This window comes from Mauremys mutica, chromosome 9 (assembly GCF_020497125.1).
Source record: "Mauremys mutica isolate MM-2020 ecotype Southern chromosome 9, ASM2049712v1, whole genome shotgun sequence".
Lineage (NCBI taxonomy): Eukaryota > Metazoa > Chordata > Testudines > Geoemydidae > Mauremys > Mauremys mutica.
Genome location: NC_059080.1, coordinates 72,918,932 through 73,148,934, shown reverse-complemented (window position 1 = coordinate 73,148,934; position 230,003 = coordinate 72,918,932). Strand labels below are relative to the sequence as shown.

General features: G+C 44.2%; 1 protein-coding gene and 2 long non-coding RNA genes across 13 annotated transcripts; 1 reads left to right on the top strand and 2 right to left on the bottom strand.

The window, feature by feature from the left end:
• Positions 1 to 4,992: 4,992 nt before the first annotated feature.
• On the bottom strand, positions 4,993 to 15,634 carry LOC123377600. Its single transcript, XR_006582250.1, has 3 exons — positions 15,554 to 15,634; positions 6,193 to 6,279; positions 4,993 to 5,437 (listed from the first exon to the last, which is right to left on the bottom strand). It is a non-coding gene; the product is annotated as an uncharacterized LOC123377600 (long non-coding RNA).
• TFDP2 (transcription factor Dp-2) lies at positions 15,340 to 194,336 on the top strand. 11 transcript variants are annotated; one of them, XM_045030681.1, is made up of 14 exons: positions 15,851 to 15,868; positions 39,352 to 39,416; positions 51,212 to 51,295; positions 66,908 to 66,974; positions 116,488 to 116,591; positions 151,463 to 151,584; positions 161,871 to 161,918; positions 166,422 to 166,584; positions 168,018 to 168,164; positions 173,613 to 173,681; positions 175,459 to 175,610; positions 179,886 to 180,052; positions 189,558 to 189,663; positions 191,811 to 194,336. In XM_045030681.1, exons 3-14 carry the CDS (start codon positions 51,281 to 51,283, stop codon positions 191,989 to 191,991), a joined length of 1,341 nt encoding a protein of 446 aa, XP_044886616.1. In that variant the 5' UTR covers positions 15,851 to 15,868; positions 39,352 to 39,416; positions 51,212 to 51,280; the 3' UTR covers positions 191,992 to 194,336. The 11 variants fall into 11 exon arrangements, with proteins under 11 accessions (XP_044886617.1, XP_044886618.1, XP_044886615.1 ...); XM_045030682.1 differs by lacking the exons at positions 15,851 to 15,868; positions 39,352 to 39,416 and adding an exon at positions 15,340 to 15,383; XM_045030683.1 differs by lacking the exon at positions 39,352 to 39,416 and having other exon boundaries at positions 15,775 to 15,868; positions 168,021 to 168,164.
• LOC123377599 lies at positions 181,452 to 212,233 on the bottom strand. Its single transcript, XR_006582249.1, has 3 exons — positions 212,190 to 212,233; positions 199,961 to 200,005; positions 181,452 to 181,819 (listed from the first exon to the last, which is right to left on the bottom strand). It is a non-coding gene; the product is annotated as an uncharacterized LOC123377599 (long non-coding RNA).
• Between the last annotated feature and the right edge of the window lie 17,770 nt (positions 212,234 to 230,003).

Below are 230,003 nucleotides of genomic sequence, written 5' to 3'. Positions count from 1 at the left end.
TTTTACTAGCCCACATGATTCAGATGTGAGGATTGAAAACCCGGGTGACAATCTTTCTGCTATGATAATGGCCACCTAAGAGTCCTGACTTGACGAGAGCCATCAAGGGTGGAGAAGTGTTGAAAGAGACTGGGTTCAGGTACTTGCAGATATATAAAAAAATGACTGGTTCTTCTTCGAGTGATTACTCATGTCCATTCCATTGTAGGTGTGTGTGCTCACCACATGCACCAGTGCCGGAAGTTTTTCCCTCAATGGTATCCGTAGGGGACCAGCTCTGGCACCCTCTGGAGTGGCGTGTGTATACCGTGGTATAAGGAGCACTGCTAGATCCCCCCCACCCTCAGTTCCTTCTTACCGCCAGTGACGGTGCTGGAATGTTCTCTTGCCTCAGCAAGCTTCTCTCTCAATTGCTCATTGTGAAATTTTTTGCTGTATATAGTTGTTAAAAGTTGTTAGTTCCCTTATCGTAGTTAGTGTTAGTTCGAAGTCCTCGATGGGATTTAGCCTACGGATGAGGCATGCCCTGGTCCCTGGTCTTCAAACCCTGTGACTGCTGCCAAAAAACTATGCCTGTCAGTGACCCCCAAAGTAGCTGTCTTTGGTGCTTGGGGGAAACTCATCTGAGCGACAAGTGTTGCATTTGTAAGAGTTTTAAACCTTGGACCAAGAAAGAGAGGGACATTCGTCTCTGAGCGCTCCTTATGGAGTTGGTACTTGCACCGGCACCAAAGACATCCAGATTGGATTCCTCTCCTAGCACTATGGCCTCAGTGCAGAGCACGCTGCCAGCACCGTCCGCAGACTGTCGTCGATCCACCTCCCTGGTACCGGTTAGAAAGCAAAGAGAGGCTGAGAGGGAACCTTCTGCATCCCATAAAGGAAAGGAGAGTGCCGGAGGAGAGCAAAGACCCATAAGGGGTGGCTCTTTGCCTCTGGACGGAGGTCAGGCCCCAACTCCCACCAAGCAGGCTAGTCCACTCCAGGACATATCCACCACCCTGGAGAGCAGCACAAGCATTCAGCACCTGGCGGTGCTGTCTACACCAGAGGCCCTACAGGCCACTAAGTATATCCTGTCCCTACCAGTGCCATCCACGTCAGTACCCCATTCCAGGGGCAAACCTACCTTGGGACCCTTCTAACAGTCCCCATCAGTGTGGCACTGCTTCTCACCTCAAGGAGTGTCCCACCAGTGCTCACCTGTGCAGAGCCACCATGCCTCGGGCATGGGTCAGCCCGCCTATCAGAGTTCCCGGTGTCAGTCCCTGGACTCAAAGAGGCGATCGCACACACTGGCAGAGATGCGCCTGTCCCTGCAGCCCCAGTGCCATGAGCACCTCAGCTGCTCTCCCAGTGTGCAGCACCGCTCTGGCAATTCAAGCTGCAGATCTCGGGAGCCCCATTACTGGTCACCGGAGAGCTGGTATGGATCGCTAGAAGCGCGCCAACGTTCCCCAGCATGAAGACCTACTCAACGGACTGGCACCACTCGCTGAGTGTTAGGCGTAGATCGCTGGGTTCCCATTGCCAATCCGCTGAACAGTGCCACCGGTCTCCGGTGATATCGAAATTACCATATGAAGATGGAGTTCTCCCTTAAAGGAAAACTATAGATTTTTGTACCTAGGATAGATATATATAAATATATACTAGAACTCAAATTTTTAGCATTCAAAAATACCTATCACTGTTTTACTATCTCCTAACTCTGAATGGGGCAAGCATGCATCTCTTCAACTCCAAGAGCAGCCTATATTGATACCTTTGAAAGATGCAGTAAGTACTGTTTCCATTAAAACAGGATTAAGTTTATAAAATTAAGAAACTTTAGAAGCAATGGTAAATAGAAGTTTTAAAGTTGAAAGAAACTGGCCCTACAAGTGTAAACAGGAAGCAGGTTCCACAGGGATATAACAAAGCTATCAACAGTCCTTCCAGGTATATCAGCTTTTAACTTTACCCACCAAATAGCCTGCCAGTTCTGACACCTGAGGATTTTGTGGCATCTGTGGTATTAAAAGCCCCATTAGAGCCAAAAAAATGTAACCAATAACTGCCATGAAGTATGTATAACACTGTAAAATTACTATGAAATATGAGGTACAGACAGTGTAGGAATCTTACAACAGGATTGATGTATACAATCAGCTAACAAAAAAGGGGGCGGAGGGTGGTTGTTATACTTACACATACTGCATTCTCTACACAGAGCACCCAGAAACAAAGAAAAGTCAAATCTTGGCAGGGAGGGAGATTTCAACCTGGTGCTATTTTAGAGATGGTAGAAAGATGTTAATATAACACAAATATTTGAGTTCTCTTTCAAAGTGTGATGGAGTATACAAACTCCACATTAGGCAACAAGGGGTTAAAAAACTATTCTGGGCCCAGCCAGTTCTGCCCCACCACGCCTGTAGGAAATGCACCAACTGGAGGAGGAGTTAAAAGGCAGGGGAGCAGTTCATTTGGTGGCAGCCCAGGGAAGAACGCAGACCTGCAGCAGGCAGCTCCAGGGAAGAAGAGCTGAGGGAAGGCAGAATCTCTCCCTAAACAGCTGCCTAAAGATCCCTCCCTGATGGAAGGGAGGATCTGCTGTAGAGACAGCCTGAGAGGAAAGCATTCCTCTTTCTTTCTCATATGAACTTTCAACTTGGTTAATCCCCCTTTATTTTTGTTTGAACTACCCCAGCAGGGGAAAGCCCTTGGACTAAGCTGGCTCAAGAGGATGGGCCATACCACCAGAGGATGCAGTTTCTGCTTGAGAGAGAAAGGAGAGCAACCTTGCTACAACATATGCCAGAAGGGTCATTTTTGGTGAGCAGACATCCCTCGCACTGCCTAAACCCAGACAGTGACTTTGGGACAGTCACGAGGGGCAGAGGTGATAGGAAGTTGCTCAAGTTGGGCTTAAGCAGCCCTGGCTGTCAGAGCACTGATAGTGCTCAAAGGGCCCTGGGTCAGTGCCCAGTGGAGTGGGAGGGCGTGAGCTTCCCTATCAACAATCTGCCTGCACATCGTGACCCTAAACCCTGACTAGTAGGTGATACTCCCCTACCACCCTCATTAAGAGAGAACCATCACACATATCAATAATTCATTATTGAATAAAAGAGCACTTCCTTTTCTCCCCTAGAAGATCTGAAATTGGGCAGCAGGACACAGACGTGAGGCTAGGGAAAAACTAAGCAAAGGTTAAATGTAACTGGCCTCTGGCAACTTACAAAGCCAGTACTTGAAATTAGACAAAGGTTTCTAACCATTAGAGGAGTGAAGTTCTGGAACAGCCTTCCAAGGGGAGTAGTGGGGGCAAAAGACATATCTGGCTTCAAGATTAAGCTTGATAAATTTATGGAGAGGATGGTATGATGGGATAGCCCAATTTTGGCAATTAATTGATCTTTGATTATTAGCAGGTAAATAGGCCCAATGGTCTGTGATGGGATGTTAGATGGGTGTGGGATCTGAGTTACTACAGAGAATTCTTTCCTGGGTGCTGGCTGGTGAGTCTTGCCCACATGCTCAGGTTTTAACTGATCGCCATATTTGGGGTCAGGAAGGAATTTTCCTCTAGGGAAGATTGGCAGAGGCCCTGGAGGTTTTTCGCCTTCCTCTGCAGCATGGGGCACGGGTCACTTGTTGGAAGATTCTCTGCACCTTGAGGTCTTTAAACCACGATTTGAGGACTTCAGTAACTCAGACATAGGTTAGGGGTTTGTTACAGGAGTGGGTGGGTGAGATTCTGTGGCCTGCGTTGTGCAGGAGGTCAGACTAGATGACCATAATGGTCCCTTCTGACCTTAAGTCTACGAATCTATGAACTCACTGTCACCCTGCCGCTTGCCCACCGGGGTCAGCTAACATACCCAGGCCTTGACGGCCCCACCATGGTCGCCAGAAGTACAATGGTCAGGGTCAGACCAGCCCGTCGCCGAGGAGGGGCGACTCCCCACCAGTGCTGGAGACTGAGGAGGCACCGCCCATGGCACCGGTGCAGCAGGGACAGTGGCCCCCCAAATGGCTGTACTGGAACCTGTGGGGGATGCCGGTGCTTCACCATGCCGGTCATGCTGGTCCAATACTCCCAGCCCTCCCTGGCCTCATCGGACAAGCTGTCCGCGGCACCGCAGTCAGAATGTGGTACCAATGCGGAGGCCGGTGTGGTGCATTGCACCCCGGCACCGAGGAAACTCTCCCCACAAAGGAAGGGGACGACACCCTCCCACAGGAGGTACAGTCTTCGTCGTCATCCCAGACGAGGCAGTCGCAGGGCCATCCCACCCAAGCAGTCTCGCGGATGTCTTTAAGGAGCACCAGCCCCTCTGTGAACATTTACACCCCTGGTAGCAGGGCAGCGTGGCCTAACGGCCAGAGTCTGTAGAATCGCCCTGGTTGCAGGGCAGCGCGGCCTAATGGCCAGAGTCTGTAGAATCGCCCCGGTTGCAGGGCAGTACGGCCTAATAGCCAGAGTCTCTCCCACTCTGCCAGGCCCTGGCTCTAATGGCGACATAGGACCTTGCCACTGGCTCAGTGGGGGGAGGGAGGGGCTACCGAAACACGCTGAGACTTACTGAGGGCAAGATACCAGTCCGTCACCCACCCCCCCCGGGTCGCTTCCTACCGGCTTGAGAGTTGGGGGTTTCCCTAAACGGGTGGCGGAAAACCTTGGCCTGAAAATTGAGGTCGCTGAAGAGGCTGACAACCTCTTCAACGTCATCTCAGTGACCCCCCGAGCACGGGTCGTATTGCACGTCCACCCAGGGATCCTCAAGATTGCCACAATGATTTGGCTTTCTCCCTCCTCTATTCCACTGACTTCCAAGAAGATGGAAAATAAATATTATGTCCGTGCAAAGGGCTTTGAGTATTTGTCGGCATCACTGGTTGTGTCCACAGTTAACAAAAGGGACAAGTTAGCGGAACACCGAAGAATAAAGACGCTAAGAAATTGGACTTGTTTGGCCAAAAGGTTTATTCGATGGCCAGCTTGCAGTTCGGAGTGTCTAATTACCAGGCCCTGTTGGGACGTTATACCTTCAATCTGTGGGACTCCTTTAATCATTTCACGGGATCATGCCAAAGAGTTCACAGCGTTAGTGAGCGAAGGCACAGCAGTGGCCAGGGGAGTCCTCCAGATGGCCTGGGATGCTACGGACTTGACAGCCAGGTTGCGTCAGCAGTGGCCATGAGGTATAGCTCGTGGTTGCAGGCTTCTGGGCTGTCCCCTGAAATGCAGGCCACAATCCAGAACCTCCCCTTCGAGAGTACAGGGCTCTTTTTCAAGCTAACTGACTCAAGGCTCCATGGGCTTAAGGACTCCCAAGCCACCCTCCGCTCCTTGAGCCGGCATATCCCTCAGCAGTTTAGGAAGCCTTCTATCCTCCACTCTCGCCTCCTCTGCCACAGTCCAGGTCCTGGGGGCTTCCAGGTCAGACTCCTACAGGAGGAAAAACAAGGATAGGGTGCCTAAGAGACATTATTCATCATCTTCCCGCCCGGCAGTGCAGCCTGACCCTCCCAAAAATCAGGGAGGCCAAAAGCAGACATTTTGAGGGTGCGCCTGAGGACGACGGCTCCAGCCAGTGTACCAGATCTATCCTCCTCCTTTCTCAATCGCCTCCACCCTTTCCAGTCAATGTTGTCCCATATACCATCAGACCGCTGGGTGCTCGATAGTTTCTTCAGGTTACACCCTGCAATTTATAGTTGACCAGCCTTCCCATCCCCCTCCCTCTTCAGGGACACTTCTCACAAGCAATTCCTTGTTCAGGAGGTCGAAAACCTTCTGCGCCTTGGGGCAGTGGAAGAGGTTCCTCAGAACATGGAAGGCAGAGGATTCTACTCCCACCGCTTCCTAATTCTGAAGGCAAAAGGGTTCCTCAGACCTATCCTGAACCCGTGTCGCCTCAAAAAGGCTCTGAAAAAGTCAAAGTTTTGCATGGTCTCCCTGGCCTCTATCATTCCCTTCCTTGATCCGGGCGACTGGCATACCGTCCTCAATTTAAAGGATTCATACTTCCATATTTCCATTTTCCAAGGGCATTGGCACTTCCTCTGTTTCAGTTGGGCCAGCACCATTTCCAGTTCACGGCAATGCCCTTTGGCCTCTTGTCGGCCCCAAAAGTGTTCACAAAGTGCATAGCGCCAGTGGCCACTTCCCTGCGATGTCTAGGAGTCCAAATTTACTCATACCTCGACAACTGGTTGATAAGAAACCAGTCCCCAGATCTGGTGCGGAAGCATCTCAATCTGGTCTGTTCCACCTGCCGTGACCTAGGGCTGATAATAAATGAGAAGAAGTTAACCCTAACACCAGTGCAGTGCATAGATTTTACTGGGGCAGTTCTCGACTCTACTCAAGCCAGAGCCTTCCTCCCCAAGACTTGGTTCCAAGCTATGGGAGACCTCATCTCAGGCCTGCAAGCCCACCTGCTCACCACCATCCACATGTGCCTGTGATTGTTGGGTCACATGGCGGCATGCACTTATGTGGTCTGGCACACACGACTCTGCCCAAGACTCCTACAGATGTGGGTGGCATCAGTCTATGTCCCCATCCGACACCACATGGACCGGGTGGTTAGGATTCCGGACAGCATACCATCGTCTCTCAACTGGTGGCAGGATCCCACATTAGTGCTGGAAGAAGTTCCCTTCGTGGCCTCAGCCTTGTCAGTAACTTGGACCTGGAATGGGGAGCCCACCTGGGCAATCTCAGTACATGATAGTTCTCTGCATATCAATGTCCGGAAACTCAGGGCAGTCCGCCTAGCTTGTCAAGCCGTTTTACTTCATATACAGGGCATGGTGGTTCAGGTCCTGATGGAAACACAGCTACAGTCTTCTATATCAACAGGCAGGGCGGAGCCAGGTCGTCTGCCCTCTGCCAGGAAGCCCTCTGGCTCTGGAACTTCTGTCTGCAGCAAAATATCTACCTCGTAGCCACTCATCTTCCAGGGGCCAAGAACGCTTTGGCAGATCACCTCAGCAGGACATTCTCATCTCGCCATAAATGGTCCCTTCGCCCAGAAGTAGTCAGTTCTGTCTTCCAGAAGTGGGGAACTCCCTGGGTAAACCTGTTCACGTCCAGGCAAAACAGAAAATGTCATGTTTTCTGCTCAGTTCGGGGCATAGACAGAGGATCCTTGTCAGATGCCTTCCTGCTCCCATGGTCAGGGGCTCTGATGTACGCCTTCCCTCTGGTGCCTTACTGGCCAGGATCCCCATAAGCAGGACAGGGCGAAGGTCATCCTCATAGCGCCAGCTTGGCCATGCCAGTACTGGATCAGCACTTTACTGGACCTCTCGGTGGCGATCCAGTTCCAGCTGCTGCTAAGGTCGGACCTGTTGTTCCAAAACCACAGCAGTCTTCTGCACGCGAACCTGTCAGCGCTGCATCTGATGGCTTGGCTGCTGCATGGCTAAATGCATAGGAGCAGCAGTGTTCGGCCGAGGTTCAGAAAGTCCTGTTGGGAAGTAGAAAGCCCTCCACCAAAGCGACCTACCTGGCCAAGTGAAAGTGGTTCACCTGCTGGACTGTGAATTAAAGGTGTCTGTCCCAAGCAAGCTTCGTTGCAGCTCACTCTACCTCCTGCATCTCAAGCTCCAAGGCTTGTCCCTCTCATCAATCAAGGTCCATCTAGTGGCCATCTCAGCCTTCCACCCGCCGTTCGAGGGCAGGTTGGTTTTCGCTCAGGATATCACGGCCAGATTCCTTAAGAGTCTTGAGCACCTCTACCCTCACATTAGGGATCCCATCCCTCCATGGGACTTTAATCTGGTGCTATCGCAGCTCACGGGCTCCCTTTCGAGCCTTTGGATTCCTGCTCTCTCCTTCTTCGTTCCTGATAGCAGTGACATTGGCCTGCCGGGTATCCAAGGTTTGGTTGCTCACCTCAAAACCGCCTTACGTGGTCTTCTACAAGGACAAAGGCCAGCTGAGACTGCACCCGGCCTTCCTTTCCAAGGTAGTAGTCTGTTTCATTTGAGCCAAGACATTTACTTACCGGTCTTCTTTCTGAAGCTGCATAAGTTGGAGGAGGTGTGCAGGCTGCATGCCCTGGATGTCGGGAGGGCTTTGGCCTTGTACATCGACAGGACCAAGCCATTCCCTAAGTCAATGCAGTTATTTGTCTCTGTAGCTGACAAGATAAAAGGTTGCCCTGTATCCGCTCAAAGGACTTCCTCTTGGATCACTGCCTGCGTTCGTTTTTGCTATGATCAAACAAAGGTGCCACCCCTGGTGATCATCACCACCCACTCTACCAGGGTGCAGGCCTCTTCAGCAGTCTTTCTGGCCCAAGTGTTTATCCAGGACATCTGTAGGGCAGCCTCCTGGTCTGTCCATACCTTTACGTCCCACTATGCACTTACCCAGCGGGCCCGGGATGATGCTGGCTTTGGTAGGGCAGTCCTGCAAGCTGCTAAGCTGTGAACTCCGAGCCCAACTCTGGGGGTACTGCTTGTGAGTCACCTAGCATGGAATGGACATGAGGAAGCACCCAAAGAAGAAAAAACAGTTACTAGCCCAGGGGTAGGCAACCTATGGCACGGGTGTTGAAGGCGGCACGCGAGCTGATTTTCAGTGTCACTCACGCTGCCCGGGTCCTGGCCACCAGTCCGGGGGGCTCTTCATTTTAATTTAATTTTTTAAATGAAGCTTTTTAAACATTTTTAAAACCTTATTTACTTTACATACAACAATAGTTTAGTTATATATTATAGACTTATAGAAAGAGACCTTGTAAAAACATTAAAATGTATTACTGGCACGCAAAACCTTAAATTAGAATGAATAAATGAAGATTCGGCACACCACTTCTGAAAGGTTGCCGACCCCTGTACTAGCCTTTCGTAACTGTTGTTCTTTGAGATGTGTTGCTCATGTCCATTCCATTACCCGCCCTCCTACTCTCTGTCGGAGTTGCCAGCAAGAAGGAACTGAGAGGGTGTAGGGCCAGTGGCGCCTGATATACTGCTGCATGAGCGCACCAACTCCAGGGGATGCTGCAGCCAGCCCTATGGATACCACTAAGGGTATAGCTACACTTACGGTTTGCAGCGCTGGTAGTTTGCAGCGCTGGTCATCCAGCTGTGCAGGACCAGCGCTGGTGTGTGGCCACACTCACAGCTACCAGCGCCAGGGCTGCCCAGAGGGGGGGGCAAAGGGGGCAATTTGCCCCGGGCCCCGGGCTCCGCAGGGGCCCCCAAGAGAACAGCGGAGGCTCCTGCCTCTGCCCCGCTCCTGGAGCCTCAGCGCATCAAGCGCCGAGTCTCCACCGGGGCCCCTGAGCCCCGCCCCGCTCAGCCGCGTGGTCAGGGGGCGGGGCTGGGAGCTCCGGGCTGAGCTCAGCTCCCTCCGCTCGGCGTGGAGCTCCCAGCCCCGCCCCCTCACCACGCAGCTCTGAGCGGGGCGGGGCTCAGGCCCCGCCGGCCACATGCTGCGGCTGTTCCGGCGAGGCGCTGAGACTCTGGGTGAGGAGGGAGCAAGAGGCTGGGGCCGGGGCGGGGGGAAGCAGGATCCGCCGCCGAAGTGCAGCCCGGTCTTCGGTGGCGGGGGGCCCCTTCCGTTCTGGAACCCACCGCTGAAGTGCCTCGAAGACCCGCGGCGGCCCCCCCCCCCCCGCCGAATTACCGCCGAAGACCGGGCTGCATGTCGGTGGCGGGTCCCGCTTCGGCAGTAATTCGGCGGCGGGGGGCTCCCGCCACGGGTCTTCGGGGCACTTCGGCGGCAGGTCCCGGAACGGAAGGGCCCCCTGCCGCCGAAGACCCCGGGCCCCCGGAATCCTCTGGGTGGCCCTGACCAGTGCTGGTGTGTGGCCACATTTGCAGCATTAGCAGCGCTGTTGGGAGTGATGCATTATGGGCAGCTATCCCAGTGTTCAAGTGGCCGCAACATGCTTTTCAAAAGAGGGGGGTGGAGTGGGGTCTAGTGTGACAGGGAGCGGGGGGAAAGAGAGAGGGGATTTTTGGAGCCAACACTGTGTGTTTAGCTTCCTGCATTGAAAAATCAGAACATGTTTCCGACCCCTTAGTCTTAACTCTTAATTGCAAACAGCCTGCAGCCAACACGACTCCCCACTGTTTCACTCCCTCCCTGCCTGCCTCTCATTTGATTGTTTACAGCCAGGTACAGATGATCACAGCAAACAGGAGCTCTGTTTGTTTTTTAGATAAGCAACGGAGCTCCGATCGGAGCTCGTTCATAACAAAACAAAGAGAGGCTGCATAACAAAACAAAGAGTAATTTATAAAAGCATTCTGGGATACATCCTTATACCCTGGAGGCCAATAACAGCGCTGGTGTGTGGCCACACTTGATGACCAGCGCTGGAATCCTTATTCCCCATGCTGAGTGAGGTGTACGGCCAGCGCTGCAGCCAGGGAGTTGCAGCGCTGGAAGTGCCCTGCAGGTGTGGCCACTTACTAATTGCAGCGCTGGTGGAGGCTTTCCAGCGCTGCAACTCGCCAGTGTAGCCATACCCTAAGGCAGAAATCTCTGACAACTGTGCACGTGAACATACACACACCTAAAATAGAATGGATATAAGCAACACATCTCAAAGAACAACAGTTACGAAAAAGTAGGTAACCGTTTTTTTTTCTACCAGCTGAGCAAAAGAAGCCCAGTAGCTGTGTGTTAGGTCTCTGTACCAGTTAAAAAAAACAGTACAATACCCTCAGTGTGCATGCCGTTACACTGGAGGTATAGCTTAATCACATACAGGAAAGGGAATAACTTGTTGCTGCAAGTCACCTTTTATACTGTTCTAACTGCATTCACTCTAGGGGTATGGCTACACTTGCGAGTTGCAGCGCTGGTGGAGGCTTTCCAGCACTGCAATTAGTAAGTGGCCACACCTGCAGGGCACTTCCAGCACTGCAACTCCCTGGCTGCAGCGCTGGCCGTACACCTCACTCAGCATGGGGAATAAGGATTGCAGCGCTGGTGCTGCAGCGCTGGTCATCAAGTGTGGCCACACACCAGCGCTGTTATTGGCCTCCAGGGTATAAGGGTGTATCCCAGAATGCTTTTAACTAAATTACTCCCTTTGTTTTGTTATGCAGCCTCTCTTTGTTTTGTTGTGAACCTCCGGAGCTCCATTGCTACCAGAGCTGCTCTACCAGAGCTGCTTATCAGCTCCTGTTTGCTGTGATCAATCTGTGAACAATCAAATGAGATCCTCCTCCCTGCGTGATTCACAGGGGTTGAGTGTTTGCGTTTTGCTTGACCAGCAGCGAGAAAAGGAGTTATTCACAGGGGTTGAGTGTTTGCTTTGCTTGAGAGAAACGGGGGGGAGGGGGCAGAGGGGGGAAAGAGAGTATGTTGGATGCAGGCTGTTTGCAGTTAACAGTAAGGGGGTGGGAAAATTTTCTGATTTTGCACAGTGTCAGTTCCAAAAATCCACTCTCTCTTCCCTCCCCCCCCCGGTCCCTGTCACACTGCCCCACACCCCTCTCTTTTGAAAAGCACGTTGCTGCCACTTGAATGCTGGGATAGCTGCCCATAATTCATCACTCCCAACAGCGCTGCAAATGCTGCAAATGTGGCCACATTGCAGCGCTGGTAGCTGTGAGTGTGGCCACACACCAGTGCTGGCCCTGCACAGCTGGACGACCAGCGCTGCAACTACCAGCGCTGCAGATTTGTAAGTGTAGCCATACCCTAGCGGGTGTACTGATATAGCTACTTTGGAAAAAATAAACAAACCCACACACTCCCAACCAAAATAGTTATGCAGGTACTAGCAGTGGGTGTAGAGCAGCCCTTTGTGACAGGCTCTTATAGTTGCTAGGGGGCAGCCACCTCTGTTCCTGACTGAGATAGATACAACTTTAGATAATGCTTTCCTATTACAATCCCATGCAGTATCTTTGGAAGCCATTGTTTTAAATTTATGAATGGTTTATGTATGAATGTGTTCTACTCCATGGGAGAAGGTTACCACAGCTATTCCAGGAACTTTAAACAGTGGGGGTGGGGGTGATCACCCTGGAGGTTGTAAACAACTCCAGAAAACCACCACCCCCTCGGATATTTGCATATACTGATTTAAACTAGGTTTTCCAGAGACTCAAAGAAAGAAGGGGCTTTGGTATAAAAAGCTGAGTTTGAACTGACACAGAGCCTTTGTTTTGATTAAGCAAATGGACAGAGCCCTCTGTCCAAAGGAGCGGGAGGATGTCCAGCCCTTGTAGGAGGATTGGAAAGACTTTGGCTTACTTGGGCCCATAAGACTGATGGGTGATCTCTAGTAAGGTTTTAGCATACACAGGGGAACTTATGTTGTGGTTATTTTGTTGTTGCTGTTGTTGTTCTATGTTTTCTCAGTCTGCTTTTTTTTGTCCTTAAAATAAATGTACTCTGCTGAGATAGAACTGTAGGATCACTGGTAAAAACACTGTCAGTGTCCTCAGAGAGAAAGCACAGCCCAGCTGGTAGTCTTTAGGCAGACTGGCTTTCTGGGGCTATCACAGTATAAGGCAAGAGGCTGGATAGACTTAAAACTTCTGTTCAGAGGTGAATGGGAAAAAGGACCCTGCCCAGAAATAGCTAATGGCTGGAGAAAGGGCCATAACTAGGGCAGGGCAGCTATTCAGGGCACAGAGCCAGCAGGGGGTGCAAAAATGGGGTGGCATGCAGGACCTGGCCCAGCAGCATCAGCTCCCCTCCCCCACAGGATCAGGCCCAGCGGTGTTGGCCAGAGTTCAGGGTACAGGATCACAGGCCAGGCTGGAGCAGGCTCACCCTGGTGCTAGGACCATGGCAGGCAGGCAGGGCTCTGAGTGCGCTGCTTGGCTCATACTGAGCATGCTTAGTAACAGCTGCTGTAGCTGCTGCTTTCACTGGGGATTAAAATCTGTTCACAGAGGTTAAAGGAGTTTTGGGCAGATGGCAAATCTGTGCAGGGGGTGGAAACTGACTGCCAGTGGGGTCAAACAGCTGGAGGCAGGGGAAGCTGAGGGGCAAAATCAGGAAGAAACAGCAGGAGCCAGGGTTAAGTCCAAGGGTACAGGTGCTGGCAGAGAGCAAAACCCTGGCACAGGGAGGGGCAGAGGAGATAAAAGTGGGGTTAGTCACCTTCTGTCTTTGCAAAGATAGAGTGGGGGCAGAGGGACTTTTTATTTCCCCTCTCACAGGACAGTACATTTCAGCACACGCTTCCCGGGGCTGTGTCCTTAAAGGCACAAGATGTCCCAATGTCTTGACATGGCAGCTCTTCTCTGTCTGATATAACGTGCTGAGATGATAAAGGAGACTTGATTCAGTGAAATATTTTACATACACCCCCAAAAACTGTCACAAATTTTGTTTAAAAGAATCCCTTGTCAGTTAATTTGTCTGCATAAAGTCTTTCCTAGCAGTTTGCAAATTTGTCTTATCTGCAGCTGTGATTCACTGAATCACCTAATTGTTTACTTTTTAAAATGTTATTTTTATTACTCTTATTACTCTTAGCACTTCATCATTTACCTTTAACATTGTGCAGATGGATGTCATTGTGCTATTTAATTTATATTTTATAGCAAATAATCATTGAAAATATTTATAAGTAACTATTTGCTAGTAGTTTTACCAGACATCTGTATTTTTAGTATAGCACATCCTATGTTTTTACTGTGATTTTTAATATGGAAGTTTTAAGTCTAAATTCTAAATTTTCTTTCTTCCTTTTTATAGCACAAGTATATTCTGCTGGATCATGTGGCTTCCAGTCTGACTGATTTTCTGGCCTGGTATCAAAACGTCTTAATTTTCACTTGATCCTCCAATGGGGATTGCCTTTCTGAACTGTTATTTTGCCTTTCAATCCAGCCCTTAGTGCTTTTTCACATATCACTATTTGTGTGTAGAACTTGGTTCCCAAATATTCACTATGGGCAGTACGCTATCTCATATTAAATTCTTCTCAAAGGCAAAAATCTAGTGTAATTTTGACTAAACATAAGAACGGCCATATTGGGTCAGACCAAAGGTCCACCTAGCCCAGTAACCTGTCTTCCAACAGTGGGCAGTGCCAGGTGCTTCGTTCTGAGTGTGGTGCACCATCGTTATGTATCAGCCATCTGCCACAATTTGCTACCTCTCACCTTTGTCATCCACTGGTCTAGGGGTAGCAAATTGTGATGGATGGTTGATGCCCTGTGCTACCCATGTACCGGACGATGGGAAAGGTAGCAAATTGTGACAGATGTACCCATCCATCAAAATGTGTTATCCCGTGGCCAATGAGAATGGAAGTAGCAAATTGTGACAGTACAGAAACACATCCATAGGTGTCACTGGTAGAAAAATCTATCAGTAGTGTTTTTTAATATTATGCCCTGGCTCCTGGCAGGAGGCAATAATGTTCAAACTGTGGGAAGCATCCCCTTAGTGAGGCACCCCCTCCAGTTTGAAAACCTCTGTGCTAGGGGGAGGGATAGCTCAGTGGTTTGAGCATTAGCCTGGTAAACCCAGGCTTGTGAGTTCAATCCTTGAGGGGGCCATTGAGGGAGCTGGGGCAAAAATCTGGGGATTAGTCCTGCTTTACGCAGGGGGTTGGATTAGATGACCTTCTGAGGTCTCTTCCAGCCCACTTCATGCATCCGAGGAAGTGGGCTGTAGCCCACAGAAGCTTATGCTCAGATAAAGTTGTTAGTCTCTAAGGTGCCACAAGTACTCCTGTTCTTTCTAGTCAGAGACTTTCATAATAGAAAAGTTGCCTAGAAGAACAGTGTCCTTTAAGTCTCTCCAGCTCCATCCTCCGCTGCTGCAGTCTCAAGGGCAGCATCTCAGGGAGCTGCCAGAGTTACTTTAATACCAACTCCCAGTGATGCCAAAACCAGTCAGGAACACTATTAATTGCTGTCACGTGTTGTAGCCTTGCCAGGATAAAGCCCTGGTAATCAGTATGCTTACTATCTTGTATATGGCATGTGCACAGTATAATTAAGACAACACATATTCACCAAATATGCAAACTGGTAGTGCCATTTGTATAAAATATTTAGATTTCTGCACCTTCAGCCTTAGCACATGTATGTTAAAATATGTATGTAATACATGGCTGAGGGCTGAAAACATTATCTTAGTTTGTGTCTATGACCAATGTCACTATAAATTACTAGCCAACCTCTAAGCATGCCGCCCTGCAGGGTTTCAGGCAAAGGCTGTATTGGGTTAATGTGATAGTTGGACGTCTTCATATCAAAATACTTCAGCCAGTGTGATGGGGTGAGTCTGGGGGGACAAGGCCTCCTTCTCATCTGCCCGCCGCGGGGGCATGAAGGGTCCATCTCCTCCAACAGCTGGGGTCCTTCCGGCCACCCAGGCACTGGGCCTCATGGGAAATAATGTCTCCACTCCTCCCCCTTGGAGTGTGCGTGAGGGGGTAGAGACGGTTAGTTTGGTAACCCCCCCCCGCCGCCGCAGCGTGGGGGAGCAGCCAGTCCTGGCTGAGAGTCAGCCACCCCCCTGGGTGTGTATGTGCGGGGGGGGGGTGTCCTGGCTAAGAGGCAGCCCCGCCCCCGCGCCAGTCCGCCCCCGCGCCAGTCCGGCCCCGCAGCTCACCCCTCCCAACGGGACCAGGGTTGGCTCAGGGTTAACGCCACCGCGACGGGAAATCCCGGCTCACCGCCAGCACGACCCTCTAGAACCAGCTCGGTCTGTGCCCCGCCCCTTCCCCAGCTGTCTCTCGGATTGGTGGGCAGGCTGTGTACACACCGGGCTGCGCCAATGGGCGGGTGGCGGCGCCTAACCTCACGCGGAGGGGTGGCCAATGGGAGAATGCAGTTGTCAGACGCCGCCAAGCTTGTGCGGGGGAGAGGGACACCGACTCGGTGCGGCTGAGGAGCGAGCCGGAGAGTGGGCCGGGCTGCAGGCACGGTGAGCTGGGGCGCTTGGGACCCTGGGCGTCGAGAGTCATTGGGTCTCGGTGCAGCCTCTCGGGCGGCGCCGACCGCCAGGGGCAACGCAGAGCCGGCCAGGGGGCGCCTCTCTCCGTGGGGCCGGGCGGAGCAGCTGCCAGGTGGCCGGCTAACTGCTACAGCAGCTGGCGAGGGAGGAGCCGTCGCCGGCTCCTTGTCTCGGCTCTGGTGCTGGCCAGGCCCAGCCCGCTCCGCCCCCGGGGCCTGGGGAGGCACGGGGCGGAAGAGAGCGCTGAGCTGCTGCGTAGGGGGCAGCCCCGCTCAGTCCCCGGCTGTGGTGTCCCCCTCTGCGCGCCCTGGGGCTAACGGCCGTATCGCCCTTCTCCCTGGGGGCCTGCCCGGCGCCCTGACGTGGGGCCACTGTCACGGGGATTCATCTCCCCGCCGGGCGCCCTGGAGACAGAGGCTCTGGTGACTGACACCTGTGAGTCACGGTCCCCTTTCACCGCCGTAGCAGGGTGGCACGATGTGCTCGGCGTGCCTGGCACGCAGGCCTGTGTCTGGAGCTGGGTAGTGCCGTGTGACAGCCGCCCTGTCTGTCTCACTGGGGCTTCTCCGCCACTGCTTGAAACCCCGCTGGAGGTCATAGAAGTGGCCGCGTGTGTGTTGTAATTGGTGTCTCCCCCAGTTTCCACAGACCCCTCTCTTTCTAAGGGAGATGCAAGTTTCTGGGGGAGGTGAGAGGCGGCTCAGTACAGATTATGCAGTACTTGGTCCTTCTAGCAGTGTGGCAGTTCGGTGTTTAATTCACTTTATAGCAAGGCTGTGTTCTAGCTGGCAATTTCGTTCCTATCAGTTTCATTTTTGTTAAGGGGCTTTTTTTTTTAACAGTTAACTTGTGATGTGCAGCACAAAGTTAAGATGTTTTGCACTATACATTTATGCAACACTCTGAAAAACGTTCTGGGCCACTTGTGGTCCTGTGGCTGCTTTCTTATTCTTTTTTATTGTGGGGAGGGGTAGTTAAAAGGTGGGAAATGTACTGTTCTGATACATTTTCTCATTTGTATTTTAAATTCAAGATCTTTGTCTATATAAACACAGGTACTTGCAACTTCAGAAATACCTTGTTTAGAATATTCTATTTACAGTGAAATACAGGAGCAGTGGAAGCTCCCTAAAAGTGTGGCGGGTGGCAAGGCACAGCCTAAAGCATGGCTCTACCCCTTCATGCCACTCCTTGCCCCCAAGGCCCCACCTCCTCATTCTGTCTCTTTCCATCAAGACACTGCCCCCTCCTTGCTCCTCTCCACCCTGGTGCTCACCTTTACGGCCAGTGAAAAGTTGGGGAAGGGGGGAGCATGGTCCTACCTCCCTGTTTTGGTGCCCTTGATGCAATATCTTGAGGAAATTTTGATAGAGTTGAGAAAGGAAGAGATAAATTAGATGACAGGGAAGAAAAGATGACAGGAGAGGTAGCTGCAAGAAAAAGGTACTGAAATCTTTCCTACTCCAAAGACAGTTTCTCTTGTTAAACATGAAGCATGATCTCTAAAAGAGACCTAGGAATAATAGGTCAGGTGATTTAGGCCTATACTAAAGAAAGAGAGAAAACTGGCAAATAATTCTTAAAAGTGACTCCTATTTTGTTATTAGTGGGCACTGTCTTGTATTGACAAACTTCTGAGAGAAATCTTGTATTTTTCTGTAAAAAACCTTATGGTTCTCTTATAACCACTTCCTGTGTGTGCAAAAATCATTGTTGTACCATAAAGAATGAAAAGGAGCAGTTTGACTCAAGTTAACTTTCAGTGGACACAGTTAAATTACTTTATGTAGCTATATGAAGTTGTTAACGTTAATAGATGTACTACTTGTCTGAGCCTTCTGCTCAACTGTTATATCACTATTTGTTTGTTAAGGTGGACAGTAATTCTCACTACATTATCTGGCATATTGTACATATTGGATCCCTTTGGTGCAACTACTACCAGGAAAAACAGGACCAAATGATTTTTGAATTACGTATTTTTACATAAAGCTGTAAAATTATGATTGTTTTTGAGTGACATTCTTTAGATATTAAAGTGTAAATCTCTTCAATATGAGGAATAAAGTATCACATTGACTTACTGCATCAGTTTTTCACTTCTAGAAACTTTAGTTCAAATCTAGTTTAGTCTGCATGTGAAATTAGTTCTGTCATCTCATTGTAGTCTTCAGTGGACACTTTTTATGGCAGGTTTTCAAAGTGGAAATTTTTAATGATTTGGTGTAGTTGTTTGCTCAGCAAAAGCCCATTGCTGAAAGTAGTGCAAGTTCTGATCCAGGTGAGTTTAGTGTTGTATGAAGAAGCTCGTTTGAGTTCAGGCTATGAAGTGTTATCTACCTCTAAGAGGTTAGCCCAGACAATTCAGTTGGGAAAAAGTACATAATATAGTAAGACAAATGATGTTAATTTTCTAGAAGTACCTCATGTTTTTCCACTTTGTGTGTTGAAATAGGTGTATGTGAGAATCATGTCCAGAACAGCATTTTTGTCCAGGTGCACAGTTAAGAGCAGACACAGGGTGGAACTGATAACATCTTATTCAGTTTATTTCTGCTGCTTAGGCTATGAGAGCCTATTTACAGGAGCAGCAAAAGAACATGCATGACACCCTATGGTGGTGAGCTGCATAAGTGAACCTTACAATATAAAGCAAGTTTCTGGAGATATGCACCAAATTCAATAAGAGAAAATAGTGATGTGACCCAGCTGGGAAAAGGAAGCTGTTTATCCATGCTGCGTTTTGTTTATAAAATAATTGTGTGTCATCTTGAAGCAGAATGTGGCCCTTTAGCTGTAGCATGTGTAGTTCACTGGGCAGGAGTTAACCATAGTTGTCTTATTCATACAATACTGCCTTAAAACCGTGTTCTTTGCTTTGTCTTTAATACTCTGCAAGTCTATTAATTTGATTATTTGCTTTTTATATGTGCTTCTAGCTTTTTTTGTTGTACAATGTTTAGTTGAAAAATCTTTACTCTTATCCTACCAGCTAATAGTAAAGTCCTACAAATGTAGTCAATAGAGAATAAGTGAGCAGATTTGTAGGTGGGTTAACAATCTTACCGAGATTATCATTTCCTGGCACCAGACCAGAGGGAGCAAAGCTGATAATGAGTTCTTGGACTTAGGTCTCAGACAAGGCAGGTGCAAAGCCAACAAGCTACCTAAATCTATCTTGCTTTCAGATGCACCTATCCTAAAGTTTATGTAAGTAATTAAATGAAAAATAAACTAAAATACATTAGGGGTTACTGTAAGCAAATTAAATCCAAGTTGATGCTTAATTTAAGTTCTTAAGGGGGGGCGTGTCTCAAAAGTGAGCAATTTGTGTTCTGCAATCCCATGAAAAGGTGGTGTGTGTTATGGCATGGCAATTTTATAATGCTGAACTTCCTGTTTTGGTTCCATTTTATTTAGCCTTGGTAACTGTTATACATTTTTATAGTTGTATCCATTAGTAGGAGTGGAATAAGGACTGAACTTCATCTTTAAAAATGCATAGTACACCTGTGTTGTAAGAAGATAAAACAATGTAAGATCACTTAGCACGGCCTCATTCCATAATATTTGCTGAAATATCGCTTTTTGGCTCCTTGTAGTAGGTTGATAATCAGTAAAACCATTTTCAGCTACTTCAAGTTCAGGACTATATATCCCTTCCACTACTGCAGATACAAAACTTTTGCAAGAAGTACAATCTAAGAAAATGAAACTAAACTCTTATCTCAATTCATCTCACAAGATCAATACATAAATAACTAATGACCTTTGGTTTTGGGCCAGCTTCTACTGTGGTACAAAGCGTTCTAGTAGGGCATCTTTTAATTCTTGTGAGATAGATATGGCTATTCAATGAAAAAGGGATGGAACTAACTTTCACTTGGTCAAATAGAGAGTTAGCTATTGGTAATAAGAAGCTCTAACTTTAAGAACAGACTTCATAAAAGAAATGGACCAGTTCTGAGTTTTAGAGCTTGCTGAAATTAGTTCTGAAATCTTTCCTAATTAACTGCCATTTAATAAAGAAAATGAATTCAAAAGGTACTTTGTGCGCCTGTAATAAGAGTGACTGAAAGCAAGTATGCCAGCTGTCAAGGGCCACCTGTTAGTATAGTGACTGAACCATGCCCAATTTAAACATGTCATTATTATAGCCAGTGTGTTCTGCACAGAAACTTGCTAATTACTATAGACTGTCAGTTAACGACTGAAACTCACTTTTAAAGTAGATTTCTGCTTCTGCTAGTTGGTGACCTAGTTCTGTAGAACATCTTAGTGTTTGCTACCAAGCAAATGCTATAACAACCACCCAGCATTTGGTATTGAGCATCATAGTAGGGATTCAAACCAAGTAAGCAAAAGACCATTTTTAATCACTATACAGGATATATAAAATTTGATGGATTGTTCTTAAATACCAACAATTGGAATTATTTTTGTTGGAGAGTACACAGTACTCACTGAAATCACTTAGGACTTGCCCATAGAACCTCTTACACATTTGAGTAGTCTCACTAGCTCCAGTTCAATCATTTTTTTGTATATACATGTTTGTAGGCATGAGGCCTTAAATAAAAGCGTGTGTATCCTCCAGTAACTAAGATAACACATGGGAATTTACAGGTATTACTTTAGTCAGATTAATTCATAAACTAGTGAATGAAATTTCTATCATCATGCTTTAAAGCTCTGACCATATGAAATAATTTCTCTATAGCCTTATTTTTTCCATGTGGGCAATTGCTATAGGTACCAGGAGAATCCTAACTGAACACTCATAGGTGAAGTGGGGTCCTAATGATTGAGTGGGAGGGGAGTCTGGCCCATACTACACCTCTACGCCGATATAATGCTGTTCTCGGGAGCCAAAAAATCTTACTGCGTTGTAGGTGAAACTGCGTTATATCGAACTTGCCCCGCCCCCCCGGAGCACTGCTTTACCGCGTTATATCCAAATTCATGTTATATCGGAGTAGAGGTGTATGAGGAAAAAATGAACACTCTGCTAGTAATTGTGTTTTAGTATACTCCCTTCTGCTTGTGTGACAGTTTGCAAAAGGAACCTCACATGATCTCTCAAAGTTGTTTTAAGATCAGGTCATAGGAATTGATGGACTTGAATGTAAATTTTGTAGAACTACCTTTGCATATCACTTTTCTTTCAGTGTTATGTCTTATCTCAGGTTGCAGGTGGCTCCTTAACTTGAACAATAGGCTCCAACTTCAGGCACTGAATCTCTCCCTCTCAATACTGGATGTCCTATGCAATTCACAGAGAGAGATACAGTACATTTCTCATGGTACTGCTCGAGTTACTCCTTTTATTTTCTAGAAAAAAAAGATATATTTCTCCTTGAGTCTCCACAAATCTCGACTTTTGGGCTTCTTTAGTTTACCATGTGACTCAAGTAAACCAATCTGTTTCTAGGAATTTTGAGCATGCTCCCTTTTCCTGACCAGCACAGCTCTTTTAATTCATATTTTTATCTTTGCAGAATTCAGATTTTATCAAATCTTGTAGGTGGAAAATGCTGGCTGCACATCCTCCAAGGATGAAAAGGAGTTGTGTCTCACTCTCTCCACAGTTCAGTCTGCCCCTCTTTCATCTAGGGTTGTTACCTGGGACCTACTAGCTGCACACTTCCTAACAGGCACAGGGCAGATGCATCCACCTCCATGGAAAGTGGTGCTAGTTGCAGTGGAGGGGTGTGTGTATGTGCCTTCTTTCTCCAAGCTCTGTCCCGCAGGGCTGGCTTGAAGCTGATTTACCTGATTCCCCGGAATCGGGCCCCGCTCTGGGGGTCTTCAGCGGCATTTCGGCAGCGGGGGTCCTTCGGTGCCGTGGAAAACCTGGAGCGTCTGCTGTCTGGCCCTAGTTTGCACCTTTTACTCTGGGGCGTTTGAGCATGTTGCTTCAGGGGATGAATTATTTCTCTTACTCCCTCAGCATAGTCCCTTCTCTCTTACATGGCTCAGCAGTTCCAAACCATTAGTGCTCACATTTTCCTCCTCCTTGAAGTGTCTGGTTGAGCAGTTTTTCCTTCTGTTTTCCCAGAGGCTGTTCCAGCAGACCCCTCAATTTCTCCTCATCATTTTTGGTCAAAGCAGCTTTGGGGCGTGTGACGGGGTACTGATTAAGGAAATCTGAGCCAGGCCTGTCACGCCAGCTCCAGTCAAGAAAGGGGAATTGGAGCTGGCTAAGTAAGCCCAGGCCTGATTGGCAAACAGGGAACAGCTGCTGGCTTCATTAGTGAGGGGCTACATAAAGGCTGGCAGGAAAGAAAACAGAGAGGAGAAGGTAAGGGAGGAGCCAGAGAATTTGAGGGAGTAGGAGCTCTTCTCTGCTGACTGTGGGAGCTCACAGTCCCTGAGGCTGTGCTACTGAAGCTGTTTGTAGCTAGAAGGTGGTGGGGAAAATATACTGTAAATAAAGAGCAGAGATGATTGCACCAACACAGAGGTTTCTTGCTGGTTTGTGGGCATAGAAGAGGCAGCAGCGAGGAGGAAATGGCAGTGTCTTGCTACAGGGTGACTAGTTCACCTATAGTAAAGAATAAGGGATAGTAAGACTAGTTTTAAAAAAACAGGAACCTTATGTACCCCAATAAACGATTCCCTAAACTACATTAATAAATGCAGGGAAGAAGGAAAATGGCTTACTTGTAAATTAGCTTCTCTGAAAAGACCATTCCTACAGAATTCTCTCACCCACTCATTTCTCAGAATTCAGTGTTATTTTAGTGATCCTGTGCTTGTGTGTGTATGTGCAAGCATCCAAACAAAATTATTTTTGGTTTGAAAATCTTAAATTTTTGGTTTTATCCTTTTGAATGGGTTCATCTCCTGGAGTGCTTTGCCCCCCATTCAGTCAAAGGAACTGACTAGAATATTTGGAGGACATATGTATATCTGTCCTCTGCAGAGGGGTGAGGGGATGCTAGGCTTGTACTCTACCCTGCTTCCCTAGAGGTGCAGTTAAAAATATCTAAACTGGAAGTTCTGCTAGTCTCACCGTAGGAAGCCAAGATCCCAGAATGAGAATCATCTGATAGATTCAGAGAAGTGGAGGAAGAGTCCAGTGTGCTTAGTCTGACCCTATAGTTCTGCCCCCACTTAGTATACGAAGCACACTGTTTTATCCCTTGTTGACTAATTTCTCACATCCACACTCCATTGCTGATTCTAGCTTTCCAGAGGCTAAGCCTTTAAGACTGTTCCTGTATTTTTCTCTTTCTGGTGACCATGCTACTTGATGTATTCAGCAGCTCCTAGCACTGCTGCATTTTTATATACCTTGCCCTACCTGGACCTTCGAAGCATTTGATATAAAAGCATCTGCAGCAGCTGGCATTGCTACACAGCAGCAGTTCCTTGCCTTCGCAGCAGACAGTGCAGTAGGACTGCTAACCATCATTATCCACCGCTTCCACTTCAACTCTGCTCTCCTGCTCCCCAGCGATGAGCTCGGGGGATCCGTACTGATCCTCCTGGGTGCTGCTGGCAGCAGACAGTGCAGTAGGACTGGTAACCGTCCTCATTGGACATATAGCTTGGCCGGGGGTTCCGGGAATGTCTTCCCTGCCCGCCTCCTAGCAGCCTCCAGGGCATGGTATACTGCTCCATCACTTCCCCTGCAACTCTGCTCTCCTGCTCCCCACCGACAAGCTTGGGGGATCCGTTCATGAAGCATGGACAGTAGTAAGGAGCAGTTCAACTATAGGCTGAGCAGGTGCAGAATGGTGGTAGAATGTACCTTTGGACGTTTAAAAGCTCGCTGGTGCTGTTGGTCAGACCTCAGCGCAACCAACATTCCCATTGTTATTGCTGCTTGCTGTGTGCTCCATAATATCTGTGAGAGTAAGGGGGAGACATTTATGGCGGGGTGGGAGGTTGAGGCAAATCACCTGGCATCCGATTTTGAGTAGCCAAACACCAGGATGATTAGAAGAGCATAGCAAGGCGCTCTGCGCATCAGAGAGGCTTTGAAAACCAGTTTCTTGACTGGCCAGGCTTTGGTGTGACAGTTGTGTGTTTCTCCTTGATGCAAACTCGCCCCCTTTGTTGATTTTAATTCCCTGTAAGCCAACCACCCTCCCCCCTTCAAAATAAAGTAACTATTGTTTTGAAACCATGCTTTCTTTCTTTCTTTTTAAATGAGATAACAGACAGGGTAGCCAGGTGGGGTGGGGGAGCAGGGAAGGACAAGACCATATTGCTTATTGTAGCCACACTAAAAATCAAACTGTTTGAATGACAGGCTTCTGTTGCTTGGGCCAGCCTCTGGAGTGGAGTGGCTGGGTGCCCGGAGCCTCCCACTCTGCCGTTCTTGGGCGTCTGGGTGAGGAGGCTATGGAACATGGGGAGGAGGCTAGGTGGTTATACAGTGGATGCAGTGGGAGGTCTGGGCTCTTGTTGGCTTTCCTGCAGTTCCAACAGATGCTTCATCATGTCCATTTGCTCCCTCCACAGATGCTTCATCATGTTCGTTTGCTCCCCCATTAGCCTTAGCATCGCGTCTTGCCTCTGCTCTTCGCGCTCAATTCTTTCCTGGCCTTTGCCACTGAATGCCTCCATGCATTAAGCTGTGCCCTATCAGTGCAGGAGGACTGCATAAGCTCGGAAATCATGTAATCGCAAGTGTATTTTTTTCGCCTTCTAATCTGCGATAACCTCAGGGACGGAGATGATAGGGGGAGTAGAAACATTCTACATTCTTCTTCGAGTGCTTGCTCATATTGATTCCAATTAGGTGTGCGCGCGCCGCGTGCACATTCGTCGGAAGATTTTTACCCTAGTAACACTCGGTGGGTTGGCTGGGTCGCCCCCTGGAGTGGCGCCGCTAGAGCGCCGAATATATACCCCTGCCGACCCAACGGCCCTTCAGTTCCTTCTTACCTCCCGTGTCGGTCGTTGGAACAGTGGAGCGTGGCTTAGCTGACCTCCACTTCCCTAGCTACTCGTAGTTCTCTCGTTAATTCTTGTGTATATAATTGTAGTTAACTTTATTCGTTTATAGTATAGTTAGTGTATATAGTTAAGAGGGGTTCGGGGATTAGCCCCTTCCCCGCACCTGGTGCCAGGGCCCATGCCCGGTGAACCGGGTTTCAAACCGTGCTCGGCCTGCCACAAGCCGATGCCAACAGGAGATCCCCACGACTCCTGTCTTAAGTGCCTCAGGGAATCTCACCTAACAGATAAATGCCGCATTTGTAAGGCCTTTAAGCCGAGAACAAAAAAGGAGCGGGACTTTCATCTCAAGCAGCTCCTGATGGAGGCAGCTCTTACTCCTCCACTCTCGGCACCGAGCGCTGGACAGTCTTCAACTAGAAGCGCTCCCTTGGCACCAGATCGCACCGGTACCGCCAAGGCCTCTCGGCACCGATCCCTCTCCCCGAGGGCGAAGAGGCACAAGACTCCTGCTGCGTCCGCGCCGCCTGCTCCGCAGCCAGAGCGCTCGACTAAGTCGGACCACCCGGCACTGATACCTGCCGTGGCACCGACAACATCGGCACCATCGAATCCGGCCCTGCAAGAGCCGTTGAGTCCGGTGCCTGAAAGCTCCCCGGTGCAAGCCGTGGTTGAGCTCACTATTTCCTCCATGCCAGAGACATTTTCCACGGCGAGGGAGTTGAGTGCAATGACGGAGTCAGCGCTGCCTACAGTCGATCGGCAAGCCTGCCTTGATCAGACCACCCTCCGTCGGCACCGCAGAGCGGCACCGTTTATGATCGCGGTCCCGCAGACGTTCTCAGTCCCGTCGCCGATCCAGGTCCCGACGCCACTCGCAGTCCCGGCACCGTTCTCCATCTCGGTACCGGTCGCACTCCTGGCACCAGTCAGCATCCCATTCGCCGGCCCGGTACTCTAGGCACCGCTCCAGCTCCAGGCACCGTGACTCTCGTAGCCACTCCCGACGTCGAGTCTCGAGATCTCGGTCGACCTCCTGGCACCGCTCCGGTCGCAGGTCCCGATCTCGCTCCCGGTACCGGTATGCCTCCCGGTACCGATCCCCGGTGCCGCGTCGAGCGACGTCAGTTAGAGAGGGAGACTCTGCCCAGGGCTTTTCAGCTCCTCCATGGCCATCCAGACACACATCAGTGTCGTCCCACGCGGACAGTTCATACGCACAGGACCGTGATTCTGATGTGCCCACCAGAGTCTTCCAGGAGACCCAGGACCATGGCCCCCATCAGTGGTCATTCTGGACACCTTGGGCGTACCATCAGGCCCAAGGTGTACCTGTGATCCCATCTCGTTCTGTCCCGTCAGAGTACCGGGTGCCAGAGGCGACAATTAGCCGTCCCCCTCTGACCAGTACGGAGGAAGCCCCGGTTCAGCCACCGGACTCCCAGATCCCACTGGAACAGGAGGTCATCCAGGAACAAGAGCCCACGCAGGACCCGCTTGTCCCCGGCCTTTCTTCTTCCTCCTCCCCAGATGAGACAGTGGCAGGAACATCCTCCTCGGGCCCTCCTCCAATCGACTTGAGGGCCCATCAGGACCTCCTGAGATGGGTGGCACTCAATATGAACCTCCTAGTGGAGGAAGTCCCGGAGGTAGAGGATCCGGTCGTAGACATTCTGTCGGCTGATGCCCCCACTAGAGTGGCCCTACCGTTCATTCGGACGATCCAGGCCAATGCTGATACCATCTGGCAGTCTCCAGCCTCTATCCCGCCCGCGGCCAGGAGAGTCGAACGCAAGTACATGGTGCCCTCTAGGGGGTATGAGTACCTGTATGTACATCCTCCCCCTTGCTCCTTTGTCGTCCAGTCCGTCAATGAGAGGGAACGCCATGGCCAGCAGGCACCAGCTCCTAAATCGAAGGAGGCTAGGTGAATGGACTTACTGGGCCGTAAGGTGTACTCGGCAGGGGCCCTGCAACTCCGCGTAGCAAACCAACAAGCCCTGCTTAGCCGCTACAATTACAACACCTGGGCGGTGGTGGGCAAATTTACGGAGTTGGTCCCTCAGGACTCCCATCAAGAGTTTGCTGCCCTCCTGGAAGAAGGGGAGAAGGTGACGAGAACTTCCCTCCAGGCCTCGTTGGATGCAGCTGACTCCGCTGCCAGGACTCTGGCCTCGGGTGTTGCCATGAGGCGCATTTCATGGCTCCAGGTGTCGGGCCTTTCCCCGGAGCTGCAGCATACTATACAGGACTTGCCCTTCGATGGCAAAGGCCTGTTCTCTGAAAAACCTGACCCTAGGCTGCAAAGCCTAAAGGACAGCAGGGTCATTATGCGCGCTCTCGGCATGCATACGCCGGTGACTCAGCGCCGGCCTTTTGGTCCCTAGCCTCACCGCCCTTACGCTGCGCCTAGACAAAGACAGGACTTTGGCAGAAGGTGTGGCCGAGGCGGTCATAGGCGACAGTCAGGGCCCCAAGGGGGCCAAAATCAGGGTCCCTCTAAACCACCAGTGGGACCAAAGTCAAACTTTTGAAGGCACGCCCGAGGACGGCGTACTAGTTATTACCCAGGATCTGTTCCTTCCCTTTTACAACCGCCTCTCCTTTTTCCTCCCTGCATGGTCCCATCTAACCTCGGATCATTGGGTCCTACGCACGGTGGAACTTGGGTACCGCCTCCAGTTTATTTCGCCCCCCCCCTCCATCCTCGTCCTTCTTCAGGGACCCCTCTCACGAGCAATTCCTCTTGCAAGAGGTGCGGACGCTCCTCACCATCGGAGCTATAGAGGAGGTACCAAAGGACGAAAGGGGCAAGGGGTTCTACTCCCGCTATTTCCTAATCCCCCAAGGCGAAGTGAGGTCTCAGACCTATCCTAGACCTGTGGGAACTCAACAAGTTCATGATAAAGCTGAAGTTCCGCATGGTATCCCTGGGGACCATCATCCCATCCTTGGATCCCGGAGACTGGTATGCCGCCCTCGATATGAAGGACGCGTATTTTCACGTCGCTATTTATCTTCCCCACAGACGGTACCTCCGGTTTGTGGCCAACCGTCAGCATTGGCAGTTTACAGTCCTTCTGTTCGGCCTATCTGCACCCCAAGAGTATTTACAAAATGCATGGATGTAGTCGCCGCTTCCCTTCGCTGTCGTCGGGTACACGTTTTTCCGTATCTAGACGATTGGCTCATTCGGGGGACCTCCGAGACACAAGTCACCCGTCATGTGGGCATCGTGAAGGACCTATTCCTGCGCCTAGGCCTGATGATCAATATAGAGAAATCCACTCTGATTCCCACACAGAGAATAGAATTCATTGGGGCCATCCTGGACTCCAATCTTGCCAGAGCCTGCTTACCTCAGCCTCAGTTTCAGGCGATGGTAACAATTATACAAGGTTTATGGAACTTCCCGATAACTTCGGCTCGCACTTGTCTCGGTCTCCTGGGTCACATGGCTGCCTGCACGTTCGTGACCAAACATGCCAGGCTACGCCTCCATCCCATCCAATCGTGGCTCACCTCGGTGTACCACCCGGGCAGAGACAGCATAGACATGATCGTCTCGATCCCCCCCCAAGCATCCTAGGCTCACTCGACTTGTGGTCAACGCCCTCCCTGGTGTGTGCAGGGATGCTGTTCCATCCACCTCAGCCCTCGGTGTCCCTGACAACGGACGCGTCATCTCTCGGCTGGGGTGCTCACCTGGGTCAGCTTCGTACCCAAGGCCTTTGGTCAGCTCAAGAGCTGGCCTTGCACATCAATGTCCGAGAGCTGAGAGCAGTCCGCCTTGCGTGCCAGGCGTTTCAGCAGCACCTACAAGGCCGTTGTGTCTCAGTGTTCACAGACAACACAACGGCCATGTTTTACATAAACAAGCAGGGAGGAGCACGGTCCTCCCCTCTTTGTCAGGAAGCCATCCACCTCTGGGACTTCTGCATAGCCCAATCGATAGACCTGGTAGCGTCCTTTCTTCCAGGGGTTCGGAACACCCTGGTGGATCGCCTCAGCAGATCCTTCCTGTCTCACAAGTGGTCGATTCGTCCGGACGTTATCCATTCTGTTTTCCAGAGGCGGGGCTTTCCTCACATAGATCTCTTCGCTTCTCGCGAGAACAGGAAATGCCAGACGTTCTGCTCATTCCAAGGCCTCTCCCCGGGCTCGATCTCAGACGCATTTCTGATGCTGAGGACGAGCCAACTGCTGTACGCCTTTTCACCATTCCCACTGGTTCACAGGGTCCTGCTAAAACTCCGCAGGGACAGAGCGCACCTGATCATGATCGCTCCAGCGTGGCCCAGACAGCACTGGTGCACCGTGTTGCTCGACCTGTTGATAGCCAAACCGATTCCCCTGCCTCTTCACCCAGACCTTATAACGCAGGATCACGGCAGACTTCACCACCCAGACCTGCAATCCCTGCACCTCACAGCATGGCTGCTGCGTGGTTAAACTTATCCGAGTTACGTTGCTCTGCCTTGGTACAACAAGTACTCCTGGGTAGTAGGAAACCTTCCACTCGGTTAACATATCTGGCCAAGTGGAAGCGTTTCTCCTACTGGTGCAAAACGCACAATGTTACTTCCACCGAGGTCCTGATCTGTTCCATCTTGGACTACCTCTGGTCTCTCAAACAGCAGGGCCTGGCGGTATCTTCATTGAGGGTGCACTTGGCAGCCATCTCTACCTTCCACCCAGGGGAGAGTGGCCGCTCCGTATTCTCGCATCCTATGGTTTCTAAGTTCCTCAAGGGCTTGGAGCGCTTATGCCCCCAAGTTCGCCGCCCCGCCCCAACCTGGGACCTCAACCTGGTTCTAACCAGGCTTATGTCAGCCCCATTCAAGCCACTGGTAACCTGCTCACTGTTATACCTGTCCTGGAAGACAGCTTTCCTCATAGCCATTACATCGGCCAGACGAGTCTCCGAGCTTCGGGCTCTCACGGTGGACCCACCGTATACTGTGTTTCACAAGGACAAGGTGCAGTTGCGACCACATCCAGCCTTCCTCCCTAAGGTGGTATCGGCCTTTCATATCAACCAGGATATCTTCCTTCCAGTCTTCTTTCCGAAGCCACACTCTTTGGGACGGGAGCAACAATTGCACTCCCTAGACGTCCATAGGGCGCTCACATTTTATATTGAGCGGACAAAGCCCTTTCGTAAAACGCCCCAACTCTTCGTCGCAGTGGCAGACCGAATGAAGGGCCTACCTGTCTCCTCCCAGAGGATTTCATCTTGGGTGTCGTCGTGCAGCTGTACCTGCTATGACTTGGCCCATATTCCATCGAGCCACCTCACTGCACATTCCACCAGGGCTCAGGCTTCTGCTGCTGCCTTCCTGGCTCATGTACCCATCCAGGAGGTATGTCGCACAGCTACCTGGTCCTCGGTCCACACCTTTGCCTCACATTATGCAGTGGTCCAACAGTCCAGAGATGATGCAGCCTTTGGCTCAGCAGTTTTGCATTCTGCAGCATCTCACTCCGACCCCACTGCCTAGGTAAGGCTTGGGAATCACCTAATTGGAATCTATATGAGCAAGCACTCGAAGAAGAAAAGACGGTTACTCACCTTTGTAACTGTTGTTCTTCGAGATATGTTGCTCATATCCATTCCAAACCTGCCCTCCTTCCTCTCTGTCGGAGTAGCCGGAAAGAAGGAACTGAAGGGCCGTTGTGTCGGCAGGGGTATATATCCGGTGCCATTACGGCGCCACTCCAGGGGGCGACCCAGCCGACCCACCGAGTGTTGCTAGGGTAAAAATGTTCCGACGAACGTGCACGCGGTGCGCGCACACCTAATTGGAATGGATATGAGCAACACATCTCAAAGAACAACAGTTACAAAGGTGAGTAACCGTCTTTTCTATGATCCTGGGGGGACTGCATGGTCACCTGTGCTGCTGAGTTCGCCACGCATACCAAACAGGAAATGAAATTCAAAAGTTCCCAGGGCTTTTCCTGTGTAGCTGGCTAGTGCATTGGAGTTCAAAGTGCTGTCCAGAGTGGTCACAATGGAGCACTCTGGGATAGCTCCCGGAGGCCAATACCGTTGATTTGCATCCGCATTACCCCCAGATTCAACCCAGCAAAGTCTATTTTAGTGCAACTCCCCTCGCTGGGGAGGAGTACCGAAGTCGATTTTAAGAGCCCTTTAGGTCGATGGAACGGTGTTGGTTGTGTGGATGCATTCGTTTTTAAATTGACCTAATGCGGCTAAATTCGACTTAACCCCGTGGTGTATACCAGGCCTAAGATTGGCCTGGGACAAGGGATAGTGGAGTTATATTCATTAGTGGAATTACTGGGTGGGAAAAGGAGAGAAAGATCCTAGTACCTGCAGTCCCTCATATCCAGCCATCTGGTGAAATGATTTCACACTGAAGTTTAGTTTGAGTCATGTACACTCATTTGTTCCATTTTTATTTTAAAATAGATATTGGCCTCTGTGATAGTCAGAATATGAAACAAAACCAACATAGATGGCTATCTTATTTATTAAACACATTTTAAAACTTTTTATGATTTATTTAAGGAGCTTTATTAAAGAAAGGTAACAAGCTGGACATCATATAGAAATATCTTGTACATCTGGAACATTATATAAATAATAGAACAGAAACAAAGTAACATATATGTAAAATATGCACAAACAATACATTCAGAATCTGTCCAAATGATCTTTAATAGAACCTATTATCAAATACATGGGTAATAACTTAATTTGTTGTATCACATAAGAGGATCACAGAGTAATTAATAGAAATTCCGAAGTAAGAAGTTCCCACTTATATTTTTGTTTGCTAACAAATTTGAATTTGTTTCTGTAGTACCAAATCTTCATTTTTAAACTGTATAATTTGATTACTGATCAGTAATATTTTCAACAGAGGCTTTGTTTTTACAAAATCTGAGAATAACTTCTAATAGGAATTGGTTACTAAAATATATTTGTAAAATTTGTAGAAACAAGGTGGCAATACACTTATTCCTATGGAAGAAAAAATTCTGGCGAACACTTCAACATTAAGAAGAGTTTAGCAGCATATGTGCAACAGGTGGTCTAATCCATTTAGCACTATGCATAAATTAGTAGCTTTAAAACTGATCTTGTACTGATTAATCAAGGAACCTTTCTGTTACCCTGCAACCTTATGAAACCTAATCTTATTCTACACTGGGCTGAACCCTAACGTTAATTCTAGAGATAGGTGTACATAGAATAAGTTGTATCTTTCAAAATGAATACATGCACTGTATTGGTCAATTTTTCATATAACTAGGAGCAGCTCAACAATGTCTTCAGAAAGGAAGAGTGGCATATGGAGCGTAAAATTTTTACATTGCAGTAAACAAGATCTACTAACTGCAACACTTAAATAGATTCTTAGGAATGGATTTTTTTTCTGTGATTTAAAAAAAAAATAAATGTTTAGTGTACCCACATGATCATGTCCAAATATCATCTACTGAAATACTGTAAAAGTGATGGCTTAAATTCTAAAAAAGCAATCCAACAACGTAGAGGGCCCAGTTGCATTATTTTGTTGTCTTGTGTGATGATTAGTATAATACTGGCATAACAGCACTGACCGTTGGAAGACTTGCGGTATGTGGTACGTGATGGGTGGTATTTAGGAGCACAGGCGGATTCATCTGTTGGTGCTCATTCCTTTTGGAGGTAAGGTGTCTCGAAGTGCCAATCAAAAAAAAATTGGGAGAGAAAGAAGTTAAAACTCAAGTTTGCTTAAACATGGACATAGAAATGAAATAAATAGTCTGTTTTCCAGTGTAAGAGGCTCTCTTTAGTTTCTGGAGGTGTTTGTTTAATATACTTGTTTACCTGAAGCTTATTATGCTGTTGTCTAAAAATTAGTCTTTTTAGAACAATTAATTTTAAGGGCAAATCAATTTCTGGAGAACTAAATATTGTTCTGCAGAAAAACACATTCTGTAACTTGTGTTGTCTGTTTCCAATAAATGAATTGTATATCAAAGCTGTACTATAAATGAAATTTTAGAATAGATTAGACTTTTTAAACTGCAGAGAAAATTGGGTTAGGTTGTGGGTTTTTTTTTATTTATCTCACTGGATAAATCAGAATTGCACTTAGCTATCTTTTAACTAAATTAGTAATCAAGCTGGATTTTGAATGTGTTCAGCGTTTGTGATCATAACTGGACTTTGTTGTTGCTCTGGTATTCCTATTCCTATTGCTTAGTATTAGTATTGTTCAGCTGTCAACTTAATTTGCCACACTGCTCTCTTGTTAAAGCATGTGTAACCAAAAGGTGAACAAAAATTGTGGTGGTTGCTTTTTCGAAATAAAAGCTTTACATTCTGGAGAAAGGTCCTAAATCTGTGAGGCACATTTTCTGTGGCATAGAACTGGGCCCCTAAATCCATCTTTGTATAATTTCATCAGAAACTAGTGGGAGAACAAAGTCAAGTTTTACATTTTGCTATTTGTTTGATGCAAGCTGTCAAGTAGTAACTGGGAATAGGAAAGAATCTACATTTTGAGACCATCTGCATGGGTTCTTTTGTCTGAAACTGACAAGAGGTCATGGCAGATGGTGAGATCACAAAGTTTGGCTTCTTGAGCTTGACAGAATGTGTTCATAAAGCTGGAAGAAAACCAACTATTTTTATTTTCATAGAGGTTGGTGACAAGACTGTAGTAGAGTTTTTTGGATAAAATCTCCTGGATCACTAAACTTGACACAATTTAATCTTTGAAGAATTATCAGTAATTCATTTCACTAACAAAATTATCTCTAAGCCAGGGGTTCTCAAATGGGAGTCGTGACCCCTCAGGGAGTCGTGAGGTTATTACATGAAGGTCGCAAGCTGTCAGCCTCCACCCCAAACCCCGCTTTGCCCCCAAGATTTATAATAGTGTTAAATATATAAACAAGTGTTTTTAATTTTTAAGAGGAGTCACACTCAGAGGCTTGCTATGTGAAAGGGGTCACCAGTACAAAAGTTTGGGAACCACTCCTCTAAGCAGACTAAATATGCTTGGCAATTGCATCTCTTTCTAGTTATCTGTATATCAGATCAGAAAGACTTTCGAATTTCACAGAAATCAAGTTGCCCATCAATACAGAAGTATTTCACTTGAGGTGAAAGCACATCCATCCATCCCCCTTGCATAGGATCCAAGACTTCGTACTTGGAATAGCGGGAGTAAGACGTCAATGGTGGGGCTGAAGCAGGGGTTAGGAAGAGAATGGGCACCTCCATCCCAAATTTTAACACATGATGTAGGAATACAGTATAGTGTCTCCATTACTGTGGTTGTAGCCTCATGGCTACAGCCTCTCCATAGTTTATGCAGGAGTCATTTGGAATCATTGTACCTGCACAGTCACAGATCCAGTAGTTCTTCGAGTGATTGCTCATGTGTATTCCACAATAGGTATGTGTGTTCGCCACATGCACCGGTGCCGGAAGTTTTCCCCATAGCAGTACCTATAGGGGAGCACCCAGCACCCCCTGGAGTGGTGCCACCATGGCGCGGTATAAGGGGTGCTGCGCGCTCCCACCACCCTCAGTTCCTTCTTGTTGCCAGTGAAGGTGCTTCGTAACTGCTGTGCTCCAGCTCTCCACTGTATCTTTCCCTGTTTAGACTGGCATTTAGTTTGTAGGTAGATAGTACATGTAGTTTAATAAATAAATAAATAATTTTATTATATAGATAGAGTAGAAGAACTATGCCTGGGTCAGGGCATGTCCCGGGCTTTAAGTCTTGCAACACTTGTAAATGGCCTATGCCCATAAGTGACCTGCACACTAGCTGCTTACACTCTTGGGGATACCCACGTCAGCCACCGCTGCAAAATTTGCAGATCATGTAAGCCCCAGACTAAGAAGGAGTGGGATATACGGCTCCGAGCCATATTGATGGAGTCAGCCCTGACCCTGACACCGCTATGCCACTCCGGAGTCAGCACCGTAGCATCGGTGACCCAGCAGTGCCTTCCACCAGCTGGCACCGCTCCCCATCCATGGGACACTCTAAGAAGATGAAGCGATCTTCTCCATCAAGGCACCAGGGCAGGCTGGGGGCAAGACTAGACCCGCGTTGAGCAGCTCTCAATCCCCCTCTGCCTCGTGTCCTCCGACTCAAGTAGAGCGGAGTAGCCCAGCCCACTCCGAGCTGACCTCCCCGGATGCCAGTGGCCACATACGGGTGTCCTCCATGCCGGAGGCCCTGCAGGCGGCTCGAGACATAATGTCTTTCCCGGTACCGGCTACACCGACCCCAGCGGCTCCCCGGTCCAGAGGTGAGCTAGCGCTTGGACTGCCACAGTCGCCACCTGGGTGGTACCACTCGCGGTTGAGGGAAGGTTCCCAGCACCGCTCTCTGCAGAGTGACCACACAGCTCACACCAGTCTTTATCGACCCCCACCCGATTGTTTGGCTGGATGCCGAGCAGCAGGGAATCGAGGCACTGCTCCATATCAAGGGAGTGCAGGCCTCGAGGTCAGAGCATGCCCCGCCGGGACTGGTACCGACTGCACCAGAGGTCGCTGGCTTAGGAAAGCCACCCTAGCCCCTCGCAGTACTGACGTCAATGTTGCTCACGCTCTTCACACCGGTCGAGGTCCCCGGCACGGCACTGCTCCCACAGCCCCAGGCGTAGATCGCCGGCAACCAGCTGTCACAGATCCGCCCAACAGAGCCGTTCGTGGAGCAGCCGTTACAGATGGTACTCCTGCTCCTCTACACCAGACTCGAGGTCTCGATCCCAGCACTGCTCACGATAACACTACTCGTCCCCATCCCGGGATAGCGGTTGTTCATACACCAGCCCAACCTCTCCTCGGAGCTGGCAGTCAGCGGATCAGATGACTCCAGTGGGGCAGCCCGCCCTGATGGTGCCACAGAAAATGCAGTGGCACCAGGCTCTCTCGCCAGTGCCCTGGTACCAATGGGCCCTGATGCAGCCCCTGGTGGTGGCCCGCTGGGGCCTCGGACAGACTGCCAGCCTCCCTCTCTCAACCCCCCAGGGGGGGGTCAGCAGAGTGCTCTTCCCCAGCCCCGTGCTCAGAAAGGGACCAAGTGCTGTGAACTGCGGCGCTGGTGGGAACACAGAGCACCACACCTCCATCCTCATCCTCCCCTGATGAAGAGGAGGTGCCATGATGGCCTCCTTTTCCCCAGGAGGACACACAAGCCCACCAAGAGCTCCTGAAAAGGGTGGCCTCAAGCCTCAATTTACAGGCTGAAGAGGTGGAGGAGCTTTCGGACTCCTTCTTTGATGTCCTTTCAGCCACAGCACCAGCCAGAGTGGCCCTCCCTCTCCATGAAGGGGTGGCAAAAATCTCCACTGCCCTGTGGCAGATCCTGTCTTCCTTGCTCCCGTTTCTAAGAGGACAGAGCGGAAGTATTTTGTGCCCGCCAAGGGGCACAGATATCTCTATGCCCACCCTGCCCCCAACTCTCTGGTGGTCGAGGCGGTCAACCACAAGGAACGTCAAGGCCAGCCCGCTCCCACCCTTAAGAATAAGGACTCAAGGAGACTGGACTTGTTTGGGAGAAAGCTTTATTCTTTTTCCAGCTTCTAGCTGAGGGTGGCAAACCACCAAGCCCTGCTGGGCAGATATGATTTTAACTTGTGGGGCTCAATGCCAAAGTTTACGGGCTCCCTCCTGGAGCATGATAGGAAGGAGTATAAGGTCCTGGTAGAGAAGGGCACCGCTGCTGCCAGAGCAGTCCTTCAGGAAGCCTCGGACGCAGCGGACATGGAGCAAGATCTACGGCCTTTGTGGTGTCCATGCAGAGGGCATCGTGGCTCCTCTTGTCCAGGTTGTCCAGCGAGGCAGCTCCTTGCAGGACCTCCCCTTCAGTGGCAAGGCCCTGTTCGCGGAGCAAACAGATGTGAAATTTACACGGTCTCAAGAACTCTCACGTGACCTTAAAGACTCTTGGTCTCTATGTCCCAGCCCCGGCCAGGACCAAGTTCAAACCTCAGCAGGCCCTGGATTGAACAAAACCGTTCAGGAAGTCTTCACAGCTGTTCATTGCCATGGCTGAACGCATGAAGGGTCGGCTGATCTCCACTTAGCAGCTCTCCAGCTGGATCACTTCATGTATCCATACTTGTTATGTTGTTCCCCCGCCACCAGTTGTGAGAGCACACTCGACAAGGGCGCAAGCCTTGTTGGCCGCCTTTCTGGGTCACATCCCTATTCAGAACATTTGTAGGGTTGCTACTTGGTCCTAGGTCCACACGTTCACCTCGCACTATGTGATCGTCTCCCAGACCAGGGAGGACGCTGGGTTCAGCAGGGCAGTGCTTTGTCCCAAGTATCTGTGAACTCCTACCCACCTCCATCAGATATAGCTTAGGAATCACCTATTTTGGAATGCACATGAACAATCACTTGAAGAAAGGACAGTTACCTTTTCCGTAACTGCTGTTCTTTGAGATGTGTTGCTCATGTCCAGTCCACATCCCGCCCTACTTCCTCACTGTTGGAGCTTTCTCAAGAAGAACTGGGGCGGGGCGGGGGGAGGGGGGGAAGCATGCAGTGCCTCTTATACCATGCCATGGTGGTGCCACTTCAGGGGTCGCTAGGGGTGCTCCCCTACTTTTTCTGCTAGGGGAAAACATTCCAGCACCAGTGCATGTAGTGAGCATGCTACATCTATTGTAGAATGGACATGAGCAACACATCTCGAAGAACACCAGTTACGGAAAAGGTAACTGTCTCTTCCACCTTCACACGGTCACTAATGATCTTCTCTTTATTGTCCTATGAGGCCTTTGCAGAGCCCCTACTCTGCAGTGTGCTGAGTTTATAGAGGTGCTCTGACATGGTGGTTTTGTTTTTATGTATGCAGCCATCCCCTTCTCCCCCCAAAACAACAGCATATATCTAATACAAGTTCATGGTTCAGAGGACTTTGGATCAATCCTTTGCACTTGGGTTGAAATTTATCCCTGATGAAGAAATTATTGAATTTTAAATTTGAGTTTTGTACAGACTCCAGACATATAGGAATAAAATGTAGAAAGATGTCCGCATTAGTTCTTAGTTTAGTAGACCCACTTGTTTACCCATCATATTTAGTTATGAAGTGAACTTAGTAATGTTTTTGCCATGTTCGTTTCTAAATCTTCTCATAATTTGAGCTGTGATTTAAAATTTAATATGCCAGCGTTCTGAATTGTTAGGGACTATCACCGATCAACAAAAATTTGTGGTTTCAAAAATTTTGTGCTAAACTGATCATATTAAATGCTGTTTGTGTTCTGTTACATCACCGCAAAGGCTGTTTTCCTTTTATTTACAAAGTTAATTGTCTATTAGAGCACCAGTGGTTGTGGTGCTATTTTGGCAGGAAATCTAAGTTGGAGTCATTACTGATATTAAATGACTCCCAATATCAAATCAAGTCTGAGATTTCCCTTACTTTAAATTGAAGCACTTAAACAATAAATCTATGTATATACATATTCCTTTTCCTGAGTTACAACTGATACCTTATATTTTTAAGCCAGGTAACTTTTTTTTTTTAAAATCTAGGTTTATTTTTCATCATTTATACTGATTACTCATTGCTTTTCTCTCAACTTGAGCAGTAAAAATAAACTAGTTTATTTTTGTTGCTTTCAATTCCTGGATTTGGTGCACTAGCACATGGCTGAAGCATTTGTGTTGCAAATACTACAAGGGAATGTTTGTTAAACTGTTGGAATTAATGTGTTTTTTAAATGGCCAAAAAAACTCAATTAATACAGAGTTAAGGTTGCCTGGTGATAGCTTGTGCCCTTTAAGAATATTGAATTCAGCAAAATTCAAACGTCTAAAAACGAGGAAGTATAGAGTTAAGGTAAATGCCCATACAACCTTAACTGTGCCCCCCCCCTGGAGCTGGCAATAGCCTTTGGGAATTATGTGCATGCTCTCAGCTGCATTCACTGAGTTAGGTGTAGCTGTATTGAATGGTGGAGGAATAAACTGGGGCAGCTTGGGAGAGCTGTGATTGTGATAAGAGGTGATCTGGGATTTGCCTGAAGAATGTCCTAGAACTGTGGTGATTATGATATGAGGAAATCTGAGTCTGAGTGCGTCCCTGTCTCCCTTGATGTGTGTTATCAAAGCAAAGATGTGCACGTGTACCTTGAGGGTCCAGTCTGCATCATTTCAATACAGAATTGTGTAGATAGTGTTAGTACCAAGGCACTGGGATCTTCTTCCCATGAATATTGTCAGTAATGAGGTGGGATATGAGAGCAGTCTGTGGATTTAGTGATGGGTAGGGGAAAAGTATAGGTTCAGGTGATATCCTGTGTGGAGGTGTCATGGGGTTGTAAAACAGTATAAAGTAGTTAAATTGTATGAGTGTGGTATTCGGTTGGGGGTGTAGACTCAGTGTCTGAGCATAGAGCAAGTGCAAGTAATGCCTGGCCATTACAGTGAAAAGGCAGTGTGTGAAGTATGTGTGGTATAGATGTTCTGGGGAATTGCTCAAAGAGGTTAAGGTTGTATGGACATTTACCCTAAATCTGTATTTCCTGCTTTACAGAAGCCTGCGTTTTGCCAAACTGAACATTCTGGAAGAGTCTGAGATTTCACTTGGAAACCTTAACTGTATGTTAAGAAATATTTTTGCCATTTAATTTCCTAGTTTTTTAAAGAGAAATGTGTGTTGGTGGGAGTCAATGGTCATTGAGGCAGTTGTTGTTCTCACCTAGGTTTGCAGTTCATGTTACTGTGGGTAGGTAATAATTAAAAGACCTAGCTTTTATATAGTGCTTTTCATCAGTAAATCTCAAAGAAATGTACATTGTTATCTCCATTTTACAGAAGTGAAACTGAGGCAAAGAGAGGTGATGTGACTTGCCCAGCCAGTGGCAGAGCTAAGAATAGTCCCAGTCCAGGATTCATTCCACTAAGCCATACAGTTGCTATGCAGTTCCTAAATGCTCCTTTCCTCCCCCCTGTACATTTTGTGATAGCAGAATGGGGCTAACGATTGTTCTTTTGAAATGTTTGCAATGTGCAGTTGCTAACAAGGCCAGTGAGAGAAATCTCATCCATGGTCTGTGACCCAAAACTTGACAGTTTTTTAATACATGGTGGTTATAGTAATTTTAAGTGTGAGAGAGAAGACTGGTATATGTCTCCTTTTACCCCCGACACATGTACCCCCTCCCCACCAAAATTTCCAGCTCCCCCTCTCATCCTATTAAGCCGTTAGTTTGCTCTGTAGAAGCTATTGACATGGAAGAAGTTGTTCTTTGCTGTCTCCTGCCCTGTGCTGCTGCATACATATATCACAGGCAGCAGCTTACTGGAGGGCTGCATGCTATCTTGGTTATGTAGCCTGAGCTGGACCCAACATTCCCAGTACCCACCCCGAGCTTGGACTGCTGCCTCTGTTTCAGCCAGACTTCCCAAGCCATGCCCACAGTCCAGCCAGTCTGCTGCTCCTCCAAACCAAGCCTCTTCTCCACACACAGTGGCTAGCCCCCACACAACACACAAGGTTGGAGTGCATATTAGCTATCCATTTTCTGGATTACAGATGTTCGTTTTTTTTGTCATCATTAGGTCCCTTCTCCCCCCCCCCCCCTGCCCAAGATCCCAGCTCAAATGGAGGAGCAGGGAAAAGGTTTCACATTCCCCCAGGAGAGCAAGGTCTCCCAGATACCAAGAAACACAAGGCGCAGAGCTCAGAACCCTGTAGAGGGAGGGGTAGGTCTCCCCAGATCCCAGCACACAGAAGGGGATAATTCGGGGCTGACCTGCCCTCTGTAAACTCCTGACTTCATCTGCCTTAGAAAACACGCCTTATGATGAGACTCCAAGAATTCAGTCTGTTTGCCTTAACACAGAACGTTAAGTGGTGACTTGACTGCAGTCTATAAGTATCTACATGGGGAACAATTATTTAATAATGGGCTCTTCAAACTAGCAGAAAAAGATATAACATGATTCAGTGCTGGAATTTGAAGCAAGACAAATTTAGACTGGAAATAAGGTGTACATTTTGAACAATGAGAATAATTAATCATTGGAACAAGTTACCAAGGCTCCATCAATGACAATTTTAAAATCAAGAATGGAGCATTATGCCTACCTTTTTTATCTTCAGATTTCTGCCCTACATTGGTTTGAATTCGGAGTGCCTGGGGTGGTGTTTTGATCCATGTCTATAACATATCCTCAGTTAGCTTCTCTCTCTGCAATGATCAATGTAATTGATTAGGCATGTCTACAGTGCCACTTTACAGTGCTGCAACTTTCTCGCTCAGGGGTGTGAAAAACAGCCCCCTGAGTGCTGCAAGTTTCAGCACTGTAAAGTGGCAGTGTAGACAGTGCACCAGCACTGGGAGCCACACTCTTGCACTGGTAGCTACTCCCCTTGTGGGGGGTAGGTTTTTTACAGAGCTAGGAGATCTCTCTCCACTTGTATGGTTTCTTAAAATCATCCCAGCAATAAATTTAGATTGGATAGAATTATAGCCAATCTGAGGTTTGATCCACCTGTGACGGGTTGGATCACAGAACCCCCCCGGGAGCTGCCAACTGATGTGCCAGGACTACCTCTGCTCCTGTTTCCCCTGCCAGCTCAGGACTCCAGCACCCTGTCTTGCTGAGCCAGACACTCCCGTCTGCTCCAACAAAGACCCGGGTCTGACTTACTTGCCCCAAAACTGCAGGTTTACCTGAAAGCAGCTAACAGAAGTGTGCTTGTCTTTAGCACTCAGATGCCCAACTCCCACTGGGGTCTAAACCCAAATAAATCCGTTTTATCCTGTATAAAGCTTATGCAGGGTAAACTCATAAATTGTTCACCCTCTATAACACTGATAGAGAGAGATGCACAGTTGTTTGCTCCCCCAGGTATTAATACATACTCTGAGTTAATTAATAAGTAAAAAGTGATTTTATTAAATACAGAAAGTAGGATTTAAGTGGTTCCAAGTAGTAACAGACAGAACAAAGTAAGTCACCAAACAAAATAAAATAAAATGCGCAAATCTGTCTAATCAAACCAAGTACAGATAAGATCCTCACCAGTTCCAGAATGCTCCCTTTTACAGACTAATCTCCTTTTAGCCTGGGTCCAGCAATCACTCACACCCCTTTGTTCCAGTTTCTTCCAAGTATCCTGGGGGCATGGAGAAGCTCCCTCTTTAGCCAGCTGAAGACAAAATGGAGCGGTCTTCCAGGGGTTTAAATAGACTTTCTCTTGTGGGTGGAGACCCCCTTCTCACTCCTATGCAAAGTCCATCTCCAATCTGGAGTTCTGGAGTCACCTGCGCAAGTCACATGGCAATGAATGATTCAGTCTTTACAGGCAGAAGCCATTGTCCACATGGTATCTTGTATGTCTCCAGGAAGACTTTTTACGTGGATTGGAGCATTCCAAGATGCATTGTTCCCCAAGTGCTTCCTGATCGGGTACTTAATCTTGCAAATTCCTTCCCAAAGAAGCTGACCAAATGCCTCACAAAGCTTGCTTGATTTCTAAGTAAGTATCCAGCCAATATTCTTAACCTCAAGTACAAAATTATATGTGTACAAAAGGATGAATAGATATAGCAGACCATAACTTTTACAGAGAGATGTTACATGGCACAGGCAGCACAACACATATTCCAGTTATGCCATAGTCCCATAAAGCATTATGGGATACAGTGTGTCACCATCATATCTAGGGCTGCAGATTTGTCATGGCATTTTTTATCAAAAATTCCAGAACAGTCATGATAAATTTACTCAAAATTAATGGGTTTAGGGGAAATGATGTGTAAAGTCGCAGGTACGAAAATTCAAATATCTGTACTTCCTTAAATACAGTATACATAAATCCCTTCCATCTATAAACACAAAGGAATCTTTTTATTATTTATTATTTTTAATTTGGTCTTAACAATAATTATGTGAAATGAAGTGACACCCTTTTAAAAAAAATAGAACTAGACGAAATGACATGCATGTGGTGCATGGTACAGTTATATATTTAAGTTTATTCTGGCATAAGATGTTATAAATAGATATGTTTTATACCTTGGTGGAACACTGGTCATCCTGAAGTACATTTTTGTATGCAGAAAATGATCTTTCTGCATCAGCACTATTTACTGGCACAGTCAAGCACGAGACAGCAATCACAGCAAGCATTTGCAATCTTATTTCAGGTTTCTCCAAAACTGATAAAAGTTGTTGCTTTGCATTTCATAGACAGTTTTGATGTAAGCATGGTATTCATTCAGTGCTACGCTATTATCTTAAAGTGTATTAGCCTCAGATGCTTCTCTCTCAGGTATGATGAGATATTTTGTTTGATTTGGGTCACATACTAGACAAGCTTTGAAAAATGTTGCTGCAGGCTAAGTGAATGCGGCAGGAGAGTTGCACTGCATGTATGTTTCATTTTTTTCAGCACTATTAAGGAGTACTTCTTTGCCCACTACATGCTCATGTTCATTGGCACTGCTCTTCACTCACATGCATGTACTTGGTCACCATATGTGAACGTATCACAGGTTCTTCATATTTTGTCAAGGTATAAATGGTAGGCAGTTCATACCTCTGCGAGATACTCAGCTGTTTAAGGACTTCTAGTAACTGGCACAAATGGATGACATCTGCAATGCACAAACTGCTTCATTGATTGCTCCCTTCTTTGAAAAAGGAAATGTAGTCTTCTGTGAGCTAAGTGGAAACACAATGTTAAACCTGCTGTTCCAGTATGTTATAACTGGACTATTTCCTTCATCTTCCAAGTGCATACAAAAGCAAGCTTTACATGCAGGGCAGGCTATAAATGCTTGCTTCACAATAACAATCATGTCATTTCTTTTTTTCAAGGTTCTTATGTCACACGTCACCAACCAGGTTTAGGTGAGCAACATATGTCACATGCACTTTTATGCTCTGCTCTGCTCCCAGGCCTTTTTCATATATGTTGCATTGTCTGATACAACAGCAGTGTTCTGGTCAAAGCAAACTTTGTATTTATCCAGTGTTTCCCATGTTGCTTGGCTAATAGTCCTAAAGTTCAGAGTCCAATGCCCCACAATTCAACAGAAGTACACTTAATTTCAATTCATGTTTACATTGTGGTTTGCTGAAAAAAGCCAATATGTTGATTTTCTACATCTGTGGTCTCAAGTGACAATGCCAATTCTATCACAAATCTTTAGCTTTTCTTTATTTTCTCTTACGTAATTTTCAAATACTCTTGGAAAATAGAATTTCTGTAGATGGCACTAACTTGGTATGATTCCAACGTTTTTCAGGTTACACTGTAAATACTCCTTTAGGGTACATTGTTGGGGGCTTTTGGTGGCAGATTTGGTGACCAGAGCGTCAGTAAGCTTTAAAAAGTTCAGTCTGTCTATGAAGTTGCTCCTGTTTCCTCAAACACCTGACAAAGTTTCTTGCACTTGAAATCTGAAGAGAGCAGAGAACAAGATCTCTATTTTATGTTTGTGGGATGCTGTCTCCAAATGTCTATCTCAACTTGCTTGATTGTAAATTACTGGTACTCAGTATGTTGGGGAGGGGGGAATTCCACTTTTATTAAGCTATTTTTTGAGAGATCGTACCGATTGGTCCCTTGCACTTGTGTGATATTTTACCAGTTACCGACACCATAATTTCAGACCAAGTCCTTTGTTTGCAAAGTAGTATTGTGCTTGCAATATTGCTAAGGAAGGCAGCTGACTTGTCAACAATAAATTATGTAATACGTAATTTGCACAACTATCAAAAATCCAACATAAATTAACTGTTACATAATTTGTTCAGTTATGAAAAACACAATTTTTAGTAGTTAAGTTCAATGCACTTGATTAGTGTTCCCAGACTTTTCACTAAGGTGACCCACAACTACGTTGTCTTTTTGCAACCCACCTATGATCAAAATTAATGGATGGGGTGGGGTTATATATGGGTTATATAAAATAACGTGCCCTATTACCTTACTTAACTAACAAAATTCCCTCTTGTCTAATAAGGTACTTCTTACATGAAGTTCTTTTCAAAGAGGTTTTTCAACCAGCATGGCTGAGACCCTCCTTTCATAAGACCAAGCCCACTGGCAACTTGTCTCCCCAGTGAAGGATGCATGGGCATCTCTCTGCACCCCTAGCTATATTAGACCAGTTCTTTGTCCCCACCCCACCCCTTTGTTCATTGTTTCTTTTAATTTCTTGTCCTGAAGTCCCCGCCGTCTCTTTGTTAGCATTTGACTCAGAATGCAAATAAACTTCCCTCGTAAGACATGGAATACACTGTGGTCAGCCAGGGAGATAAGTGTGTCTCCCTTCTCCTGTCTGGTGGAACCTGTTTTAAGACACATTACTCTGGCCGACCTGCCTTTAACTACAAGGCTTTAAAAACATGATTTCCCAGGCATACATCTCATTATATATTATCCACACATACATTTTTGAAAGATTATGATAACCAGTGTGACACAGGCTTTCAGTAGAGACCTTACAAGACACTTTTTGGTGAACTAGTATGTAAATACTGGACTCAGGGGATCCCTGTAACCTTTATGCACACTTGTGCCCTCTGCCAGTTGGCATCAAGAGATCCTTGAGTCACAGCAAGCTCATACACATTTGGATAAACATTCTTCTCAACTAGCACTTGCACTGACTGCACAGTCAAGGTCTCAGAAGAAGTGAAGCAACAGAGGTTTCCTGTGGGTTTTGGACTGGATTCGCCACCCCAAGACACAGGCTGGGGTGACTGTAGAATGCTTTAAAGTATTGCTCTGTAACTGCCCCATGTAGACCCATGATTAGGTACCTTTTAGTTCATGCCAGCAGAGTCTACACAGGGCAGTTAAACCACAGTGCTTTAGGGTGCTGTACAACTTACCCTCCTAGTTACCAGCATAGACTCCAGAACCCAGGTAGATCCAGGAGTGTAATGAAGTTATGCCAGGGGGACCAGCCCACTCCTCTCTCTCCATCATGGAAGGAGAGAGGGTGAGGGGTGGAAATTTGCTGTTACCCTCCTGTCTCTCAGTCCCTCCCCCAGTAAGTGAGGGGAGCTACTGAGACTGGGCAGCTGGTACTCTGTACTGCCCTCCCACTCCTTGGTGGCTTTGTGTCAAGTTCTATTTGGATGGAAATTCAAATTCAGTTACATTCATAAAAACAGTATTTACGTTTTTTTATTAAATAAAATTACCTTAACACTACTAGATAATATGAAAATGTTTATCAAAACATGTTTTACATTTAAAACTGATTAAACAAAAGAAGTACATGTAGGTGACAAATTGAACTGATTGTCTCTGTGTTCTTCAAGTTAGAACTAGTAGATCTCACTGTCTCACATCTAGTTTGTATTCATAGACTGGAAGAAGAAAAGCTTTCCTGCTTTTTTTCAACTCCCAATCAGAGTCTCAACTTCGAACGAACTGTCATTGAACTGAATAAGCTGAAATGCAGAAAATATTCTCTCTGTACCTGCAGAAGAGGCTACTGCTGTCCAAAGCTGGTTTAGCATTTCAGCAACCTCTGGTTCCAGGTGCTTAGGCAGTGATTTTCACCAGTTCAGTGGTTTTGACTTTCTTTAAAACTTGGCAGCAAATACATACTGCTAAATATTTTTTGTATATAATTTAGATGATTTGAATAGATTATAGTAAAATTAGGCTTTAACATGTGTTTATCAATCAATTTGAAATTTAAGTTTAAAGAGGCTTATTTAAAAAAACAACAACCTGTATTTAAATAAATAACTAATTTAAATCTAATTTTGTAAATTTTTAAAATCAATTTTATATTTTTATTAACCTTGCTGTATGTCAGTAGTAATCTTTAATCTTTAACTGAAGTTTTTCTTTGTAGTGGCCTCTAATTTTAGAACTATTTCTTTATAAAACTGCTTGAAAATTTTCATAGGTGACTTGGAGTAGTAGTCGCCTGTATGTGAGAGCTCAGTATTTATTTCAGGTAATGTTCAGTATGGCATAGGTTATTCCATGAGAGGGAGAGTACATTTATATATAGCCTCTTCATGATCCTGCTTGTGCCACCAGTGCAATCTACATGATGGAAGCTTCTCCAAGCAATGCCTGGCAGAGGAGCACTTGCACGCCCTCTCCTATCCCTTAGCATTCAAATGTTCTGAGGGCAAGGAAACATGGTACCTGCAACACCAGATGGAAATTAAACTTGCTGGATCTGATGGAACCTGGAGCTTTTTTCTCTGGTGCTTTAAGTTTTTTATTTATATTTTTTTAGTATAGTTTTTCTTCTATTATAGTTTTACTGATAAGTGGTGCTGTTTAGAGTGAGGAGTTGTGGTTATTTTTAATATAGGGCAAGGCTTGATCCCTGCAGGATGACTGATCTAAAAAAAAGAGTGGATTTTAAGATATGCTTTCCTGTCTGGCAGTTTTCCAAATTTGGACAATGATGTGAAGTAACTAGCATGTCTTGGCAAAGGCTATCTGCTCTAGGTTTATATCTAGAGCATGCAAGGAGAGACAGAACAGACTTCAGACACTCTTATTTCAGGAAGCCCTATTAGATAAGCCTCTCAGATTTGAGAAGGTGGAGCATGAAGAAAAAGTACTTGTATCTGCTCCATTTTAAGCATCTGACCAGATTAAGGTGCCTCATACAACTAGAATTGGCACCAGAATTACCTCTGTGTGCTCTGGTGGTCAGAGCATTAAATCTGCTCGAGGCTCCCAAGGTATCAGTTGTGGTTCTGAGGATGAAGGCTGCTGCTAAGACAACCACTGTTAGGGCCAGATCTCATACAGGTGACTCATTGGATCGATGGGATTTGGATCAGTTCTCCTTCTCTGTTCCCCCTTCTCTGTTCCCAGACAAAAGTCAAGATTGGTTGCATAAGGCAAACCTTGCCTAACATCTGAAGTTGCAAATACTAGGATTTTCTTGGAGTCAAAGATGTCTAAAGGCATGAGACTGGCACAGACAGTAGTATTGGCTTTAGCACCAATATCAGAACTGAGAAAGACTTATTAATGTCCACCACAGGGAAAAGAGTCTTCTCATTTGGATCCAGAGGCTCTCTTATGGAGAGAGAGAGAGAGAGGTTCTGATAGTTATTTCTTGGGCCTCTGTTTCTGAGAAGAGGGGCAGGTCAGAGGACATTTTCTTTTTTTTTTTTTTCCTCCAGAGTTGTTGCCTCTTTCCAACATTCCAAAGGGATCACTGGGCAAATCTTTTTCTTCCTTAGGACCTACATGTTCTTGGATTCTAATGTTGTCTCAAAAAAAAAATCTGTTATGGATCTGAGATCGGATCTGCAATCAGAAAAGGATCAGAACAACCTAAGGAGCCACTTAAGTTTCAACCACTTAGGTCAGGATTTATTCCATCTCATGGACCTTTTGGACCTCCTCATCCTATGGGCATGTTTCCAGACTGGGGTACTGACAAGAATGGTATCATTTGGCTCCATAGCCATATTGGCCCCCATATAAGAAATTTATGGGATCTCCCCAGTATGGCTGATATAGAAATGTGCCTGCTTCCAAAGATCAGATCAAGACCTCTTGGATTCAGTAGCTGCAGATAAATCTGCTACTCCTACTGTAGTATCTGATACTTTGTCAAAGGAAGGTGAGGAAGTAGTTGAGCACATAGAACAGCAGCAGTCAGAGAATGAGATTCAGACAGATTCTTCCCAGAATGAAAATGTGGGCATAATTTCATTTTCAGAATATACTCTGCAGTTCCACAACCTTGATCGTATTCCTTTATTGTTAATTATCTTCGGTGACAGTGGAGGAAGCATCACATCCTGTTTCTGATATTTTGGGAGCTCCCTAAGAAAATAGAGTATTTTTGCCTAGTTGAATGGTCTTTTACAACCTAAAAAAAGCTATATGGGCCACTCCAGCTTCCTATCAACCTATATCTGAAAAAGCTGATGAACTGTACCAGTTACCACATAAGGGGTTATTTTCTTACTCATCCCAGTTCAGATTCTTTAGTGGTAACAGCTATGAGCAACAGGTATGGTGGAAGCCAAGCACATTTTACACCCTACAACAGGGAGGGAAAGAAATTGGGTACCCTAGGGAGGAAGATGTTTTGGCTGGTATTAGGATAGCTAATATCAGGCTGCTGTGTCCTATTACAAATTTCATTTATGGGATAAGAGGACCACTTATAGAATGCTCTTAGAGCTTCTTTTAATGCTTTGGATTCTGGTGCTAGAGCTTTATCATGTACTGCCACATTGAGAAGATATGCTTGTTAAAAGTTGAGGACCTTCTGCTTTGAGGGTGACTGACTTCTCAATAATAAAACTGATCTTTTGCAGACTAAAAAAAAAAAGAGGCAATTCTGTACTCCTCCATCGTCTCTGTATTTTATTTGTCACATAGGCATCAACAGCCTGCTTTCTCTCAGACCCAGCAGAAGAAAGTCATTTCAATCTCAAATAAAGTTAAAGTACTCTTTAGCTTCTATATCTTCGTTGAATTGGAGAGCTCAGATTTGACATGAGACTCAAGTGTGGCCAATCAGTGGGCATTAGTTTTTCCTACCCTTTTCTTTGAAGATAGTCTGACTCATTTTGCAAGCCATTGGAATCTGATAACATCCAACAAATTGGTATTCTCCAAATGATTCAATGAGTGGGAATATTCAGAGGCCACTCGAAGAAGAAGAAAAAAAAAGGTTGGTTACTTCTGAGAGTTCTTTAAGATTTTTTTTTTTAAATTCACACTCCCTGCCCTCCTTCCTTTCTTTCTGAGTCTTTACAGCTAGTTTATCTGAGATAACAGTGGAAGGAACGGAGGTGGTAGAGGGCACTGTGTGCCCCTTTTTATAGCCTCACTCTGAGGGCTTGGCTACACTTACAGTTTGCAGCGCTGGTAGTTTGCAGCGCTGGTCATCCAGCTGTGTAGGAGCAGCGCTGGTGTGTGGCCACACTCACAGCTACCAGCGCTGGTGTGTGGCCACACTTGCAGCATTTCCAGCGCTGTTGGGAGTGATGCATTATGGGCAGCTATCCCAGCATTCAAGTGGCCGCAACGTGCTTTTCAAAAGAGGGGGGTGGAGTGGGGTCTAGTGTGACAGGGAGCGGGGGGAGAGAGAGAGTGGATTTTTGGAGCCAACACTGTGTGTTAGCTTCCTGACTTGAAAAATCAGAACATTTTTCCGACCCCTTAGTCTTAACTCTTAATTGCAAACAGCATGCAGGCAACACGACTCCCCGCTGTTTCCCTGCCTGCCTCTCATTTGATTGTTTACAGCCAGGTACAGATGATCACAGCAAACAGGAGCTGTGTTTGTTTTTTAGATAGCAGCAGCAACGGAGGAGCTCCACAGAGCTCATTCACAACAGGGAGGAGGATCTCATTTGATTGTTCACAGATTGATCACAGCAAACAGGAGCTGATAAGCAGCTCCGGTAGAAACGGGGAGCTCCGGAGGTTCACAACAAAACAAAGAGAGGCTGCATAACAAAACAAAGGGAGTAATTTAGTTTAAAGCATTCTGGGATATCTCCTTATTCCCTGGAGGCCAATAAAAGCGCTGGTGTGTGTCCACACTTGATGAGCAGCGCTGGATCACCAGCGCTGCAATCGCTACACCCCAACCTGGCCAGGTGTACAGCCAGCGCTGCAGCCAGGGAGTTGCAGCGCTGGATGTGCCTTGCAGGTGTGGACAGTTACTAATTGCAGCGCTGGAAAGCCTCTACCAGCGCTGCAACTTGCAAGTGTAGCCAAGCCCTCAGAACGTTTGCAGATAGGGACAGGAGGAGTGGAAGGGGGCATGCGAGCACTTCAACAGGCAATGCTTGGAGAAGGTTCCACAGTCTAGACTGCATTGGCAGATATGTTCCCATGAGTGTGACTATTCCAGTTATAAGTAAGTATACTTCATTTCTTAAAGACCTGAAAGATATTAGAGAGAACTGGGTTTGTACTTTTTCTTGCTGGGACTTAAAGGACTGAAAAAAAAAATGCCACAAGCATGTTTCGCCTTTTAAAATGTGAAATCTGGAATCTCAAGTCCTTTTCTCTGCTGTTTTTGCTGGAAGTCCTTGGGTGGCCTACAGAACATTTATCAGTTATGGAGAGAATTCATTCAGTTCCAGTTTAGGGTTAGTGTGCACCGATTATAACCAATTCAGGAGTTTTGGTTTCAACACTTACTAATAGGATAGCCTGCTCCTTTAGCAGTTAGTGTAGTTAGGCCCTTATGATATACTTGGTACTTCTTTACCATTAATAACTATCCTAAACTGTGTTACATTCCCAGTGGCCTTGCAAAATGTGACACTTAGTCTGTCTCTGAAAATTATAACCACCCAAGACACTCATTTACAGTCTATGGGGTAATGCATTAAATTAGTGATGTACTTCAGGAATCCATTTTAATTATATATGGTGTTAAAATCTGTCTTTTTAACAGGATGTACATTTTGGAGATGGAAAAAGGATAACTTATGGTTTTACAGAATATAAAGAAATACTGTCTGACATGATGGCAAAAAATGTAAGTATTATAAGTCAAAAGGTCTACCAGTTACTCTGGCCTTTTGAATTTGGCCAGGGATTAATTGTGATATTAGTGTAAATTATAGTACATGGGTGTGGTGTGTATGAGAACCCCCTATTGGGACAGTATAAACACTTCCCCAGTATTTTAAAAATATTTATCGTCTTTCACAGCCCATAGGAGAATTAGCTTGATTAGTTAACAGAAATGTTGAGGAAAAACCTGTTAACGGGTAGCGCAAAAGCTATGTCTAAGAAATGAGTATTGCATTTATTTCTGAAAAATGATGAGCTTCATGGTCATTTTTTCAGGATTGAGTTATACAAGCTATGTCCAACTCCTATGAAAGTTCTGTCTTCTGTACACAAGTCCTGTCCAACTGATTGACAGTTTAAATGTTTTAGTTGAACATAACCCCAAACTCCCATGACAGTTATGGAGCTCAAATCTTGCTGTTTTTCTTCCTTCATCTAACCTTTCCTTTTAGTTCCTACAGCTGAAAAACTTCCTCCAGGCTTTGTGTCTCATCTTGATTACTGCAACCTCCTTCCTGTGATATTCCTAAGGCTAACACCCACATCTTCCTCTTTTGGTTCATACAAAATGCAGTTGCCAAGCTTCTTTGCCCAGAGCTTTCACCATGTCATTCTTGTTTTGCATATCCCCACCGGCACTTCAGTTTTCCATTGCATCAAATTCAAGTTTGTTGTCCTCACCTTTAAGGCCCTTCATATAACTAACCACCCCCCCATTTAATCTCATTTTGTGTTGGGCCTTCTGCCCATTTCTTCCCCTCTGTCAGTGATGCTAGCCTTGAACACCCTTGTCTGCTTCCTTATTCATGAAACACCCTTTCTGAACTGATTTGTAAGGCTACTACTCCCTCTTTCTTCAAATCCCTCTTGAGGTATGTGCCATACCACCTCCCCGTCCACAAGACAAAATCAGACAAATAACTGATTCCTGTTTAATTTTAAGGGCGGGAATATTTTCTAGTGAGTTAGAACCATTAAATTATTCCTATGTAAGTGAGTTTTGATTGCCAGTTAAGTCCAGCTACTTCATCATGGTTGCAATTGCTACTCTACACATTCCACAAACGTTAGCCTGTGGTAAACCTACCAGTGTTTGCACCCTGGAACAGATGTATGGAGTGCCTAGATACTAGCATTTATGATCCTGTTAGTCATCTCAAGTTAACTGGTAATCAGTGAACTCAGGCTCAAATAGAATCACAAACTTCAGTCTAGACACAGCCCAAGTTATAGTTACAGTCTTGTTTTAAGTTAGTTTGTAAGCTCTTTGGGAAAAAGACGATCTCTGTTTGTTTGATTGTGCAGCACAGTGGGAATTAATCCTGAATGGGGCATCTGGGCATTACCACAATATGAATAAGAAAGGTACAAATAATTTATTTTTAAGTCGCATCTAATTGGCAGATCCCTGACCATGTACTGTTGTATGAAATTGTTACAGTTACATAAAGAGACCATGTTGGAGGAGGAACAATCCCAGGAAACACTTTCTGGAATGTGCTAGTACCTAGTTAATTTTTTTTAATCCTGAGCATATAGCTCTTCTGAGACTTGAAGATGAACTTAGAAATAAGACTATTTTACACAAATGTGTATACTGCTGTCACTCAAATTAATTTTTTTGCCATTTGAAATGGAACAGATACTTCTGCCATAGACTTTGTACATCAGACTTCAGCTCACAGCAAATGATTGAGTGAGCTATAATGGTAATAGTGACTAAGGAATCCCAATCCTTTTCACAGTATTGTAGGAAACTACCTTTAGTAGCTGTTTTGTTAATTTTAATGCTTTGTACTAATACAAAATGAACATCAAAGTCATTGTGTTTATTTTAATGTATAATCTTTACCTGAGCCACTTCTTAAAACTTGTAACTTCTGGAATTACTCTAGAATCTTTGCCTCAACAAAGAGGTGCATAGTAGGCATTTCTACTCAAAGTGTACTTAAGTGAATAAATACTAAACAAATCTTTACATACAAGCCAAGCTCCGATCACTACAACTAAAAATAATTGTCATTATATAAATATCTGGTCTACTTTTTAAAAGTTTTGTCAGCATAACTATGTCGGATAGGAGTGTTTTCTTTTTTAAAAATAAATAAATAAATACTTTTTTTTTTTTTTTTAGATCACATCCCTAACAGGCACACTGTGCTGGCAAAAGCCCTAATGCAAGATGTAGTTATATTGCCCAAAAAGTGCTTTTGCATCATAGTTTATTTAGTTGGGGAAGCTGGTAGGAAGTTATACCAGTGAAAGAACTCTCTTACTGGTATAAACTGCATCTCCATTGGAGGGTTTGCTGGTGTAGCTATACCAAGATCAGTATACAAGCAAACCCTTTCTGTTGTAGTTGTACAAGGTCTAAGATACACTTTGAAGTGTATCATTAATTCTGGTAATAGAATCAGTTTCAAATTAGTCACTCTGGTAAAATTCCATTGTCAAGTACTGAGAAGGTGCAAGAAATTGCCTTTCAGACTACAGAAGTGTCAACCGAATACAGTTAATTCTTCATGATGTGTTGAACCCCCTGTCAGAAAGATATAAATTAACTGTCTACACAGCCGATGGCATTTCTTTAGTGCGTCAGGTGCATTCTAAACCTCTTTTTACTTGGAATTTGTAGAATTACTCAAACTAGTTAAATTTTAATTAAAAAAAAATACTGTAACCTAGAAAGGGGAAAATGAGGTGTTTTTGTTGCTTGATGATGTATAAAATGTATTTGCCCTTTAAACATTTCTAGTTCTTGTTCCCAATTGCTAGGTACAAAAATCATAGGTGACTATTCACTTTCACAATATGCATTGTTTCATTTTATTCATAAGGTGCAACATAAATGTTCAGCATTTATTGTGGAAATTATTAACAAGCAACTTATCATGTCACAGATTAAATTAATCCTATATCTTCACAAGTAGAAGAAATTGAGTGACTTAAAACGCTTCAGACCTGTAAATTCTTGCCAAAGGTGAACAGAATATTATTTTCAAAATGTTTTAAAATATTGGCTACGAAGGAAAAGTGTTTTCTCTCATTTTCAGTGTGAAAATTCCTTTTTGAAAGTAGGCTCAGCTTCAATTTATGTAGATTTTCTTGTCAGTCTTCTCTGTTTGTTGGAGTTACACATTCTTGTTCAATATAGTTTATTTCAGGGTTTCTCAAACAGGGGTCGCCACTTCTGTAGGGAAAGTCCATGGTGGGCCGGGCTGATGTGTTTACCTGCTCCGTCCGCAGGTCCGGCCGATCACAGCTCCTACTGGTCTGCTGACTGGGAGCTAGTTGAACTGACATCCATCAGATTACCCATCTGTGTCACCTGCCAGGTTATTTGGTATCTCTTGGTTGGGGACACTCCTTTTTCCTCTCTCCTGTTAATGTTCTCTTGTAATCTGCAGGAAGTGAAGATGATGCATATGGCTCCCCATTTTTCTTATACTGATATGTTACCCCTAAATTATCGAAATAGCTAATTCCAGGTTTTACCGTTTAAGGACATTGCAACTGGACTAAACTGCAAGATTTTGCCAGTACTTCACTTGGCTGCTCTCCCCAAACTCAAGAATTCTTAGAGCTAGGCCCAGGTTAAGCAAGTCTGAACTGATTTGATAGATGCAGAATGAGAGAACCTGGACCAGCTGAATATAATGTTCTAGTGGCCCAGGACCTTTCCACAAGTTCAAATAATCATCACCTGGTTAACATTCTTTCTGACTTTGTTCTTGACACACTGTCAGACATGGCAGGGAAGACAGTTACACCATGAAGCATGACCCTTGGGGACAGATATTTGATTTTCCATTCAGATGGTGGAGTTAACTGTTTCCCAGTGAAACCTCAGAGTGTTGATCTGGAACCTCAGTTGAGTGCCTTGTTACTGCTGTTCAGTTCCTCTCTCCTTCCATGCTCGGAAAATACTTGAGATAACATAGTTCTTGGATGATACTTTCTGGAAAAAGAGCACAAAGGTATTTTAATATAAACTTTTGTGTTATGTTTGAGTTAGTATGCACTCTGGACAATAGTTTTAAAATGGTTTGAAACTCACTTCTCAGTGGTCTAGACATGTGTCATTAGTCCCTGCCAAGGGCGCTGAGGTAGCTGTCCCTCTTATACATGGTTGGGTGCCAGATTCTTCCGGGGGATGAGGACCCTAGAAAAGTTAATGCTTTGCATAATACCAGTTTAAATTGATGGCTCAAAAGATTGCCATTGGCATGCACAAATAAAATCCCTCCAGTGGAGGTGTGGAATTGGAAGTAATCTTTTTGGTCTGTCTATGAGCCAGAGTCTGTGTTCAGACCCAATACTCCATCTTTTTAATTTGCTCTAAACAGGGCCATCCTTAGGGTACCAGGAATTGAGGCGACTGCCCTGGCCCTGTGCTTCGGGGGTCCCTGCAGGGGGAGGTGAGGAGGAGCACCCCTACCAGAACGCGCCCCCACCCCATGCCTGCTGCGTATCAGATCAGATTTGCAGCATCAAGAAGCGCTGGGCGGGAGGGGGGAAGGAGCGAGGGTGCATCATGCTCTGGGGAGGGGAAGCGGTGGGGGCAGACAGAAGCACGGCAGGGGTAGGATCTTGGGGGAAGGGGTGGAGTGGGGGCAGGGCCTGGGCGGAGCTGAGGGGAAGCACCCCCCACAGCAGATAGGTGCTGAGTTTCTAATGTCCCGTGCCCCGCACTCCCCTAGGTACGGCCCTGGCTCTAAAACCCTTGCAAGTGTCAATATATATGCAACTTCATAGCCTTTCCTAGAGCTAGGTGGGCAATGAAAACTATTCTTCTGTTGGTTTTCAGAAGTTTCACCTGTTCCAATCTTGATGCACTTGCCATGGTCCTGGTATCTTCATATTCCTCTCTTCATGAAACTTTGCAAATTTAGTGTATTTCAGTCTTCAGGCTCTTGTGCTTTTGAATTTAACCAAGGTATTATAATTGTAAGCTCTTTTGGGTTGGACCTTGTCCATTACATACTTATAAAGTGCTCTGTTCATGTTAGGAATATTTATTTATAGAATCCTTGATGGAATTTAGTTAAGCTCAAAGTTAACTAAATGTTAAGACATTCAAAAGTGTGTTTTGGTGGTGGTGGTGGTGGTTTTTTTTTTTTTTTTTTTAAAGTCTCTTCAAACCTGTCCTGTGTCTTTGTTCTCATGGTGCACCAAGTCCAAGACAAGTCTGAAATAGTGTCAGCAGGCAAAGTCCTGTCACTCTGAAATGGCTTCTGATTTATTTTATACTTTCCAAACAAATGCTTCTCCTGAAGTAAGTGGGAGAAATTGCCAAAAATATTTATTTTATTTTTTTTCTCTCAAGAAAGTTAGATGAGGTTCCAAAATAGAACTTAGACTGGAGATAGGTTTTTGTTTTTTCCTTTTTTCTCCCCCCAACCATAATTCCATTTACTGGATGAACATTTTAAGAAGCCCTAAATTACCTTTTTAAATGAACATCATTGTCAGGTTCAGCCCCTGCAAATGATCTACTTGAAGTGCAAGCAAATTTGAAGCCATTCAGATGGTGTTGATTCAGTGTAGGTCACCTTTTATTTCCCACCTGATCTGGTAGCTTCAGTGTTATAAGTATTAACTCTTCATAACAGAGCCACAGTTTAGTGAGGTACAGAAGTATAGTTTGTACTATCAACTAGATGAACCGTTTTGGCAATAAGGCTGTTCTGGTTTGGCTTGTATCAAATCCCAAACAGTGGTGGTGGAAGAATAATTTTAAAAATCTTATATGTTCTTAAAAACCTGTCACTTTTTTCTTTGTTTTTTGTGATTTTACTACTTTATAAGTGAGAACATATAATATTTCTGTGTAAGTGTAATTAATTCATTTGAGAAATAGGTGAGATATTTTTCTGTTAGGTTTTAAACCTACTTTCTCTCTCTCACACACACACTCACTCACTCACTCACTCTGGAGGAGGTATAGAGGAAGAAGCATGAACTCAATTACATCTTTTTATAACTTGTATTTTGAACATCCGTAACACCCTTTGTCCAAAACTTTCAAGCTCATGAATAAGCCTTACAACATCTCAGTGAAGTAATTCTTATCTTTTCTATATCATCATTGTTATGTTCTCATTACACCTCTGGGCGTTTAGGGCAGTGACAGAGCTCCTCCACTTCTGTCTTTTTCTGGCAAGTCTTTCAATGGTTCCACAGCTGTTCCCCAGTTCTTTGTCGTGTTGTTTTCGGGCGGCCTCATTTTCGCTTGCCTTCAGGTGTTCCTCTTATTGCTGCTTTGGTGATGGAATCAGTTTCCATCCGAAGCACATGGCCAATCCATCTGCAGTGCCTCCTGGCAATGATGGTGCTCATATCCTCTTGGCTGCACTGTGTCAGTAGATCTTGGTTTGAGATTGTTCTGGGCCAAAAGACAAGGAGGATTTTTCTGAGACAGGTTGTATGGAATTAAGACAGTTTTGACAAGTCATACTTTCTCATTCCCCAGCATTCTGCACTATAAAGTAATGTTGAAAGTACGCAGCTCTGATTAATCTTGAGTCTGGTTTTGGTGTTGTATTTTGATGCTTTCCAGACTGTATTTAAGCTCCTGATGGTGTTCCTGGCTTTACTGATTTTTGTTCCGGATGTCCTGGCTTGTTCCACCATCCTGGTTGATGGTGCTGCCCAAGTATGTGACTGTTGCTACAGTGGTGAGAACATAATCTTCTATCCATACTGGTGGTGGTGAGGCAATATTAAAGGTCAAGATATCTGTCTTATTGTGGTTGATTTTCAGTCCAGTTTGCTGGCTGACTGCATTGAGTCAAGTTGTTTTTTCTTGTATATGGATAGAAGAGTGAGATCATCAGCAAAGTCCAGGGCTTCAAGGGATGAGAAGGGTGTCCATTTAATGCAGGGGTCTCAAAGTCCCGACCTGCAGGCCATCTGCAGCCCGAAAACCTCCCCACTATGGCCCGCGGAGGAGAGACACATGCAGACATGTTGCCGGCAATGTCTGCTACATGTTGCCGCCCCCTGCAGCTCCCATTGGCTGGGGGAGAGGGACAGAGATACCATCACTAGCTGCTGGGCAGGGTCAGCCATGGAGTCAGCATCATTAGTTGCCGGGCAGGATCAGCCATGGAGGCAGTGTCACTTTTTTCCAAAATGAATATAAACAAGTCAAAATACTGAACACAACTATCTGATGCACACCTTGCTGCAATTCTGCAGGTTTCAACTGCTCAGTCACTGAGGCCAAACATCAACAAACTGACAACAGAAGCGTTTCCAGGTGTCTGGCAAACACTAAAACTCTCTCTGGCAGGCGAAGAATTGTATACAGTTGTATGACAGTTTTATTATTTCTAAGAAATTGGAAATAAAAAATACAATATAAATGTTTTATTTTCTGAACACCATCTTCAGTGACATTATTGGCCCGCTGGGAGGGTTTGAGGACCGGCACTGGCCCTAAGGTACATTGAGTTTGAGACCTCTGATTTAATGCCTCTTGGCGTGTCTTTTGTTGTATGCTGCATTATCCAGTCAATGGCTGTGTTGAAGAGGATTACAGACCTGAAACATCCCTGATGTACTCCTGTTTTGACTTCAGAACTGAGCTCACTGTGATCAACACTGCATGTAAAGTTGAAATAAAAGCTTTTGATGATTATATGGAGAGGGATTCCATATGCCTGCAGAATGCACCATAGGCTGGTCCTGTGAATGTTGTCAAAAGCCTTCTCAAAGTCTATGAAGTTTATATAGAGTTGCCATTGCCATTCTAAGCATTGTTCTGTTATCTTCTGTAGAGTGAAGATCTGGTCTGTGCATCCATGCTCTTTCCGAAAACCAGCTTGCTTTTTTTATGAGAACACTATGAACTGCCTCTGATATATGCTGGACTATGATCTTAGAATACTTTACTTGGCACAGATAAAAGTGGTATTACACACCAGTTATTGCAATCTCTGAGAGTTCCTTCCTTTGGTATCTTCACTATAACCCCGTTGGTCAACTCATCTGGCACTTTTTCCCTTTCCCACACTGATCTAAATAGAGAGGCCAGGATAGATGCTGTTATCTCAGGATTTACCTTGAACAATTCTGCATTCAAGTTATCCTTGCCAGGAGCTTTCCCATTTTTTAAAGGATTTGATGGCTTGAATGATCTCTTCCTTAGTTGAGGTGTCTGTGTTGATATCAAGATATTCTTCTGCCTCCTGGATGTTTGCATCCTCTGTAGTTGGCTCCCTGTTCAGCAATTCTTTGAAATGCTCTGTCCAGCGCATTTCTTGTTCTTTTTCTGTTAGTAGATGGCCTTGTTTGTCCCTGATGAGTGTTTGTTGGTGTCTGCTGTTTACCACTGATAAGCCGCGTCATTTTGTAGATGGTTCCTTGTTCACCACAAGCAGCTGCATCCTCTGCTTGTGTTGCCAGATTATCACTGTTTGTCCTCTCACAAGGCGTTTGACCTTCTGGTGTGCCTTGCTATGCTTCTCGCAGTATTTGTCCTTTAGCTTCTGGGATTTTGTGTCTAAAACTTTTTTCTTCAGGGCTCATCTGGTTTCTATGGCATTCCATGTGCTGGGTGTAATCTACTCCTTCCTCCTTTTCTGCCTGTAGCCTAGGCTTCACTGCTCTGTTTATAAATTGCTGTTACTTTTGTCCCACTTTTTGTTGATCTCCTCATCTGCATTCCCCTCCTCTTCATCCAGGTCTGCAAGTGCATGAAACCTGTTCTTTAACTGCAGAACAAAGGCTTTTTATGTTTCAGGGGCCTTTAGCTTGTCAGTGTCATAACATCTATGTCCCTTGTTTGGTGGACCCACACTTCTCAGTTTTAGCTTGATGGAGGCTGTCACAAGGTGGTGGTCGCTGCCAACATCTGCACCCCTTCTCACTTCACATCTGTCAGTGAGCGTCGCCATTTGCCGTTGATCATCATATGGTCAATCTGGTTCTTATCTCTGCCATTTGGAGAACACCATGTCAGCTTGTCACCAGGTCATTCATTTTACGGGAAATCAACAAGCCTCTCTCTGTTTTCATTCATGGTGCCACACCCATGTCTTCCCATTGCTCTGTCATTATTTGTGTTGTCCTTACCGATTTTGGCATTCACATTTCCCATGATGATAGATAGGTGGTGGTGTGGTACTCTCACTAACTCTACCTGTAATGCAAGGTTGAATTTGTCCTTCATTTCTTCATCACTGTCATTTGTCGGAGCACAGCACTGAATCAGGGTGATGATATTGTGTTTCCCTTTCAGTCTGGCTCTCATAAGTTTGCTGCTGATGGACTTCCATTCAAGCAGGGAATGCTCCACTTCCTTCTTTAAAAGGATGGCAACACCCTCATGGTGTTGTCTATCATCTCATCCAGAATACAGCAAAGTTTCTCCGAGGCTGCTGTTAATCTTCCTGATCCTGTCCATCTGCTTTCACTGACACCCAGGATGTGTAAGCTGTAGCATCTCATCTCTGCTGTGACCTGAGCTAGCTTCTCTGTTTTTCGTTTTCTGTATGTTCCAAAAACCAAGTTTGTTTTTGTCTTGGTGTTGAGCACTTCAGTCTTCATGCCAGTGGCTTCCTTTCGGCTTTCACTGCTGGCAGTCATACGGGCCATTGACTCCTGAAGGCCATCACACACAGTAATGAAAAATTTCTCCATTGCTGTTTCTGTAACATATATATATATTTTTTACGGGACAGGGTTGTTATCCCTGTGTCTGTTTTGTCTGGCCTCTCTCCCACAGACCAATCTGGCATGGTTGAACCTTCCAGCATCAAAAAGCTTCCACTGACATAGACTCTGGGGATTGTTAGGGCACGCAAGCTGTCCCACCACAACAAGACACAGACAGCAGAGGACAGGCTTTTCTATATAGGATCTTACAAATATCTGAGCGCCTTCCAGTAGTGCATTAAGTTATGAGACTAATATTTGTCATGTGGTTTGTTCTTGCATGTTTTTTCCAAGTTGGAAAAGTGAATGCAGTGGCTTGTTGTAGTAGGTTTTTTAAAATATATTGCTATGTATTAATTTTAGAGAAAGCAAAGTCAAAGAAATGTGCCTTGCACTTGGAGCAATCAGAAATATCCCAATTTGGCACAAGGCAAAATAATTTGGTGTGGTGGTGTCTTACCAAAGGTCACAAGTAATAAAGAAATACAGTCAGAAAACTCTAACAGGCAATCATATTTTCCTGTATACCAAAAGATTATATTGAAGTAAGTTTTTAATGCCTTTGTATGAAGTATCATGCAGTACTTGTAACCCACAACAAACTTGAATGAATCATTGGTCATATTGTCCCACTCTTTTTTGAAGCAGGATTCCTCATTGCTTTCTATGAGAAGTCTTCATTAAAAATGAATGGGATGATGCTGCCTTCTTATGTCACACTTCCATAGGTCTGTGCTGTCTAATTTCTCACACATTTAAGATTCTAATTTCAAAGTATTTCTGAATTATTTTTTTTAAATAGTCTAAAGTTTTATAACTGAAGTGGAAAATACAAAGTATAGAACTTTCAGGAATCTTTTAAATAGGCTAATACACTTTGTTTCCCTCTAGTTATATATCAAGTTCAAACTTAATACCAGTTAATCTTTTTGTGTGTAAAGAACAGAGAAAGGAAGAAGAAAGGAAAAGAAGTAGAATGCAGGGAGGGGAAAGATCATTATAAGAAAATTGAAAGTGACTTAGAGCATGGCGTATAAAGAACATTTAAAACATGTCTTTAAAGCAGATATTCTTTACCTCTTATCTGCGAAGTTAGGTCATCCTAAGAACTGTTATAGCATATAACTACTTTCCTTGGCAGCCAAAATAACAGAAAGGAAGCTGCTCATATCCTTGCATCAAATGCCTTGCAAAAGAGGCTGTTTGCATGCACTTGTTTTCTGCGGCAGTGTTTCTCAACATTTTTGATTCCAGGGCCCAGCTTACTGCCTTGCTAAACTGTCAGGGGGATCTCAGGGACTGGTGCCAGTCCATGGACCTGTCATTGAGAAACACTATTCAACAGAATACATCTGCTGTCTCAAGTAGGATATTATAAAAAGCAACAGAAGGGAAACAGCACTAGCAGATAAATACTAAAATTGTGCTTTAGGAATATTAAACGTGACCTCCACAGGAGGAAAAAGTTGGTCATGTGCCTTTTTTTCATTTTTGATGCTTTATAAAGTATAAAGACGACCAGATTTATTTATTTTTTTAAAGAGTACATTCAAAAAGTGGCTAATCTGAAAGACTGACTAGAGAGCTAGTGAAATGGAGACCTCACAAGAGCAAAGTTGAACTATTAACAGGAAAATAGAATGTCAGACCATGTAAAACTTTTTTTATTAATACATTTTTAGCTTCAATGACTATGCAACATTTTGAATTAAGGAAGCTTTTGTTAAAGATTCAGCAAACTCATCCCCTAAAAAAGAGGAAATCCCAATAAAAACAAAACAAAAACAACTTTGCAGGTTAAACTCTTTTGGTTATTGACATCCCCAAAGGGAAAGAATATTCCTTGCCAAGTTCTCATATAACTCTTCTGCCAAGTATCAATGGCATTAACTGAGGCTAGGTTTAATAATATGTCTAGGGGATTCTTTAAAAATAAACAAAAGGTATGGCTTGAATCCTTATCTTAACCATTATCCACTCCCAGGTTTTGGAAATTTAAAAGTCTCTAAATACGCTGGTTATTTTTTCCAGTTATTTCTTCCCCACTTGCAACCACATGGGAGTCATCTGTAGTATGGAAGAGATTAGCTTTTAATTGGGGAATATAATATCAAAATGATCATAACTATGAAGTAAGAGGAAGGCTTATCATGCCCCAGCAATTTGCTGTTTTCACCATTGCTGGGCTGCTTTGGTTTGTTCTGTCCACTCTTGTCACATGAAGTTTATGAAAGGCATAACTGTAAACTGATGGGGGCATCCCAGTGCTGAGTTTGACACAAGGAGAAACAGAAAATTCTTTCCCATGGTAGGGAGAGTGAAATAAAGGCATTCTCTCAGGAAGCACTTGCAGTAGGAAGAGAAGTGAGGAGCTCAGCTGCATAAGGCTTCACGCCTATCTTTGGAAAAATGGCACATGAGCAACATATGGGCGAGTCCATATGACTGCCCTTTCCTCTAGAAACAGCATTCAATTATGCCTACAGTGTCTTCCAGGAGAAGTGCATACACATACGAAATATAGTGCTAGTGGGTTTGGTACATGGCTGGCTTTTGTATTGCCTTGCTGGTTGCCAGTGAAAAGACTTAATATGCTATGGCTGTGGGTTTTTTTGTTTTTTGGGGGGTTTTTTTGCCCTCTCTCTACTCCCCACCCAGAGGGTGAGGGGGAGGAAATGTCCCTCTCCTTTTTAATAATCAGGCCTCACTCGGACCACTCAGTTGCCTTCTCTTCCTCCTTGGCATAAAGCAGGGTTGGCGGGACTGTTCAGTGGTTCTCATTTTTGTATTGCTGACCACTTTCACACAGCAAGCCTCTGAGTGCATCCCCCCTTATAAATTAAAAACACTTTTAAAATATATATTTAACACTATTATAAATGCTGGAGATGAAGCAGCGTTTGGGGATAACTTCCTGACCCCCTGAGGCAGGGGTCGGCAACCTTTCGGAAGTGGTGTGCTGAGTCTTCATTTATTCATTCTAATTTAAGGTTTCGCGTGCCAGTAATAAATTTTAACATTTTTAGAAGGTCTCTTTCTGTAAGTCTATAATATATAACTAAACTGTTGTTGTATGTAAATTAAATAAGGTTTTTAAAATGTTTAAGAAGCTTCATTTAAAATTACATTAAAATGCAGAGCCCCCTGGACTGATGGCCAGGACCCAGGCAGTGTGAGTGCTACTGAAAATCAACTTCAGAACTACTAACTATGCAGTGTAACTTATCATTTAAATCAGTTTCTGTACTGGAGGATAGAAAATGTGATACTTATTTTTAAAAAAGGATCCAGAAGCGATCCTGGCAATTACAAGCTGGTGAGTCTAACTTCAGTACCAGCCAAATTGGGTAAAACTATTGTAAAGAACAGAATTATCAAACACATTGATGAACACAGTTTTTTGAGGAAAAGTCAACACAGCTTTTGTAAAGCAATGATATGCCTCACCAGTCTATTAAAATTCTTTGAGGGGGATCAACAAACATGTTGACCAGGGTAATCCAGTGGATGTAGTGTACTTGGGCTTTCAGAAAGCCTTTGACAAGGCACCTCACCAAAGACTCTTAAGCAAAATAAGCAGTCGTGGGATAAAAGGGAAGATACTCTCATGGATCAGTAACTGGTTAAGACAGGAAATGAAGGGTAGGAATAAATGGTCATTTTTCAGAATGGAGAGACTTAAATAGCAGTGTCCCCCAGGGATCTATACTGGGACCAATGCTGTTCAACATATTCATAAATGATCTGAAATGAAAAAGAGGTAAACAGTGGGGTGGCAAAATTTGCAGACAATACAAAATTACTCAAGATAGCAGAGTGCGAAGAGTTACAAAGGGATCTCACAAAACTGGGTGACTGGGTAACAAAATGGCAGATGAAATTCAATGTTGATAAATGCAAAGTAATGCACATTGGAAAACAGAATCCCAACCACAGATACAAAATAATGGGATCTAAATTAGCGGTTACTGCGCAAGAAAGAGATTGTAGATAGTTCTCTGAAAACATCTGCTCAGTGTTCAGTGGCAGTCAAAACTAACAATGTTAGGAACCATTAAGAGAAGGATAGATAATATGGCAGAAAATACAACACCACTATATAAATCCATGGTATGCCCACATCTTGAATACTGCATGCTATTCTGGTCACCCTATCTCAAAAAAAGATAGATCTATTAGAATTGGACAAGTACAGAGAAGGGCAACAAAAATGCTTAGGCTTATGGAACAGCTTCCGTATGAAGAGAGATTAAAAAGTCTTTTCAGTTTGGAAAAGAGACAACTAAGGGGGATATGATAGAGGTCTGTAAAATCATGAATGGTGTGGAGAAAGTGAATAAGGAATCAGGGTCACCGAATGAAATTAATAGGCAGCAGGTTTAAAACAAACAAAAGGAAGTATTTCACGAAACCTGTGGAACTCATTGCCAGGGGATGTTGTAAAGGCCAAAACTATAATGGGCTTCAGAAAATAATTAGATACATTCATAGAGGATAGGTCCATCAATGACTATTAGCCAAGTTGGTCAGAGATGCAACCCCGTGCTCTGGGTGTCCCTAGACTGGTTGCCAGAAGTTTGGTGTGGATGACAGGAATGGATCACTCGATGATTGCCTATTCTGTTGTTCCCTCTGAAGCACCTGGCTTTGGCCACTGTCAGAAAACAAGATACTGGGAAAGAGAGACCATTGATCTGACCCAATATGGCCATTCTTACGTAATTTTATGATTACTTTTTAACATTGTGAATCTGAAGACTTCTTAAGTTTAGCAGGTGAATACAGTAACTCCTCACTTAAAATCACCCCGGTTAACGTTGTTTCGTTGTTACATTGCTGATCAATTAGGGAACATGCTCGTTTAAAGTTGTGCAATGGTCCCTTCTAACGTCCTTTGGCAGCCACCTGCTTTGTCCACTGCTTGCAGGAAGAGGAGCTCGTTGCAGCTGGCTGGTGGGGGCTTGTAACCAGGGTGGACCAACAGCCTCCCTGTCAGCTCCCCACTCCCCTAAGTTTCCTGTGCTGCGGCCGCCCAGCAGGCTATCAATTGCCAGGCAGTTCAGTTCCCCCCGCTACTGCCATGTGCTGCTCCTGCTCTCTGCCTTGGAGCTGCTCCCAGAGACTCCTGCTTGCTGTGCAGGGGGTAAAGGGGGGCGCTAATGTTGGGGTGTCCCCCTCCCCCCTGCTCCTGCACCCCGCTTACCCCTTCTCCATATAGAGCAGGGAGGTGACACGGACAGAGAGAGCTTGGGGAAGCAGCTGCTGTCTCAACTTCCTGATCCACTTAAAAGGACAATGCACTTAAGAGTGGGTCAGCAGTGTGCATCTCTGTGTGTGTGTGTCACACACACACACACACACGTCTGTCGCTGTCTGCTATGCTGTCTCCCCTCCCTCATGTTCGTGCTGCCTTGTGTGAGAGGCTACATTAACAACAATGTGTTAACCCTTGAGGACTCAGCTGAGTGCTAGTTCATCATTTAGCAGCAAGGCATTCCCTGGGAAATATCCCACCCTCTTCCACCCTCTGACTTCACCACCTCAACCAAGCTTCACAATCATCATAGCTGTGAACAGTATTAAATTGATTGTTTAAAACATATACTGTGTGTATATCTATATAATATATAGTTTTTTGTCTGGTGAAAAAAATTTCCCTGGAACCTAAACCCCCCTATTTACATTAATTCTTATGGGGAAATTGGATTCACTTAACATCGTTTCGCTTAAAGTCGCATTTTTCAGGAACATAACTACGTTAAGCGAGGAGTTACTGTAATATAAAGTGCTTATAAAAGTGATTCCTAAGCACTTGCGTCCACAAAATTTACCCTTTCAGGTTACTGTTGGTTGCATAGTAGAAAATCATTACAAAGCTGATCATATTTTAAGACTTATAAAATGTTTTGTTCAGATTGGTGTAACTTCCACATATGGAGACCTGAAAGGATTTATAGATCAGAACCGGAGTCCATCAAAAGGTAAGAGGAGTTGAATTTGTCTGTTCAAAAAAGAAACTCATTGTAAGGCTGCCTTCTCTCCAGACTTTAGCAATTTATAATCTTCCCCTAAATTGTTGGTACACCCACTATATGTGGTGGATTTAACTTTTTTGGACCCAACTTCAAATATTAAAGCTTAAAGTATTAGATACCTCTATATCTGTGAATGCTATATTGTAGATCCACAACAGTGACTGGTGTTAAGGCTTTAAGATGACAAGCCAAATCAGACTTATAATAAAAGTATCAGAATATTAAATTATTCACTTTTTATGGGGGCGTGGAATATATGAATACACCATCTTCTTACCTCAACCCTCAGTCTCCATGTTGCAGGGACTCTTCTGACTAAGGGAAAGATGGACTGAGCTTCTCCCAGGGTTAATCTATGCCACCGAGGGAGGATGAGTTTGTGGTAAAGTACTAGGCTGGGATTCAGAGGATCTGGATTCAGTTCCCAGGCTTTATTTAGGCTTCTAGGTGGCACTGTAATACAAATAGTAAATAGTAATTGTGATAAATGTAGAGCTGCTCTGTAATTCATAAATATTATAATGACATGGTTACTGTGTTTTACTGTATAAATGTATTGATTTAGTTCAATAGTGGGTTGTAAGCAAGAAGAAAAGAATAGCTTAAGATAAGACTCTCCTTGGCAAACATTTGAGTCTTGTTATGGGCCATTGGCTCTGAAGACTCTGGCTCGATCTCCTGCTATGCCCTACTGAACTGATTCTGACAAACAGGGCAAAAGTGTGAGGACTGACAAGAACCAAAGGAACTCTGGTTGGATTATAAGGGTTTTTATTTCAAGAGAGGAGGCAGTTGCTGGGTAGCTTTTTCAGAAAACCAAATTTAACCTCAGACCCCACTGCTGGGGTATCTGCAGAAGGTAGGCTTACCTAGCTTGTCGTGGGATGGTAAGCTTCAGTCAGTGATCCCCAAACTTTTTGGGTCCCCCCCCACACACACCCTGTTGAGGCCGGGTGGTGGGGCCACGCCAGGGACTGGAGCCATGGCCAGGCTGAGGACTGATGCACATATCATTGGCATTAATGTTGGTGGGGAGATTTGTGTTTGCTAAATGTTTTTGCATTGTCAGCTGTCAAAAACTTTCCTCTTTATTAGGATTCTCTTTGAGGCCTTGAGATTGATTTGGATTGTTGTTTTGGAGTTTCACTTTGTTTTAAAACTCGAAGGATATTTTGCTCAAAGGTTAACAAAGTGGGTTTTTAATCACAATCTTTTGTATTAATCAAAATTCAGGAAAACCTTTTTCTGACCATGGTTATTGGGGAAATAATAAGGAAGTGATGAAAGAAACCTATTTATATTGTTCCTTTCATCCCAAATGTTTCTCTCTCTCTCTCTCTCAATCTGCGTTCCACTTAAGCAGCTAGTACACACTCTCTCTTTGGAAGCTAGTGAAAATACAGAGGAAGAATGTCTGTCTGTCTGGATCCACATGGCAATGCCAAGAAGAATGAGTATATCATAGTAAAAATATTTTCTGGTCTTTTAGATTAGTAACTTTTCTCCTCTTTATTTCCCCCCATGTCTTTATTGTGTTTTTGAATATCTGTTTCACTAAAAGAACACCTAACACATTGAATTTTATAATGGTTTAGAAAAAAATTTAATCTAACAAGGTAGTTTTCTCTTGGTAGACTGATCTCAAAAACAGAACTCAGACATATTCCAGTACATTTACAAAACAAATTTATTGATTAGATATAGAAATGGGATATTTTTTTTGTAGGCCAAAAAGTTGATATTTTTAAGTGTAAGAACAAGAGGATAGCAGAGGGAGTTTGTAGGAGGATGAAAGGATAAAATCAGCATAGTTAGGAAAGGCCGCATCACTAGTGCCATCACTTGTAAGAACATAAGAACGGCCATACTGGGTCAGACCAAAGGTCCATCAAGCCCAGTATCCTGTCCTCTGACAGTGGCCAATGGCAGGTGCACCAAAGGGAATGAACAGACAGGTTATCATCAAGTGATCCATGCCCTGTCACCCAATCCCAGGTTCTGGCAAACAGAGGCTAGCGACACCATTCCTGCCCATCCTGGCTAATAGCCATTGGTGGACCTTCTTCCATGAATCTATCTAGCTCCCTTTTGAGCCCCATTATAGTACTGGCCTTCACAAAACCCTCTGGTAAGGAGTTCCAGAGGTTGACAGTGCATTGCGTGAAAAAATACTTTCTTGTGTGTGTGTTAAACCTGCTATCTATTAATTTCATTTGGTGGCCCCTTGTTCTTGTATTATGAGAAGGAGTAAATAACACTTCCTTATTTACTTTCTCTATACTACTCATGATTTTATAGACCTCTATCATATCCCCCCCGCCGCCCGTTAGTCGTCTCTTTTCCAAGCTGAAAAGTCCCAGTCTTATTAATCTCTCCTCATACGGAAGCCGTTCTATACACTTAATCATTTTTGTTGCCCTTTTCTGAACCTTTTCCAATCCCAATATATCTTTTTTGGGATGGGGCAACCACATCTGCATGCAGTATTCAAGGTGTGGGCGTACCATGGATTTATATAGAGGCAATATGATATTTTCTGTCTTATTATCTATCCCTTTCTTAATGATTCCCAAAATTCTGTTCACTTTTTTGACTGCCGCTGCACATTGAGTGGATGATTTCAGAGAACTATCCACAATGACTCCAAGATCTCCTTCTTGAGTGGTAACAGCTAATTTAGACCCCATCATTGTATATGTATAGTTAGGATTATGTTTTCCAATATGCATTATTTTGAATTTGTCAACATTAAATTTCATCTGCCAATTTGTTGCCCAGTCACCCAGTTTTTGTGAGATCCTTTTGTAGCTCTTCGCAGTCTGCCTGGGACTTAACTATCTTGAGTAGTTTTGTATCATCTGCAAATTTTGCCACTTCACTGTTTACCCCTTTTTCCAGATCGTTTATGAATATGTTAAATAGGACTGGGCCCAGTACGGATCCCTGGGGAACACCACTATTTACCTCTCTCCATTCTGAAAACTGGCTATTTATTCCTACCCTTTGGCCTTGTCTACACTACAAGACTATTTCGAATCAACTTAGTTCGAATTTGTGGATTCGACCTTATGAAGTCGAATTTGTGTATCCATACTAAATACGCTAATTCGAATTTCTGAGTCCACATTCACGGGGCCAGCGTCGACTTTGGAAGCGGTGCACTGTGGGAAGCTATCCCACAGTTCCCGCAGTCCCCGCTGCCCATTGGAATGCTGGGTAGAGCCCCCAATGCCTGCTGGGGGGAGAAATGTGTCGAGGGTGGTTTTGGGTAAGTGTCGTCATTGAACCGTCAATCACAACCTCCCTCCCTCCCTCCTTGAAAGTGCCTGCGGGCAATCTGTTCGTGCACTTTTCTGGTCAGTGACAGCGCGGACGCCACAGCACTGCAAGCATGGAGCCCGCTGCGATCATCGCTGTTTTCTCCTCCTCGCACTTTATCGTCCACCTCTTCCACAGTCAGCTGCTGAGAAATTGGGCTACTTTTCAATGGTGCTGCAAGCACTGGGGGACCATAGGGGACGTTTTACAAACATCAACGTCGGGTGGCCGGTCAAGGTTCATGATGCGTGTGTTTTCAGGAACTGTGGGCTGCTCAGACGCCTGCAGGAAGGTAGTTTCTTCCCGGACCACGAAATAACTGTTGTGGATGTGCAGATGCCTATAGTCATCCTCGGGGACCCAGCCTGCCCGCTAATGCACTTGCTCATGAAGCCCTATACAGGCGCCTGGGACAGCGACAAGGAACTCTTCAAATACCAGTGAGCAGCGTGACCTGTGACTGTTCAGTTTCTTTACAGAGAAGCTGAACCTGCCCCTGTTTCTTTACCCACTGACTGTTGACTCTCCTCTTCGGTTACATACCCCGTTCACCCCGTTACCCCCACTTCCAGCACACGTGTAAAAATAAAATACATGTCCCATTATTACTTAACAAAGGTTTCTTTATTCATGACTTTTCGTGAAAGGGTTGAAACTGGGACGCAGGCTGTGCTGGGTAGGGTGTGCGGTGATGTAAAGACCGCCTCTAAACTCAAGGAATGACAGGCTCCTGCTCCTAGAGCGGTCCGCAGTGCCGGAATGCTTCTTTCAACGGAGCCTGCCATCCCTCTTTATGGAATTCTGTGTGCGGGCGGATATGTGACCTTGTGGTGGAGGAGGACGGATACAGATTCCTCAGCTGCGTGACTCAGCGGTCCAGGACAAGGACCGCTGTATAAGATCTGTAACCGCCCTCCCCCGCTGCAAAGTCACATCTCCCCCGCCCACACAGATCCTGGAAACCACCTCCCATACCGACCAGGGTGCCTACTGACTGCACCGTGTGTGTGACCCGCTGCTGATCCTGCCCCCGTGTCTGTACCCTGGGAAAGGTGACTGTCCTATGCAATTAACCACCCCCTTCCCCACGCCCCCCATTCAAACACAGTCTTCTTTGAAAAAACATAACGGAAACAGTAATTAACAGCAAAGCATTTTTATTAATTAAGTAGACAGTTAGGGGATGGGACTGGGATTGGGACTACTGTGAGTCTGGAAGTGAAGGACTTCAGCAAATGTAGGGTATGAGAGCTTTTGGGTACTTGAGCACTGTGCTGTGGTGCAGTGACAGTATTCACGTCCCCAGCCGCCCCTCCTCCTGATTATTTTCGGTGAGGGGGGTATGGGACTTTGTGGCGGGGGAGTGCGGTTGCAGATACACTGCAGGGTGTCTCTGTCCTCCTGCGGTCCTGCAGAACATCCACAAGGCGCCTGAGCGTGTCCGTTTGCTCCCTCACTAGTCCAAGCAGCGTTTCAGTCGCCTGCTTGTCTTCCTCAGGCCACCTCTCCTCCCGTTCGCTGTGTGAGCGCTGGCACAGAGAGACGGTCTCCCTCCACTGGCTCTGCTGGTCCGCCTCTGCTAGGTAGCAGCCCATACGTTCCTCGAACATCTTGTCCCTTGTCTTTTTCTTTCGCCGCCTAATCTTTGCCAGCCTCTGCGAGGGGGATGCTGTGGCAGGTCTGGAGACAGTGGAAGCTGTGAGATGGGAAACAGGGAGTGAATTCCTTGCAAAGATACATTTTTGCGAACAATTAACTGAGTCTAGGCTGTCTGTGAATTCTGGGTTGAGACTCCTGTGCCTGCTGGGGCACACATCATTTTCGCGGTGGATTCTGGGTAAATGTCGCCAGTCATTCCTTCCTCCGGGAAAGCAACAGCAGACAATCATTTCAAGCCCGTTTTCCCAGAATTGCCCTGGCATACGCCATAGCGTGGCAACCGTGGACACTGTTTTGCCTTTTGTGTATGTCACCGTATGTGTACTAGATGCCGCTGACAGAGGCGGGCCAGCAGCGCTACACAGCAGCATGCTTTTGCTTTTGCATGACAGCAGAGATGGTTACCAGCCATATTGTACCATCTACCATACCATAAATTGGTAATAAGATGGGCATGGTTACCTGTCCTTTTGCACTGCACCATTTGGTGCTGTCATAAGTGCCCCTGGCCAAGCAGCCAGGAGCGCAAAAGCAAAAATTGGGAATGACTCCCTGAGTCAATCCCTCCTTTTTGGTATCTAAAAATAGAATCAGTCCTGCCTAGATTATGGGCAAGTGTACTAGAGAACCACTGTATCATAGAACCAGAGAGCACAGCTGCTCTGTGTCCGATCCTGCATAAATTTGGAGCTGTATGCTATTCACAGGGGGTGCTCCTCCAACAACACCACCTGTTCATTCTGGCCTTCCCACAGCCTTCCTGGGCTACCATACCATTGTCCCACCACTTGTGTGATGAAGTAATAAAGAATGCAGGAATAAGACACAGTGACTTGTTTGTGAGAAATGAGTGGAAGGAAGCCTCCAGCTGCAATGATAGTCCAGGCAGGACATTAATTACTGTGGATGAAGGAGCCCATCATCCCTCTGCTAGTCCAGGGGCAATTCAATCTTTTCTTTACACAGGAAGGGTGGGGGCTGATGGAGCTCAGCCCCCTGCTGCAATGATGAGGACGGTTACCAGCCATATTGCACCATCTACCATGAAAAATTAGGGCCAGGCGCCCTTGATCGACCTCACAGATGGTAGTACGCATGGTTACCAGTCCTTTTGCACTGCCCCATGTGCCAATAGGCTGATGATGAGGACGGATACCAGTCGTTTTGTACCATCAGCCATCCATAGCGTGGGGGGAGCAAGGATGTTGGTGTTGAGTGCTGCACCATCGCGTCTATCTGCAGCATTCAGTAAAGATAGGGTGACATGTAAAAGAGTCAACAGAGGATTGTTTTCACTTCTGGTGGTGGGTGGGGTGTGTGCGCAAATTGCCGAACTATGCCCTGACCCACCGCAGACACTGTGTTTGACCCTAGAAGCATTTGGAGCTCATCCAAGAATGCAAATACTTTTCGGAGACAGCAGGAACTGTGGGTTACCTTGCGTCCTCATTCCCCCCTCCCTCCATGAGCGTCCATTATATTCTTTGGCTTTCCGTTACGCTCGTCACGCAGCTGCGTGCTGAGTCTGTGCTATGCCGTCTGTCCGTAGATTTTTTAAAAATACTTTGGACCAGGCGTAAAATTACAGTAATTACCCTAATTAGATGCAAGAGTCTCCGAGCGAGATCACCCTGAGGACGGTCACTGAAGGAGATAGAGAGCGCATGCTGCGTGAAAGCTAGCACGAACCAGGGCCCGATGCAGCCGTGCTCCCTGAGTACCTCATGAAAGCCTTGCGCGGAAAAGTGTGCTACCACGGAGCACCCAATAAGGCAGCTCTCCCCAGGAACCTCCTGCTGATGCTTTTCGATTAACGCAAGGAGAGCTTCGTGGAGATCTCCAAGGATGATTTCTGTTCTGTCCCCATATATAGAGAGCCCTCCTTTTCACACACTTAAGATTCCTGTTATATTAAGAATAAAAGTTAACATGGTTAAAGCACTTACCGACTGCTCCTTCCCCTGATTCAGGATCTGGGTTCATGGCCGGGGAGGGTTGGTAGGGGATCTCCGTGACGGTGATGAATAGATCCTGGCTGTCGGGGAAACCAGCGTTGTAAGCGCTCTCGCCTGCCTCGTCCTCCACAAACTCTTCCTCATCTTCCCCGTCCGCGAACATCGCCGAGGAACTGTCCGTCGACACTGTCCCATCATCAGAGTCCATGCTCACTGGTGGGGCAGTGGTGGCAGGCTCCATAGCGTCCGTTGGCCGCTTTGATTTTTTGGTAGCCTTGTCTGGGGTCCTTTATTTTCACGCGGCACTGCGTTGCATCCCGGCTGTATCCTCTGTCTGTATCATGGCTTTGGAGACCTTCTCGTAGGTCTTTGCATTCCGTGTTTTGGAGCGCAGCTCCGAAAGCACAGACTCCTCGTCCCACACACCGATCAGATCGAAGAGTTCCCAGTCAGTCTATGCTGGGTCCCTCTTTCTATTCACAGATAACATGAACTCCTCTGCTGGAGAGCTCTGCATCGTTGCAGGTGCTGCGGAGCTCGCCCCGATGTCCAGCCAGGACGTCAGATTCAAAGTGCCCAGACAGGAAAAGGAATTCAAATTTTCCCGGGTCATTTCCTGTGTGGCTGGTCAGAGAATCCAAGCTCGGACTGCTGTCCAGAGCGTCAACAGAGTGGTGCACTGTGGGATAGCTTCCGGAGCTACTAAGTTCGATTTGCATCCACACCTAGCCTAATTCGAGCTAGCCATGTTGAATTTAGCGTTACTCCACCTGTCGGGGTGGAGTACCGAATTCGAACTAAAGAGCCCTCTAGTTCGAATTAAATGGCTTCCTGGTGTGGACGGTTGAGCGGTTAGTTCGAATTAACGCTGCTAAATTCGAATTAAAGTCCTAGTGTAGACCAGGCCTTTGTTTCCTATCTTTTAACCAGTTATCAGTCCATGAGAGAACCTTCCCTCTTATCCCATGACTGCTTATTTTGCTTAAGAGCCTTTGGTGAGGAACCTTGTCAAAGGCTTTCTGAAAATCTAAATACACTATATCCACTGGATCTCCTTTGTCCATATGCTTATTGACCCCCTCAAAGAAAGAGGCTTTTCTTCCTGCACTTGTGTCCAGAAAAAGAACTGACTGGATTCCTGTACTCAGGTCCTGGTGTGGATTTGCAGAGATTGTGGCCTGCATTTTCCAATCATAGAAGGCCAGGAGAGGCAGACCATCCTGTGTGAGAGGTGGAAGCAGTTGGGAGAGCTACAAGAGGAGCTGGCTAGGCTGAGGAGCATCCACATACACAAGGAACTCATTGAAAACATGCATAAAGAGACCTTCAAGGTAGAAGTAATTCAGCTGGCGAGGACTGCAGTAGCACCACCAGGGGAGGACGAAAACTACTCTTTCACAGGAAGGAAGCTAGCTTCTGGCAGCAGGCAGTGCTCCACCCTTGCTCCCTATGCACCATCCATAGAGATAAACTGGTATGCTGCCCTGGCAATGAGGGATGAGAAGTCTCCACTAAAGGTGAAGGAGGAGAAGTCATATACCCCCAAGGCTGGGAGGATTACAGCTACCACTCTCAAGAGGAAACAAAGGGTGGTGGTGGTCAGGGACCTCTTTATAAGGGGGACAGATGCATCAATCTGTTGGCCTGACCAGGCATCCTGGTATGTGTGCTGCCTGCCAGGGGCCCATATCCAAGATGTTATGGAAGGATTGCTGAAGATCATCAGGCCTTTTGACTATTTCCCCATGCTGCTTATCCATGTGGGCACTAATGATACTACAAGGTGCGACCCTGAGCAGATCAGAAGTGGGTACGGGGCTCTGGGAGTGAGGGTGAAAGAGTTGGGGGCGCAGAAGGTATTCTCATAGATCCTTCCAGTCAAAGATTGGGGCCCACACAGAGACACACACATCCTGAAGGTGAATGCATGACTGCGTGGATGATGTTGCCAGGAAGGTTTTGGCTTCCTTGACCAGGGGATGTTATTCTGAGAAGGACTGCTGAGCAGACATGGAGTCTGCCTATCAAGGAAGGGGAAGAGTATCTTCAGATACAGACTGGTTAACTTAGTGAGGCAGGCTTTAAACTGGAGAAAACCGGCTTTAAACAGGAGACAGCCTGCAGATAAATCCAAAACATGGAGACCTGGGTGAAGGGTTGGAATTTGGGGGGCGAGGGAACAGGAGCAATCACAGCAGGGACAAAAGAGAGACAAAGGGGAAATTTAATGAACATCTTAGATGTTTATATAGTAATGCAAGAAGTATGGGGAATAAACTGGAAGAACTAGAAATACTAGTGAATAATCACAGTTACAACAATTGGCTTCACAGAAACTTGGTGGAATAATTCACGTGACTAGAATGTTGGTATAGAAGGGTGTAGCTTTGTCAGGAAGGGACAGGCAGGGGAAAAAAGGGAGGAGGTGTTGCCTTGTATATCAAAGATGTATATGTTTGTACCAACGTTTAGATAGAACAGGAAGGCCTGAAAGTCTCTGGGTAAGAATAAAAGGGGTAAAAAATGGTAGGTGTCATGGTAAAGGTCTGCTATAGACCACCTAACCAGGATGAAGAGGTGGATGCAGCTTTTTTTTTTTCCTCTTTCAAAAAAACAACTAACAAACATCCAAAACACAGGACTTGATGGTGATAAGGGACTTCACTACCCAGACATCTGACTGGAGGTGGTGGGGAATAGTACAGCAGAACACCAATTTATCCAACAGTCTTGCAGGACTGAAATTTTAAACTTCTTAGCCCGGATACAATTTTTAATTGAAGCACTTGCAAAATGATGGTAAATCAGCATGTTGTTCTTCATAAAAATGCGAATGTCTCACCTCTCACCATCTGCAATGAGGGGTTTTGTGTTGAGCCAGTTACCCAAATTGCCACATTTTTATCTGCTCTGTCATAGCTTCGGTTTTTCAGTTGTTAAGTGTTAGGTCAGCTGTAATGCAAGTGATTTCTTGGGTCCTCAGGTGATTATTCAACTTGACTATCCAATCTCACTTTCTTGCTCCAACAGCAGGCCTGTAAGAAACTTGCTGCCTGATCCTGATTTATATTTCATCCCTCTTCTTTTCTTCCACCAGTTCTACCACTTTTTTTGATCTGAGTGGCTAGTCAAAAACTCAGGGTCTAGTATGTTGGTCCAGTTAAGAAGAGAAAATAGTGATAATGAGGGGTTTGTGATGCAGTTTTGGTTACTTAAAAACAAATTTTTGCCAAGTTCTTTTTCTCAGAACACAGAAGGAATCAAATAGCAGATAACAGCTTCTTTCGCTTGTGACACCAACAAGCGTCTTTTCAGCCTGCATCTTGACCCAAAAAATCTCTTCCCCAGAATACTTTCTGCTGCTGCTTCAGGCTGTCTGCCTCACTCTTTGGTTTTCTATGTTCTGCCTTCCTTCACACTTGGCCGCGCACACCCTTGCCCAAACAATACTAGGTAAAGCCCCTCCACCCACTCAGTTCAAAACTCCTGGGCAGATTCATACACCTCTTTTTTGTTTTATCCTCAGTTATGTGAATTGAAGGGTGTATTCACACCCATCGGTATCAGTGAATCTTGTGATCCATGCAATCACCAATACCTCTCAGCATGACAGTAATACTCTGCTCTCTGCTATAGGGAGGATAGTGAAATGTGACACATGAAGGAAATCTGCAAGGAGGAGAGTACTGGCTTTTAGGAAGTCATGCTTCCATTGGGCCTGGGGAACCAAGTGAGTTGTCCAAGGCTCCTCTACAGGATGTCCAAAGAGCTGTGGTTTTATGGAAAATAATCTGTCTATTCTGTGAAGAGCAAAGCCTGCCATTCCCAAGAGAATGATTTGGAGGAAACTGTCACTGGAAATTTGGGTAGTTTCATCGTTTCTCTGTGGTTTTTCCCACATAAGGATAGCATATGGCCCTATATCTTAAAGAAACCAAAAGCATATATTCACAGTAGCTTGGGAAATCCAAGCAGACTAAGATCCCATGGGGATGCTTTTGGCAATAACTGTAAAAGAGAAGACTCCAACTTTAAATGTTTTTATTACTAAATCTGACTAATATCTATAGTGTCAAGTATCAGAGGGGTAGCCATGTTAGTCTGGATCTGTAAAAAGCAACAGAGTCCTGTGGCACCTTTAAGACTAACATATGTATTGGAGCATAAGCTTTCGTGGGTGAATACCCACTTCATCATTGGAGCATAAGCTTTTGTGGGTGAATACTCACTTTGTCAGACGCATGCGTCTAATGAAGTGGGTATTCACCCACAAAAGCTTATGCTCCAATACATCTGTTAGTCTTAAAGGTGCCACAGGACTCTCTGTTGCTAATATCTGTAGTGTCTGCTACTATGGCAGCTTGGTGTTTTTAATTACAAAAAAAAATCACAAAATCAAATGTTAATCAGATGTTAAACAAAATAAATGCATCTTTCATCATGCCCTGAAGATTCACAGGTTTGGGCTCTGGCAGAGAGCCAAAGAGAACAGATCTTAAGGCCCTAAAAAATAATCATAGTCCTTGACCCAGCCTTAGAGAGTTCAAACTAATGTTCAAATCAGATAGTAAGCAATTTCCAGCTAGTCTTAACTGTTAGGACTGGTTATAGGATATTTCTGATAACTGTGTTCCAGAATTCAGGGCTACAAACATAATATAAGCTTAGTGGATTGCACTGGAAACCAGTGTTGGGTTCCAAATTACAAAACACAAGGCAACTACGTCTTATCCACATTAGGGATCAAAACCAATTTTGCTAATGCGGTTTTAGCCCCAGTGTATGCACAGCCTAAGGTGGTGTGTTTTATGCAGCCACACTTATTCTGTAATCCTTAGCTGTCTACACTACGAATGCTTGCTGGTATAGCTATACCAGAAGATTGCAGTAATGGAGACCCAGCATAAGCCAACAGGATTCCTTTTGTGGGCATTCCTAAGTCACTTCTTCCCATACTACATTAGCTATGCTGACAGATGCACTCTTCGTCAACATAGCTATGCCAGCAGTGTAGATGCAGCTATGTTAGCTAGGCAGTGTGACTTTTTTTTTTAACATGTTCCTAGCCAGCATAGTTATGCCAGCAAAACTTTGTAGTGTACACTGAGGGCCTGTAAGATTTCAAAAACTAATCTGGCTTAGGTCTGGTCAGCACTTTGATAAGTGACCTCTCAGGAAGTTATAAGTATTGTTTCAGTCAGGACACCAACATGATAAGTTTTAGAAATACTTCAGCCTAGACTACACTAGAAAAGGCTTGCTGGTATGGCTTTACTGACAAAAGCCCTCATGTAGACAGTTATACAGACAAAAACATACCTTTTCCAGTTTACTTATTTTGTTTGTGTAGTGTATTTAAAACTGCATTGGAATTGTAGACTGTCACTTTAATTTGTAAGGAATTTCCTGGTCCATCTTAAAGGCTGGGGGGCTCTGCAGGAAAGCATGTGATCAGAGTCTGTTCTGCAGCCAGTTAGCTTAGAGTAAGGGCATGGCTACACTTGCAGATGTAGAGCGCTTTGAGTTAAACCAGCCTTCGTAGAACACAGTAGGGAAAGCGCTGTAGTTTCTCCAAACTGACAGCTGACAGCGCACTTTGGTGTGGTCACATTAGCAGCTCTTACAACGCCACAGAGAGCAGTGCATCGTTGTGGCTATCCCAGCATGCAAATGGCTGCAACATGCTTTTCAAATGGGAGGGTGGGGTGGAGTGTGACAAGGAGTGTGTGTGTATGTGGAGAGGGAGAGAGTGGGTTTTTGGGGGGGCTGAGAGCATGTCAGCATGCTGTCTTGTAAGTTCAGACAGCAGCAGACCTCCCCCACCACACACACCTCTCTCTCTCGCTCTCACACACAGCATTCCACAGTAATGGTTGCTTTGTCTCAGAGCAGATAAGCATGCCCACGGTCAAATGGAGCTTTCAAAGGGCATATCCAAAACAATAAGAGTGGCCACTTGACTTAAGGGGATTATGGTATGTTTCTGAGGCTGATCAGAGTGCAGTAATGCAACATCTCATTCACACTGATGCTGGGGCGCTCCAGCGGGGGCCCATCAAACGTTATTCTACTCGCCGTGGTGAATTACCAGGAGCGCTCTAGCTGTGGAGTCAGAGCGCTTTACGTGCCTTGCCAGTGTGGACGGGTAGTGAGCTAGTGCGCCCGGGGCTCCTTTAATGCTCTGTAACTCGCAAGTGTAGCCAAGCCCTAAGGTGGGGTGCGTTTTAGGGAGCAGCCTGCTTTGTTTCTGTTTTGGGGATTCTTGTATTATCGTTCTGAATTCTAGAGATAATGTTTCTCTTGCTGGAAGGTTTCAATGCATTTGTTTATCTGACTTCTCTATATGTATGCTGTGAACATAACAGGTTGGGGACCCTGTATAAACTATACCAGCAAAAGCATTATTTTGCCAGTATGTCTATACTAGTGTTTTTGCCAGTATAGAAGTGTTATGTTTTAAAATAATAAAGTCTCACCCCTAATTGACATTACCGGCAAAAGTTTTAAGTATAGACCTGGCCTGAATTCAGTAATTGACACTCTTCCCTCTGATTACAGATGTGGCATTAAGGGGAACTGTGCTAATGAAGGTGCTTTCGTTCAGAGGAGACTCAAAACAAGTTCTGATGACTACCTGTGTTGATTAAATATCCCATGGCATTTTATTAAGTGTCCAATTCCTGTAATTCCATTACCTTATTTTCTCATGCATTTTCAGTTGGATACAGTATTCTTTACTTTTCACCCTAAACTGCTGTTGCTGTGTATTGTTTGGAACAGCTAGAATGTTCCACTCAAAAGGTGGCTGCAATACAATAGTTGAAGTGCTCTCTGAGTGGGGTTGGCTCAGTGATTTTGTAAAACACTTTGATCCTCATAAAAGGTGCTATTAAACTGCAGAGTATTAATATTAGTTGAATGAACAACATGAATGTACTAACTGGGGGGGGGAAGTGACTTTTGTGTCATCTTTATCTTGAGTCTGTGAGTTCAAGAGAATTGCCAAATTGTGACTGTGGTGAGGTACAAACTGTGCACTACATCACAGACAACTGCCCCATTCACGCTTACAGGGGTGGCATAAGGGGGATCCACCTAGGTATCCCAGAAGTATTAGAATTGCTTTTGAATATCAAGATTCAGTAATAATCTCAGCCTGTTGCTTTTCAAATGGCATACGAAAGAAGACATAAATTTAAGGATAAAACTAAACAGATACAGTGCCAACTGTTTCTTTTTATTTCTGTTTATATTTACTCTTGTAATGGATAGCTGAATAAAGGACAATGTTAAACCTTAGTAACAATAAGGGTATAAGTCATGTTAATCGTGAGTGTATTTTGCATTAGGATTCTGCTTCTAGAATGATGGAACTATCCCTTATACCCCTTCATTTTTTTCACTATATTATGCATTAATAAACAAGTGTAATTCACATAAGTATAATTACTCCTTTGTTTTACCTGTGGCATAATTAAAAATCACGGGTTTTTTCCCTCTTCTAATTAGGTATCACAGTTCACTCACAATGTCTAAATCCTTTTTCCACTTTTGGAATAGTCAGTAAATGTTTAGCCCACTTGAATATCCATATTGAAAGCATCTATTCTTTAAAATGAAATTGTTCTTTACCTTCTCCTTTCTTGTCGAAGCAGGAGTCTAATGACAAATTCTAGAGAATACAAAGATGCTCCAAACTGGCATTGAGAATTACTCTCTGAATGGGGTTTTGTCAGCTTTAGTACTACATATATTAAAAACTGCTCAACTGTTAAATAATAGAGAAGTTTTGACTTCCAAACTATTTCTTACTGCTTTCTCTCAATGGTTTGTATAACTTTATTTTTACCGTGTTAGACAAGTATGTCAGTTTAGCACTTGGATTCTACTTCCTGTTCATGAGTGTGTAAGTTTTGCCTTAGTCATATTCCTGGCATTGTACTGAAAACCTACACATGCTTTTCCTTCTCTCTTTAAAGGAACTGTATTTGATAAAATAGAAGTGTTGTGCTTTCAGAGAGAGAGGACTTGGGATGCTGGAAATAATCCTCTGCTGTGTCATGTATCAATAATGGTTGGAGAAAACTCACTTGCTTTCCTTTATATAAAAAAAAATTGTTGTCTACTTGTACAATATGTATATTACATACAAAAGAACATTTAATTTCAAAGTCAAGAACTCAAAGGTTAGGAAATGTCCAAATTAAGGTTGTCTGTTCAACCTTAATTTAGCCCAGTTTTATAATAGTCTTTAATTACATGAACAGATACTAATTTTTTTCTGCACTTCAGTGTTGTGTTTTCTCTTTGTTCAATGTTCGGCACTATGCCTTATTTACTAAACATGATTCAAAACTTGATCTGAATTTCCTCATAAGCTTTTTTTTTTATGGTTCTCATCATTACAGTACCTTGGGTGCTTAACAAATATTAATTATATCTTCACAAAACCCAGTGAGATGAGGGGGTGTTCATTCTTATTTTACAGATGTGGAGCTGAGGCAAAGAGAGATTAAGGTCAAATATATCCACTAATTTGGCCCTGTATACTCATCCTCAAGTGCCTGTTTTGGTTAATGGTCATCAAGCCCCTCCTTTTAGGGCTGCCTGTTTCCCCCTCTGTTATTTGCTATGGCAAGCGAGCCATTTACCATAAATGAGAAGTAGCCCTTGGTAAAGGGCATCAAAATAATTTCTGGATTAGAATAAAAAATAGCTTTGTATGCTGATGTTTTCTTGTTATATTTGCAGGATCCAGAAGCCTGGTTAAATATTATACAAAAATTGACGTAATTTGGGCAGGTGTCAAGCTTCAAAATAAACTATAATAAATCTTATATTTTAGGAGTTAATATTCCCAAAAGGTTCACAACAAACTGTTGTCAGCCACGTAACTTTAAATGGGTAAAGGAATCTTTAAAACATTTAGGAATAAATATTGTGGGAAAAATATAAAAATCTTTTAAAGGCAAATTACTCTCCAATGTGGAATAAAATAATAAGACTGAGTAATGGAACAACTATGAAATTTCTTGGCCAGGTAGGATAGTCTTGGTAAAGCATAATGTGCTCCCAAAGTTATATTTGTTTCAGTGTATCGCTGTTAGTGCTGACATGGCATTAAAAACATGGTAGGATGTGCTATTAAAATTCATATAGAAACATAAAAGACAAAGGGTGGTTCTAAAGTTCTGTATATATGTACAAAGTTAGGTGGATTAGCTTTCCTTAATTTAGCTGCTTATTATTATTATGCATCACAATTAAAAGATGTGATCAGCTGGATTTAGCAGTAAAACATCAAAACACTGGGTAAAACTCGAACAAGACTGGAGTTCAGATATAACTATTCATAGTAATTGTTAGGCTAAAAAGATGTTTAGATCACCAAAAATAATCACCTATTCATTCAGACCGCCTTAGTAGCCTTGGACAAGTTTTCTAAATTCCTGTCCCTTAGCTGCGTTTTTTAATAATCAGGAATTTATCTCTAGGAAATATCAGTGTGACTACTTGTGGGTAGTAGCTGAGATTACTCAATTTGGACAGCTGTTCCTAACTCCTGATCTGAAATCATACCAAGAGGTATGTAATAATGTAAATAATATAAAAATCCTATATTTTCAATATTAAGTCAAATTTTTATTTTGAAATCTGGTTATATGAGGGAGCTCTATTTAAATCTTTAGCCACATTTGAGGATTTGACCCCGGGCAAGCTGGAACCCCAGGTTTAATTTCTAAGGCATATACCATTTTGAGTGAAAAAGATGTTGCTAAGAAAACAAAAACCTAGCTGAAAAGACTTGAGCGGGATTTGAACAAATAAATTGATCTGAATGAATGGATCTTTATCTGGGGAAAGGAGATATGCATCATCAATTTGTGTGGCTGATAATGAAAATTTGTATAAATTACTGTATAGATGGCATTTGGCTCCAGTTAAGATCTGTCATATTTTTGCTACTAGGAAGGTATTGTTGAAGGGGTATAGGGAAAGGGGAACTCATTTGCAGATGCGGTCATTGTATCCAGAAATTAAATGGTTTTGGGATGAAATAATTAGAGATTAATCTTATGACAAAACGCCAGCTTCCTGGAGATCCCCTGACTTGCTTACTTAATACCAAGTAGCGGATTTACACTTTTTTTTATTGTTTAGCCGCTAGATTTGTATTGCACATTATTGGAAACGTGACCACCTCCTCCTATGAAATTGTAATATAGTAAAATATGGACTATCCTTGAAGTGGAGAAGCTTTCACACTGAGTATGTACATAAAATAGTCCCAGAGCTGCCAACTGGTGGAGTCAGGCAGCCTGAAGCATTCCTGGGTATGAAATCTGCAACCTTCCACCCCCACCATAAACTTGATCAGCAAAGCCACAGATCATTGCATGTTTATTTATAAATCCACAGTTTTGATGCCTGTTTCAAAAACAACTTTGCTGTGTGCCCAGAGGGTTAATAAGCCCTGGTTCTGGAAGACCAGGGAGATTGTGGGTGAAATGGAGAAACTCCAGCCCTCTTCCATTTAACTTGAGGTGCTTCAATTCAAGTGTCTGTGCAAATGGGTGGGGCAGTATTGCATGAGGAGAGAGGTAATAAGGACCCTGACCTATTTAGGACTTGCAAATTAAAACCCAATAACTTGCAACTTGGCAGTAGCCAGTGCCTCTGTATGCTCTTATATGCTTCCTGTGTCCTACAGTATTCACCAAGTAGGCAGCTCCATTTTATACTGGCTTCACTGTTTGTCTCTCCAACACGTAGCTTCCCACAGTAGTCCAGTCTTGACATGACAAAGGCATGGGTGGTGATACCAAGGTCTGATGGAGGCAGAGATGGGGATCAAACGACCTGATAAATACACTGTAACCTTTGTCTCTAGATCTCAATGGCCTCATACACATGGGACAGGAATGATGACAATTTCTGTAGTATCCCATGTGAGAACTCTTTGGCCTGAAGAACAATTGCTCATAACCACCCTTTGTGACTTCCCAGATAAAAATGAATGGAGCCGCTCAAGCCTCTTTATGCACCTCTGCTAGCAGGTAGTCAGCAGCGTCATAAGTCAGATCTAATAAATTGAGCAAATGGCTGGCACAGACATCTTGCTGGAAGAATATGAACACACAACCAATACTTTTGTCCTAAAGTCAAATTTTCTAGATTCTAATCAAGCAGGTTTTAAACCTGAAGGCTTAAACTGATAGTTTTGGCATGATGATCTTTCCCAGTATTGGAATGTTCAGGTTAAAGTAATTGTCAGGATTGACAGCATCATGATATGACTTGTCAAGCAGGGGCTATACAGTATTATTATCATTCCTCCATCAGGAATCTGGAATTTTAAGCTGAAATTAGTCAGATTTAATATGGCACTTTTGTGCCTGGTACCCCACTAGTCTCTTCTCTCACTTCATCTATCCCAGGTCACATGTAAACTATAGCAAATATGTTATACTATATTACCATATAATATAGCTAGTTTAAAAAAAAATTCCCCCTAGGAAGATTTTGAAATGAATTTGAGTTTTCATTTTGATTTTTGAAAGTAACAAATTTTGAAGGTTCATTTCCCACCCCCCGATGTCCCCCAGTAATTTAATGTTTGGGATTCTTTTTTTCTCTTCCACTATCTTTTCAGAACATCTCTGATTTTGGAAAAGTTACAGGGGCAGAGTTATAGGAAAACTGAAATACTATTATTAGTGCATGAACCCATCCTCTTTCTCTGTGTGTACCCTGATTTCCTACACACAAAAAAGGAACAACAGGAAGGGAGGGCTAGTGACTTGCCCTTTGTTTTAGGAGAATGTCCTCATCCTTTTTTGTTTTCCTTCTCTTGAGTTCAAAAGTCACTTGTATTTTATCTCAGATGTTTCTCACTCTCCGTTCCAACTGTGGTGGTTGCCACTGGTTCCGCCTCCATGTACCCCTCTACTGTACCGCTTCCACAAGTGTGTATGACTAGGGCCGGTGCAGTCAAATCTGCAACCTCCCAGGCAGACTATAAGGATTATCCATAAATTTCCATTTTGTTTAGGTCTATAGCTTGAGCCAATGCATAGCCCATGCTGTCAAGTGCTGGTCAGACATGCATTGCCACTTTTCCAAAGGGAAGTCTTCCTGTAAACTGCTGGTATTGGACTTTCAGAAAGCCCATACCAAAGGCTCTTAAGCAAACTAAGCAGTCCTGGGATAAGAGAGAAGGTCCTTTCATGGATCAGTAACTGGTTAAAAGGGTCTGAATAAATGATCATTTTCAGAATAGAAAGAGGTAAATAGCAGTGTCCCTGAAGACTCTGTACTGGGACCTGTGCTGTTCAACATATTCATAAATAATCTTTAATAAGAGATAAACTGTTAAGTGGCAAAGTTTGCAGACAGTACTAAATTACTCAAGATAGTTAAGTTCAAAGCTGACTCTGAAGAGTTACAAAGAGATTTCACAAAACTGAGTGACTGGGCAACAAAATGGCAGATGAAATTTGATAAATGCAAAGTAATGCACATTGGAAAAAAATAACCCCTACTATATACACAAAATGATGGGGTCTAAATTAGCTGTTACCACTTAAGAAAAAGATCTTGGAGTCGTAATCTAGAGTTCTCTGAAAACATCTGGAAACAGAAATAGCTAATAGAATGTTAGGAATCATTAGGATAGGGATAAATAAGACAAAATATCATAATGCTGTTATATAAATCCATGGTATGCCCACACCTTGAATACTGTGCACAGTGCCGGTCGCTCCATCTCAAGATACATTCGATTCTAGAATGAGTAAAGGTACAGAGAAGGGCAGCAAAAATGATTAGGGGTATGGAACAGCTTTCATATGAAGAGAGATTACAAAGACAGACTGTTTCGTTTAGAAAAGAAATGACTAAGAAATGATAGTCTGTAAAATCATGAATGGGATGAAGAAAGTGAATAGGGAAGTATTATTACTCCTTCACATAGCACAAAGCAGGGGTCACTCAATGTAGTTAGTAGGCAACAGGTTTAAAACAAACATAAGAAATTACGTCTTCATACAATGCACAGTCAACCTGTGGAACTGCTTACCAGGGGATGTTGTGAAGGCCAAAAGTATACCTGGATTCAAAAAAGAATTAGCTAAATGAATGGATTGGTGCATTGGTGGCTATTAGCTTTGGGTATCCCTAAACCTCTGACTGCCAAATGCTGGGACTGGATAACAAAGGATGGATCACTTAATAAATGCTTTGTTCTCTCTGAAGCATCTGACACTGGCCACTGCTGGAAGACAGGATACTGGGCTAGATGGACCATTGGTCTGACACAGTATGGCCATTCTTGTGTTGTTCTCCAAGATCCCCACACTGCTCTAAGACAGCACTTTTTATGGCCTTGTAGTCTGTGGCAGTGTCCTCACCCAGAATCTGGAAAGCAGATTCCTTCTTGCACTGAGTTGCAATAACAACCTGCTTGAGAATGGCTAAGTTTACCTTCGATTAGTTTCTATTCTTGCTTTTTTGCTAAAGGAGGATTGGTATTTATAAGCAGCCCAGTTAGCGAGTGGGTGAAATGGTTGCTTATGCCTGCTGGGCTGCAAACCTCAGTTTGCTGCTTCTTTATCTATTGCAACAAAGACTGTTATATTGCAGCCGCAACTTTTTGTTGGCCCACAGTCTGTGTTTGTTACAGTAAGGCTGTGGTCTGTGTTTGCTCTTGTTGCTGCAGTTGTTTTTCAGTTAGCCATTTCAGGACATTTTTCATTTTCACTCTGTGCAGAGCATGTCTGCAAAACCCATTTCTTGTACCAAATATATATATATATATATATATATATATATATAGGCTGAGATCCAAATCCTCAAAGGCATTTAGGCTTCTAGTTACCATTGAAATCACTGAAAGTTAGGAGCCTAAATACCTTTGAGGATCCAGGCCTCAGTGTCTCCCCATTCTCACCAGAGCACAGAGAACCTCATTTATTGTCCAAATTTACCCTCTTCCCTGGGCTTGGCTTTATTTATAAGTAAAACATAAACCTTATTCTAAGCTTTTTCCCTTTTTCAGGGGCATTTGTAGAAGTTATTCTCTCCCAAAGGTCACTGCCTATCAATCTTGTATTAAGGTTTGTGGCAGGTATGGCTCATTAACACAGAGTTTCTCTGCAGGGTTCAAACACTTGTTGTCATGGTGGAGCAGCAGATTTCTGCCACCCTGTTACAATGAGTTTTTTTATTAATAAAATACATGTTTATATTCTGAATTATTTATTTTTTTGGCTGGGGGAAGGTTGTGAGGTAAGGGGGTTGATGAAGGGGTGGGAAGAGGAAAGGAAAGGGGAGAAGAGAGAGAGGGTAGTTGGAGGAAAGGAAATATATCATTGTGAGAAGATGGAACAAAGGATATGAAAAGATGAGATGTATGGTGGGCATGCAATGCATGGGTCAAGGCAGGAAGTTAACCCAAGCACCGGTCAGTGAGGACAATTCAGTAAAAAAGAGTCAAGATGATGATACAAGCTGCTGGGTTTTCAGTTGACTAAAATGACAGGCAAGACTAGGAGATGGCAGGAGAACCTGGCCCTTTTCCCTATGCTTCTGGATTTTACAGGAATTGTTTGACACACTGTAGTACGCCTCTCCCCCGATATAACGCGACCCGATATAACATGAATTCGGATATAATGCGATAAAGCAGTGCTCTGAGCGGGCGGGGCTGCGCGCTCTGGCGGATCAAAGCAAGTTCGATATAACATGGTTTCACCTATAATGCATTAAGATTTTTTTGGCTCCCGAGGACAGCGTTATATCGGAGTAGAGGTGTATTCACATTGAAAAGGTTATCTTTGTGACCAGTAGGGTTGGAAACATAATCAGTGTTAAAATTCTGCAGAAACTGATGGACACTATAGAAAAGGCAGAATGGCATTCTTGCTTATTCTGAATCTAGAATTGGTTGTAAAATGTTAAAACGCCCTCCCTAGCTCTTAATATATTTTTCCCATATCTGTATGAGATAGAAATACAAGAAATGACTAGTTCCCAGAGACAATTAAACAATTATTAGTTTCAAAATTCAATGTAAATGTTCTTTTAAAAGTGTTAGTTTAATCATTCTCTTGTTATAAATGTTGCAATAACATTTTGTGGTGAATATCTTCATTAAATATTAGTTAAAATAGTTAAAAGAAGAGAAAAATTCAACCACAAGTTATTGAGTTTGATGTAGGAATCTCACTGGTGAAATCCATCATCTGTTGTTCAGGAGCTCAGATGAGATGACATAATAGTCTCTTTTGGTCGTAAAATCCATTAATCTATAAAATAGACTATAATACATTATAAAAAAAAGGCATCTTTAGAGATTTGTGGGCTCTTAAGGATAGGATATTTTTGTGTAAATATTTTTCTCTGCAATTGTTGGTATTTCCCATGACCCTTTTCTGTTTTTAATAAAAAACATTTCATTTCATCTTCTGTAGGTAACAGACTTGATTTTCAGAGCAAGTCTAGCTTCCATTGACTGCAAATGGAGTTGTGGGTCCTGAAGTTCAATCCCTACCTGTTTTTATATTTTTATCTAGCTTCTAATTACTTTCCACTCATCCCTGCATTTCAGCATGGTTATGGTATTCTGCCTTTCCACAATATGTGCCCCAGCTCACTCCTCGGACCCACCATCCCCTTCTGAATTATTCAGCAACTTTGATACCAAGGGTAGGATTCACAGATGTATTTAGGCACCTAACTCCCATTAAAATCATCTGGAAATCAATGGGTGTTAGGTGCCTAAATACCTTTGTGAATCCCACCCCAGGTTACCTAGAGGGGGGGCACCACAGAGGCACTTATATTTCTGGCAGCTTTTCTACAGTCTTACTATAATTCAGAGATAGTCATGTAATTGAAGTGTGGGGGAAGGTCAGGCTGAACAAAGTTGTGAACTTGACTATTCAACTGTTGAACTCTGAGGGTGGCTTCTTAAAATAATTTGTCCTATACAGTTGCTTTCCAGCTGGGAAAGAAGATGCTTCACTGAGAGAATAATTTTCATTCATTCAGTCCTATTTACTTTGTTTCTAGAAGTTGCTATGCTTCTGTCAGGCAACTAGTAAGGCCCATCAATTTTAATCATGCTAGTTGAAAGATGGTGAAGTTTTTCCATAATTTTCTCATCCTTGCACATAATGGACAGACATCTTCAAGATGTGTAGATATGTAAGGAACTGACCAGGCAGTCATCCAGGAGAGACATTTAAAGGAACAGCAGCTTTTAAACATTATTTTAAAGGAAATATATGTAGGACTTTAAGCTTAAAACAACCACAGGGTTCCTGCCTGTGGCAACATAAAGCATATATTCTAGAGCTGGAATTAATGGCCTGGAAGATAGAGTTGTAACAGCAAATGGAGAAATGAAGATAACTCAGCAAAATTGTGTCTTGAATATAATGGTAGTTAGAGGCATTGGGCCCTGATCCTACAATGAGATGCTTCTAGGTGGACCCCTGTGTATCATGGATTCCCATTGAAGTCAGTGAGACTCTGCATGGGTGCAGTGATCTGCCTGTGCACCTCTTATTGCAGGATTGAAACCATCAATTGTAAGGTCTTCAAGGCAAGAACCATAGTTGCCTCTATGTTTCCTTGCACCTACATAGAGCCCCATTCAGCTTCTGGGGTCAGCATACATGGTGTTCATTACAGGATTGGGACCTGTATTTGTACAGGGCTTTGTACAATATAGTTCTGATCCTCTCCGTGGTCAATGGGTCCTAACAAGTTGTAAATAAAAATAGTATTTCTAGGCTATTCTTCACTGACATTAGGAATGGACCTGCTGGTCAAAGCACCAAACAAGCTGCTAAGACCAGAGGATGATAGGCTCAGCTCTATAAATAAGAAAGCTGAGCATATAATTCAAAGTTGAGATTTTGCTCAGAGCTGAGCAATTAAGTCCAAATTTTGCAAACATGTACATACAAGTAATTTTGAGTATAAATTGATAGGACTATTTATGTGGGTAAAATTACTGACACATTGCAAGAGTCTGCAGAAGTTAGAGAGTAGGATGTGAACTCGGGCTAGTAGTCAGAAAGATTATGATGGTGGGGATGCTTCAGAAGACAAACACATGAGAGGATACCAAAGAAAATAATGTAAATACAACCAAAGTCAGTCTGACCCTGAGCTGACCACCAACTAGACCAGGGGTGGCCAGCCTGAGAAGGAGCCAGAATTTACCAGTGTATATTGCCAAAGAGCCACAGTAATATGTAATGATTGTGTGTGTGTGTGTATATATGCACACACACAATCATTATAAATGTTGATAATGTATATTTATTATACATATATAATGTATAGTTAACTATAATAACTTAATCTTTTATGTAGTGGGACTTAAGGCAATCTTTGCTTTCAACAATTCCCTTGAAGTTTGATTTGTGTTCAGTTGTGTTCACATGCAGCAGTTCTCTTAAGTGGCTGTCTGTCAAAATGGATTGGTGCTTGGATTTCACATGTTTGAGTGTTGAGAAAACACTCACAAAGATAGGTTGAGGCAAGCATCAAGATTAATTTTAGGGCTGCACTTCTGATGTGGGGTATTTATCCTTTGGTACAGATTTCCAGAAAGTAAGGGTCCCCTCTGTCTTCTGAACAGATTTCAATCTGTCATATTCCAAAAGTTCTGTTATTTCCATCTGGGATGTTGCTTTGTCAGTGACTAAAAGGGGCTTCAGACAATCGGCTTCAGCACTGAAAGGGTCAATCAGAAATCTGATTTGAGGCCTTTTCTGCTGCAAATCTTGGAATCTTTCCTCAAAACTTTCCTTAAGACCTTTAATCACACTCATATATCTAGTTGTCCATTTCAGGGGTTCTGCTGCATTCTCTTTTTATCTGGCTTGAAGTTGTCACATTGATGGAGAACTGACACACTTTCCCTCAAGCATTTGTCTGTGAAACAACTGAAGTTTGTTCATGAACGTAAATACGCCTTGCACTAGATCAGACAGCAACCGGAATTTTTCTTGTAAGTCCACATTTAGTTTATCCAAATGCATCAGCATGTCTGCAAGAAATGCCAAGTCTAGAACCCACCGAGGATCTGTATGCTGTATTCTGTGCTTCTCCACCATAAACAATTGTACTGGTTCCAGGAGCTCAAAAATATGGGAAATAACTTTACCTTTTGAAAGCCGTTGAACTGTGCAGTGAAATGGCAAATTGGCAGGGGAGTTGTCTTCATCCAGTTCTTCGATTAGATTTTGAAATTGTCTGTGATTTGAGTGCATTTGAGAGAATGAAATTCACAATGTGCAAGACAGGTTTCAGGACATTGATCAAATTTCAGATGTTTAGATACCAGTTGCTCCTGATAAATAATACAGTGAAGTGTCCAAGATTTGGAAAAGCTCTTGTCAGACTTACAAAGCCCTACTAATCCATTCGCAGATCCCCACAGGGACAGAGCCCCGTCCGTTGCAATGGCGGTGATTTTCTGTAAAGGCAAGTGGCTTTTCGCAACTACCAACATCAGCCACCTCCTTTAGATCTTGTCCACGAGTTCTGTCTTTTTAGTGACACGATATCGAGGAGTTCTTCCCTTCATCAGACGCAGTGCGGACAAGTACCAATAATTAAGGTTTATCCTGAGCATGGCACGACTCATCCAAAGTGATGCTCAAATACTCTCACTGCTGAAGTTGCAAGTGCAGTTGCGATTTGATGTCACTGTTCAGTTCGGAGATTCTGCGTTCTCTTGTGTGGTGTGAAAGCTGCAGGCCAGAAATTTTCGACTATAGAGTCTCGTTCTCTGGTGACAGGATTGAAATCACATCAGTGAGGCACATTTTTATAACCTTGCCTTCAGAGTAGGGCTTTTTTGCATGGGCTATGTGCCAGGCCACATAATAGGAGGCTAACATTATAGTCTGCGATTGGTTGACAAATCTGGTGAAGAACTGGGCTTCTACATCTGTTTTTTCAAAGTTTTCAGTTTTAAAGTGCGGAGTTGAGAACCTTGTGGGAATTCTTGATCCATATGTGCATGGCTCAAAATGAAATGATGCTGTACGTTGAAGATTTGAACTGAGAGATACATGTCTAGCAAAGAAGACACATGGCCTTACCATTATGTTCAATGAAAAAGTACTTATTCTCCTACTCCTGTTTAGAAGCATAGATTTTCATCTGTGTATTTTCTTTTCTGTTTGCACTTGCCTTCCATTGTTAGATGGTGTAAGAAAAATTTTGATTAAAAATTTCCACACCAGCTAGTCACTATGTGCTTTATTCAAGAAGAAACTGGTGCTGAACCTCTGGCTCTGTCCCAGGCCCTGCCCTCCACTCCACCCCTATTCCCAAGTCCTCACCTCTGCCCTGCCTCTTCCCTCCCCCGAGTGACCTGTGTCCTCGCTCCTCCCCCACCCCACGGAGCCTCTTGTGAGTTGCAAAACAGCTGATCACGTCGGGCAGGAGGCATAGGGAGGGAGGAGGCTGCATACCACATCATCTCTTTTTCCCCCCTTCCCCTCCAGAGCCTCCTCAATGCTGCAGAACAGCTGATCGTGGGAGGCATGGGGGGAGAGAAGAGGAGGTGCTGATTGGGGGGCCCTCTGGCGGGCAGGAGGTGCTGGGGGAGGGCTGATAGGGCTGCCGGTGGCTGCTGAGCACCCACCATTTTCCCCCAGAGTCATCTCCTAGCAAGAGCTACATATTACCTTCTGAAGAACCGCATGCGACTCCGGAGCCACAGGTTTCCCACCCCTGAACCAGACTGTGGGACTTCATATGCAGGGACACGACCAGGCTGGTTTTAATGAAGGAACAAGCCATGGACAAGAATGAATGGTGACACTGTACTGCTCCCTCTGTCTGAAAAGATGCTCTGGGATGAGAAAGAGGGGAAAAAAGAAACAAATGTTTGCAGAATCTGGCCCTTAAACAAAAAAATTTGATTTCTTTCAGTCTCTTGTGGTACTTTTGCTCTGCTTTCAAGAAATCTTAAGGCTTCCTGTTCTGAGGCTGTATCAAGTTTTTGATGCAGCCTGGAACAAAAAGAATATTCCAACTTTTATAATTTGCATATACAGGCTTCACTATTTAGATTATTATACTGTAGATTGTAATGCTGTGACTGTTTAAATTGAATCGAAATGAATGGTAAATTATAAAACACGTCGGCATGAGTAAAAACTATTTAAAAATCTTTAAAAGTAAGACGTGTGAGCTTTAAAAAGCTGGAGAGTATGATAGTGCTGCTCATTCTGCAGATTATGGTATGTCAGTTCTTTATAAAATGTTTTATTGCAGTTAAGTGTTTCTTCTTTATCAATTAGAGTTACTGTAGGACATCTATCTAGAGCATCTTTTTGGAATTCTAGCAAAGTATTTGAAGTGGGCTTGTTCTGAGTTTGATTATTCATGTCTGGCACAGTCTCAAGTTTCCTCTGAATGGTAACAAAGACTGTAGAGTGTTGTTGGTACTGCTGTGAGAGGCATGCTTCCTTAGTCCAGGTAAGAGAGTTTCTGTCTGCTGTATAAGTATTTTGCAGAAAGTATTTGGTATTTCGAAACAGCTGCTGTTTTAAATTAATAAAGAATCCCTAGCATATTAAATTTAAGACATTCCTGAAAGTTGCAAGCAGGAAAACTACAGTGTGTTGGGGGGAGGGGTAAAGAATTAGCCTAGTTTGTCATTTACATGTCTAAACAAATAGATTAAAATTTGGGAATTATTTTACCTCCTCTTTCCTTAACTCAGTTGTCGGAAGTGGTGCTGGCTAATTAAAGCATTGAGTGTGGGATATTGAATGTGGCCTCATGCCATTAAAACTATCTAAAATGGTTATACCTTTTTTAAATTGGTAAAATGAACTTTGCCCTTTATGATCTATACTTTGTCAGTTATTTCTTTCAAAAAATGTGCAAAAGGAGAAAATCTTGTTTTTTAGATCCGTAGAAATATATCTTAAAAGTAGGTTAAGATGTATGTATTTTATTACATGGTATTTCACTATAATAATTTTTAACTGGTACAATTCTCTTGAAGTATTTGTGCTTTGAAAATGTCAGCTGTATTCTAATGAAGCCAGGGTATTGTTTGCTCATAAAGGGGCCAGTGCATTCCACTGCTTTATGGTTTATTATGAGGCACAGTGTGAGAGTGTGGGTGGCACCATTTGGTGTCTGCTTGTTGGGGTAGTAACTGCCATTATGCTAGGGTGTGTTTTTTGGGGGGGAGGGGTATGGGGGGGGGGATCGGCAAGAAAATATAATAAATGAGATCTTGCCTAGATCTGAACAATGTAAGCAAAGACTTTACTATTGTATGTTCTCAAGAAATGGAGTGAGTACACTTGAGATACCCGGAATAAGTGTATATACTTAAGTAGCCTGAAGTATGAGCAGTAGTACTCTGTTTTTGTTTTTGTTTTTTTTTTTCAAAACATATGTTACCAAGACCAATACTACATAACTGTTTTAATTTAGAGGGGACTCTTTCTAATACTTTCGCTTTGTCAAATAAAGTTGTAATGTGATCAGAATTATGAAAAGAATAATAATTAAATCCGTGGAAGTAATCAACAAGATTTGATTTAAAAAAAATGCACAACAGACTTTGAGCTGGGAAACTCCTGATGAGGATTTGATTCAGAAAAAAAGAAACAGATGTCTCTCCTGTTACAATTGGGGTTGTTTCATTCAAAGTTCACAGTAGCTGATGAGGGTGAGGAGGTAATAAATCTGGCTTAACCAGCTCATGTCTAAAGAAAACTTGTGGGAATAAAATTATTTTATTTGATACTTTGCATTTTTAATTGCATTGTAATATTGTGGAAACTTTGATTTTCTTATTGGTGGCTTTTTTAAAATATCTGAGGTGTATATGATCTGGGAATGAGTTAATATCTGCAAAAGTGGGTTTTTACTTCAGTTAAATCAAGTATAGGAAACTGACTTGGTAGAAATATTTTTGATTCAAATTCATTTTGTGCCCCAAATGACTGAATACTTGAGAAACTATCTACATATGTTAAAGCCAGCTAAAAATATAGATGTTATCTGAAGTTCAGTAGAAAAGCTTAAAATGAAATTCACATGTAAAAGGTTGAGCTATTTTAGGGGTTAATTGTTCTGTTTGCTTCCTAAATAGAGTATAGTGATTGACCTAAGGGGCCTACATGTGAGTAAGATCTACAGCAATTAAAGTATTTTGTCTATGAAGAAGGAGTCAGTTAGTTGATAGCTATCAGTTAATAGGGTGGGTAAGAGAGAGAGTGGTGGTTTTTAACTGACTTATTTAAATATTTATGGAACTGCTGTGTTTGATACTTTTATTTTAAAATACATAATAGAGCATCAAAATTTGAAATAGTAGTTTGAATGGATCAAAGACTTGTTTGTGTCCTTGACAATTAATGCAGTTTTTTCTCTTGCTGTGTTATTTTTGTCCATTACCTTACATAATTTTAAGATTTATTGCTAGTCAGATAGAGAAAACTTAGACCCTGATCCTGCAACTGGTTTCATGTGGGAGGAGTACTGCATGCAGCTCCATTGAAATATTGGGCCTTTGCATCAGACACTTTATCTGTAATGCTTCACAGTATTTTCATAATAACCTTATGTTATTGAAATAATGCTTATCCTTATGTTGCACACTAAACTTGTTAGTGAGATCCAGTTGCAGGATCAGGACCATATGGGTGTAAGGGTCTGTTCCCAAAGATCCAGTTGGAGAATTGGCACCAAAGGCTTCAGTTCTTCAAGCTTTTCTACATGGGTAGGCTACTGCGTTGAGCCTGAAGTTATTGGGACTCTGTTCAGGCATAGGGATCTGTCCACGTAAATCAACTTGTGGGATTGGGGTTGTATCTGTAAGCTCTTCAGAGAAAGGGACTATGTATTCTTTTCATACATGACTGTACTACATCTAGCAATTTTTAGATGCTACTGTAATATAAGGGATGGCTGCATGAACTGATGATGATGATTGATCTTACAGGACAATGTTCCCTGGCTGGGACAGACAACCCCTCTTTTTAAAAGCAAAATATTTACCATTTTCTATTCCGTCCTCCAGCATATTGTCTAAACCTATGTATGTCAACGAAGTTAAAAGATTTTTCTGTTATGTTTTGTTTTTGTTTTTTCTTCTATGCATGTCTGTGTTTCTAACTTTCAAATACTGGAAGGTATGTTTTTGTTCCTTGAGGCTATAACTTTTTGTTTGTGTTTTATTTTTTTCTAATAATACAGGTACCAAATGAAGCAATACACATCTCATGATATCCAACTATGTAATACTTTGCAATGTTGTAGCATAATTTCTGTACCTCCTTTAAAATGTTTTAACTTCATAGAAACCAAAGCATGAAGAAACATCACATACCCTTATTGCAAAATATCTTACTAAACATCAAATATTTCACAACTTTTAGGCCAGTTTTAGCTCTGCCAATTAAAAGCTCTCTATAGGCTACAGTTTTTACTCTTTAAAATGATTTAATTATTAATTCAGCATAAAATGTGCTGGCCAGACATTTCCAAAGTTGACTATTCATTCCTAGGTTTTAAATGCTGTTAAATCTAAATCCAAGTTATCAGCATTTTTCTAATATGTTTCTTTCCTGTTAAATGCAAGGGCTTGCTTTCTTGTTGAAAAATATTCTCTGTTGTTACCCCAATTGGGTGATGGATGCTTCCTTTCAGACATGGTTTGCTTCAAGCAACGACAGATTCTATATATTCCCAAATTGATATTGTTTCTGACTGCTTTTCAACTAAGTTTCAGACCTGACAGAATTTAAACAGAAAAATAACTGAAAAATCTGTAGCTTTGTGTCTTTCTTTAATAAAAGACTGTAACAACATAGCAGTCAATGCTGTATGCTAGGATGCAATGTACAGACTAAGGGTAGGTCTATACTCACCGTCCGGGTTGACGCGGTGAGTTCGACTTCTCGGAGTTCGAACTATCGCGTCTAATCAAGACGTGATAGTTCGAACTCCCCGCGCGCTCCGGTTGACTCCGGAACTCCACCACCGCAAACGGCGGTGGCGGAGTCGACCTTGGAGCCGCGGAGTTCGACCCCGCCGCGTCTGGACAGGTAAGTCAGTCGAACTAGGGTACTTCGAGTTCAGCTACGCTATTCGCGTAGCTGAACTTGCGTACCCTAGTTCGACCCCCCCCCCGTAGTGTAGACCAGGCCTAAGTATCTAAAATAAGTGTTGTGGAATGATTGACTCATAAAAATTGGCTACATTTTTGTTCTATAACACAGCAACTTTATAATTATTCATGAAGTGATAGGAGTAAAACTTAAACCTAAATATCATGTGCATGAAATTTCTGGTAATATATGTAGATAAAAATAAGCACATCTTTTCCCTCCAATGTCATGTAAAGGCATAGGTCTCAATTCATTTAATACTGCTTGTATTTTTCTAAATAAGAAATTATAGCATTGGTGGTCCTCCATGATGCACAATAATAATGGTAACAGATATTGACTGAAAAAATAATTTGTCTACGATACCTCTCTGTCAGGAGAACAATAGCATTTTAATGCACTTATTCACAACAGCTCCTTATTTTGAAGTTGTGCCAGTGATTAACAGTACTTACCTTGTGCATTGTTTTTATATACAGTATGATTGTAGATGCAGGCTTGATTGCTGGAAAGTTTTGTTTTGTTTTTTTAATGGAAAATAGTGCCTGCAAATAAAATATTTGATAGTTTACTTTTTGAAACAATTAACAAATCCCTTGGATTATCTCTGAAGCTCTTGCCTTAAGTTCCTAAAGCAAGAATAACCTTTTAAAAAAATTACTTGGGTGCTGGTAGTGCATAGTGCTGTACACACAAAATGCAAACAATGGAAATATGCGATGTGGGTTAGGCATACAGGAGTAATCTTATTGCTTTATTATTTGTATTGCCATACTGCCTAGGGGCCCTTGTCATGGACCCAGACCCCAGTGTGCTAGGAGCTATACAAGCAAAAAAAAAAAAAAAAAAGTAGGGGTGTGGGTGTGTGTATATGCGCGCGCGCACACACACACACACACCTCCTGCCCCAAAGAGCTTACTAGCGAATTATAAGGGTACGTCCATACTACCCGCCCGGGTCGGCGGGTAGCAATCGACTTCTCGGAGTTCGATATATCGCGTCTCATCTAGATGCGATATATCGAACTCCAAACGCGCTCCCGTCGACTCCAGAACTCCACCACCGCAAACAGCGGTGGCGGAGTCGACGGGGGAGCCGCGGACTTCGATCCTGTGCCGTCAGGACGGGTAAGTAGTTCGAACTAAGGTAGTTTGAGTTCAGCTACGCTATTCGCGTAGCTGAACTTGCGTACCTTAGTTCGAACCCTCCCCCCCGTGTAGACCAGGCCTAAGACAAGACACAACATATGGTTACAGAAGAAAGGAGTACAAGGAAACAATGAGACAACAATGATCAGCATGATAGGCAGTGATATCTGCTCACCCAGCAGCCTAACCTTTGTCAAGTTTATTGATGTCATCATGGCAAAGAAGAGTTTTAAGAAGGGATTTGAAGAAGGTTAATGAGGTCGCTTTGAGATGTTTATGGAGCGCTCCATGCAAGTGTGCAGGGCAGCTTGGGAGAAAACACAAAGCCAAGCTGACTATTTTGTATTAGCACCTAGGTATTATTTATGATAAGTGCTTAGTAAAATAAACAAAGGAGATATTCTGTGGCCAAGGACTTTCCCACCTAGTGCAGGCAGACAAAATAGTTCAGATACCAGTGGTCATAATTTGCTAATGATGATTATTAATAATCATGTTTATTATGGCAATTTCTAGTGACCAACTGAAAGTAGGCCCCCATTGGTCCTGAGTGCTGTACAAACACAGAATACTAGATAGTCCCTGCCCTGAAGAATTTACGGTCAGTGATCCATGTGTGAAAAACAGTATGTGTTGTCTGCACAAAACTTGAAAGGAGGATGTGGTAGGTCTTCACTACAAAAAAAAGAGTGTTCTCAATTCAGGTTAGCTGACTTGAAGTAAAATCCGAGTGAAGACAAAGCTGTTTGTAGTTTTCACGCAAGTTAGCAAGTTTGACCTGTATAAGCAGTGTTGCCTAGTGGATAGAGCAGTGGACTGGGACTCAGAAAATCTGGGTTCTAGTCTCAGCTCTGCAACTGGTTTGGTGTGTGACAATGGGCAAGCCACTTCTCTGCTCTGTGTCTGTTTCCGCATCTGTATAATGAGGATAATGATATCAAACTCCTTTCTAAAGCTTTTTTAGAGCTACGGGTGAAAAGCACTATATAAGAACTAGTTATTATCCGAGTCTTTGTACTTAAGTCTGTCTATGCTGATCTGTTTCATCCATATGAAAGGATTACTATATGTAGGGGATAAAACTGCCACTTTGTGCTCAACAGTCTTTGCCTATGCCTGCATTATTGCTGGTACTTGTTCTGTGAAATGTTAATTTGCATAGTTTTGTTGTCATTTTCTATAGTCCTCAAACAAAGGACATTATTAATACTTAGCATCTATGTAGTGTGTTTTCGTGTTTAAAGGCTTTACACTCACTGTGTAAGCTGGTTTCAGAATTATGTTGAATACTCATTACTGAAGTCTGCTGTTTGTCTATTCAAAGGTTACCTGTAAAGAGAGACACGTCTGTGTCCTTTTTAGATTCGTATGTACAAATAAGTCCTGAAGGGATTTTAATCCTATCTCTTTTTTAAATGTTAGACATATCAAGTTTTGACATTCCTATTTTTGCTGGAATACTGGTAACCTCCGGGCTTGGTAATTGCAACTCATAACTAGGAATAAAGCCATGTCTATTGAGAAAATTTCAACTGGTATAAAATACCTCAGCCAGTCTTTTTCACAACCACAATCACTGTGAACCTATCACCCCAGTGCTCTGCTCTCCATGCTGCTCTCCAGTGAACAGGCTAGTTCAAGATCTATGTCCTGATTTTCAAAGCCCTCCATGAGATTGGTCCACATCTGATCAATTCCAAGTTTTCAGCAAATGTTCTAAGTAGCACTGGCCAGAAACCTATTGATTTATGGGGAGGAAATGGGGGACAGATGTAGCCTCTGCCATATGTTGGAGCACAACCACAGATTCCTGCACCTCTGCAATTTTCTATAGATCAAACAACTCTTTGATAGCACCTATTAACACATTTTAGCATAACAGTATCCCAACTCAGCTGTGCTCACAGTAGAGTCCAGTAGAGTTGAACATGTTGACACCCTGAATGACTTGTCTTCCAGACAGAATAATGGTGGAGGGGGGAAGTGGGAGTGCACACAGCTTCTGGCATGGGGGTGGCATAGTGACCCCAATGTTGTGGGAGGAGGAAATGGGACATACAGACTACCTGGCAGGGGACATTGGGAGACCCTGGTATTGCGGGAATGGGAATGCACATAGAGTCCCTCCCATGGGAGGAAGATTGAAGGGCCCTGTTATGGGGTTGGGAAACACAGAGGCCCTGGAATGGGGGAAGAATAGGAAACACTGGCACATGGCAGAGGGGAAAATGGGAGTGAGAAATGAATGGGGTACTTTCACAGATCCCATCAGGTTCCTCCTGCTAACCACTCACCTCTGGGTCCCCAGGTGTTTTAAGCTTCCCTGTGTCTCAGCATGCTGCAGCACTGTTTTCTCCTTTTGGCACATTTAATTGGGCATCAACCCTGATTATATGCCTTCACAGAAATGGAGTCCCTCAACCCACTTGTGTTAGGCTGCCAGGACCAGTGCTGATCCCCAAGATACTCCAGGAGCTTAAAAGTATGTTCTCCCAGGATTCCACCAAAGATGTGATCCTTCTGGGTTATGGTTTAACTCTCTCAGAAGACACGGGGCAAGTGTAGCATACAATACACACAGACACTTTTCCCAGAGTCTAGCACAGGGGTGGGCAAACTTTTTGGCCCAAGGGCCACACTGGGGCTGCAAAACTGTATGGAGGGCCAGGTACGGAACACTGTGCCTCCCCAAACAGCCTGGCTCCCGCCCCCTATCCACCCATTCCCACTTCCTGCCCCATGACTGCCTCCCTCAGAGCCCCCAACCCATCCAATCCCCCTGCTCCTTGTCCCCTGACCGCCCCCTCCTGGGACTGCCCCCCCAGACTGCTCCCCCAGGATCCTGCCGTCTATCCAACCCTCACCCCCTGCTCCCTGTCCCCCGTATACAGATAATGTCAGACAGTATTACCACGGTGGTCTATATAAACAATGGACTATAAGGTGGATAGAAAACTGGCTAGATCGTCAGGCTCAATGGGTAGTGATCAATGGCTCTATGTCTAGTTGGTAGCTGGTATCAAGCGGAGTGCCCTAAAGGGTCGGTCATGCGGCCGGTTTTGTTCAATATCTTCATTAATGATCTGGAGGATGGCGTGGACTGCACTCTCAGCAAGTTTGCAGATGACACTAAACTGGGAGGGGTGGTAGATACTCTGGAGGGTAGGGACAGGATACAGAGGGACCTATACAAATTAGAGGATTAGGCCAAAAGAAACCTGATGAGGTTCAACAAGGACAAGTGCAGAGTCCTGCACTTAGGACGGAAGAATCCCATGCACTGCTACAGACTAGGGACTGAATGGCTAGGCTGCAGGTCTGCAGAAAAGGACCTAGGGGTTACAGTGGACGAGAAGCTGGATATGAGTCGATAGTGTGCCCTTGTTGCCAAGAAGGCTAGCAGCATTTTGTCCAAATACTTGTTTTCTAAGTGATAGTTTCAATAATTGATTATGAGGCTGTAATTGGCTCATAAGGATCAGGTGCTGTCAGTTGAAGGCCAGCATATAAAACAATACTTTTGCAACAACTCTTAGATATTTTTCAGTGAAAACACCTATATAAAAATTATTCTTTAAAATATCAACTAACAAGATGACAATAGGTAAACAATACTTATGGATATGTGCAACTACTCAAAGAACAAAGCATGTGTATTCCACTCAGGTGTGTGTTCAAGAAAAGGACACATTTCCAGAGATCTGCACCTGAAGCAGCATGTCAGGGAGCAGGCACTGAGACTTGGCTCAGTCCCGGGTCTTTGACAGATCACCCAGCCTCTTGGGCTGCTAGGGAGGCTGCAATGGTCCCTGACAGATACATGGACTTAGATTCTTCTCCTCTGAAAAGGAGGACTTGGTCTTTGTCTTTATGGCTTCCCCAAAAGAAGGACCCATAAAACAGACCAAAGCCACTCCAGCATGAATAAGGACTCTTCCTCCTTGTCACGGTGTATGCACACCCCATCCCCCTTTGGGGCAGGGCAGGGTGGTGATATCACCATGGTTAGTCTCCCTGGTGGCCCTTAGGGTGGCCGCGGTACAGCCCAAAGGTGGAGGTTACAGCCTAATGGCCAGAGTCAATATGGTGGTCCTCAGACACAGGGCAGCACAGCCAAATCGCTAGAGTCAATATGGCGGGGGAAGGTGGGGGCCACCACCAGGGGGGTGACGGCCCAGGTAGGGGGCCCTGAGCCCACCCAACCTCACTCAGGTGAGAGATACCACTCGCTCACCCTCCTGGGTCTCTTCCTACTGTAGTTCCAGAAGCTGCTGTCCGTGGCGCATCAGGATCTCCGAGCTCTTCAGCATGGAGGTTTGTCCAGGGCTCCTTGAGTTCCAGGCCTCCAATCCGACTCACAGGGTCTCTGGCTCTTGCAGGCAAGGGCCGTGGTGGCTTTTCCCCTGGAGCTTCAGCCAAAGGGCCTTCCCCTCCGGCTGTCAGCCTGGAATGAGCTGGGCTGCTCCCTTTTATACTTTGGCAGCAGTTGGAGCATGCCCTGATGGGTGGGACTTCCACAGCCCTAGTGTGGGGTTAACCTCTCTTCGTGCACACCCCCTCACACTCCTCTTTTGAAGAAGGATATGGAATATCGCCAGAACTCCTCAGGTACTCAAGGGAGAGCTGGGCCATCAACCCTTCTCCTTGGTACCATGGAGGGAACATATCAGTACTATGCTGTTGACTCCTGTACTGTCTGTGGGATGGCTGTTGAGTCCACTGTTCCAGCACCAGCTTTATCAGTACCAACGATCCCACAAACTTATGAGGCAGCAAAGAATTTGCTTTGCTGCTTCATCCCAGATTCTCTTGTAGTCTAGGAGTCCTTTATGAGAGGAGGACTGATGTTCTCAGCACCTACAGCTTTCGTAACAGGCTAATCCTCAGACTGGGCACCAACTGCATCTTACTTTTTGGCACTGCTGATGTTGTCTTTCTCGGTACAGAGTCTCGACATGCTTCCCTCCATGCCTTGGGGCCCATTTGCAGTACCAAATACCATTCTGCCATCTGCACCAATACTGGCTCTTCTCAATGGACCACAGACAAATCAAGGCACATAGTGGCCCCTTCAGGATTGGCACCCCCATTGTGTACTGACTATTCAGATGGTTCCTTACGGCTGTGTTCGGAGTCCTGCACTTTGTCATCCCCTCCTAGGTGTTCATCTAACAAGCCTACACTACCTCCTAAAGGAGAGCATTGTATAGAGAACAGGACCATTCATATAGTCACGATAGATCATGCTGGCCTTGTTCCTTTTGGTTGCCTATGCCCCTCATGCTTCTGCAGTGGCCCTTTTGGAGCCCTTGGGATGTGTTTCAGGTCTCAATCACTGTCACACACAAGGAGATCACCAGACTGTTTTCTAGGTGCCCTCCAGAGCCATCTATGTTGTAGGCCCATGCAGATATTGGTTCCTTATAAGCAACCAACCCTGCAGAACAAACCATTGTCACAGAAGCCATTTCTACCACAAGAGGACCCACTGACCCCTGGTACATCCCCTACACCAGATGTTTCATTAGCCCCAGATTCCTCCCCCTCCAGTTCTTGAGGGTATTAAATCTTATCAAGACCTACCAGGAAGGGTTGCTGCAGCATTGGGCATTCAATCTAAGTTTGTGCAAGAGAACACTCACAAGCTTGTGGGCATTCTTGAGACATCAGCTCCTGGGAGCATTGCTCTCCCTTTTAATAAGGCTCGTTTGGAACTAGTGAAGGCCTTGTGGCCCATGTTAGCCTCCTTAGCTCCTACAGCCAAGTATGCAGACAAACAATAGCATATTCTGATGCAAGTCTTTGAGTGTTTTTATTTACACCCTGCCACAAGCTCCCTCATGGTCACTGCCACCAATGAGTGGTCATGACAAGGGACATTCAAATTGATTCCAAAAGGGAAAGAGTCCAAGAGATTTGACTTGTTGGTGAAAGAAATTTATTCCCACGTCCGCTCTCCAGATGTGTGTAGCTAATTGGGAGACACTTTGTTACCAAATATGATTTTGTAAACTGGGACAGTGTCCGAGTTTACAGATAAACTGCCTAAAGATGCAAGGGAGGAGTTCAGGGTTTTCCTGGCAGAAGGTCAGTTGGTGGCCAAGATGTCACTCCAGTCAGTGCTCAATGTGGCAGATACTTCTTCTAGGGTAATGGCCTCTGCAATTACATGGAGAATATCGTGGTTACAGACGTCTCTGACATCCAGCAAACCACAGAGAACCTCCCTTTTAATGATCAGTTTTTACTTTCTAACAAAACTGATCAGACTTCATACTCACTTAAAGACATCTGTTCTACACTCTGTCCATTGGGTGTCTGTACTCCAATCCTCAAGAAATATTGGCACAGGAGCCTGCAACAACAGCAGCATTTTCAGCAGTATTACAGGCAGCCTAGTTATCTCCTGAGGCAGCATAATTTTTTGAGGAGGAGGGCACAAGTCACAGAGAAGGAGGTCCTCCAGTTCCAACTCAAATCCACCAGTTCATCCTCCAGCATTAGGGCCCTACCAAATACCATACCATGCCACCCTTACTTCTGCATTGCTGCCTTCAGAGCTAGGTGGCCAGAGAGTGGCAGCTGCTGACTGAGGGCCCACCTCTGCAGGCAGCAGCCCAGAAGTAAGGGTGGCAATACCATACCATGCTAATGCTGCTGCTGGTGGTGGCTCTGCCTTCAGAGCTGGGCTCCCAGCCAGCAGCTGCCACTCTCCAGCTGCCAAGGTCTGAAGGCAGTATCACCACCACCAGCAGCGCAGAAGTAAGGGTAGCAGTACTGCAACCCCTACAATACAACCTCCCTACAATAACCTTGTGATCCCCCTCCCCCAAACTCCTTTTTGGCTCAGGGCCTCTACAATTACACCACCATGAAATTTCAGATTTTAATAACTGAAATCATGAAATTTACTACTTTTAAAATCCTATGACTGAAATTGACCAAAATGGACCGTAAATTTGGTAGGACCCTTTCTGGCATCTTTAGCGAAGCAGCACATTTGACTTCTCTCTTGAGGCCAGTAATACAGTCACCTGTTATCATCCTTGTTCCAAAATGGTTGGGAAATAGAAATTGTCCAACTTCCCCAATGGCTGGGAAGCCATAATAACAGACAAGTGGGTCCTAAGCACTGTCAGACTGGGGATACTTTATCCAGTTCCTCTCCATCTGCTTCTCCCACCCTTTAGGGTCCCAGTGCTTATGACCCAGTGCTCCTTCAGGCTCTGCTCTCAATAGGGGCAATATAAGAAGTTCCCTTTCAACATTGGGAATGAAATTTTATTAATCAGATTTTCTGATCCCCTAGTTTAAGGGGGTCCCGAGACTCATGCACAACTTTTGAAATCTCAACAAGTGCATCAAGAATATAAGATTTGCGTGGTTTTCTATAGCATCAGTCTTTCCCTCCCTAAATCACAACAACAGGTTTACTGCTCTTGATCTCCAGGACGCCTACTTCCATGTGACAGTATTGCTAAGTCACAGGAAGTTTCTGAGATTAGTAACAGTAGGTCAAGATTATCAATACTCTACTTCCCTTTGGATTGTCCTTGGCTCCACGCATATTTACTAAGTACAAGGCAGTGGTGACAGCCTTCTTGTGGAGGAAAGAAATTCACATCTTCCATTAGCTAGATGATTAACATGAGGCAGATCCAAACATGAAGTTCTTCACCATGTCCAGGGTTTAAATTCAGGTGGAGTCCAGTGGAGCAGTGCTCTGGTAAATATTTTCAAACCCATGGGAGCCCTCGCGGCTCCTGCAGGATTGGAGCCCCGTGGGTTCATCCCACCACCGGGTTAAAGCTCCAAGCTCCTGCAGCTGAAGCCCGGAGCCCCAAATGGGTGTGGGGCAGGCTCCAGGAAATAATCTCTCAGAATTTAAGTCCTGACTATGTCTCGATCATCTGTGACTCATGCAGAACAAAGGAAAGTCATAATTAGTTCCAAGACAGAAAAGCAAGTTCATTGAAAGCCTAATTGATTCTACTAAATTGATGGCTTTTCTCTCTCAAGACAGGTTTCAGGTGATTCTCCTAGAATCATAGAATCTCAGGGTTGGAAGGGACCTCAGGAGGTCATCTAGTCCAACCCCCTGCTCAAAGCAGGACCAAACCCAACTAAATCATCCCAGCCAGGGCTTTGTCAAGCCTGACCTTAAAAACCTCTAAGGAAGGAGATTCCACTACCTCCCTAGGTAACCCATTCCAGTGCTTCACCACCCTACTAGTGAAAAAGTTTTTCCTAATATCCAACCTAAACCTCCCCCTCTGCAACTTGAGACCATTACTCCTTGTTCTGTCATCTTCTACCACTGAGAACAGTCTAGATCCATCCTCTTTGGAACCCCCTTTCAGGTAGTTGAAAGCAGCTATCAAATCCCCCCTCATTCTTCTCTTCTGCAGACTAAACAATCCCAGTTCCCTCAGCCTCTCCTCATAAGTCATGTGCTCCAGCCCCCTAATCATTTTTGTTGCCCTCCGCTGGACTCTCTCCAATTTATCCACATCCTTCTTGTAGTGTGGGGCCCAAAACTGGACACAGTACTCCAAATGAGGCCTCACCAGTGCTGAGTAGAGGGGGATGATCACATCCCTTGATCTGCTGGAAATGCCCCTACTTATACAACCCAAAATGCCATTAGCCTTCTTGGCAACAAGGGCACCCTGTTGACTCATATTCAGCTTTTCGTCCACCGTAACCCCTAGGTCCTTTTCTGCAGAACTGCTACCCAGCCATTCGGTCCCTAGTCTGTAGCAGTGCATGGGATTCTTCCGTCCTAAGTGCAGGACTCTGCACTTGTCCTTGTTGAACCTCATCATATTTCTTTTGGCCCAATCCTCTAATTTGTCTAGGTCCCTCTGTATCCTATCCCTACCCTCCAGCGTATCAACCACTCCTCCCAGTTTAGTGTCATCTGCAAACTTGCTAAGGGTGCAGTCCACACCATCCTCCAGATCGTTAATGAAGATATTGAACAAAACCGGCCCCAGCACCGACCCTTGGGGCACTCCACTTGATACCGCTGCCATCTAGACATGGAACCATTGATCACTACCCGTTGAGCCCGACCATCTAGCCAGTTTTCTATCCACCTTACCGTCCATTCATCCAGCCCAGACTTCTTTAACTTGCTGGCAAGAATACTGTGGGAGACTGTATCAAAAGCTTTGCTAAAATCCAGAAATAGTACATCCACTGCTTTCCCCTTATCCACAGAGCCGGTTATCTCGTCATAGAAGGCAATTAGGTTAGTCAGGCATGACTTGCCCTTGGTGAATCCATGCTGACTGTTCCTGATCACTTTCCCCTCCTTTAAGTGGTTCAGGATTGATTCCTTGAGGACCTGTTCCATGATTTTTCCAGGGACTGAGGTGAGACTGACTGGCCTGTAGTTCCCTGGATCTTCCTTCTTCCCTTTTTTAAAGATGGGCACTACATTAGCTTTTTTCCAGTCATCCGGGACCTCCCCCGATCGCCATGATTTTTCAAAGATAATGGCCAATGGCTCTGCAATCTCATCGGCCAACTCCTTTAGCACCCTCGGATGCAGCGCATCCGGCCCCATGGACTTGTGCTCGTCCAGCTTTCCTAAATAGCCCCGAACTACTTCTTTCTCCACAGAGAGCTGGTCACCTCCTCCCCATACCGTGCTGCAGAGTGCAGCTGTCTGGGAGCTGACCTTGTCTGTGAAGACAGAGGCAAAAAAAGCATTGAGTACACTAGCTTTCTCCACATCCTCTGTCACTAGGTTCCCTCCCTCATTCAGCAAGGGGCCCACACTTTCCTTGACTTTCTTCCTGTTGCTAACATACCTAAAGAAACCCTTCTTGTTACTCCTAACATCTCCGGCTAGCTGCAACTCCAAGTGTGATTTGGCCTTCCTGATTTCACACCTGCATGTCTGAACAATACTTTTATACTCCTCCCTGGTTATTTGTCCAATCTTCCACTTCTTGTAAGCTGTTCTTTTGTGTTTAAGACGAGCAAGGATTTCACTGTTAAGCCAAGCTGGTCGCCTGCCATATTTACTTCTCTTCCTACACATCGGGATGGTTTGTTCCTGCAACCTCAATAAGGTTTCTTTGAAATACAGCCACCTGTTGTGCCCGTCTCTCAAGTCTCGCCCCTTCAGGGATGTTTAAGTCTACTAGGCCACATGACTTCATGTGCTTAAGTGACCTTGCTTGTCATGCTAAGCCTGCACATCATTCAGGGATGGCTGAGCGTAGTCTATCAACTAAAGAGACTGTCCTTGGACAAGTTGATTGAGGTTCCTTCTGTGGTCCCTAGAGTGGTGAATGGATCAGAATAGTGAATGTGGAGGCATACCATTTGCTTGCCCCCTTCCAGCCAAGAGGATGTTACTGACATCTTTCTGATAGGGTGGGGTGTGCATGTTATACCAATATAATAAAAACCAGCAGGATCTTATTAAGAGGGATAAGGCAAAGATGCCACATTTATTGTAAATACCATAACAAAACAAAAGACAATGTTTTCCTACTTGTTTCTATTACTACTTATTCCTTACACACACACACACACACACACACACACACACATTCATCCACACAATCATTCATTCAGGTTCTGTATAGATGTTATAGTTACCAGCCTAGATGTTGCTCATGCCAAGTTACTGGCCAGGTATCTTGGTCATGAGGATGGAGCCGAGTCTGTGTCAGATGCATCTGATGCTCCTGGAGGTTGGTATCAGAACCATAGACTCAAAGTCCTTATTCTTTAGAGTCCAGTTTTATAGGGATTTTTCCCTATGTCAGTTCATGAGAGTTGCTTCATTTTGCTGTTGCTAAATCAATCAGCAGGTGGCTGGCTCCATTCTGTCAGATGCTTGTTTTTCCTTCCTTTGAGATGGTGGGGGTCATCTGGTTGATCCCACTTGACACCTTCTTCAGCCAACACTGAATTCTTTAGACTGGTAACTCCCTAACCATTCATTCATTGTTTAAACTAGGCAAGCATTCACATACATTCTCTATCTTAATCACATCTATTTCACTGTCTTTTTACTTTTTGGGGTGTTACCAATTTATGTGAGACTCCCTGTCTTTTAACAATCAAAGATAAAGTGAGATGAAAACTTACAGAGGGTGGGGGTCTCTATCTATACACTATAACAGCTACTGTTTTGGCTTACTTAGAGTTAATTAAAATGTTTAACAAGTTTTATACAAAGTATTTCTTTGAGCAGGCTTCACACAGACACAGCTGGTGGCTTGCAGGTTAGAATCACAAATTTACTTTTAACATAAACCTTTAGTTATAAGGCATCAATTAACAATAAGTCATTTTTCATATAAACCATGTCTACAGCTGGTGGCTTGCAGGTTAGAATCACAAATTTACTTTTAACATAAACCTTCTTTAATATCCCTACATGCAGCCATGGGATTTGCAAATCCAAGCTTTGTGGATGGAGCAAGAAAGCAGCTCTTCATATCAGTGTTCTTGAGCTTTGAACAGTTTACAGAGTCTGCCATGCTTTTGATCTTCACATCAGTCGCCCAGATACTCCTTGACTATACATCTACAATGTATAGACAGAGGGAGCACAGTCCAATAAGCTCTATTGGAAAGTGATTAAACTCTGGGACTTTTGCATTAAGGAAGGCATTACTCCCATTACTGCTCCCTTACCTGGCTCCTGAATCAATTGGCCAAGCATCTCAGCAGGAGTTTCTCCTGGAATCATGAATGGTCCCTAAAGAACAGTATGTTGAGGACCGTATTCAAGGCCTAGGGTATTCCGTCAGTCAACACTTGTTTGCAACAAAAGACAACAAGAAATGTTGTCGTTTTTGTTCTCAAGTAGTTCACAGTTTAGGCTCAATGACTGATGCCTTTCTGCCGAGATGGGGAGCGGCACTCGTGTATTTCCCCCCGCATTCCACTCATCCCTCAGGTCAGGTCAGATAGAAACAAGATTGTGCCGAGATAATGCTCAGTGAACCAGCCTGTTCAAGATTGTGTTGCTTCTCAGATCTTCACAGACTCTTCAACCCCATGGCCTTTTCTTCTTCCAGACCTGCTGTCCCAGCAGCACAGACAGATGTGGCTCCAAGATCCGAGCAGCCTGCGCTTCATGGCATGGCTTTTGAGTGGGTAGATCAAGGGGAAAAAGACTGTTTTGTGGCAGTTCAGGAAATACTTTTTAATAGAAAGCAATCCACTAGGAAGTGCTTCTCGATTCTGGTTCATTAGTCTGAGAATTTAGCCAGCAGGTGCTATGATCCAGGACATTATAGAGTATCTGCTTCACCTTAAATCCTTGGGTCTTTTTCTGAGTTCGCTGAGAGTCCACTTAGCTCCATTCTCAGAAATCCTTCCCCCCATTCAAGGGAAGTCATTTTTTTCCAAACCCCATGGTGGTTAGATTTTTTTAAAAGGCATTTGTTTGCATTTTTCCTCCTGTAAAAGACACACTTTTGGACCTTTACATTGTACTATACGCCCTCATGGGTCCTTCCTTTGAGCGTTTGACAACTTGTTCTTTGCTTCATCTCTGTCAAAAGATATCCTTTTTCATTGCAATTATATCAGCCAAAAGAATAGGTGAGCTTCAAGCTGATGGCAGATCCTCCATATACCCAATTTTTCAAAGATAAAGTAGCCTTGAGGTCACAACATCAGTTTTTAATTAAGTAGTGTGGGCATTTAATTTGACCCAGATAATATGCCTGCCTGTTTTTTCCCCAAAGTTGTACTCAAATGAATATGAAGAGTGCCTTCATACTTTGGATGCAAGGCAAGCACTGGCCTTTTGTCTGGACAGCACTAAGCCTTTAGTTCATCTCCTTAGCTCTTTGTCTCTTTTGCGGTCAGAATTAAAGGTCAGATAACTTCAGCACAAACAGTTTCCAAATGGATTATTTCTTGCATCACCCATCCACTGCACAGACTGTTGGCCCATTCAACAAGGGCTCAAGCTACCTCGGTAGCATTTTTGTGGTATATTCCCATATTATTGGACATCTGTCGGACACTGGTTCCCTGTGCATCTCTCCACTCACCATTGCACCATCACAACGACTTCAAGATCTGATGCAAACTTTGGGAAAGCAATCCTACAGTCACTATTTAAGTAGATTCTGAGTTCCACCTCCTAATAGCACTGCTTGTGAGTCACCTGAGTGGAATACACGTGCAACCAGGGGTGAGCTGGAGCCGGTTCGCACGAACCCGTTGTTAAATTTAGAAGCGGTTTTAGAACCGCTTGTTAACTAGCTTCCCTGCGAGGGAAGCTTTGATGGGCTCTGCCTGGGAAGCCTGTAATTCCTCCTCCCGGCCGCCGGGGGGCGCTGCGCTGTGCTGCGAGAGCCATGTAAGCTGCCTCCTGGCGCTGTTGCTGCTCCTGCTCTTTGGACCTCTGGCCCTGGGGCTGCTGCCTGGTGAGTCCCCGGCTGCATCCTGCTGCTCCCAGCCCCCGCCCCGTGTGAGTATCTGCGCCCCTCCCCCGCCTTCCCTGCCCGCAGCCAGCCCCTGCCACAGCCCCTGCCCCCAGCCAGCCCCTGCCACAGCCCCTGCCCCCAGCCAGCCCCCAGCCACCCACTGCCCCCAGCCATCCCCTGCCCCGCCCCCAGCCATCCCCTGCCCCGCCCCCAGCCACCCCCAGCCAGCCCCTGCCCCACCCCCTGCCCCCAGCCAGCCCCAGCCACCCCCAGCCAGCCACCAGCCAGCCCCTGCCCCCAGCCACCCCCTGCCCGCAGCCAGCCCCAGCCACCAGCCACCCCCTGCCCCCAGCCAGCCCCAGCCAGCCCTTGCCCCCAGCCACCCCCTGCCCATAGCCGCCCCCTGCCCGCAGCCAGCCCCTGCCCACAGCCACCCGCAGCCAGCCCCTGCCCACAGCCGCCCTCTGCCCCACCCCCTGCCCACAGCCACCCGCAGCCAGCCCCTGCCCACAGCCGCCCTCTGCCCGCAGCCAGCCCTTGCCACAGCCACCCTCTGCCCGCAGCCAGCCTCTGCCTGCAGCCCCTGCCACAGCCACCCCCTGCCTGCAGCCAGCCTCTGCCCACAGCCGCCCGCAGCCACCCCCTGCCCACAGCCACCCGCAGCCCGCCCGTCTGCATCACCTGCCCACAGCCAGCCCGTGTCACTCCCTGCCTCCAGCTAGCCCTGCCCCACGCCCCTATGGGCAGCCAGCCCCACATCCACTGGTGCCCTGCAGTTCCCAGGGCAGTAACCCTGCACACCTGCTTTAATGAGGGGGGGGCAGGGAGCAGCTGGGACCCACACATGTGCACACCCTAGAGTGACCAGACAGCAAGTGTGAAAAATCGGGACGGGGGTGAGGGGTAATAGGAGCCTATATAAGAAAAAGACCCAAAAATTGAGACTGTCCCTGATCACCACCCACACATGTGAAACGGAGCTCATTTCTAGTTCAGCCCCATCTTTTTAAAAAAGAACTTTAGGTAGGGTTAAAATACATCTGTATTTTCCTGGACATGTCAGGCTTTTCGGTTCTTAATCACCTCCTGGGAAAATATGGACGTATGGTAACCCTATTGGTACAAAAAATACATGCTGTCGCACATCCCTTAAATCAGAACTTTTTATAGGGAACCCGTTGTTAAATCAGAACTTTTTATAGGGAACCCGTTGTTAAGATTTTGGCAGCTCATCACTGCGTGCAACCACTCAAAGAAGAAAAAATTATTACATCTTCAAGAGGTGGTTCACGTGTGTATTCCATGACCTGTCCCCTCTGCCTTGGTGTCTTGAGACATGTTTCATTTCAGAGGGACTGAATGGGGTCAGAGCAACACCACCCTTATATAGCCTTGGGAGGAGCCCCAGTGCGTGCACAGCCCCACTGGGTACTGCTGCCAGGAAGATCTTTTATTCCAGCGTGCTGGGTGTGCATACACCTGAGTGAAATACACATGTGAATCACATCTTGAAGAACAGTTACAGTGCAGGTAAGTAACCACAGTCCCCCCTCTCCCATTTGTGTATGTTCTGGTTAAACGTTGTTATTGAAAGTTTTCATGGAAGAAGTGTGGTTTAAATGAGGTACAGAAAGGGAGGAAGTTCTGAGCATCAGGGAGTCATGGAAGAATGAGCAAGGGCAAGTGAGTAAAGGAAATAAAACAACCATTTGGAAGGGAGATTTGGGAAATGCGTAGATAACAGGAATTGGGAGTAGTGGGAAATGAATATGGAGGTCTAGGCAGAGGAGTTTACAGCCTTGCAGTTGAAGATAGAATGTCTGAACATGATGTGGAAGGAGGCGGGGAAGCCAGTGAAGGAATATGAGGAAGAGTGAATTAGAGCAACATGCAAGCAGGATGGTTTTTACAAATAGCATTTTGTATAGCCTAGAAGAGGATGAAATGACATGGCAAGAGGCCGGAATTGAAGACATTGATCTTGACATGGGTAGGAATTTTAATTTGAAGATGAAGAGGGAAGGGAACTTTTAGTGAAGCCTTAAGGATGAAGGCTTTGGCATTAGCCTGGATATGTATTGGCAAAGGAGGAGACAAATCATATGACACTGAGATTGTGAGCCTGGTAAAAGGATGATGATGTCTATCAGCTTATGGAAAAACCCAGAGAGGGAAGATGAGATATTCAAAATTCTGGTTTTGTTATGGTTAGTTTGAGATGATGGCTATGTATCAAGGAGGTGATGTGAAGGAGCCATACCGAGATGCAAACAACAAACAAAAAGATTAGAGGTATCACGAGAAATTTGAGATTTGTCATCTTAAAGATTATAACTAAAACTGGAAATGGATGAAGTCACCTAATGCGAAAGTATAGAGGGAGAAAAAGATAGGGCGTATGGACGAAGATAGAACCCTGAAGGACTCTGATAGAACAGGAAAAGGTGGAAGCAAAATGTGTGATTCATGAGCTAGGAAGAGAACTAGGAGAGTGCAGAATTGTAAAAATGCAGAGAGGAGAGCAAGTGGAAGATGATGGGAGTAGTCAGCTGAGGTGAAAGTTGTTGATACCTTGAGGAGAACAAGTCTGGCGATGATGCCCTTAAGCTTGAGAAGCAGGAAGTTGTTAGTGACATGAGTTAGAGCAGTTTCATTGGCATGAAGAGGTGGAAGCTGGATACAGGGTATACAGAAGAGAGTTATAGCAGAGAAAGTCAAGACAACTGGTGGGCATCCTCAAGGACCTTAGAGTCAAAGGGAGATGGGCAGTAGAAAGATAAATGGGTCAAAGGGATTTTAGAATAAGGTATGTTACAGCATACTCAAAGGCTGAAGGAAAAGAATCAAGGTGGTGGAGAGAGAGGTTTAGGACTGGTTTCATTAGCCATGGGAAAAGTGGATATGTAAGATGAGTAGGTCACCTAGACCACTATATTCAGATGTTGTTTGGTGGGAACAGAGAGTTGCCCTCTGCATGCTCTTGGGGCGGGGGCAACGGGGAGAGGGAGAAACAGTTTTTCAAAATTCTGGTATATGCAATTTGCATGGACACCTGTGGACACATACAGGAACTTGCCCCAATCATCTACTAAAGTCTGTATCACCAATCAGCATTAATCCTTCCTGTCAGTATACTCATGGGCTTATTAAAACAGAGGAGTGGAGCAAATTGGGCACATTGGGTTTCACTTGTTTAAATGCTTCTGTGATCGAATAGCTTGTCCATAGAGTATGCATAGAGTATGCATTGACATGCAAATCTCCATGACAGGAGTACCAATTTTGGACTTTCCATCACCGCATTGGTGCCCAACAGATAACTATTTAGTGATGGTTTGCAATGGGAACTACCACTCTTGCATTGTGAGCAGAGCCCTCATCCTGGTAAAGTGACACTACAATGACAGCACTAGCCCACTGTAAGTGTACAAAAAAAATCATCCAGATGTGGGTCTATTTTTGTAGGCACACCCATGAGTTTAACTTTTTATATTAAAGTATGTGGCAGCCAGTGGGTTCCTCTTTTTTGTGGAGTCAAGAGGATATTATTTCAGGAAGTATATAAGTTAAAATGTAACTTTTAAGGTAGGTAAAAATCTGGGGCCTGGTGAGTTGACAGTGTCTCGTTAAAAGACCTTGACCTTTTGTGAGGGTATGTTTACAAAGTACAAGAAAGAGAAGAAACTCACGTATTTCAAAATTTGACATAAGAAAGAGTTCACTAAAGCATTACTCATAGCTTACTCTTTAAGGGAATAATTTAGAATTCTGTTTTTTTATCACTTTTCTTTAGGTAACATTTCAGTAATTGCATTACCAGTTTCCAGCACCAATTCCCCAGCTAAGATTTTGCCAAAAACCTTAGGACCAATAAACGTGAATGTTGGACCCCAAATGGTAAGTACTCTAACTCTGGGCAACATTACATTGTGTAACTATATGGATGACTTTCTGTTTACTTAACATAAAAAGGTTAAAAGTGAAAGTACAAACTACCACTGCAACTACTCCTCCAGCTATAAATGCCGTTGAAGAGACATAAGTGCTCCCCCTTGTATCCACAGGTAATGAAGTAGGAACAGTGTTCTTGGCACTCTACCATAACACCACTCCCAGGAGAGATTCTGTATGGGCATACATACCTACATGTTCTAGAGTGAGTGGAGGCTCCTTGTGCAAAAATATGCAGCTACACCTATTACGTGACATTTATCCTTTAATCAAAATTGAATTGAAAAAAACATTTTTCCCCTCCAGAATGTTGCCGCTGCTGTTGAATATTTTTATGTGCAACATTCCCTCCACACAAGAGGAGAGAGTGTGCCTGGTATTCTGTTATTTGCCTAGAGTTTCAACTTATTGTTATATCTGTGCTAAAATGGTATGTTATTGTCTATACTAGCTAAGCAGTGTACGGCACTGGTTCAGGAGGATCCATTTTGAGAACTATTTTCAGCAACAGATCAATTTCTTAATGGATAGGACAGTAGTAGTCTTGCATGCATAAGCTAGACGTAGTAGTAAGCTATTGCTTGGAATACATGATATACAACAGCCATCCAAGGCGTTTTACAAGAATTTGTTGTAATGGTTTCTAGTTTGCAAAACCCATAGTCTCCAGGGGTTTCTGTCCAAGTTGGACAGGAAACCACAAGCACTATAGCTAGTCCTGCGCCTTGCATTTGGTATTAGCTAAAAGCCTTGCTCCTAGAGTAGTACTGAGCATTTTGGAATTAGTGTTTCAGGAGTTCCTGAAATGAACTTTCTAAGACGTGCTATATTGATGCACTAGAATGTTTTTACCCAAAACAGTGTTACTATGTGGATGCCATAAGTGATTGCAAAGAAAAAGAGTGAGAGAGAACCACAAAGTTAATACAATCATTGCCCTGCAAACACACTCCCAGTGTGTGCATATGAATTTTGTTTTTGTTTTTGTTTTTTGCAAAAATGGAACCTGTAATTCACAACTCTTGGCCGTGATAGCAATAGTGAAAGCTGTAACATAGAAATAAATTGGGCATTTTTACCACCCTGTCACCTCACTCATTTAAGCGCACACGTTCTCTCCAGGGTTAGACAACACAGTGGTGAAAACTCCTGACCTGCCTGAGTCCTGTCGTGGTAGCAACAGAGAAAGCTTTAGCATAAGTGCTGAATTATGATTTCTGTTGTTGACCGTTCAGATACAGCCCCTTGCCATGGGTGGGTGACTTTTTAAGCCCCTTAAACGTGTGTGTGTGTGTGGGGGGGGGGGGAATATAAGGGGCTGGAAATTACATCAGCCTCTAAGTGTAAATTCTAATAAATATTTGGTGTGTGTTTTACTTATCAGGAGCAACCCATTTCTGCAGAATAACATAAACTGAACAATTGAGTACTCTTAAGGGATACTGTCAAGTTAAAAACCATACTTCTGTTTGAATTATTTTATCTACTATTAGAAGAAACACCTGAGATTACTATAGCTTGAAAGATATTGGACAGAAAATGACTGTTCATTACTTTGACAGTTTTAGACTTCACTGGGGCTATTCATATGAATAAAGTTAAACACACAAGGCCTGAGCCTGCAAACTTACCTACTTTATCAATATAAGAATTCTTTGTGTAGAGATAATTTAAATATAAATCTTTACTATAGGCAGCTCTTCTTTTTTGTTGTGAGGTTTTTCTCACAGTAACAGGATAGAGAACTTTAAAAAAAAAAAAGAAAGAAAAGAAAGATAGAAAAACATGATTGCATAATGACAACATTTGACAGGGGAATCCAGCGGCAGGTTTAGGAGTAATTTCAGACTCTAAACTCCTCTTAAAAAGGACCAGATTTAAGTTGAGCATAGGAGGGTTCCCTTGAAATACTCCCCATCTATTTTGACAGATGCAGACTGCCCAGTGATCCAGTTTTGGGTAACTAAGGTCTTCTATGAATCTAAATGTCCAGTTAACAGTCAAATGTAAGTCAACCTATGGACACACTCCCACTAAATTTTACATGACATTTTTCTTCACTGACTTCTTGTTTTAGAATAAAAGAGACTATTAGTTTAGCATCAATTACACTTGATCTATGGGGGGTTTAATTTGACTCTAGGTTGGATCTGTGTTTATCTCCTCCTCTTACTGCTTTTAGGAAGAAGAGCATGCACCCAATCATACAGAGCGCACATTCATGACATCAGCAGTAAATTTAGTGGGCCAGAGCCAGGACAAGCTGCTGGAGATAGAAAACTGGCTGCTGCAACTGCTTCCACCATAATCAGACTCAGTGCTTGTCTACATTTGAAACGCAAGAGGGTTTTCCCCCATAAGTCTCTTTTCTTTAAAGACCCACAAAGGAAATAGTGGGCATAACCTTACTATTTTTTCAACCGATTAGGCTTACTTTCTGCCACAGCAATTTTGATTCACTGGGTTCTGGTTCCACACTTTTCTTGTTTACCAAGCATGGTCCTTGAGTTATATCAGTAGGCCTTTTTGTTTGGACTAATTCAGTCTTTCTATTCCTCTTTCATACCTTTTTCCCATCAACATTTGTTATTTTAGATTATTGTGACATCTTATGAACCTTCATGTATTTTTTACAGTGAGCCTTATATTTAGAGTAAATTAATAGGCCCAGTTATCACAACACCCATGACTATGCTGTTTGAGTACATTCCAACACCTCAGCAACATGACTAACATCTTAACGTGTAATATGTAGTTCTTTTCTCTCTTCCTCTCCTCTGGGGAAAACCGCATGTAAATTTTTTGAAACTTACATTTAAAAAATGAATATGTGCTATGTATTTTTACTAGCAAAGGCCAGATTGAAGGAAATGCACCAGCTTTGAATGAAAGTTGGTGTTGTTTGTGGTGGTCCTTAGAAGCAGTGCCTCTTGAATAAATGAGCTTTACTTTTGCAGTGGACAGCTCTATAGTCCAAGAAGTGGAATTGTTGACTACAGTTCTTGTCCCAGAGTGTTAGGCAATCTCTGATGGTATCCAGGCCTCAGAACATTAAGCACCTTTAACATAAGGCCCAAGACCGTGAATTTGATGTAATATTCTGTGCAGAGCCAGCATAGTGAATGGAAGCTTGTAAAATGTGCTTGTGAAAGCCTATGTTACTGTGGAGACACACTACTGATATTGTATTAATTGCAGTTTCCTGAGGGTTGGTGGTTTCATGCCTCACTATATTGCATTGCTGTATCCAGATGGGACATGACAAAGATGTGTATTACTGAGGCCAGGTCATTGTCCGCCAGGATGGGATGCAGTGCCCTAGCCAGCCATATGTGGTAGAAAGGATTGCTTGCAGTTGCTGTTGTATGAGAGCTTAAGTGAGGAATCTAAGCATACTCTTAAACTGTTTCAGACTTAACCAGTTGTGGGCAGCTGTTCGATGATCCTCCATATGAGTTTCATTTTTATAACAGCATTTATAGAGTGACCAAAATTATGCATAATATTCAGAATGTAGCTTCTATAAAGGGAGAATTCTTCTTGCACAATCTCTCTCCATATGTATTGTTGTCCTAACCTGAGTGATCAGCAATTTCAGGGCTTTTCAGCAGGTAGTTACCATTGTTGGAGAGAAATTTGTGTCACAGAGTCAGGAATGGTGGCATTTATTTATTTACACTATTTATGTGTTCTTGTCTACACTGTGCATATGAATCTTGTTATTCTTAAAGTAAAATGCATCCAATCACTCACAGGTAACTCCATAAACCCCAACTCAATCACCATGAGCAGCCACCACCACCAAGTGTCTTCATTGCTGTTCTCCCAGGTCTTCATGTATCCTCTCAATTGCCATGAAACCTCCCCTCCTGGCTGCCCTGTCACTTTTCAATCAGTAGCCAGAAGAGCAGCATCTGAGAGTATGTCTACACTACGGGATTATTCCGATTTTACATAAACCGGTTTTGTAAAACAGATTGTATAAAGTCGAGTGCATGCTGCCACACTAAGCACATTAATTCTGCGGTGTGCGTCCATGTACCGAGGCTAGCGTAGATTTCCGGAACGTTGCACTGTGGGTAGCTATCCCGTAGCTATCCCATAGTTCCTGCAGTCTCCCCCGCCCATTGGAATTCTGGGTTGAGATCCCAATGCATGATGGGGCAAAAACAGTGTCGCGGGTGATTCTGGGTAAATGTCGTCACTCAATCCTTCCTCCGTGAAAGCAATGGCAGACAATCATTTCGCTCCCTTTTTCCCTGGATTGCCCTGGCAGATGCCATAACATGGCAACCATGGAGCCCGTTTTGCCTTTTGTCACTGTCACCGTATGTATACTGGATGCTGCTGACAGACGCAGTACTGCAGTGCTACACAGCAGCATTCATTTGCCTTTGCAAGGTAGCAGAGACGGTTACCATCCCTATTGCACCGTCTGCCATGCCATTGTAAATTGGCGATGAGATGACGGTTATCAGTCGTTCTGTACCATCTGCTGCTGTCATGGGTGCTCCTGGCTGGCCTCGCTGAGGTTGGCCGGGGGCGCATGGACAAAAATGGGAATGACTCCCCAGGTCATTCCCTTCTTTATGTTTTGTCTAAAAATAGTCAGTCCTGCCTAGAATATGGGGCAAGTGTACTAGAGAACCAGAGAGCACAGCCGCTCCATGTCAGAGCCCCAGAGATCCCGCAGAAATGATGAGCTGCATGCCATTCTAGGGGGTGCCCCTGCAACAACCCCACCCATTGCTTCCCTCCTCCCCCAACCCTCCTGGGCTACCGTGGCAGTGTCCCCCCATTTGTGTGATGAAGTAATAAAGAATGCAGGAATAAGAAACACTGAGTTTTTAGTGAGATAAAATTGAGGGGGAGGAAGCCTCCAGCTGCTATGATAGTCCAGGTACAACATTAAAGGGTAGGGGGGCCAGGAGCCCAGACTCCCGCTGCTATGATAGTCCAGGCAGTACAGAATCTTTTCTTTAGACATGAAAGGGGAGGGCTGATGGAGCTCAGCCTCCAGTTGCTATGATGAAGACGGTTACCAGCCATTCTGTACGATCTGCCGGGAATGACAGGGAGTCATTCCCATTTTTACCCAGGCGCCCCTAGCCGACCTCACCGAAGCCAGCCAGGAGCACTCACGGGCTGATGATGATGGATAGCAGTCATATTGTACCGTCTGCCACCGGGAAGGGGATGCTGTGTTCAGCGCTGCAGCACCCGTCTACCAGCAGCATGCAGTACACATAGGGTGACATTGAAAAAAGGCGAGAAATGTTTTTTTCCCCCTTTTCTTTTGGGGGGTGTGTGTAAATTGACGACATATACCCTGAAACACCCATGAAAATGTTTTTGACCCTTCAGGCATTGGGAGCTCAGCCAAGAATGCAAATGCTTTTTGGGGACTGTGGGATAGCTGGAGTCCTCAGTACCCCCTCCCTCCCTCCATGAGCATCCATTTGATTCTTTGGCTTTCCGTTATGCTTGTCACACAGCACTGTGCTGTGGCCTCTGTCTATCATAGCCTGGAGATTTTTTCAAATGCTTTGTTATTTCGTCTTCTGTAACGGAGCTCTGATAGAACAGATTTGTCTCCCCATATAGCGATCAGATCCAGTATCTCCCGTACGGTCCATGCTGGAGCTCTTTTTGGATTTGGAACTGCATTGCCACCCGTGCTGATCAGAGCTCCACGCTGGGCAAACAGGAAATGAAATTCAAAAGTTTGCGGGGCTTTTCCTGTCTACCTGGCCAGTGCATCCGAGTTCAGATTGCTTTCCAGAGCGGTCACAATGGTGCACTGTGGGATACCGCCCGGAGGCCAATACCGTCGATTTGCAGCCACACTAACCCTAATCCGACATGGCAATACCGATTTCAGCGCTACTCCTCTCGTCGGGGAGGAGTACAGAAATCGGTTTTAAGAGCCCTTTATATCGATATAAAGGGCCTCGTTGTGTGGACAGATGCAGGGTTAAATTGGTTTAACGATGCTAAATTCGGTATAAACGCGTAGTGTAGACTAGGCCTGATTTACCATCAGCAGATTAATCATCCTGCTCTCTGTGAATCTAATATTACTACAGTATTATAGAATTTTGTTTGCCTTTTTCCTAACTATTTTGCAGTACTAAATTGTTTCACCTGCTTGGTTTCTTGTAATGTAGAGCAAATAGGAATGTGCCCATTTTCTTCTGCACGGATTACTTGTATTTCCTTAGACTGAAATTCATAAAGTACTTGTGTTGTTAAAGTCACTCTGACTCTTACTCTCCTCCTCCACGACATAAAACTAGGTATTTTCTTGTCCCCATACCTATCAGCAAATGTTGCTCCCTTTCTGCAGGTCCCTTCTTCCACATTATTGATGTATAAAATGGGTCTTGCGTGTAATATTGAAACATATGTAGGGTGACCAGTCAGCAAGTGTGAAAAATCAGGACAGGGGGTGGAGGGGGGGGAATAGGCACCTATATGAGACAAAGCCCCAAAAAATTGGGACTGTCCCTATAAAATTGGCACATCTGGTCACCCTAAACATATGGCATTGCTAATTGACTTCACACAAAAATAACCTTTACTTTTTGCTAGCCAGCTTCTTACCTTATCTATCTGCTGACATGGTAACTCAATTTTTTGAGACAGTTCATAAAACCTAAGTCCACAGTTAAATCCCTCTAGCTTTTTGTCACAATGAAAAATTCAAGCATGCTTGAAGAGGAGGTTATTGTCTACCTTGTTAACTCTTCTATGTTTTCATGAGACTTTTTAAAAGCAAAATTTAATGTTAACCTTTGTGAGTCTGCCTCCACCCTTTTAATAAAAATACACACCCCACCCCCATAGCTTTTCATGGAGATATTTCTTCTGCAACCTGAAACATCTATTCCCTTGAGGGTGATTATCTTCTACCATCTTCAGTACACATGCTCTGTCAAGCACAGCACTGAGCTAACTAAAATTAGCCAAAAATGCAACAGTTTACAAGTAAAGATATTGATCATCATATAGGTTTTTCTTTATTATAAAGCTATTTCTTTAAGCAATATTTTTTATAAATAGAATGGACTCAGAACTTATTTTAACTGAACATATGCTAAAAAAAGAGTAAACACATCAGTTCACATCATGGAGAAAAGCCATCAAAACATCTCTTTAGCAGCAAATGAATACTGTTGAGATAAAATCATAAATTTAGAAAATGTTTCCCTAGCTGCTGTAGTAATAACATCTTACACAGTTAGGGAATAAAACAGAATACTAACATTTTGATGTAATTTACACCATTATGGAACTTACTCTTAGCATTTTAGTTAGCATAGACAGTGATGAGGGCCCTATAAATATCGGCATAACAAAGCAACATGGATCTGTTTTTATGTCTTGAGGGCAAAAGAGACTTAGGCACCTAAGTTCCATTGACTTCCAGTAAGACTTAGGGTATGTCTACACTACAAAATTAGGTCAATTTTATAGAAGATGATTTTTGGAAATTGATTTTATACAGTCGATTGCGTATGTCCACACTAAGCGCATTAAGTCCGCGGAGTGCATCCTCACTGCCGTGGCTAGCGGTGCACTGTGGGTATCTTTCCCACAGTTCCTGCAGTCTCTGCTGCCTATTGGAATTCTGGGTTAAGCTCCTAATGCCAATGCCTGATGGGGCAAAAATATTGTTGCGGGTGGTTTCAGGTACATGTCGTCAGTCACCCCTCCCTCTGTGAAAGCAACGGCAGACAATCGTTTTGCACCTTTTTTCCTGGATTACCCATGCAGACGCCATACCATGGCAAGCATAGAGCCCGCTCAGCTCACTGTCACCGCTGCTGTTGTGAGCATTGTAAACACCTCGCGCATTATCCTGGAGTATATGCAGAACCAGGCTAAGAGGAGGATTTTGATGAGGACATGGACACAGATGTTCCTGAAAGCCTGGGCTGTGGCAATTGGGACATCATGGTGGCACTGGGGCTGGTTGTTACAGTTGAATGCCGATTCTGGGCCAGGCAAACAAGCAGAGACTGGTGGGACCGCATAGTGTTGAGGTTATGGGATGATTCACAGTGGCTGCAAAACTTTGGCATGCATAAGGCCACTCTCCTGGAACTCTGTGAGTTGCTTTCCCCCACCCTAAAGTGCAGGAATACCAAGATGAGAGCTGCCCTAACAGTTGAGAAGCGAGTGGCGATAGCCCTGTGGAAGTTTGCAATGCCTGACTGCTACCGGTCAGCCGGGAATCAATTTGGAGTGGGCAAGTCTACTGTGGGGGTTGCTGTGATCCAAGTAGCCAATACACTCATTGAAGTTCTGTTATCAAGGGTAGTGACTCTGGGAAGTGTGCAGGTCATACTGTATGGCTTTGCTGCAATGGGGTTCCCTAACTGTGGTGGGGCGATAGATGGAACGCATATCCCCATCTTGGTACCGGACCACCTTGCCAATCAGTACATAAACCGCAAAGGGTACTTCTCAATGGTGCTGCAAGCACTGGTGGATCACAAGGGACGTTTCCACCGACATCAATGTGGAATAGCCGGGAAAGGTGCATGACGCTCGCATCTTTAGGAACTCCGGGCTGTTCGAGCAGCTGCAATAAGGGACTTACTTCCCAGACTAGAAAATTACCATTCGGGATGTTGAAATGTCAATAGTTATCCTTGGGGACCCAGCCTACCCCTTGATCCTGTGGCTCATGAAGTCTTTCACAGACAGCCTGGACAGTAGTAAGGAGCAGTTCAACTATAGGCTAAGCAAGTGCAGAATAGTGGTAGAATGTGCCTTTGGACGTTTAAAAGCTCACTGGCGCTGTTTGCTGACTAGGTCAGACCTCAGCGCAACCAACATTCCCACTGTTATTGCTGCTTGCTGTGTCCTCCATAATATCTGTGAGAGTAAGGGGAAGACATTTATGGCGGGGTGGGAGGTTGAGGCAAATCACCTGGCATCCCATTTTGAGCAGCCAGACACCAGGGCGATTAGAAGAGCACAGCAAGGTACGCTGCACATCAGAGAGGCTTTGAAAACCAGTTTCATGACTGGCCAGGCTTTGGTGTGACACTTGTGTGTGTTTCTCCTTGATGCAAGCCCCCCCCCCACCCCTTGTTGATTTTAATTCTCTGTAAGCCAACCACCCTCCCCCCTTCGAAATAAAGTAACTATTGTTTTGAAACCATGCATTCTTTCTTTATTAATTAAAAAAAAATGAGATAACAGACAGGGTAGCCGGGTGCGGTGGGGGAGGAGGGAAGGACAAGGCCACATTGTTTGTTGTAGCCACACTAAAAATCAAACTGTTTGAATGACAGCCTTCTATTGCTTGGGCCATCCTCTGGAGTGGAGTGACTGGGTGCCCGGAGCCTCCCCTTTCCCACGTTCTTGGGCATCTGGGTGAGGCGGATATGAAACTTGGGGAGGAGGGCATGTGGTTATACAGTGGATGCAGTGGGGTGGGGTCTGTGCTCTTGTTCGCTTTCCTGCAACTCCAACAGACACTTCATCATGTCCGATTGCTCCCCCAACAGACGCTTCAGCATGTTTGTTTGCTCCCCCATTAGCCTCCACTCTTCGCGCTCACTTAATTCTTTCCTGGCCTCTGCCGCTGAAGGCCTCCATGCATTAAGCTGTGCCTATCAGTGCGGGAGGACTGCATGAGCTTGGAAAACATGTCATCACGACTGCATTTTTTTTGCCTTCTAATCTGTGATAACCTCAGGGACGGAGATGATGGGGGAGCATAGAAACATTTGCACCTGGGGGGAGATAAAAAGAGAGAGTAAAATTTAAGGTGATACATTTCTGAGAACAAAAAGGAGACTTTCACAGTGCATCAAGCAATTCACAGCAGACAGCACATGTGCTTAGGTACAAGGTTGCATTTTGCCTTTTATATTGAGCGCCTGCCGGTGTGGTGACACATCACACATGGCTTGGCAACAGTATTCAGTTTCCAGGCAGCCATGGTAACCCTTTTGGTATGTGGGGTTGGCTTCTTATGCTTTCATAACATGTGGGAATGTTTTCAAACTGCCGCGCCCTCCTTTCCCAGAGCAAGCAATGGGTTGGGTTTCACATTTAAAAGGAAGGGCTGCAGTATTCAGGTAGATGTGCAGTACACACCTACCCCCACCTAGGGTGCCAGACAGCAAATGTGAAAAATCGGGACGGGGCTGGGGGGTAATAGGAGCCTATATAAGAAAAAGACCCAAAAATCGGGACTGCCCCTATAAAATCAGGACATCTGGTCACCCTACCCCCACCCCACCGCACAGCTATTCTCTGGGATGATCCCTTCCCCCGTTGCGTGGCTATTCTCTGGGATGATCCCTTTTAGCCAAGCACAAACAGCCCAGCATGAACGAGGTCCTTTTACTGTTCCCTTACAAAATTTCTCCTATTTCAACGTGTAGCCTGATGTGGGGTATGTTAGTAGTGTTGATGTAATTTATCCACTTAATATACTTTTATTTGATTAATTAAATTTTAATTAATATTAATAATAATTATTGGATATTAATTAGTATGGGTTTGGCTTGCCAATATGTTTGATCAGAAGATAAAGTTCGTCCTGAATCAGGCTTTACAGAGTTTATAAAAGGAACTTCGGGGTTATGACAGGAGCTTACACTGAGACAAATATAGCCATAAAGACCTTTTTTATTAAAATCAATGAAACGATAAGCAAATGTTAAAACAGTTCAGGATTACAAAGTTACAAATATTATAGTTCTTTAAGATCTATATTTATGATTTATGCAAACTTGAATACTCACACTCTTAGTGCAGCAGCACCTTGGGCGTTTTTCACACCTCTGGCAGAGGAAGTTACTGCAAAATTGTTTGCGTTCTAATTTAACTCTATATATGCTAAATGCTTTAACTAAAATAAAATTATAAGGGAAATTAAATCCCTTTTCACTTACAGTTTTGAAAAGAAATAATACTGCGGCCTATTAATAGTGAATAGCCGTCGTAGATGGGTAACATCGATACGTAGATGAAGATGGAGGCAATGGAGAGTAGACAGGAGCAGATAGATGGGTAAAATTGCCTGTCTAATGGTGAATTGTCTCACCTTTTTATAGAGCATTAGTCAGAAATCCTTCCTCTTATGCCCAAATTTCATCTTTCCCCCACGGAAATGTTAGGGTATGTTTGCCCCATAGGCTAACGTGTATGTGCGTATGAATGACAGGTATGTACGCATTTGTGGTGTACTTGTTAGATTTGTGGGCAAAAATCCCCTTTTTCCACCCTTTACTGTTATTGGTTCAGTTAAAGGTCTCCAGACATCGGCGGAGGTATTTTGTCTTATTATCACTTTTCTGAGTAAGGGTCCCAAAATGTGCTGAAGTTGCCTTAGCGTCATACAGGATGTTTGACCTGTAGGTTTCTTGCATTTCAGCCAAACTTATTCTTAATATAAATCTATAAGCCTAGTACATCAAATACTTAAATTCATAAGAAAGACATTTTTACAGGCCAACAGATTAATCCTCAGGGCTACAAACCAGGTGACCATGAATGATATCACTCTACTGAGGCTAACACAGAAAGATATAGACCGGATGTTGCTTGAATGCAACCAAAACCCAGGACCACTCGCTACAAAATTGATGCTTTGTGCTGCAATGGTTCCAGAATACTTGCTACTGGCTTGGAGTAGTAAAGTGTCCTACTGTGGAGGATGAAATAAGGCAGCCCTCCCTAGAAACCTTCTGCAAAGGCTTTCGGTCTCCCTTTCGGAGCTTGTTTGCAATTCTGGGACTGCATGGTCACCTGTGCTGCTGAGTGCTGCTGGGCTCGCCACGCTGACCAAACAGGAAATGAAATTCAAAAGTTCTCAGGGCTTTTCCTGGGTAGCTGGCTAGTGTGTCAGAGTTCAAAGTGCTGTCCAAAGCAGTCACAATGGAGCACTCTGGGATAGGTCCCGGAGGCCAGTACCATCTATTTGCGTCCGCACTACCCCAAATTCGACCCAGCAAAGTCTATTTTAGTGCTACTCCCCTCGCCGGGGAGGAGTACAGAAGTTGATTTTAAGAGCCCTTTAGGTCGACAGAACGGGGTTGGTTGTGTGGACGCATTCATTTTTAAATCAACCTAACATGGCTAAATTCGACCTAACCCCATAGCATAGACCAGGCCTTAGTCCCCTGAATGTCTAAGTCACTTCTGAAAGTAGGATTTAGGCATGTTTGCAATTTTTACCTGCAATTTATAAGAGTCAAGAAATAAGATGTTGCAGAGTCTGGGTTACAAATACGTTAGGGATATAATTAATTTTATTTGTTGGTTAATGGTTTGGTTTTGGGGTTGTTTTTTTTGGTCAGTTTTGGGTGGAGGAATTCTGCAAGGAGTGATTCCTGGCCCTACACTATTTAACATTTTTTATCAGTGACCTGGAAAAAAATCATCACTGATCAAATTTGCAGATTACACAAAGATTGGGGGAAGTGGTAAATAATGAAGAGCACACATCAATGATAGAGAACCATCCGGTAAGCTGGGTGCAAACAAACAAAATGAGTTTAATACAGCCAAACAGAGCTATAGAGTCATTGAGTTTAAGTCCAGAAGGTACCCCCAGATCATCTAGTCTAATCTCCTGTATATCACAGGCCACCACCCACACACCAAACCCAGCAACCGAATTAGACCAAAGTATTACAGCCTTTAGGAGACTAACCTATTATGTGCCACAGGCAAAGCATAAGAGGGACCAAGGTGACCCACTACCCAAGTGCAATGTCAGGGAGTTGATTAAGTGAGAGAGACCCAGATGATCTGGCAAGTGACCTGCACCCACATTATTCAGAGGAGGAAAAAAAACCACACCATCACAGCCAGTCTAACCTAGGGGGGAAATTCCTTCCCAACTCCACCTATGTCAATCAGTTAGACCTTTAGCATGTGAGCAGGAATCATCCAGCCAAGTACCTGAGAGAGAGAGAATGTTGAGTATCACCTGAGTGCATTGACTTACCCGGTCCAGTCTCCTATCTCCAACTGTGATCATTCCTGATGCGAATAGGAAGGCAAAAGGAAAACAAAAAACAAACAAACCCACCACCACCCACAATGGAGTAGGGTGGAAGGGAAAATTCCTTCCTGGATCCTGCAGGTGATCAGCTGAAGCCCTGAAGCATGAGATTTTAGGAACCTGTAAGGAAATGCATCTGGGAACAACAAATGTAAGCTATATTTACTGGATCATGGGCTCTATCCTGGGAAGCAGTGATTCAGAAAAAGACCTGAAAAGTCATGGTGGATTATCAACTAATGTGAGTTTCAACTGCAGTGCTTTGACAAAAGGGCTAATGCCGTCCTTGAATGTATAAACAGGGGAATGTGGCATAGGAGTAGGGAAGTCACATTACCTCTTTGTTTGGCACTTGTAGTTGCTACTGGAATATTGTGGCTCATTCTGGTATCCTCAATTCAAGAAGGAAATTGATAAATTGGAAGGAAAAGCCATGAGTGTATTTAAAGGATTGAAAAACATACCTTATAGATAGACTGATAGACTATAAAAGCTGAATCTATTTATCTTAATAAAGAAAAGATTAAGGGATGACTTGATTACAATCTGCAACTACCTATGTGGAGAAAAAAAATTGATAATGGCTCTTCAGTCTCGCAGACAAAGGTATAGCAAGATCCAGTGGCTGAAAGTTGAAGCTGTACAAATTTAGACTGGAAATAAGGTAAACAGTGGGGGTGATTAATCATTGGAACAAATTACCAAAAATTGTGGTGAATTCTCCATCACTGGCAATTTTTAAATCAAGATTGCATGTTTTTTCTAAAAGATATGCTGCAGTTCGAACAGGAATTAAGTCAGGGAAGTCCTATGGCCTGTGTTCTACATAGATGATCACAATGTTGCCTTCCCAATGCACAGTCAACCTGTGGAACTCTAGAGGATGTTGTGAAGGCCAAGACCATAACAGGGTTCAAAAAATAACTAGATAAATTCATGGGGGTTAGGTCCATCAATGGCTATGGGCAGGAATCAATGGCTATGGGCAGGAATGGTGTCCCTAACCTCTGTTTGCCAGAAGCTGGGAATGGGTGACAGGGGATGGGAATGGGTGACAGGGGATGGATTGCTTGATGATTACCTGTTCTGTTCATTTCCTCTGGGGCACCTGGCATTGGCCACTGTCGAAAGACAGGATACTGGGCTAGATGGACCTTTGGTCTGACCCAGTAGGGCCATTCTTATGTTCTTGCTTTATCTATTTAAAAAATTTCTCCTGGCCTTTGAAACTTTTTTAAACAAAACATAAACCTTGAGTCAAATCTAACAAAGTGTCCCTTTTAAAATTAATAATAAAACATTTGTTCTGGTACATTTGTTTCAGAGATGAAAGGCAGTGCAGGCGGGTACATGGAGAACTAAACTGAGAGTCAGGAGACCTGGGTTCTGGTTTCCCAGCACAGTCACTAGCCTGCTGTGTGACTTGAGGCCAGTTACTTTCCCTTTCTCTGCCTCAGTTTCTCCATTTGTAATATGAGGATACTGATTTCAGAGTAGCAGCCATGTTAGTCTGTATCCGCAAAAAGAACAGGAGTACTTGTGGCACCTTAGAGACTAACATTTATTTGAGCATAAGCTTTCGTGGGCTACAGCCCACTTCTTCGGATGCATGGAATGGAACATATATTGAGGAGATATATATACACATACAGAGAGCATGAAAAGGTGGGAGTTGTCTTACTAACTCTGAGAGGTAACTTAATTGGCCTCTCAGAGTTGGTAAGACAACTCCCACCTTATACACATACAGAGAGCATGAAAACATATGTTCCATTCCATGCATCCGAAGAAGTGGGCTGTAGCCCACGAAAGCTTATGCTCAAATAAATTTGTTAGTCTCTAAGGTGCCACAAGTACTCTTGTGGCACCTTATAGACTAACAGACGTTTTGCAGCATGAGCTTTCGTGGGTGAATACCCACTTCTTCAGATGCATGGAATACCCACTTCTTCTTGCATCTGAAGAAGTGGGTATTCACCCACGAAAGCTCATGCTGCAAAACGTCTGTTAGTCTATAAGGTGCCACAGGATTCTTTGCTGCTTCTACAGAACCAGACTAACACGGCTACCCCTCTGATACAAGTACTCTTGTTCTTTTTGAGGATACTGATGTTCACCTTTCTTTCATAAAGCATTGAAATCTGTGCACTAAAAGTGCTGTTTAAGAGCTAAGTATTATTACCGTTTATTTTCTCCTTTTTATTGGCCAAAAACTGATTCCAGTTGAAAGAATTGGTTTTGTACACTGATTTAGGGTTACAAGCCTGGTTACAAGCCCTTCAGATAAAAGCTGAGTACATTACTTATATAGACGCAGGAGCTATAGAATTCCTCATGGGCTTTAAAGGACAAATCTTTACTCAGTTAACTCACTCCACCTGAAATAAGCAGGACAATTCACAGGAAGAAGGTCAATAGGATTTGTCTCCAGATCTGTACTATTGGTGGTCTCTGTCAGTTGCCTTTAACCTTCTCAATTAGGAATTTTCTATATTTATAACAATTTTCAAACAGTTATTATCTCTCATTTGGACATTCCTGGGAATAGTTACTGGGTTCTAAGAGAGTCCCACTTAAACTTGTTGGCTTCTGGAAACTGATTCAGCAGTTTTCAGAGTAGCAGCCGTGTTAGTCTGTATCTGCAAAAAGAACAGGAGTACTTGTGGCACCTAAGAGACTAATACATTTATTTGAGCATAAGCTTTCATGGGCTACAGCCCACTTTATCGGATGCATAGACTGGAACACACAGCAAGAAAATATTTATACATACAGAGAACATGAAAAGGTGGAAGTAGCCATACCAATTGTAAGAGACCAATCAATTGAGGTGAGCTATCATCAGCAGGAGGAAAAAAAAACTTTTGAAGTGATAAATGAGATGGCCCATAGAAGGTGTGAGGATACTTTAACATGGAGAAATAGATTCAATTAGTGTAATGACCCAACTATTCCCAGTCTCTGTTGAAACCTAAGTTAATTGTATCTAATTTGCATATTAATTCAAGTTCAGCAGTCTCTATTTGGAGTCTGTTTTTGAAGTTTTATTGTTGTAAAATTGCCACCCTCAAGTCTGTCACTGAGTGGTTAGAGAGGTTGAAGTGTTCTCCCACTGATTTTTGAATGTTATGATTCCTGATGTCAGATTTGTGTCCATTTATTCTTTTGCGTAGAGACTGTCCAGTTTGGCCAATGTATATGGCAGAGAGGCATTGTTGGCACATGATGGCATATATCACGTTGGTAGATGTGCAGGTGAACGAGCCCCTGATGGTGTGGCTGATGTGATTAGGTCCTATGATGGTGTCACTTGAATAGATATGTGGACAGAGTTGGCATTGGGCTTTGTTGCAAGGATAGATTCCTGGGTTAGTGTTTATGTTGTATGGTGTGCGGTTGCTGGTGAGTATTTGCTTCAGGTTGGGGGGCTGTCTGTGAGCGAGGACATGTCTGTCTCCCAAGATCTGTGAGAGTGAGGGATTATCTTTCAGGATTGGTTGTAGATCTTTGATGATGCACTGGAGAGGTTTTAGTTGGGGGCTGAAGGTGACGGCTAGTGGTGTTCTGTTATTTTCTTTGTTGGGCCTGTCCTGTAGTAGGTTACTTCTGGGTACTTTTCTGGCTCTGTCAATCTGTTTCTTCACTTCAGCAGGTGGGTATTGTAGTTTTAAGAATGCTTGATAGAGACAAACACCTACAAGATCTCTGTCTGAGGGATTGCAGCAAATGCGGTTGTATCTTAGAGCTTGGCTGTAGACAATGGATCGTGTGGTGTGTTCTGGATGGAAGCTGGAGGCATGTAGGTAAGTATAGCGATCAGTAGGTTTCTGATATAGGGTGGTGTTTATGTGACCATCGCTTATTAGCACAGTAGTGTCTAGGAAATGGACCACTTGTGTGGATTGGTCTAGGCTGAGGTTGATGGTGGGATCAAAATTGTTAAAATCATGGTGGAATTCTTCGAGGGCTTCTTTTCCATGGGTCCAGATGGTTCAGTAGTGAAATGCTTGCTTAACTTTAGGCATTGAATACCACTGTATGTGTAGGTACCTTCTTCTAAATGACTGAATAGGACTACTATTATGCTTAAAGGTAAACATATCCTTAAGTGTTATGCTGAACTGGGGCCAAAGTGTACTTGAAATTTAGTTTCTTTTGTATGTGTCCAATGTCCCCTGTTTAAGAATTCTAAAGTTGAGGAGAGACTCAATTAGTTGATGATGGGTGTTTCTTTTTTCTGGATTAAAGTCTACATGTAAAATCCACAGAACTAATCTAAATTCAATCTTGGATCTCAAAATTGGGGGCCGGGGGAAATAACCGCACAAACACATACATACCCTAAATAGAGTTCTGATTTTACAGTGGTCCACAACTTTTGTTGTTTCTTGTTTATATTGCAATGAAAACAAAAAATCTTACTTCAGTAAGAAGAGCAAATTATCATTCTAGCCATTGGAACTATGCATCTTTTAGTAAGATATCTTCAATTCTTGATTCCACTTCCCAGGTCAGTAAGAGGCTGGACACTGTACAGGTATTTCTTACTTTTTTTTATAGCTAGGTCTCATAGTGGCACAGTAGGTGGGGTGTCTAGCAGCACGTATCAGCACAGAAACAAAGGACCAACATGCCTATCCTTCAGGTCAGAGGTTAGGTACCACAGTGCAGTTGCTGCAGGTGAACAGAAGGTGGGACATAAAATGCCAAAGAGGAAGTGGTAGGCAAATATATCCCATTCTTCTTCAGCCTAGACAAGAAAGTCTTTTATTAAAGAACCAGGGGAGCAAAGAGTTCATTCAGAAAAAAGCCTGCTGTCAAAGGGGCTAAAGAAATCAATGGCTTAAAATATTTTAAAGTACTATTGCAGCTAGCTGTTTAGTAATTTTTGGCCACTTAGTCACAGATTTGATCACAATATTTAAATTCAGGATAAAAGATGGTTCATTGAAGCTCCAAAGCGCCATCCACAACCCACAACACTGACATTTTATTTTATTTATATTAGTGTGCAGATCTTTATAATATCCTCACCCCTCTTCTTTTGTGTGGTTTTTGATCAGCAGTAAAATATTTAAAGATGGTATTTAAATAACTCTGAAGACCAATGGTGGTGAACACATCATTGCGATTAATGGGAACAGTCCTCACTTCTCACAGAGCTATTGTTTCATCTTGTCTTCCCACTCAGGCAAAACTCACAATATTAATTTATATCAACTTTATATTTTGAACTTTGTAGCCATAATGGCTAGCAACAATTTTTTTTAGAAATGTTAGATTCTGAAGCAAAAGGTGGAAACCAGCACAGAAAGGTGCAAACTAGATCAGCCACCACAAAGTGGCTCTGTTAAATCTTCTGGGCTCCGCTAAACCTGCTGAGGCAAAACAGTTTGATGTATCAGTTATCATATCCACTTTGGAGCCTCGCCAGGAGGACTTAGGTAAACCTAACAAGGAGAGGAAAGTAGAAGCTTGCTCTGACCTCTTGTAGGAGCTCTCCATCTCTACTGTGACTTCTTGCTCTCTGCCCTTCCTACTCAGTTCTGGGGGTAGTACTCCTTCATAGTTTGGAACATGCACAAGTACTCACTGCTCACAACACTCAACTGGCTACAAACTTTTTTTGAGCAGTGCTTCTCCTGGAACTGAAAAGAGATATGGTGAGAGTCCTTTGGCAAACCAAGCAGTCATAAAAGTAGGAAGTTGGATGACTCTTCACATACAGCATCTATCCAAAGCACCCCGATCTAGCACCCATAGCAGTAGCATCATGTGTGCCTTCAATATCATTCTACCCACAGTAACTTCTACTTGGCTGCTGCTTACTTTACCCCAATCCCACAATCCTCTGCAGCCAGAGAAGATAGTGGAACATGATTGCAAAGGATTGGAGTCTTTGAGAGAAGAAAGGTTTCAGAGTGGTAGCCGTGTTAGTCTGTATCAGCAAAAAGAACAAGGAGTACTTGTGGCACCTTAGAGACTAACAAATTTATTTGTCTCTAAGGTGCCACAAGTACTCCTCCTTTTTTGGTTGTTTTTTTCTTTTGAGAGAGCGAGAGAGGAAAGAGCAGCTGCTTTTGGGTTGTGGGAGGAGAAAGATTTAATGAGTTTTTAGCCAGGAACTTCGTTAGGTCTTTGCTACTGGCTTGTTTTATGGCTTTGAAGAAGTGACCTTACTCTCAGTTCCCCATTTGTAAAATAAAGATAATACATACACCATTCCTTGGAAGTAATTGGATGAGGATTAGTTAGTTTGTACTGGGTCTTGAAGAGATTGTTAGCCAATATACATATGTAAGGCATAGTATAACCAAATTAATAGGTATGATATGCATAGACATTGAGAAGTTATGTTATCTGAATGTATTACACTCTTCCCATGATTCTATTCACCCATAGCCAGGATCCCACAACATTGCAAAGCTGAAGTCAGCTTTGGCATTAAAAAATAGGAAACTTGTCAAAACAAAGATACATTAATATTGTGTACCAAGTACTGTTAGGGAGAACTTTCGTGACTCCTCAACACTTGGAATTTAGTATTCAAAAAGAGATGTGGGAAAGTATAGGAACGTACCGAGGTCAAAGGTGGCACAAACCAGAGGGTTAAACTTAGGCCAGGTCTACACTACCACTTTTGTCAGTATAACTTATGTCACTCAGGGATGTGGAAAAAAACACCCCTGAGTGACATAAGTTACAGCGACAGAAGCACCAGTGTGGTCAGAGGGAGAGTTTCACGCGCAGACATAGCTACTGCCGCTCGTGGAGATGGTTTTATTATGTCGATGGGAAAGCTCTCTCCTTCTGACATAGAGCAGCTACACAAGCGATCTTACAGCTGCATGAGTACAGCTGTGCCACTGCAAGCTCATTAGTGTAGATATAGCCTTAAACTTTAAGTAATGTGTAAAGAGTTGTGTAGCTTATAAAATCATACTATAAATACAACTAGTTGAAATGTGTATCTTTGAAGCATACCTCCTATGTAAGGGGAACATTCTGCGAGATAAGAATTGCTTCCCAGAAGGAGGGTACATATGTCTCTCTTTCGTATTGTTCTGTTTTGTCTTTAGACAATAAATGTGGCTAAATTGGGCCTCTTGAACATTTTTAATACTGAACCATGAGTGTAGCCAAACAAATGGCTACCGTTTTAGTCAGTAATGTATTATATAAGTGTTAATTATTTTACCGAGTGTCAGAGGGGTAGCCGTGTTAGTCTGTATCCACAAAAACAATGAGGAGACTAACAGATTTATTTGAGCATAAGTTTTCATGGGTAAAAAACCCACTTCTTCAGATGCATGGAGTCTTTAAGGTGCCACTGTACTCCTAATTATTTTACCGGCTTCTGTTGTAATTCACCTGAACGTATGGGCCTCATCCACACTGAACAGCCATAATCTAGGTCTTCACTAGGAAAAATGAGTCTTTTTAACGCATGTTAAAATCCTAGTGAAGGTAAAAGGGTTAGTTTTAACCAATTTTAGCTGGTTGATGTAAACACTAGGGGCTTAGCTTGACCTGCTAAAACACATGAATACTACAGACTACCTATTCAATACTAACACTTTACCTTGTGGTCATTACAGTGGGTTAGCTAAAACATGGTAAGAACACACCTTTTTTTTTCCCAGTGTGAACAAACCTTTCCTGATGCAGTGTACAAGTGCCCTCTGATTGCCCATGCTTAATTACAAAAGCTTGTAAATGGTCCTTGCTATTGGCAGGCTTTAAAGTCAACACCCCTTTAAGGCATATTGTGCTGGAATAGGAGAGACTGGGAATGAAGTATAAGGCATGTTAGGTGATCGAGTATCTACGCAGGGAAATTTACCAACATAACTATAGCAATATAATTATAGTGCTATAGTTGTACGGATATAACTGCGTATGTAGCCATTCTTATTCCAGAATAAGAGTACCTTTTTGCAGTTTAGCTTATGCTGGCAATTTTATAACTATACCAGAATTGCTAAAGACAAGCTCATTTAGAGTTAATAGCTTTGCTTTTATATTTTGGTAGTCTGGTTAACAGGACAGCAAGATTATTACTTTGCAACTGAAAATGCTACAATTCAGAGTGTTTTTTTAAAAGGAAAACTTGGATTCTACATACTGTAAAAAAAAAAAATTAGATACTAAAATAACTATCAGGGAATTTTTTGTGCTGTGTTGGTCCCAGGATATTGGAGAGAAAAGGTAGGTGAAGTAATATCTTTTATTGGACCAACTTCTGTTGGTGAGAGAGACAAGCTTTCAAGCTTACAAAGAGCTCTTCAGATCTTGGAAACTAACTCAAGATATTACCTCACCCACCTTGTCTCTCTAGTGTTCCTGATTATGACAGTTGGCAGCTTTGACATTAAAGGGAGTAGAACAATTCATTGTCAGTCTTAAAAACCTGACTAGATCCCATCTGTAATGGCAAGGCCAAACAGTGTTAACCAGTTTGGAGCCCTGCTATGTCTGTTTTTTTAGACTGGACCTTTTAAAAGAATGCATTCTGTGACCTGCTTTATTTTCTGTTTACTCTAGAGGGCAATAGAGTACAAGAAGTAAAGGCTATAATGACCATCTTTTGTAACATTCAAGTGGTTTGCACATTCTAAATATAATCTACTAGTTGTCATAGTAATGCTATGATGACATTATAGTTATACTAGTCTCTTATGGCGTGTTAGTATTATGACTTAAAGGAAAACTCAACCTCTTCAGCTCGGCCTAGCAATGTGAAAGCTTATAGGGGATGAAGTGCAACTCAACATGAGCAAACTGAAAAGCATGTGAAAATAATATTTTAAATTATAATTGGCATGTGTGAGTCATATGCTGGATGGGGCTGAAAAGTTATATCATTTGTAGCACTGAAGGAGACCAATATAAGAAGATGGGGTTAAAATCTTCAGTGCTGGATTAACAATTGGATAAAACTTTAATATTTAATCAAAATGTTTAGCATATAAACTCTGAATATGTTACATTGTTTTTCATCCAGTTTCGATATTGGTTTAACTGTTTTAAAAAAACTCAGCTAAATCAACTAACTAAGCACTGCTTAATTTCTACCATTAAGGTTTTCTGATTCTTAAGTCAGTATTGAAGTAAACTGATAATGGGTATACCATATTTTAGTGTCCACCTACATTTTACAGATACAACCATCTTGGGGGATCTCTTGTTCCCAGCACAGTTGCAACACAGTTAAGTCAATCAGGCTCCGATAATATCAAACTGTCCAAATACCTTGGCTTGTGCTGTTTCTCCCATTTCCAAAAGCATCTCTTTTCAAACTGTCCACTGCCAGCATTAGGAACAGAAATGTGAATTGTATTTTTAAGAGAAACCAAACATGGCTGTGGGAAGCATTGGCAGTGTTTCTTAGGACATTTTAAAGTGACAGTCAGATGAGAGGAAGAAAATGGAAGGAATATACTCTAAATATTATGTTGTAACCCATTAGAATAAATACCCTATGCCACATGAACAGAATAGGTAGCTGATGGATATATATTCAGGTTTTAATACATTAAACAGTAGAAGAGGGAATACAATACATCCTAAAGCTTAATACATGTGGTGTTAAAACATAACTAAAATGTCATTCCTTAGATGTCACAAAGCCCAACAACCAAACAAAATAAGCATCTTGAAAGAGCTTTTCATGGAAAGTTTATCACAGGAGTCTTACTGGAATAAAATGAAATTTTGGAGTAAAGATTACAGTGTTATCTTCCGTTGTTATAAAATGATACACAATGATGAAATCCAGTTGCGTGTTAGCCGGTAAACTATGGCAGTATTTCATGCCAACCAACACCTTGACATTTTAGTTGCTTGCAAGCCTGAGCAGAGTATGGTAATTTTATGCTAACTAATGTTTATTGCAACTAAAAGAAGAAGGAAGTAGTGAAGGACTCAAACCCAGAGAATGTTTGAGTGCACTTCTGAAAATAATTACTATAACAATCTGGCTGCATTGCAAGCAAACAACTTGTAGAACTGATTTGGCATCAGTTCTACAATAAGTTAACATTTCAATTTATTCACAATCTCCTCAACTGCACTATTCTAAAATATCTTCACTACCCGTCTTGTTTTACATCTCTAAGTTTTATCTGCCCACTATTATAAGTCACACTTCCTCTGAAATTCATGACTGAATTTGAATTGTTTTAAGCAGTGTTAAGAAGTAAAAAATCTGGGTGTGTTTTATAAATAAACTAAAGAATGGTTCCTCTTCAAGTGTTTCTGCATATTCTTCTTCAAGTGCTTGCTCATATCGATTCCAATTAGGTGTGTGCGCGCTGCATGCACGTTCGTCGGAAGATTTTTACCCTAGCAACACTCGGTGGGTTGGCTGGGTCGCCCCCTGGAGTGGTGCTGTTATGGCACCGGATATATACCCCTGCCGATCCAACGGCCCTTCAGTTCCTTCTTACCGCCCGTGACGGTCGTTGGAACTGTGGAGCGCGTCTTTGCTGATCTCCACGTCCCTAGCTACTCGTAGTTCTTTGCTGTTTATTGTGTGTATAGTTTGAGTTCTTGTAGTTATAGTTAGTATTAGTTAGTTAGTGTATATAGTTTAAGGGGGGGATTGGTGATTAGCCCCTTTCCTCCACCCAGGTATGGGCTCATGCCCAAGGCACTGGGATTCAAACAGTGCTCGGCGTGCCAAAAGCCGATGCCAATAGGGGATCCCCACGACTCCTGCCTCAAGTGCCTAGGGGAATCCCACCTTACTGATAAGTGCTGCATCTGCAAGTCGTTTAAACCAAGGACGAAGAAGGAGCGGGACTTTCGATTGAAACAGCTCCTCATGTAGTCAGCACTTAGTCCTGCAGCGTCGGTACCGAGCACCCAACAGACTGCTTCTGTAAGGAGCGCCCCTTTGGCCCCGGACCGCTCCGGTACCGAGAAGAAACCCTGGCACCGACCCTTACCGTCACCGACATCTGCTCGGCACCGCTCCCTGTCCCCAAGACCCAGGAAGCAACATAGTGCTCCAGCTGCTTCAACTCCACAGAAGGAGCGCTCTTGGTTTGTCCGGCACTGTCATCTGCCGCAGCACCGTCGACTGTGGCACCGCTGATTGCGGCTCCACCGAGCGCGGCAACGTCAATTCCGGTCCCACAAGGGCCGTTGAGTCCGGTGCCTCACAGCTCCCCGGCTCATGCTGTGGTTGAGCTTGCCCTCTCTTCTACACCGGAGACCTTCTCCACAGCAAGGGAGCTCATCACCATGACGGAGTCGACACGGCCTCAACCCCCAGCACCGCCGGTGCGGGTCATACAATCTATCGGTAAACCAGCCCTAGTAAGGCCACCTTCCGTTGGTCCAACAGAGAGACGTCGTTCAAGATCACAGTCTCACAGACGCTCTCAATCATGCCGTTCCCGCTCCCGGCGCTGCTCGCAGTCCCGGCACCGCTCTCCATCGCGGTACCGGTCACACTCGCGGCACCGTTTGACATCTCGTTCGCCGGCCAGATACTCCCGGTACCGATCCGACTAACGGCACCGCTCTCGGCACCGTGTATCCCGCAGTCGCTCCAGATGAAGGGACTCGAGATCCCGGTCGACCTCCCGGCACTGCTGTGGTAGAAGGTCCCGGTCTCGCTCCCGGTACCAGTCCCCAGTACCGCCCTGGGATCGAGCATCCAGAACAGTGGCGCCCTCCCAGGGTCTATCGGCACCGCCGTGGCCATCGAGACACACATCGGTGTCATCGCAGGCTGGTAGCGCATCCTGTCCTCAGGAGCGTGACTCTAACGTCCCCAGCCATATATTTCCAGAGAGCCAGAGCCACGAGCAAGGGCCTCATCACTGGTCCTTCTGGACACTGTGGGCATACCACCAAGCCCAAGGTGCTCCATCAGTGGCATGGTCGGCCCTGTCAGAACACCGGGCACCAGAGGCAACAGTAAGCCGCCGCCCCACCCCCCCACGGGCACGGATGAGGCTCCGATACCATCTGCAGACACCCAGATTCCACCTGACGCAGATAACGCTCCTCAAGTACAGGAGCCCTCACAGGACCCCCTGGTCCCAAGCATCTCCTCCTCCTCCTCCTCGCAGGGCCCATCAAGACCTTTTGAGATGAGTGGCTCAGAATATGAACTTACAGGTGGAGGACGTCCCTGAAATAGAGGACCCAGTCATGGACATCCTATCGGCTGATGCACCTACTAGAGTGGCTCTTCCGTTTATCCGCACCATACAGGCTAATGCGGACACCATTTGGCAATCCCCAGCCTTGATTCCACCTACAGCAAGGGGAGTAGAGAGAAAAGATATGGTCCCCTCAAAGGGGTATGAATATCTCTGCATTCACCCACCTCCTTGCTCTTTAGTGGTGCAATCGGTGAACGAAAGGGAGCATCATGGCCAGCAAGCCCCGGCTCCTAAGTCAAAGGAGGCTAGGCTCATGGACCTCCTAGGTTGCAAAATATACTCGGCTGGGGGCCTCCAACTTAGGGTGGCAAACCAACAAGCCCTCCTAAATAGATATAACTTTAACACGTGGGTGTCCTTGGGGAAGTTTACAGAGCTTCTTCCCCAGGAGTCCCGTCAAGAATTTACGGCCCTGCTTGAGGAGGGTAAAAAGGTAGCAAGAACCTCCCTCCAGGCCTCTCTGGATGCAGCGGACTCTGCAGCCAGAACTCTGGCGTCAGGAGTGACGATGAGGCATATCTCCTGGCTCCAGGTATCAGGCCTTCCCCCTGAATTACAACAAACTATTCAGGATTTGCCCTTCGAAGGCCAGGGTCTGTTCTCAGATAAGACTGACCCCAGACTGCAAAGTCTGAAGGACAATCGCGTTATAATGCGCTCGCTGGGTATGCACACGCCAGTGACCCAACGCAGGACCTTCCGGCCCCAGCCACACCGCCCTTAAGCCCCACCTAGGCCGCGTCAGGACTTTAGCAGAAGACGTGGTAGAAGGAATCGTCGGAGGCAGTCTGGCCCTCAAGGAGGTCAAAATCAGGTGCCTAGGCCTGATGATCAACACAGAGAAGTCTACTTTGACACCCACGCAGAGAATAGACTTCATCGGAGCGGTTCTGGACTCCAATCTGGCCAGAGCCTGCCTCCCGCAGTCACGTTTTCAAGCAATGGCTTCAATTATTCGAGGTCTTCAAACCTTCCCGACAACGTCGGTGCGCACCTGCCTCAGCCTAGTAGGTCACATGGCCTCCTGCACCTTCGTGACCAAGCATGCGAGGCTACGCCTTCGTCCCTTTCAAACCTGGCTTGCCTCAATATACCGACCACGCAGAAACAGCCTGGACTCGGTGCTCGCTATTCCCCGGAAGGTTCTGGGCTCCCTAACCTGGTGGCTAAACCCCACTCTAGTCTGTGCAGGGATACCATTCCACCCACCGCAACCCTCGATGGCCCTAACCACGGATGCGTCATCTCTGGGTTGGGGTGCCCACCTCGAGGGCCTTCGCACTCAAGGCCTCTGGTCGCCTCAAGAGCTGGCCTTACACATCAATGTGCGGGATCTGAGAGCGGTCCGTCTAGCATGCCAGGTGTTTCGAGATCATCTCCAAGGCCATTGTGTATCAGTGTTCATGGACAACACAACGGCCATGTTTTACATAAACAAGCAGGGCGGAGCATGCTCCTCCCTCCTTTGTCAAGAAACCTTCCACCTCTGGGACTTTTGCATAGCCCACTTGATCGATTTGGTAGCATCTTTTCTCCCAGGAGTCCAGAACACTCTGGCGGATCACCTCAGCAGATCCTTCCTGTCTCACGAGTGGTCGATTTGTCCGGACGTCATCTATTCTGTTTTCCGGAAGTCGGGGTTTCCCCACATAGACCTCTTTGCCTCCCGAGAGAACAGGAAATGCCAGGTGTTCTGCTCCTTCCAGGGACGCTCCCCGGGCTCCCTCTCAGACGCATTCCTGATCCTGTGGAAGAGGCACCTACTCTATGCCTTCCCACCGTTTCCGCTCGTCCACAGTCCTACTCAAGCTCCGCAGGGACAGTGCCCACCTGATCCTGATTGCTCCAGCGTGGCCGAGGCAGCACTGGTACACCATGTTGTTCGACCTCTCAGTGGCAGACCTGATTCCCCTGCCACTCTGGCCGGATCTCATAACACAGGATTTCGGCAGGCTTCACCATCCGGACCTGCAGTCTCCATCTCACAGCATGGTTGCTGCGTGGTTGAGCCAGTCTGAGTTGCGTTGCTCTGCCTCGGTCCAACAGGTGCTCTTGGGCAGTAGGAAGCCTTCCACTAGGATGACATATCTGGCCAAGTGGAAGTGTTTCTCCTGCTGGTGTGCTCAGCGTAACTCAGTCCCCAGGCAGGTGTCCGTTCCTACTATCCTGGATTACCTCTGGTCCCTGAAAGAACAGGGCCTAGCAGTCTCTTCCATAAAGGTGCATCTGGCAGCCATCTCCGCCTTCCACCCAGGGGAAAATGGCCTATCAATCTTCTCTCACCCCATAGTTTCAAGGTCCCTCAAGGGATTGGAACGTTTGTACTCTCAAGTCAGATGCCCGACCCCTACCTGGGATCTCAACCTGGTGCTAGCCAAGCTTATGGGTGCTCCTTTCGAACCACTGGCCACCTGCTCGCTTCTGTACCTTTCCTGGAAGACAGCCTTCCTCGTCGCTATTACTTCGGCAAGACGAGTGTCTGAGCTTCAGGCCTTGACAGCGGACCCCTCTGCCCCCGTATACGGTATTCCATAAAGACAAGGTACAGCTGCGACTACACCCCTCCTTCCTCCCTAAGGTGGTGTCTGCCTTTCATGTCAATCAAGACATCTTCCTCCCAGTCTTTTTCCCGAAGCCGCACCCATCACGTCGGGAACAACAGCTGCACACCCTAGACGTTCGCAGGGCTCTCCCCTTTTATATCGAGAGAACAAAACCCTTCCGAAGGTCACCTCAGCTCTTTGTAGCTGTGGCAGACCGGATGAAAGGCCTACCGGTCTCATCCCAACGAATTTCATCTTGTGTAACATCTTGCATCCATACATGCTATGATTTGGCTCACGTTCCGGCTAGCCACCTCACCACTCATTCTACTTAGGCTCAAGCTTCATCTGCCGCCGTCCTGGCCCATGTTCCCATCCAGGAAATATGTCGGGCAGCTACCTGGTCATCGATTCACACCTTTGCCTCACATTACGCATTGGTTCAACAGTCCAGAGATGATGCAGCATCTGGCTCAGCAGTTTCGCATTCTGCAACATCTCACTCCGATCCCACCGCCTAGGTAAGGCTTGGGAATCACCTAATTGGAATCGATATGAGCAAGCATTCGAAGAAGAAAAGACGGTTACTCACCTTTGTAACTGTTGTTCTTCGAGATGTGTTGCTCATATCCATTCCAAACCCGCCCTCCTTCCCCTCTGTCGGAGTAGCCAGCAAGAAGGGACTGAAGGGCCGTTGGGTCGGCAGGGGTATATATCCGGCGCCACTCCAGGGGGCGACCCAGCCGACCCACCGAGTGTTGCTAGGGTAAAAATCTTCCGACGAACGTGCACGGGGCGCGCGCACACCTAATTGGAATCGATATGAGCAACACATCTCAAAGAACAACAGTTACAAAGGTGAGTAACCGTCTTTTCCCACTTATAGATGCTATGGCACCTTGTACTGTCTTACAGTAAAAACCTCTTTTAGCAGCGTCAGTCAGAGCACTACCATGCCCTCCCACCGTTCAGCATCATGACACACTGAGAGCGAGGCTATAAAGGGGGTGGAACTCCCTCACCGCCCCAGTTTCTTCCATCTGCGTGCCTGGGCAGATGTTAATTGCTCTGGTTTCTTTGGAGTCTTAGAAATAGTGTTAGCTCATTTTCAGTATAGTTAGTTCATGAATTCAGATTTCTCCTGGCTTCAGGTTATAGAGGAACTGAGGAAACAGAAGAAGCTGGATTCAAGAAGTGCGCTTCCTGCCTGGCTGTCTTCCCTGCATCTGACAACCATATGTGGTGCCTCAAGTGCCTGGGAGAAAGATGCTCACCTTCTGGGTATTCTATTTGCTGAACTTTCACACCCAGGATAGGGAGATTCACTTGCAGCTCCTCTTCCTAAAAGAAGCCCTCATAGCTAGACCATCTAAACCTGGTCAGGACTCAGATGCTAGGTGTAAGAGACCAGTCTCTCTGCTGCTGTGGCTGCCAATGGCTCCAAACAACTGAAGGGTTCCAAGAAGCCACTACACCTGTTGGTGTTTGACTTGGTTCCTGAGACCCACTCAGTCAATCCCCTGAGGATCCAGATGTTTAAATGGAGGCCCATGTGGTCAGATCCAATTGCTTCATTTCTGGAAGAGAGGTTGAGAGAGAGTTCAGCACTGATGCCATACCTTGTTCCTCCCACCTATTCAACCCACATGGAATCCCTGCAGCTGCAGGACCATTACCAGTTCTGACTTCCATTTCCAGTGCCAGGAAGATGGAATTGCTCAGTGGGTCAGAATCTCAGTTCCTTCTGTCATAGCATAGAAGAAAAGGAGACTCAGAGCCAAAATGCCAGTATTAGTAGTGTCATTTCCCATGCATCAGACCTGTCAGATCCTTCTGATTCTGACAAAACTGCTACAGTTCCAAAGCAGAGGTCCATTCCCTCTTCAGTTATAGGGGATACAGACCTGTGTCTAATGTTGTATTGTGATTCTTGGATCTTCTTTCAGTTCTGGGGTCAGTTCTGAAGAGGTCTGTCACTGTGACAGACAAGGTTCACCTCCCAGCTCTGATTTCTTCATCATTTCTGGATGGGAAGATTAGGGTTTCCAAAAGGAGACACATTTACCCAGTTCTGAGTTTGTCTTCCTTGTCTCCTGCTAAGAAGAATAGGCCACAAGACATCGGGAGTTTTCCCCTGGACCACCCTTTGCTTCCTCTGCCTTGGATACCTACTGGGACTCCATAAAGAGCTAGATCTCCATTCTTCCCTTTGGATCCACTGTTGCATTCTGTTTCAGGTGTACAGTGGTAACTGTAGCAGGAAGAAGATGGAGGGAGAACTCAGAAACCTGTAGCTTGCTTTGTAGTACCATATGGCCTGCCTCCTGCAGGCACCAAATCCCACTTACTGGAGTAACTAGCAATCATGGGACTTAAGGCCTTATTGGGGGTGGGGTTTGGCCAGTACTGGATTTAAGGGATTTAAATAAATACATTTGAAAGTTTTGGTTCTGCATTTTATCTCTGGCCACCATAACCCCTTTGCTGTCAGTTATGGATTGGTTTGCAACTGTCGATCTAAATAATGCACATTTTCATATCTCATTCATCAAAATCATCACAAGTATCTTTGATTCACAGTGGCTTGTCGCCACTATCCATACATGGTGCTCCCATTTGGCCTTTCCACAGCACCCAGAATTTTTACAAACTGTCTCTGTGGTAGCAGTCATCTGAGGAATCAGGGTATTTATGTTTACTCTTATTTGGACAACTGGCTACTGGAGGCCCTCTTGCATGAGGAGCTGTTAAACCATATCAGTTTCAAGGATAAATTCTTTTCAGACCTTGGCTCTTTCTTAATTGCCCAGAGAAAATCCTCTGCCCCTCATAAAGGATTCTCTTTGTAGGTACCATCCTGGACTCTGTGGAAATCAGAGCTTTTCTACCAGAGAACAGATTTATCAAGATTAGTTAGTACCGTTACAGATTGACAGTGTCCCACCCAGAAGGTTTAAAATTCTTCCCGGGTCTCACGGTGGCCACTACTTACAAGATCTATTTTGTAAAAAGCAACGAAGAGTCCTGTGGCACCTTATAAACTAACAGATGTATTGGAGATGTATTTTGCGCATCTAAGGATGAGACGTTTACAACACTGGAGGTCTCAGGTGTACAGGACAAGTCAGAACAACCTTCAGTCATTGATCACCATGCCTCAGAATGTCATAGTCTCCGTAGACTGGTCAATCGGGACAAATGTGCTCAGGGGTGCACAATTCAATCCTACAAGTCCATCCTGGACAGTGACTTCAGACACATCAACAACGGGTTAAGGAGGACATCTGAATCATTTGACAGTTCGAGGGCACTGGCTCCCTCAGGAGGGATCCCTGCATATCATTAAGACCTGTTCATCTGGTTCTCAAATCATTCCTCCCTTACCTGCAAGAGAGTGTTGTACAGGTGGTGACAGACAATACATCAGCAATGTATTACATCAACAAGCTGTGGTAGAGATCATCCTTGAATTGAGGGATTGCCGATGATGATGATATCAACAAGCAGGGGCGGTGCACTCTGCTCTTCTGTTCACAGAATCAGTAAGTCTATGGATTAATGTGTTGTCACGACATTTTATCCTGTGGCCCTGCACCTAGCAGGAGAAAACAATATCTTCATGAACTATTTTAGCAGAGACAGCTCCCAGATGCACAAATCACAGTAAGGGTCAATAGAATACGTTGCCTCTCTCTGTTCCAGAGCAAGCAGAGACTGACAATCCCTGTCAGATGCCTTCCTTTTACATTGGAGGAAGGGTTTGATGTGTGTGTTTCCTTTCTTCCCATCGATTTAAAAGATGGTAAGGAAGATATATCAGGACAGGGCAAGGATGATACTTATTGCCCCGACTTGGCCATATCAACAGTGGTCATTACCAGTCTCCTTCAGCTGTCCAGCAGAGTCTTCACATATCTTCCCCTGCCCTCAGCTCTCCTGTCCAAGCCAGGAGGACAGGATCTTTCATATGGACCCACAGTCTTCACCTGATGACATGAGTGATTGGACTTGAGCAGTCTGCTCTTGAGCAGTCATGTTCTTCATCTGTGCAGGATGTACTAATTAACTCACAAAAGCATTCTACTAGAATCTGTTACCATCTAAAGTGGTCCAGATTTCAAACTTGGATGAAGGGACAATCTGGCTTTCCTGTATCTGCTTCCATTTCTTGTGTTTTCGAATACCTAATATGCTTAAAGCATGAGGAGGAAGGGGCTCAGACACAGACCAACGGATACTACTAGCAAGAATCTTCAGCTTTCTGGCACATGTAGCACATGGACCCCCACAGTGGACTACAGATAGGGGGCATGCATTTTGTAGAACTCCAGTTACTAGAAGAGAAGAGAAGTAACCTTTCTTTTTTAAATACTTTCCCAGAGTTCTTAGTATAAGGATAAATGACTGACTTGGCAATTGAGCGGTAATAACATTCACTGATGTGGCAATTCAGAGTTCTTCTAGTCCCATACTGGGATGCTGCAAACTTGTAGAGAAGAGAGACCTCTTTGCTGTCCAGTGGCACCATTAGGTGGACAGATGAAACAATGCATTATGGAGAGAGCAGAATCTAGCTTCTCTCAGAAACAAGGTCTGCATGAATGGTGTAAGATCTTCAAGGGTGATAGTCGGAGAATAAAAAAGGATATAGATTCAGTGTACTGTCTCTGTAGATATTTTGGTTTAATAAAGAGATTTATTTAGCTTTAACTAATCTAAAGCAAAGGTGCAGAAGGAGAATTCCCTCTGTGGCAGAGTCTCAGAAATTGCCTTAATCACATAGTCCAGAGCTGTAGGACAGATGGCTGGAGGAATCTGGTAGGACAGAGAAGCTGGTGCCAGTCTTTCTTTGTTAATTTAGTTTCCTTTTCATTCCCTTCAGAGGATGATGTTCTTATTCTGAACTAATGAATATAATGGCTAAGATTCTGGGCATGCCGTAAATAGCTGTGGAGGAGACTTCACACCCAGTGTTTGATATTTTGGGTTAATTCTCCAGAAGCAGAATTTTTTGGATGGACTGTCAAAACCTTCTAAATCAGCTGAACCAATGTCTGGGGAAGCTGATTACCAGCTCCCCCCAAGAGGGTTAAGTTTTCCTGTGATCCATATGCATCCACCTGTGATTTCTCTGGTGCTGGAGACCCCAGTTCAATGCTCTGAGGGAGGTATAGTGCATTAAACTTCTTCTGATAGGGAGAGAAAGAGGATGGATGCATTAGGAAGAAAATATTTTTCATCTTCCACTTTTGGAATGAGAATCATGAAATATCAGGAAGTTATGGCATGATACTACCATCACCTATGAAATCAGTTATCATTGTTTATTAATAGTATTATGGATGACCAGAATAATTCTATTCAAAGTACTTTCTAATGTAAAAAAAAAAAAAAAAGATGGGATTCTCCATCCAATATTGGATCAGAGGAAACTGAATTTTTCCATAAAGTGGTTCCACTTCCACTTGCTGTCTCTAGAATCTGTAATTACGCAACAGGACTGGTTTGCAGCTGTTGATTTAAATGTTTATTTTCACATATCCATAAGACCACCTCACTGCAAATACCTCCATTTCATCATAGGAAAAGATAATTTTCAATACAAGTTCCGCCCCTTCTGCCTATCTCTGGCCCTAAGTGTTTTTTATTTTAAATGCCTGTTGGTGGTGGTTGCCCACCTACCAGCGACAGGGTATTTTCATTTCCCCTTATTTAGATGATTGGTTTATCAAAGTTCCATCAAAGAAAGCCCTCTCTATAGTCATGTCCCAGATCTGTATTCTTTTCAACAACTTAAGGCTCAGAATAAACTGGGAAAAATCATTACTAATACCCACTCAATGGATTCCTTTTACAGGCACCTTCTTGGACTTAACAGTGGCGACAGATGCTTAAAGAAAAAATCAGCCATAAACCTTCTACATCTATTTCCAGAACAAATTATATCTTTTTTTTGTGTGGTTAATGGGTCTCATGGCTTCAGCGACAAATGTAACTCCCTATGCTCATCTACAAATGAGGCATTTGCAATATTGGATACTGAAAAAATTCAGCCCGGCGTCAACAGTACGCATAGGCTTCTGATTTGTTCCAATTTGTATCCCTATTATGGTGGACCCATTACAACTTGTAAGCCTCATGAATACATAGCCCAACTAACCTAACAATTGTTTGTGTAGGCCTTTTTTTATTGCCTGAATAAGAGCCAACCAAATTAGCAGAATGACTGACTGAAATTGTTAATCCCATCTAAATCTAAGGTATGCAGTTTTGACTCACATGGGTCACTACAGGAAAAGTACAGATAAACTTATTGATTGATTAATATGAAATTAAGTTACTATTTTAGGCTACTTGGTTTGTCCTTGTCTACACTTAGTTCTGAGCACAGTTTAACTCCGATTCAGCTACAAGAGGTCTCTTTTAATGTAGACAACATTTTAAACAGAATTTTAAGGTATAGCTTTCATAATTTTATGAATATGATTATATAATTCATCTACAGTCCTGCAGAATTTTCTTGAGTTTGGAGATTAATCATAAAAGGGAGTTCTCATGATAAAACTGTTTGCCACCAAGGACATCAAGCGTTCCAGAGGGGGCAAGAGCCTAGGTTCCTTGGCCGATCCCTGCCTTCTGCAGTGATATCCAGCCTCCCTTTCCACCAGTTCCACTGATCCCCAAAATCAAGAGACAGCTGTGAGATATATATGGTATATAGCCTTTCACCTGTGACACATGCATTGCAAGCATGTGTTTATGAGAAAAAGTTCAGTTTCATACTCTTTACTTAAGAAACTCTCTCAATGATGTGATTAGATTGAAGGAAATTGCCAAAAGAGAGTGGAATTGGGTCTCACATTAAGACCTGGAATATAATATGTTGCAAGATAGTTTGAGGCCATATTTTTAAGTGATGCAGTTTCAGTGTTAAGTGCATGTGACTGCAGTTTACATAATGCTAAAATTGTTTTGCTTAAGACCATGATTCGTGTTGATTTATGTCCATTTACTTTTAAATTGTTTTATAGAACGTAATTTTGTTTCTAATTTTCATAGATCATAAGCACACCACAAAGACTGACCAATTCAGGGAGCGTTCTGATTGGGAGTCCATACACCCCAGCACCAGCAATGGTCACTCAGACGCACATAACAGAAGCCACTGGCTGGATTCCAGGGTAAGAATTTGTTTTGTTTAAAGAGAAGTGCTGGGCACTGGGGCAAACCTGTTTTGATTTTTCTTCTGTATACTCTTGCATGTGTATCTTGGCTCAAATATCCTAGTTCCTACACAGTTCAAAGGGTGTGTGCTGTTAAGCATATTTTGTACTTTTAATGTCTATAATACGTAAGCGTGTAACTACATGTACAGTGATTTCAGTCTGGGTTTATTTCACTACCTGATTTGTATATGGGTTTGTGGTGATGCTTATTCTCCAGTAGTAATGGAAAGAACTGAATGTATTTGCACAATTAAAACAAGTCCTTACTCTTCATAGATCTGTAGAAATTTACAGTATCCTTACTGTAAAGGATTATTGGTGTTTGCCAACAGTAGAAGGGTGGGTCAAACATGCCTTAACAGGCATTTTTTAAAAACAGGCCATAAAACTAGTGACGAACTCTAAATGTTGTTGATGGCTGTATTTTCATATTACTGATTCACAGTGTTGCAATCTATTGTTCTCACAGAGATCTCTGACTGAAGAGCAAGGTGCTTTGAGTTTTGAGCTTTAAAATCTTTCAGGACCCTTTTATTTTTTTTATTTCAGCATTCCTGCACCTTAAGATATCATGGACAGATTTAATACAATGCTTTTGAAGATAACTTTTTATTTTCAAGTAAGACTTTAAGGACAAGTATACCCAGTAGCCCAACATCAACATATCCTTCCCTGCAAATACTATTACTCATTTAAAATAGATGTATGTATCTTTTGAATGTGTGACAAAGTTCCTTCTCTACCTTGGTGGGTCCTGCTCTTACTGGCAGATTTGCTCACCTCAGTGATCTTCCCCTCCTCCAAACACCTTCTTTATCCTCACCACAGGACCTTCCTCCTGGTGTCTGATGACGCTTGTACTCCTTAGTCCTCCAGCAGCACACCCTCTCACTCTCAGCTCCTTGCGCCTCTTGCTCCCAGCTCCTCACACGCACACCACAAACTGAAGTGAGCTCTTTTTTAAACCCAGGTGCCCTGATTAGCCTGCCTTGATTGGCTGCAGGTGATCTAATCAGCCTGTCTGCCTTAATTGGTTCTAGCAGGTTCCTGATTACTCTAGTGCAGCCCCTGCTCTGGTCACTCAGGGAACAGAAAACTACTCGTCCAATGACCAGTATATTTGCCCTCTACCAGACTCCTGTATCCCACTGGTCTGGGTCTGTCACAAATGCTGTAAGTGCTGAGATACTATGGTGATGGATGACATTATAAAAACCTAGACAGACAGAAAAGGCACAGTCTGTGTAAGTGGCCAGACCCATGCTACATCAACTATTAATGTTGTTACTCTCTCAGTAATATTTTGCTGTTTCATCCAGGATTCTCAGATCGATTTTCAGACACTAATTAAGTAATCCTCGGTTCTTCTTCGAGTGATTGCTCATGTGTATTCCACGATAGGTGTGTGTGCTCGCCACATGCACCGGTGCCAGCTTTTCCCCTAGCAGTACCTGGAGGGGAGAGCCCCAGCGACCCCTGGAGTGGTGCCTCCATGGTGCGGTATAAGGGGCTCTGCGTGCTCCCCCCGCCCTCAGTTCCTTCTTGCTGCCAGTGAAGGTGCTTTGGAACTGCTCTGCTCCAGCTTTGCTGTAGCTCGTCCCCAAAACTGCCTGTTAGTTCAGTGTATGGTACCTATAGTTAGTTAATTGTTTAGTTAGTTTAGCTTAGTTAGAGTGCCTGTGCCAGGGCATGTCCTGCACCCCAGTTTTCAAGTCGTGCAACACTTGTAGGCGATCTGTGCCACTGCGTGATCCGCACACGGACTGTCTGCACTGTTTGGGGGAAACCCATCTCAGAGATTGCTGCAAGATTTGCAAGTAATTTAAGCCCCGGAAAGAGAGAGAAAGGGACATTAGGCTCCAGGCTATTCTGATGGAGTCGGCGCTGACCCCGGCTCTGGTACGCCACTCCGAGTCAGCACCAGGCACCACGGTGTCGGTGCGCGGCAACCCTTCAGCGCCATTGACCAGTCGGCACCACTGCCCATCCACAGGGCATGCCTAGGAAGGCTAGAAAGCGACCTTCTTCACCGCGGCACCAGAGTAAACCCAGGACAGAGGCTAGTCCCATGTCGGGCAGTCCTCGATCCACACCAGCCTCTAGGCCTCTGACTCACGTTGAGCAGAGTAGCCCGGCCCATTCGAAACAGGCCTCCCCGGATGTCCGGATGCCCTCCACACCGGAGGCTCTGCAGGCTGCTCGGGATGTTATGTCCATGCTGTTATGTCCATGCCAGTACCAGGAGCACCGCCGACGTCAGCCCCATGCTCCAGAGGCAAGCCACTGCTGGGATCTCCGCAGTCGCTCCCAGCTCGGTACCAGTCTCGGTTGAGGGAACGTTCCCAATGCCGTTCACCGCCCAGCAACCATTCAGGGCAAAGTCCACATGGATTGCCCTCAATGCCCACCAGACTGTCTGCTTGGGTTCTGTCCAACCGAGACTCTCGGCACTGCTCTGCCCTGCAGGAAGACTTCAGGGCTCACCAAGAACTCTTCAAAAGGGTGGTATCAACCCTCCACCTCCAAGCAGAGGAGATGGAGAAGCCCTCGGACTCCCTGTTTAATGTGCTGTCCTCCTCGGCACCGGGCAGGGTGGCCTTGCCTCTCCATGAAGGGGTGGCAAAAATTTCAAATGCCCTGTGGCAAACACCAGCCTCATTGGCCCCCATCTCTAAGAGAGCAGAATGCAAGTATTTTGTACCTGCCAAGGGACACAAGTACTTATACGCCCACGCTGCTCCTACCTCCCTGGTGGTTGAGTCTGTCAACCACAGGGAGCAGCAGGGCCAGTCAGCCCCTACACCAAAAAATAAAAATTCACGGACGCTGGACTCTTTTGGAAGGAAACTTTATTCGTGCTCAAGCTTCCAGTTATGGGTGGCGAACCACTAGGCTCTCCTGGGCTGGTATGAGCTCAATCTGTGAGGCTCCCTGCCCAAGTTGGAGGACTCCCTCCAGGAGCATGACAGGAAGGAGTTCAAAGCGCTGGTGGAGGACGGTGCAGCGGCTGCCAGGGCAACCCTGCAGGCAGCTTCGGATGCGGCGGACACGGCTGCGCAGTCCATGGCCTCTGTGGTGTCCATGAGAAGGGCATCGTGGCTCCTGTTCTCTGGGCTGTCCAGCGAGGCGCAGACCTCCCTACAGGACCTCCCATTTGACGGCAAAGCTCCGTTTGTGGAACAAACGGATACAAAGCTGCATGGCCTGAAAGACTCCTGCATGATTCTCCAGACTCTGGGTCTCTATGTTCCGGCTCCGGCTGAACCTAAGTTCAAGCTGCATAGACTCCCACTCAGGCCACCTACCCAAAATACGAGGGCGCTTATAAGAAGTTATAGGACTATAAGAGGCGCCCACAGAGGCAGTCTTGGCCTGCCTCCCAACCTGGGTCCTCCAAAGGCAGGCAGGGGAAAAAGCCGTTTTGACGGGATGCCCGGAGGTGCCCTGACAGTTCTCGTCAGGGATCCACCCTCAATAAAACTTCCCTTCTCCAATCGGTTGTGTGCGTTCCTCCCGGAGTGGTCACGGCTGACCTCAGACCGATGGGTCTTCAACACCATCTCCCGGGGCTACATCCTCCAGTTTACTTCCTCCCTGCCCAACCACCACCTGCCCCTGTCCCTCCAGGGGGACCTCTCGCAGGAGGTGGTGCACAGGAACTCCCCAGGTGGACCTGTTCACAACTTGGCAGAACCATCAATGTCCCTGGTTCTGCTCTGGGGGGACGGGCGCTGGGACAGGGTGCTATCTGCAATGCCTTCCTCCTGTCCTGGTGAGGCCAGTTTCTCTATGCCTTTCCCCCATTCCCGCTGATTGGCAAGGGCCTGGAAAAGATAGACAGACAAGGCCCATGTCCTTCTGATTGCCCCGACATGGCCCAGGCAGTATTGGTACAGGACCCTCACGGGCCTGGCGGTCGCCGTAGCCTTTGCCGTCCTGCTTGGACCTGCTCTCCCAGGACAGGGCCGCCGCCTCCACCCCAACCTAGCAGTACTCCACCTCATGGCGTGGCTGCTCAATGGTTAGGAAGGGAGGAAAGGACGTGCTCAGAAGGGGTTCAACACGTGATCGTAGAAAGCAGGTGGCCCTCCACGTGCTTAGTCTACTTGGCAAAGTGGTCTCAATTTTCCAAATGGGCAGACAAGCGGGGCATTTCCCCAGTGTCCGCACCGATCCATCTTATTCTGGACTACCTCCTCCACCTTAGAGCCCAGGACCTGGCGCCCTCGTCAGTCAAGGTGCACCTGGTGTCTATATTGGCCTTCCATCCGCCAGTGCAGGGCCACGCGGTATTCTCCCATGCTATGACTGGCCGGTTCCTTAAGGGGTTGGATTGTTTCTTCCAGTATGTTAGGCCCCCAGTCCCGCAGTGTGACCTAAACCTGGTGTTGGCCTGTCTTACAGGGCCCCCATTTGAGCCGTTAGCCATGTGCTCCTGGTCCCACCTCTGACCTCCAAGCCCCTGTATATGGTGTTTCATAAGGATAAGTCCAGCTCCGCCCATGCTCTGGGTTCCTCCCAAAGGTGGTCTCCGCCTATCACGTGGGTCAGGACATTTTTCTACCGGTCCTGTGCCCCAAGTCCCACACGTCCAGTGAGGAGCGCCATCTCCACATGCTGGATGTGAGACGGGCTCTGGCTTTCTATCTGGAGCAGACTAAGCTGTTCAGAAAGTCCTCTCAACTGTTCATGGCGTCGGCTGAGCGCATGAAAGGTCGGCCGATCTCCACTCAACACCTCTCCAACTGGATCATTTAGTGCATCCGTACCTGTTATGACCTGGTGGGAATCTCTCTACCACCAATTGTGAAGGCGCATTCGACTCGGGTGCAAGCCTCGTTGGCTTCCTTTTTTGGCCCACATCCCCATCCAGGACATTTGTAGGGCTGCCACGTGGTCTTTAGTTCACATGTTAACCTCGCACTATGCGATCGTCTCCCAAACCAGGGATGACGCCGGGTTTGGCAGGGCTGTACTCTGTCCTGAGAATTTGTGAACTCCTACCCACCTCCAACAGATACGGCTTGGAATCACCTACTGTGGAATACACATGAGCAATCACTCAAAGAAGAAAAGACAGTTACCTTTTCCGTAACTGGTGTTCTTCGAGATGTGTTGCTCATGTCTATTCCACATCCCACCCTCCTCCTCCTCTGTCGGAGTTGTCTGGCAAGAAGGAACTGAGGGTAGGGGGAACACGCAGCGCCCCTTATACTGCGCCATGGAGGCGCCACTCCAGGGGTTGCTGGGGCGCTCCCCTATGGGTACTGTTAGGGGAAAAACTTCTGGCACTGGTGCACGTGGTGAGCATGCACACCTATTGTGGAATAGACATGTGCAACACATCTCAAAGAACACCAGTTATGGAAAAGGTAAATGTCTTTTTTCTAACCAGTGATGTGTGTCTCAATAATATCTTCCCAGTTTTAAAGATGGGAAAATGGAGGTATGGAAAGTTTAAGTGACTTGTCAAAGGGTACCCAGTAAATCTGTGGCAGAAATGGGAATAGAATTTTTGTATCTATCCTGACTCTTGGTCCTATGTTTTAGCCACAAGTCCTGTTAAGCACTTTTTGCTCTGTGGCAGAAATGACAGTCTGAACAATTAACAAGTAAGCTGCATGACCAGTTGGCCAGGTTTTTTTATCTTCTGGAAGAGAAACTGGTTCTGAATTTTGAGGGAGTAAATCCAACATATGCCCATTGTTGAACTAAGGGTAAGTCAGTAGGTTGGCCCTCTTATGTTTTTTGTCTTTTTCTATTAGTTTGTATGCTACTGTGATATTTGGATTATATGATAGCAGGGTAATTAGAGTGCCTGGTAAATACAAATTGACATTCAGATTTCTGTCATACTAGTTGATATAGGAGACTCTTCTTTTCTACATCTAGTATTGAAGGACAGCCAGACTTTTGTGACTTGCAAAATTCTCTTGGTCTAAATGATTATTCCTAATCTGTTGATGTTCTGATTAAGGTTCTAAAGTTCTGTGTCTGAATCTTACACTAGGTGTGCATGTGCATCATGCATGCGAGATCAGGTTCTTTTGAATAACAGAGTGTCAGGACCGCACATGCACCCTGTGCCTCCTCATGCTCCCACACAAGGGATTAAAGGTAGAGTGGCTCTGACCCTCTCTCAGTTTCCTCTTATCACTCATGGCAGTGAGAAGGAACTTACCATCTGGCCAACACACTATTCTTCTTAGAGACTTTAAAACCATTTATGTCATCAAATTTGTAAAGAAATATTTATCTTGACAGAGAGAGGGAAAAAAAAAAGTTACCGGGGACCCTCCTATAAACCAGGGTGAGGCACTTCATGCTAATCACCACACCTTGTGGCAAACTCCAAATTTTAAGAGTTTAAACCCTGGCCTCCTGTGAGTGACTGATCACCAAGGATGGACACAGTCAATGCCTCTTCTGCCTAGAGGAATGCCATATCCCAGACAGGTGCTCTGTGTGCAAGTCCTTTTCATCCAGGGACACCCAGCTCAAGCTATATCTGCTAGAGCAATCGATGACGGTAACTTTGGACCCAGAAATGAAGATCACTATTAGAGCAAGGCCAAATGAGCCAGTATTGGCCAGAGCTCCCTTGAGTACAAATCATACCCCAGAATCAAGCACTGGAGAGAAGGTAAAGAGAGCACCACCATAACTGGCACCAGTGACTTCCACACTGATTACTTCAGCATCAGTGAAGTCTTCAACACTGAAAGCCTCGATAATGACAGTCTCACCATCAACTGCTCTGGCACCTGCACTGGTCTCTCTGACACAGGCATCAAAACTGGCAACCATGCCTGTATGTAAACAAAACAGAGACAGATGGAATCCAAATATAGCGTCAAATGTGAAGGTAGGTCTCAGAGGGAGGACACAAAACATCATTCCTTGAAGGATACAGCATCCGAGTCCTCAACCAGACCAGGAACAGCACAGGGAATGGGAGCCCCATAGCTGTCCATCTGGTGCACATGAAGTACATATGATTCACAGTGGGAACCAGTCATTACCAGTGTAAGATACTGCATTTCAGGCTCTCCGTGACACCAAGAGTTTTTACAAAGTGCCTAGAAGTACCAGTGACCCATCTCAAAAGGAAGGGCATTCCCATTTACCCTTACCTCAAAGATTGGCTGACTCAGGGCAGTTCCTAGAAGGAGATGGTGGCAAGCTTAGAATATGTCCTGTCCCTGTTCTCTGAGCTAAGGTGCCTACTACACAAAATTCTCTCTTAGCTCATCACGGATGATAATGTTCATAGGAGCCTTGACTCCTAGATCAGTGAAAGCATACCTTCCTGAAGACAAATTCCTGTTGATGCAATAGCTATCACTCAGAACAGGGGGTTCCACATCAGTGTTCTGGAGCTCAGACACATCAGGCTAGCCTGCCTGGCCTTCCTATCTGTTTTTCAGAATTCTGCAATGAATATCCGGACGGACAACACATGTTGCACTTCATCAACAAGCAAGGAGGTGCATACTTGTCTCCTCTCTGTCTGGAGTCCATCAAGCTCTGGACAGGGTGCCACCAACACAGGATAATCGTGATGGCCCTTCACTTATGGAAGTTAACTGTCACATGGCAGCCTTCCTGAGCAGGGATAGCTCAGTGGTTTGAGCATTGGCCTGCTAAACCCAGGGTTGTGAGTTCAATCCTTGAGGGGGCCACGTAGGGATCTGGGGCAAAATCAGTACTTGATCCTGCTAGTGAAGTTCAGGGGGCTGGACTCGATGACCCTTCGGGGTCCCTTCCAGTTCTAGGAGATGGGTATATCTCCATTATCTTAATCTCTCTATCTCTCTCTAATCTCTGTCCAATCACAAGCGGTCCTTGTAGAGATTAATCATAAAGGGAGGGAGAAGTTTCTCATGATAAAACTGTTTCCCACCAAGGACAACATCAGGCATTCCAGAGGGTGCAAGAGCCTAGACTCCTTGGCTGATGCCTGCCTTCTGCAGTGGTATCCAGCCCCCCTTTCCACCAGTTCCACTGATACCCAGACTGATTTCCAAAATTAAGAGACAGCTGTGATCATTCTCATAGCTTCATACTGGCCAAAGCAGTTTTGGCTGGCAAACCTGCTGCAGCTGTCCATTCAGCTTCTGATTCATCTCCCAGACTTCCTGGACCTCTTCTCACAGGAGCACAGTCAGATACTCCATTCTGATCTTAAGTCACTTCACCTGACAGGCTTGGATATTGGCTGGATAAAGACAGGGACTGCTCTAGAAAAGTCCAAAAGATCCTGATACAGATCGGGAAGATGTCCACCAGAGGGACTTGTTTGTCAAAATGGAAGAGTTTCTTAATTTGAGCATTCCAACTGTGTCTGGACCATATGCAGGCTTCAGTACTGCAGAGCCTCAACTAGTTGATGAATTTACAACACTCCAGCCTTACATTCAGCTCTATTAAAGTCCACTTTGCAGCAATCTCTATTTGCTATCCACCTGTACAGTCTTATTCAGTCATCTCTCACTTGATAATGTCAGTGTCTCAGGGCCTGGTCAGAGAACCTGTCTGCAACCTTAGTATTATCCTGTCAAGACTCATGGGGTCTCTCTTTGAGTCCCTTTCAGAATGCTGGTTGTCATCTCACTCTGAAGACAGTCTTCCTAGTTGCAATCACTTCAGCCAAGAGAGTGTGCAAGCTCCAAGGTGCTTGTGGCTGACCCTCCCTCCCCGATGTTTCATAGAGTAAGATTTTTAGCATCACCTTATCCATAAATACATCACCCAGCTAGTCTTAAAATTACATCTGAATCAAGCAATCTGCCAGTCTTCTTCCCAAAACTACATTCTTAACTGGAGAGGAAGTTACACACATTGAACGTTTCCAGAGCCTGCCTTACTATGTTGACAGAACCAAATAGTTCAGGCTGTTTCCCTATTTATTTCTGGCTGTTGCTGGCCACTCCGAAGTCCAGGCCATATCATCACAAGGGATATCTGGGTGGATAACAGCTGTATCTCACTGAGTTACCATTTGGCTGGTGTACCTCTCCCACTGAACATCAAAACTCATTCCACCAAGGCTCGGCAGTATCCTCTGCCTGCTTCAGGAATTTTCCAGTTTTCAAGATCTGCAAGGCAACAACATGGAGTAATCCACTCAGTCTTGACAAGCATTATGCATTGGACTTAGCTGCCAGAGCAGATGCCAAATTTTGGGGAGTGCTCCAATCCCTGACTGATGCAGCTACTACACATACCACCATCCAGCAGGGGTACCGCTTGCTAGTCATTTACAGTGTGATCCACGCTAGACATGTACTCAAAGAAGGGAGAGGGGTTACTTAGCCTGCAGTAACTATGGTTCTTCAAGTTAATGTGGTCCATGTGGGTCCCACTAACCACCCCCATCCCTACTTTCAGAGTCCTCTGCTACCATAGGGTTCAAATTGCGAGGAAAATGAGTCACAACAACCCCACCCTTTATGCCCAATCACAAGAAGGCACGTGGTTCATTCACAACCCCACTAGATTCTACTGTTAAATAAATCCATTTGCGCATGCATGCACACCTATAGTAGAATGTGCACTGATTGAGTATACATACAGTTAGTATAGGGTAAGTATCTGTTCTTTCTTAAATTGTAGGACCTTCTTATATTACAAAGATACAAGTTGGATGATATGTGAATACATTATCCATCGTGAAATCTTAATACTTAATAATTTTTTCGTCTTTTCATCTGTAGATCTCAAAGTTCTTTATAAACGGAACCATTATCATCCCCTTAAAATGAGAAAAACACAGAATTTAAGACTGGCACAGAATTTAAGACTGGGATTTTCAAAGGAGCCAAAGGGGCTTAGCGACTCATTCACTGAATTTCAGTGGGATTTGGTTGTCCAGCTCCCTTAGGCACATTGAATAATGCCAGCCCAAGTGACTCGCCTGAGGTCACGCAGCAAATCAGTGGCAAACCTGGGAATAGAACCTATGTTTCCTCACTCCCACTATGATATTCTGTTCTCTGCACCATGCTGCATCCAAAATTTTAACCATTTCTCATTTAAATTCTGTCAGGTGATATTTGCATTATTTTTTCTCTCATTATAGTTTGCATAGTACATTTAACTGTACTTAAAAATGAATGATTTTTTAAAATGCTCAAGTACAAGGCTGTTAATATTCCTATATACAAAATGTATATATTTTCTTGGTCCCTGCATAAAGGAAAGATGTTAAATTTGAAAAAAAAATGTTTCCCTCTCCCTAGGGACAGAAAACGAGCTCGGGAATTTATAGAATCAGATTTTTCAGAAAGGTGAGTATTGCTGAATGTGTGTTCTGTATGTATATTTGTAACCAGATTTACTTTCAGTTCCAACTTGAGAGGGAGAGATGTCTAGTTCCCACTTACAGTAGTTTTCCATTACTCTTATTCCTTAGCTAAACTACTTTAGTTAGACTAGTATGTCTGTAGTCATCAGAGACAAAAAAGCGAGCCATTAAAAATAAATGAAACACTTCCCAGAAGTGGGATGGTTCTGGTTTTCAATGTAACAAACACACAGGTGTTAAATTATGTTTCTTCCATATAGGTGCCCCACTCCAGCTGTATTCACGTCCTTGAACCTCAGATCAGAGATTTTAGGTAGCAGTGTCCGTTCAGCCTGCACATGCACTCTTCCCATTTTGTGCTCTGCCTCAGTGCAGGCGAGCCACCCTCAGTTCTTTCTCAAATGCCTTTCACCTGAGACAGAGCCTTAGCAGAGTCCGATTTCAGAGTTCATTATCTATATCTCACTTTTGTTTTGCAGTTAATAGTGTAGTTCCTAGAGTTTCCGTTAGTGTTAATACTCCCCTTTTTTTTTTCCTCTCTTTATTTTGTTGTTAGAATATCTAACTTCCTGACCTTAGTTAGTTCTTTTCTGTCTCTTCTCTCTTGAGAAGTGAACCTTGGAAAAGATATGCCCAGCTTCCCCATGTTGAAACGTTCTCTCTCCTGTCGAGAAGCCATTCCAGTCAGTGATGAACATTCCTGCTCCATTTGCTGCCTCAGAGAATCACATGTGCCTCAAAAGGGCACTTTTTGTGTGAAACTAAAATGAAGTTGTAGGAAGAACTGTGAACTAAAATTGAGATGCCTCACAATGGAAAGTTCACTCAGACCAACCTCTGACCCCAGCCTTGGGACCACTCCTGTACAGTGGTCTTCGACTAAGTCAATTTTACCAATGTCCTCAGCTCAACACTCTCCGGTGACTTCAAAGAGGAAATCTTCGTATTCCTCTCAAAGAAGCGGGCTACAAGTCCCCTGAGAAGAGAGAGAGAGAGATCCCAGACCAGGTCAACCACCTCAGTACCAATGGCTGGGTACCCACGAGGCTGCAGGCTCCTCAGGTACTGGTACCACCAATAAGTCTAAAGATTCTAAGGGCATAGACTCGGGAAGATCAGTACCATCAGGGGAAAGGAGTGGTAGAGAGCAATATAGCTCCTCCAAAGCAGCACCACAAAGTCCTCTTGTGCCTCAGTACCAAGTACTTCGGCTCCACAGAAGACCAAAACAACACCTACTGGCCATTCACTGGAATGCAGAAGACTCCTGGTACTGTCGTCTCCATCTACATCAGCGTCTACTGCTCATCTTACCTCAGTGGTACCCACCGCTACTGCAGGAATTTCATTTCTCTGAAGACTTACTAATCTCAGAGACGCCTCTACTAGGCACTGACATGATCTCGATACTGGCCATATCTCGGTCCCCTAACTTATGTACGGTACTGAGGCAGTCTCCCCCAGCATCCATGACTGTTTCACCTCTGTCAAGCAACAATGAAAAGGATGATGAGGATTTTTATTCAGTGTCTGTGGAAGGCTCCCCGTTACAATATCAAGAAGCCAGCCACCCAGAAATTGCTACAACCACAGTTTACTGCCATGGGAGGCACGGCTTACCCAGTTGGTATGGACACCCTTGGGTGTCCCCACCCATGCACTTAGCACCACCTCAGTGGCCCTACTGGGACCCATGGGCCAGCCTATAAACACCAAGTCTCAAGGGCATCTTATGTCACCCAAAGGGATAGACAATCTCCTTCAGCTTCTCTATCCAGACCTCCTGATCTTCAAGAGAAGATGTTTGAAGAACAGGAAGTGAGACTAATAAGGAGGTTACTCCTGTGATGAACATCTCTTTGTCTTCTCCTGATGCCTTCCCCACCAACTCTGGCAGATGACTTCAGATAGCTTCAAGATCTCATTAAGAGAGTAGCAAACTTAGTACAAATTTCGCCCGAAGAATCCTACATACTTCATCAGCTCACATTGTGCTCCCTGTCAACGGGGCCTTGCTCAACCCAGTGAAAACTATATGGCAGACACCAGCCAAAATACCTCCCACATACAAAAGAGCAGACAAAATATTGTGTTCCCTCTAAAGACACAGACTTCTTGTTTTCTCGCCCATACCTGAATTCCCTCGTCAATGCTGTAAATGAACATGGCAGACAGCACCACGCTAAATCGGCACCTGATGACAAGGACTGGAAATGACTGGATTTATTTGGAAGGAAATCATATTAATCAGTGACCCCACAATTTAGGATTGTTAATTACCAAGCCTTTATGGCAAAATACAATCATGTCAACTACTCTAAATTAAATGGCTTCATCGAACATCTCCCAACTGATCAAAGAGAACAGTTTTAGGCAATAATTTCTGAGGGTCAGCTCCTTGCAAGGACATAGTTGCAGGCCTCTCTGGACGTTGCTGGTACAGCTGCTCACTCCATCTCAACCGCAGTGGTCATGCAGAAAGCTTCATGGTTTCACCTTTCCGGCTTTCCAAAGAGGTACAATCCACTGTGGAAGACTTTTCCATTTGAAGGATCCAAGTTATTTGGAGAAAGAACAGAAGAATCCCACCACACATTAAAAGACTCCAGAGTCACGTTGCGTTCCTGGGGAATTTACACACCTACCAAAAAAAAAGGAGATCTGTTAAGTCACAGTTGGCACAGAGATCCCATCTGGCTGAGTTCCCTCCTCCCCAGAAGCATTATGAACCCCAATGGAAAAGACAACAACGATAAAATCGAAGATCACTACCCAGAATCTTCAGCATCACAACTATCTACATCTAAAACTGTACTGGCCCTGTGTTTCCTCATAAAGCATAAATTGCCCTCTATGCTCAGCCATTCTTCTTTGGTATAATCCCATCCCCCTTCACATCTTGCTCTCAAGTGATGCAATCACCATGAATCTGTCTGCATCCTGCAAAGATATGCCTGGGAGGAAAAAATGCCCCTTGTGCAATCCATCACAAACAAGAGAACAGCTAGAAACTGGCCCATAATATAAAACAAAAATGCTGTTTACCCTGTTAAACAACAACGTTTTTCCCATTTAAAAAATTAATATGATATCATTGGGAATTTTGCAGGAGTGCAGGATCAGACCCAACAATTGCATTATATCACAGGTCTGAAGAGCTCTAAAAATTTAATTGTTTTTAACATTGGTTTTCATTTAGTCCTATACAGGAAGTATGCCCTTCCTCAGATACCCTGCATGTTTGATCAAAAGAAAAAGAAACTGTTGTACCACTTGGAAACTTTACTTATTTCTTTACGTAGATAATCCTTTCAATAAATACAAGGCATGGAGTTTCCGTTACAGTTAGACCAGTAAAAGCTAAGTCTGCCAATAAAATCTTCTTGTTTATAACTAATATTTTACTGATGTTAATTTAGAAGGAATTTGTAGACAAATTATTTTGCACTAGAGCAAGCTTCCTTCTTTGGTTGCTGCTCCTACTATTCTAGTAGTTTTGATGTTATTGGGGGCGGGAGGTTGTGTTCACTTTTTGCAAAAATTCATATTAAAACTGTTTCCTAATAGAGCCATGTCTTTTGAAATCACATTCTGTGGGACCAGTCAGATCTATCTTGTATACTGCACACAGGGCCTTAACGAACATTCATTGAAGTAAATGAAAAATCTTCTATTAACTTATTTGGATGCTAGACTGGGCCCATAACTTGCTTATTCTTGGTGACATTTTACTGCCTGCCTCCATTTACTTGTTTAGCTACTCTGGCAAGAAATTTGTAACTAATTTTTGTTGATAGCTGAATGCTTTAGTCAGGCACTTAGCAACTGCTGAAGATTGGTTTACCTCTGACTTAGCTCAGTCAAATGTGAAACTTAATGTGAAGATTTAAAATGGAAAATCTATATACTGTGTCAGAAATCAGTACTCTTAACTAATACTTCCTCACTGTCAAGTGTTTATTAGTAGTATTAGACATTGCCTTTGGAGAACAAGACACTATCCCATGTAAATATAATAAAGGCTGTAGCAGAAAGGGCTTCTCAATGGTAAAAGTGGGGCTAGGCCTAGACAGTGGCCCTATGCTCAACACACACACAAGATGACCATTTCACAACTTTTGGTGGGCTTATTTGGTGCTCATTGTCCACATGATAATGTGGGATTGGGCCTGAAGAGGTTTAATATATGTTGTTCAGTTCATATTTGAGCCTAATTCTGTGTTTCCTGTACACCCAGAATTCCTGTTAATTTCAGTGCTACTTTGAAGGTTATCACATCCCTCTTTACATCATCATTTATCTTTTCACAGTTCAAAATTATAAAAATGCCTTTCCTGACTATTGTGACCTTCATAAAAATGTGATACCTAATGTCAGACACTAGCCATCTCACTGTGCAAAGCCTGTTAACAAGCCTGACGTTTTGCGTCCTAACCAGAAGAACTTACAAAAAGTCATCTCAAAACAACTTATTTTCCTCCCATAGTAAAAGAAGCAAAAAAGGAGATAAAAATGGAAAGGGTCTGAGGCATTTTTCAATGAAAGTATGTGAAAAAGTCCAGCGTAAAGGAACAACGTCCTACAATGAAGTAGCTGATGAACTGGTATCAGAATTCACAAATTCTAATAGCCACTTGGCTACAGATTCGGTAAGTAGATGTGATGTTAATTTTTTTACTTTACAGCTATGCTGTCATATCCTGTTACAGTTCTCTTAGAATTCTATGCTTGTTTCTGCCTTGACTTGTCACGTTCCACTGTGTCTTTCAAACAAATGTGTCTTGGGGCTATAGATCTAGGCCTAGATCATTTCCAAAAATATCAACATGCAGTATATAAAATAGGTTCCATTTTAAATATAGAATTAATACCACTGAATACCCTTTAAATACAACAAAATACAGAGAGACCAGGCTGTCTTAAAATTGCAATTTAAAAATATTCTACTCACACTCCAGCCCAAGTAACTGAGAGTCTGAGGTGCTTCAGTATCCCTGAAATGGAGGACACCTGTCTCAAATGCGCAATTTGTAATAACTAGGCCAACCGTAGTCTTAATTATATGTACACAAACTGCACAAGTTATTACATCAGATTAATCATTTTTGTCATGATGGAAACACAATTGAAAAATCAATTTCTGTAGAAATAATTGTGCTATAGGATATAATCATATTTTGATTGAGGTTGTTATTAATATATAGGAGTTTAAGCAATTCAGGCAGTAAATTAATTGCCAGGATAAAAACATAATTAGGGATTATTTTATTTTCTGGTTAACTTGGGTCATGTTATCAGAGAATAATAATTAGTTTGGCAGGGCTAAAGGAGGTCCTTGGTGAGGGTTTGGAATATTAATTTTAGCCTATACATATGAAGAAGAGAGAAAAGCAACCTAAGCTAAACAAAAATATTGTGCATTCTCTTAACTCAGCAGTTTGACAGTCCAAATGGTAAAAAACACTCTTCTCTATTAACACATTGTGATACATATTTAAAAATTGGTTTCATTACAACTGATTTCTTAAAGGCAGTTATTTGTTTTAAAAACGTGTATAGCTGTAATTGTAAGGATACTCATCCAGCTACTAGTTTGAAATCTTTTGCAATGCTGATACATTCCCCTTTTGTATCAAAAGTACTCTACTTTATGCACTTATGACGCTTTGAGAACGATCTGCTTCTGTTTTAAGTGATTTTTTTTTTAAATGATGTATTCTATTATATTGGCTCAAGCATGTGAGGGGGACAAAATTAAGCCTAACAATATTTTTTTAATATGCAACATCAAGAAGCAGACAGTGTATATTCTATTGTATTCGCTGTTTCGGAGTGATCTCCCAGCTTTCATTCAAACCCCTTACTTAGTGTTTTATTCAACGCAATAGCATAAATTAAAGCATATGTTTTAGTGCCATATTGACTTCAACTGCCATTTTCTTTTATTCATATATTGTCTTCACGTCACTTGCAAACCTATACAGGGAAATTTCAAGCGTCATCTTAACGTTTAGCTTTTGCAGTGCTCTTGGCCTAATTAATACTGCAGTGTGGGTTTTTTTTTGTTTGTTTGTTTTTTTAGCAGGCTTATGATCAGAAGAATATTAGGCGGAGAGTTTATGATGCCCTCAATGTGCTGATGGCAATGAACATCATTTCAAAAGAGAAAAAGGAAATCAAATGGATTGGCCTTCCTACAAACTCAGCTCAAGAATGTCAAAACCTAGAGGTAAGTGGAGGGGAGGGGAAATCCCTTCAGTTGCAGATGACGTCCTGTGGTAATGGAGAAGTGTCACTTTGGAAAGAGTGTGTCTTATATTTGCATAATAAATGTTTAAAAATATGAACTTTAAAAAAAAATCTAATTGCTTTTTATCATTGCTTATTAGGTAAATAAAACCAACATTTGATATTTAAATCCTCACTGAAATGTTTTGGTGTATATTCTAAGTATAACTACAATATGCTTTATACCAATCTAAAAATCCTGTTTGCCTGACAAAAATAAATATAAATGAAGTCATGCAGGGTGTAAAAGGGCATTCACCCCTTGAGTGTCTCCAAGCAGCAGGTGCAGTATTGCAATCCTGTTTCTGGTACCCCCTGTAGGACATCTGTCTACCTCTGCCAGTCTTCTGTGGCTTGGTCTTCTCTCTGTGTCACAGTCAAAAAATAACCCTTTCCGGGATAGCAAATAAGCAGTGTATCTGCCCTCACAAGGGTCTTCAGCTCTGGCTCTTGGACATTTATATTCAGCCCTTCACTTGGGCTTCCAAACAAGCCCTCTCCCCTTCTTTCGTCTTAAGTTACGCTTGTCCTCCCTTTCTCAGAGTTTACACCACTTTGCCGGTGGGGGAACCAGGGCTCATGCATTACTCTGGGTTCCAGGCAGGCACCCCTGTGAACAGCAACCACTGTAGTGCTCAATTTTTTGCTGCTACTTCCTGGGGCTTCCTTCCACCTGGCCCGTCTTGTCTTAACCCTTAGCTCAAGTCCCTCTCTCCCCGCAAACCCAGATATGTAAATGTGGCAGAGATAAACCCTGGATAATCCACAGGCTTCTTTGGGCAGAGAGGAATACCCATCCCTGCTCCTCTGGGCCCAGCCAGAGGCCGCCCTGCTAGGGCACTACAGATCCTTTTATCTGAGCCTGCTGGGCTCAGATTACTGTTGCTAGTCCTCCTAGCTCTTGGAGGGTCAGGTCTCTCTAGTCTCCAAGATGGCTGTTCCAGAGAGGATTTTCTAGGCAGGCCTAGAGGACTCAGTGTCACTGCTCCATTGCTCCTACATCATTGCTTCCTGGCACGGAGTGTAGTAGGACTTTGGGGCCTCCTGTAGGGAGCTGCAAAGGCCAGATACACCCATCATACAGGGCATTAGGATCTAGATTAATAGCAGTCTGAATCAATCTTAAGTGTAATGCGGGCAATTTGTATCAATGCTTTGGTTACTGATCCCAGAGAAATGGCATTGTTTGAAAGCAGTGCTCAGATATCTTCCACGGATCAGTGAGGAGATGCTCACTGCAGCTGGAGCTAAGAAAAAAAGTGAAGCTACAATTTGAGACTTCAAAGACATGTTTGTCAAGAGTAAAACGAAAGGCTGAATGGGTTTCACATTGGAACTTCATCAAGTCATTCTGTAAGAAAGATACAGAATCCTGGAAGTAGACTCAGGCAGGTAATTGAGAACAGGCTTCCACCAGGCACAATTTCCACATCTTCTATTCAACTTGCAGTGTTTGCAGGGAAAGGTGGCATCAGCTTTCCTAGCTAAGAAGTATAATGACAGCATAAGCCAGAGTCTGAAGGATCAGTTATATCAATGGGAAGATCATTTCACGATGCTCCTCAATTGTCTGCTGCCTGCTGTCCTCTTCCATTTGAAGATGAGCAGGAAGTTCCAGTAGAGCTTCCAGTAGAGCTACCTTTCTTCATCCAAGAAGAGATTCAAATCACAGTCCACAAGTTGAAGTCTGAGAACGCACCAGGGGTTTGTAACATCACTGCATAGGCTCTTCCAGGTCATCTGGAACTCTAATATCACACCTGATGAATGGAAGAAGGGTGTTGTTCTGCTTTGTTCAAAAAGGGCAATGAAGCTGAATGTAGCAACTAAAGAAATATTAAGCTGTTGTTGGTCTCAGGGAAAGTCTTTGCTTCTGTATTAATATCTCAAATCAATGATGCATTTCATGGCATAGGCTGGGATACTGAGTGTGGGTTTAGGTCTGGTCATTCCATTGTTGACCAGATATTTAACTTTAGACAGCCTTTTGAGAAAATGGCTGAATATGATAAACTGTGTACAGCACTTTGCATAGACTTCCATCAGGCCATTTGCTCAGTGATTTGAGCAAGTTTGTGGGACCTGATGAGGCAACTAAACATCTCTAGGAAGACCGGTCATTAGAAGAAGAACTCTATAATGGAATAGGAGCTGTGTTCAAGTCAATGGCAGGTACGCAACATGGTTTCCTATCTCTACAGGAGTTCAGCAAGGCTGAGTTCTGTCATAATCCATTGTTCAATGTTGGCATTGATTGTTTGATGAATAAAGCTTGAGGAGGCAGCTGTTGTTGGTGTTGAGCTGAACATTATTCTATTTTGAGATCTCAAACATGGTGGTGACATTCACTTGTTGGCTTAGTTTGGTGAATCACTGCAGCTCACAGCCAGTCTGGTTGAGTCAGAAGCAGTGTGCACTGGTCTGGTTATTAATCCAGATAAAACTAAGTGCCTGACCATTGCCATCAAGCAGCCTCCAGCACCAGATTACAACCAACACAGTATTAACCTGTTCAAATAGGATATCAGGTGTCAAATATTTGGGCAACATCATAGACCGTGCTGAAGGATGGTCAAAAGATGTGGATGCTTAAATAAACAGCAGCATCTGCTATCATGTTTTGGGCCCTTCTGTGGCCTCTGGGGACATCATGACTTGAAGCATGCTACGAAGCTGCAAATCTATAGAATCATGCTTATCCCAACCCTGTTGTACAGAAGTGAAACATGGGGGCTGAAGAACTGAGTTGACATTTTTTATTCTTGTCATCTCCGTCAGCTGCTCCATATCAAGTGTCAGGACAAGATCAAAAATTAGAATATTCAAAGCCAAACCCAGCAACCATCTCCACCATTGATTCAATTTCAGCAGCTTTCTTGGTATGGACATATTATTACAAGGCAAGATCAAGAAATTCCAAAGTCTATGTACCAAGGAATGCCACTACACAGCGGGTGATCATGTGGGTGCCATAAACTTTGGTGGCCCAATAAGATTGCCAGTAGCCATAAACTGAACATATCGCTAAAACAATTCAAGCAATTTGCCAGAACTCAAGCTAGCTGGCGCTTGATTTGCAAAGGAGGCCAAGTCCCTTTGGTATTTGCCACAATGGGGGTGATATGTTTAGAAAAAGAATTTACTGAGGAGTAAGTTTATCTAGCTATTGATATGGATGATAGAAAACCTCTTTAAAAGGAATATCATACAGGGATGCTGAACAATATTTGCTTATCAGGAAAAGTCAGAAATATTTTTAAAATTGCCTGTTGAATCTTTTTGTGTGGCATTTTCAGAAGGGAGAAAACTCTCATTTTGTTGCAAAGATGCCAGACTTTCTCTGTGAAAATGTCATTTGCTCTGTGGACAATAGTCATGTATCTTGCACAAGACAAATATCACAATGTTTGCACCAAAATGTTGCACTGACTAGCAGAAAATACAAAGTATCAATCTCTATCAAATTTGTGAATTTTTGCAATTACTTGAATAAGTATCTGGTTTTGTACACCTAGTGAAAAACAAGTGCAGTTATTTTGTGCAGTTCTATTCATATAATACCTTTTAGGACATTGAAATGGGCAATGGGAGAAAAGAAAAAGAAAAACATTTACTGTTTTAATCATTGTGTCAAACAGTAGGCTGACAGGTATGATAAACCCAGGGGAAATGGCTACACCTGATCATTTTAAAGTAAATTTTACCATAATAGTCTGTTGTGAATATTGTTTAAACGTCTTTGGTTTTAATTCAAATCTTTTAAACTCAGTTTGTGTGAATGATTAAGTGAATTCTTTGCTGTGAATCATATTGCTATGAAATAATAAACTTTGATGTGATCTCACATTTTGTTGTCTGCAGTGTGAGAACTCAATCAAATTAACCTTATGTCCTTTTTCTATCTATGACTTTAGTTACACAAGCCTCTGAGCACAGTGAAAACCAAGCATTTCCTTAAAATGTTGCTTTCAGTGTCATTTAACAGAAAAGAAATAAAGCTATGTTTTCACGTGCTGAAATCAACAGATTTACCAACTTGTAAATTCCCTCCATTCAAGAAAACAAAAGTGTATTTTAAAGTTAGTTTAAATACATAAACAAAAGTGTAGTTCTGTGTAAAGGTTACCTTAAAGAGAAAACACAGAAAAAATCAGTGTGTAGAGAAGAGGATAAATTATTAGACCTTTTAAAATTTATTGACTTTGATAGTCAAGGAAAGCTAGGCCCTGCACTCAACTCTGCAGAAAGCATATTAGTCACAGGTTATTATATTAGAAGGCATTGTAAATAAAATTGTTTCTGTTTGCAGTGGAGTTAAACTTTATAATTTTATGGTTTGGAGCTACGCAATTTGAATGGAGAGGTAATTAAAATAGGGTTTAGTGTAATTGGGAGCCAAGATACATTAGTGTTTACAGCAGCAGGAACAGTAAAATCTAGAGCATTAAAAATACACATAGAGGCCAGTACTGTAGTTTCATTAGACTGTCCACCTCTTTGGATTTCCTCAGGACTCTCCTTGATTTAAAGTATAGATTCTGGTGTTCTGGCAGCATGGGTAGAGGTCCTGAAGTACCACTGTCCTGAATACTGTTGAAAATGGTTTTATTTATTCCATTTGTGTCAGCATGGCTGCCGGAAGAAACTAGTAGCATGGTAGCTGCTTTCCCGTAACCTCTTCTTGTGACTGGTTACTGAATTCTTGTTAGTCTATCCAGGTTTCGAGTTAGTAGTCGAAAAGGATGGTCACTCTTGGCCTAGTGATGATACACTAAAATGCTATCCTAGATGGTCCTGAGCCCAGTCCTGATAGTTGTCTTTCAGTCCTGAGTAAACAGGGACTGAGAGAACTGTTGATGGGGATGCTTTTAATCACAAATGAGTGGGAATAAGAAAGCAAATGTTTTTTTGTGGTACTATGATGGCTCCATTTTGGTGGGATGCAGTATTTCCTATCCAGGGCTGGAGAAAGTTCCTATGACATATATCCAACAGGGAAAAATAAGGGAGAGGAAATGCTACAACTAAGGTGGGGTAGTATTGGTTTTTTAATGAAGGGAAAGTGATATAAAAGCAGAGGTTGAGGTTACAGTAAAAAATTAAGTTTTGTAAATCCAGGTTCCTGGAGATGCCCCATTATGTGATTAGTCCATAAGAGAAAGGAGAATGCTACAAGGCGGCGAGGTGGAGCTGGGAAGGATTTTCAGCTTATGTACCAGGCCCTGTAGCCCACCTCCCTCAAACAAATATAGTGTGAATTTCTATAAGGGTATAAGAATTTCACTTCCTTTATTGCAAAAATCTTTTTTATTTTAGACAGAGAAAAAGACCAGGCAATTTATGTATTTACAAACTTGTATCTTAGTGTGTCTAAATTTATGTTCTAAAGATAGAGAAACAGAGACGACTAGAACGAATAAAGCAGAAGAGAGCCCAGCTGCAAGAGCTACTATTGCAGGTAAATTTAATTTTTATTTATACAGCCACTAACAAAAAACTATTAAGGTTCAGAGTATTTTTTTCTCCACTATATAAATGTTTTTAGATTAATTTAGTGCCCATGAAAGTGATATTGCAGTGTACCTGAATCCTGACCTAAAATACCCCTGCCATCCTAGCATGGGGCTTCTTGGATAGATGCAGCCTCCTGGCGCACAACTGTCATTATCTGTCAATATCTTCCACCCTATGTCATTATTACACTTTGCAAACATTCCACTTATGCTGTTTTGCCACCGACTCCAGTGGGAACAGGAGCAGGACCACGCCGCCCTCCACCACACACTTGGTCCCTCTGACAAGTTACCATTGAAAAATGCAATTTTCAACACACACTTGCATGGGTTCAGTTGTACATTCCATAGCTGAGAATCAGTTGTTGCTGGGGAACTGAAACTTCAGGATCCTTATTATAAAAGACTCATGAATCCAGGTCTGGCACTTTTCACATTTTGATGCAGTAACCTAGGAAAGCTTTTTGAAACCCGCTGATTTGGCCTGAATGAAGAAATATTGTAACTTCAAATGAGGGCATTTCATTTTTTTAAAAGTCTATACTGTATTTATAGTGTTTGGATATATGCCTTGGTTTTGAATACTTTACACATAATGGACCACTTGTATAAAATCATGAGTTAAAGTCATAGGCTAACAGAAAATAACATTTGTTTTCTTAGTGCAAAATATGATGGTGTTTTAGACACAATCAGATATGCAGTGAAATTCTAAGCATTTGTACACTTCTGCTTTTCTCAGTGGCAAAATAATTTTTCTAAATAGTTGGACTTAATTCTGATCTAACTAACACTGATGTACATCCTAAGCAACTCCAAGAAGGCACGCTGGTGAAAGTGATAGGAAAATTAGAGCCATAAACTCCCTGCTTACTCTGTTTATGTATCTGTTTTATGATAGCTCTTCAGTGTTGGATTCTAATTTAACTACTTTCACCATTCAAATAATTTTAGCAGTTTCTTGCCATTTTATATGCTTGTGCTCCTATTGACTGGAATCAGTAGTGCCAAACATGGACTACAGAAGATTCACAGATATCCCCGATTATTGCCAGTCATTGCAGTCTTGACTATATACAAAATCCCATGGCAAAAGATGAGCTGTGGAGAGAAGATTGTAACTTATAAACAGTTATGAAAGTGGGTAATTTCAAAGCTACAGATTTGCTAGGACTGGATGATATAGAGTGAACAGAGGAGAGAAAAGGGGAGGATGGATAAGAATAAAGAAGAGAAGAGGGGAGTGGGCCATGGGAGGTGCCATTTGATCCACTTTAAGTATAACTTTGTTATCTTTACATTTTCTGACCTTCTAAACTGATGTAAGTATGCACCCTGCTAGTAGATAAGGCCTTTGTTGTGCCTTTTAAGCCCTAGTTCCTAATGTGTGGAGATGCTCCGTCTCCTGGGCGTTGTACTCAGTACTCTGCTACCCTCCCAAAGCTCCAGAGATTGCCAGGGGAGCATGTCTGCTGTGCCTCCCTTGAAAGGGTGCCGCATGCACTCCTTTCTGTTCCTGGCCAGCACAAAGAAGACTTTGTTAGCCAGCACAGAGAGTTCAGACTGTGGCAACCCCATCTTAAGAAAGATACCAGACAGGTGCTGGAAGTACTGGTACTTGGTTACTAAAACAGCTGTAAAATCCCAGATCATGGAAGAGTCCACATTTACATTTGAATGACAGTGGTCATTTTCCTTTTTCTTTTTTTCTTCTTTCTACAGCAAATAGCATTCAAAAATTTGGTACAAAGAAATCAGCAAAATGAACAACAGAATCAAGGTCCTCCAGCTGTGAACTCTACAATACAGCTCCCTTTCCTAATAGTTAACACTAGCAAAAGAACTGTTATAGACTGCAGCATATCAAGTGATAAGTGAGTGTGATGTGGAACCACATATTGGAATATTCAGTCTTCTGTGTAATAAGTATGGGATTTTTCTTTGAACAGAAAGTATATGCACTTCATACTGAAACTAATTATACATTTGCATTTCCCTTTCATCTTCCTGGTGTTTGACATAGATACTGACTCCAGGCAGAGCCAGCTTTAGGCCGATTCCCCCAATTCCCCTGAATTTTTTTAAATTTAAACTTCAGAACTGAATTGTACAAGTTGTTGGGAGGTAAGCAGAAGCTTTTGGTACCTGGGAAGGCATAGGAGGGAGTTTGAGATTGTGGGATACTAAAATTATCAGTGGTGATATATTTTAAATTGTTGATGTCATCAGTCTTCCATATTAACACCCCATTGAGATGAGTGGGACATTTCACATCCCTAAAGCTACTGTTTGCGACTCAGGGACCTGATTACACTATATTTTCCCCTTACAATTTCCCTTTGTTGCAACTCTCTGTGCAGTCAACTGGTGTTCACACCAGTGGGGTGCATGTGTGGATAAGGTCCCAGCAGCTGCTGGTGGTTTAAGCACCATGAAATTAGGGCTGTCAATTAATTGCACTTAACTCAAGCGATTAACTCAAAACTAATTAACTCAATTTTAAAAATGAATCCCGATTAATCGCACTTTGAATTGCACTGTTAAACTAATAGAATACCAATTTTAATTTATTATAAATATTTTTGGATGTTTTTCTACATTTTCAAATATATTGATTTCAGTTACAACACAGAATACAGTGGGGGTTCTCAAACTGGGGGTCAGGACCCCTCAGGGGGTCACGAGGTTATTACGTGGGGGGTTGTGAGCTGTCAGCCTCCACCTCAAACCCCGCTTTGCCTCCAGCATTTATAATGGTGTTAAATATATAAACAAGTGTTTTTAATTTATAAGGGGGGTTACACTCAAAGGCTTGCTATGTGAAAGGGGTCACCAGCACAATAGTTTGAGAACCACTGACATACAAAGTGTACAGTGATCACTTTATATTATTATTTTTATTACAAATATTTGCACTGTAAAAAGGATAAAAGCAATAGTATATTTCAATTCACCTCATACAAGTACTGTAGTCCAATCTCTTTGTCGCGAAAGTGCAACTTACAAATGTAGACTTGTAGGCTCTAAAGTTTTACATTGTTGTATTTTTGAGTGCAGTTATGTAACAAAAAACAATTCTACATTTGTAAATTGCACTTTCACGATTAAGAGATTGCACTACAGTACTTATATGAGGAGTATTCAAAAATACTATTTCTTTTTTCTTTTTTAAAATGCAAATATTTGCAATAAAAAAAAGCAAGTGAGCACTGTACTCTTTGTATTCTGTGTTATTGAAATCAATATATTTGAAAATGTAGAAAACATCCAAAAATATTTAAATAAATGGTATTCTATTATTGTTTAACAGTATGATTAAAACTGTGATTAATCACAATGATTTTTTTAATCTCATGATTAATTGCAGTTAATTTTTTTAACCATTTGACAGCCCTACATGAAATCAATCTGTTAGGTAAGACATCACAGTTGTTAAAATATTGGTGATTGGTCTATACTAGTGCTGCAACAACAGGACCTTTTAAGAAAAAAACCCAGTGTAAACACTGTCTGGTGTGCCCCAAAGCACTGGTTTGCAACTGGTTCACATTTAGAAAGTTTTCTTCTCAGCCATAAAGGCTAGAAAAGCCATTTAAAAAAAAAAAAGCTGGGATTCTAGAGCAGTATTCCAAGGTAAGATGTGGATGAATTCTGTGGCAGAAATGCAGAGCATATGATACATATAACTTTACTATTCATACCAACACAGCTGAGCTCAGGAGCTATTTCTAGATACTGTACAGCAAACACTGTTGTTGTTTTTTTTAAACATTTCTAAGTTAAACTTTGAGATTACTATACAACTTAGTATTTTTGGTGTGTTCCCCCCCCCCTCCCCTCAGGGCTTGTCTGCACAAAAAAGTTGTACCTCTTCAACTATACTGATACAGTTAAAGTAGTACAAAGCACTTACTGTGGACACAGTTATATCAGTGCAAAGGTGCCTAGTACTTATATAGGTTATGCTCTTCCCATATAGTTAAACTATAACAGTATAACTATGTTCATACTAGAGGTTGTACCAGTATAACTATAAATTTTAAAAAATATATCTCTGACAGTTTATACTAGTACAGAAACTGTGTGTAGACCAGGATTTAGACCCAATCCTTCAAACATTAAAGCATGTGTAACTGTACTCAGAGTAGTTCCATTCAAGGGTCTGACTGAAAAAAAGACCTGATGGCACTCCTCCAAACTCCTCCACCCACAAAATGAACTGCTTCCATGTCAGTTGCTAGAATGAGATGCTGCTTACTATAGATCAGAGGTTCTCAACCTTTTTCTTTCTGAGGCCTCCCGCCCCCCCAACATGCTATAAAAACTCCATGCCCCCACCTGTTCCACAACAACTGTTTTTCTGCCTATAAAAGCCAGGGCTGAGTTAGGGCAAGCAGGGCAATTGGCCAGAGCCTCATGCCATAGGGGACCCTGCAAACTTAAGTTGCTCAGGCTTCAGCTTCAGCTGCCGGTGGCAGGTCTTAGGGCCCCAGGTTTCAGCCCCACATGGTGGGGCTTTGGCCTTCTGCCCTGGGCCCCAGTGAGTCTAATGCCTCATGCTTGGCGGACCCCTGAAACCTGATCACAGCCCCACAGGGGCCACAGACACCTCGTTGTGAACTGATGCTATACGTCATGTAGTTGTTCAAAATATGAACATATGGCCTCTCTGAGCTCTAATGGGCTCCTTGAACTTGGCTCTCGCCCTCTCCCCAAGTGGAGTTTTAGTATGCCATGGGCTCTGTTAGGCCCCTTGACTGAGGGGGGAAAAGATAGTCCTATTTTCAACTCGGCACCCACCTATGGCATCAAAGTAAGATGCTGCTGACAGTAAACTGTGGAGATCACTGATCCCTCCTCTCCTTTCTTACATGAAGAATGAAAGAGTTAACAATGCTGACATAAATCATCATCACTGGGCACCCTGAGTTTGCACCTTAATGAAATAAATGGGGCAGTTCATACCTTTCAGAGCTATTGTTTCAGGCTCTTTGCTCTTTAATTTTTGCTGGTTTGGAGTCTCAGGTTGCAAAAGCAATGAAGAAATAGATTCTTGTTTATGCTTGACAAGTGTTTTGTGATCATTTCAAGCATTAATTGAACAAAAAACTGTCTTCCAGGGCTTAAACAGATTTCATAGAAAGACAGTGGACTTTTTTTAATCAGAAATTAATCAGTCTAGTTAAACTTCTCTTTCTGTTGGAGGTGGAAGAAGAGACAAGTTGCTTAAAATAAGTTTTAAACAGTTGATTATTGTCCCTTATTTATTGAAAAGAATAGATGACCTCTGGCTCATTCTCAATATTGCAGGCAGGCCAGAGCACAAGCTGAACTAATAATACAACAGTTCTGGGACAGAGGGCTGGTCTACACTACAAAGGTTTTACAGTATAGCTATACCAGCAACGCCTGCTGGTGGAGAGGCCACCCTGAACAAGATAAAGTACCCTGGCAAAAGGATTCTTCTGGCAGTATAAATTGCATCTACACAGGGGATTTTGCCAACATATGCGTGCTAGTTAAGGGTGTGATTTTTTTTCCTCACTCCTAACTGAAATATCTATGCTGGCAAAACGTGATATGACAGTTTTTTAACATACAGGACCTGTAAGCAAACAGATTTAGAAGGTTGTTCTTTAATTGATAAACTATCCAAAAGGCGATTTACATTGAAGTAAATAGGTCAGTTCACAGTGGAGATGTTGTGGATTAGAACAGAAAGTTTAAGGAAAAAGCAGCAAAAATAAAAATGGTTATTTTTGGTGACAAAGCTGTAGAAGACTTTCAAAAAGTATTGGATTTAGTACAAGTAAGGGTTCTTGCTGGAGCAGGAATGTTTTCCTCATCTTTTAATCTGTTTAATGAAGGAGAAAAGTTTGTGGACTCTTATTGCCTGCCATGGAAAAAGTTGTTTTAATTGGGAAATATGATCATTGGAACCCTGCAGAGATGCCAGTCTCCTAAGTACAGGAGAAAAGCTGTACCTGCCCATGGTATTTAGAAAAAAAAGCGTCTTTGACCTCTGAAGAAATCCTAAAATATTGTAATTGTATCTGTACACTTACCTCCTGAATGTATAGCACAGGAAAATATAATCAGGCCCAGGGTTCCTTCCAGAACCATCTCACTTTGACATGTCTCTTGCACAGATTTGAATACCTCTTTAATTTTGATAACACGTTCGAGATTCATGATGACATTGAGGTGCTGAAGCGAATGGGAATGTCCTTTGGGCTAGAGGCAGGCAAATGCTCAGCAGAGGATCTAAGAACTGCACAATCATTGGTGCCAAAAGCTTTAGAAAGCTATGTCACAGGTAAGTTAAATAAAGCTTTTAAATATTATCCTTGATTAAATTCAAAGCCATAACTTACTGAAGCATTTCTAATTGTGTCACACTACATAAGCAGGAGGCATTAGACAGTTTGAAGTAGATTTATGAAAGCCAGCAGGATCCCACAAATGACTGGTGGTTTTAAAATTAATCTTCAATGGGCACATGTAGACTTAATTTTAAATTGTTTAGAATATCGATTCATGAATGGGCTGCAGTGCAAAGGAATAATTCCATTAATAGTTTCTGGTGAAAACATAACCTTTGAGACTTAATAATATAGCAAAAATGCCTCAAAATGACAGTATTTTCCTTGTGTCATTGCTACTCCTTTTTAGGCTCAAAAGAATCCTGGATAACAGAAACAGGAAAGACCTATAAAAGGCAGTCCATTTCTCTTTTTCTCCTCTCCCTCACTCCCCCCAAAATGTGTGGAATAGAGAGCATCTGTGGAACAGAGGACAGATCTGATATTAGACTGCTCTTTCCGCTTATTGAGGAGATTCTCCTTATAAATCTCTCATTTTGCATGGACCACATATTCCTTTGTATTTGTACAGCACATAGCAAAACGAGGCCCCGATTTTAATTGGCCCTCTGAGTACTATTGCATTATAAGTATTAAATAAGAATGAGATGTAGTGTGTTTTAGAGCAGCGGTTCTCAAAGGGTGGGTCAGGACCCCAGAGTGGGTCAGAACCCCATTTTAATGAGGTCACCAGGGCTGGCTTAGACTTGCTGTGCCCATGGCCAAATCCAAAGCCCGACCCAACCGCCCCAGGCTGAAGCCGAAGCCCAAGTCCAAGGACTTCAGCCCTGAGTGGTGGGGCTCAGGTTGCAGGCCCCCTGTTGGGGCTGAAGTTCTTGGGCTTTGACTTCGGAGCTCCTCTGACCAGCGCAGTGGGTTTGGGCTTTGGCCCCCCTACCTGGGGTGGCAGGGTTCAAGTGAGCTGAGGCTTCAGTCCTCCCTCCTGGGGTCGTGTAGTAATAGAGGGTCACTGTGCAATGAAGTTTGAGAACCCCTGATTTAGAGGAAATAGGGCATGTGTATCTGGAGATATGGATTCTGTTACTGATCTTGAGCAAGTCATTTTCACCTTTATGCCTTATGTATAGTGTTTTGAGAACTATTGATGAAAAGCGCAAAGTGTCATTAACTAAATTAAACTTCCTAGAAAATGTTACAACCCTCTTTTATTAAAAGGTAGAACTTGCATTAAAATTAGGAGTGTTGAGCTCTTTTATTAGAATAGCAGCTGGACTCTGCTTTAATAAGATTCTGGATGTTTGTTAAAATGTGTTGTATAGGTTCTTGAAATAATTACTTTCTGTATTTTCCTATCATTGCAAGTATCATTGTAAACTTGTGCTTTCTCCTATATATTCAGTCTTCTTTCTTTGTTCTTCAGTGACATTTGAGTCCAGTGTTTGTGACATTACTTCTCAGTATTATGAAAGTCTTTTTGGATATTAACTCCAAGGTTGATCACATCCTGTACACAAAGAGAGTTTTCTCTTCCTACCCTCTTCTCCTAGACATTCTGCTTGGATGAATTGCTTAGTGGTCATAGCTAGGTGGGCTTCCAGTTATAGACTTAGACAGCATGCTGCAGTGTTGTAGGTTACTTACATGCTTCTGGTCCTTGGCTGTTGTCAGTCTAAACTTAAATTGTTCTAAAGTTCTCTTAAACTTTCTGGTTCACTTTAGGAGATCTTCCACCGATGAAAGGAATGTTACCCAGTAAATAGCTAAAAAGAAATTTCAACACTTAATTTTCAGAAAAATTAGAACACTGCCATTAGCCTGGCACCCGTGTTGTTAATCTGATTCTCACTTCACCTAATGTCTGTTGTATTGATTTGCCTTGTTTATTATTTTAAAAAATCTTGGGTCCCTTTCCTGTAGCTAAGAATAGAAGATTAATTTTTAATACTTTGTTCCCTAGATGTGGAAGCTCTATAGAAGGTAATGGTATTTCTGCTGCAAATGAGAGAAGAATTTTTTCTGTTGTAAACAAAGTAATTTTATAGTTCTCCCTGGGAGAATAATGCAGCTGGAAGCTGTCCAGTCACTTTGATGATAATTTATAATATATACATTGGTATAAATTTTTATACTCTTAAAGAAGTAAAATTTTTGTTGTTGGCATAATTTCTTTGGTAACACACTAGTGTTCCACATAGGCTTCTGGCTGCTAATCACAAGTCCTGTATTGACTCCCCCTTTATGCAAAGTACTCTCCACCAGTACTGTACTTTTTAGATGTGGGTTGCTTTGAGTACATTTTTCAAAGCTGTCTTATTTTGGTTATGAGAAAATATGGCCAAAAGTTTTGGTTCTTTTAATCTAGTATTGTGTACTAAAGTGTGTGCATTTTTTAAGTTTGAAGGTTTCTTTTATTGGTTGCTCCTAATATAATTATGCAGTGTGAGGATCAGTATAAATTATGTAGTTACTACAATCAGATGCCTGTATTAACAAATAGGAGTAGCTGTCTTAAATATGTTTTGCAAAGGTATCAAAAAGAGGGTATTTGCCTGACTACATGGTTCTCTCAGCAAAGTATAACTTCCCTTTTTAACTTTGGCATGCTTCATTTCTTATACTACCAGAGCAGAATTTAAGGTTAAGTATCCACATTTTATGGCTTATTTCCATCAAATTTGCAATGGTGCTTTAAAATATATAGGCTTCAATTAACTACTGCTCAAGAATAGCAAATCCATTTCTTGTATTTATTTACTGGTTACGTTTGGTGCAGACAGCAAAGTTTAGAGCTTTCCCACACTGGCCTACCCCATGAACTAGACTCTGTAGTGGGTGTCAGAAGTAAAGAATTATCTGAATCAGCTCATTGCTAGGTATCTCCTTAGCAAAGCATACTTACTGTACACAGTGATGAGAGCTTGGCTATGTCTACAGGACAAATTTCTGCTTGCATAGCTATGTCAGTCAGGGTTGTGATCTCTGACTGACATAGCTCTGACAGCAGAAGTCCTTACTGTAGATGCAGCTATACCAGCAAAGCTTGTTTCTTTTACGCGGATGTTTTTACTTAATTGCTTTTCCTATACCACTAAAGCACTCCTAGTGCATACCTGGCCTCAGAGACTGGGCCGAGACTGTGCTGCAGTTTTAGATAAACAGATAGTAAAGGCTGAAGATTAATTATGGTATTGTCATGTTTGCTAAATGAACATGCGTAACCATTGGAGAAGCAAAGCGGGAAGGATCTCCTAGTCTGGAGTTACATGGATAGATTTGGTGAAAAATCTACAACCAGATATTGACCATCTCTGCTAAATAAATGACTTTTCTTAAAGAATGTTACTTCCCAGCCCAAAATAACATTTTAGAATTGCTTATACAGACTAATGCAAAATATATGAAAGAATCTTTTCATTTATTAACTTTTTAAAATTTTCGTTGTACAAAAGGCTTACGTTTTATCCATTCCCTCAGAAAGCCCCCTCTCTCACAAATGTATATACTCTTACTTTTAAATTTTCTCTAGATCTCATTGTGCAAAAATTAATCATGTTATTTTAAATAAAAGCTTGAGTGTACTTTTACCTAAGTTAGTAGGAGTCTGGTCCAAAATTTAACTTAAAATACCATATTGGTATAGCACACAGCTTTCTCTCTATGTATCTTGAACTATAAATGCTGAGTTTGTTAACAAAAACCAAGTGTGTCTTTTTGGGGGTGGGGGAGGAGAAGCGGTTTACTACTGCTGGCACTGAGAAGACAATACAGTTTCTGAACAAGAACGTGTATTGTATATAGAGTGGGGTGGTAGCAGCATTGTACTTTAGATTGCGATTAGTTTATTGTTTACTCTAAAATCCACATGCTTACTTAGAATGTCTTGGAAATTGCTGTGATCCAGGGCAGGTACAGTGGTCCAATATAAGGTTTTCCAAGATACAGTCCATCCCTCCCATCACCACCAAAAAAAAAAAAAAACTGTAAAATTTTCATGTCACATGATTAACTTTTTTTATGCACAGCTGGGGCTCTGAGCCTCCTGAACTGATACCACCTACACACGATGGATCTCCAGCACCTACTTCCCCTCTAGAGAAGCAATATTTTAAAAAGTTATTCAGGGTATACATTGGATCTACACAGTGGCTTGATCCAGAGAAAGTCATTTGTGCAAGTGCAGCAGGACTGGAGGCTCTATTGCAGTCAGTGTCTGCAGACATGCTGACAGAGTATGTAGCTTAAGGTGATGTGCTGTGGCCACTGAACCGAAGTATACTCCTGGATGAATTCTGTGCCAAAAAAATTTAAAATTCTGCACACAATATTTTAAAATTCTGCATATTTTATTGTCAAAATATAATCACTCCAGTTTCAATTATTTTGGTAATTTATTTCAAAATATCTGTCAACAGATATGTCAACAATACACACAACAACAAAAAACATTCCCCCAGGAGTAGAAAGTTTTAAAAAAAAAACCTATTGCAACCCAGTTCCAGTTGGGGGGGTACAGGAGGGGGCTGTGTGGCATCCCCTCCTCCAGAGCCCAGCTGTGGGGCACCCTCCTCCCCCAGATACCTGCACCCCAGAGCCTTTACTCCCTCCCAGCTTCTTTACTGTCCCCTATGCCCGATGCGCTGGGCTCTGCAGAGTTCTGCAGCCCCAATTCTGTGCAAATTCTGCAGTGGCACAGAATTCCCCCAGGAGTACTAAGTACACCTCTATCCCGATATAATGTGGTCCTCGGGAGACAAAAAAAATCTCACCGCATTATAGGTGAGATCACGTTATATCAAACTTGCTTTGGTGTTCCTTGTTCCCTGACGGCCCCCTTCAGAGACCCCTGTCCCTAATCACCCCCAGGACCCCACCCCCTACCCAACCCTCCTGCTTCCTGTCCCCTGACTGCTCCGACCCCTATCCACACACCCCATCCCCTGACAGGCACTCACCGGCAGTGGCAGGAAGCAGAGCAACGTGACCCCAGCCCACTCCACTCCACCACCTCCCAGCCGCGATGCTCCGCTTCCCACCACCGGTGAGTGCGGGGAGGTTGGGGAAAGGATGCCCCCTGTACTCACCTGTGGTGGGAAGCGGAGCGCTGTGGCTGGGAGCTGGCGGAGTAGAGCAGGCTGGGCTGGGCTGCTCCGCTTCCCGCTGCCGGTGAGTGCGGGGAGATTGGAGAAATGACGCCCTCCACACTCACTAGCAGTGGGAAGTGGAGCGATGCGGCCCCAGCCTGCTCCACTTTCCTTGCCCCAGCCCCAGCCATGTCGCTGGGGAGGCAGGGGGTGTTGGGGAAAGGTCCCACACTCACCTGCAGCAGGAAGCGGAGCGCCGCGGCTGGGAGCTGGCGGAATGGAGCAGGCTGGGGCCGAGCTGCTCCAGTTCCGCCGCTGCTGGTGAGTGTGGGGGTCGGATCCCTTCCCCCAAGCCCTCTCCCCCAAGCGACACAGCTGGGGCTGGGGCGAGGGAAGCAGAGCCAGCTGCTCCTGGCCCCCCGCTAATCCCCCGGGCCACTCTGGGATTGTGGGGCCCCCAAAATTGCCACCCCATAGCTCCTGCCTCCTAGACTCGGGGGGGGACCCCTGACTGCCCCCGAGACCCTCTGCCCCTTATCCAACCCCTTGGCCCCAGCCTGGCACCCTTAACACACTGCTCAGAGCAGTGTGTCAGAGCTTTACTGCGTTGTATGCGAACCTGTGTTATATCGGGTCACGTTATATTGGAGTAGAGGTGAAGCATCCATGTACTGTAAGTCTGAGTCCTACCTTTGTCAGCTTCCTGAGACTGAGGACTAGTCTAAATTTAAAATTATATTGACCTAGCTATGGTGCTCAGGGCTGTGAAATATTTTGCGGCACAATTAGGTTGACCTAATCCCTGGAGTAGACGCAGCTAGGTCGACAGACTTCACCTCTCGAAGAGGTGGTTTAACTACATTGACAAAAAAAACCTTCTGTCAAAGGAAGACTCTACACCACGGCACAGTAGTGTAGAAATATTTTGTGTGTTGTGATAGTTGCTCTCTGCCTTCACTCTGCAAGGGCTCCTTCTAAAAGAAAAGCTTCTGGTTTAAAGAGCCGAGATTTCAGAATACTCTAAAACCCACTTGCATACTTCCATTTTACTTTTAAGTGTTGCCAAGGAAAATTATTTCAAATAGAGGGAAGATGAAAGACTCTAATAAGCAACAGTATTAGGGTAATGTAAATCATGCCATATGCTTCTCACCCATTTCCTGAACAATAGAACTGAATATAAACAGAGAAAAGCAAGTAGCTGCGACTTTGTTGGATGTCAGAATGTTCAAATGGGTTGCTGAGCTTCAGAAAAATGCCCCCCTAATAAGAGCTCTATACTAAAGACTGGCATAAGATCAATATTGATTGTTGCAGTGCAAGGATGCCATTGTCAGTCATCATGGTAACTGATGTTTTATCATGAAAAATAAAACAATTTTCAACTTCCTACAATAATTCTCCAATCTACACAAACCAAGGATTCAGACCTACCAATTTCTCCTCTCAAAATGCTGAAGTTTCTGTGGGGAGGTATTTTGTAAGACACTAGAAACCTTTAGTTCTGGCCTACACTACAGAGTTAGGTTGACATAAAGCAGCTTACATCGACCTAACTCTGTAGGTATCTACACTAAAATGCTGCCCCCCACCAATGTAACTCACCCACTACACTGACTTAATAACTACATCTCCACGAGATGCATAGCACTTAAGTCGATGTAGTTAGGTTGATGCAGGGTTAGTGTTGATACTGTGTTGCTTACATCGACTGTTGCTGCCTTTCAGAAGCTGTCCCACAATGCCCCACACTGACAGTTAAATCAGTGCAAGCACTCCTGGTGAGAGTGTGCACCGGCGACACAAGGAGCATAGTGTGGACTTGCAAAAGCAGTTTAATTACTGCTGCAGCTGTAAGGCGACGTAACTTGGATCAACTTTAATTCTGTAGTGTAGTCTTGCCCCTAGTCATATGGCCCTTTTAAAAACAGTAATAGCAAACCATAAAAGATATTTTCATCCACAAATTGCTATAGAAAATCCAAGCAATGCAAAATCTATAACATTTAAAAATTATACTCTAATCCAAAATATCAAATTTTGTAAGCCTTTTTTACCCATTAAAATTGAAATCCTGGTGAAACCTTAACTATGAGAGCATTACCATCCCACTATAATGCTGTGTCACACTAGAATTAGCAAAGTAAATTTCTGTCATTTGGTCAAGAGTTCCTCCAATACAGAGGCTTTTCCCCACCCCTCAAAAAAGTGCTGATTTTAATAATCAAAGTGCTCTAGCAGGATTGATTTGAAAACTGGGCTGGGGTGGACTTTCGGAGGGAGAGAAAGGGAACACCCATTTAGATGAATGGGTCAGTTCACACCTCTCAGAGCAATTGTGTCAGACTGTATTCATTTTCATGGAATGTTCAGATACATCTCATTGAGATGAATGCACCACTTTATACTCCTGGAATCCTCTTAGGCTGCAGAGGGTTGTGGAGACCCCTTTCTCCTGGTCTACACTAGGTAATTAGGTCGTATAACTACATTGCTCAGCAGTGTGAAAAATCCACACACCCCCGAGCGGCACAATTAAACCAATCTAACCCCTGATGTAGACAGTGCTAGGTTGACAGGAGAATTCTCCAGTCGACCTAGCTACTGCCTTTCTGGGAGGTGTATTGCCTACACCAACAGGAGAACTCCCATCAGCATATGTAGTGTCTTCACTGAAGTGCTAATGCAGTGCAGTTGTGGCACTGCAGTGTTTTAAATGTAGACAAGCCCCAAAGGATTGTTTATGACGAGAGTTGCTTCAGAATAGCTATTCCTCATTAACTCCCTGCATGGATGCTTTTAGTCTAGGATAGGAGTTTTTTATTCTGAATTAGCCGAATCCATTTTGGATTAGCACTCTATTGTTTCAGATGATGAAACAAGAGAAATGGTAAGATTATGTGCTCACTCAGGCAAAAGCTGTATTCAGGGCAGGCTTAGTGACCACCAGCTGGCTATTCCTGGTCTACAAATCATAGAATCATAGAATTCAAGATCAGAAGGGACCATTATGATCATCTAGTCTGACCTCCTGCAAGATGCAGGCCACATAAGCCGATCCACCCACTCCTGACAAAGGCACCGACTTCATGGGTGCTCCAGGGCTGGAGCACCCACAGGAAAAAATTAGGGGTGCTTCGCACCCACCAGCAGCCAAGCTTCTCCCCCGCCCCGCGTGCGCCACGTACCCACTCCTCTCCCTCCCAGCGATTCCTGCCCCCCACGCCTAACAGCCGTTTGGCAGTGCTTAGGACTTTCCGGGAGGGAGGGGGAGAAGCGGGGGTGCAGTGCACTCAGGGGAGGAAGAGGGGCTGAGGCGGGGGTGCAATGGGGGCAGGAAGGGGCGAGGAGGGTCGAGCACCCACCGGGCAGAGGGGAATTCGGCACCTATGCTGGTCTATACTCGATCACTTCACCTCACCTGCATAAACCACCGCCAGAGTTGCCAGGTGTTTCCACCCGTTAAGTCTATAAGACTTCCCTCTGGAACATCACCTTTTTCTGTCTGTTTTACATCATGCTGTCATGTTTACTCCCAGACTGCTACACATTTCTGCATCACGGATACACTACTGTGCTCTTCTGTTTGCACGTGCACAAAACTCAGCACAGAAATGAGGGGTCTCAAGCTCTGTGGGCACAGATACAACTCTGTGGCAACCTTCCAAAAATAATCTCTGTACCAGTCTACTGTGTTAGGGATGGCTGTGTTAAGTGTAGTTGGAATGCATGTAGACAAATGAGAGAATACAATTCTGTGCAACATGCCACATTTACTTCATTCCTCATATCTGCTTATTTTAGGGCAGCCCTGCCTGAAATTACAGCGTATCAACACTGGCTCTTGCCAGCTCTAGGTGCCAGAGTTAAGATTGAATGGTAAGGCTAGTGTGCATGCCGTAACTCCTGGTTTTCAGAGGTTTAAGTATAGTTGCAGCCAGCATTATGAAAGCATATGAGGCACTGCCAGTCAACCTTAACTCTGTGTTAACAAAGTTTTGGGGCTATGAATGTTGTTCCATATTCTGGGTTTTATCTAATCATCAGCAAAATAACTAAATGCTGATATCTGTAGTTAGTGAGGTATGGAGCAAAGAGAGAACAGCTATTTCCCACAATTTAGATATTAAACTGATCTTGAAGTTACAGTACTTGGAACCTATTTGACACTTTCAACAGAGCAGATTTAAGCTGAAAGTCATTTGTAGAAAATAAATACTGAACATTTCCTGAGTACCACTTTTGATGACGATAATGATGATTGTACTAGCAATGTTATGGTTAATGATGCAAAAACAGTACATGGTGTTTAAATTTAAAAGCTAGACATCCAAAACCAAGTTAAATGCAGATTCTAACATTGTAAGGAAAGAAAAATGTTGCTGTAACTTTAATGTGTAACTGTGTTGTCTTTTAGATATGGCTACAGGACTTTCATGGTTGAACCAGGGGTTACTTTTAAATTCAGCTCATTCAGTTTCAACTTTAGAAACAGCTGGCGGTACCTCTATTTCTAAATCAAGGTAACTAGAGAGTGATTTTTCTATTTCAAACAATGAAAGATAGTGTCCTGTGATACTCATATTGAGAGAGTGCAAAATTCACCCCGATGCATCACTTACCCTTTCACAATAGGGTGTTATAGCACAGGAATGAATTTCACCCCAACTAAATATAAAGGACAACATGGCCTGGACTACACTAAAAAGTTAGGTCGATCCAGCAGCATCGCTCAGGCATGTGAAAAATCCATACCCCTGAGTGACACAGTTAAGCCGAACTAACCCCCAGTACAGACAGCACTAGGTTGACCAAAGAATTCTGTCGACTGAGCTACCGGCTCTAGGGAAGGTGCATTTCCTCTGTCGACAGCAAAACCCATCCTGTTAGTGTAGGTAATGTCTACACCAGTCATCTCCAACCTTTTTACTCACAAGATCCCTTTTTTAATTTAAGTGCAACCGAGGATCTACCTTGCCCCACTTACTCCATCCCCCCCCATCTGTCACTCGCTCTCCCCCACCCTCACTCACTTTCACTGGGCTGGGGCAGGAAGTTGGGGTATGGGCTCTAGGCTGGGGCAGAGGGGTTCGGATTGGGAGGAGGGGCTCTGGGCTGAGCCTGGGGCAGTTGGCTGGGATACAGGAGTGGGTGAGGGGTGCAAGCTCTGGGAGGGAGTTTGGGTGCAGGAGGAGGTTCCAGGCTGGGGCAGAGTGTTGGGGTGCAGGAGGAGGTATGGGGTGGTGGCTCTGGGCGGGGGGCTCAGGGCTGGCTCCAGGAGGGAGCTCAGGGCTGGGGTGCGGGCTCCCGCCAGGCAGCACTTACCTCAAGCGGCTCCCTGTCAGTGGCACAGCAGGGCTAAGGCAAGCTCCCTGCCTGCCCTGGCCCCACACGGCTCCTGGAAACGGCCATCACACCCTTGCGGCCCTTGGGAAGGGGGGCACATGGCTCTGCGTGCTGCCCCTCTCTGCAGGCACCGCCCCCACAGCTCCCATTGGCTGAAGTTCCCCATTCCCAGCCAATGGGAGCTGTGGGGGCGGTACTTGCAGGCAGGAGCAGCACATGGAGACCCCTGCCTCAGGGGCATGCTGTCCACTTCTGGGAGCGGGGTGGGGCCAGGGCAGGCAGGGAGCCTGCCTTAGCCCTGCTGCGCCGCCGGATTTTTAGCAGCCAGAGATCGCGATCGACTGTCAGAGATTCCAGGATCGACCAATTGATCACGATCTACCGGTTGGTGACCACTGGTCTACACTGAAGCACTACAGAGGCACCACTGTAGCATTTCAAATGTACACAAAGTAGTTTCTATGACGACTGATTTTTGGAACGTTCTTACTTTCTGGTAAAGGCTGCTTTCCACAGACAACTTCTGATTTGTAGTCTCTGCCCAGAGGGGGGGGTGGGGAGGGGAGAGAGAGTGTGTGTGTGCGCGCGCGCATTTGAGGTTAATTGGACAAACTGTGTTTGTATAGGAGACTTGAAAAGTGGTGTGTCTTCACCTTTTAGAAAGATCTAAAATAGTTTGTTCATAATTCAGAACCCTTTGTGAACAATTCAAACTTTTTTTATATACATTATTTATTGTGAGAAGTAGGATGAGACTTTTTTTTCTTTCATTTTCACCCAAGTTGGAGCCTTGAGGATTTTAGTTGAAATTTTTGGTGTCTGTACGTGTTATTTCCCTAATGGTGCTGGCAAAAGTTATAAGTTCCAAACTGCCTAATCCTTGCTTTAATTTTTAAATTTATTGGTTGTGAATTGGCTTTAAAATACAAATTGATCACAAGACCTAAATGTTTGTCATCGTGTAATTGGGTAGAAATCCTGTTTTTTCTGGCCCCTAGAGTTCCTAACAAGTTCCTGCTCATGGCAGTTCACCTCTCAATGCACACACACTACAGCATAGACAAGGCAATGGGAGACTCATTCCTTTTTGATTCCTTCTCTTGGCTTCAGGAGCTTCCCTAGCTGGGACAAGAGAAATTGGCAAACCGCCTATTGATCCTTGCGTTTCTTTTGCTTTTCTGCACTCCTGATCCCAATTAAAATGTTTCAGGTGGCCCCTATTGGTAGCTTCTTTTTTAAATAAAAACAAGAAGCCACAAGAAGCTCTCAAACATAATGAGAAATTCTCTCAAGTTATAGGATAACTTTTCTGTTCTTTTGATAGTGGAAATCCAGGATTGTGTCTGGATGCTGAAGTGGCCTTAGCAACTGGGCAGTTCCTTGCCCCTGGTAGTCAACAGTCCAGCAGTGCAACATCACGTTATTCGGAGTCACGAGGAGAAACCCCATGCTCATTCAATGATGAAGATGATGACGATGATGACGATTCCTCTTCCCCAGAATGAAGACAGTAGAAAATAGAATATACAAGATGCTGCTTTTATGTGTTTTTAGTGTGAGCTCCTGGTTTTCATGATGTAACTTCAGTTTCTTGCCTTTGTTTGCACTGTGTTCAGTTAAACTAAATGGAAACTTGCACGCATACACACACAAGAAGCACCCAAAGTTAAGAGACAGATTGAAAACTTTTTATAACTGAACACAGCGTGGTATACTGCCACGGAGCAAACAGAGTCTTTCAACTGCAACCAAGGAAAAAAGCAAAATCCCTGAAGATTTAGCAGACTAATTGCTAAGTGCACAAGTTTATTTTTTATAACTTGGGACATTGCTTCTCCAGTTTCTCTCTTCCCCCTCATTTATCCCACTCAGAATGGAGATGACTATAGTGCTGACCAACAGATGCTGATTCTTACATTGTCTTTAGGCTTTGCTACCTTTAATAAAAAAAAAAAAAAAAAAAAAGCTAAAATAGTTTTAAATATCGTATGTATTAAAACCATTATGGAGAGGAGCTATTAGGATGTTTGCTTTGTTCTGTTCAACTTGCTGTACAGAAGAGTCTTAAAGTAATATAAAATGCAAGTGGCGAAATTAATCTTGAACTAGATGAAATCCATTTTAGATATTTTAAAGAATGAAATTAGTATATTTCTGTTGAAGGGTTCATATTTTTCCATTATTTTATTCCATTGATATTTTGGGCCTAATTTATTATAAATAACTGATTGTTAGCCATTACATAGAGTCGGGATAAAAATAGTGGTGTTCTCTACACCAACACTAATTTTTTTAAAGAAAAAAATGTTAGTGAAGAAAATAGTGTTAATAAGTTGTCTGATAGTTTAAAAATAAATTCTCCCTTGAATATCTACACAGACCTAACCTACTCTAGAAAATCAAATGGAATATAATAGCAAAAGAGCTTCTTTCTATAGTAAGGACTTCATACATTTTCAGGCAGTGTTTCAATTTTCAAGGGACACAGTCACATAAAATATTATTTTAGGAACTAATAACTTTTTAATTTAAGATTCTTGTGAAAATCTAACTTTTCACTATTTATGCAGTTTGACTTTTTGCATTTCACTCAGTTAGAATAATGAAAACAGACTAATCAAATTAACATTTTTTAGTTAATTCCATTTTCCAACTGTTCTGCACTAACCGACACCATACTGGCACTGCAGGGGAACATTTAACTCCAAACAACTGTTTTCACAGGATTTTTTTTAAAGGAAAAATGGAATCTGATTTTTATGCTCTGTCAAGTTAGCAAAAATAATTCTCACACTTCAGAAGTAGGCATTGGGGTAGTAGTAATTTTGTTTTAATGTCACCTAAAGGATTTTCACAATCATGTCAACCCAAAATGTTAGTAAACTGGACCTCTTTAGTGAATAAATTGTACCTCTGTTTACTGAAAGTCACATTAATGGAAAATATTTATTTGCAGTTTTGGAAGAGGTAAATGTCTAAACTACTGGATTATATATTTGACTCCATTGTGACCAAAGATGCTATTAAATATGTTGAGTCACAGCGAAGTTACTGCATTTAGTGGAATATAACAACAAATCATACCAGTACAATGGTTAAATATAGGGGGAAAAAAATGTTTTAAAATGTGTTTAAAGGGCTGAATTAGGCTCCCAACATCTCAGAGTTGAGTCCAATTCTACATTTAGCATCACAACTTGGTGCCTAGAATGTCTCTGAACAGATAATTTTTAAACATTCAACACTTTCTTTAGTATCAAAGCAGAACAGGTTGACCTGAAATGTTTTGATATGCAAGTTTAAACTAATCTCAGTTTTTACTCCTTTCAATATGCTAAACCTAATTAAGAGTGAATAATGAAATGATAAATTGAAATAATTCCTTTTTTATCTTCATAGTCATGTAAATATTTTAGGTATTTCTAAATACCCATATTAGACCATAATGACTAGGGCTGTTATTTAGTTAGGAGTTTACAAATTGCCTGCATCCCTATTAAAGATTTGTTGTAGTCTGTCATGTTTACACACATTTGGAGGAGAGATGGCTAGCAAAGTTACAAGGAAAATTTTCTTTTATACTTATCAGGCTAACTGCCAATCTGGACAAGATTGGTGGTATATCCCATGAACACAGGTCACAGAGACAGTTGGGCAGTAATGTCCTCTGTCTTGACTCATGTTAATAATCTAGTCTCAGATTATTACTACAGTAACTACCACTTGAACTGGAAATGGCACTGTAAATGTTAGGTCAGTAATATCTGATGGGGGCAGGTTATTTCAGTGGTGTCTCTTAGCTTGGAGACAATCCCTTTGGAAAGTGGTTTCTCTGTTTATGAAACTACTTTTAAAAAAAAAAGAAAAGTCAGCGTGTTGTCCAGGATCCAGCTCATCGTACCATCCACCAAACATTGCCGCAGGCCTTGGGAAACAAGAAAACCCATAAGCACCACTTTGAACACTACCTCAGAGAGGAGCAGTACTAATTTTGCTTTAATGACAAAAAGTCAACAAAAAATATTATTTTCCAGGAGCTTGGCATACTTGCTCCAGTTGAAGTCCATAGCAAAACTCCCATTAAGAGTACACTGCACTACTACTTGCTTTTTGGCAAGTACCATGGCATAGCATCACCAGCCTCTCTGCTGTATTTTAATACCAGAAAGTATGTAGCTTTATTAACTAGTTAGCTTCACTAATTGATCTTCCACCTGCTGAAAATAGTTAAATCATACAAAGGCCAAAACATAAAACCAGTTTTGGGACTTCAAAAGGAAGTTGCTTGAGATCCAATGTTCCAGTCCAGAGAGAATTTTAACACAGGCAGTTGTGGTCTTATGGTTACATTAAAGTCTGGGAACTGGTCCTCATCCAGGTGGAGAGTCACTGTGAGAACTCAGGCAAGTCACTTGACCTCCTTTTTGTCTGATGAGGCGTGCTGCAAAATTCCAGGACTGCACTAAAAACTGATGGTGCATCTCAATTGAGCTTTAAATGAATCTGAATTATAAGGCGGCTTCAAATTGCGGAGCACCCACAACTTCCATTGAGTCAATAGGAGCAATAGGTGTTCAGTCCCTCAAAAAGGCCCTTTAATGCTGAGTGGCCCCAGGAGGCATTACCACAGTAATGTGATCATTAACAGCTTGACTGGTTCTCTCATCTTCTGTTCAGTTGCCATATTGGGTGATACAGCTAATATGTCCATTGTTATCTGGTGATAGGTAGCAATTAAACTTTAAGCATAAAGAAAATTGTGATATGAACATTTGAAAAGTGACCTAGTGGTTGAGAGTGCTTTTTTGTTGTTTTGGTTTTTGTACAGCTATTCTGGATTATTTAAATGTTTGTTTATTGGGTATGATTTACTAAAATTATTTGAGGAAGTACATGAAGTAATTAGCTGTGACCAATATAATTGTGTGTATACATTTTAAATCTATTGCAGTAAACATTTTTATATATTAAACATCTTATTTTAGGGATTGGGGGCTTTTTTAAATTTAGGGAAAGGGTCAATAAAACCTGCTAGACTGTACCACAAATATCCCAAAAATGTGTGGGTTTCCAGGAGGAGGATGGAGGGTATTTCTACTGTGTGGAATTTAGCTCTAACGTTTACTGAATCTGCCCATTAATGATTTACACTACAGTTGTGCCAGATTTTTCATTTCTACGGGCCAAATGTTGGTTCTACTGAAGTCAGTGGCAAAATTAATCTACTCTAAGGTCTCATCTGTATGAGAATTATTCCAGTTTAGCTGAAGGTGTGCTTTTAAACTCACTTACTGAAACCAAAATAAAAATATCCACAGAGGAGTTTGCACTGGTTTAAGAGTGGTTTATTCTGATATAGGTTGCAGAGATTCCTAATAGACTTAAACTAAACTGCAACAAGGATGCTTTAAACCTCACAGAAGTTTGCATCAGTTTAACTAAAGCAGTTCAAAATCAGACCTTTAGGGCATGTCTACACGTACAACGCTGCAGTGATATCGCTGCAGCGCATCTGGTGAAGACACTCTATGCCGATGGGTGAGAGCACTCCCATCAGCATAATAAAACCAGCTCTGAGTGGCAGCAGCTATGTCAGTAGGAGAACTTCTGTCCATACTGATGTTTGTCGGTGTAACTTATGTCGCTTGGGGGTGGCTTAGGGTACATCTACACTACCCACCACATCGGCGGGTAGCGATCGATCTATTACGTGTAGTGTAGATGTGATAAATCGATCCCCAGTCTCTCTCCCGTCGACTGCTGAACTCCAGCAGTGCAAGAGGTGGAAGCAAAGTCGATGGGGGAGCCGCGGCCGTCGATCCAGCACCGCGAGGACGCAAAGTAAGTAATTTTAATTCGATCTAAGATAAGTCGACTTCAACTACGCTATTCTCGTAGCTGAAGTTGCGTATCTTAGATCGTTCTCCCCCCCTCCCCCCGTGTAGACCAGGCCTTAGTGTCACACCTCAGCGACATAAATTCTGCCGACATAGGCTGTAGTGTAGACATAGCCTTAGTTAAACTGGCACAACTTTATTGTATGGAGAAGTTGTTTGCAGGGTTGGTGTCATAATATTAGAAAGACAAAGTGGGTGAGGTAGTATCTTTTATTGGACCACTTCTGTAGGTGAAGAAGAGCTCTGTGTAGGTTGAAAGCTCGTCTCTTTCCCAACAAGTTGATCCAATAAAAGATATTACTTCACCCGCCTTGCAACAAGGTGTGATAGAGCCAGAGTTTGATCCTAAATAATCACTGTTCTCAAATAAGTCACCCATAAAAAGCTGTTTTAGAGTAGAATCTATCATTTAAGGACATAGCTGTCAAATTATCTTTTTTTTTCCCCTCCACACTACTGTCTTAAACTAAACCAAATGTATTCATTACAATCTAAAAATTAGATAATGGTCATTTAGATACTTAACAGGCACTTTAAAACTGAAAATATCCAGAGGCATTTTAAAAATACTTTACTTTACTTTTAATTAGTCTAAAAGCCAAATTACCCTGATTTAGAAAAAGTAAAGCAAGTAATTGCAGGGTGCATTTAACATAGACTAAACAAACCAAAACAAAAATGAGCTTTCAGTCTTGACCCATGCAGTTGTGCCTTGTTATTACAGATGTCTCTTAATTGCATGATCCTAATATACTCTAAATGCTGGACTATCCAGATACAGTGAGACAGGGCTAGGACTATGTTTGAGCTTATTTAACTTTGTCCCTCTTTGGGATTACACGACATGATCACAATCTAGAAATGTCACTATCTTTCTGGTTAAGTTAAGCTTCCTTTAGTCAGAATAAGACTTTGGGGGCACTTAATGCTCTTGCAATTGTCCAATGCCTGGGATGTGATGAAGCCAAAGGCCTGTTGCTGTTATTTATTTAAGAGGAGAGATCCCCTCGCTAGGTGAAGCAACATTCATTATGACATTATTAAAAATAACTTTAAAACAGTTGTTTAGACCAAATTCCCTTATCTGCATAGTTAATAGACTTTTAAAATTGAAATTACTCTTTAGTAATGATATTTAGTAGGGCTGTCATTTAATCGCAGTTAACTCGTGATTAACTCAAAAAAATTAATCGTGGTCAGAATAATCACGATTAATCGCACTTATAACAATAGACTACCAATTGAAATTTATTAAATATTTTTGGATTTTTTTTATATTTTCAATATTGATTTCAATTACAACACAGAATACAAATGCACAGTGCTCACTTTATATTATTTTTTATTATATACACTGTAAAAATGATAAATATTTTTCAATTCACCTCATACAAGTACTAACGTGCAATCTCTTTATCGTGAAAGTGTAACTTACAAATGCAGATTTTTTTTTGGTTACATTTAGAGCTTACAAGTCCTCTCAGTCCTTATTCTGCCAATCGCTAAGACGGAAAAAAAAAAGTAAAACTTTAGAGCCTACAAGTCCACTCAGTCCTACTTCTTGGTCAGCCAATCATTCAGACAAATTTGTTTATATTTCCAGGAGATAATGCTGCCCGCTTCTTGTTTACAATGTCACCTGAAAGTGAGAACAGGTATTCACATGGCACTTTTGTAGCCAGCATTACAAGATATTTACATGCCAAGCATGCTAAATGCTAAACATTCATATGCCCCTTCATGCTTCGGCCATCATTCCAGAGGACATGCTTCCATGCTGATGATGCTCATTAACAAAATAATGTATCAATAAAATTTGTGATTATACTCCTGGGGGGGAGAATTGTGTGTCTCCTGCTCTGTTTTACCCGCATTCTGTATATATTTCATGTTATAGCAGTCTCAGATGATGACCCAACACATGTTCATTTTAAGAACACTTTCACAGCAGATTTGACAAAACGCAAAGAAGGTATCGATGTGAGATTTCTAAAAATAGCTACAGCACTCGACCTAAGGTTTAAGAATCTGAGGTGCTGTCCAAAATATGAGAGGGACGAGGTGTGGCACATGCTTTTAGAAGTCTTAAAAGAGCAACACTCTGATGCAGAAACTACAGAATCCAACCACCAAAAAAGAAAATCAACTTTCTGTTGGTGGCATCTGATTCAGATGATGAAAATGAACATGCGTCGGTCTGCACTGCTCTGGATCGTTATCGAGCAAAACCTGTCAGCAGCATGGACGCATGTCCTCTGGGAACGGTGGTTGAAGCATGAAGGGACATATGAACTTTTAGAGCATCTGGCACATAAATATCTTGCAAAGCCAGCTACAAAGTGCCATGCAAATGTCTGTTCTTACTTTCAGGAGATGTAAACAAGAAGCAGGCAGCATTATCTCCTGCAAATAAACAAATTTGTTTGTCTGAGTGATTGGCTGACCAAGAAGTAGGACTGAGTGGACTTGTAGGCTCTAAAGTTTTACATTGGTTTATTGGGTTGGTTTTTTTTATGCAGTTATTTTTGTACATAATTCTACATTTGTAAATTCAACTTTCATGATAAAGAGATTGCACTACAGTACTTATGAGGTGAATTGAAAAATATTTTATTTTTTACAGTGCAAATATTTGTAATAAAAAATAAATATAAAGTGAGCACTGTACACTCTGTATTCTGTGTTGTAATCATGCATCCGACGAAGTGGGTATTCACCCACGAAAGCTCATGCTTCAGTACATCTGTTAGTCTACAAGGTGCCACAGGACTCTTTGCTGCTGTGTTGTAATTGAAATTAATATATTTGAAAATGTAGTAAACATCCAAAAATATTTAAAATAAATGGTATTCTATTGTTGCTTAACAGTGCTATTAATTTTTTTAAGCGCTTGACAGCCCTAATATTTAGTCTATTATCATTACCCAGGCTGAGTGAAATGCAGAAGTTAACTCTCATCATGTTCTGGCTCTCATGCACTAGAATAGCTGTAATAGGTAGGCTGCAAATGCTGACGGGATGTTCAAGTCCTAGTGAACACAGATTTTTTTTATTTGAATTTAAAAACAAATTCATGGGAACATTTCAGTTGATCTTGGTTTTTGTAAAATCTAAGTTTGGTGATTGTCAACCTTTAATAGAATGTATATTTGATTGGTTAAAGCTGGTTTTTATCCCATGTGATTAACATTTTGAAGTACCATGAAATGCACAGAAGCAAGAAAATTCAGCATTAAATATTAATTAAACTCTGGGTTGACAGTCTGTCTATGCACCAAATACTATATAGAAGATACTCTGTATTATGCCCTTGAAATCTGAATGTTTTGTTTGGGTTTGTTAAACCTTTAATGTAATGATAAGGATTAATAATAGCTTTGGGTTTGATTTTCAGGTAATACGGTGATTAGAGACATTTCCTCACAAAAGCACCTTCTGGGTAAAAACAAGTTCTGCGCACTTCCCCTGTTTCTGTTGCAATGGCACATGCATCTTACACAGAACACTTCAAATAGGCTTGTAATTTAGTCAATTTGTATGTATATTTTATAACCCTTATATCATCCAAAATTCTTACCGTGAAAGATTAGTCCTGCTTCCAGTGGTGCTGCTCATTACATACCTGTAAAAACAGAGGGTTTAAAGCTCAACCTGTCCCTCCAGGGTCCTGAATGCAATAATTATCCCAGGAGCAAGACACCAAGCTGGATATTTTTATTTGGGTCTCCTGCATGTCATTGTGAGATATGACAACAGAACAAGCCAGGACACAGTTTAAAGTCAGTAGATGTATGTAGGTACTTCTGAACAGTGGGATCTGGCAATAGATCATTGCTCTCTTAAAGCAGATAATGATACTGGGCAACAGTCTTATGGAGCCATTACAGCATGAATGAGTATAACAATCGTAATTTTCTAAAGATAATAACTGAAGTATTTATCCACAATAAGAACTAAATTCTGCATGGAGTTAACTTTTTAAAACCCTTCCTTTTTGTGTCTGAAGTGCTGAAACCACTTAAAAGCCCATTAATTGTTTTAACCAGTTTTCTACCTATTTAACAGAAGAGTAGGCTCAGCCATGGGCTTGGATGTTTTATGCCAAGTTTCAACTCAGACCAAACTTAAAAGTTTGTGAACTCCTGAAAAGTGGAAGCCCTGAGACAACTTTAGCTATAGTGGCTCTAATTGGTGCTGCTGTAAATTGTATAGGATTTATTATTTCTAGTACTTCAGCTATAGAATGAGTGGAAATTGCTGATCTTTGCTTTATGGTGATCAATTGAGGGTTTGATTCATTCTGTTCTCTTACTGAATCCAATAACCTTATCGTCTTTTCCCTAAAGTATTTACTGGCATAAAATAATTTACTGTTTTTCTGTCAGTGTTTGTGCATTAAATAAAAGCATTTTTACATCTCCCCTTTCCTGTACTGCTAAAGCCTTATTATGAAGACCTGGTCTACACCTAAAACTTAGGTCAACCTAGCTACCTCGCTCAAGGCTGTGAAAAATTTCTCGCCCTGTGAAACAAGTTAGGTTGACCTAACCCACACTGTAGATGCAGGTAGGTAGATGGCAGAATTGTACCATCAATCTAGCTACCACCTGTCAAAAGGAGGATTTACTATAGTGATGGGAAAACCCCATCTGTTGCTATAGCAAATGTCTATACTGCAGTGGCATAGCTGTGCTGCGCTGCTGTACAGCTTGTAGCATTGACATAGCCTAAAGACTTTTCCAAAGTAAACTGCCATCTAACACTTTCTAGGCTTTCTGGGCAACTCACTTCAAACAATTTGATGCAGATTTTTAATATTCCATGAGTTTCTTTCTTGCTGGGTATCTTTTAATTATAACCCTATTATTTTGTTTTGGCAAAGGCTGCTATTAAGCTATCTTGATTTGGTTTGGGGTTTTTTTGATCAAGTAATGTTAATTTTTACTACCACATTGTATATGACTTAGTAGTGTAAAAGGAATGTGATAATATTATATATGCTTTAAACGCTGACAGACAGAAATACAAAGTACGTAAAGTTTGGTATTAGCATACAGTGTATTGGATCTAATAAGGAATTATTACTTTGCAGTCTTTCACACTTTGTAAATAAATACCTGCTATTTTTTTATGGAAATTTTATAGAAGAAGCTATTTCTGTATACTCAACTGATCCCATGTTTACTGAAAATGCTGCAAGGGGGAACTGTATTCCACAAAACTGGGGGAAGGAGGGGAATAAACATATCTAATTGAAGTGAAAAGCATGTTGGAGAAAAACAGCATCCAGCTGTTTATAACTTGAGAAGTAAAGCTGAACTGTAGAAGAACAGAATAAAAGAATTCAAAGACAACTGGGGTTGATCTTGTTTTTAAGCAAAACATTGTTGAAGGGGAAAGCTGCTCAGATTTAATGTTCATAGCATGTGTTCTCCATTTCAGAAAAGCCCCCTTACAGTGTAAACTCCAGGGGAAAAAAGAGTCAAGTTAATCTGATGTTTTGAAAATAAATATTTAAAATTCACTAATTGTAGCCCGGTGTATAGTCTTCAGCTCGGAGGAACCTAACGTGGCATCCGGTGAAAGAAGATGGTTTTGAAGAATCTCTTTACATTGCGTTAATTTAATTTATAAAAGTATAGTAGGAGACTATTTTCTTACATAGCTCATCAAAAAAATGACCTCACCTAGAGGTAGAAAAATCCCCCCAGGATCAGCTAATTAATTTTCCTGCTAATATACGATTATACCCCGTTGTAAATTTAGTATGGTTTTGTTCAGTCTAGATTTAAATGTCAAGTGATGTGGCTTCCTATTCAAAAGTCTTATCATCTTCCTGTCGTGAAGATTTTCCTGATATTCATCCTAATCTACCTCTAGTAGTTACAGCTCACCACTCCAGATTCTGCCTGTTACATGCTAAATAATTCCTCTATAATTGTCTATATCTTTCAAATATCTGCAGACCATTACCACATCCAGACAACCCACCTCCACACACATAGCAGATGAGTATCTTAGTAATCAATAATTTGTTTAATTTGGGCTAAGAAGTTAATTTCTCTTCCCCCTTGATCATTTTTGTTGTTCTTCTCTGAAGTCCTTCCCCTTTTTCTGGTATTGATGTGTCCTGGACTAACTAACTTCTCAGATGCACTGTCAGTAGACTTGTTTTCCTAAGTTACCTGAACTACCCATGGTTCAGTAGTTTTCTCTCTCAAGTCTATTAGCTGTTAAACATTAAAAACCTGCAGGATTGGGAGTTCACCCCTGTGAAACAAATCCAAACTCTAGTGTAGATCACAACCAGGAAAGAGTCTCATAATTTGCAATGTTCTTAAGGTCAGCTTGCCCCTGGATAGATTTAGTAGCATCCTTAGCTCCACAAGACTATATAATGTGTGGCTCCTGTGGGCCAGAGCTGTGTTTAAATGAAGAAAGGCTATGCCCACAAGCCTGTAGTCTTTAGACTCACAACTACAATGATTGCCTCCTCTGTGGTTTTGAGTCCAACATAATTCTAAAGATGACATCACAAAATTATTCACATCTGTTCATTTAAACTAATCCCCAGCAACACTTCCCTTCAGCCTTCTTCACTATTCCAAGAACAGATACATTGCTACATGAGGGCTTCAGGAGGGTTTTGTCGTATTATCTCTAAGCAAGCTCATAAAACTTATTTCTCTGTAACCTCTCTCCTACCAATATTTTTCCTCTCATTGTTCTGAGTAAAAAGGGAGAAGTTCTCAATTTAAAACAATTCGTATTTTCTGTGCTAATTTTCAGCTTCCCTCTCTGAAACCAATAGAAAGATTAAGGACATGATTGAACATAACTCTCCTTACTTCCCCCACCTTCTCTCTAAAAAAGACTGGAACAAATTAGTTGTGAAGTAAGACCAGTAAAAGATTCCTAATGCTTTTGGTAAAGGATTCCTCAGCCTAGTTTTCCCATAAGGCAGCATGGTGCAAACTCATGCTGTTTTCAACTTTTCCTTGTACAGATCTGTTACGTCTTTTGTAAGAATGTTATAAAGCAATGTTAGCTGCACTCCAGTACCAAGCTTCTTTATGTGCATATCACTGGTAAATAGAAGCATTCAAATAACTATCTAGGCTTTTTCTTGGACGGGATGGAGAATAACTTTTAAAGTCACATTTTACTTAATTTCATGCATTTCATCTAGAAAGGAACAAACACCAAACATCTGTGGGAGCAGCAGAAAGAACACAACTGTGTAGGTTTATTATTCATTAAACTTTGTTTCAACCCCATATGTAAGATAAGGGGACAGAGGTTTGAACAATCGCTCCGTTGTGCAAGTCCAGCATTACAAGCAAGAATCTTCATTAAAAGCTGGGGTGTCTGTTCAGCCGCCTACAGTGCAAGTGTGATTTGTGTAGGTTGAGCCCTTGTCCTTAATGTTGTTCGGATCAGGTGTCTGTGTTCTGCTGCCCAAGAGGCTACATACCCATGCTCATTGGGTCCTACTTACCCTTATTCCCGTTTGTTCCTCCTTTACATTATTTAAAGGGCTCCAACCATTTACTACAACGATAAGATGGACACCTTAAGGCAAGCAAAAACAAGGCCGCCTGAAAACAACATGGCAAAGAGCTGTGGAAGCTAGGCTGAAAAACCTGGGGCACAGCGGGGGAACCATTGAAAGACTTGCCAGAAAGAGACAGGAATGGAGGAGCTTTGTCACTGCCCTAAATACCAGAGGCATAATGGGAACAATGATGATGAACTACTTACTACCACTGGGACTAGCTGTCCTATGTTATAACTGTCATCCAAAGGCGACCTAGGACACGCTGTACTCATGCAACTCCAGCTGTCATTTTCCACCACTCACTCATTAACATAATTATTTATTGATTAAGCCTATTGATGCCTTCTACCCATATCATTAGTTAAGAAAAACTGTTGAATTTAACCCAATATTTGGATATGGTATGTTGATCATTGAAAAAAAAAAAAACTATTAAGACCCAGTTATGTTATCTGCTGTCTCACAAGCAAAAAACCAGGTTTACTTCATATTGAAACAACATGATTTGATATAACTCATTTATTGCTTCTCTTTTAGCTTGTTTCTTAGTACAGCGTTTCTCAAAGCCGGTCTGCCGCTTGTTCAGGGAAAGCCCCTGGCGGGCCGGACCAGTTTGTTTACCTGCCACAGCCACAGGTTCGACCGATCGCGGCTCCCACTGGCCGTGGTTTGCCGCTCCAGACCAATCGGGGCTGTGGGAAGGGTGGCCAGCACATCCCTTGGCCCACACCGCTGCCCACAGCCCGCATTGGCCTGTGCGGCCAGTGGGAGCCGCAATAGGCCAAACCTGCGGACGCGGCAGATAAACACCCACCAGGGGTTTTCTCTGAACAAGCGGCGGACAGGCTTTGTGAATCACTGTCTTAGTAAGTCTGCATTTGTAAACTGCTTCAAGGAGCAGTACAGTATTCTGCTAACTTCACCCTTACATTTGTTCACTGGTTTTGGGGTGTTTGGGGGGGAGAGAGTTGATTTTTTTGCAATCCAGGGTGAGTCAAATGATTATTCCTTTAACAGTTTTTTATTCAGCTTTTGCTTTATCCTGGATCTTAATCTAAACCAGGGGTGGGCAAACTTTTTGGCCCCAGGACCACATCGGGGTTGTGAAATGGTACGGAGGGCTGGGTAGGGAAGGCTGTGCCTCCCCAAACAGCTTGGTCCCCCGCCCCCTGACTGCCCCCTCAGAGCTTCCAACCCCCCCGCTCCTTGTCCCCTGATCACCCCCCCGGGACCCCGACCCCTATCCACCCCCCCCCACAGGACTCCCATGCCTATCGAACCCCCCCTCGTTCTCCGTCCCCTGACCGCCCCCCCCCAGAACCTCCACCCCAGCCAACTGCCCCCTGACCGCCCGCAGGGGCCCCCCACCCCTAACCACCCCCTATCCAACTGCTCCCTGTCCCCTGACTGTCCCCCAGGACCCTCTGCCCCTTATCCAACCCCCCCGCTCCCCACCCCCTGACCAGGCCACTCAGAGTGGCAGGACTGGCTTATTGGAAAGCCTGGGAGTGGCAGGCCAGAGCGCTCCCCGTGCAGCAGCATGGCTGCAGGGGAGGGAGGACAGCAGCAGAGGGACCGAGGGATAGCCTCCCTTGCTGGGAGCTCAGGGGCCGGGCTGGATATGGCCCATGGGCCATATTTTGCCCACCTCTGATATAGAACATGGCCGCTGCATTGTCTGTCAGGCCTTGAACCACCTGGCCTGAGACCTGGGGGAAGGAACACTTGTCAAATCAGGTATACCACCCTGAGCTCCCTGACGTTTATGTGGGGGAAGAGTTCCTCCCAGGATCAGAGGCCGTGAGTCCTATGATTGTTGAGGTGCACTTCCCACACTAGGTCTGATGATACTGAGACTAAAGACACTGATGGCTGTGGGGCCATGAAGGGCACCCCCATCATTACCAACCTTGGCTCCTTCCACGAGCCCAGGAAGGCGAGGACTGGGGGAGCGATCATAAAGTACTGAGTCCAAGTGGTGTCTGCTTGGGGAGTATACTGACACTAGGCACATCTGGAGAGTCCTGAGGCGCAAGCCTTGCGTATTGAACCACATAAGTGCAAGGCACCCTCAAGCTGTTGTGATTGGGTGGGCCTTGGATATCAAGTTTGCCATGGTCTGGAAGCGGGCCTTCAGCAGAAAGACCCTGGCTTGGGTTGAGTCGAACACTGCCCCAGTAAATTTTATTCTCTGAACCGGGACAAGAGTTGACTTCTGTTCATATATCAGCAGGCTCAGCACCCTACAGGTGGTTTGGGCCAGGCTGATGCTGTCTTGCACTTGAGCCTGTGATAGAGCTTTGATCAGCCAGTCATCAAGCTATGGGTAGACCTGAACACCTTGCTGCCTGAGGAAGGCTGCTGCAACCACCATACACTTCGTAAAAAACCTCTGGGCTGCTGATAGGCTGAAGGGAAGGGCAGTGAAATTGGTAGTGGCAAATCTGAGAAATCTTTTGTGACCACAGAAGACAGAAATGTGACAGTATGTGTCCTTTAGGTCGGGGGCAGCATACCAGTCTCCTGGGTCCAAGGACACAATGATGGAGGCCAGGGAGACTATGCAAAATCTCAGTTTCTTGAGATATCTGTTGAGGCGACATAGATCCAGGATGGGCCGGAGCCCCCCTTTTGACTTTGTGATTAAGAAATATTGGGAGTAAAACCCCTTCCACCTCAAATCCTAAGAAACTTCCTCCACAATCCCATACATAGGTGGGATTGCACCTCCTGGACAAGGAGCTGCTTGTGAGAAGGGTCCCTGAAGAGGGACAGGGATGGAGGTTGGGGGGGTGGGGTGGATTAAAAACTGAAGGGTATATCCGACTGTCACTAATCAAGACGCATTGGTCCAATATTATGGATGCCCATGCCAGGCTGAAGAGGGATAGATAGTCCAAAAATGAACGGGGGGATGGATCTGAAACAGCAACTGGTACAGCACCATTGGTTGCATCTTCAAAAGGCCTGCTTGGGCCCACGGGAGTATCTCTGAGGCTGTGGCTGGGAGGCTGAGGCGGATGAGAGTGGTTGGAGCCATTTATAACCTCTCCCTTTTCTTTTGTAGGGCTCAAGTCTTGGCAGTCCTGAGAAGTGAGGAGGCTGCTGGTGCCTAAAGTGTTTTCTGGAGGCAGACAGAGTGTATAGGCTGAAGGATCATAGGGTGGCCCTTAAGTCCTTCAGTTCATGAAGTCTTGTGTCCGTCTGCTCCAAGAAAAGGGAGGAGCCTTCAAATGGGAGGTTCTCAATTGACTGTTGGACCTCGTGGGGAAGGCCAGAGGACTGGAGCCAGGAACAGAGATTCATAATGATCACAGAGGCCATTGTCCAGGCCACCAAGTCAGCAGCATCCAGAATTGCCTAGAGAGAAGTCTAGCCATGTTCTTACTCTCTTTGAGTAGGGCTGCAAAATCCTGTCTCACCTCTTGAAGCAGGGAGTCTTTGAATTTATTCAGGAAGTCCTATAGATTAAAATCATATCTTCCCAGCAAAGCTTGCCAATTGGCGATATGCAGTTGAAGGCTACCTGGGAAATAAACTTTTCTTCCATTAAAGGTCCAGTTTCTTAGCATCTTTTTGTTTCGGGGTAGCACTCGACTGGCCCTGTCTGTCCCTTTTATTAGCTGCAGACACCACCAGGGACCCCAGGAGGGAGGGTGCGAGTACAGGTAATCGAACCCGCCTGCTGATATATAATACTTTCTCTCTGCCCTCTTTGAAGTGGGGGCCAGATAAGGAGGAGTTTGCCATAGGCCCTTCATTAATGGGCCAGGCCATCTTGGATGGAGCTACTACAGCCAGGATATCAATAAGGCTGTGCAATGTCTCTTTGAGCTCCTCAATCTCCAAGCCCAGGTTTGAAGCAACCCGCTGCAGAAGGTCCTGATGGACCCTGGAATCATTCTGGGGAAGTAAATTGCTGGGATCTGCAACAGTCTCATTTGGTGGGGAGGAGGCTTGCAGTGGAGGAGGGGCTCCTGCCTCTTCCTCTGCCTCGACTATGTCCCCTGGAGGCATCTCCTGGACTTTGGTATTGGAGTCTGGATCTGGTGCCGAGTGGGAAGAAGTGGTGGCCCATCTCTTGGAGGCCACTGAGTAGGAGCAGTGGGAGGCCGGGCCCAGTACCTGGGCAAAACTTGATGGGTTCCAGTAGGGCCACTGCATCAGCCAGTGACCCACGGGCCAGGGGCCTGCCGGAGGACCAGCAGTGAAGCTCAGTGAGGAGTAGGCTGGGTACCGATGGTGGGCTTTTGGCAGTACCCCTTCATACTCCAAAGAGGATTCCTCTCCCAGCTACCACGGTGAAGCAGTACATACTCCTGCTTCCATAGGGTGCTGGGATTCCAGGGACCAGTGGTGTGCCAGGATCAGGTGGGGCTTGCCCCTGGATGTTGGGAACCAGTGCTGGGAAGGTGCCTGATGCACTCTGTTCACTCCTGCTTCTGGACACCAGAGCTAGTTGGTGCCCCAGTGGGATTGGAGGGACCAGAAGAGCGTGAAAGACCCTGCGCGCCTGAAAAGCCTCCAGGGTCAATGGCACTGTAAGTCCACTGATATTGCAGTGGTTCCCTGGTGTCAGCAGAGGGTTCCGCACTGGACTTGGTGGAGTTGACGGTGCCGACGTGGGTCCCAGGGTAGACGAGTGGCCTCACTCCCTCTCCCCACTTCTCTCTCTTCTGCACTAGTGAGTGCCCTCTCTTGGTGCGCTGCTTTTTGTGCTGCTTCCTCGGCACTGGGGATGGAGAACAGTGCTGGGAAGAACTCAGTACCAGGGAGAGCACTTTGCACCAATGCCGAAGTACCAGTGCCAAATCAGAGTGGCTCTGCTCTGCGACAGGTCTGAGGGCGGCTTTCAGGAGGATAGCCTTTAGCCCTTCTTAGTGCAGGATCTAAAGTCCCAGCAGATTTTGCACTTGTCCTTTACATGAGTTTCCCCCAAGCACTTTAAGCAACGCAGGTCACTCACAGACACAGGTTTTCCACAAGCGGCACAAGGCTCAAAGCCCGGGGCATGCCCGATCCCTAGGGCAAAAAATCCTTCAATAATAGGAACGATACACTAACTATATGCATATATATATATATAATAATTTGCAAAAACTATCTAAACTAAAATATGAACACTATGACTGAAGAAAGAGTTCAAAACCACTGGGAAGAAACAAAAGGTTCTTCCAGAAAATGTCATGAGCCGTAAGGAGAAACTGAGCGGATATGGGGCCAGTGGTGCCCCTTATACTGGCGCATACACATGCGGCTCCAGAGGGCACCAGAGTCAACAGATACCACTAAGGGAAAAAATCTCCAGCAACAGTGCACATGGCTTGCACACACCTAGCATGGAATAGACATGAGCAAGCCGCGGCCCTAGTTTGAGACCCACTGATTTAGACAGTTGTGGCTCTCACCTACATTTGCAATTGATATGTTACTGTGGCTAAGTAACAATCAAAAGACCTAGTTTATACATAGTCTTTTTGGCAGCAGCTCTCAAAAAAATTTAATTATCCCATTTTGCAGATGGGAAACTGAGGTAGGGAAAGTTGAAGTGACTTGCCCCCGGTCACCCAATTAGCCAGTGGCATAGCCCCAGTCCAGCTGTCTTTCCACAAGGCCACACGGTTGCGATCTGATTCCTACTACCCCCTTTTTTGTACATTTTGTTATTGGAATGGGGCTAATGATCATGCTTTTTGCAATGTGTAGTTGCTAACTGGGCCATTGAAAGAAATCACAGCCATTTTCTATGTCCCAAAACCTTGATAGTTTTATTGAATGGTGGTTACAATAACTTCATGCATGTGAGAGAAGAACTGGTGGCCCTCTCTCCTGCTCTGCCACCTGAGCCGCCATTCCCTGTAACATGCAGCACTTGTCCACTAATATTTCCAGAGTTCCCTCACCTTCCCATCCTATTAAGCCTGTAGTTGGGAGAAGCCCATTAACCTGTAAGAAGTTGCTCCTTGCTGTCTCCTGCTCTATGCTGCTACATACAGGTCACAGGCAGCAGCTTGCTGAAGGGCCATGCACTACCTTGATTACATAGCTGAAGCAGCATACAGAGCTAGGCTCCCTCAGTCTCATTACCCACCCTCAGCTGGGAGTTTTACCCCTGCATCTACCAAGCCCATCCAGTCTGCCCCCCTCCTCCAAAATGTGCCCCTTCCCCCACACTCTGGCCAACACTTTTGTTGGTAAAAGTTTTGTCCGTCAGGGGTGTGAAAAAACACACCCCTGCCCAACATAAGTTTCACCAACAAAAGCACCGGTGTGAACAGTGCTATGTCAGCGGGAGACGCTCTCCCGCTGCCATAGCTCCTGCAGCTCATTGGGGATGGTTTAATTATGCCAGTGGGAGAGTTCGCTCCCACTGGCACAGAGCGGCTATACGGGCGACATTACAGCAGCGTAGCTGTGCTGCTGTAGGGTCCATAGTGTGGACCTTGCCTAAAGGCATGACTACACTTGCAGATGTAGAGTTAAACCAGCCTTCAGAGCATGCAGTAGGGAAAGCATTGCAGTCTGGCCACACTGACAGCTGCAAGCGCACTGGCATGGCCACATTTGTGGCACTTGCAGAGGCATTGGAAGCGGTGCATTATGGGCAGCTATCCCACAGAGCACCTCTTCCCATTCTGGCACTGTGGCTTGTGGCAAGGAGGCGGGAGGTGCAGGGCATTCTGGGTCCTGTCCCAATGCACCATGATGCATTGGTTTGCATCCCAGCAATCCGTGTGCTTCCGTCCATATTTGGCACCATCTTTCAATGTTTTTTGTATTGCGTGCTCTGTCTTCCGGTTCGGTCTGCGGGAATGGAGCCCAAACTGCTGAGGAATATGCTGACGAGTCTCTCCAGTGCGCCACATTTGGCAGTTGAATTACTCCTTAAATGACAGTGAGGAAGCCGACGATGATATTGACTCGAGTAAAGCATACGACACAAGATTGCTTGTGGCATTCACAGACATGCTCATGACCGTGGAACGCCACTTTTGGTCTCAGAAACAAGCATTGAGTGGTGGGCTCACATCGTCATGCAAGTCTGGGATGACAAATGGTGGCTGCAGACCTTTCGGATGAGAAAAGCCACTTTCATGGGATTGTGTGATGAGCTCGCCCCCGCCCCTCAGCCTGCAGTGTAAGGACACGAGATTGAGAGCTGCCCTGAGTGTGGCGAAGCAGGTGACTATTACAATCTGGAAGCTGGCAACACCAGACAGCTACTGATCGATCACTAACCAGTTTAGAGTGGGAAAGTCGACCGTTGGAACCATGTTGATGCATGTTTGCAGGGCCACTAATCGCATCCTGCTCAGACCGTGATGCTGGGTAACATGCATGACATTGTGGCTGGCTTTGCACAAATGGGTTTCCCTAACTGCAAACGGGTGATAGATGGGACGCATATGCCAATTCTGGCACCAGCCCACCTAGCCTCCGAGTATGTTAATTGGAAGGGGTATGTCGCTATGGTTCTCCAGGCTGGCCCGGAAAGGTGCATGACTCACACATCTTTCAGAACAGTGGCCTGGTCAGGAAGCTGCAAACCGCAACTTTTTTCCCAGACCAGAAGATCACTGTAGGGGAAGTCGAAATGCCCATTGTGATCCTTGGAGACCCCATTTACCCTTTAATGCCGTGGCTCACGAAACCCTACACAGGGAGCCCTGACAGCAGCAAGGAGCAGTTCAACAACAGGCTGAGCGAGTGGACATAACCCATGGGAGCCCCGAAATAGTGAGTAAGCACAGGGTTGAGGGGACTGATTGTTTCACAGCCATACTGTCCTCTGGGTTTCTGTGCCTTGGGGAGAGCCAACAGTGGCAGGGGGCTCCTATACTGAACACTGTCCCCACATTTTCCACAGGAGTTCATCCTGGAAGATATCTCGCTGCTGAGGGTGACCTGGGAAGCAAGGGAGGGTCTTCTACTACAATGCGGCTTCCACCCTGGCCCATATACAGCTTGCCTGTGTGCAGCAATGGTCCCCCTGCCCCTCACAGCACAGTGGCGTGGACACATTAGCCTGACTGGGACAAACACCACAGTGGCTCTCCCAAGAGTCCCACGCAAGCGCATTGCCCAAGTTCTGGATAAGATCTTTGAAGAGATCACTGAGGCCGATTACCACGATGTGAGAGAGCACATCAATGCCCTATTCCGCATCTAGACATGCATGCAGCCCTAATCTTCCTTGCCCCAACAGCCCACACTGAATAACTTCCTTCCCAAAATAAAAGCCACTTACCGGGCACCTCCTCTGGTGTTTGTCCTTCCCCAAGCACTGGCCGCTGCGACTGGCTATCTTCCTCCTGGCTTGAGAGCAGCTCCTGGATGCATGCATCTAGGGATGCCGGTGTATCTTCCTCCTCCTCAGAAAGATTCGCTGAGAGCACTTCATGCCTGGCTGAGCAAACAGGAAGGGGATTTTCAAAATTCCCAGAGAATTTAAAGGGCGGGTCTGATGGTTGGCCACCTGAGGGCAGGGCAGTAGAGTTCAAAGTGATGACCAGAGGGGCTAGAACAGACATTGTGGGACACTTCTGGAGGTCGATCAGAGCATATTAACAGACCAGGGCATCCACACTGGTGCCGTGGCACTGCATCAAAAGTTATTCCACTCGCCAAGGTGGATTACCAGGCGCGCTCTAGCTGGGGAGTCAGAGCACTCTACGTGCCTTGCCAGTGTGGACGTGTCGTGAATTAGAGTGCATGGGGCTGCTTTAACGCGCTCTAACTCACAAGTGTAGCCATGCCCTTAGTCTTCTCCCCATAATACCCCATCCCTCACTGCAGACCCAACCCCCCTCATCTCCCTATTACTCACCTACTATTGGATCCCCACCCACAGCTTCCCTGCCAGTAAGTATTTGGATGCATAATTTATTTTCTTTTCAAAAATAGTTTCATCACCTCCTGAATATTCTGCTGTACTCAGATTACATTTCTCCAAAAGAAAGAAACAACTAAAACCTTGTCAAGGTAGATTTTTCCCAAATGTTTACAGGTCATTCTTAGAGTATGTCTACACTGCTCATGTTACAGCGTGGCCGTGGCAGCACTAGTGCTGTGACTTGGGCAGCGTAGTCACGTTTTACTGCCGTGGGAGAGCTCTCCTGGCGATAAAAAATAACCACTCTGAACAAGGGGTGGTAGCTTTATCGCCAGGCTGTCTATACTTGTGCTTTTCAGTGCTAAAACTTTTGTCACTCAGGGGTGTTTTTTCACACCCCTGAACGACTAAAGTTTTAGCACTGAAAATGGCAGTGTAGACACAGCCTTAGCCCTTGTCTACACTACGAGTTTAGGTTGAATTTAGCAGCATTAGCTCGATTTAACCCTGCACCCGTCCACACAACGAAGCCATTTTTGTCAACTTAAAGGGCTCTTAAAATTGATTTCTATACTCCTCTCCGATGAGGGGATTAGCACTGAAATCAACCTTGCTGGGTTGAAATTGGGGTAGTGTGGACACAATTCGACGGTATTGGCCTCCAGGAGCTATCCCAGAGTGCTCCACTGTGACCTCTCTGGACAGCACTCTCAACTCAGATGCACTGGCCAGGTAGGCAGGAAAAGCCCTGCGAACTTCTGAATTTCATTTCCAGTTTGGCCAATGTGGTGAGCTGATCAGCACAGGTGACCATGCAGAGCTCATCAGCACAAGTGACCATGGAGTCCCAGGACTGCAGAAGAGCTCCAGCATGGACCGAATGGGAGGTACTGGATTTGATTGCTGTATGGGGAGAGGAATCAGTGATATCAGAACTCTGTTCCAAAAGATGAAATGCCAGAATATTTGAAAAAAATCTCCCAGGGCATGAAGGACAGAGGCTATAACAGGGACCCGCAGCAGTGTTGCGTGAAACTTAAGGAGCTCAGACAAGCCAACCAGAGAGGCAAACAGCTGCTCCGGGTCAGAGCCCCAGACATGCTGCTTCTATGATGAGCTGCATGCCATTCTAGGGGGTGCCCCTACAACTACCCCAACCCTGTGCGTGGACTCCGTCATTGGATTCTCATGCAACAGGGATGCGGATTTGGGGGAACGAGGAAGATGATGATGATGTTGAAGATAGCGCACAGCAAGAAGGGGAGAAACCGTTTTCCCTGACAGCCAAGAACTGTTTATCACCCTGGAGCCAGTACCCTCCCAACCCACCCAAGGCGGGCTCCCGGACCTTGAAGGCGGAGAAGGGACCCCTGGTAAGTGGACCTTTGTAAATATAATACACGGTTTAAAAGAAAGCATGTTTAATGATTAATTTGCCCTGAAGACTTGGGATGCATTCACAGCCAGTACAACTACTGGAAAAGTCTGTTAACGTGTAGGGGGATGGAGCAGAAATCCTCTTTAGCTCTCTGTGTTATCCTCAGGAGAGTGATATCATTCATGGTCACCTGGTTGAAATAGGGGAATTTTATTAAGGGGACATTCAGAGGTGCCCGTTCCCGCTGGGCTGTTTGCCTGTAGCTGAACAGAATCATCCCCGCTGTTAGCCATGCGGTGGGGGGAGGGGTGAAGCGATCATTCCAGAGAATTGAGTGTGTGTGGAGGGGGTTCAGTTGGGTTTGTACTGCACATTAACCCGAAAACCTGCAACCCCTTTTAAATGGCCAACCCAACGGGTGCTTGGTATGGGAAATGAGGGCGCTGCTGTTTGAAACCATCCTCACATGTTATGAAGGTTAAAGAAGCCAAAAGACTGTGGCTTACCATGGCTGCCTGCCAGCCAAATTCTGTTGCCCTCTGGCCCTGTGTGTATGATCTCGCAAACCAAACCAGCAGGCCCTCAATATAAGAGGCAAAATGCGACCTTGTAAAGAAAGCACATGTGCTATGTAATGTCAACAGCTTGATTCACCCTAAGTCTACCCATTGGTCTCTAAAATGTGTCTTTTTAAATACTACGCTCCCTTTTTTTCCTCCCGCAGCTGCAAATGTTTCAATGCTCACCCTATCATCTCCGTCCCAGAGGCTAGTGAAGATTAGAAGGCAAAAAAAAACGCACACTTGTGATGAAATGTTCTCTGCACTCATGCAGTCCTCCCACACTGAAAGAGCCCAGCAGAATGTGTGGAGACAGACAATGTCAGAGTGCAGGAAAGCACAAAATGAACGCGAGGACAGGGAGGGATGCACAAGAGGACAGGTGGCGAGGGCAACAGGAGAGGTGGCAGGATCAAGATGATAGGTGGCGTCAGCGTGAGGAGGCAGGAAGCAATGCTGAGGCTACTGGAGGATCAAACTGATATGCTCTGGCATATGCTTGAGGTGCAGGAAAGGCAGCAGGAGCACAGACCACCGCTACAGCCCCTGTGTAACCAACCACCCTCCTCCCCAAGTTCCATAGCCTCCTCACCCAGACGCCCAAGAATGTGGGGCACAGGCGGCTTCCGGGCACCCAGTCACTCCACCCCAGAGGACTGCTCAAGCAACAGAAAGCTGGCATTCAATAAGTTTTGAAGTGCAGTGTGACCTTGTCCTTCCCGCCTTCCCTCCTCTACCACCCCACCCAGTGCTTCCCTCCTCCACCACCCCTCCTGGGCTACCTTGGCAGTGACGAATTAATAATTAATAAAGAATGCATTAATTTGAAACAACAATGACTTTATTACCTCTGGAAGCGGTGATCAAAGGCGGGAGGGGAGGGCGGTTGGCTTACAGGGAAGTAGAATGAACAAAGGGGGTGGGTTTTCATCAAGGAGAAACAAACAGAACTTTCACACCGTAGCCTGGCCAGTCATGAAACTGGTTTTCAAAGCTTCTCTGATGTGCAGCATGCCCAGCTGTGCTCTTCTAACCGCCCTGGTGTCTGGCTGCGCGTAATCAGCGGCCTGGTGATTTGCCTCAACCTCCCACCCCCGCCATAAACGTCTCCCCCTTACTCTCACAGAGATTGTGCAGCACATAGCAAGCAGTAATAATGATGGGAATACTGGTTTTGCTGAGGTCTAACCGAGACAGTAAACTGAGCCAGCGAGCTTTTAAACTTCCAAATGCACATTCTACCACCATTCTGCACTTGCTCAGCTATAGTTGAACTGCTCCTTACTACTGTCCAGGCTTCATGAGCCATGGGAGCAAGGGGTAGGCTGGGGTAGGTGTGACCGCACGGTGCTGCTGGCTGGGAGAGCAGCCTGAGGCAGAAGCCTCCAGCTCGCATGATATTCCAGGCAGGACTGAATCTCCATGAGACAAAACTTAAAGAAGCGAATGACCTGGAGTCACTCCCATTTATGTCCAGGTGCCCTGATCAACCTCACTGAGGTCGGCCAGGAGCACCCAGGAGACAACGGCAAGCAGTCGTATTGCACCGTCTGCTGCCGCGAAGGCAAGGAGCTGCTGCTGTGTAGCAATGCAGTACCGTGTCTGCCAGCAGCACCCAGGAGACATACAGTGACGGTGAGCTGAGCGGGCTCCATGCTTGCCATGGTATGTCGTCTGCATGGGTAACCCAGGAAAAAAGGCGAGAAACGATTGTTTGCTGTTGCTTTCATGGAGGGAGGGGGGGGGCCTGACGACATGTACGCAAAACCATCCGCAACAATGTTTTTGCCCCATCAGGCATAGGGAGCTCAACCCAGAATTCCAAAGGGCGGCGGAGACTAAGGGAACTGTGGGATAGCTACCCAGAGTGCAATGCTCCAAAAGTCAATACTAGCTTCGGTACCGTGGACGCACTCCGCTGACTTAATGTGCTTAGCGGGGACACACACACACAATCGACTGTGTTGGACTAGATGGGGGTTGGACTAGATGACCTCCTGAGGTCCCTTCCAACCTTATGATTCTATATAATACTGCATGAAATTAAATGGCAAGTGAAAGCAAAGGGCTCTACATATCCATCAGCAACACAGCAGATTCAGAGACGCTTGAAGTGTCCCATTCATCTCAATGAGATGGTGAGACTGGGTATTCTCGTTCAGTGGAGATGAATGCAGCCTGAAACAATAGCTGTGAGATATGTGAATTGCTCCATTTATTTCAGTGGGTATTCCTATCCCTCCTCTCCCGAGCTGCAGAATTTCTATGACAAGCAAACCTGGTTTTAGCTTCTCACCCCAATCCAATGTCAGCAGTCTGTTCTTAGTGCATGCTCTGAGGTGGGCTCAGACCTCCTTAGAGGAATGAGGCACCCCAGGTCATATATTACATCAAAGGGGAATAGGTTGGGAGGCTCAGATCCCCCGAGAAAGGCAAGCCTTCTCCAGAACCTGGCTCTCATGAGTGAAAAAAGGAAGTGTGTGTGCATGGGATGTTCATATCTCATAGATAGGCAGGGAACCCCAGATCATGACACACACATGGGAGAGCAGGGAGTGAGGCACTGACACCCCCTGAAAGGGAACCCCCCTCCAGAATCTGGATCAATGAGAAAGGGCAAGGAGAGGGTGTCAGACCCCCACAAATGAGCAGGAACCATCCAGATTCTCACACACATGCAGAGCTAGAGAGCTCATATCCATCCCCCAGATACTGGCACATGGAAGCGGAAAATGTGGGGCTGACAGGTGCCCACACCCTTATTCTCCCCCAGTTCTCCTGCCACTTCCCCCCACCCATATTAGATTTTAGAGTACTAGTTAGAAGTACTTTATAAAGACAATTCAACCTGCTGGCATTCCCCAATAATGTTAAACCCTGGAAGAATTCAACACCGAAGTGACATCAACAGAAAAAGAAGTGACAGTTGCTGGTTTTTACAGAATGGAATGGAAAACAGTGCAATGAAGTGGAGAGAGTGTATTTGTACTGCTGCTCTCAGGATACATTGACTCAGAACTGCTCAGCTGGCAGCTTTTGGAGCAGAAAGAGCCAAGTTCTCTGTCTGCTGTCACCTTTAAGTTTTGAAAGGCCAGGGCATGCAGCAAAATATGATACACAGATATTAGGTAGCAATTAATCTATCATAATAATTAAAACATTATTGCTAAAATAATACATACCACTACCCATGTTAGTCAATACCACATGCTATCAAAATGATATACAATACCACAGGAAGAGGCAAGTTATGACATTTATACAACATAACAGCCTATGGCATAAGCAAGATAACTATGATTACTGAGAATTAGCTACAGTAAGGGTGTGTACATCCTGGCACATTTAAGAGTAAAAATTTTTTCAAGTTTGTACTTAAACCATAATGACAGGGGAAAAATGCCCCAACCTGCAGGTACAGTTTTGGCCTCAGGCTTTCCAGAGTGAATCAAGCTAGCCTCATTAGTGAGAATTCAGAATACTGTTTCCAGAAAGCAACGTTTATGATCACAGAAGTCTTAGCAGGAGGCAGAATACACGCTAACCCTATTGCTACACTAGGACAAACTAGGACTACCATGACCACAGCCACTTTTCTAGGAGATATGTCCCTCTGTGAGAATCCTGGTGTCTATCAGTAAAAGCAGCAAAGAATCCTGTGGCACCTTATAGACTAACAGACATTTTGCAGCATGAGCTTTTGTGGGTGAATACCCACTTCTTCGGATGCAAGAAGTGTCTATCAGGTATTTATTTATTTATTTTTGTCAATGTTTCTGTAAAGCCTCTGCAAATGCTGGCCCCCTTAAAAAGCCACTGGGCAACTGAGCTACTGAAAGTGACATAAGTCTGACTGAGCACATACGCTCAGAGAATCCCAGTCTCCATGCCACACTGCTGTCCCCCAACAAGCCACGGGGCCACATAGCGAGCTCAACCTACCTCAATTTCACACTATTAGTTCTCCATCTACACATAGCGAAAGCCCCATGTAGACTCAGCAAGACAACATATGAACAAAAAACCCTAGAGCACTGACAAAAGGAAAGCCATAAGAAATGAGGCAAAGGAGCACGGGTGCAAATACAGCATAGAACACACAGTAAAGGGATAGGTATAGGGGTAAACACTATTTTCTGCCAATCTACACTTTACAGTAATATATGCCAGGTTTTATTCTGAAAGGTGGTGAGAGGATGGTGGTTTTCCCCTCCCTCCAATAGTTACTAGTGTATCTTTAGCGCCCTCGTGGCCAATATGGAGTCTGCTTTGCAGGCAGCTCTGGCCAGGAGACGGCGCGCGCAGGAATGCAGCAGGAGAAATCCCTTCCACCCCAGGGGCACCTGTTCCAACCCCCCCAGAGTGAACACACACACCCACAGGAAAAGTACAATGGATATAACAAAGGTAAGTATTTATTTACAGAGGGATGAGAGGAGAAAACCAACAAGGGGAAATATAGGGGGAGCGGTAGAACAGGGCTGCATCCAAGCCAAGGCCCCACGGGCCCAGTGGTAGCACAGTCTGGAAGGGCAGACACCGAGCAATGTGTCTGCACACAGAGTTCAGGAGTCCTGAGCAAAGTTCCAGTCCAGTGGTGAGTCGTGGCTGCTCCTGGTCATCTTCGGCGCCAGTGAACTCTCCCCAGCAAACCCCTCTGGTGCCCTCTTCTGGTGCCCTCTGCAAAGCCCCACAGAGCAACCACCTCCCCACTTAACTAGCTACAGCCTCCCTCCTTGTTCCCAATGCAGAGTCACAAGCCCCAGTACTCTCAGCCCCATGCAGCTCTGGGCAGCCGTAATCCTGGGTCCAGCCCCGGCCTGTCCTTTTCGGGCGATTCCCCCCTGGCACAGTGCTCCTCCTGGCTCCTGTCCTGGGCTATCCCCCATCAGCCCTGTCCTCCTCAAGCAGGTTCTCCCTGCTTCACTTTTCCAGGGCCTGCGGCTGCCTCCCTCCTCCCTGGAGCTGCAGTGCTGCCCCCTGGAGTTTCCCTCCTTTTTTCTTACTCTCCCCCACCCCCGGGAAAAAGATTTAAAGGGGCCATGCTCTCTAAACCCCAAGGGGGTTACACTGAAGTCCTACAGTATTTAACCAATACCTGCCATATTTCCCCAACCAGTTTCCCTTTTTTCTCCACTTCAACAATCACTCAAGTTTGAACTATTCTTTGCATGTTTTCCACAAGCTTGAGCTTTACATAAGTCATCCAAAAGTAGAGCCTACTGTGACACTACAACACAGGTTTAGAGCTGCATACAATGGCATGTGAACAGCACTTTGACAAGAGTACACTTGCTTAGTGAAATCAGGTGTGGGATTTGGCAATGAAAATTGCATTTAACCTCTTTGATTGTGGGAATTATTATTTGCAGCTTAAGTAGTGTGGTGTCAGCAACAAAAGCAACCTGGGGGGGGGGGGGGGAATGGGAGGCCGAGGGCTTGGGTTTGTATTGTTTTATTCACAATGCCAATAATCTCAAATCCACAACCGAAAGGCACAGTACAAACATCAATTAAGCTTCAAAATACCCCCACTGAGCTAGGTCAAACCAACAGCGAAATGCAGCCATTTCAGCAGTGGAACACAGCAGCTGTTTAAGAGAAAAGGAGGTAAAGCATCCAATTGAAAGGTGGAAATTTTAGTTAGGCAGCATGTAATGGTAGAATTTGGCCAGGACACTGGGCTAACACCCTCCCCCACACCTTGTTTTGTACCTCATCTGACTGCCAAAACATTAGGCAACACCGTGGCACTGGCTCTGCAGTGGCAGACAGGGAAGTGCGTGCCACCTGCACTGCTTCCCGCAGCGTTCCTTGCGATGGTTTCCCAATCTTTTTGTAACTGCAACCCTCCTTCAAGGCATTAACTGTTCAGGGATGCTACCACACACCCCTCCAGCAGTGTTTCCTTTCCCCTTATTCCCCCTCCCCCAATACAGTCTTCCCATACCCCCTCAATCTCTCCTCCTCCTTTCCCTGAGAGACCCAGTTATCCCTTCCCAAAAGTCACCTGACCCCACTCCTTCCTTGCCCCCGCATGGCCCCTTCTTGCTCCTTCAAAATCCCTCCGAAAGTCACACTCAAATGGCTCCCCTCAACTGCACTGGCACTGCCCCCCCTCCTCGCCCAGGCCCCACCACTTCCCACTTCCCTCTGCTTTCCCCAGACCTCTCCACTCCCCTGCCCGAGGGCCCCTCTCCCACATGCTGCCCTCGTACCTGCCTGGCAGGCTCCCTCTGTGCTGAGGTGGGGCGGGGGAGCTGTAGGAGGGCACTGAGCAAGAGCCCAGCGGGGAGCAGAGGAGCCCCACCCAGGATGGCATGTTCCAAGGCGGCAGTGGGGTAGTAGCTGTGTCCTGCCCCCCACTGGCAGGAGACTGCTGCTGAGAATGTGGCTCTGAGCGCTGCTGCTCAACAGAGAGCGGCCGGGCCCCTCCTCGGCAGGACACAGCTACTACCCCACTGCCGCCTTGGAACATGCCATCCTGGAGAAAAGGGTGGGGAAGGGGATCATAGGCCAGGGGTAAATCTGAGGTGGGAGCTGAAAAGAATCCCCATGGGCCTGGCTGTGTCTCCCATTCGGAAGCGCCTTGTCTTGTTTTATTGGGAGAGGGCATCTCTTGGCATCTCCTCTTGGGGCATGTCTTCACTGCACTGCTAAAAATAGCAATGCAGCCAGCAGTGCAAGAGCGGAGGGAGTTGCTAGCCTCCCCAAGTATGATCCTGTCCGAGATCATACCCACCTCCTGGGGGGAGAGGAGGGGGCCACTAGTCCTTTTTAGCACATGAGCTCCATTGGAGCTAAGATGGGTATGTCTCCTCCTGCGCCAGTGCAGACATCCATCTTTAAACTCCAACTAGCTGGCCAGTCGGGGAGACATGGGTCAAAGCTCCAGTGCTGCTGGGGACGCAGCTACTCTGTGCTGCTAGTAAAATCACTCTATGCTGCTCATGCAAACACTCTGTGCAGCTCCAGTGTTATTTTTGCAGAGTGACTGCTCTCAGTGGAGGCTAACGCTGGAGTTGACTCTAACTTATACTAACACTGTGACTCCAGGGAAGACGGGCCCTTAGAACCTTTGAAGCAACCCCCTGGCCCAGGAAAAGGAAGTGTAAATGTGGTTTCCAGAGTTCACCAAGGCCAGTAAGGGACATCCACTAGTACAGTGATTTTCAACCTGGGATCCATGGACACTACTAGAATGGAGTTGGATGTTCATATTTTACCCTCTTGTGCCACTAATTTCATATCTGCCTGCAAGAATAAACTCAGGTTACAGAGTAATTTGTAAAGCTGGAAAGTTAAACAACTTACTGAAAGACAAATGTGTCTTATCTTAATACTAATCAACCTTACATTATCAGGGCAGTTCGGGTCTATTTTATTTCCTAAGAAAGCCAATCCTGTTATTGCAATGGTTGAACTATTAATGCATTTAGACAATGAAATTTGGCTGAAATGTTCCACATCAAACCAGTGAACCAAAATAGCAGCTAAACCAATCCCCCTGCCCCACTAGAATTACTTTGTGCATTAGCCTTTATGTGAAATCATCCAGGGATAATAGCATTTTTGGAAGAGAATATAGAGTACACATTACAAGAGATCTAGGCACTGAAGCAGAGCAAATATCTTATAGTTTATGATGTTCTCCCTTCATGTGTTTTCCCATGTTCATTACTGGGTACCCCATAAAAGCACTGTACCAGTAAACCATTGGTGCTTCGGAAAACAATTTTTACAGTGTCAGACTGGGGCACTGGAAGCAAAATCTCTTGCACAGCATGTTCAATAAGGAAAATTATTAAAAGGGAGGGCTAGATAGCATAGACCTCACAGCTATAATCAAGAAAAATAGAACTTCTTGATGCTTAGTACTTAAACTTTCTGTCCTTAGATGGATATGCAGGGCAAGGGGACACCCAGGAGCATATTAAGAGAAAGAGTATGACTAGCGATTGATTCAGCATCTATTTTAGAATTTGCCTATACAGACAGTTAGTGCATGGTAAACTGGAGTATAAATCTACAATGCACTAACCTTTCCATGCACTAACTGGCTGTGTGGCTTCTACCACTGCAAACTAAGAGTATGTCTACACTACAAAATTAGGTCGAATTTACAGAAGACTTTTTTTAGAAATCATTTTTATACAGTCGATTGTGTGTGTCCCCACACAAAATGCTCTAAGTGCATTAAGTCAACGGACTGTGTCCACAGTACTGAGGCTAGCGTCGACTTCCAGAGTGTTGCACTGTGGGTAGCTATCCCACAGTTCCTGCAGTCTCCCCTGCCTATTGGAATTCTGGGTTGAGATCCCAATGCCTGATGGGGCAAAATCAGTGTCGTGGGTGGTTCTGGGTACGTCACCCTTCCCCCCCGCCCCCCTGTGAAAGCAACGACAGACAATCATTTCATGCCTTTTTTCCTGGGTTACCTGAGCAGACACCATACCACGGCAAGCATGGAGCCCGCTCAGCTCACTGTCAACATATGTCTCCTGGGTGCTGGCAGACATGGGGCTGCATTGCTACACATCAGTAGCTCACTGCCTTTTGGCAGCAGACGGTGCATTATGATTGGTAGCCATCATCGGCGTACTCCTGGGTGCTCTTTTAGCCGACCTCGGTGAGGTTGGTCGGGGGCCTGGGCAGACATGGGAGTGACTCAGCCAGGTCATTCCCATCTTCTGCCAAGCACCCACAAGATGATGATGGCTAGCAGTCGTACTGCACCGTCTTCTGGCGAGCAGCCAGGAGATGATGATGGCTAGCAATCATAATGCAGCATCTTCTGCCGAGCACCCAGGAAATGACGATGGCTAGCAGGCGTACGGCACCGTCTGCTGCCAGCCTAAGATGTAAAAGATAGATGGAGTGGATCCAAACAAGAAATTGACCCGATTTGTTTTGTGAAATCAATGGCCTGCTAAACCCAAGGTTTTGAGTTCAATCCTTGAGGGGGCCATTCTGTGTGACAGTTGTTTGTGTTTCTCCTTGATGCAAAAAAACCCTTTTGTTGATTTTAATTCCCTGTAAGCCATGTCGTCAGTCGCCCCTCCCTCCGTCAGAGCAATGGCAGACAATTGTTTTGCGCCTTTTTTCAGTGCAGAACCAGAAGCTGCAAAAGCAAAACCAGGCAAGGAGGCGACGGCAGCGCGGTGACAAGAGTGATGACATAGACATGGACACAGACTTCTCACAAAGTAAGGGATGGGCAATGTGCCCTGGCAATGTGCATATCATGCTGATGAGCTCTGAATGGTCACCTGTGCTGATCAGCTCGCCACGCTAGCCAAACAGGAAATGAAATTCAAAAGTTCGCGCGCCTGTTCCTGTCTACCTGGCCAGTGCATCTGAGTTGAGAGCGCTGTCCAGAGCGGTCACAATGGAGCACTCCGGGATAGCTCCCAGAGGCCAATACTGTCAAATTGCATCTACGCTACCCCAACTTCGACCCGGCAAGGCCAATTTCAGAGCTAATCCCCTCGTCAGAGGTGGAGTAAAGAAATCGTCGTGTGGACTGGTCCAGGCTTAAATCGAGGTAACGCTGCTAAATTTGACCTAAAATCGTAGTGTAGACCAGGCCTAAAAGTTCTTCGAAATGGGAGTAGATCAAAGCACACTACCAAATTTTAGTGCTCAGTAGTAGGGTCCACATGTCTAGTTAGTGCATGGCAGGTCAGTACGCTTCCAGACAAGCCCCAGAGAATGAGTTTTTTGCTTCACTGATTAATACTGTAGATTTTAATACTGACTCATTCTAGCATTAAATTCCTTTTGTAAATCAAAGAGAGGATGGAAGAAATTTAAAACTGATACAAAAAGAGATGAGACATTGCCGATAAACTCAGGTAGGATGGAATTAGAAACTCTAAAGCACAGCGCTCCAACTGGGGGTGTGGGGAAGTGAGTGTGTCCTATACAGCACATTAGACTTGCATTAAACAGGAGGCTGTTCACTTGTGGACCTCAGGCGCATACTAAGCTCTCTCTCATGACTGCCCTCTCATCCCCATTTAGTCAGTATAGTATCCGTTATTTATTTTGATATTTAATTTTACATGGCTTCCACATTTTAACTTGCTATACATTTTTGAACTGAGTAATGTATTAGATTAAAAAATAAATAATACCTCTTCTGCAATCCAGAATCAGTTAAAGAGGTTGTTTCTAAGTTCCATTCATAAAGGAACAACATCGAACCTCTGACAGACAGGGAAGAGGATTCTGGCTTAGTGGTTAAAGGAAGAAAAGAAAACAGCAATTGAGCATATATTTTATGATTCAAAAAAGGGGTCATATCCCAGAGAGATTTCAAAGAGAGCTCTTGCTATGTTTTAGCTATGATTGCATTTCTGTTTGTCAAACTGCATCTGTCAGTTGCCCTGCTGAGTTTTTAATATATAAAGTTAGCCTAGAGGGAATTCAAGCAATGACACGTTATGTAATTTTTGACCTGGTTTACAATACTGGGTCTTTACACTCCCTCCCTCCCTCTTTCTGTATACATATTATGAATGCACCATAGCAGCTCTCTAGTTAAGGCTATGTTGAGTTTTCTACTTTAAGCAAGAAGTAAATTCTTTAAATATGGCAATTCCCTGAAATACTAAAACATGGCCCACTTCAAGAAGCACCAGCTTTAATGTTTAAGGTACTTTTCACTCTTTCTAGATGGGTTTTGAGCTTGAGGCCTCATGTATTATTTAAAAAAAGGGCCAAAATCAATAGGTTGGGATATCTGCTATGCTCTGTTCCCTTTGCAATACTCAGGTAGTGAGTGAGCAGAAATCACCCATATTTCTCATGGTAGGGATTCCCCAGGCCCAGTAGGGACAGCTAGTTCCCATGCCTTCCTCTAGCAGTCCTTTCCCTAGGGGTTTCTTAGGGACAGAGTCTGTAGCATATCCTGCTCTGGCTAGTCTCATCTGGTGTATGGTCCATTGGAGACCATTGGCAAGTGGCAAAAGGTAGAGCAGTCCCCAGGTTACTGTAATTTGCATCTGGGCTGAGACAGAAAAATCAGAGTTGTAAATGGTTGTTGGTTCTCATCCAATCTCTTTCCCTTCTCCTGCATTTCCTGAAGTAGGGCATCTTTGCTAGACCCTCCCCTATGCTCAGGAAGAGTCAGATGAGTTCCTAGCCTGCATTCCTTTTGACTACTATAGTTGTTCTCTCACAGGTGGCCAGCAGGGGAACTGATGAGCAATTGCAGCAAGGATGGGATAGAAACTACTCAGAGTGCTCCCTGCTCACCCCAGCAAGAGAGGCAGGTTTGTAGAAATTTTGGTGGTGCCCAGAAGGCCCAGAGCCTACCCCCTCAAACTCTGCCCCCTGCTTGCTTAAGGCTCTGGGAGGAAGTTTGAATGAGGGGAGGTCTGGGATGCAGGCCCTGGGCTGGGGCAGGGGTGCAGGAGGGTTGCAGGCTCTGGGAGGGTGTTTGGGTGCTAGGTGCAGGCTCCAGGCTGTAGCAGAAGTTGGGGGTATAGGAGGGAGTGAGGGGTGCAGGCTCTGTGGGGGTACGGCACTTATCTGGGTCTCCTAGGCAGGGCAGGCCAACGTGACTCCACGCGCTGCTACCCCCAGGCTCTGCCCCCCACAGCTTCCTATTGGCCACAGGGGTGCTTGGTGCAGGACACAGACCCACCCCGCCCAGGGGCTGCAGGGAGGAGCCATGTGGAGCGAGCAGGGAGAGCAGGCTCTGCTGCATTGCCAGTGGTGGGGAGGGGGCCCGGGCTATTTTAAATCGCCTGGGGGACACATGGGGGGAGCACCTGGGGGCAGAAGGCGGGGCCTCAAACATTGCTGGAGCTGGGCCCCGGGCCAGGAATATTCCTGGAGCCCAGGCACCACGGGCCCATAGAACTCACTGCCCATGCACCCCAGAGCTAATCCTGGGATGGCAGTGGAAGTAGTAAGAGGCAGTCAGGGAGCCAGGACCCTCTACCTCTTCCCCATAGTGATAGAGAAGATTCAAACACGCCTGTTAAAAATTGCAGGGCATAGAGCTGGGAATGCATTTTAAATTCATAATTAAACAAAATTTCTTTTTAAGACAGTTGTTTGAGGGCCACAGTTTATAGCCTTGAAGGCAGCAAGGGGGCCTTTCAACTGAGCTTGGATACCACAGGTGGAGAGTCTCCATTTCAAAGTTCAAGATTTATAAATCACTTTTTCCTGGAGTGTTCCCCATTATTCTAACACATTTTTCAGGGCATATCTAACAGCAATCTCAAAAGTGATAAACTTAAAATTTCCCACTGGGCTTCAAGCTACACCATATTCAAAACATATCACTGGGCTTCTCCTCTATCACATTTGTTTTTAAGAGAATGAAGCAGCCCTCTGCACTGATCTACTGCTCCTGTTCTCTGACACTGCCTCCTGCTGTCTCTCTGTCCTTAGTTCCAGGCATCCGATTCTTAGCCACCCCTCATCCTGGCTCCCTCTAAGTGCGCTCTCTTGCCTCCACATCTGTGCTGCCTTAGATATAAAACCTTCCACAGGGAAAAGGACTACTCCCTGTCCTTGTCTCCTGTTGATGACAGGTCCTAGCACATAGTGAAAGGAAGCCAGGAGAGGAAGGAAACTTTCAGCAAAACTTGCCTGAGAAGCAGAGTTGGCACTTCTTCCATAAAGGGGCTTCTCCCTTGACAAATTCCCTGTGATTTAGATGGGAGCCCTGCTCAAGGGCCTGGAGGGACCTCTGTCTGCTTTAACTTAGCATGCCTCAGGGGAAGGGAAGGAAGACTCAGAAGGCAGGATAGCCACTAAGTGCCTACCCCCCGCTGCTTACCTGACCCTAAGCCTGCTGCCTAGCCTAGGAGTGACATCAGTATGATCATTGTTCTGTATTTTGACATGAAGCCTGGTTACAGAAACCCAGGATGTTGACAGTATCCAAGTAGAACTGGACACAACCCTTGGCAAGTGTCTCAAGTAGCTCACGTAAGAGTGAGAGGTTAGATAGTAACAGTAGCTAGGTTGTATTGAGCGGTGGTTACTGAAGAACTGGTTTGATTGGGAGATGAGAAAACTTCCATAAAGAGTTGCTGACAATCTCAGACAGTACATAGCACAGGTGCTCTTCACTCTTTCACCAGCCAGAAAGGACATGAGTCTGAGTTGCAAATGTTGGCTAAGTTTTCCTTCAGTGGTTTGAGGCCCTGTGTGTGTGTGAAGGGGCCATATGCAGAGAGGGAAAGTATCACGGTACCAGGCTTCTTATGACCGCTGTTCAGTTCTTGGTATCCCAAGAGGTCATCATGGATGCAAGCTATTTTCTCAAAGCAATAAACATTCTTTTCTTCATTCTGAAGTTGAGTGGTGACATTCTACGTTAAGGCAATTCAAAAGCCCCAATAGTACAGTGGAGTTCAATTTAGCAGCTGCTATGGTGGTGGTAAAGTCAGATTTATTTTTTCCAGAGCCAGAACAGGAAAAAAAACCCCTTAATTCCTTGTAGTGGGCTGTCTACATCTGCTTAAATTTTCCTCACAACATTACTCAATTTTTCTTTCTTCCTACTTTAGTCCCACAACACAAGTCATTAGGGAACCATGAAGGTCTTGTAGAGATGGTGGAGAGAGAATGCATACTTTGGTGTCAGTGTGTCCATGGCTGTGGTTAATTAATGTTCATGACTCTAGTATTCCATGGAATTTGACTACAACCAATATGGTTGCTATCTCTTGTATGGACATAGAGAATTCTGATCTAAACCTAGAAACACTGCTCTGTTTAGAACTTTTATAAACTGGAGAAAAGTCTAAAGTGAAGCTGTGATTTTTTCAGGGAGAGTAAAGGAGCATTTTAGAGAGTAGTAGTGGGAGTATTTGTACTGAATTTTGAGACATCAGTGTAGCTTCACCGGTAAACCCCTAGCATAGACAATATACACAAGCGCAGCATAATTCATATGGTGTGGCTTACTCCATTTTGAAGCCAGGGTACAACTGCCTGTAAATAGCTCAGCTTGCACAGATACAGCTACCCCAGTAGCTAAAAATCCTATTGCAGACAAGGGCTTCAGAAGTTTTAAGTTGTTTAAATTGGTTCCTTCCCACAAGAACATTTGATAAAACAGCTGTAGGGAATTTGGTATTGCTTTTTCATATTAAAAAAGTGTTGGCTAACAAATATATTTTCTTCTATCATATTTTCAATTAAGAGTTTGCAGTGGAATAGCAGCAGCTGAGTCAGGATCAACAGCCACAGCAGGTTTGTGAAAGACCTTGTTGGGTACAGTAAATACAAGACGAGTTATCACTGCAGGGGGTCCCCTACAACCAGAAAAATAGAAATGGCATTTACATGCTCATGAGTCACAGAACAAAGTTGGGCAGTTGGAGAGCACAAAGTACTTTTATTTCAGACAGCTTACTGCATCACATTCAATTATTTATCACATTTGCATCACTCCATAGTATATACACTGTCTAAAATATGGAATTTGACTTTCTGTTAACATGCTTCAACGGGTAAGACCCAATCCTAAGTACATAGAGTTCCTAAATGTTTCCTTTAAATGAATATGAAATAGAAACAAGGGACTGCTTCAGAGCTGCACCTGATGTTTACTATTCAGTTATATATAGTATATACACACACACACACACCTTACACACAACTCTGAACTTTATAATGCTTAAAAACAAAAGCTCAAATAGAGTAGTAAGGAGGTAAGAACAAGGTTGTCTATTTCTTGCCATCTAACAATTATCAATCTGAACCTACAAAATGCTGAACAGCACTTGTGAGGTGCTCAGCATCCACAACTTCCAATGCTTCAGTGAGAGCTGAAAATCACTGACAATCATGCCAGGTCAGGCCGCTAGTACTGGAAACTGGGTAAACTGTGTTCTTCCAGATGAGTTTTCCACACAGATTCCACTTTTGGTGTACATGAGCCCCCACGTGCACGACACCAGATTATTTCTGGAAAATAGTATCTGTTGGGGCCAGGCCTTCTGGCCACCACAGCCAAGGGCATAAGGAGTGAGGCAGCCGCAACTGTCCCTCAGTTCCTTTGCCATCAAGAACCCCAGATAGTAGGGCTCCCCAATTATGGGATGGACAACACATCTTGAATAGCCACATTAACTGTAGCATCAGTAACCATACTGTTTTTTCTTCAAATTACTGTGCACAGAAAGTCCATTCTTGGTGAGTATCAAGCAGTTCTCTGGCCAGGAGGACAGAAAGGAGTCCTACTTGACTAGTGATTGCAGGACAATTCTACCATAGTTGGCATCTGACCTGAAAGACTGGACCAGGGAGTAGTAGAGG

Coding starts and splice junctions, on each gene's coding strand:
- TFDP2 (XM_045030682.1), top strand. Junction 66,975..116,487: donor GAACCGGAGTCCATCAAAAG/GTAAGAGGAGTT, acceptor ACTTTTCTTTAG/GTAACATTTCAGTAATTGCA. Junction 161,919..166,421: donor GAATCAGATTTTTCAGAAAG/GTGAGTATTGCT, acceptor TTCCTCCCATAG/TAAAAGAAGCAAAAAAGGAG.